At 40.3% G+C, this 241,052-nt stretch overlaps 1 protein-coding gene across 2 annotated transcripts; it reads left to right on the top strand.

Annotated features, from left to right (window-relative positions):
- The first annotated feature begins 41,134 nt into the window (after window positions 1–41,134).
- Window positions 41,135–235,810, top strand: SCUBE1 (signal peptide, CUB domain and EGF like domain containing 1). 2 transcript variants are annotated; one of them, XM_039570895.1, is made up of 23 exons: window positions 41,135–41,309; window positions 44,066–44,188; window positions 72,235–72,363; window positions 92,672–92,806; window positions 141,195–141,320; window positions 149,374–149,490; window positions 152,339–152,428; window positions 167,932–168,048; window positions 188,198–188,320; window positions 207,760–207,876; window positions 209,884–210,006; window positions 213,378–213,497; window positions 214,549–214,641; window positions 215,330–215,446; window positions 217,048–217,206; window positions 218,213–218,416; window positions 219,785–219,946; window positions 223,242–223,409; window positions 224,251–224,412; window positions 225,804–226,001; window positions 227,451–227,603; window positions 228,077–228,156; window positions 229,208–235,810. In XM_039570895.1, exons 1-23 carry the CDS (start codon window positions 41,222–41,224, stop codon window positions 229,358–229,360), a joined length of 3,057 nt encoding a protein of 1,018 aa, XP_039426829.1. In that variant the 5' UTR covers window positions 41,135–41,221; the 3' UTR covers window positions 229,361–235,810. The 2 variants fall into 2 exon arrangements, with proteins under 2 accessions (XP_039426829.1, XP_039426830.1); XM_039570896.1 differs by lacking the exon at window positions 152,339–152,428.
- Window positions 235,811–241,052: the final 5,242 nt, after the last annotated feature.

Genomic DNA, 241,052 nt, shown 5'->3' with positions numbered 1-241,052 from the left:
GTAACCTTCATGGTTTTGGATTTTACTGTGAATGTAATGAATTAGAGCTAGGTTTGTCTAAATATGAGCAATAACAAGCGAGGTACTTAAAATTTGGGGTAAAAGAAGGAAACAAGATGGAGTTGCAGTGTCCCTGTAAGCTCTGTGGAGCAGGCTCTGATTCTTTCTCAGCACTTGCACCATGCCCAGATTAATAGAAGGACCCTAATTATGGATCTGGAGCAAGAGCATAGAAGATAAATTAATCTTCAAGAGACCCAAATCACAAAGCAATAGCATCTGAGAGGAAAATGTCATTAAACATGCTGCAAACATGCTAAAATTAAATCTACTAAGGGGATGTTTAGTCAGAAGATTTTACAAAGTTGGGTGCTTTGTCTACAAAATTCCTATTACATTCTGCTTGTATATTAGGCAATGATTTCCAGCTTCCTAAATTTGTTATTTGTTTAAATTTTCCTAATTACTTTCCTAAATTTTGTTTCATTACTTCCCACAATGTTAAACCACAGAAAAGAACATCTACAAAGTGAATTGTGCTTATCACTATCCAAAACAAGAGTATTAAAAAACCCCTAAACCTGTTAATTCTGCAACTGCTGAGGCATCTGTGCTGTAGCAAGATCACCACAAAGGGAGATTCTCAGTTCCACCAGTAAGTGATTGTGGATGCCACGCAACTTTCACTGATGTTAACGTTAAAACTCAGAGTTTAGTGACTTGTTTTGAGTCATGCAATCTTATGCCTTGATTTACTTGGACTAAAAAGGAACTGAATGAAGAATGGAATGGAATGGAATGGAATGGAATAGAATAGAATAGAATAGAATAGAATAGAATAGAATAGAATAGAATAATAGAATAGACTAGGCTTTTTTTCCCCTGAAAAAAGCAGTTCCAGGTGGAGGATGAAAAAGGGGAGTAAACAACCTACTGGAAGAGGGAAAAATATATCTAAATAGGAGAGAAATTGAGAGATTTGCGTTGTTACACAAAGGATTTCTAAGCGATGCTCTGATGTGCCCTTAAACTTTGTCTTGTACCTAAAGTCTCCGTGAGGCAAACCGTGAGTTCATGCCTCTGATGCCTGGTTCTCAGGAGGTTTATGGATTCTCTGCTTTCCAGGAAAAGCCCTAACTAGAGAGAAGATGATTTTTTGGAATAGACCTATCTTAAAATCCCCTTTCATATTTTTCCTTTTTCTCCAAAACTGTCCTAACCTTTAAACTACCCTAGGCCGCATAATAACCTCAACTTTATTTGAAGAACTTTCCTTATGAATCTGGCCACTTCTTTCCAAATCTACATTCTCCAGAAATAAAACACTTCAGGTCAAACAGAATGTTTCCTTTCACTGGAAAAGGAATGTTTTTCCTTTCCTTAAAGCTAAAAGTGTAACTGTGGGTCATACTGAAACCAAATGTGCATTAGATTCAGCTACCAAAATCATTTATTAACACAGCTCTATGGCAGGGTGTTTTTCATGGCAAATCAACAACTGTAGTGTGCCTTAGGACCTTTGGATGAAAGGGATTGTAGAACTGGAAGGGATCATTAGGTATATTTAATTTGCCTTTAGTAGCATGATGGAGGAAATAATCAGTGTATTAAACATACATGAAATATTTTTGGAATGTGTAGTCTGTTGGAACGGAATGAATAGTTCATGTTATTAGCTGGAAAATGAAGTATATATAATCCACTGCGTGTGGTTGTCATCAAAGCCCTACTAGGAATGCAAGACTAAATGTGCTATTTTTACCTTCTTTTTCTTTCCTGCTTTGTTTGTGGCTTTGGCAGAACAAAAAAAGACCTGGATAAATGAGAGAGATTGTTTTGCATTTATCATGATTGCGTTTGAGGCGCTGTCTCTAGCATGAAGGCACAATAAGCCTTTCATTTATTATTTGCATTAGAGTAGGGCATAGACGCCTAGGCTGATAGCAAAACTCCACCTCTCGGCACTCTGTGCTCATGGGGAGGACCAGTCTCTGCATCTGAAGAGCTTATGATAAAGCAGTTGTGGCAAATGATGAGGGGCGAACAGAACCACAGAGGAGGAACCCTGTGCTCACCCTGCATGTGGAACATCATGCCAGTGCTTGGTTTCTGCTCTGCTGCCTCCCCTGATCCTTAATAGATGTGGATCCTTATTGGATGAGTGTGATACGCGAGTCACTAGAAAGTGCACTCATACATACCTGTGCTATTTTAACTTTGTTGTGACAGAAATTTAAAAATAAATATATTCCTTTCACCTTCCAAATCTGACCTGGCAAGAACATTCATTTTAAAAAGCTGGTGGTAATGCCATACAAGACATTAATCAGCCTTCAATCCATACCCTTCGTAAGAGAAAATGGGATGGTACATGCCTAGTCTTATTTTATTTCAGTATTTTAACAACAGATGCAATGCTGCCTTTGTTATTATCCTTTATTCCTCAGACAGTGTTCCCCCTCCTAATTATTACTTGTCATCTTCAGTAAGATTGAGAAATGGCATTTTTTTGAGCTCAGGTAAATATCAAAGCAATCTCACTTGTAGTGACAGAGCTGCTTTCACTGGGGAGTGAAGTGTAGTGAACTAAAAAAAGAATTTAATATGCTTTCCAAATTAAATAATGTATGAATTTCTGCTGAACAGAGGTCCCCAGCCCCCTTGAAAACAGCAAGTCTTGTATAAATACCGGCAAAGTTTGAGGGTGGTTTAGCAATCAGTAGCTGAGAAGCAAAAGGTGGATCAGGGCCATCTCCTTCAGCTCTAAGTTGCCCATCACAGCCCATGGGTGGGCTTTGCCCAGGACACTGGGCTGTGTCCTTTATCTCTTCCTTGATTTTGCCCCTTCCTCACTGGCAGTGGAGCACATTACTGACCCCGCTCCCACTGTGTGAGCCCCAGGTTTGCTCCCTTGCCATCCATCACAACATGCAGCATCTTTCTTGCCCTCACTTGCTGGAATCAGGATATCCCCGCTCCCTCAAAAATGGCCATGTTTCAGCTTTTGTGATAGCAGAGATATGTTTGAATATAGAAATTCTAAAAGTTTGAAAATCAAAGGCAAGTTTAAAAACAGGTGATTTCTCTTTAGTATTTCCTTTAGGCAGATGCTCTTTTGTTTCAGGTACGTGTTTATTTAAAAGGAATAGGAGAAGATAAGAAGCTCATTCAACTCAGTAGTTTTAACCTCTTGGAGAATTCTTCAGGACTGTGCTGAAAAATCAGTGCATTGAATGATTTTTTTTTTTCTGGCAACATTATTTTTTTTCTCTCTGAAACATTATTTTTTATTTCAGAAAAGTGACAAAAAATCCAAAATCCCAAACAATTTTAGGTAGAATTTAGTGATTACTCTCTGTAGCATGGCTTAAGGTCATTAAAAGCAGCGTCACTGAGAGCAAGTGTGGGCACAGAAACCTGTATTCCACCACTCTCTACAGAATAAGCATAATTAAGGCATTCTTATCTAGGTAGAGAGAAACGGACTCTCAAAAGTGCTAAGAAATAAAGGAACAGTCCCTGAAACTGAGAAATTTCCAGGCTGTTGCAGATACAGTGGAACTGACAAACCTGGCCAGGAATTTGCAGTTTAAGAACTACTTTAAAAAAAAGAAAAGAAAAAATCTAATTTTGTTCATTAAACTCAAATCCATTTTATTTAAATCAATGAGTGAAATCATCTTTTTCACTCCTGGGGAAAAAAAAAAAAAAACAAACAAGGATCTGCTTCACAGGCTTAATTTTTCAGCTGTTCCATTTCTCTGTATATTACTCCTATTATTTCCAAACAAGTCAGTAGTACTCATAGGTATCCTTTATTTTTTAGACCGAAGTGACAAAATATCTTTTTCTTTTCCATTAAAACATAAACAATAAGCTGTTTCAATCAGAACTCAGAAACAGCTACTCATCATTATTTTCACAGTAAAAGATTAAGTTCTTCTGCACCACGGAGACGACTCAGGGAGCGCTCACATTCACACGTTCTTCCTAATACCTGGAATCAAGGTCAAAAATAAGAATAATCTGTCTTAAAAAAAATGTTGTTTAAGATATTTCCCCCTCCAAACTTTTTCCTTTTTTATTTTTTTTTTTTTAACAGGCTCTTAAAAATATTTCGTCTGGAGAGGGATATCGGGAGGGCGTTTCCTGCGAGGTGCTGACCTTTAGTTTCCTTTTTTACTCTGCTTTTTACTCGGTTTTTCTCCCCCGCTTTTCCGTGGACCCGGCCCCATCCCGCGGCGGCTCCTGAGGCGGCCCGGCGGGGCGGTGGCGCCCCCTGGTGGCACGCGGCGGGAGCGCCCGCGCCCGCTCGGCCTCACCCGGCCCGGGCCCTTCCCCTCAGGGAAAGGGCTCAGGTGGCGCCAGCGGAGCTTCCATTTGGATCCTGGGATGGGAAATTCTTCACCGAAAGGGTAGTGAAGCGTTGGGACAGGCTGCCCAGGGAAGGGTCTGATTCGCCAGCCCTCACAGTGTTCCAGGAACTTGTAGATGTGGTACTTAGTGTGGAAAAATTTACAACACCAGAGGTTTATGTCCAAAGGGGAGACAGAGGAGTCCTGTAACTTTACTCGAATAAAGGGAGAGGCTGTGGGGCATTTCCCATGGGATCCCTCAAACTGTTGGGGGTGCAGCCCCCTTTTTATCCTAATTTCCCAGACACATCACCGTCTTCCTTCCCCCACTGGCTGAGGTACTTGGAAAGTACAGATTTCCCGAATCTCCCAGTCTATGCCCCCCTCTAATATGCAGCCCCCCTTTTTTGTTCCTCTAATAACAAAACACTATTCATAATTCTATGAAGTCTTTGTTCTTTTTCTCTAAGTTCAGGAATTTTACTCAGCCTTGGCTGAGCAGCAGTCTGTGTCAATTAGCAACATTTCCTAGAACTGACAGATTCTTCCATTAGTTCCCTATCTGTAAGTTCCTGGCCCTATCTACAAGCAGATTCTCACCGTTTGTTTGTAAAGACACATTCATCTTATTCATTTCATTCGGGATGTGGATTGGTGGCAGGGCTGTCAGCGTGAGGTTACTGTTGGACTCGATGACCCGAGAGGTCTTCTCCAGCCTTAATGATTCTATGATCAGTCACCAGGAGATGACCAGAACTGCCGTGCTTCCCGCAGCTCTGCTGCCCATCCTCTCCTGGCTTTGGCAGCCCTGCAGGGAGAACCTCACTGAGCTGAACTCCCTGCCTGGTGCTTTCCTGAAGTTTCCTCCACAGGATAGTTGTGCTCATCTTGCTCCAAAGCACCTGATTGCTCAAGTGCCACTTAGCTAAAATCTGGGGGGCCAAGAAGGTCCCCAAGTAAATCACATTGTAGGTGAAGTAAGAAAGGGCTCTGTTTCCTTTCCCTCCCAAAAGATATGAAAGGGGATAAATGAACTGTATGACACACAGACTACAGCCCAAACATGTTTCTCCCTTTTTCTTTCAGGCTAACTGGAAAATCTACCTGCTTCAGACATTTTCTCACAGATGTGTGGTCAGGTGTTTGCTTAAACTATGGGCTCTGTGCTCAGATGGGGTCCAACAGATTGTCCTACATGGGATTAGGGCCTTGTGAAAAGAAGTCCTGTAGGAGCTTGTCCTGTTTCAAAAAAAAAGGAAATACTGGGTCCTTTGTCTGTTTCAACTTTGCAGGTAACCATGTCATAGCTGGGAGAGTGAAGGTGATGATGACACTGCTCAGATCCTTAGCCCTGGAAACCTTAAACTCGCACTGAAGTATTTCTGCTAAAGACCACACCACACACATTTGTAGTAGTTCATCTCTACACTCTACCAAGTTCTTGATCCTTATGCCCCTTGTTTTTAATACTTAAGTGAAAATGCTAAGCAGAGTGTGACCTGAGACTGAAGAAACACCGTGTCCAGGCAGTGATAAGTAGGTAGGTGGACAAAACCACAAATTGCTCACTCAATCTATCGATCGGTCATTGGATGACATCTCCCAGGTCATTCATTAATCACTGATGTGGCCTCAGAAGTGATGCATTAAAAAGTAAATACTTTATGGAATTTTTTTTTAAGGTTTTGAGACAGTGTTTGAGGCTCTTGGGGAAAAAAAAAAGAAACGGGAACATTTGACTCATTAAAAAGAGTCGTATTCTTTTATTTGGCAAAGGGATCAGAATTCCTGCTTTTGTAGGACTTTCCCATTCTTTTTCCTTACCCACAGGTGAAAAAAGGCACCACAGAAACAACAGAAATCACCAAACCTGTTTTTCTCCATAATTTACACATTCCCTTGGAAAAGAGAATTGCCTGCTTTGTTTTACTTGAAAGGTGTTCCATCTATTTGGTTTTTTAGTGGAGAATAGATGAGAAGTAAGCAAATGAGAGGATTTCTTTCTCCTTACTTACATTGTCCTTTTTATTCCATGGAAGAAGACGGTTACAGACCATTTCTTCCCACACACTTTTATTTCGAGTTCTGTGCCCTTTTCTTTGAGAAGAAGGGGTTTAGAGATCACAGAACTGAAATAAATGCCTCCAAAAATATTTTTTTTTCTTGCAAATATTTCTTCCTGTGAGAAAGACAGATGCAAGACAGCAAATAACAGAAGTGTTTTCTTTTAAAGGTGGTACTAGGAATTAAAGTAGTGCTTTTCTTAGGGTTACAGATAACTTTCCCTGAAGTGACTGCTGGTTTTTTTTAAGTTGTTTCACTTTTTCAGTCAAAAATCTGAAAACTGAAATTTTCCCTCAGAGTTTCAACAGAGGCAGAAAAAAAATGTGAGAAATTTGGCAGGAACAAAAATCCTGCCAACCAGCTTCCATAGTTATATGAAGTGGAAAACGGAGCCATTGCTGGTGCTGCTGTTTCTTGCTCAACTGACATCTGGTCTGCATGAGAAAATTCACACTACTGGCACACAGGGTGTAAATCAGGTGAGATCCTGTGTCCTTCTTGCCCTTTCTGTAATTAGGAACTCAGTGGGACTATGATTTCTAGGTAAAGCCTGTGTTCCATGACTCTCCAGGTCAGCCCTAGACATGAGGCCATCCTAGACAGAATAAGTGCCTCCCTGTGAGGATATACCACCTTGAGAGGAATGAAAAAGGGACCAGGGAAAGGGAGAAGCAAACCAGGAATTAATGTTTGCACACCAGTGTGGTCAGAAATATGACAATTACGTACAGATTGAGGCTCTTTGTGCCAAAAAAGCAATCTTACATTTTTAGGAGTTGATAATTTTTCAGCTTGTGGCAACATTTAATGCTAATAAAACAAAGTATTGTGATTATTTGAAGATTAAGCCACTTCTGCAGGTGGATTGCTCAGATATCTCCTTAAGCAGTTTCCAAGCTCAGTGATGTCCTGCTCTGTGTTATTTCTCCATGTACTAGGCATGTCCTGATATGTTTAAAGCCATATGAGAAAAGTGTGACAGAAAATGTCTAAGGGGAATTATTGCTGGGAAAACCTATTCTTAAAGATATTTCATTACCTGTCGGCAGAATATATACTGTGGCTTTCTGCAGTTTTGGTGGCTTCATCGAGATCTCTTGGAGAGCTTGAGTGTGAGGCAATAATCTCACAGTCTGTGCTGGCTTGAGCCTGGAGAGAAGACTGTCCACTTTGTAGAGGACAAATGACATAAACCCCCACTGAACCTGCATTCTTGTGGACCCATCATGAGTCTTGGGAAAGTGCCCCAGAGAAGCTAAAACAGTCAGTGGTGTCTTGTCCTGGGTGTGTTTAGTGAGCTGGTAGGCTGTACACCCAGCCTGTGCTCGTGCAGTTGCCATTAATCCTGTATAATTCCAAGTACATGGATTAAGAGGTCTCCTGGGTTTCCTTCATAATCTCTAGAGGAAGGTTTCTCCCACCTCCTCACCCCTCCCCTCCCCCTGAATGTAATTCAATTCTTAAGTAAGGAGCAGTGCATCTCCTGAGGATGGTTTAGCTCACTCAGGTGGCTCAGATGAGATGGAATCAGATCACCGTTTCTTCTTTAATAGAAGTGCCAGGACAGGCTCCATTGCACCTGGATCACACAGCAGTGAGTGTCAGCTGCTGAAGACATTTGGGAAGTAGAAATATGAGACGAGGAACAACAAAGATCTGATCAGTCCTTTCAGTGCTGGAGAAGGGCAGGCAGGGCAATGCTGACACACACATGACCTTATTCTGGCAGGCAGTGCTTGCTGAGTCAGCACTGGCTCATATCTCCTCGAGTGCCGGCCAAGGAGTGCCACTGCCTCCCCGTCTTCTTCCCTCAGTCCCCTGTGCTGCTCACTCCAGGCCTTCCCTCCCTACAGCAGGCTTGTCCAGAAGCCCATGGCTTGCTACTGTCTTCTGTAAAATAAGTATTGTTTTTCTCCTTCAGGGAAGGGTCAGAGTTATTTATCTCCACAGTTTTTCTTCAGAAGTGGCATGGAATTGAAGCATGGTTGTGCTCCACAGGGGTGAGGGAAACCCAAAGTGGAAGCTCCATTTACAGAGAAATTGAATCCACTGGCAGCACTTTGCTGCTTCCCTACCTGCACTAACTAGAGGACAGATTTGGGGTTAAAACCTTTTTTTTCTTCTTGAGCTTAGTTTAGGAGTAGTGGGAGTGTGTAGCAGGATGTGGTTCCTTGATCACTCAAAGCACAGCCTTGGCCACTAGACCAGCAACAGACAGAGCCCTTGGGGCCTGAGCAGCACCCACATCCTTCAACAGCATTCGTCTGGTTTGCTCCCATGCATTGTTTGTGCTTTTAAACCCAGCAGATAACTAGAAATACTCTTGCAAATTGGTTTGAACTAAAAAGGCTGGTGCACTCGATTCTGGTTTCAAAAGGAATTCTAGTTAAAGCATCCCAGCTTCCACAGGGAGGCAGCAGAATACCTGTCAATTTCTTTGCAACTTTTAACTTGCTGATGCCTTTTTTTTCTTCTTTTAAAGAACTCTTTGACCCAGTATATATGTTGTTTGGATTAAGAGGTTTTAAGAATTTGAAGTTCAGATGAAAATTCTTTTTTTCTTGCCAAGATCAAGCCTGCCAAGATCAACATTCCCCTTATTTCCCTCTGAGCTGCCACCAAAATGATTTACAAGTTACATAAGAGCCAATTTTGAAAGAAATATGCTTTTAATTAGAAACTAAAAATCAGGGTGACTCGTTTGAGACAGTATAGTTACAGTTCCATCAGTATTTCCATTATTTTCAGGGATTTATCACCTCAGGAGAAGAAAGCATTCTACTCCACTGAAACTTGGAATTTTAGTCCTCAATACTAAAAATATAAAATAAGTAGAGAATAATACTATCAAGTCCAGCATTTCCAAACCAGGCATTCAAATATCAGGGGGCAGACATTCACCCTACACCTCAAATTATGTTATTTGCTTAAAAACTTGGAAGTTTTAAAATAATATAAATAGGTTTATTGTTTGTCTTCTGCCTTGTGAGACTTTATGATCTCTATTTCAAAATCTTTCTTTGCAACCACAGGGGCTAGAAACTTTCTGCTTTTTCCCTTTTTCTAAATGGAAGTTGAGACTTTTTGTGTGCTCGCATGAGCCTGAAAGCTGAATTTTGGAAAAAAAATTTCAAATATCAAAACTCCATATCTTCACTAAATTCAACTACATGTAACTTTTCTGAGCTGCCTATATGTTTGGAGTGGCTTGCTAGGAAAGAGAGTCAGAAATACTTCAAATAAAGCAGAATGGACAAGCCAGGAATATTTAAATTGTGTATTTGCTTCAATCATAAGTGGCTGAATTTAAATCTACCCTTCAGAGAAAAGACAGATTTTCACTTTGATTGGTTTTGGGGGGTTTTGAATGCAAGCAAATTCATAATTTCTAACTGTTAGCTTTATCTACAGAAGGGTATCTCATTGCTAGGAGCAGCATACATTTCTTTCATACTGGCCTGAAATAGATATCAGTCTGCCTCTGAATTTCACTTCACAGGAGACATCCCAAATAAGCTTTCTCAGCTCCTTTGCTCCATGTATTTGCAGAAATGCTGCTCTCATGAGGAGTGTATTAACTGATCCAGGATGGCAAATCCTATGTTCCTAGTGAGACTGGGGGGTTTTGACTATTCTCACAGGTTCACTGACTTGACATCTTTTTTGGCTATCTCCAGGAGACTGGATCTTGCTCTCTTTGTGGTCATTACTTTGCAGCACCATGCTAGATTTTCTTTGTGCAACCCTGTCTACTTGGGAAAAAGGAAGAGGAATATTTTATATTTTTCTGTCCCTCAAAATTCTGTGGAAAGTAAAAGCCTTAAGAATTCCAGTGCATTTTTACCACATGTAAATATTTTCTTTATATGCTTTTCAAGCCTACAATTTTCAACCCTACAATTCATGTCCCACCCAAACAATGGGTTCCATTAAAAAAAAAATCTGGTGAAACAGGTAACAGGTAGAAAGAGGTAGAGATAACTGCCCTGCAACAAACACAAAAGTCAGGGAAAGCACCAAAGGGTGGCTTACAGTCATAACCAAGGGAGACTGTGAGCTTGTAATCTCAAGCTGAAAAGCTGCAGAACTGATTACCAGAGTTGTGAACTGTGCAGTCTCGTTGGAACATGGCTAAAGGTAGAAGATGAATGACACAATTTGAAGAACTGGTAGTGTAAAGCTCTGGTGAGGCACTGGCTTCTTTCTCCAGCTCTGACGTTGCTCTTGCTGCTTTGGAGGTGGTTCATTCCCAGTGTAAGCTGTTACCCTGAGCCTAAGGGCAGGGTTAGATGCCCCAGGGGAAGATGGATGGTGTGGCATTAGGGAAGAGCCAAAGGAGAGCTCCAGCTCCATGGTCAGTGATAAACAGGAACTGAAGGATTGGACACAGCCTAGCAGTAGCTAGGAAGATGGCCCAGAACTTCATTTCCACAGCAACAGCTGGAAGAAGCCACCAAACTGTCAGTCCTAGTCCATGACCCTGGGAGTGCTTTAGGTCCCAGACCCTGGTGGGGCCTGTCCAGTCCCCAGGGAGAGAAGGTACAATCCTCGGGCTCTGCCTAGAGGCATTGAGGGGACTTTGATACCGTGATCTAAGTGGAAGAACAGCTGCTGGGCATGGAGGGTGTGAGTCTTTCTGAGCCTTTGGTTCCTCCTCAGTGTAAGTGATGATCTTTATTTTGCAGGATTGCTGGGACGGCGAATGCATTAGTCACTGTTCCGGTGAACTACAGGAATGTCTGTTGTCAGGTAATTTATTACCAGTCTTTCCTTCTTTGCTGCTTTTTTCTCCAGTGGTTGGAATTGGTGTCATTGTGGCAAGTCCTCCTGGTAGTCACAATTATATTTAAAATAATCATGTTACAGTAAAAGGGCAAATGTACATCAGAGCCTGAATTCAGGTAGGGCCACTGAAACATAGGACTGTTGTGTTTCAGCAGTAATGGGGAGCCAAGAACCTGACAATAGGGCATCAATGAAGATTTTTGTGATGTTTTCTGTTAAATAGATTCAAAGGCTCTGATTCAGGCTCAAGAAATTCATCTGCCTTTAAAATTAGCTGATCTATTTTTCACATCATAGCTGCAGTGTTTCTGTTCTCTGCCCTCCCTTTCACTTCATATGTAACCACATTTTGGTGGTAGATGAAGTGATTCCTATATATATAGCATGCAAAACACTTTGTGATCCTTCCAGGGAATAAATCCCAGATATATCAGATATTTTAGCACAGCACTTTTTAGTAGGATCACAATCAGGAGCACAGCCTTGGAGCACTTTCTGGCTTCAAGCTCAAAGCTGAACCTACTGAGTGTGGCTTGACCAGAATGTTTGAATAGTAGACATGCTGAGAAGAAAAAACAATTTTGTCTGCATCTTTGTTGCAGCAATGAGCTCCTCACCCTGGATTAATTGCAGTTTCCAAGGAGGCTGACGGTTCTGCCCATTTCCATAGGAAAGGAAATACCAAAGAGTACACTCAAAGGAGGCCCTTTCCAGGAATTTAGGATTTGCTATACCTATCAGGTCAGATATCCTGTTCCTAGCAGCTGTCAGGACATGATGGTTCAAAGGAAGTTGGATGAGTTTACGTAGCCAAAGCATGACTAACTAAAGATGGAGAGAACTGAGGTAAGCATCTCTCTGCAGTGCAGGACTCAGCTTTCTCCCCGTAGGAGGAGATCTGATTACCCCTGACTTAGTAAGTTGTACAGCTGTAATGTTAGTAGCAATCATATTTAGGCTTCTACAGCTTTGCCAGGTCATTACATTGTCCCTTTCAGTTACCTGTTCAGCCCCTACAACGTTTTCCAAAGGTTTGAGAACCAAAATAGAGTACAGCTCAATAGGGAGACACAATGTAAGTTTGTGTGACCAGTTATGTGATTATTCTGCAATGTATTTTCTGCTGGGTCTTGATTTTTGAAACAGATGGGAAGTGGGCAGAGAGCTGAAAGCCTTAGGACCACTCAGCTTCAGCTGCTTTCCTGCCCACCAAATTACAAGGTCAGGCCTTCCTTAACACTTCTGAAAAGTGCCATATGCTAGAGATACCACCAGTCCTTTCAAGTGTTTATTGACTTCAGAGGCCAGACATCTTAAATTACCCTGTGCTAAGTGAGCTACTGAAGCTTCACAGCACTGAGTATTTTATTCCATGTATTCTTTCAATGTGCCTCATCTTTTGAAAGCTTATAGCATTAATTAAATTTGTTATCCAGAGCAAATGAACCTAAGGTTTTCTAAATTATCCGAACATTAAGAATTTGCTTACTTCTCATCTGCCTTCCCCTCCTCCTTGGAAATCATAAGTCATGTGTTGTGCCCTAGTGCTGCTTCCTTTCTTCTAGGAATGTGTTGACTTGAAAGTAGGTTGATAATTCAGTTGCACTTATCTTTAATTATCTCTACAGAAAAAGTACTCTTGAAAATGTTTAGTAGGCAAATAAAACAGAGAAACACTAACTTATTTCATACCTTCCTAAATTTGTATATCTGAAGTGTTAGGTACAGTAGAGGGAGAATATTTATTTTAAATTTTGTTGTGGAAAGGTAGAAAATTAAAGAATCTCTATTAGTCCAAATAATTTCATTTTAAAATGGAATGTTCCTTCTTTAAATCTCTTGAGATACCATACATATCCCCTAGCATAGGAAAATCAATGGATAAAAAGGTTCCAGTTCAGTTTCCCCTGGATGTGATCAAGTACATTCAAATATTGAATGATAAATAGGCTAATTTACACATCTGCCAAACTGGCATTAGCATTTTACTAACTCCCTGCAGTGTCATGAGGTTTAATTAATGGTTGTAAAGCACTCCTCTGAATGAAAGGTATGACTTTTTACATTTGAGATTATGTAGATCCATACGTTTCTGCTGTATTTGTAACAGCTGCCTAGAAGACTAATGGCTTTGCAGATTTACTGCTGTGCTCTGCTGCTTTCTGCTAGCCTGCACTTTTTGCAAGTTTGGTACTGGTGGTAACTTTCAGAGATTAAGATCAATCCTAAATTTGTTTTCAGCTGAAAGACATCTCTTAATTGTTCAAGGAAATTTGCTTGCATTCTAATAACTGTAACTTACGCTGTGTCAAATTAATACTGAGTGCACCACATTATTCACAAGAATGGTGGTTTTCAAGTAGCTGTGGAAAAAATATCAACTTATGCAGCCTCAATGAGACAACCCAGTGAAAAAGTGACACCCTGTCTGACAGCAGCATCATTAGGTTGGCTGCAGGAGCAAGATAACATGTGCTGGCATCTCTACAAATAGCTTTAAGAAGAAGATGGGTAAAGTGACAATTCAAAATATTCAGTTATTATCTGAAGGCTCTTTCTCAATTCCTGCTTTTAGCTCAATGTGGTCTTGCATGTTACCCCCTTGAGACTGCCCAGAGTGTTCCGGTGAGATCACCAGGCCTAATTAAAGATCATGAAGTGACCATCTTACAGAGGTACAAAGGACTTTTTTTAAACTCCTTATCCTCTGTTCTACTCTATTATTCTATTACTCTATTACTCTACTGCTAATTTGGTATAATTGCCCTTTTTGGGTGGTGGGAAAGAAAGAGATAAGAGCGAATGCATAGCCTTAACTTGAGCAGCAAAAATCTGCAGCCTGATCAAATACTCACTGATTTTGGCCTTTGCCTTTTGGAGCGATCCACATCACTCAGTATTGTTGACTTGGTCCAAAAACAATACCAGTTTTTTCTATTATTGATTTGAAAACTAAAGAGAGATAAATAGAGGATGTGGCTCATCCTGGAAGTGTCCTATCCCCAGCTCCCACGGAGCTGTTGTGTCCTGTCTGAAACCAAGAAGACTTCACAAATCTGCAGCTGAGCCCCAAATAATCCATTGCAATGCTCCATGCCTTATGCCAAATGGACTCAGTGGTCTCCTGAGGCTGACACAGCTGTCACATCTTGACAGAATGAGTAACAACCAGGTTTTTTTTAGTATTATCCCATAATTCTATCAGATATATCAGTATTAAATACAGATCGAGGCAGGGTATCCTGGGCCTATGCAACTAACAAGTGAATTATTTTACTTGCAGAAGGATGTGACTTTTGGCCACATCAAGCAGAATGATTAACCCAAAGTGGCATTATACATTCTTTATTGTTTTATTGATCCTAAATATTGTGGACTGCCAACAACAGCCATTTCTGCTTTAATTATTTTTATTTGTATTGGCAGTGTAAAGATCAGTCCTATAGAAGCATATATATCTAAAGTGTTTCGGTTTTTTCCTTGCCTTTCCTTAGGATAGCAAATTTATATTCAATTGTGTTTAGAACCCAGCAATTCTCTGGCATGTATAGCCAGAAATAATCCTGAATCAATCCAGATGGTGACATGTATTTTGATAATTCCTTTACTCCCTTTCTAAGATAAGCATGGTGTTCGAGATGCATTTTTTTAAACCAGCACCTCTTGTCTGGAGAGCTAGAAAGCAGCCTTGCAAATAATTACCACCTCTGCATCAGTGTTGGAGCAGGAAGCAATGGTGTACCAGTGCTAGCGAAGGACTGAAAAGTATAAAATGGTCTTTGGAGCTTTAATTACTGAGCAATTACTCACCCCACAGCAGGTCAGCAACAAACTGCAATCACCATCATTCTATTACTCTGCTTTTAAATTGCTTCATTTTCCTGTGAGAATCATGACCAAAAACCACTGTTCAAACCTTTTGTGAGCTATGTGTGACAGCAAAAACATTCCAAAAGAGAGAAAAACCTCAATATTGGTGACTTTAATGAATGTATCCTGAAAAGTAGTGAGTGATGACTCTATGGAATGTTTTAGGATAAAAGTTGAAATCACAAATAGTACCTGGGAGTATGTAAGAAGGAAAAAGACAGGACAAGCAAAGAAAAGTGTCGCTGCTCTTTTACACGGAAGAACACATCTAAGGGGCTGCAATTCCTATAAATAGGGAGAAGTTGCTCCTGTAGGATGGGCTTTTGCTCCTGCTAACAAGACAGTAGTGATGGAGCTCTTTGCCAACCTCCTTCCACTGACAGAAGCATTCCTAGGGACAGAAACCATGAGATCTTGGTAAAGCACCCAGTAAACCCTCTATTTTCTTTGCAGGGAAGCAGCTAGAAGCCAGTAGGAGTGGGATATGCCAGTGGGTAACCCTCCTCTATTCTGGGAACTTCCCAGGGGCCCTGCAGGCTCTTGCTAGGGAGGTGTGGTGGGTTGACCCAGGTGCCCACCAAAGCTGCTCTATCACTGCCCTCCTCACTCCAATGGGCAGGGGAAAGAAAATATAACTAAAGGCTTCTGGACTGAGATAAGGACAGGGAGAGATCACTCACTAGTTACTGTCATGGGGTAGAACAGAGTCAGAGAAATTAATTGAATTAATTTATTAATTTATTTCTCATTATCCTGCTCTGATTTAATTGGTAATAAACCCAAATCTTAAAACTCCTTCCTCCACCCTTCTCTTCTTCTTGGGCTTAATTTTATTCACAAATTCTCTACCTCCTTCCCTGCAGTAGTGCAGGGAAACCAGGAATGGGAATTGTGGTCAGTTCATCTCACATTGTTTCTGCTTCTCCTTGCTCCTCAGGGGAAGGGCTCCTCACACTCTTTCCCCACTCCAGTGTGGAGTCCCTTCCACAGGAGACAGTGGAGTCCCTCCAACACGAGTCCTTCCCTCAGGCTGCAGTTCTTCACAAACTGCACCAGTGTGGGTCCTTTCCAGGGGGTCAGTCCTTCGGGAACAGCCTGCTCTAGTGTGGGTCCCCCACAGGGTCACAAGTCCTGCCAGCAAACCTGTTTCAGCCTGAGCTCCTCTCTCCACAGATTCTGCCAGGACTCTGCTCCGGCACAGGCTTCCCTCCGAGTCACAGCCTCCTTCAGGCATCCCCCTGCTCTGGCGTGGGCTCCTCCAGGGGCTGCAGGTGGATCTCTGCACCCCCAGGCTCCCCAGAGGCTGCAGGGGCTCAGCTGCCTCTCCATGGGCTGCACCATGGAATCTCGGGGGAATCTCAGCTCCAGAGCCTGGAGCAGCTCCTTCTTCTCCTCGTGCCCTGCCCTGGGTGTTTGCAGAGCTGTTCCTCTCACGTGTTTTTACCCCACTCTTCTCTGCACCCAGTTACAGCTGTGCAAGAACTTTTCTTTTGTTCTTAAGTTGATTATCCCCAAGGTGTCACCACCATCTCTGTCGGGCTCAGCTTTGGCCAGTGGCAGGTCTGTCCTGGAGCCAGCTGGCATTGGCTCTGCTGGACATGGGTGAGCCTTCTGGGAGCTCCTCACAAAAGCCACCCCTGTAGCCCTCCTCCATTACCAAAGCCTGGCCACACAGACCAAAATCATGAAGGGACAAGTGCTGCAGCCATGCAGTGTCCTGTGTCACCTCCCCAGGAAAGAGAAGAGATTCAGCCTTGGTGGCCTGGGTCAGACTTGTGCAAATAATCCATTTGTACAACTGAATTGGAGGAGAATGGAACAGGGAAAATAACTGTAGACATTTTAAAGCAGAGAATGAAAAATTAACTTAATAAACAGAATTGTGCCATAATATTGTAATATATCCAGAGAGTGTCTATGCCTCCCTTGTGTTACCACCCACAAAGTTTGTTTGTAGCTGTGTGGCACAATCTGCAGACCAATTGAAGGATGTGTCATGCCACTGAAATCTGTTGTTTTATGACTTGAAATTACATCTTTTGTTTGACATTAGAGCACATTTGTAGTTCCTGAATTATTTTCTGTTGACATTTCAAGAACTGGATGGTGTTTCTAAGTAAAAGTGAATCCATCCATCCTCTGTCAGGACCAATTCACTTTTAGGCAAATAAAATAGTATCATTCCTTGTCATCTTTGTACTTTAACCAACTGTTCTTTAATCTGTATTCAATATATTCCTTTTACCTGAAATGCCAAATAGCCCTGATGCTACACTTTGCAGGTTCAATAATTTCTTTACTAACCTTGATTTGCCTTTCAATTTCACTGATGAACTAAGAGACCAATTTGCAAGCAAATGGCCTGGGAAACAAATGCAAGAGCATTACATCACACAAAAGCAGTCCAGCTCTTCTGTGCAGCCCGTGTTTTGTACAACCCTACGTGGCTGTATCAGGATGCAGCTCATGGACAAGCTGCAGTGCACCAACAGCCTCTGTTCCTTGAGCAGGTGAGAGGGGAGTGTCCCACTTGGCTTTGTGCTTGTGTTAGATGCTAAGCTCTTGAGGTTTATTGGCTGTGGACCTTTCTTACTGTTTGTGAGATTTTGGCAGGCAGTGACTGTTGAACAAGACGTGTCACTGCCTTTCAGCATCCAGTCAGAGCACGCATTCCATCAGCCCCAACATGAGGTTGGGTTATCCCCACTGGTCTAGGGAGACAAATAAGGTCATAAATAGTGGTTTGATGGTTTAGTACTGGTTTATGGCTCAGCCCTGCAGCCAGCCACTGCACAGGGAGCTGCAGTGTGCGCCCAGTGACATGCACCCACAGGCCATCTGCTTCTGTGCTGATGTGATTTATAATGTAGCTAACAAGCTTCTATTATGGATAGAGGTGTCACAATGTGTCCATAGTGGTCCATCTGAAAAAAAAAAAAATAAAACCAACAAAACTCTCTGTGAATTGCAGTTTTTTGTTGTGGTTTAAACCAGCAGGCAGCTAAACACCGCACAGCTGTTCCCTCTTCCCCCCCCACTGGGATGGGGGACAAAATCAGAAAAAAGGTAAACCCATGGGCTTCCATAAAGACAGGTTAATAGGACAGAAAAGGAAGAGAAAATAATAATGAAGATAAGAGAATATGAAAAACAAGTGATGCACAGTGTAATTGCTCACTACCTGCTGACTGTTGGCCAGCCAATCCCTGAGCAGCAGGTTCCCATCCTCCAGCCAATTCCCCCAGTTTTATTGTTCAGCTTGGGGTCATATGGTCTAGACTATTCCTTTGGCCAGTTGGGGTCATCTTTCCTGGCTGTGTCCCCTCCCAGCTTCTTGTGCAACCCCAGCCTCGCTTGCTGGCAGGGCAGCAGGAGAAGCTGAAAAATCCTAGATTTAGCGTCAACCCTGCTTAGCAACAACTAAAACATCAGTGTGGTATCAACACTATTCTCATCATAAACTCAAAACACAGCACTGTAGCAGCAACCAAAAGAAAATTATGTCTATCCCAGCCAAAACCAGAACATTTTTTAAAGTGTGCTTTTAAAATGGCACAAAGTACAGTAGGAGCCCATGATAGAGTCTCTTGAGAGGCAGAGTCCGGACCAGTCCCTGCATTCAAATGTCACTAGTCAATTCTCATGTCCCATTTAGGTTAAAATATTTCATGTTCTTGGTTTTGAGACAAAAAGTTTAGACACACACTGAATGTCTCATTCAATAATGTGTTAGTGAGTTAATTATACGGAGAGAGCAAATTTTATTTTACTGGCACCAAAAGTTTCAGCAAATGTCAAGCAAGCTGCAAATGAGGCAATTCCAGACTGGACTTTTATTGAGTTAAATGGATTATTTCCTTGGTGCCTTCAAAGTCTTCAAATATGTCTGGAATCTCTTGCCCGTTTCTCTGAGTCTGCCAAAGCCAGGTTATTAAAATGACCCATTTTCCATAATATCGTCCTGGGTTTTTCTCATCGCTCCCCTGATTATTATAAATTGCATGGCATGATATTTCAGAAGATTAATATTCCATCTACCCTGCACACTGCCAGAGGATCAAAACATTTGGCTGCTCCAACTCAGACTTAATCTGCATGATAGGCTAACCCCTGTAAACACCCAAGTTGTTCATGGTGGGCTGGTCTACATGGGTGGTTTACACTGGTGAAAATATCCATATTCAGAGACCTGTGCCACACATTGACAAAATGCTCTTAATTCTGTTGAGAGCTTTTAATTGTGTTGAGATTAGTAGCACTGTGACAGTAGAATAAATACTGCTGAGAATCAAGTTAATTTTGTCTGTGCTACCATGTTTTATTAGCTGTCCACTTATATTCCTATATTTCTTTTTTGTCTAGTCCCATACATCTGCCTGAAGATTCCCACTTCTGGCCATCTGCTGCTGCACATCAGTAAATGAGAAAAAGGACCTATTCCTCCTTGAAGGGGAGCTAGCATTAGTCCAAAGCTTTTTGGGACACCTACCCACAAGCCTGAATGCATTAAGGAAATAAAATAAATCCCATCAGTAATAGATGGCAGCCAGAAGTTACATGGTTTCTGTTTTTCAGCATCCTATCTCAACAGCACAGTCCGTATCACCTTGTTCACAGACTCTTCAGCTCTAGAGACAAAGGGGAAATAATGTTGGCTCAGTAGTGAGCCAGCAAGGAATAAGTATTATATGGCAATTTATACTCTTTATCTGTGACAAAGGTGAGCTTCAACTCACAGAGGAACATGCTTCTGGTTATTTTTTACACTCAGAACTAATCTGGACTGTAAATACTCAAGCACAGTCATGACAAAACAGTGTTGTTCACTTAGAGGAATGGCTTGTGATTCCTCTTCCTCAGTATATTTATAGTTGTAGCCTTTGCTGACCAGCTCTGCTCCAACTACTTCTGGTCACCATTGATGTCCTAAGGGAAAGGAACAACATTTTAAGTGTTTTTGTGATGTGTATTTCTACATCTCTGGATCTCTCACTGAACAGTGTCAGCATGCTAAATTCACAACTTGGTGCAACCCCACTGTAATACCGTAAATGAGGAATTAATTTGGTATAGTGTATCTAAGTGGTTACTGAAATCACGGTGTGTAGGTTGTTTAATCTTTTGTTTATCCTGTCCTGAATCTAAATAATCCCCAGCTTGAGAACTTTTACTTGCTAATGTGGACTCTTCAGAAGTTGTTTCCCAGCTCAGCTTTGGTCCCCACTGTTTTTTGGTCCCCAGTTATACTGCTAAAAAACATTGAAACTGTGTGTGAGCAAAAACATATTATCTGGTTTTTTTGTGTTGTTGAAGCTAACAAGACCAACCAAAAACTGTCCTGCTGAGTTTCACACAAAAATTCATTCTTCTCTGTGGCCAGGATTCAGAACCTGAAACCTCCCAAACCATCACAGAAATTTCTCTTGAGTCTAACAAGGCTTTGAGAACCCTCATCTGGTGTTGAACTTGTAATTCAATTGGGTGGAAAAAAACACAGAGGCAAAGAACACAGATTCTTAACACAGAAATTGTATTTCTAAAGGACTTGGCTGTACAGACCTTGGGAAACAAGTTAAGACCAGCTACATAGTTCCATTAATCCAGACTTACCCCTTCCATACATCTGAAATTTTATCATTATTTTGGGAGTCTTCCCCTTACATCTTGTGTCTTGCAAGGAAGTTGCTGTATGTAGTCACCACTGACCACACTGCAGCAATGATTGCTCCAGTGCAATCCTCATCTCTCTTCCATGTTCTCCCCTGAGACCCTGTTCCTGGAGCCATCATGCTGCACTTGTGGTCTCCTGCACAGGAGATGTCCTGGTGAATAGTGAAGGGTCAGGAGCTGATGTCCCCAGCACATATCCCTGGGGTTTTCATTGTGATGGTCCTTCAGAGAAGTAATTTTACTTGGCTGAGCACCTTACAGTACCATAGACTGTGGACCTTACCCTCCTCACTGCCCTACTTCTCCCTTGTTTTTTGGAATCTTTGAATTAGAAAGCTGTGATAAAATAATAAATAATCTCTTGGGGACATTGAGGAGCCAATTTAGAGCAGCACAATACCCAGTGTGTGTGTGCAGGTCACTCTGCATCACTAGCCTAAGTGCCAAGGGACACTTTTTGAAGCAGATGTGTTTATCAGGGTAAATATCGACCCTAAATAGTAAGGATTATTATTGGAACTTAACTGTAAAAGGCACTCTGAAAAAGGCTCTGGATATTCCAGTTGAATGAAGCTGTATATTTTTTTAGGTATAATGGTCTGAGTTATTCTTTATGCCAGTGCCAAGCCTTATTATTAGGCTCTTGAAGATGAAACCCTCTATTTTTTGAGTGTCCAACCACAGTGAGAGTCCAAAGTGCAAATTGCCCCAATAATTTCAGTTGCTCTCAAGAACCAAATTTGCTACCAGATATTTAAACAGTCAAGAAAGGGACAGTTATTGTAACCCTGAGAGAGTCCCACTGAAAGACACTCTATCCAGTGGAAAGGAAGACAAAATATGGTCATAATGAAAACCACCCTTTCTAGTAAAGTATTACAAGTGGAGTGAAAGTATCCATACCAACTTCTACACTATTTCTTTCTAAAATGGACTGTGAGATTCAGTTCTTCGCCTAACCTGATTTGTTCAGCAGCAGCTGTTAGCTTGACACAAATGGAGAGAAACAACACATTCTGAAAAGTAATCAGTTTTGAAATATGAATACATGCTAGTGTCTTTCTTCACTTTTACAGAATAGCATCTTTTATCTGAAGAGTTCAAAGCATTCCCCAAGTAATTTATTACATCTCACCACCTCCTCTCTGAGGCTTTTAAATATTATTTTCCTCATTGCAGAAGATGGAAAAATGGAGAAATCAGAAAAATTAAGTTACTTTCCCAAGACCACACAGTGAGTCAGAATCAGAGTGAAGAGTACAAGTCTGAAGTGATAACTTCAAATCTGCCATTCCAAATGCTAGATTATAGTTTGTCTGCGACATTCCCTACAGCAAGAGGTAATAACTTTCTGAAGAACTGCTGTAATTCAACCTGCAAGTTACTGGGACAGATGTGTTAATTACTGGATGAAATTCTGTCACCTAGCTATTCAAAGGGTCAGACTAGATGGTCAAAAAGGTCTTATCTAGTTTTAAAATAGAAGAGTCATTGCCACCCTACTAACCTATTTGCCCTTTCTCTTCTTCCAACAAAAATCATCAATTAGTCTTGTTGAAAAGCTTGCTATGAAACTGCATTTTTCAAATCCAAGGCGTATTATGCCAGAGGTTAGCAAAAATAGCTTCAGAAATCCTGAAAAATTGACAGATTTAATCTATCAAATCCATTTTTAATTTTATTTTGACAAAAATTCACACTGGGGCTGACAGCTCCTTGTAAAAACAACTTTGCTGACTGCAGTTTGAAACACACATGCTATAAAACCTTGGGAACAGGATTTATAATAGAAAGCTGGCAGTCTCCTAACTCTACCAGTATTATCACCATGTGTGACAATAATATATTAGGACCATACTTCAGAGCTCCTTCATTATGTACTGACATATGGAGGAGAAAAGAGACCCTGAAAACTAGAGAGGACATAGAGTGTAGTCTCAGCTGTGCATATTTATCATCTAAATCAAGTGAAGGCTATTTATTGACTTATTGATTCTAATTCAAAATGAGAACTTAATTAAAAGTTTAGTTCATTACCACACAATTACACGGCCCTCAAGACATTTCCAGGCTAGTAAAGTGCACATTTAATCATGGGGTATATTGGATCTTCAGTTGTTATAAATCAGACATTAGTGGTGCCATGCTAATTTACGCCATCTGGGGACAGGGCCTATTAGTTTTCCATGCAGGAGACATTTGTTATTGTTTTAAATAAGGGAGCTACAGTTTAATGTTGCCCTTTGCTGAGCAATAGTGTTAACTTCCAACCAGAAGGCAAAGCAGTGACAAGAAATTTACTCTTGGTGCCATATATACCACATACATATACCAGCCTCTGCTCAAACAGCATGAAGGACTGTCTGCCAAAATTATAACACCAGGCCCCAGAGAAGCTGTTCTGCCTTGGAAACAGGCTTTGGTGACTCTGCTAAGAGAGATTCTGGCAGAGAACAAACTTTTTTGCCAATTTCTTCACAGAAGCACAGCACTCATGTATCCATGATGAAGCCGGCACCTCCATAAATGTGTTGTGCCAGTTCTGACATCCCTTTTGATTCTCAGCCTCACAGGGCTGCACCTACACCTCCCAGCTTGTGCTGCTTCCCCTTGACACAGCCAGTGGAAGAGTATGGTTATGTAAATTTGCCTTCTGAGGTTCTTTGAATGCAGCAAATTTAGGATTTGTCCCTGCAAAGGAACAGATTCCTAACTATATTTGTATTCACATAATGCAGCATTCCAGGGGTCTAATCTTGAGCTTTTTTGGGTCTTTTTGTATTTTTTGATCATTTTTACATATTTACAAATGGCCAGAACTGGCAGTCTGGGAATCAAATTGTGACAGACTTTCACATGCAGGTGTGAGATGTATAAAGCCATAGAGCATTTGAGGGCAAGTTTTGTGTATCTTCAGTGACTGAAGTTCATTCTCTAATAGAGAAGCTCCAAAAAACCTGCAGAATGATACTATGCAGTGTGATCCACAATAAAGGTTTGAAACCTTCACTTTGCCTGGCATCTTTATTCAGCTAATGCTTCCCACCTCTGAGCCTTCTAAAAAGAATTTGGACAGACAATTTCTACATATGCTCATATTTTGGACTCTCAGCATAGGACTTTTAGCAGTACTGTGGAGTGGGCTAATGTCAAGAAACACAAATAACTTTTACTGTACTTCTGACCTTAGGGACTAAAACATTTTTGCAGATTTTTCAGCTTATATGTCTTGTACTTTGACTGACTTCAACACTTGAGTCAGACACCAGCAAGGAAGCAGGACTAGAAAGAGTTTTCAGTCAATTCTTGGCTCCCAGCTCCCAGGCTGTTACTCACAGTTAAAAGGAAGTGCAGCTGGCAGGGCAGCAGGTGTGGGCTGACTGAGCAAACAGCACAAACTCTACCTGTTCAATCTGAAGCAAGGGAAGAGCAGAAGGAAAGGAGCACAGAAGGGCACCAGACACAGCCAGGAAGCTGCATTCAGGCATTTGTCAGCCAGCAGAGGTGAAGGCTGTGCTGCAGAAAGCACAGTGATTATCCACCACAGGTACACGTGCTCGTGTGACTACTGTGGTGGTGGCCACAGACCCAGAGAAGAGAAGCCTTAAGTGACAGAGCTTTTGAAAACTCCGTAGCCCAAGGAATATCCATAAGGAATTGATTGGGGGAATAGGCATTTTAATAGCTGCTTAGTAGGTGCACCTGCTACTACTCAATGCTCAACCAAACAGTGTTTTCCAGCTATTGATTGTGCACATCCCAGAGCTGCTGAGGAGCTGCTTTTACATAATGCTGGATATTGAGTGTGACTGCTCTTCTCTGTTGCCTCGGATGTTTCTGTTACAAGGAGACACAGACTAAGCTGGCCTCTGCTATGTTTCATTGCAATATCTCCAGCTGGCAAGAACCCATGTTTTACCCACTACAATTAGAGTCATGGGTTGTGCCTTTCTAGTGCTCACAGCTCTGAACCATCACTGAGTTTGTAGCAATAGCTGCATGAGACATTCTGCTGTCTCAGATCCCACTTACTGTTTCACTAATTGCCTTTTTTTTCTCTGCTTATGCTTTTCCCTAGGCTTCATTTTGATAGGTTGAGATCACACAATGTGTTTGTGTGTGGCCAGTAAATATTACTGGAAAGGACAGAGGTGTGAGTAAGGATAAAAGAGTTTGTCTTGCAGCCATTCTCTGTGTCATAGCTTGTAGACAAGAGTCAGTTTTCATTTTGCTTCTTTGCTTCTCTTATGGCTGTCTGGTTTATCCATCCAAGAAAAAGAAGGAAAAAAAATTAGAAAATAAGATTTTGCCTAATCCCCTTCCAGAACTTTTGGCATTTAAGAGAGAATTTCCCTGACACCTTATGAATCCTACTGAAGCCTGAAACTGAGTATTCGGGACAGTTTATAAAACTGCCATCATTAGGCATGTTAACAGAGCAATGCAACCAAGCAGTTTATCAGTGCTTTTCAGGTTTGCAGAAACTGATCTGATGGGGAAAAGCTCATGCTAGATAAATTTTACATTGATTTCAGAGAGAGTCCTAGTATTGAGGGCAACTGAACATTACAATAGATGAAGGGGGCAGCATGATTGACACCACTTGGAATCTTTAGGAAGCAGTTTGGATATCTTTCTAAAAGATACTCTTTCAAACTGGCTTTGGCATGAATGGTCCCTTCTGGCCAAGGAATCTGTCCAGAATGTATCATTCATTCGGCTCTTTCCTTCATATGTAACAGGCAGAATAAGTCCTCAGCATGATCATGATTTGCATAAAGATAATGGTTGTAATAAAAGCCTGGGCTTCAGGGGTTTAGCTGGGTAACCACTGGGGTCAAGAAAGATTTTTTTCTCTCACTATACAATTAGCCAGATGTATTCTGGGTTAGCGTTTGCCTAGTTCCTCTGAAGCACTGGAAACTGGGCATGCCTAGAAACCAACTCCTCCCTGGTGAACCTTGCAGTGGCCCAGGGTTACACTGAGACTCCTGTCTGGAATACTGGGGGAAGCAGTTTGCTCAGACTTCAGAGCATTTCCTGCAGCACGAGAGCATGCCTAGCTTGGTCCATCTCACTGTCTTTAAATGCTCTCCCAGCACCTGAGAGGCTTTGGAAATGGAACAAACTACAATAAAGATTGGAGTGACTTCTTTGTTTCTAAGCTCTGCTTCTTGCAACACCATTTCTGGAGTTGTAAATGCCTTTCTGTGCTAATCTGGGGAAAACAATACCAAGAAGTTCCAAGGAGAGAATATCTACATTAAACAATCAATAGTTTCCTATAGCCTTCAACTCTGCTATTGTATTTGTCCAGCCTGTGTAGGTGTAGCCTACCCCCATCCCATCACCTTCAGGCCCTCTGCCAGGACTGCAGGTGTGCAAGCCCAGGCACAGGAGAGGGAGGTTGGAGGAGCCTATTGAAGGTCAGCGACATCAACCACACCTGAGTATTAACACCCAGCTCAGACAGGCTATCTGCAAGGGGTTGCAAAGCAGCCTTGCTGGGAGAAGGCTGTAGCACCCACCGTGAATTGGAAGAGATCAGAGGTGAAGGTAGTTTTGAGCTTGTGTTCAGAGTTGCTGTGGTTTTCAGGTATCTAAGCTGTGTGTTGATCCACATTTATAATGTGCTTGTGTCAGATTAATCTTTACTTTGTGGGCACTAAGAACTGCGTCTATTATGCAGGCCCTTAGAGAAATAGTAATTGCTGGGCTAAATCTTTCCTATGTTAGTATATATTTATGTAAATATAAAACCTATCAGGCAACACAACATAGATAGGATCCTTCTTTCCTAACCTCCAGTGACTTAATAGAGCGGGAAGAAGCCTAACAAGGTTTGTCAGGAGGTACTACTGAGATCTGGTGGCTGTGGCAGCTGAATGCTGCATAAAATGTAAAACTCTTCATACACTGCAGAGTGCTCAGGTTGAGTCATTGACCTTTTACTATGGCTCCTTTGGCAGTAAAACTTCCACCTTTGAGACAAAGTAGGGTTTTAATACAAATGAGTTCTCTAATACAGGGCTCCTGCAGCTCAAGAATGGGTCCTGATTCTTTCATTACTGTACGCTGTTGGTTTTAGTGGAGCTGCTCACAGGAGTTCGTCTCTCTTAATCTTGCCCAGTGCTGGAAAATTTTACTTTCAAACATTTTTTTACTCAGTGTGACTTCCTGTGGCTACTCTACTGCACAGGTTTGTTGGCTGTTAATGGACTGGCCCGTAAGCTAATTCTTTCCACGTTCTACACAGTAGCTTTTTTCCTCTTCTTTTGTTAGGAACTTCAATAAAGATGGATTTTAATGCTTTTTTTAGCTGTTGAAACCAAGGCTAGGGGAATATATCTAGTGTACCTAAATTCCTAAGGCGGCTCCTTAGCACAGAACAAGATCTGATTTGCAGTCTTCCTTTCTTACTGCTACACAACGATAACAGAAATATAGTAGAAACAGGAGATATTTTATGTATAACCAAAAATCTGTCTTGGGTAGGGTGGGAAAGCATCAAGTTTCTTAGAACTGAGTGCCATGAGATGAATGTCTGCTCTGAGGCACTTCCTTTCAAACCATTCTTTCAGTATTTTCATGTGTTCTTATAACATATATTTGGGCAGAGTGCTGTTTTTTCAACAGTACTAAAACAGAGCTGGATTTGTCACATTAGATGTTTACAAAATCTTTACCCCCTCTGCCCCCTCCCCATGTATATTTGTTTTCTTTTTAGTCTTACTAGCAGAGCTGCCTCAGAATTTTCAAAATCTAAGAGTTTTCCAGAAAAAATTCTGCTAAATACTGCTTGTTTTCAACCCTCCTGCAGAGTGCTAAAAGACAATGGAACTTCTTTTCACTAGAAAATTTCATAAAGTCTAATTGTTCTTAGAATTTTTGGATGTTCTTCCAGTTTTTTGTGGCTCCTACTGGACCTTGGGTTTTGTGCTGTTTGATTTTTTTTTTTCCTTTGTAGGCAAAGATAGCACCTGATTTACCCCTAAACCTGCTTCCTCTAGAACTTTGTCACCTTTCAGTGACTCAGGTGTGCAGGTTCTCTTCCTTTTTGAAGGGAACAGATGGTCCAGTTACAAGCCAATTTTCTTATAACCACAGTAATTCAAATACACATTGATTCCTGGTCCTGTCTTTCCTAGTGACACTGCTATGTTGTCAGTGACATGCCAGTGTGTGACACCAGGACAAACGTTTGCTCAGCCAATATGCCTGGTCTGGGGATCATAAGCTAACTTACAAACCTTACTAAAGAAATGGGAATTTTAGTTTAGAATATGTTTAGTTTAGAATGTATGACAGTTAAATATGAAGTGTTGCCTTTAAAAGAAAATCACAGATGTCCAGTGTTACACCAATTGCAATTCGTTTCTCTAAAAATATTTGAGTTAGGATACAGTCTAAAAAGGACTTATATTTTTCTGACCACTAGTAAAATTTTCTTTACTGAACCGTATTCATTTCAAAAATTTTAATCAGAGTTGCTGCTACCACCTGCAAGGTTTAGATTTGGTTGTTTGCTCCACTGTCTGACTAGTGTTCCAACGATCTGTAAACACAGGGGACATTTGGAGTTAATAAAAGGAAAACATTGAAGCTTTGATCAGGGGAAAAGCAGGAGATGGGTTTTGTTTTCGAATTTCTTCTTCATGATTTTACAGTTTATTAGCACCAACTTAAACAAGTTAATAGGTTCAAATTACAACAAAATAATTGCAGTTTTTTATAGAGCCACTATGAAATAACCTCCCTCCCATTTCAACCTTTCATCTTAGTCTCATTCTTATCTGTGGACTGCCCCTTTGCCCTCTTCTTCCACTTTGCCTGAAAAATAGGCAGAAAATACAGTTTACATTATGTCTGTACACACGTCTAGGTTTTTTTAATATATCCCCAGAGGAAAGTGGATAAATAAATATCCATTTTTCAATAGCTGTAGAGCATTTGTTTAACATGGACTAACTCCCCAATAACTAGTAGAAGATTATACATGCAAATCTAATTTTCTGGCTAACTTAAGCCTCTCTTGGGAACCTTGGTGACTACTTGCAAACACTTTCCTTGAATCAGCAGTATCAGCAAAGATACATTATGGTGCTAAAAATATATAATGTAAAAAGTGAGCTAAAAAGATGGAAGAAGATTTAGAAAGAAGGAGGAGATGGAAAAGGGAAGTACTATAAAGGGAAGGGCATCTATAAAGAGAGAGGGGTCTAAGCCTTTTACAATAGAGGCAGACTGAAATAACCATGGTTTCTTCTTTGAGTCGTGAGAATAGCTATTTTCTTGTTTAAAAGCTTAAAGAGCTATTAAGTTGGGCAAATCACTGGTAAAACAGCTGGAAATGTAAATAGCAATTTAAACAGTCCATTGCCCCTCAATCCAAATGTGGAATGTGCAGATCTACTTCAAAAAAGTTCCTCTGGTTTTATTATATTGTCAACGGTAAGAGGATTGAGTAGGCACCCTTTCTCCATGGGCTGAATGGAGACAGTGTGCTTTATTTAGAAAATCCACAAAATTTTTCCTTTTCTCATTTTTCTCCTTTTTCCCCCTCTTTTTCCCCCTTTTTTTTGCTTTTTCTCAATTTTTTTCCTTTCTTTTTTCTTTTATTTTCTTTTTTTTTTTTTTTTTTGCGAGTGAGCAGACGAGTCTCTAATTTTCACACCATTCTCCCTTAGAGACCTCCTTCAATTGCACCATTCTTTCATTATGTGGAACTAATGAAGTGCTCTGCAACCTTTAGGTCTCCAAAGAATCCATTCCATTGCTCTAGGAATATAGTCCTTAAATAAAACATGTTTCATTGGCTGACTTCAAAACACTATTCTTATGGGGGAGGGGGGATAAATAATTGGCCTGGAATCACTGTGTGAAAAAAAGAAGAAATTACATCGGACAATGCTTTTAAATTATAGTTACAGTCAAAGGATACATTCAGCAATGGCAGTTTGGGTTCTTATTCCTAGTAAGCTGCTAAAATTGGAATATGATTTCTTTGAAGCTCCAAATTGCAAATCTTTTTATGACTATTGTCTTTTCAGTGTCTGTGTTCTATTGAGAATGAACGAGTTTTGTGGTGCAAGAAATAATGCAGTAGCAGATCAATAAGACTAATAATTCAGCAGCTGAGTTGGAAGGCTGGCTGCTTGTGTGTTTTAAAAATAACACCTCACATTTCATATGTTGCTTTTCTTCTCCAAAGTACCCACCAAACGCTAACTCAGTCCTGTGGCTTGTTTATTCAGCGTGTGGAAGCACAGACCTGTATTATCCATGAGGTGTCAGATGCCTTATTCTCCCATGAATATTTGTGGGTATGAGGGTAGCTTATTTTCATCTGCCATTATGGACTGTGGAGAACAGAGTTATTTCAAATTTGTCAAAGTCTCTTCTTTTTCTAAGCAATGTCTGCCCTCTGGCATTTTTAATTGACTTGCCTTTCTTCTCTAAAGCTTTTAATTGGTCTGAGCCCTGTTTTCCTTCCCCTGTCCTAAAACCTTACAACTGAAATATGCTCTCTCATATTATCTTTGTCTGCATAATCTGCTTTTAAATTAAAAAAAAAAAAAAAAAGGGTGTGGGAGGAATGGCAACAGGGGGAAAATAAAGCTATAGTTCAATGTGAGATTGCCTGTGTGTGTTGGGTTTGTATCTAAACCCAGCAAACAAATGTAAACATTTAAATTTTTTTATTAGGATTCATTTCCTTTCACACTGCTTATCTTTTGGTGCTTGATCTAATTTGTAGCGTGTTGGATTCTGGCTTTTGTTAAACTGAAATAACACCATCAGCATGATTATTGTTATAGTACTGGCAGAAAAGATTTGCTGGCTTAATTTCAGTGAAAACTAGATGTCTGTCTTTAGCTGTAAAACAATTTATATTTATAGAAACTGTTGTAATCATCTATTTCTGAGTGAAAGGATTTCTTGGAGCACAACTGTTCTGCAATATCCAGGACTTATCCCAAATTTGTAGTGTAAATATAATGCATTTAAGCTCTGTTGAACAGATTAGGAAAGAAAACAGTGCTTAATGAATGTGGGGCTTTAATTTTTGGGTGGCTAAGGACAAGTTACAGCCTTTAATAAGCTCCCACTATATTTTGGTAGGACAGCACACTGCACTTCGCAGTACTGAAGACAGTGGAGCAGCAGTCAAGAATAGGGGGTAAGTTTTGCCAAGGTCATTAGTAGCAGTAGTTGCCTAATTGTGGAGCCTCTTGAGTGGCCTGATTTCAAACATGCACAGAGCTTGCAGTGACTGTGTCAAGCCCCTCTTACGTGTATAATGGAGACACCTGAATGAAATTCCTTCCAAAATCCTGGCTCTAACTCTATTTCTGGGTTTTCCAAACTTCCTGTGGGAACCTGGGAAAGTAATTTAACCTCCCTCTATGATCTTTCCCTTATCTTTACTAGGGGAGAATAATACTCCCCTTTTCTGTGTTATGAGACCTAATTCATGAATATTTATTAATCTCTTTATACAGAAGAGAGTTGTACAATACTGGCCCCATCATAAATAATTTTTGAAACTGCAAATTGGAGACTTTCTGGAGTTTCTATAGCTTGATATAGGAGTGATTATGGAACTGGACCCTCTCAGTTCTTAGTGTGGAGTGAGTTTTATGTAACTTTGGTATCCAGAGTTCCTATTTTGTTTTCTGCCCAAAACAGAGTGCGCAGGCTGATCAGCTGTGGCTGGCAAGCCATGGAAGCACCAAGTGAGGCACAGATGACTCTGAGTGGCACAGATGGCAGCACTTGCAGTTGTTGCCCAGCTGCTTATGGTATCCCTCCCCTGCAGAGAGAGATGTGGGCTCTACCACACCTCAGTTGTGTTCCCGTTGAACTGGGACATGCAGTGCAAGCCTCCCACAGGGCTGACACTGCTGTTCTGCACTCTGAAGAGTTGTTCATCTTGCTGTTTAGGTCTGGAAGGGTTTGCACACCCTCAACACAAACTTGAGTGTGCAACTAAAAGTCAAATAAAGCCAGCAGAAAGCTCTACAATATTCTGAGTTGTCGGGTTGGACTTCCAGAGGTAGAGAGCAGATGAAAATTGAGATCCCGTTCAAGCATTTAACACCCCGATTAAGCACTAGCTGGAGACAAAGCAGGGGCTGCCATGTTCTGTGTCAGCTCCATAAAAACACGTAGATGAAGTTGCCTATTTCTAGGTAACAAAAAAGAAATCTGGGATGCTGTGTTTCATGCAGGTTCTGAATGTCAAGAAGATCTTACATGTACTATCTGCAGTCTTGACACATAGATATATCTACATACATCTAGCCTTTTTGGTGTCCAAAGATTCTTTCATTTGAGAATTGGTGACACAAGTATTGATTATGCTTGTCTATAATTCTACTGTATTTGATTGAAATTGATTCCAAATTATTTCAGATGTGTAATTGAAGTTGAAGAACAATGAGAATGTACCTGAGAGCTTTCAAGCAGTCAGTAGCTTGTGCCTGCTGTATTTTCATTTTGTGATAGTATACATTTTTGTGATTTCATCAGCTCTCTGAGCACACTTTTATGAAGTCTTACCGTGCTGTTATCTTCTGTAAGCTACTTTCACCGTAATTTACCATACCTGTGTTAATCCAATCCATCTCTCATGACATAATAATACTAACAAATGGCAACACTAATAATGGGTCTGCACTGTGTATTTCATGTAATTCGAAAAGAGAAGCAATGAACACATGAGACTAAATCCTGCTGTCTTTATTCATTCAGCCATGGCCTTTCAATTGAACAAAATAATATGCAGGATTAAGGTGAGTGGAATTTTACCCTTTCTATATCAAGGCCTCCTGAGGAAGCTGCATTTAATTCTATTTGATAATCTTCTCTTTTATTTGCCATTTCACACCAGCTGAAACTGCAGCTGCCTGTCAGGAATTGAGTTTGTCTGAGCTTCAGCTATCTCATAGGTACCTTAGTGCACTAAAGTATAGGCTCCTCTGGAGAGTCCTTAGGGAGGAGAACTCATTTAGCAGAAAATTATAATTGGGGTTTCCAAGTGGTTCTGGAATCATTGCTGTATATCTTGATAGAATGATGTATTTGCAAAGCCTCTGCAAGTATGTAACCAAGCAGGGTGTGCTTTTAAGGATGAAGTAGGCAACCAGGATACCTTGATTCCTGGTCCTTTTAAACATGATTACTGGGAAAACGTGTGAGATATACACTCTACCACTGAGATGCAGCACGCTGGCAGTACGAGGGGTCTGGGGAGGGGTGTTCCCCTTCTGTGCTGCACAGGGATCTCTGCTGGGTCCTTCACAGCAGTGCTGGGAAACTGGGCTGGTGTTTGTGCCAACGTGGCCTGTGACCCACGGGCTCCTTCACAGCAACTGCAATTACCTCTGCAGCCACAATGGGACTGAAATAGAGTCCTGGGACTTGGGAAAAATGTGCTAGGAGGAATGAAGATCTGTTGACCTTTCGTTTTGTTAAACTCTGGTTAGAACTGTAAAAATCAGCATACATGAGTGTATAGATTTTTTGTTTTATTTTCTTTTAAGAAGGGGAGGCAGCAGTTGATGGGGTAGAAAAGTCTGAGGCAAAGATTTGAGCTTCAATATTTTCTGCAGTATCTTCTCTGGTGGAAGTTTCTCTTAAACCACAAAGATCATGATAGCCTGGTTCCATCAGATTTTTCTGTGTTAAGTGAAGCATGATTCCACACAAGACATGGTCTTTCCTATTGCTGCACAGTTCTGTGGGAACTGAATTTTACTTGTAATATTCCCATTAAAACCCTAAGCACGCAACTGTATCCTTAGGTCTAACTTTTATTTCTCATTTCCTTCGTCTAGTCTTTACTAAAACAAGTTCATTTTCACTGGTGGTGAGGTTCATAATAGTGCTCAGCATTAACATTTTAAGCATTTGAATATCTAAAAATGTGAGGAACACAGCTAATATAAATTATAAAATAATATAAATTCTAAAATTAATATAATTCTACATTTTGTATAATTCTATTTCATAATTTATTATAAGTTATTACAATTATTATATATTATTAATTGAATATAAATTATACAATAATCTACTTGGTTGTCTTTACCGGAATATTAACTTTACAATGCTGCATCCAAGTATTTTAAAGATCCTATTGTGAGATCTATCCTTCTTCCTTAAAAGACAATGAGGAAAAATAGTCCTCTCCCTGTTTTGAACTTTTCTTGTGTCGGAAGCATTATTCTGTTTACTGGGAAACAGTTGAAACTTTTATTTGTCACAATCCTCAGCTAATCTGACCATGGCTAGAGATGGGAAAGAGTTACTACAGGACCATAGGAGACAGGACCCTGCTTTTTCTCTTTCTGAACCTTTGATTGTGGTGTGGTGCTGCTCTGAAGGTTATTTCTCACCAGGTGAGCCCCACAGTGCTCATGCTACAGGACTACAACCCTAACTTTCTGCTGCCATCCACCTGATACTCACTGGTCTCTCCAGGTGACAGCTGGAGTGTTTTATAGTATTTTTTCACAGCTGAAGAGGCCAAGGCTCCAGTCACAGCAGGGGAGATGCAGGCTCCCTGATCAAAGCCCATCTCAATTCAGCTGTGTTGAATGAACAGAGGAACTGAATTAAAATGCATTTAATTACAGTACAAATGTATTTATATTTCAATATAGGTACCTACTTTGGAATAAAACTTTACTTAGCCTATACAGGTTTTGTCTAGGATAAAAGTTTTTACTGGTAATAGGCCAGGCTTACTGGATAAAGTCAGGGCTTGAACTCAACCACATCTTCAGTAACATGCTTCTTGTTTAAGATTAAGTTTATATGGCAATGGGCTCTTAAATTGTGGATTGTGTGCAGTAAAGACTGCAGCTAAACAAGCGGATGAGTACGTGTTTACACTTGAACTAAAATAAGCACTTTGATTTTAGGAAATCTGTACTACATAGCTCCCACTCCATAGCTGGCTTGGACTTGGATTGGTAAAGGGATTGATGCTCTGACCTGGTGCTTAGTCCTCCAGCTGTTTTTGATGGAAGAGTTTTTTGTTGCTGCAGTAAATTGAACAGATGCTGCAATACAAAACTATCTAAGCTTCAACAGCATTGGGCTCTCTACATATTACAGCAAGTTAAAGGGAAAATCTTGAGAGCAGCTTTGTTACTGTGGGCCTCCCTGAAGAATGCAGCATTTCAAATCAGTACACAAATCTCACTCTAGCTCTCAGTGGCTGGGTGGGTAGGGAAGGAGGAAAATTGCAGGAGCTGGCTGCATTACAGATCATTTTCCTTCCTGTCTGAAGGAAGGTGTCCTGAGAAATAACCTTTAATTGTTTGTGGAATTGTGGAGTCAGGAAAAAATTTTATTAAAAAGCTTCTGTTGGAATTTTCCTGGAATCTTGTTGCTGCTACTAACATTAAAAATGAAATGGTTTTGGTTCAGGAAAGGTTCAAAAGAATTATTGCAGGAGTCTTACAAGATCTTGCCATGATTTGGCAAGATGTCCTGCCAACTCACCCACATCTGCAGCTGCTCTGCCAGGCTGCAGTTGAAATTTGCAGCCTCTGGAAGTCCTGGGGCTTCTGTGAGTACTTTTGGTTTGTGCTGATTTTTGGGCTATTTTTTTTTTTAATAATATTTTTGAGGGGGGAGAGGGCAGGTAGGCAGGGCTCTGAACTGGAAAAAAATTATATTTCACAATATTAAGTCCTCTGTGAAGCTGAATCAGCTTTTGCCTCTGAACCGCTGCCATGGTGTGTTCCACAGAGCAGAGAGAGCTGCCCATGTGGATTAGAGCCATGTTATTCCCCACAGCTGGTTTTGAGCTGTGCTGAAGGATAAAGGGACTGTGAGTGGAGGGCACGGCCTCTTCTCTTTATCCTGCACTATACAATTCCAAGCCTGCTGAGACAGTCTTTGCAGAAGTCTATGGGCAAGAGTAGTCCTGCTGATAAATATATACATGCTTCAGTGTTCCTTGCGTGTTCAGGGCCTTGATTAGACCAGGAAAGCAAACTGATAGCTGACCACAGATCATGGGTACAACAGAAAGCACCTCAGCCTGAGTGGCCAAAGTGCTTTGAAGAAGAAATCAGAGCCAGCTGTAGCCATTTTTGAGAAAAAGTTCACTTTCAAACAAGAGGCCAGAAAATGTCTTCTAAAACAACCCAAAAGCTTTCTCTCATCTGTTGAGTTACTAGAATTTTGTTTGCTGTCCTGTGCAGTCCAGAGCAGTTAATGACTATCCAGGATTTAAGATCTAAACTATGATAAGCCTAAAATACATACATCACTACTTTCCTCTGAGTTGCTTGACATTTTTAGAGTGTACAAACCTGGGTGCTCAAGAGGATTGCATGTTAGAACAGCAGCAATGCAACACATTTCTTGGCAATCACAATAATCAGTGAGATTCATTGTGAGAGTAACTGAACTGCCAATGCTAAGATACAGTGGCAAGTAATCTGCAGCAGAGTAGGAGCCAGAATTTGTACTAGCACAAGTCACTGTTTTGAAGGCTTCAGTGGAGGAGTCATTGAGTTAAAATTTTCATCCTGCTCTAAAGCTACTGGATGGACAAAGAGCAATTGGATCCTTTTTCCCTTGATATTTCCCTTCTGGCTCCCTTATGCCCCCACTTCCTGAAACCAAACCATTTCAGAATGCCACCGCCCATCTCCTTGTGAACAGAAGGACACATCACTGCCACTTCTAAAACTATTTTGGCAACAGAGTTATCAAATAGGACTTTTAGAAGGTATCCTTTTCAGCTGTATGTTTCCACAGGTCCTTGTCATCTTCTCCCACCTTCTAAAGTATAATCCCAGAGCACTTAGTAGGCGCAAACTTGTTTTGTGATTTCTCCTGCAGCTTTTACAGGTGTCCCTTACTAATTTCAAGAGAGACTACAGTAACCAGTCTCCTGTACAATGAAGGTTCTAAAGTTTTGTCCAGGTCTTTATGCATCAAGTCCTTATTCACCTGTTTGAGATGTAACCTTTATCTTGGCAAAATATGCTTTTACTAGGATGGAGTGAGTACCACTAATGGAGAATCTACTCTACTTTTCATGATGATGATGGTATTTTCCATCTCTTCATTAGTGTTATCTTCTTTCCCTCTCAGTGGTTATAATTCAAGCAGAAGGGGAAAAAAACTACCGTCTCCATTACTCTTTCTAGTAACTCCCTCCTCCCCCTCCTCTTTCTAGCTGTTCAAGCATTTTTCTGAATGGAAAACTGTTCATGAGACAGTTAGGAGGAAAGAAGCTTATGGATTTGTAGACAGTAATGCTCAGTGAGGTGTTTTGAGCCTTATGAGCCTCATGATTCACTGTGTTAAAATAATTACAGGTTTAAGGAAAGGCTTTTGCATGAGTCTTCATCTCTTTTGGCACTGTGGCAATAAAAGGGGAGGGACAGTTGGATGAAGCAGGTGACAACTTTTGGAGGACGGTAACACCACAGAAAGTAGCTGTCCTCAAGCATGAGGTGATGTCTCTCTTCAAAGTCTGGTACTGATTTACACCTTTTTTTTCCCAGAATATCCAAATTTACCACTACTTCCACAAGGTTTCACACATTGTCTCACTGATGGGAGAGTGAGATAAAACTGATTGTGATCTCACCAAAGCTATGGAATAAATGTCCCCTCGTATCTGTTACAGCAGCTGCTACGTAATTCCCCCTTCTCTCCAATTAGGGAAAAAAAAGAAAAAATATCCTTGTCCTCTTATTCGCTGAATTTTCTTGTGCAAACCTTTTATTATGGATTATGGTGGACTTTTTTTGTTGTTGTTTTTTACTCCCATGTACAAGAACAAATTATTGAATTACTTCAGCTGCATGTTGCTACTTGACTTCTGGGAAACTTACATGCTGTATTTTCCTGGAAAGAAGTAATACAGCATTGAGTATGTGGTACTATGCACCTCTATTGCCTGTTAGTTTCAAAAGCTTCCCCAAAGTACGTGTAGAAATGCAGAATAGTCTATATTGCTTTGAAGAGTTGGGTTTGCATTGTTCCTTTCTTCCTAATGGAAAGTATTGTAGTAAAGCTTGGAGATACATGGTTCAGGGTTCAAAGTGTAAGTGCTCCCAGCACAAATTCCAGTACATGGACTCCTTGTCCCCTATCCAAGTGGACCAGGTCTCAATCAGTTCTTTGAAGTACAGTTCAGAAAAAGAGATGAACTGAAGTTAAAAGGGTCAGGGTTTATGTGCCTCACTGGCCTCATGAAAGCCCTAATTGGGGAGAGACAAAATAAGTTTAGTATGTTATTTTGAGAGGTGATCTATTCATACAGTGGAAGACAGGCCCTGCTAAAGTGTGCTTTCACTGCAAATGGACAAGATGAACAGAAGGAAGGAAGAGAAACAGAAATGGAGAGGTAAAGCGATTGGTTCAAGTTTGCACAGGCTGTTCAGTGACCACTGTGATTCCCAGCCCTATCAATAGCTTGTGCTGCCTCCTGAGGCAGCAGTGGCCCCAATATACAGGTATTCATAAATAGCAAACCGGGAAACCAAACAATCCTGCAGGTGCTGTTCTGTCTTTTTGAAGCACTTTTGGAATGGTGCATCTCTGTGAGAGAAGGTGTTCTGAAGGTGGGAGTATTGCTCTGCAACCACAATTCTATTTATGCTCTTCCCTGACATGCAGCTTTCCAAAGACCTTCTATTCTGTAAAGAAATGGATCCTAATAAAACATACCTCTTGTATTATTTAGCATTATTATTATTTTATTGGAATAGTCCCCAAAGCTTTAAGGGCATTTGTATGGAAGAATATTATGAGCCCATTAACATGCTGCAGGCTGCCCAAAGGTTTTCAGGCAGAGCTAAAGTACTTTGGTAGAGAGCTGAAACACTGCAGGTGCTTTCCCAGGCTGGGCTGGCTCCACCTGCAGCTCAGGCAGCTTTTGCTTACCCCCCTTACCCAATGCCCCCATTGGAAGAAGCTGCTTAGTCATTACTTCTAATATTAAATTTTTCAAAGAATCATTTGTGGAATTGACACAGGGATGATGTTAGATGATTATAAACAAGCACAGGAACACAATTACAGGTGGGAAAGGTGGAAGCCCACAAGGATCCCCTTTTCTGAGATGTGTCCCTTAGCAAGGAAGACTCTGAAAAGACCCATCTGGAAATATTCAGCCTGGCATTGTAGATGATGTTCTTTATTGTATGTGATAATCTTGACTTACAGTTCAGGCCCTCTTTTGATAAATACTGTACTTTTGTATTTCCTCATGTGTTCTATCTGTCAGGACCTTGGTTTAAGGAAATACACAGCAAGCTTGCTAGAAAATGGACACCTGATCTGAATGATCTTTAGCTTTCAGTTGTATGCCACCCTCGGAGTATACAAGGACATATATAGACAATGTGATATTTGGATCAAGGGGGCTTCCGTTCCTGAGTGCCATACAGGTGTTATAGATTATAAATGTATAGAGTCAGGCACAAGTGTGGTGATTTCTGTAACTCAACAGATGCAGCTAACATGACACAATACACGGCAGAGAGCGAGTCACCAAGGCAGTGAAAGGATTTTGTTGCTTTAGCAAACTTCTTTATTGCACTGTGGCTTTTTAAAAAGTTGAGATAGTTGCTTTTTAGACAATTCTAGTGGATTCCTTCACGAAATGTAAACTTTTTGGACGATTTATCCCATGATAAATTTTAGTATGATTCCATGAAATTGAATGAAAAGGCCAATTGTGAAATATTTTTAAAAAACAAATAGGGAAAAAAAATATTTAGCCTTACTTTTCACCAAGAACAAAACTCATTCGTTCAAAGTCTTGGAAAAGAACGGCCCTTGGGTGGCTCTTGGTCACGAGGTGGCGCTCCAAGGCACCGGGTGGTCCCTCTGGGGACCTCCGCGGCACGGACGCGCCGTGTATCCATGGAAGACTCGGGCATGGAATTCAACGCTGCACCTCAGCCGGGTCACACAAAAAAATAAGCGTCGGGATTTAAACTAGCAATACCCCTAACCCCACCCCTAAGGGATTAAGGACGGGAATGCCGAAAGTAGAGGTGTAAACACGCAGAGAGCAAACAGCTTTGGCACCGTGCAGTAGCGGTTTAGTTTTATTGGAGGGTAAAGACCGTGGTGTGGAGTTCTGCTAAACATGCAGCTGGGCTGAGCAACTTTTCGTACATTTCCTTCCCATCTCTTCGAGCTTGAAAGTACTTAATTGTGCTACTTTCTGGGCAAGGGTATTGTACCGAAATATACGTACATTTGGGAGGAACTTGTCAAAAAGAGGCATCTAAGGCTATGACAGGGTGTATTTATCTTCCAGATGCCGAGTGGAGCTCACACACGACAAACAGCCAGCCTCGCAGGGGAATTAGGAGTTGAAAAAACCTAAAGTAGCAAAGCATTTCAGCAGGGGGGTATCTGTGAAAGAAAGGTGTAAAGCAAAGAGGGGTGGCACGGCCGTACCAAGGGATGTCTGCCAGCTATTTCAGTCCTTTAAAGACAGTCTGGAAGACTAGGGTCATGGAGCTTGCCTCGGAGGGGGGAAATGTCTCATGTTTGGGTTTAAAAGTGAAGGATTTTCGCCTCCAAGGTGCTGGTGACAATGACACTTATATGACCGTCTGCAGCAGAGATGATTTTGGGGAGAGCATCTCCCCTGGGCCGGGCCAGGGGGTCACCTGCGGAGCCGTGGTTGGCCCGAGTGCGGGGCTTGGAGGAGCAAAACCAGGGCTGGAAAGGGGCACTGGCCTCCGCAGCAAAGCCCTTAAAACGCTGGAGGAAGCCAGCGGCTGGTGATGATCCGTGGCAAGCGGGAACGGAGTTAGCCGAAGCTAGGAGGTGGGCAGGGGAGCGGAAAAAAAAAAAAAAAAGTTGTCTTTAGCCTGAGCCCGGGAAGGGGGAAGGATCCCTGGCCGCGGTTGCCGAGGAGATGGGCAGTGTCCGCCGGCCTGTCTGCCCTCACAGCCGCGGCGTGGGGGTGTCCGTCTGTCCGTCCGTCCATCCCCTGGCGGCGCCCTCAGAGCCGGCCCCAGCCGCGGGGGGGCGCAGCGCCGAGGGGGGCGATGCCGAGGGGGGCGATGCTGAGGGGGGCGATGCCGAGGGGGGCGATGCTGAGGGGGGCGATGCTGCGGGCGCGGTCCTTGCGGGTCCCTGCGGGTCCCTGTGCCGGCCCTACCTGTCGGGGCAGCAGCGGCAGCGAGCCGCGCGCTCTGCCACGCCGGGCAGCGCCGCACGCCCCGCCAGCAGGCACCGCCCGGGGCAGGGACCGGCTCCCAGGCGCGCCGAGCACCCCCTCCCCGGGGCGGCGGGGCGCGGGGGCAGCCGCGGGGGCGGCTCTGCCCCCGGCCCGCCCCGGCACCGCCCCCGCCGCGGGAGCCCCGGCGAATCAGCGGGGCGCTGTCAGGGCGTCAGCGCCGGCGGCTCCGCGCGGCCGGCCCCGAGCGCGTCCCTTATCGCAGACAGGGACCGGGGATCGCATCATTATCATGGGCACTGTTTGCTTTTCGCGGCGCTGCTGTTTGCTTTTCGCTCTCGCCTGGGCCGGCAGGTTGGCGGGAGGCAGCGGGGGCGCAGGTAAGAAGAGGGGGCTCCGCCGCCGTGCCGCCTTGCCCAGGCGCGGGCGGCGCGGAGCCGCGGCCCCGGGGGGACCGTGTCTGTCCGCTCTCCTCTCCCCGCTGTAAGGTGTTGAGGGGGAGGTCACTTCTCGCTGCTCATAGCGCCGAGGGTGTTGGAAGTTGCGGTGGGGAGGCGTTTTCTCGCGTGTTTGACACAGCCGGAGCCGAGGGATTTTTGCAGGGAGAAATGGGGAAGAAAAAGTTACTTTCCTTGAGTGCCTACGAGATAACTCTGTGCTGAGCCCTGGAGACTCCGCAGAGCAAGTGTTGGCTTGGATATCTTCACAGGTTTTTCCTATCTGCGCCTTAACCCGAAGACCTGGTGTTAACACCGGCGCTCGTATCAGTTCAATAGCTGTAATGATACTTAGTCTTTGCTTCGGTGTTTAAAAAAAACGAACCAAAAATCAAACAGCCCCCAATCCTATCTGCTTTGGAATGTTGCAAGCCCAAAGTGATTTCTGAAAGAAATGTATGTGGGCTCTGAAGTTGTGCTAGGAGAAATCTTTTAAGGTGAAGTACGAGCGGGGGCAGGCGGCGGGGGGGAGGGTGAGGGTGTGGAAAAAATCCCTGTTCCTCGGATAGAGGAATTTAAATGTAACAAAATGAACAAAGTCAGCCTAGAAGTTCTTAAAGTCCGAGTACTGCAATGTGAGATGTGGAGCAGAGCATACTTGGTTTTGCCCTTTCATTTGACTCATTGGCATTCACGCCTGACTCCCAGGCATCCTCTGGTTGCTGTGAAATGTCCCCCTTGGCTCAATGCAGTTTGAGTTTTTGACGGCTTTATAAAGAGTCCAGCTGTCACTTTTGCTGATCTTGATGGGAGATGGGTGCCGGTTTAATGACTCAAAAGTATGAACCAAAGCATTAAAAAAAACCCAGACCAAGCCCCCCAGAAAACTTCTTTTCTCTTTGTGCTTGACTGAATCTGTGCCTGATCTGGGCAACACCTAAGCTCATTCACGTAAATCACAGCTAGATCTGAACTGGTTTAGCGGTAAAAATAAACGATTGGACAAGAAAGAAGGCAACAGATTACAGCAGCTCTGCCTTACTCCGGAAAATTACGATGCTCGGTGTTCTGTTACCCTCTTTCTTCAAAAAACAGAAACAAAACCCAAAACCCCTACAAAAACAATAATACAGAGTCCGGACAATTCTCTCGCTGGGATTCCAGAGGTGCCCCGTGGGGCCGCCCTGGTCTGCAGCGCTAAGAGAAGTTCTCTGCTGTGTGCCATGCTGCAATGTCTGCTTATTCTCCCCTCTCTAAATAGCCCCCTCCTGCTCCCGGTGACTTTGAAGGATCCGTGTGTTATCACTGGAGATGGCTGAGTGAGCACTTCTGAAACAATTAGCGTTAGGATTTCAAGCTAACAATAAAACTGTTTTCACTTTAGTGCACCTTTTTGAGGATCTGTTAATCTAATTGGCATGAAACCAACTGCACATGCCTCTCGCTGGATGCCCGTCTCCCTCCCTCCCTGCCTCCCTCCGCAGCACCCCTGTCTCCTCGGTACTCCCTGATCATAAAGGGGGGGCTGTGCTCTGTGGAGCTCTGCGGGTCCCTCTCCGGCTGCTCACCCGCTCCCCTGCCTGCCTGCCCGTGTCCTGCCGCGAGCCCCGGCTGTGGCGTGAGGCGGGGAGGAAATCCCTGGGAGGTGCGGGATTGACACCATGGCCGCACTGCCGGCCCGGCCCGTGTCCCCGGGGTGCCGGTGGCATCGCAGCCCCTGGCGTCGGGCGCTGCGGGTGCCGGGGTGGCCGGGGAGCGGCTGGGGGCAGTGCGGGGGGCGGGCGGCTTAGGCAGGGCTTTAAGTGTTCCCATGTTCCCAGCACACCCTATCCCTGAATAGGTCGGAGTTGGTTTTTTGGTTTTTTTTTCCTATGCTCACTTCATTAACATTCCCACGACTACCAAATCTCCACTCTGTCTCATCCTCCTCCCTCTCCATCCTCTTTAAATTCGGGGGAGAGAACGAATGCCCGTCACTGCAATGTTTGTAAAGGCTGCCTACTCTGAAAACAAGAAAAGCAGTCTGGGTCCCCCCTTTCAGAGTCAAACTTACCCAGTAAGGAACCCACCCAAGCAGGGGCTGGAACGACTGCTGGGACTTTTTTCCTCCTAAATGAGTGTTGGTCCAAGTAGATGATGTTATTGCAGGTTGCTTTCCTCCACACTACCTTGCCGAGTTTCATATGGTCTTCCATTTCTTTTTTTTTTTTTTCTTCTTAGTTAAAAGTATTAATGTGGTTTTGCTGTTCAAATATTTCTTTCCCGTTCCCCCACCAGCATAGTTTATTTAAACTAGGGTCTATCTTTATAAATTAAGAAAATCTCCGTGCTAGAACATGTAAGTGGTCTTTTTTCCTCCTCTTTTTGGTAATTTAAGCGTTCTCTTGTTTTACTAAGATGTGGGTCTCCAGTACCATACTTATACAGCAGAAGCTAATTTCTAGTGTCTAAGTATTTAATTCATAGTGCAGAAATGTGAGACCGAGTCCCTCCAGCTCTGTGGAGCAGTGCTTATAAGTGACTTGAGGAGAATATCACGTTGGCTGGTTTAGTTATTTATCCTTAGATGTTCTCGTTTCCAGCATGACACTGGGAAGGCAGGCAGGCAAACAGCTTCAAGGGGAATATGTATCCTTGGTGTTTTGTGTTTCGGGTCTCCCTTCTTATCTGTCCCCTTGGGGTTCCTTCTGTGCTTCCAGATGTTGACGAGTGCGCAGAAGCTACGGATGACTGTCACATCGATGCAATTTGTCAAAACACACCAAAATCCTACAAATGCATCTGCAAGCCGGGCTACAAAGGGGAAGGGAAGCAGTGTGAAGGTAAGGACAGATCGGCTCCTCTCCTGTCTCTTCTCCCCTCCCTTCTCTTATTTGTTTGCTCTTTAAAAGCTTTTGTAAACAGCTGAATTCCTGAAACGATTAATGCAGATTTACAGCTGCTTAACCTCAAATCTGGGTGTTTATTGGCAAGCATCCCCCTGCTGCTTTTGCTAATTGTCCAGCACCTAAACCTTGTGCCCGCCAGCCTGCTCTTAAGAATAAAATAAAAAAGGGGGTGAGAGGGGGTGGCGTTCCCCACTGAGGCGATTCCCTGATAGCACCAGCTCCTCCTGAGCAGTGTTGGGCCCGCTGCCCTCGGGTCTCGAAGCACCACGCCAAACACGTGTGTGTGGGGATGGGATGGGATGGGCCGGGATGGGCCGGGCCCGGCCCCTGACCAGCTCCCCGGCAGAGAGAGGATGGAAAGGATTCGCCATTGTTTTCCCCGTACAAGTTACAGAAATCGAACAGGATGCTGGAGTTTGCTTCTCTTTGACACTCTACATGTGTCATGATCATATCTTTCTAGTCCATGGAACACTATTTTCAAAGGAAGCATTTCAGATGACTGTGCTTACACAGACTTAAAAAAACTTACTTTACTTCTCTATGTCCTCACATCAGTTTTGTAATTGAAAAAGACTCAGCAGGTTTTATTAGGCTCTGTGTACACTAATATTTTGGATTGTATGTACTCCATCTTGTCTATTGAATCTCAGTGGAGAGATTCTCTGGTGAAAAGAACCAATATTGTAATCATAGCAGAATGCCTTACAAATAAAAGATGCAAAATTATTATTTTTTCCTACTTGTAGGTGCTTAGTAGGTATAACATTTTCCTTCCAAGTCTCTCTCGTTCTGTGACAGAATGAAACTTTAAAAAACATCAGTTTTTTAGAAAGCCAGTCCACTGAAAAGATTGAAGACATAGAAATTACTTTGGTCTACAGAAATTTGAAACCCCATATTATTCTCCATGGACTTCTAAAATGTTGGTTCAAGTGCCTTCATAAAGTATTTTTGTGGTTGTCCTATTTTTCTGTCTTGGGCTTAAATTGACAGAGACAAATTCTGACTGTCCACCTTTTGGTGCTCTAGCATCTCTGAGCTGCTGCTCTTCTGGAAGCCAGATTTTCTTCCTTGCAAATGGGATAATCATTCAGCACCAGTTCTTTCTCTATTCATCCCTTCCAGGGAAAGAGCTACAGAACTCTGAGAAAATGTACTCAAGGCCGCAGCTGTGGGGGTTACAGCATTCTCCACATTAGTACTTGTTGTATTGGTTTTCTACATTAAAAGTTTCCTTATGCTTTAACTCTTCGTATTTTAGTTGTTGAGCTCTGTTTAGTGGTAGACATGGGTTATGCTTATCTAATATACGTATATCTCTTTGCCTGACTAGCCTTGGCTCAGGAAAAAACAAAACAAAACAAAAAACCCAAACTCAGTAAGTAGTAAAACCCAATATTGATCTTTGTACTGATGTACAGAATAATGGAACATCTGGGTCTGATTTCAAACTCGTATCTAATAGAAAGTAGTGTCTGGCAAGCCTGGTAAGTAAAGCAAAGTGGGGCAGACTGCAACTCATTCTGCATGGATGTTCAGCATTAGTCAGGTAATGTAAGCTGTCTAAACCAGGTATTACTGTGCATGATATATAACTTTTTTATCCAATATTATGGTAACAGTTCTAAAGATTTTGCATCAGCTCTGTGTCTTAAGTCTTAGAATGTCAAATTTTGGAAGAAGCAGAAAGCAGAAAGGGACAGTGGAGGTCTAAGATCTGCCTCAGGCCTGCTGTACATGGAGAGTGGATTTATTTTGCATCTTGAGGTTAAGTATGTGAAACCTACAGAAATAAACAGACTAGCTTAATTGATTGGTTTTGGGTATTCTGTCACAAGACAACCTCAGTGATCAGCTGTTAGAAGTTACCTTTTAAGATGAAAGCGACTGTTAACAAAGATGAAACCCACTGGATAGTTTTTGTCGTGCCAAAACCAAAACTAGGTCATTAAATGGTTCTTGGTCTTTATAACTGGGCTTTTCAAAACAAGCCTTTTGATCAGTGAAACTAGTTACCTATGAGGAAATGATTTTGTTGGGTAATGAGCCTCTTTGGGTAAGTTTGTAGCAATCTACCTGTGTTGCTTCATGTCTGAAGAACATTCGTTATATCCTAACTGACTCGCTTATAGTCCAGGCTCTCATACAACCAGATTTTACTAAACAAGTAGAATTGTCATTCATACAGTACAGTGAGCTTAAAGACATTATACTATCAAATACCTTCTGATAAATTTTAGTGAGCTGCCAGTTTTGGTTGTTTTGAGGCATTGCAATTAATTTAGAAACATGCATGTTTTTTTATTTTAAACAGTAATCTTAAGTATTGCTTTTGTTCTCTTAAAATCCATTTTAGAGCAAGGGGCAGAGTATGGGAAATAACATCTTTTAGATGATTCTTAGGAGTACATATTTGTACAAACACGTCCTGTATATCAATATGTATTTGGGTACTCTTGTGTATTTATAGTTTTTCTGAACAATGGGATCTGGAGGCCAATGCAGTAAGTGTGGAGCCCAGCCACTTGTGCAGGATTTTGCTCAGGGTTTGCTGCTGTGAGCTGAAGGGTGGGGAGAAATACATATGACACAAATATTTCTTTAAGGACATGTGGAGAGCTCTAGCAGCAATTATATGGAAATGAAACATTTTCCTGCGAGTCTGTTAAGTTTATTCAGTAGGGAATTTCTTTCTGAACTTTGATTTTCTCTCAAAATGTCTTTTGGCCTGGGTTTCTCCAGAGTTTATGAGGATTGAGGATGACTTCTCAGTTCATGGATCTTTTTATTCCCTTTTTTTTCTGGCTGTCTTTCTTGCCTGAACCACTTGACCTGTTTCTTTCCACAGAGCATAGTTCTTTCTCCAGACAGAAGAGTTCCTCGTTCTTCCTGTGTCCTGTCTTCTGCTTCCCTCTGTAGATTTCAGTTGACCTTTTTCTTTCTTTAATTAGGAATCTGTTATGCTTGGTAAAGACTCCTGGTCAGCATTGCCATGATATTTTCCCATATCACATCATGTATCAGTATCCTTTGAACACAAATTCTCTAGCTGGCATTTTCATAGGACAGAATAATGTGTCCAACCCAGGTAATCTTTAAAAAATAATTGCTTTCAATTCTCCATTTCTAGTCAATATACAAAATCCATTAATTGATAATTAATTAATTTACTTGTCCTGTCACACCTGCTATTACCTAAGAAGTCTTCCCCATTGTGATTTTAGTCAGGATCTTAAATGCAGTGGGCTGGATTCAGCTGAAGGCATGATCTTTCATGGTCCATAGGACTTTATCCATATCTTCTCAACATTGAATTTTGGCTTCCCCATGGGGTGGTATCTCAACAAAATTGTGTCAAAGCAATGGAAATTCCAGAAGGGTCAAAAGGATTCCAGGTCCTGGGGTTCCTTATGCCTTGGCAGAGCCTTTTTTGTCTCAGATAAAATGTGTGTTTGTAGTTTTAGGATATTCTGTCATTGAACAGTGTATGAAGGGGTTTAGCTCTCAAACATCCTTTCAGTTGTTTGTGGTTTTTACTCCATGCTACTTCTCTGACTACTCCAAACTCTCATGCCATTAATGGTTAAAATACTCTGTATAGTTGTTGGTTGATGTTTGTCTGTGCCCATTTTATATCCAGTTAGAGTTAAGTTTGTTTTATAAGTTGATTTTTCCCTTAGTGTGACTGTAATTTCAGTGAGTTTCTCTAGCTATTGGGTTTTTTTCTTTTGGATTATACCTTACATATAGGACCCCTAAAACACGTTTATTGGGACCTAATTCTTCTGGATTGTAAAACTCTGAGCTTTCCCATATTGCCTGAGGTTTTCCTCTTGGAGCATTTTTCTGCTGTCTTTCATTGTATTTTCATAACTCTGCTTCAGTTCTTTTAATAATTGATCTCATACAGTTGTTACCATGTTTCTTGAAGTCTTTGTGCAGAAGAGAAATGTTCACAACTTTCAGCTGGACTTTTTTCTTCTTTTTAATTCTCCTGTGAAGCTTCATAATGTTGTTGATGGATTTCTTGCTGAGGGCAACACGCACATACCATGGCAAAGTGTCTTGGTAGAGTCTGCCTTGAGAGAGTGGTTTTCAGATGTCTGCTCACGCTGGAAATTTGTGCTGTATCAGTAGCAGTTCTGCTTGACTGCGAGGTGAGTGGCATTGTGCAGTTCTAGTGATTTAAGTTTGTCATGTGTTCATGTATTTGTAGTCTTTCTCTTAATGTAAATAATCATTCTAGATAAATAGGCAGGTGATGGTGATAATATGCAACAAGGGCCTTTGTTCTTGATTGCTCCAGTGGTGGCACCTCACTGGGTTTAAGCATGGTACAGTCTCAAAATAAAGAGAAATCATTCCTGCCTCAATCACAGGTATATTCAGCCTCACAGCAGGTTATATTCTGCATATGTCTGCTTGGAAACACAGACCAGTTGTCCCTTCTGACCAGTCATTATCATCTTCAGTAGTTTTGTGGATGTGAAGCCAAGTTTCTGCTTGTACCTGTTTGTTACATCTATTTTTAATGGATTTTAAACAAATCTTAGCAATTGGAAAGACTTCTCATCACTTTCATTTAAATAATAATGATTGACTCTCCAGGGTTGACTTAATATTCCTGTTATAATTTTAATCTCGTTGACCTGTTTTATCTTTCATTTTCTTAAGAAGCTCATTAATGGTCTCACTTGTTGGATTTTCATTTTATTATGGTCTTTGTAATACCTGCTGTGTTCTTCTCACACTCTTCAAAAATGAATCCAAATATTGTGACAGGGCTGCTCAGAATCAATCAACGTGGAAACACAGGACTTTCCAGACTTTTCATTTCCCAGCTCCCAGTCCAGTATCTCATACTAAAGCCTCCTTTTGTCTGCAGGGAAAAGTAAGTAAGGCACTTCTGGATGTCTTTTAAGTGGAACAATGATCCCATTTCTTTTAAGAGCTCCATGGTGTCCCATCAATCCACTCTCAGCAGTTCTCTGTTTCTTGATGAAGAAACCGTCTTCATCAGTGATGTCCTGTGAGAGCTGGAACACTGTTGGTGTCCTTTGGTTTCTGAAACTCGGACATCTTGATGCTTGCACAACCCTAGTGAGCTTAGGCTTGTTCTGTCTGTCTCTGCAGAATAGCAGTGATACCACTGAACAAGGCAGTTTAAGTGACTTCTTCCTGACTGATGATTCTCCCAATTGCAGTAGAGGTGAATTAATACTTTCAAGGACTCCCTTGATCTCACTGAATGAGGTCTGTGGTAGGTATTGGGTGCTGAAGCTGCTGTGCTTTCTGGGGCTACAATACCTTGACAGATGGTGTTCGTGTCATGTGTTGAAGTTCACGTCACCCTCCCCTAAGGGCCGTGTTCCAGATGAGACCTGGTGCTCCAAGTCTGTGCTGCTGGGTTTGTACCACTGGCTTGCAGCAGCCCATCTGAGCACAGAACAAGATACCCTGACACCTCCAGATTTTAGGGAGATTTCTATTCCAGGGTCAAATCTTCCTTCCCAGTTTGATTCACGCAGATTATGGGTTTACTCTGGTTGAGCCTCTGAGCAGATTTCACTGAAAGCAGCTTTCACAATGAAGCAGTACATGTCAAAAAATGAGGGAGAGAGAATATAAACTAGCTTCTTTGATTTGAGCTGGTAACTGCTTTTTTATTTTCCCTTTCTCTTATTGGGTAGCTTGATGCATTTTATTTGTGTTAGGCTGATAAAAGTGTTCCCAGAATTGCATTCTGAGGCCTTCTATATCTCTGCTTTTTTCTTTTTCCTTTTTTGTTTCAATTGTCTGGTACTATTTAAGACTCAATTCTGACTTGCGAATTTTCCAACTTGCACCAGGGGATGAATTTTCTTGGGGGATAGAGAAGTGGAGCAGTAGCAGCAAGTAAGAAAATACTCCTGAGAACATTCTGTATTAAATCAGAATTTTATTACAGCCTAAGTGAATTAACATCTTATGATAACTTTTTTTTTCATCCTTCATGCTGCTTCTGTTCAGTGAATAGGGCTTTTATTTTGGTCAGAGTTGAGCCTTGATTTTATTTATTTATTTATTCAAATTACTGTAGTTTCCCAACTTTGTTCAGAAGTTCATCTACTAAAACCAGAGTATCCCTTAGCTGGGCTGAGATGCCCTGTTTAACTGCTCCCAGGGCCATCAGTCCCCATGTGTCACGAACCCTATTGTTCTCTCCCTTTTCTTCCCTACCCTGTCCTACCTCTCAGAGCTGCTTTCTGACAGCCCATGATGCTGCTTCAGTGAACAGCTCCCCCGGCGGTCCACTTTGGAAATCTTCCATTTTGACTTCGAAAACGAACATTCACTCCAACTTCTTTTTTTTTTTTTTTTTTTTCCTCCAGAAATGCTTCTTGGATACAAATATCACTATATTTCGCATAAATAAATCCCATGCCATATGAAATATGGGCCTCATTCTTCAACAGCATTACATGTAGTTCTCAATTTGGAAAAGAGAGGGTCTTTTTCCAAGGACACCTCTCTAAATAGTTGATAAGCTCCCTGTCTGCTGGATGGTCTGTGGGTACTCTGGGGACTTATATATAAAATTTCATCAGCCTCAACAGTTGCTAAGCTGCAGAACCCAGGGTGGCCTCCTGGGGTGATGTAAACTTGGTATTTAGAAGGAACTTCTTTCCCCCCAGATATACAATGTAAATTAACTGCCAGGAAAATGATAGTGAAATGAAGGAACATAAAATGTACTAAGTTCAATAGCTCTGTCCTTCTTTTGTCTTCATTCTTTTTACATCTGCCAGATACTACCCAGTTGTCCTTGTTTTCTCACCTGTCACCTTGACTTTGGTGCAGTCCCCTTTCCTTACAGTCTTCATTATGTTGTCTTGTATACTCTGTTACTCAGCTGTCTTTTAACCTTGTCATTTCCCTACTGCAAATCCTGCTTCTCTTGTGTTCTTTTCTCATGTATTTTCAGTTATTTCATTTACCTTTCCTTCCCCTGTTGTCTCAGTGGCTTGCTGCAGTTACAGCAGTGTTGTTCTGAGTGCCAGTGTCCCACAGCAAGACCTGTGGGCCTGGAGAGCTGGCAGCTGTAAGCTCTACGTGCCCCTTACTGGTCCTTTCCCTTGAGTTTCATCTTTTAGTTAAAACAGCTCCTACCAGCTCTCAGATTTCCCCTTTTTTCTTGCTCTTTCTCCCTTTTCTCCACCTCTTTCCTGGCCCCCATCAGCAGCTCGGAGCTCACCTGTCCCTCGGCACATTCCCTGCTGTTTCCACCCCCTGGAGACCCATGGCTCGTTCCTCAGTGGCTGGCTGGAAAAACATCTTTGCCTGGCTGCTTGCCATCATTTGTTAGCTCCTCTTTGATTATGGGCACTGTCTTCATGTGTGTCCATTGCACTGCTGAAATACACGTTCTTTGATCTGAGGCTGATGCAGGACGTGGTCAGGGAGCCTCTGCTGGGATGATGGCAGAGGAGGAGTTAGGGAATGTGACCTCCTGCTGCTCCCTTGCCCACATAAGCTCCACTAATGCTCCTTTTGTCTCCTCCGCATTTAAGCCAGGTAGCATCCACTCTGTTAGCATCCATGCTGTTAGGACACTGTGGAGAGAGTGGGAATCCCGGATGGTGTCTGTGCCCGTGGAAGAGGATGGTGGATACAGTCCCTGTACCCGTGGTACCAGTCCAAGGCTGTTCTAGCCCAGGATAGCTGTGAACCTTACATGCAGGGCAGGTTTGGTCAAAGCTCAGGCAGTCCTGGGATGGTGGATGTGTGGTAGGAATTTGTAGGGAAAATGTGTGTGGATTCTGGTTGCAAAAGGAGTAGTACTCCCTCTGCACTGATTTAGGAAATTCCTTTTCCTTGATCGTGCCTTCTGTTTTGCACAGGGGCAGTTGATGTGGGGCTATTCTGGGAAGAATATTACTGAAATAATACCCCCAAAAGTGGAAGAAAACACAAAGGAGTACAGTCTGGCCCTGCAAGCAGCTCTACACTGAAAAGGCAATGAACTGGAATATAAAGGCTGAGACACATGGCAGGGAAAAGGTGGTGGTGAATAAGGTGAATAGATTTCCTAACCTGGTTTAGTTTCTAAAGCCATTGTGGTGTGAAACTACAGCATAAGGTCAAAAAAAGACACCTACCAAGAAGGTTGTTTTGGAAACTTTAGCTGCCTAAATTTCTGCAGATGCCTGTTTAGCTTTGAATTTATTATATTCTTGGGGAAGGAAGGGGGCTAATGAATTTTTAGATGGCGCTTTTTTTGTTGTTTGGTATATTTTCAGCTGTAATTTGACCATCTTTTTCTGTCCTGAGAAATCTCCTGAAAGGTAACTCCCTGACACCTTATTGGAAACAAAATCTGAGAGCATTAAATAAATGTTCAAGCAATTGGGGGAGAATTTTTAAATGTAACAAAGCAGTGACTCTTCCATATAATCTCTTTAGAAAAAAGCTATCTCCCTGAGTTTTTTCCTTTTTTTGTTTTAGTATATATATTTGTTTTAAATGTCAACTGAAAAAAAAAGACCTGCTTTAAAGCAGATATCTTGCAAGAAAAAAGTATATTTCATATATAAATGTTTGGCAGAGTTATAAGAAACTGAAGATAAGGTCTGACAGACCCCCTTGAAATTTCAAGACTTTTCTGCACATTTAAGATGCTGAGCAAAAGGAATACCCTTACATTACAGTTGGCAGAATTTTTCTCTTCGAATGCCATGAATCACCAGAGTACTCAAGCATGTACTTAATCTTAAGAAACTGTTACATTTTAAAGTAATTCTGTTTAAGTGCTTTATTAAATTGAAGCTATTGCCTTATTTAAGTTACAGTGCTGCTTCTCTGGAGCCTGTAGAAGGTCACAGTTTCTCTTTCAGTGACCAAGGAATTAAAAACAAAATCTGGATCATTTAAAAAGGTGATTTGAGTCCTTGATCTTGCACATACTTTAGACCTAAACTTAGTGCAGTTTGTTTGGTGCTGTAGGACCCACAGACAACATACCAAATTCAAGACCATGCTTTCACAACTGTTGATAATGCTTTACAGCTATCAAAGAATCAGAAATATTAAATAAACAACTTTCAGATTGTTCCAATTCTTCCAATCAATTTGTTAAGCAGATGAGCTGTTATCTCAGAGAATGTAAAAGCCAATTTTCATTTACTCTCTCAGAGTGATGTTACTAAGCTTCATACCATCATTCCCATGCCTTCATTTGCATGAACCACTGTCAGTCCTTACATTTAACATCATGCTCACAGAACATCAAAAGTTTAACTGAGGGGGGAAAAGAATAAGAGCAATGCATAGTACCAATTTGGTGATTATTAATGTTGTTGGAAGGAATGGTGCTGCTGCAGAGTGTGCTTCAGAGAAGGGGAACCTCTGGAGAAATAGGTATTTGTTGGACTTATCATTGCTGAAAATCCTACAGGACGTTACTGCTGTGACTTCTAGCTCTTGCTGTTGTAAGAGGGGAACTGCACTGAAGTGCCTTTGTTTTGATTTCATTATCTGGAAGCAGAGGTCACATTCAGAACTTTCAGTCTCACTGTTATAGTGGAAAAAGGGGTTGAAATAAGTGGGGTGTTTGCTTTGCTGAATAAGTAGCTTAGGTAATGCATATCTAAATGGTTTGGCAGCACATGCATAGAAAGAATTTGATATCTGACTTCATACCTCTAGAGATGTCCGTGTCTCTACCAAGTAGAGTTGTGCCTTTATTCTTTTTGCACATTTCTGTTTGCAAAAGGATTCCATAAAAACTGTGACTTGGAGACACGCCAATGTCTTTCGCTAACTACAAGGCACCAAAGTCCAACTTTATTTAGAAATTTCCATTTTTTCCTGATGCATTCCAACCTGTCTAAAGGTGAATGTGATCAAAGCTCCTCTTTGCGTGTCCTTCCCCCCCCCCACACACCACTTTTCTCTTAACGCAGTCCAGTTCTTGCTGGCACAGTGGTAAGAGTTCATCTGATCTTTAGTGCAGGTCTTGGTACCGCACCCACTGCAAAGGCAGGTGCTCTGAACGGGCTGCTCCTGCTCCTGACTTGGGATTTTCCCAAGGGCTCTCGTGGTGGCTTTGTGTACATGGGCACACTGGGTAAAGGCAGCGTCCTTTGGCTGTGCTGCAGACCGAACCCAAAGCCATGAGGGAGCCTAACTGCATTATTTGGCTTCTAGAGGGCAGACACAAGTGGAACCCTATGGCTTTTGCTTGGCTTGAATTCCTAGGGAAGCGATTTTACCTCCATTCAGACGGGAGTGTGGAGACGTATTCAGAGTGCAAGGAACAAATGAGGGAAGGAGGACTGCCAGGATTTCTCTGACTTGTGACTGTTTTGGCTGTAAGAGTGAGACAGGGAATGGGTATAAGAGAGCAATAGGTAATTTCAGCCTGTTGTCTGGAAATAAAAACCTTCATACTAAAATGCTTTGGTTGGACACGGTCTGTTTCATTAGATGTAGAATGTTTCACTTTGTGAAAATGGCAGCAGCTTATTCTGTATACACACAGTTTTACATTTAAGGAGATTATGGCTTCAGAATGGAAGAACTTTTATAATACAGTTCTCTCAAAAGCTTTAACAATGGAAACAACCCCATCAAATTGTTTACAGTATGATTGTTTACTAGGAAAATACTTTTTTGTGATATGGGTAAAATCTAAGGTGTTGTCACTTAAGTTTCGTATTAACAATCATTTCTAGGTGTATATTAAACGTATTTCTCTTCTTTATGCTTCTGGCACTTTGTATCCTTTTACTGTCTGTTTTGAAATTTTTTTTTTTTTAATCTTTTTCTTGAGGGAAGTGCAAGAAGTGCAGTATAAAAAAAATTGTTGACTGCATCACATGTGGTCTTACGGAGGAAAACCCAAAAGCTTTAGCTTTTATTCTGAACAGGGAATACACAGAAATCTGTTCAGGATGGCAACAGCAGTTGCATTAATTTTCTAGAATAGCTTAATGGCACAATTTACTTTGAGTTAATACAGAAGTTTCCAGTGCATATTTCTGAGTTCTTTCACTGAACTTTGTTGCACTAAAAAAAAAAAGAGTTATTAGAAGAATACCTACCTGTACTGCTTATGCTGACAGGCTCTTAGTGATGAGCATTAATATTGATGTTATTATTAGGTACTAGTCATAATTTTGAGCTGTTTTAAGACAAGTATTCCGGTGGTCTGTATGGAAGACAACAGGCAGTTGCTGTAGCCTGCTCCACAGTGGGCAGACAACATCAGTCTTTATCCTGAGTAGGATTACACGATACAATTGCCTGTGATAGCAAGAGTCTGGACTCAAGGGGACACTTTCTGGAAGGAGCAGCGTGTTTTCCTTAGTGCTGCCATCCAGTGAGGAAAGCCCCGGAGTTTGTAGTTGAGAGCACCTGAGTGGTCCTGTTTGCACACAGCATTTTCTGTGGGTCTCCTGTTTAATGGGAAGGACAGCCTGTTGTCTTGATAACTGTGATTTGTTTGGGCTCTTTTGGGGGGAGTTCTGAAGAGTCCAAAAGGCAGGTGAGAGGTCTGAGTGTGAGTGTTACCAGAGGGTCCTTCTGGAGCTGGGCTCTGGCACAGGCGGGCAGGGAGATGTGGGGGAGGCTGTCGTGCCCTCAGGAATGCAGCCTTGATTTGCTCACCCCGTTTGGCTTGAACTTGCTGAAATACTTGATCTTAAAGATGAGACCAGGCATAAGGAATTTCAGTCTTTGAAGAAGCTGTGAAAATGGGGAAAATGGGAGATGGAAGGTGAGGTGGGAATGCTTTAAAAAGGCCATTTATGTAAGTAGTACGAGTCATAGTTTACTTCTACCTGTCAAGCACACACACAACATCTATGCTTAAGACCATCATGCCAAGTATAAGCACAACTATCAAGAGACAGAAATATGCCACTAGGAAGTCTAGTGCATATTCTTATTATTGATATTTATAAAATTAAGGAAAGGAAACATAATAGGAACAAACTTTATACTATATATAACAGCAGAATTTGTATTTATATTTTGGGGTTTTTTTGTTAAACGTATTGTTCTACTGAAAATCTAGTTTACCAAGAGTTTCTTCTTCAATAAACTTTATGGTGAACAAGGAAGTAAAAAAACTTAAGGGAAATAAATACATGTCTTCTGGTCTGAATTAGTTACTGACATAGTCTTTTCTATTTTAGTATTTGAAGCAGGAGGGAGTGCTTTAAATGCTTCAACCCATTTAACCTTAATTGCTTGGTCTTAATAGACATTTGCTAACTAAAGGAACCAAATTATAGCTTGAATTAGGCCTTACTAATCTTAATTAGAAGCTCTACTTTATAATCAGAAACAGCCTATGTTTAAAACAGTAAGCATTTCTTAAATGGCTTACTTTAAAATTCTAAGGCCCTTTTGCTAATAATTGTTTAGACTGAATACGGGTAACCATTATTCTCCTTATATTGCACTTAATTAAAAATATCTCCTCCATGTGGTTTTGTGCAGTCTGCTGGCCGTAAAATTGTTTGACTGGTGGGGGGTGGGATTACTTTACTTTTCCTGTGGTAATTTGAAAACATGTTTCTGCCTTTGTTTTAAAAGTTTTCTGGGGTCACAAGTTACAAGATTAACATGTGAATCAATACAAACATTCGCTTCCTGCATTTGTCTGTCCTCAGGCAAAGGCTTGTCAGTCACTCACAGCCATTAATAATACACCCTATAATTCATTTAGTTTAACGTTGAAATCGTGCTCAGTCACTTGATTATGGTCTCTGCACTCCTTCAGAGACCTAAATTTCAGTATAAATCAAGTCTCTTATATTGGGTGGGAGGCAGACCCTGGCTCTATCTGTTGAGCATTGCATGTATTAAGAGAGCTCCTGTGCCTTTCAGGGCTGTCTAAAGAGGACAGAGGGTGCATTTAATGTGTCCAAAGGTGGATCTCAGTAGTACAAATCAGCACATTTAAACCATTAGGCTTGCTTTCCTTTTATAGTTGAGGGAGATAAATTTCCTTCATGCAGTTTGCCTTGCATTATTGGAGACAAAAAGAGGTCAGATAAATCATGTCCTGAAAATAAGAGTCTTCTTTCTGACACAAATGTGGGCATCTACAGTGGAGGCATGTAAAGTTGGATGAGGTGTATCTGGGCAAAGAGCCTGCTGTGAGATTCAAATTCCATTTAAATTAATGAAGAATATTCTGTACTTGTCCTTCAAATTTAACCAGGACATGGGATTTTTAAGCTGCCATGTTATCACTGGATCACTATGAAATTTATCCTCCCAGTCTCAGTTTTATATTTTCAATTCTTTAATTTTTTTTTAGTTCATCCTACTCAGGAAGCACTGCTAGACCATGTGATCATACTTTTATTTAATTTGCAATGCTTTTAATTCAGTGGCTGAATTACCTACTTGCACAAACTAAACACAAATTTAAAGTCCTTTATATGCCATGTCTACTAGACCTTTATGTGCACTTGGGACAAATGAAAGTGGTCAGAGCTTCTTGAAGGTCAGTTTTGTTTGCCTAGTTATCAGATCTTTGCAAATCCCCTAAAGCATTTTTTAGAATTTCTCCTTGTTGTCCAGTTACTTTTATGTCTGTGCTGATGGAATATACAAAGATTTTTAAATTATACCCAGTACAGGAAGGCAAAATCAGGACTCTTTACAGTGGGTGCAAAAAATCTGGTCCCTACCTATGCTTCCTACCTATGTGTATTTATCTTCTAATATCAAAAGTGTGTAAGCTGGCCAGACCAAGTTTGACTGAAGGTCTGTCTAGCCTGATGTGCAGTCTCTGACAGTGGCCAACAGTGGATGCTTACAGTAGCTTACAAAAAACCCATGAAATGGAAGAATGCAGCTTGAGATTTAAAGACCTCCTGAGCCAGAGGTATCATTCAATTCACTGTGTTTAATGACATCTTCAGAATGGGAAGAGAAGATAAGTATATTTGCTTCTCCAGGGGTTCTGCATAACTCACAGTGGTGTACAGGTGATTAGCCATGCTCAGAACACTGGGAAAGCATTGTGCAGGAACAGGTAATTGTGTACACCTGTCTCTCTGCAGCCTCCCATCTACTGTGGTTTACCAGGAACCTCACGTTGTGTTTCTCTACATGAGCAAACCCTACAAACCCTAGTTTTTGTCTTGGCAACTAACAGCATCTTCAGAGTGATGAGCCTTCACACCTTTCTGAAAATGAGACTTCATTAAGGAGTGTCTCAAGTCAGTTGTGAAAAATTAATAGGTACTTTGAAAAGTTTGACCTGGATGTTTGACCTAACTTCAGGTGGCTACACTGTTAAATCAGGTGCTGTGGATAAACACCCATAACCCTATTATTTCATTTTTGATTCTTTTACTGAGGCTGAAGTCCTGTATTATTTGTGGGTGAGTTAACTAGTCAGGCCTTGCTGCCCTGTTTTCAGTGGATAACAAAGGATGTTGTAACGTGTTCTCTCCTGGACTTCTGTTTATGCATCTTAGAAATACTGTGAATATACACCAGAGACAGTCCTAAAACAGGGATTCTCTAGAAAGATGGGAAGGAGGAAGAAGCATGTGGAATTCATGAAGAACATTTCAAGAAGTGACATCTGAAATCTCTAGTTTTATGTTGGATGTACTGTCCAATTAAACAAAAAAAAATGAACCCAAACTGTTTATTGGGTTGTTAATCAAGTCTTTAGGCAAGACCTTTTGCTTATCTCGGCATAATAAAATAGCATTGTTGTGCAAGGCACCTCATAAGAAATGATCTACGTGAGAGTATTGGCAATAGGTCCACAGGACTAAACAACTATATAAACTTAGCCACTTTTATCCCTCTGCTGTTGGGGAGGAGGTCAGTTCAGTTGTACAGCTTGGCTTTCTGTGCTGCATTCTGTCAAAAGCAGATTATTATGTGAACACCGCACAGAAGCTGAAGGCATTCTTTGGTTCTCTCTACCTAACATTGTCCCCAACATAATGAATAAATAAAAATGCTTAAAATTCCCAAAGGAAAATTTCCAGGCTATTAATATGAGCACTCTTCAATTTACAGCAAATGCCCGTGTTATTCCTGTGTCTGCAGTTTCATCCTTTTTTCATTTAATAGTGTTAATGGAAGCTGTGTCTGCGTTCTAGTACAGGATATTTGAACACTGGAACAAAAATATCTAATTTCATGGCAAAGCTAAAATTGCATCTCTTTGCCCTATCTCCCTTTCTGGTCCAAACATCAGATGTCAGCACAGCGCATAAATAAAAATATTTGATGATTCACAGGTCAGCAATGGTGTTTTTCAGATTTGAATGTTAAATTTCATCCTTACCACTTTTCCTGGACTTTACTCACTACAAAATTGGCGTTAGTACAGCTTGCCCTGGCCTCATCTAACCCTCACTTGCCTCATGTTCAGCAAAGATGTGTGCAACTTCATTAATTCTTGTTCCTGCTATTGCTTACTTCTCTAGTTGTCAAAGAGTCCAGGAAATGTTTTGAGAGTCTGGAAGGGGTAATAATGATGGAAAAGCCAGTGGGTTGCCTGCTGCTATTCATTTTCTGTACATTTATGTCCCTGCTGGACAATGGCTACACATCCACAGGTCAAAAACCAAAGGCTGCTTACCACTGTTTATTAGATTTTCTCTGTGATTATTTGTCTCTGGTGATAAATAGAGCTCTGGCTCACAAGACTAATTTCTGCATGGCCTTTTAAAACACTGGGGAGAGCCTACATCATAACTGATGAACTCTCTTTGTGAATAAAATTTTAGAACTGCCAGAATGTATCAGGATTGGGTTCTCTGTTACAGGAATAAAATAGCTGGAATCGTTACATCGGTGTGGTATTTGTTTGAAAATAAAACCCTTTTTGCATTCATCTACTGCAACAACATCTAGGGCTTCTTGTTGATACTGGCCAGGGCCATGCTTTCCAAAAAGTGGAAAACATTCTGTCTGTACATCCAAGCAAAACTGCATGGCAGGTACTTTACACACTGTGGAGACAGAATTGTTGTTAAGAAGCTGAGAGAGGCTGTGCCAGAATTCTGAGTAGCAAAATTGCCAACTGTTTTGGCATCTTGAAAATAGCTCCATGTTTCATGATTGTACAGTTCTGATGGAGAGAGCTTTTAGAGCTGTGAACTGCTTCAGACAGTGCTTCTATGAGCTCACATTTAGGGTATAATCATTATTATTATAGGTTTAGTAAGGTTTATCTTACTGAAAGCAAGATGCTGAAACACAAATCTGTAACAAGCTTAAATTTTCATTACAGGAACAAAATGTGACTTGATCATCTGAAACTTTTGCATAGTAACGAAATTTGTAGCCTGGTAACTTTTGTACCTTCTAGATGGTGCACAGAGCTGAAGGGTGGTAGACAAAAATGAGTTTAAGCTTTTTTGCAAGACTGTCTCAGATTAAAAAAAGGTATTGTAAATATTTGATTATTTCTGTTCAGTTTAGTCTTCTCAGATCTTTGTGAAGTGAATGTGTCAAGCTCATAAATGAACCATGTAAATGGCTTAATGTAGGGTCAACTAATTTTACTGTTTGTTTCCTGAAAAATACCCACAGCCCTGCAAGGGACTCGTGAGCAAAATTAACACCACTCTTCTGAAAACATAAACTAAATACAAGTAATGTATCTGTATCTAGGCTGGAGCACTTAAAGTCTTCTTAACACCATAGAAAAGAGAAGGAAAGCAAGAAATCCTCAGTACTATCTCCTGGATTAAAAGAGTGTAATGTGAAATGATTAATGTAGGGAATCAGGCAACATGCTGGTATTATGAGATTCCTCTTGCCAGAGGTACCCTGGAGTCTTAATTACCGTGAGTGTGAGGGACGCCTGTTTCGTTGAGTTTTAATGAATGACCAATACTCTCATTTTTCAGTGCATTCCATGTGTGTTACAACTGTTGTACCATCATGCAGACCCTCCTAGACTGGGTAAAAGCTTCTGTAGTTAGAAAAACTACTTACAGCAAAACCAAACATTATGATTCTAAACCAAAGGAGGTTCTGTGTTTGATGACCCAAGTTACCGTCCAGTCAGCTAGGGGCGGAGTTACAGCCTTTATCCTTGTGAAGGACTTAGGAGTGGCACTCCTGGTAGGCTGCTCTTTACTGTTCTCTGCAAACCAAAATGCTGAGAGGCCTTCAGTTCATAAAGGATGTTGTTGGGGAATGGTATGAATTTGTCTGTATTCAGGGAACAGGTGGCAAAATAGGAGGCAGAGTTGGTTTCTGGGGCTTCATAAATATTGGGTCTGGCAGGGAACACAAATTCATGGTTTTCCCGTGCATCATGTTGGGAAATAGCCACACAACTTCAGTAAATGTTGACATGAAGAGCAACCCTGAACAGGTGATTCTCTCATAGCAGGACACGCCAGCAGTGCAATGCAGAGCTGATCTGCTCATAGACAGATTACTTGTCCTGCCAGTTTTTGTAGGCTGGCAAAATTAATATCTGATACATGTCTGATACAGAGTAGGAAGTTTGACCAAGTGGTACAGGATGACAGGAAGCCCTGTATTTTACAAATCTTGCATGATATAAATTACATTATATTCCCCAAGTGGTTAACCAGCACAGAAGAGTTGTTCTTAGCCAGGAGTATGCAATAAGCCAAGGACTACTACTAAAGTACAGGCGAGAAAAACAGTTTGAAAAAGTAAGCCTGCTGTCAGAAGATGTAAATTTGCTGTACAAGTGTTTCCTCTTCTGCTGGAAAACATACTAGTTCCTCATATCCAGGAAGGCTGGAAACCACTGCTATATAGCCTCTCATACTGTTTTTGGTCTTGGCTTTTTCAGTCTGAAACAGAAGTAGTGTCAGTCTGCCAGGGACTAAGGAAGCATGTACTCTATGATACCAAGAAATCTTCCATTTGACAGTGCATAATCTGCCACTGACTTGTTCTGAAATGGGCAAGAAGCCACCTTCTGTTCCCCCCCAGAAAGGGTCACATAAGATAAATTAATATTCATTCACTGGTAGGTTTTATTAAGAAATTTACTTCAGAACTGAAGGTTGGGATTTTTTTCTCTTTGTCAATGGACAGACGTTTAAAAATGAAATGCAAAGGAATGTTGGAGATACACCATCTGAGAATGAGATGCCTGCAGAGTCTGGAAAAAAAGTAGGTGAATTATATCTGTATCAGTGAGCTTATTTCACTACTTGAAACATTCTTCTCAAAATTTATAGGTGCATATTTGAATTTAAAGATATAGGAACTACCTCCTGCCATGACTTACTGAAACAACTATCATTAGGATGCATGCACACCAGCAGTGTCAGTAAGGCACACAGAAATACTCTCCCATTAGATCTCCAAGAAGTTCGAAGGTTCATTGTGGAATCAAACATTTCCCATTATATTAAAAGAGGGAATCATGGTGGAAAATGGCTGTGATTTAGAAGTGGTGGGAAAAATGCTGTCAAATGTCATGTTTCACATTCATAACAGCTTGTGAACAGGAAACCTCTCTGCTTGAGCTTGTTGGGCATGGCAGCTACTAAATAAAGACAGACTCTAAAGCTGTTACGTGCTCTGCAGGTATCCATCTTTATTTGAGTACCTCATTTGAGTTCAAAGAACTTGCAGCCAATCTGTTTAAATATCAATTAAGACAAATGTCAAGCCGCTACAAACTCTAATCAGGGGTTCAAGATGCTGAATGCAGGATAACAACAATTTCGGGTTTATTTAGGAAAAAAAATTCTATTTACTATAAATGAAGCTGTAATGGTCCCAAATAAGTTCCCATTGTGCTAGTCGAGATGGCAAATGTCACACAGGGATACTGAGATACAAGAATAGAAAATATATTGTTCCCTAGGGAAAGGACTCTGCTGAATTACTTTTTTCCATAAATGATTCTAGCTCTCCAAAGGTTTCAGGCACCCAAAAAGTACTGTAGGTAAATAGCTCTGTACAAGCCCAGTGTTAATGCAGTAGGAAAACTTGCCAATTAAGCAGTCAGAAACTCTGTAAGGTCCTAAAGTGAAGAGAGTTCCATATCACTTATTTGATCTCCTCCCCGTTCCTGCTGCTGGGGTGTTCTGTACACCACCATACAGAGTATTTAGGTGGCTGGCAAATGACACCAAATGCATACAGAGTCTCAGATTTCAGTTTATGTGTTACCTTTTTTTTCAATATTTTTATTTATTTCTTACTTCACTGTACTTCAGTGATAACTTTCCATTGGCAAAGTACGTGTGCACTGAAGGAGGAATACCTGCCTTGAACATCAGGCGTCCTCAGAGAAGGAATCAAAGGGGTGGATTCTTGTGTCTGTTGTCAGTTTGATTGGCATATCAATGTCCAGCTGTTAAAAATGTTCTTTCCACTCTTTGAACTAAGAGTTTAAATAAGGAGGAAAATGCACAGGAAAGAACAGTGACAGGAAATGGAGGAAGGGAAGGTGAATTTAAGAAAAGTGTAAGGAAAGGAGTCTCCAGACACCATATTTCTTATTGATGAATGAAGAATGGGATGGTTACTCACCAAAAATGTGAGATACAGCCATTCAGCTACTGCAGAAATTTTGGATTTTCATCATCTATTGCCTTGTTTCATTTACCAATGTGGGAGCTGAGTCAGCTGAAGTCAGCTTACAGCAGTGGGTGCTTGATACTGTCTAGTCACTGGTGTCTTTAAGTGTGACCCTTTAATTATCTTTCTATGATGCACAGTAGTTGAAGATCATTAACTAAGCCTTGGAAAGTAGCAAGTGTTGAACACACCTACATTTTCTACAGCTGATAAACTCAGTTCAGTTACTTCATAACCTCCTTAGAGAAGGACTTGTGTATCTGAAAGCTTGTCTGTTTTTCCCGAACCAGTGAGGGTGACTCCATCCTTACTCTGTGTGACTTGAAAATTTGATTCATGCTTGCTGTACACAGTATAATAATAGGAAAAAAAATTTCAGACAAAATTCAGGGCAAAATAGGGATCATTAATAGCTGTCTGCATTTTCTTTAAAATTAAAAGTTAATAATTGTGGTTAGGGAAAAAATGATGAAACAATAGTAAAAAATATTAAATAAAAAAACTATAGAAAATTAAAAAGTCATATCTACAGGCAGTGCTAAATGCGATGACATCTCATCTGTCTTTCAGATGTATCCTAAATGCTTTTAAGCAAAATAGTTCTAAACATGAAACTGTTCACACTTTAAAAATGTGTGTGTTGTTTAACCAGCTGGACACACCTCTACACAGTTTGGGTTGTATTCCATTTCTCCCCCTTCTTTCAGGAAAGTACTTTAAGAAGATATAACATGATGTGTTTGGCTATCACAGAAGGAAAGGAAACAAAACTGCTACAGAGTACTTGGTCTTTTCTGGAAACTGGGTGAAATGGCTTCCAGAAAAACAGCACAATACCACAGATTGCATCCAAAACATGTCCACTAAGTTGGCATGGCCTTTTTGTTTTACTGCTGGTTTAATACTGGGAAATAGGGGCTTGTGACATTTTTGAAGGAAGCTGTAAAATTGAATTTTTTTTTCCTTTGTGGATGCACTAATGGGAAAAACATGGGAGAGGCAGTACCCATAGTGCAAAGGCTCTTGAGGGATTTACACTGAAAAAACCTCATGTTAAACAACGTATTGTACCTGTTCTTTTTCCTTCTCCACTGAGAAACATCCGGCTGCTCTTTTTGAGTTTACCCTGCTCCCAGCCTGCCCACCCTTGACCTTGCCTCTTAGAGAAGTCCTAATGGCTATCAAATTTTACAGTTTTCTTTGGCACAAGCGTCTTGAAAACATCATGGCAACTTAAAAGCTGTAAAAACTGCACTCATTGTTCCTCTGATTCATTAGATTGTAACATTTACAAGGTCACAGCATCTAAAGAATAAAGATGTTAACATTTATGAGTCAAAAAAATAAAGTATCACAGGAAGGACCAGATGTAACAAATAATTTGTTTTATAGAAAAAGTGATTTAACAAGCTTTTCGTGGAAAGACATTTTCAAAAATGGACTTTTCTCTGAAGGTGAAGGGGTTTTGTGGAGTCGAAATATTGAATGAGTCATGGTATGTCAATATTTTCTTCATAAAATTTGTACTTGGAGTAAATGTTGAATTCTGGTACCACAAATCGCAGATGGAAATGGTATTTCATCAGGTCAGGTTGAGTGAAATTGAAAATCGATAACATTTTCCCACCCAATTCTTCATACATGGGTCAGGTTTTGCAAATTTTGAGAGTAGAGCTGAGCAGACTTCAAATGTGTGGAAATGTGCTGATGCTAAACTCTTTGTAAGAATCTAACATGTTTAGTATTGTTGCTTAGGGTGAGTGTTTCCCAGAGAGCTGAACTTCTGGCAAATTTCACCTGCACTTTACCAGAATGGTCTTTAACTACATTTGAGCTTTTATCCTGGCCTTTAGATATGGAAGTGGTTTCCTTCTTATGGAAAGTGCAAGTTGGTATGGGAAATACGAATGCCTTAGGTTCAGGTTTTCCAGTGTGTGAGGCATATCTGCTGGAGGTATAGTAAATGTAGACTCTGCCAAAGAATATATATAAATATATAAATATTCCCATGTAATTTTTACTTATCTTAATGGCTTTTACAGTCTCAAACTCAGTCATTAAGAAGAATAAGATGCTGATCTGATTGTGATCCAGGACCAGAACTTGTTTGTAATCCTTGTCAGTGTGCATGTAGCTTCACTTCTGCCTGTTACCTTTAAAGTAGCAGTGACAGTGCTATGCTGCTGTTTGCTCTGAGTTGGAAATGGGAGCAAAAAATTTCAGTGCTGATCCTGTCTCACATCTCTCTCTACTGTGAATCCCAGAAAATACATCTTCCTGGCTTCACTAAGCAAGTGGCAAAAAAGCCTTGTGACTTTTGTAGGGTTGATGTTTCATCTCAGGCTATTTCACCTTTTTAAAGGTCGCTTTCTTTCACAGGCATCTGAGATCAAGCTTGCATAAAGCTATGCAATGAGGAAGACAGTTCTGCACTGTGAATCTGTTCTCAGTTGTGTAGGATTCAGAACCTAGGGGTAGGCCCTTTTTTCCTGTGTTTTTCTGTGGAAATTAGGTTAGTGCATTAACCCTAGGAAGAACAGTGACCAAAACTCAATAAGAAATCAATAAAATTTTTTGAAAGCTTTTAAGAGAGAAGCCATAAAAGTGAAAAATATTACCACCTGGATATATGGGCTCCAGCATATTGCCATGTTTTTGTTGAATAATAGTTGTGGATAAGCAGGCAAGATGCTGCTGTTGCAGAACTGTAGGATGACATTTTTTAGCAGAAGACAACTGATAAAAGAATTTTTCATCTGGTATGCTTTGCCCTCTGTAGGGGCTACCAGCAACCTCTCTTCAAGCAAGAAGGTAAAACACACTTTCCTGTCAAGTTTGTAAGGACAATGTTATTTACTGTCTCCATAGTGCCTTTTTTGGTAGTGTTTTGTTTAAAGCAATTAGATAAAGATGGATACCAAAATATTTTTTCTTTAGATACTGAAGAAATACGTGGCTTTATCCATCAATATGTACTTACAAAGATTTTAATATTTCTTTTTCTAGCTATTTAATGGATCCAGCTTCTTTATGAGATATTCTCCATCGGTGTAATATACCTGCATGATCACTTTTGTTTGTGGTTCTCTAAATTAGAAGTTGATGTGGGCAGACAGCTTTCTTTGGCTATTTATTTTGAAATGTCCAAGCACATAAATTACTCCTTTCAAAGTCAATTGAAGTTTTTGTTTACTAAATTAGCTCCAGATCTTGCCCTTATATTGCTAGTCAAGAAATACTTTAAAATGGACACAGAATTTATTCAATCCTACGCCTCTTTTGAACATCTTCTGTTGCATTGTGAGTGTTGGGATCTGTGGCCTTGACAGATGCCAAGATAAAATTTGTGTCAATGCACACTTTCCCATTTTCTATAGAAATCTGTGGAATTCAACACTAAACACTGAATTTGGCTCATTGACTTCCAGGCCTCAGTCATTCTTCCTTTTGCATGTTAATAGCCATAAGGCTTGTTGTGACAGTTTAGCTGTGACACTCATCCAAAATTCATCAACTCCATGCAGACATTTGCTTTGATGTCAGTAGCTGTGCCCATAATGATCTGTAGCTGTGCTGACAAAGTTTGTTGCATGTGTTGTAGTGATTTTTGGACATTCAGGAGCTTAATTAATTGCAACTGGTGCAATGAAGAGTAGGAATGAATTTTTCTGGAGGTAGACTTTTTACTTTCTTGGCATGAATTCTTTGCCACCTTCTAGGAAAGCTGATTACTGCTTGGAAAAGATGATTATCATGCAGTAAATTTCATGACACTGCTGAAAATGTTTAGACAAATTGGGAACCAGCCATTTTGCAGCTTCCTCACTGTTTTACAGTTTGGTTTGTCTTGTGGACATTAATTATTGCATGCTGATGTGTCTTCTATTCTCTGCTGAAACAGAAAGCTGCAATACTGTGATATGGGAAGCAGAAGAGTTTATTCTTGTTTTATTTTGAACATTTCATGGTTGTACTGTTGTGCTTCTGGAAGAGCTGCTTCTCTGCAGGGTGGCCTTGTGAGGCTTATGAGAGTTCCATCTCTTTGTGGCAGAATACAAAAATTAAACAAATACTGGGGGAGGGTCAGTTTCACCTCTAATAATGAAAGAAGAATCAACCACATTATGTTTAAGGGAAATACAAGTCCCACTAGACTAAAAAGAGTAAGGTCACTTAAAGAAGACAAATTCAAATTCTCTTCCTATGACTGAAATGCAAGGACTGTAAATTGCAGCATGTCCCCATGGTAACTCATCCTCACATTTTCTCGGATACTTGTCTAAGGTTTTTTTTAAAAGTTCTTGGATGCTTGCATTGGATAATAACTGCAGTCTTGTAGAATGGGTGTTCTTTAAGTAACATCACTGCTCCTTGAGGAGGGCAGGAGCAGAGCATGGCTGTGTTCCCTAGGACTGTGCTCGAGGAGTTATTTCTAGACTGTAACAAAAAGATTCACCTCTGCTTTCCAGAAAGAATTGTGATGGAGTTCTCAAGCCTCTTTCACCTTGGTAAATAAATAGCTGAACCAGTACAGTTACTAGTACACCCAAGTAAGCAAGTTTGTTTTAATCTCTTTTTTCCTGATCATTTTTTACTTGAAACAAGTAAACTCTTGAAACAAGCAGTGGATTTATGAGATTTTTCTGAACCAGTTCCAGGAAGAGAGGATCAAAATTATTTTGCCAGTGTCTGAGGATGTGTTTGCTTACTTCCAGCCTTGGGATTGGGAGTTGCTGTCTCTTTTGAATACACTAAGCTCAAACAGGTTCTTGGCAGACTGTGTCACTACTACAAATGCCCCTACACCTTATTAATCATTTTGGTGCATTTAGTTCTGAGACTCCCGTGATCCCTGCCATTGTAGTGCCACATGAAATTAATTTCTCTTGGAGCAGAAATACTGCAATACTCTTTTAAGGTGATTTCTTCACTAAACACCCCAAGAGTTCCCTGTCTGAACAGCTGGAATTCAAGGAATTGAAAATTTTAAGTATTTTGCCAGTATAGATAAAACTTTAGGTTTCCCTTTGAGAAACCTTGCTAATTCATCAGTAGATGCACCTACATCCATTACAATTTCACAGTTGGATACCTACATTTATTTTTTTTCCTTTTGGTTCTGGTTTTTGTTATGGTAACTCCTTCATGATGAAAGACAACATTAAGTGACCCAAATGCTAAAAATGTTAAGGATAGTTGAGGCTACAAAATCAGTAGGGAAAGCTTAATTTCTCAGTCAGAGGTGTTTAGAGTGGAGATTTCTATTAACACCCAATTCTATCAATTACAGGAAAAAAATACTAGGATATGACCTAACCAAAAGGAAATGAACACAGATGACCCCTGCAAATTTTGAGTTTACAACAGACAATATGAAGAGCAAGTCTGCAGGTTTTATGAGATTGAATGTATTCCTATTACTTTTACTCTATATGAAACTTACTAAGGAAGCTGTGAATTCTGGCATGTCAGATGTGACATTCTGTCCATAAATTATAGCTGTTCCACACTTAGGCATTCTTTAAAGAATGTCTTCCTCCAGGTATGAGAGAGGAGAAGATGGAGTGGTGGTCACATTGTTTGCGTTTCTCTTGGCAGCAGAAAGAGAGCTTCAAAAAGGTTCAGCCTTTGGAGTTTGCAGGCTTTGTGCATGTTTTTGTGAGGTTTTCTTTGGTTTTTTTGGTTTGGGGTTTTTGGTGGGGAGCAAGGGGCTGGAGTTTTTTTGGTGGTTTTTTTGGGGGTTATTTTTGGGAAGTGTTAAATTCACCAGTCTTAGCCCCTTGGTTTTTGCTAGCAATACTGCAGATAGAAATTCCAATCAGCCTGCTAGGTGAAGTTTTTAAATAGTAGTGTGAGTTTTGGAGGGGAAGAAACACCAAAACCCCCACAATATGGCTCTGAAAAGGAGTTAGAATGTTTTGTTCCACTTCTAGTTTAGTACAGCTATTGGGGTGCAAAAGGGAGAAATAATTTTCTAATCCTTTTGCAATATTAGTTGTGACTTGAACTCCTGAGAGAACAAGGTGGAAAGAATCCGTTTCTTTTGCTTTTTTTGTGGTTTCTGTATCTGTTGCATTGCCCTTTCTGTAACTTGAGTTTGTATTGCATCACCACTTTGTGCTGCTAATCACAGTACAGCTTTTTAGAAATAAGTATTATATAAGGGGCAGTCATTTGAAAGGCTTCACATTTCTTTGATTTTTATTATTTTGGCCTTTTGAGGGCTCTCCCACTGCTTATTTAAAAATAGTCCTGTTTGATTCATTGCTTGAAGAAAACGGGAATTATTGATCAACCCTTGGCAGTCTGATGCTGAGGAACATAGCAGGTGATAACAGCTTCTTCTGAATTCCCTCTTCTCAAAAGACTCATTGCTGGAAAAAGTTGAGAACGAACCTTAAAATGAAGATGCCATTTTTTATGAGTGTCCTGAGGGGAACACCTGGCACGCCTGACACTTAAATCATGTTAGATGCTTTTTGAGTATTGACTTGGCCAGTTAAAACTTGGCATTACTGTAGAGCTCTATTTTTGTCCCTGTAGCCTGTAGAGAAGGCTAGATAGGAAGTTTCTGGGAATATTCATCAATGGTTGTGGAACCTGCAAATATCTGCTGAGTGGAAACCAGACTATAACATTTTGGGAATATGCTCTCAGGCACACGGGGCTGTGGCCTAATGAGAGCAGCTTCTCAGAGACTGCATTGCAGGTTGTTTGGAATGAGCACTTGACTTGCTGGTTCTTGTTTTCAGGAAGAATCACAGATGTCTCTTTGTGCTGTTGTACTGGACTCAGAAGGTAGGGCACAATCACAGGCTGTGCTGAGTGGGCACTGGCACAACTAATGGATGGAAATTGTTAGTAAAGAATGAGAAACTTCTGAAACAGAGCAGTGCTTTAAGGACTAGGAAATTTATCTTTAAGCAGCAGGTTGTATTTTTCTTTGGAAGATCCTTTCTCCAGCTTCTTATTTCAGGTATTGCTGTGGTGCCAAATGCTGAGTTACGAAATAACCAATTGGTTTTGCAGATAAAGCCAAATCTGTAATTCCATTTTTGAGCTGCTGAAGAGATTGTAGAAGGGGAATTTCAGAGCTGTTGGAGGCAGGTGGATGGAGAGTTGGAGAATTTAGAGTTTAAGGTAGATTTTTGGAAGAGGCCAACATGAGGGGAGGGCTTGCAACAGAATTTGGGAGAAGCCTGTCCCTGCTCTCACAGGTTGTGTGAGGAGGGACAAACCCAGCCATCCTCAATCCAATGGTCAGAAGTGCTGGAAGCACTGAGTGGCTGAGTCTGAGCTGGCTCTTCAGAGGAGCCTGTTTTTCCTCAAACCACTGTGCTTTCTTGGGATTGCATCTGGGTATGATACCAGGCAGCAAAAGCTTTTCATGGAGTACTTTTAAAAGCAGGAGGGGAAAAAAAAATGCAAGTCTATGTGAACAAGAACCTAATTCAGAAATATGTCAATCACCTCTGCAATGGAAGGCACTTTTGAAATGTAATGCTGTGATAGCTCTGATATACCAACAGGTGGTTTTCTAAAAGGTTTGTCTGTTTATCATGTGCTGCCTAACTTAGGGAGAGTAGCTGTGGTTTTTGGTCTAGCACACCACAAATTTAGACCTGATACTTATCAAGCCATGAGGTTATCTTTAATTATTTATGCATTTTTAGTTGGTTGATGTGCACCACTGAATTATTCACAAGAGTGACTGTGATACTAATGTTCCATGTATAAGCCAAAATACAGTCTGTTAAAAGAAGAAAGTTTGCTTTCTCTAGAATGAGTGGAGAAGTGATTTATTTGTATGAGGGAGGGAAGATCATGACAGGATTGTTTGTAGTTGAAGCAGAATCCATCTCTCATCTTTTATGATCCTCTTTCAGATACAGACCAGTGTGAAAAACCCCAAACAACTCTATCATATCTTCTGAGAATAAAATACTGGAGTTCTTGTGTTTCTTGTTGTACATGGATTAATACAGAAAATTACAATTTATTTGTTATAAAAGGCATACTTTTGTCTCATGCCATATTAATAGCATGCTTCACATAGTTGTTACAGGTCAAAGGTTTCACTCATTCTCTGCTTGATTATTTTGAAGCCAGAAAATAAAAACAATATTTTAAATACAAAAAGTGTACCAAAATCAAGTGTTCATTTTTTATTTTTGACAACATATCATTGTTTACTGCGATGATACTCCAATTACTTTGTGAAGGAGTGTTCTGTACATTGGCTTGCTGCTTTTCAGAGACATATGACACTGCTATGTGTTGGATGAAGTTGCCAACATGAGCCTAAAAGAAATATTAGGGATATGCATATATTCAAAAAACATGCTGAGTTGGAGAAATTTTTCTGTTTTGTTAGAATTCTCTTTTTACAAAAGCTTCTTTTTCCTCCTCTTGTGTTTTAGATATCGATGAGTGTGAAAATGACTTCTACAATGGGGGTTGTGTCCACGAGTGTATCAACATTCCGGGCAACTACAGGTGTACATGCTATGATGGGTTCATGTTAGCCCATGATGGCCACAACTGCCTTGGTAAGTAGTGAATGCTGGCAAGAAACTCTCATTTCATGGCTGTGGCAAGTAGGCCTGGTCTGTTTTCTGCATTTTATCATCTGCCATGACTTCAGTAAAGACTTGATCCGGGTCACACTGAATAAATTCAAGCCTGTGTGTTGACTCCAGTGTGGTTTAGGTCAGATGGTTACAGCTGTCACTCTGAATCTCGACATGCTCAAAGCAATATGTCCATGTTTAATATTGCTGAGGAAAACCCTGACCCCCAAAGCCTGTGCTGGATGTTTGGGCTTCTTTTTTAAGAAAAGCAATCTGTTAAATAAATTAAATATGCTGAGATATATTTTGTCTGTTTCTTCCAACTTTTGAAATCCCAGAATCTTTAGAGCTTGCCCTCCCCTTTTTTCCCTTTTCAGGCAATATGGTTTTAGGATATGGTGTATGAACATAAATTACAGAATGTTAGAAGTACAAGTAAGCGAGGAAGGAATACTTGGACATTGAAACAGGGCAGAAGAAACAGTAACCTGTAATAAGTGGAGGGACACTGTCCTCTAACTGTGCAAAGCCCAAAGTGCAGGATCTTCACTGCTTTAGCAGTCTGAGGATTTGGGGATCTGTATATTTGATTCATGGCCATTGCTCTGGTTTAAATAGCTTTGGTTTGTCCTAGAAGCTACAGAAGTAGGTGTTTTTGTTATGAAATTTCTTCACAGCAATTACCTAGAAATTAACCTAGATTGCTATGTCCAGTTTCCCATAGCTGCCTACTTGCTGGTCATTTTTTGTTAAATTCTAGTATTTAGACTATGTTTCTTGGTGTTCCAAATAGAAATGCAATGACCATGTTTTGGTACAGTCCTAAGTAAATTTCAAGGTGTCGTTTATAAAAAAGTGTGTAAAAGGGATGTTTTTTCTGTGTCAGCAGCAGCTCTACTTTTGTAAAAACTGAGATACTTGCAGTGAAAGTCAAGAAATGAGGCAGTGGACTAGAAATACTGAAGTCCAGTATCACCAGTCTGCACTAACTGAAGCTAAGAAAGAGCTAGAATTTCGGGGCAAGGATTTGATTAGCCTTTCAGTAGATGTATTTTGTACTGCATTTCTTTTCAAACAGAGCAATATTTGTTCAGATGGATTATATATCCTGACCATTGACAGGGGTTTGATTCAAACTTCCAAATTTCATTTGTTATAGAACAGACTAAATAGATTTATTTGCCTCAGCCTGATGATTAATGATTAATGGTGCAAGAGGTATTTCCTATACAAAGAGCATTCAGACATTAATTTAAAAAATAAAATTCTATTTATTCTAATATTCATAAATTGTTACTGAAACAGGACACAAGCATAATCATATAGTTCAGCTATTTGGAATCAAATAACTGTGCATATGTGTTGTTTCAAACAGCTTACTAGTTTCAACTTTGTCCAAACAACTCCCATTATAGTAGGGAAAAAGCCCTTTTGAACAATGAACAGCAAAAGGAGTGACCTGATCAAGGATGAGCCATTGAGGAGAGCTGTGGGATTTTTTTGGACCTACTGTCTGTGTTTTTGCTCTCTGGCCATGAAATGTGGAGGCTAAGTCTACAGAGATAGTCACATTTCTAATTATATTTTCATTGATTTCTATTCAGCTACTTGGTTTTTTGTGGGTGGTTTTTGGTTTTTTTGGTTTTTTTTTAATTTAAAAAAAAGGCCAACAATAATATAAACAGGTGACTACAGTGGGAATAATAGCAAAGAGCTCCCCTTCTCCCAATGTACAACCTTAGGACACTAAAAGAGGTCACAATTGTCTTTGTAATTTTGAGACCATGGATTGGTGTGGTTGTGTCTGCAACTAATGAATGATCCTTAGCATATCTTAATAAAATGTCTGGTTTTACTTACAGGCACTGAAAAGGGAATCAAGGCACATTCCCTCTTCCTTCCTTCTTTAAAATTTGAAAGAATTTAATGAGGACCAACATGTCTGGTTGTAAGGTTTTAGACTGAAGGTTTTAACTGTGTCAGTGACCATGCCAGTCTTGCTATGACTGCTTGTTGTGTACTGACTCAGATTTGGGACACCACCGCTAGAAAAGAGAGAACTTTTTTTTTTTTTTTTTTTTAATGGTATTTTTCTGCCATTATTTGCACCCCACCTCGTTATCAGTTGTACTGACTGTTGTGATGGCCTAGTTGTTTCCATTAGTAGAGTATCAGTTTTTGAAAAGGGTGACATTCTAATCCCTTACCTTCTTGACCAGCTTTATTTCCCTTCTCTTATGCTGCAATGAATGTGTAAATGCAGTTGGGCTGATTTAAGAGGCTGCAATGAGGCCTCAAATTAAAAAAAAAACAACCTGTATTTGCAAGATTTAAATTAGCATTTCTAGAACATTTTGGAAACTGGTTTGCTTATTCTAAAGAGTTTCTTTTTCACCATGATGAAATTAGGCATTGAAAGGAATTAAAGTTTTGATGAGTCCACTGGTTTCCATCTGTTCTTGCTTTTTGAGAAACCACTTATTTTTCATGAATTTTATGGAGACAAAGAATGCTTCACAATTTCACCTTTCAATACAGTCTTGTAATGAACAAGATTGCATCAGAATTTCTGCGTATCTTGTTCGACATCAGGATTTCTACATATCTTGCTTGACTGAGGTCTCTGCAAAATCTTAAGCCATCTCTTCTTGACAGGGTTTACATTCCTTTATAAATCTTCACTGAATGTCTTTCTAGTAACATCAGTACAGCAAGATGATTAAAATCTTCTTTATAAATAGCAAACTTGGAGTTTTCAATTACAGCAGATGCTGTGGACAAGTTAGTGTTCCTTCCTTCCTTCTTCCTTCCTTCCTTCCTTCCTGTAACTCAACTTGCTTCCTAGTTCATGTTTTTGTTGAGGAGTTTCTCAAATATAACATGAAATTACTCCACATAGGATTCAAATATGATGATATCCTTGTCTAGCTAGAAATAAAATTTTTTTGCACTCCCCTGAAATAGCAGTAGTTTTTTCTCAAAAATTGCTCTAAATTCTGCTCAGTGGATGCAAGACTAGTATTTGGTCTCATACAACAGGTTTGAAATACAGTTTCCCTTCTTGTGCATGAAACACCAGTCTGGGGGTTTTATAATGCTTATCTTTTCTGATATAAATACAAATAGCTATGACCTGCTCTCATCTCTCCATTTTGTGTGTTGGTTGGGGTTTTTTTTCATATTTTCTTTCTCCTTAGGTCTGATTTGGGATTGTCACTTTTTTAATAGGGAATAAGCATTGCTTTTTTGCATAAGCACTTCTTGCTGCCAGGCTGCAGGCATCCTGACTCTTCCTTTTTCTAAAGATTAGGATAGGTTCCATGAAGTCCTCTGCTTTTCATGTATTCTGTCATTTGTAAGCATACTAAAGATGGTTGCAAACTGTTCTTAGAAAGTATCAAAAAAAAATGCAAAGCAGCATGGACAAAAAAATGTATTCAGAGACATACTTATTTATAGGTTTTTCTGTGGTATTAATTGCTGTAGGAACATATATGAATACCTTGTAAATACTAATAAATTTGTCCTCAGAAATTCCTGTAAGGAAAAGAGATCTAATTTCCATTGTTTTATAGACTAGTAACTAGGGCAAACAGATTAAGTTGCTTCTCAGTCTTCACACAAGGTATCTCGATGTCTGCACCATAAGCAAGAATAGAATCCTTACCCTTCTGCATCCCTGCTTTTATTGCAAATAGTCTGTGTAGCCTTGGTTTCTCTTACAGAAAAATAGCAATTACTAAATTTGGACATCTGTAATATGATATCTCAATCGATTCTTTTGTATGTCAGACCTCCTGAAGATGACTATAGAAGTAGGTTTTGATGATTCTGGATAGTTTGTGGTACTTCAGCAGTTAATTCTTTGTCTGACTGAGAAGAATCCTGGGAAGCAGAGGGAAATTCTGGTTACAAATCAGGGCAGAAATGCAATTCCTAGTGTGCATGATAGGTTCCATGGAACTCTCTGCAGGAGCTGAGCAGACACAAGTGTGGCAGACACAAGCACAGTGTCAGCTGTGAATTGAATAGCAAAGTCCTAGCTATGCCCACAACCTTGAAGGTGTGCTTGGGGCAGAAGGCCTGATTTTCCAGCCTGAATAATGGAAATTAGCTTCTTATTTGTCTGTTCTCAGATGGTACTTTGCATCTCTCGACAGAGTGACAAAATCACATGGAAACCCCTGTGGGAAAGGAGAGGTGGCACTTTCCCCAGAGCAGCTGAACCTGCTCCAGGAGTGGTATTGATTTGCCAGCTCTGGTAGGTGGAGCAAAGCAGCGCTTCCAGCTGGGTATTTGGCAGCCTGCAGCTAAAGGAGGAACTTCAGAGACAATCAAGAAGCTGTGGAGGCACAGGCCTCGAGGTGCCTGTTATAAAATAGACCTTGGAATCTCAAATCAGTATAAAAGCTCATGTTTGAAGTCACACAATTTTGTTTCATCTAAGGTCTGAGGTTAAGATCTAAACCCAAGTGCCTGTTTTGCAGTGCTCTTTTAAAATCTCTTGGCTTATTCTAAGAGAGAAGAGGTTTAACCCCGGCATGTAGGCTTAATTCGTGGCTGGGTGGTAGTAATCTGCAATCTGATTCAGATGACAAAACTAACATTGGCATATGCACAGAATCACTGAATCATTTAGGTTGGGAAAGACCTCCAAGATCATTGAGTTTTACCTTTAGATTATTGAGTCCAACTTTTAAATGTATGTATATCACATCATATCATATCATAGCATAGCATTCAGTCATCTTTCAGTAAATGTTCCAGTGTTCTATGCTTTTGGGTTTTTTTTCAAAATAAACCCAAACCCATTAGAAATCAAAATCTACCTGTTCCTAGCCTGCTGTTCAAATGTACACACTGGGACTTGGGATTGTGGCCTAATCTGACTGTCAACATGAAGTGGGAGGACAGTTGCAAATGTGTGAGAAATCATTCCTAAAGCTACCAGATGTATCTTGTCCAGAAGTGTCACATAACTCAGGATTGCATCAGCACTGGTATGATTAAAGGGACCAGTGTCTTCCTTTTAATTTAGCTGTATTTTTCTTCTTATCTCAACAGCTGTGCACAATTGTTGCTTGCTTAAACTCCAGGAAAATGCTGGTATTCCTAATGTTTATTTTTCCTTATGTTTCCTGACAGTTCAAATAGATTTTTTTTTTTTTTTAAATGCAAACATTTTTAATATAAAACTAAACAGCTTTTGGAAAGTTGTTTTTAGTTTCATAAAAACAAATATTTTAAAGAGGAGCTGAAAAACGGTTCATTTCCTTGGCCATCTTCCAGTTTTCCTTCCCCTTCTTTCCTAGTTCCAGAAGACTATTAAGTGAGCTGACAGTTAAGTGTTGTCCTTCTCCAGCACATTAACAAGGACTCTAATAATATTATCAGTCATAAACTCTCTTCCAGATTTTGCTTCTCAGTAGTTCCAAGCTCCTTGGCAGATGGAGGAAGGTTGAATCCACCCAATAGCCTTCTTTTTATAACTCTTCATTTTTTATGAAAACAGATGTAAAATTATGGTATTTTGTCAAGAAGGTTAATAATCTAAATCTTGAAGTTCTTACTTATTTCCAGACTTGTACTTGAACAGAATTTTGGGACTTGGCAGGTGGTTTATGCCTTAAAAGAAGCAGGCCAGACCCCAAATCAGATCTCAGTGGTTGAGTAGCAAGGGGCTGTTCTGACTGTGAGAGGTCCAGGCCACAAGATGGGAATGGGAATGTATAATATATATATATATTTATAGACAAGATGAGAATTGTCAAAATGCAACGTTTAACAACAGATGTATCTGTGTGTTTTCAACCCTTGTGAGCTCTGAATTTCTGCAAAAGATGACAGGCAGTGATCAGGTCCTTAGGGAGTAGTAAGAACCTGGAGCAGTGGGGAGCCTCTGGTATTTAGCTACCGAACCTTCCCAAGACAAGCTGCAGTGAGTGTGTTCACACAAATCCATGCTGCAAATTGCACAGCAGACTGCCTTTTAGTGACAAATGTGTTCTTGCAGAATAAAAACATTTTTTGAAGTTCTTTGGTTTTCAGATGCAAGCCTAAGTGACAAAGAAAGTTGTTTTCTGATATATTTCTTCAGCGAACTGATTTTTACCATATTCCTTGGTTTTAGATATTTTATCAGTCTTGTTTGGTCTGTACATTAGGTTAATAAGAACAGCTGTGATTCATCACAACAGTTTAAAGTATTCAGTCTTCGTGGTACAGTAGCATGAATCAGATTTTAGAACATGTATTGCTATTCTGCAGTTTGTGCTGACTGATGACTAGGTGCTGAGAAAATATGGATAGCTAGGGTGCAAATGTTCTGGAGACAATTCTGTATTAGATGTTTACATGCAACTTCTATATATATGTGTTTGCTTTTGTTACTTGGCTGCCTGCATCTTGTGAAAGTCTCCATGGTGCCAAGTGGTAGCAGGCAGTCAGAGAACTCAATTAAGTCTCTCCCTTTCAAGATGGGATTATGGTATCTTAGTTCTGATGATCTTCCAAAATCCATAAAAGTCTGGAATTCTCTTTGTGATTAATGGAAAGGTCTTTGGTATCCAGCCCTCTCTGAAGCTAGGACCTGAACACACTGCTTTCCTTATCTTGCTTTTTCTGTTTCTGTATAAAGTTTCCCCCTTTAAAAGTACTCTAATGTTTGGTCACCCCACATTAATCTTTGGAGTTCAAATGGGATATAACTTTCTTTACATGTTAATTTGCCATAAGTTTGCTTTCTTAAGCCAATGTGATCTGAGAAGTACCAAAACAAGTGAGAGTATAAATCAGCATAGACCAAAGGTTTTTGTTAGGTATGGGGAAATAATCAAAAGTGTAGAATAAATCTTGGTGGCTGTCAGCTATGAAGTTAGATTCTCAGACTGTCATAATAAATTAGGAAACTGGGAGCTGTGTGACAGCAGCATCAATCTCAGTCTCTTGTTTCTGAAAGTCTTCTTGTTGTCTGAGCCTTTTTCTTTTTTTTTTTCCAAGTACTTACTCCCTGGAGGAGGTAATCAATCACAGGAAAGATTTCTCTACATTGAACACTCAGGAAAGTAAAGAATGAGCAGCTTAGAGTGTGAAGTTAAGATATATATATAAGTTAAATCCCATATGGATGCTCTTAGTTGGTCTGATATGGCTGTAGATAGTGTCTTGGTTCAACAAGCTCAGATATCCTGCATCCTTAACTGCTTTACCTGATTTGTGTTAGTTTTGTATCTTTTCTTAATTCATCTTAACTTTCTCATAATAGCAAATTTCTGAGCCAGTGTGGCCGATATCAATGTATACCTTAAGGGAAAAACTATAAAATACATTGAATTTATCAAAGCTTTGGGAGCTGCATCATGTTTAGCACTTACTTAACCCAAGGGAGAATGTGTGTTCACCTGAGGGTGCAGGGTTTCAGCCTATAATGGGTGTGTTAGGTGTGTATGGCATTCAAGCCCTCCCTAATGCAATGGTGCTTTTTTCAGTCCTAGAAATTACACAGATCCAGTTGAAACACTGAATTCATTTGGATTACAAAAAGACATCAGACAAAGAAGTCATCTGATCTCTGATTTCAAGGAGAGTCACTGTCGAGCTATGCTTAGAATGCAGTGTTGATTTATAATAAACAATATGATTTATACAGTCAAGAAACAGCCATCACGAAGAATATCTGCTACATAGTTGCTGACTGTATTAGAAAATGAAACCTAACTCTTTTCCAGTAGGAATGAGTCCTAGATGGAAAGTTGGTGGTGAATTTCCTTGTTAAGTAGATTTTAGGGTCTCAGCTTTCCATAGTGCCCTGCCTTTGCTGTCTAATACTCTCCATGAATTTCTGCATCTTTACATTATTCTTTTGACTTCAGTGTACAATGTACAAACTTGAATCAAACTACAAGACCAAGGTAGAGGCTTGTTTTTACTGCTTTCATTACCTTCTGCAAACTTCAGTTCCTTTTCAAGCATCTCAAAATATTCCCTGTGTACATGTTCCTTACTAGAGTTGGATCAGAGCATAAGACATAATTTTGCATAAAAGAGGAGCAGAAAGGGACATGGCAGCATATTTTAATATGAATTTTTTGATGACTGTAGCTAGCATCAAAATAATAATATTAATTACTCATTAAAAAGTCACTGGACATACTTTACAAGTATGATAGCTTAGAGAATTTGGAATGCTTGGGATTAAAGCAAAATTTATTATTAAGAGGCCTTATGAGATACGGAAAGAAATTATTAGAAACAATTCACTCAAGTCTTCAAAAAGGGTGAGAAGGAGGACCCAGGAAACTACAGACCAGTCAGCCTCACCATCCCTGGAAAGGCAGTGGAACCGCTTATCCTGGATGTTACCTCTGAGCATGTGGAGGAAAAGAATCATAAAATCACAAAATGGTTTGGGTTGGAAGGGACCTTAAAGATCATCAAGTCCCACCCCCTGCCATGGGCAGGGACACCTTCCACTATCCCAGCTTGCTCAGAGCCCCATCCAACCTGGCCTTGGACACTTCTAGGGGTGGGGCAGCCACAGCTTCTCTGGGCAACCTGTGCCAGGGCCTCCCCACCCTCACAGGGAACAATTTCTTCATAGTGACAAATGTAAATCTACCCTCCTTTAGCTTAAAGCAATTTTCCCTTCTCCTATCACTCCATGCACTTGTAAAATGCTCCTCTCTGGCTTTCTTGTAGCCCCACTTCAACTACTGAAAGCCCACAATAAGGTCTTCCTGGACCCCTCTGTTCTCCAGGCATGACAATCTCAATTCCCTCAGCCTTTCCTCACAGCAGAGCTGCTCCATCCCTCTGCTCCCCTTGGTGTCCCTGCTCTGGACTGGCTCCAGCAGCTCCCTGTCCTTCCTGTGCTGGGATCCCAGGGCTGGATGCAGCCCTGCAGGGGGGTCTCAGCAGAGCGGGGCAGAGGGGCAGAATCCCCCCTCCCCTGCTGCCCACGCTGGGGGGCTCAGCCCAGCACAGGGGGGTTCTGGGCTGGGGTATGTTGAGCTCTCACCCACAGCACCCCCAAGTCCTCCTGCCAGGGCTGCTCCATCTGCTCATCCCCACCTGGATTGAACCCAGGGGTTCCCCCGACCCAGGTGCAGCACCAGCACTTGCTCTTGTTAAACCTTATGAGATTCCCATGGGCCACTGCCCGAGCTTGTCCAGGTCCCTCTGGATTGTCACTGCACCCTCAGCTTGGTGTCATCTGCAGACCTGCTGAGGGTGCCCTCGATCCCTTTGTTCATGTCATGGATTCACCAAGGGGAAATCACACTTGACCAGTTGGATAGCCTTCTGTGATGGAATGACTGGCTGGGTGGATGAGGGGAGAGCAGTGGATGTTCTCTGCCTTGACTTCACACACTGTCTCCCACAACATCCTCGTGGCTGAGCTTGGGGAGTGCAGGTTGGCTGAGTGGGCAGTGAGGCGCATTGAGAAGTGACTGAACAGCAGAGCAGCACTGCAGGGTCTGGCTGTAGGCCTGTAGCCAGTGGTGCTCCCAGGGGTCAGTATTGGCCCCAGTATTGTTGCTCTTACTCATCAGGCCCTGAGTGAAGGGGCAGAGCACATTTGCTGTGATCAAAAACAGTAAGGAGTGTCCTGGCACACCAGAAGGTGCTACCATTCTGTGAGACCCAGACAGGCTGGGGAGCTGGGCAGAGAAGAACCCAACAAAGTTCAAGAAACAGGGTCCTGCGCCTGGGCAGGAACAACCCTGGGCACCAGGACAGGCTGGGGTGATCTGCTAGAGAGCAGCTCTGAGAAGGACCCGAGGGTCCTGGTGGACAGTGAGCTGTACCCAAGCCAGCAGTGCCCTGAGGGCAAGGAGGCCAATGGAATCCTGGGGTGCATTGGGAAGACCATTGCCAGCAGGTCAGGGAGGGATCCTGCCCCCTCTCCTCAGCCCTGTGGGGCACATCTGTAGTGCTGTGTCCAGCTCTGGGCTCCTCAGGACAGGAGGGACATAGAGGTCCTGGAGCAGGGCCAGCAAAGGGCTGTATAGATGATGAGGGGACTGGAGCATCTGTCCTGTGAGGAACCAAATGGGTTCTGTGAAAGGCTGAGGGACCAAGGCTTGGTCAGCCTGGGGAAGACATGACTGAGAGGGGATCTTATAAATGTGTACAAATATTGTCAGGGACAAGGGGCACAAACTGAAACACAGGAAGTCTCCATCTGAATATAAGGAAAAAGTTCTTTACTGTGAAGGTGACAGATCACTGTAACTGGCTTCCTAGAGAGGCTGTGGAGTCTCCTTCTCTGGAGAGATTCAAAACCTACCTGGACACAATCCTGTGCAACCTTCTCCAGGTGCCCCTGCTTCAGCCAAGGGTATTGGGCTAGATGATCTCCAGGGGTTCCTGCCAACCCTGTCTGTTCTGTGTTTCTGTAATTAAAATATACTTTGTTAAATAAATAAGACTCCATATTGTGCCATAGGATGGAGCAGAAGTGTTTGAAAAAGTTGAGAAACTTTATTTGATTATTTGTGTTATTTTGAAGGCATAATTAAGAAACTGCTTCTGAAATTAATCAGAAACTCTGTAAAAATTACTAGTACGGCAGCAGTGAAAGGGTTCTGGACCTGACTAAGGATTTTGGGGGATGGGATTTTTAGCATGTGGCCAATTGTGTAAGGCTAGTTAGATAAGATGCTAAGCACTCTGGTCCCAGTTAATCAAAACTTCTATGTGCACAACAGATATGAGTCATGACATCTGCTGCCTGTGCAACTGCAGTGGTTTCTTTAACAGGCCTGAGAGTGGCTATATGTCACCAAGTTTTGTTCAGTATTTACAAAAAAACTCTGAAACTCCCTGTATGAACATGTTAGGGGAGTCTAAAAGACTTGGTTTTACTCACTTCAAAAATAACTTGAAGAACTCCAAACTGTAAAACCAGAGTGGACCACAGGCTCAGGCTGTCAATGACTGCACATTGAAAGAATGTGAATACTCATTCTTGTGCTCTGAAATGACATAACTACCCCAGGCATGGACTGAGTTTTGCTTTGAGTGGATTCCAGCAAGTGTCCACTTCATCATTTCACACAGGCTACGTGTCTGAGTGGGACCTCAGCCTTAGGGCTTTCAAGTTGCAGAATTTGTCAGTAGATGGTCAGTCCACTTGTCTTAACATGTAGATAGTTTTCCCTCTGATTTAAGGTTCTGTACAACCAACACTGGATATCTCAGAGTAAAAAGTAAGAAGGCTTTCAGTGAAATAAATTGCCCACAGAAAGCTCTGCACCATTCCTGTAATTTATAGATCAATTTATGTGCAAGAATCTACTGGATTGGGTCCAGCAGAGATCTGTGGAGGTGAACAGGGGACTAGAACATCTCTTGTATGAGGAGAGGCTAAGGGAGCTGGGCCTATTCAGCCTGGAGAAGGGAAGATCAAGAGAGGATCTTATCAATGTCTGTCAGTTCTGCATAGAGGGTGTCCTGATAAGAGGTCGGAGCCAGGTTCTTCTCAGTGGTGCCAAAAAGTAGGACAAGAGGCAAAGGGCAGAAACTGGAACACAGAAAGTGTTCCATGAGCAACATGAGGAGAAGCTTTTTACTGTGCAGGCAACTGAGCGCTGGAAGCGCAGAGAGGGTGTGGAGTCTGCTTCCCTGGAGACCCTCAAAAGCCATGTGGACACAATCCTGAGTAATATGCTCTAGGATGACCCTTCCTGAGCAGAGGTGTTGGATGATCTTCAGTGTACTCTTGAGTAAGAATTCTTAGGTTTTTTTTCTTAAAAAATTGCACACTGTTATATAGCTGTTAGAGAAATCCATTTATGTGTTCCCAAGTCCCGGTGAGAAGAATATACAGCTCTGGTGAATTTTACAGGGAAGGTGGAGTTTTAAGGTGGTTGTTTGTTTTGATTTATTTTGGGTTCTTTGTTTGTGTTGGCTTTACACTACCAAGCCAGCTCCAAACTTACTAATTTCATTCCTTCTCTACACAAATATGATGTTCCTGAAGTCAGGTTTTTTGACTGCTGTTGCTTTTCATTGGTAATTCCCAGCTCAGGGCAATGCTGGTCTCTCTTTATAAGAGGTGAATTTGGCTGATGTGTCCATCTGTTGAGTTGCTTAGCACTAACACAACTTACTGCAGCTTACATATTCTAATGGATGGCTGCTGCTTAGCTGGTGTGCAGGTGTCCAACTGTTTTCTTAAAACCAGGTAGTCCAAAAACCCCAACCAACCAGTCCAGCTTTGTACTGTGTGATCCAGCACAACTGGCTTGTGTTGCCATTTCATATTAAAAAAAAAAAAATTACTCTTTTCTGTAAGATCTTTATGTTTCAGGTATTTATGTCAGAGAATTCAGAGAAAATATTTGTTCTAAATACTAGGATTTGTGTTGCTCATGTTTAGGAGAGTGGAAATGCTGAACTCATTTCCCAGGTGACAAAAATGCCCATTTGCCCAAACATTTTGTGCCAAATGAAGCATTCATTCTCTGAAACTATTCAGAAACTGAGGCCGTGTTTATAAAACACTTTTCACCAAAAAAGGAGATACTTTCAGGAAAATGTAATTGTTTTGATATGACCTACAGGAACAATTTCAGCACTTACACAACATTTTCAGCACTTTCCTGTTCCCTAAAAGTTTAATGAGTAAATATGTGTCTGACTAAGATAAATTGCCTGAATAAGCCAATATTTTTCAACTCCTGCCATAGTTCTCATTTCACTGTATTGAAAGTTGTGCTTGAGACTCTCCCATTACTTCCACTTTTCATGGACCTCAGGTATTATCCCTATAGAGAGTGAGAATGACTTCATAGCCCACTGGATGCTGCAGTGCTTAGGGTAAAATCACTCATCTGAATCTAGAGAGGCCCCTAACTGTGTTACTTATAGATACCAATGAAAATCATTAATCTAGTCATTTTCTGGGCTTTTATTACCAGAGCTCAGGAACACCATGCTTCATGTGTATAGACCTGGAAAATATTACCAACTTGGGATAGAGATACTGTCTCATTTTTCATGTCAAGTTTCGTGGTTTGTTTGACCCACAGCAAAATCTTTTTTTCATTATTGAAACAATAATAACAATAATAACAATACAACAACAACAACAAAAAGCAGTTTCGAGTTAACCCAAACATCATTTTTCTAATCTTGGTAGGGTCTATAAGTAAATGTACAAGCAAGCAGGTATAAGCAGTAGTTATCCTGGAAGAAGGATAGTTCAGTTCAGCCTGCAGCAGCTAATGATGCTGAGGGACCAGACAAAGTAAGGGGCATTATGATAATAGACTAAACCATTTACTTCACTTATGTCAGATTTTTCCTTCAGTTGATCTGGACTGCTGCTTGTTGGTATCTGTAGTTAGCTTCCCTCCACTAGTTTATGGAGTACTGTTAGTCCAGCATTTGCCACTTGGAATGCCTACATATAAATAGATGTCAGTGGGAACTGCAAGCTTACACTAATGAGGCTGTGGTTGTCTGTGCCTCACAGAAAAAGCTTCATGCCAAGCTGGAGGCTGCTGGCATTTGCTAGACAGTGGCACAGATGAAGAAAGGCATGATCAAATTCACACAAAATTGTTTTAAAACCTTAATCAAAAGAGTGGATAATATGAATAAATAATTGAGCAGGAGCTTTGTTGTGTTTAGGTTCTGTTGTCAAGAGGCCACCTGTGGAAGGATAGAAGCTACAACTAAGAAGTCACATTCACAGATTTGGATGTTTGTTTTGGAAATGCTAAAAGCTGTGGAAAGGGTTTTGGTGTCTTAAGAGGACAGAGAGTGGTGCCCAGTAACAAGTGACATCGAGAGACTTGAACTTGATGCAACATCCACTCAATATCCATGGGGCTGATACCTTCAGCTCAGCAAATGGGTAGAAATCACATATAGCAAACTGTAGAGTTACATGCATGTTTCCTAGGCTGTACAGAGCAAAGCAGTCTTTTGCAGCTGCATTTATGCTGTGTTTGAGTACTGTGAAATTTAAGGCGTTCCACTGTGTGTCACAAAATAGCTACAGAAAAGATTTGAAGCATCCTTTTCAAGTTGTGCACATCTATAGCTGTGCAGGCAAACAAGAAGCCCAGTCAGTGGGTGCTGAGGGGATAGGTGACTGTAGCCCATTAAAACACTGAATTCTCCAGGACAGATCACAGCCATCACTTTAAGTGTTGTATCCTTGTACATAAGAAAAGAGTGGTTCTAGGGATCAATTAATTAATCAATCATTTTAGAATGATTTTAGTATTCATCACCCAGAGGCATTCTTGTGGTTGCTTCTTTATGTTTCCCTTCTGTAAAATGTGCTATATTTTTCAGGGAAAGGCAGTTTTTCACACATTTTGTTGGTTTGGGGTTTTTCTTTTATGTCTAGTTCAGTAAACACAGACTATGTAGGATTCATCTTCTGCAAGTGGATCTTTTCTCAGCAAGGGCTCTAGTGAATACTTTTGCAGCTGTGGGAGTGAAGGAAGCATTGAAATCAAGGCCGTGGTGCTCTTTCTCCTTTTCTTCACCAGATTTTTCAGTTTCTGAAAGAAGGGGACAAAAAGTAGAATCTATCTTCATGTGCAAATAATAGAAAACTTAGGCCCAGCTTTTAAATTTTTGGTGAAGTCTGATTTCAGATCTGCTGGAGATACAAATGCTGTATACCTAGGTTGCGATGTCTCTTGCTTCTAGTATTTCTCCCTGCATGCTCATATAAAGTCAGTCTAGGGAAGATGGTTGGCAGCTCTTTCAAGTAGCAGTGATTCTTGTTTCCATGGCCCCTCAGCTGCTGCAAGGGTTCACCCTCCCTACCTTCACAACATGTCGCTGCTTGTAGGAGCGTTCCAGCAGGAGCACCTGCCTGCAACCTCTGATCTGATACCACTCCTACATGCCAGATTTGCACTTTGGGCTTACATGGGTATCTTGAGATCCCATCTTCCAAGACACCCACTCTAACAGAGCATCATGGTACTTGGAGGGTTAGAGAAGTGAGAAGAGTGTGTTCCAAATGCTGCTGTCATTAAAGGTTAACTTCTAGAAATGAACACATTTTGTTTTAAACATGATACACTGAAGTCATTTGAATTGTTTCTGTAATTTTCTTATTTGTATATTGCTGTGCTTCAGGGTTCAGAATAGATGAGAGAGACACTACGAGGCTAAGGGGGATTTGTAAGATCAACAAAAATGCAGAAAGGGCAAGTAGTGAATGAATATTTACTCTTTCTCACAGTAGTGGAATCTGGGGGCATTCATCCAGACTATGAAGCAGCATCTTAGAAATAAACAAAAGTATGTCTTTTTTATAAAACTTATAATAAAATTAAATCTCTTAGTTCAACTGGAGAAGTAATTGCCCCATCGTGTTGGGCTCATTCGAGATTAGAGAAATCCATACAGGACAGAACCAGCAGGACAATGGTCTAGGAATTGATTTAGGAAAGTTGATAGGTATGAAAGTGACGGCTGAAACCTGGAAGAACATGCCTGCAATGGTTCTGTCCCATCTCTATAGTCTTCTCCTGAATTGAAACTACAGGAAAATGTCAGAGATGCTGGGCTAAATGTTACTTTGGTATAACTATGACTGTAGTAAATCCAGGAATATGATTTTTTTTTATTTTAATTAGACTTTCAGCCAGCTTTCTGAGTAGAAATATTCAGAATATAGTGATTTTAAAATTCCTTACATTTTCTGAGCGTGTGGTTGCTAATCATTTCCGCTACAAGTGAAAATATCCTAAGTGGTGTTTTGTTGCTAGCATTTGAGAAAAGTCTGCAGTATTGCTATCAGTGCTACATCTCTGTCATGATGTTCTGCACTGGTAAAATAGGTATCTTAAGAGGTATCTTCCAAAAGTTTCAAAGAGTAGCTTAGAGAAAAAAAAATAGCAGGATCAGCTCTTTGGATCATGAGTCAAAGTCCTGTCTTTAGAAGTCTCGGTGCTACAGTAAGTACATTTTACTATGGTTCCCAAATGCTTTGGAGATTTTGAAGACTCAGATTTCTGGGGGACCTAAGTGTTTATGAAAATGCTGACATGAAAGAGAAATGTCAGAAGGAAGGAAGAGAAGATCAGTGGAGGAAGCAAACAGTGGACATACTGTTCTTGGCATTGACTCTGTGTAGTGTTTCCACTTCTGTGTCTTCCTGCTCGTGGTTTTGGTTTCAGGTACCCTTAGCAGACCTTTCTCCCCTCCACAGTATCCAAACAGGACACTTTGCTGGAAGATCTTCTTCCAGCCAAGGGAAGGCCAAAAGCTGCAGAAAGCTCTATGCCAGATCAGGGTAAAACACCAGTGAAGTTAATTTGAAAAATTCATCAGATAAATTAAATGAGAAACTGAAAACATTTGTTTATTTAATATATAAAACATTCATCTTTATCAACTGTAATATTTCCTACCCTTTGATACTGTTCCACACTACCACTCTCCGGAGGATCTCATCTTACTAAGGTACAGAACACGAGTTTGATTATATGAAGGCAGTGGGCCAAAAAGCTAGAGGTCTTATGCAAATTGAGATCTGCGTTCATTTGCATAATGCTTCTGATATATAGATATAGATTTAGCTATATATGTATGCATTTATGCAGCCATTATCTCTCTGTCTCTGTTGAAAGATCCTCCTTCTTTCCCAGCCTTTCCCTGAGCTGGCTCTGGCCCTGGTCCTGGTTGTCCTTGAGGAGGAGTGGCCACTCTGCAGTCCAGGCGCTCCTCTCTCTGCAAACATAGGCTTGTCACTGGTCTAAATTCTGTAGCAGCAATTCTGACATTTGTGCTGGTTGTCTTCTTAGCTGTTTATTTGTGCTGGTAAGGAGCAGGTAAGAGCTGTGGAAACTGAGATAATTTTAGGTGCCTCCAGCAGCAGTTGTCTTTGGCAAACAGAATCACAGGACAGTTCTTTGTGACAAGCATTATGGAAAATGGCTTATGGACATGTATCCACACTCTACTAGTTTTTCATCCTCTTTTTGAGGATGAGGGTTGGAGCAGCCATGTGGAGTATCCATCTGAGCTCAGCTCAGGTGAGAATCTTTTTCCTTTCTTTTGTGGGTTTGGATTGTAAGGACTTCCTGAAGTCTTGCTGCAGCTTCCACCATCAGTGGGGTTTTGAGACTCAGCTCTCCTGTAAGCACTGGGTAGTGTACTTTAGGAATCAGCACACACACTGTCAGGTGGTGAGGCCAAGCTGAAACTTTGTCAGATGAGGAGGCTAGGAAATGGATTTGACTTTCCATACACCAGTTTAAAGGAATGGTGTCTTGCCCCTGCTACCTTGAGGCTGCCATCCTCAGAGAGACAATCTGGTCCTGAAAGATCAGTGGTACCTGATTTTGTGTAAAAGTTTATGAAAGAGCACCTGTCTATTTGTTCTAAAAGAAGAGGAAAAGTCTGTTTTAGTAAGAATAGAGTAATAAACCAAGCAAGCTTTGTATTTTTGCTCAGTCAATTTAAAAGTTTTTTAAAATGGGTTTGGCTGGGGCTTAGACTAGATGTTTGAGTGAAGGGATTTTGTGCTGTGACTTTTTTCAAATCTCTGGAGTTAGGCCCTGGGGTGCAGATGTAAACTGTCACACAGAGTTGGCACCAATCAGAGCTCCTGAGAATCTACCCTCAGTTTTTCCAAAACAGTCAACAGCCATGTTTGACATTTAGAGAGCCACCAAAACCGGAGCTAAAAAAGCTTTATCGAAAACCTTACTGCTTATTTTGGTGTTTATGTGGAACTTAACCTCTAGAAAATCTGGTCCAAAATGCAGTCTCATCCATGCTGTGCTACCGATGTTTTCACATTCAGGTGGATAACTTGAGCTGCATTGAATGAGAATTGGGCAATGAAAGAAAGAAAGAAATAGGCCCTTGGGCGGGTATTTCATTTGTGAGCTTTGAAAAAAATTCAGAAACATTAAGGAATTACTCTGCCAGATCTACAAAAGCTTGAGCTTCTTGGAATCAATGGAGTTCTCTTGCATAACTTCAGAAGACTATTTCATGCTGTTCTCTAAACTGGGTTACTAATAAACTGATAGGCTGATCATAAAGTGACTTTATTGGAAGGAAAGTTTACCAAGTGAATAATTCAGTAAATATTTTCCAGGCATCCAAATCCAATAGATTGCTCAGTATGGTGAACAGTAAGCAATATTGCCTTTTAAGACTGCAGTAATACAAAGTGCTCCAAAAATTGCTTGACCTTGGTAGGACTCAGACCTGAGGAAAGAACATGTAAATCCTGCACCATCAGGCCAAGATCCATTGCAAGGCATGAGGTATAGAGATAGAGTAGTCCTATCTGTTTCCTTTCTTCAAGTCCTTCTCATAAATGCATATTAAAATAAGTCTGAGGCAAGTAATTGAACACAGTTGGAAGAAACTCCTCATAGAAAAGCTTTTTAAAGAGTTTTGATTGTAATAATTTTATGCTAGCTTATGAATTTGGGACTTGGTGGTAAATTGATCTGTCTCTTTATGGAAGTGGTAAATCATTAGCATTTGCTATCAAGAGCAGGAAAAAATGTTTATAAATCATTGCATTCATTTCAGATTATTCATCAGAGTTGAGAGGCAACTGTTTGAGTTACTTTGTGATACCATAAACAGAGCTCTGGGAAGACCGCATACTTTGTAGCATAATTTGGGGTTTGTGCATGTACCAGCTGAGACTTTCCTTCAGTAAGTGTTCAGCTAATTTTCCAGAGGGGAGAATCTAGATTCCAGGGTGCTGTTCTGAAGGATCAAGTTTGAGTTGGCACTAAGGCATGCATCATTGTGCAGCAAGGCCTGCTGACTCACAGAGGAAGGGTCTAACCAAGATGTCTTCTTTATCCTCCTTCTTGTGTAGCAGTAGGCAAAGAAAGTCTTCTCTTCCCCTTTTCCTACACACTCCCAGAATCTCTGATGGGGTTGTGAAAATGTTCAGATCTGGAAAAGAGTAAGAACTGAGGGCAGGGAGGATTTTGATACAGAAAATCTGAGTCAACAGTGCTTAACATTTCCTGGTAAATAAAAAAAAGGAGGACTGTCTACACACTTGCATTGTAGTCCAAGACAGAATGACACTGCGTGGTTTCCCTGGTGCTGCTGTAATTACTCCAGAGCTTTTTTCTCTGTGAGAAAGAGCCACAACTGCTGTTACACGAAGGCAGCACAAACAGCGATAGCCGGCTCAGCCAAGCTCACAGCCAGCCTGTATTCAGAGCTTCCTGGCCTTGCCTGCAAGTGTACCAGCAAAAGCACTTGGGTTTACCTCAGTGTGTTGTGGCCAGTCCTGGAGGAATTAATTTCTGCAGGAGGTGTTCCAGCTCTTTGGAGGTTTGGAGTGTTGTGGATAATTTAGCTTTGTTGTGGGTTTTTTGCCACTTCCAAAAACAAAATGAAAGCAAAACACACACCAACTCCATTGCTGACGTGTTGGCGCATACTGTGAAATAACTGGCTGAAGAGTCTTCATTAAAAAGGAAAACATGGAATTTTCAAGTGGCAAGAAAAAAGCAAAAAATATATATGATTCACTTTCATGAGCTAAACAGGAGAGTCGCAAAGTTGAATGTGGGTCAGATACCTAATAGTGGCAGTGGTTTCCCAATGCTGATGCATACATCTGTGTTAAATACTACAGCACAAAAACAGTTATGCCAAAGAGAAGTGATGGGGGATAGGCCCTTAAAACAGCCAGTAGCTAACGCTGCTTTTGTGGTTTTATATATTTGCCTATTAAAATGACAATACAGACATGGAACTTTTAGATTTAAGAAGCCTTCTTTTCACTAAACAACATTAAACAAACTGACAAAGTAGGGGGTTATGACTCCAGTAATTGAAACATGCTGTTCTGTTCAAGACCAGAACTCTATAAAGGCTCTTTTCACCCAGTAATGCCCTTTGTGTTTGCCTGCTACCCCTGCTAGAAATTACTGTAGACCTGAAGTATGTCTTTCCAAGTGGAGTGGGAATGACAGAGTGCAACAGCACACTTGGCAGATGGGGTCACAGCCTTTTTAGGTTGTTCATGTTCATTGTGCATTGGAAATCAATTTGCAGCTCAGAATACATGAAGACATGGGTGGATTCCTCTCCCCACTATTTGGAGGTTTGTTTTGGGTTTTTTTCATGTTAACTTTAAGTCCAGGATGCAGGGAAAATAATTAGAGGGATTAATTTGGATTAACTGATTTGGGTAGTCTTCCTTAGCTTAATTTGCAGTGTGCCTTCCTTACAGTGTGGATTCCTCACTCTTCTAGATTTATATTCTGAATCTGTACATTATCTTGCATTTCTTTTTCCTTCTGTCTTCTAGATGTTGATGAGTGTCTGGATAACAATGGAGGGTGCCAGCAGATTTGTGTAAATACTATGGGCAGCTACGAATGCCAGTGCAAAGAGGGCTTTTTTCTGAGTGATAACCAGCATACCTGCATTCATCGCTCCATTGGTAAGTTTTCAGCGTGTAAAATGTGCTCTTTAGAATAACCGTGTTCAAGCAGAAAAGCTGAAACAGTTTGGGGTTTGTTGGGTTGTGTTTTTTTAATCTCTATCATTTTACTGGTTGGTTGGAGTTGATTGATTCCTCTGCTATCCAAACTTGTAGCAGAGTCGTAAATAAGACAAAGAAACAGGCTTTGGTTTGACACACAAGTTAAACTTGGTTTGCACAGCAGACTCTTTGGGCAGGCAGAGACAGATTTTCAAATGGTTACTTTCTGCTTCTGAGTTTCCAGGACTTAAAAATTTCTCATCTGTTTATTGGACAATAGTGCACCTGTGTTTCACCTTAGAAAGCATGGGGTCTTAAATCGAAATGAACAGCTCATTACTTCTGTAAATTACACAGCTTATGGGGATTTTTGCCAGTCATGTAGCTCATTACTTCATTGCAGACTGATCATGGTTGATATTATATTGACACAGGATTTTTTTTTTGGTTCACTACCCTGTCCTAGGGTGGATTAAAAAATTGTTTCTCTGTTGCCTATGCACTAGCAATAGAAATAAGGAATCCCTGCAGAACTGGGGTCCTTGTCTGCTGCTGTTCTGGACTAGAATAAGCAGCTCTCCCTTTTCTATAGATGTCAGACATGGAAGACAAGTTTGAGTGGAAAGGGAGAAAAGAAAACAACATAGCTATAAATCTTTGCAATTAAGTGGACTCTTTCAGTGTTCATTCAGGCTTCTGTGACCCTGGCAGCAGTGGGAATATATGCTGGCAAACTCATTTACCAATAAGCAATACAGAATGACAAAGTAGCAAGATGAGACTGGTGATCAACAATGTAAGCATGCTGTATATTTCAAAACAGCCACACAAATGCTTCTGAACTATTTTAAGTGACTAATGCTGACCCGAAAATCATACTTGAACACAGAGTATTAATTTAGTCACTCTGTTGACAAGAAAGCAAAACGTCGTAGTGCAGCATCTCAAAAATGTAAGCGTGTTTTTGGCACTGTGTGTCTGCTTAAACACAGTGGTAAAGACAGTGGTGATTTTGATTTTCAGAATCCTGAAACTATGGGTTATATTGACAGGTCCACTTTTTAGCATGATAATATTAAGTATTTTGATTATGACAAGAGTATGCAGTTAAGCTACATGAATCAGTGCATTTTTGAGGTTGTTATCTAATAGGTTTTTAGTCATTCTTTTCAACTTAAATTGTCCAGATTTCTGTCCAGCGTAAACTAACCCTGACACAAAGATATCCAACAGAGCAAGGAATAGTAGCTGCAGGCTTAATGAAAAGCACTTGCAGAGTACTGTGCTACAATCATTATTTCAATTTGCACATTATAAAAATTCCCAGCTGTAATAAAAAAAGAATTTGGTTATTTGAGATGGAAACTAATGAAATAAATGAAAAATGAGACTCTAAAGGCAAAAGTTTATTCTAAGGAATAGTTTTAGTGGGGGAAAAGAGTATGTTTTTATGGCAAAGAGGATTCCTAGCTTGTCAAAAGGACTAGGGGAGTGGATTTTTACACTGATTGCTGTGTGCATATAATAAATATGCATGGAAAATATATTTGCGTTAACTTGTTTACAAAGAAAATGTCATAGAAGACATGGATGTTTAATTTGAAGCAATATCTTAAAATTATTTGAGATCTGACAAAACCCAAGCAAACTACCAGATAGACCAGTGGGGGTTGCAGAGTGTTTTATGAACAAATGGTTTGCAGCCTTTCAAAAGTAAAGTGTCAATTTACAATAACAGCAAACATTACACTGTAATGTTTCATGTGTCATGATCCCCCACAGAAATGCATCAGGTGGGTATGCTGGAGCAAGGAACTGAGACTAAATGATCTCTTTCACTTGTCAGAGGTGACTGAACTGCAGACAGTAAACATGCGTGGTGAGGAAGCAAATGGCTTTTTAAATATCCCTGTTTACTTGCTTTCATAGGTCTCACTTGTAAGCTCTGCTACAGAAACTGTTGGAACACAAAAATACACATCAACATATTTAGCCAGAATGGTGGCTGGGGTTATATAATATATATATTACCTCTGTTGGTAAACAAGGCTGGAGTGGACAAAGGCACACCACGCAGCCAGCACTGCCATCCATACACAAAGGCACTGACTTGCCAAAGCCCTTTAGCAAGTTTGTTGACTTTGTGCATAATAAGATCCATTCGTTGCCGTGTGGGTGCATTTCTATCTCTGTAAAATGCATGTGCAGTCACAGAATGTTGGTGTCCTCAACATTACCTAAAGTCTCTCCAAGGACTCAGCTGGTCTAAAACCATCACCCACAAGGCTCTTCATGTAGTTTGCTGCCAGCTTTTCCCTCCTGTTTTCAAATGCCTTGGGAAAAAAGGGAGAAGCACCTCAAGGTGCTTAGAACATAACTGGAGTTGGGATGAGTTCAGATTGGAGGGAGCAGCACCAACCCCAAGGATGTCTTCAGGCCCAGCTCACCTCCCTCAGACACCAGCAGGGCTGGTGCTGATCGCATGCTTGGAGCTCACCAGCACATTCAAGTAATATGATGGTTTCACAGTTGAAAAAGGGCTTTGGGTATTGGGAGTTGAGCTGAGGAAGGAATACATCCCTTTTTGCACTCACCAGGCAGAGGAATGGTGTCTTCCGATAAGAGGTATCCTCCTTAAAATTGTTGGCTGCTGTGTGAATTTTCTCAGCTTCCAGAGATGCACTGTGCTTGTCCCAGAGTTTTTGGGGTGTTTTGTGTCACCGTGCTCCTACCCACAAGTTGTGGTTAAAAGCCATATTGGAGTTCATGACAGGGGCTTGTGTTCTTGTTTCCCAAAAGGTATGTTTACTTGCCATCCAGAAGTGTTATTATTTCTTGTAGACAAGAAGGGTTAATTATCCACAGAGAAACAATAATTTTATACTAGTGGGAGGCCAGGCTGACATTAAAGTCAGAGCAAACCTTGGTGTCCCAGCATTTGCTTTGTTTCACTGTCTTCATTACAGGCCTACTGATTTCTTATGTTTAGTCCTAGTGTCTTTTGGGAGGATGTTATGCCCAGTACAACTTACCTCATTTATTTTTGCATAAAACTTGATTTCACTTTGGTGAGTCAGATTTCAGTGCTAGCTTACTCACAATAATGATGGCAACAACAGGGAGAGAGAATGGGAGGGAAAATAGATTGTAAAAGTTATGTAGAATTTAATAGTTGTTTATCTTTGTGCATCTTAATTGCATTAGTAGGTATGAACACTGGGGATTATACCAGAGACAAGGTTGTGTTTGTTTCCTCATGACTTAAACAGAAACCTGAATAAAACAGCTGTTACTGTATCATCTCCAGCTCCAGAGGGAGCATGTGTTTAATAAATGTGGAGATTACTGTCGTACACTACAGCTGTGACTGAGTCAGGTTAGTGGGTTACAGCACGTTTTCACTGAATTTGATGATAAACCAAAAGCCCTAATTCAACAAAGCCTTGGGGCAGATCCTTAAAGTCCTAATTTAGGAAAGCTGGTTAAAAATCTAAATTGGGCTTAAAATGTATCAAAGTAGACAGAGTGCCTATAGATAGACAAACCACATAGACAGAGAGACAGAGTGCCTGTATCTCCACTGAGGCTCAGAATGAACACAGTGAAGGATAGGGTACATCCCATTTGCATTGCAATTTACAAAAGGTATTGTGGGCAGGAGCCCTGGCTACAAACTGCCTCACCTACCCAAATTCCCAGCTGAGTCCCACCTCCAGGGGCAAGTCTCCTAAAGCACAAAGGTTTTTTGCCTACAAGCAACATACTTCAAGAGCTCTGTGGCTTGGAAGACTTCAGCCCCGCTAGATTCCATCCCCTACATGTCTACATCTAGCATAGTTATATTAATGTTCTTATGTCTAATCATTATTCACTGCCAATGTTTTTATACAGCAAGTACCAAGTAAACTGAAAAGGCAGGTGAATTATGAGTGGTAATTACATGTGGAGATGAGAAGAGGTGAAGTACCAGGCTATAGAAGGCTGAAATCATGGTGGCCTCATCAAATGGTGAAAAAGCTTTTTACACAGTTGCCACTGTCATTTTCAAGCCTGTTAAAAAAACACTTAGCAAGGAAATGCTTTTTCACCTCCCCTTATCCCATTAGCCTTATGTTGTTAGCAGTGCTAGGGAATTTGACATAAAGTCAAGCTACCACAACTTAGCAAGGTTCTCAAAACCAGCTTGTCTCTCTCTGTATGAAAAGTGTGTAGCTTTAGTCCCAGAGGAAATGTGCTAAGCCACATTGTCTTGCACTTGCTGAGCAGACCTGTGGAATGGCTTACCATGCTTGTGCTGATATACAGAAACTTGTTACACTTGATTATGTGTTAAACCCTAGCTAATTTTGCAGTAGTAGCACAGGAGTCCATTGGTCAGCTGACATCAAACTACTGAGTTTCTTCTCCTTCTGAGGATTATAAAGCCACCTTTGTTCAATTTTTTTCCTTCCTATTTTCCATGATTTATTTTTATTCTTCATGTGTTTTCTTAGTTCAGTGCAATTTTGTAGTGGTAGAATAATGTGTTAGGACTCCTTGGGAGGAAGCGCTGTCCCCAGTCACCAAAGGAAGTGTTACATTTGGGATTCTGGGATTCTTTATTCCCATCTCTGGTGCTGATCCCTTGTGGGACTCTGGGCAAGAAAGTTATTGCGACTCAGAATTTCTGCAAAGCACTTTAGAGGAAAGAGGTGTTTATCCTACAGAAAGCACAGTAATCTATTCATATTTAAATTCACATGGAAGGGTGACTTTAAATAACTAAGTGTTGCCAGCACTGTTCCAGACTTTATGAAGTACGAGTTTCTCATCTCAACTATGAAAGCTCTTCCATGATGATGTAACCAGTTAAATTACTCCACTATCTGAACATGCTTCACCATGGCTACCCTGAGTGCAGGCGTCCCATTCACAGAACAATCCTATTTGTCTTTTTTAATTGGAATCCTAATATGACTGTAAAGGAATATATGTAAAGCAAATTTTAAGGAAGTCATTTCATAGATAAAATAATAAGAAAACTTTTCAGGCAGCAGCAGTTTTATGTGGACAAACATAGTGCGATCTTGGAAGCCTTTTCCTAAAACTGCACTCATTATGACCTAGGGGTAATAGAAACTTGTCTCTTCATATATTCCCATGATACATTTAGAATAAAAGATTCAGTTTATTATCTTTCACAGAATATAGGAGATATAGATACAGAAAAGCTATTTTAAATCTCACTGTGCCCTGTTAGAAATGTATAACTTTTTAAAACTGTGTATAACCCACAAAAATTGCTGTACTTTCATTTCCAGGATTCTTATTTGCTCCAGCAGCCTGTCTGAAGGGCACCTTGCATTTTCTTTCTCTATTCCTCTGGAATAGAAAGAGTTTTTAGTTTGTCTGGAGGGAAGATGCAACAGGTGAAACTACCTATGGTTAAAAAGTAATTTCTGTTAGACCTGATCTCCCTCCTTTTGTATATGAATGACTTACTGTGATTAGGACTAGTAAAATGACACTGGTGTAAAACCAGTTTATGTGTAATCTGACTTAGGTTCAGCTGTAAGGAGGAGCAGTAATCATCACAGAATTACAAAAACAGTCTTAGGTGAAAGTTTAGGGCTAGATGTGATAGTAAGAAGTCTCATAGAATCATAGAAGAGCCCAGGTTGGAAAGGACCTCCAGCCTTCTGTGGGAAAGGGAGCCTGGATGAAAATAGCAGGTGCCCTGTCTGGTCACATCCTGAAAACCACCATCAGTGGTGATGGTGACTCCACTCTGTCCCTGGGGATGTTGTTTCACTGAATGGTCATTCTCATTGTAAAATTGTCTTTCTTAGGTCATAAAACCAATAAAACCTCGGCCAATGCAACTTGTAACCATTGCTCTTTATCTTTTCTCCTGGCTCCTTGTGCAAAGAGAGCCTCTGTCATCTTTGTAGCTGCCCTCTAAGCACTATACAAATAAAACTAAGTCTGTCCAAATAAAACTGCAAAAGCAGAGTTTTAAGTCTCAAAATTCTCAGTGCTATTTTGTTGATTTTTTTTTTCCCCCTTAGCTTTTCAGTTTAAGACCTTCAATAAATGTCAGCTTAAATGCTTAGGATGTCATAGAATTGGAGACAGAGGCATGCCACTTTTGGCTTACAAAAATTTTAAATGCATCTGAAACCTGAGGCTGCAATCTTCCTTTTATATGTAAGAAAACTGAGGTGTAAATATTACAGTATTGTCTAAGACTGTGTCTGGACTGCAGGACAGATCCCATCCATTAGAGCAGCTGCAGTCCTGTTGCTCAGAGCAGTCCAGACGGAAACCAGGATGTGAGAAAATGTTATGTGACATGAAATCAAGATAGAGTTTCGGTATATCCCAAGCTGCAGAGTTAAATACAGCCAAGTAAGGTTGATTTCAGTCCTCTGTTGAGTTCCTAGGGACTAATTCAGACTTGTATCATACTTAAAATCAGCAAAATGTGACCAAGTCTCTGCACATTCTACCTTGGTTTTGTAGCTCACTTGCCTTCCAAAAGAAAAACCTTGTGTTTCAAAAGTTTTCTGGGACTTTGAATTAGTTTTAATTCAGAAGGAAAACCAAATTTTGTTGAGTAGTCAATACCTATTGTTGCTTTGCCTCAGCTGAGATTGAATGCCCTAGAAAACCAACAGCTAGGACGATACAATAGTGGTGAGTAAATTGAAACTCAAAGGAAAAGTCTCCCAACACGCAGGAACAAGAGCAGGTGGCCAGACTTTGCCAAAATCAGGGGTTGAGTTCCAAGAGTGTTGTGCAGAAGCTGTCCTTCAACAGGTACCAGATTTAAGCATACTGATCAGAAGAGGCATATTTTTAAAAGAAATCAGAAAACAAAATAACGCTAAAAAAATCATAGCCTAGATGTGCTAGGAAACATCAGCTGGTAGGTAATCTAGATATAGTGCTTGAATAGTAGATGCACAGTTGAACATGACTGACTAAGTGATAAACTAGGACATGCAGATAATTTCTCAATGAGCAAGAATCTGAAATAGTTTAATGGTACAGTCGTTGTTTCTGTATGGCTCCATTGGCAATGCCTTTTGGTATGGAAAGGATGAAAACTAAAGGGGGAGAATTAAGCTGGAGGTGCAAAGAAGTATGCCTTGGAAAGAGCAGCTGTTTGAAACACCCTGCAGCAGCATGACAGCCAGCCAGCTTGCCAGGGGCAGCACACAATTTGTAAGTCAGATCAGAAATCTCTCCACACCTGTGTGACAGAAAGTGCAGCGAGCAGGCTGTAGCTCAGCAGCTGAGTGACTGGCAGTGCTGACAGGATAGGAAAACTATACGCACGAATGGGAAAACACACTGGAAAGTAGGACCTTAAAAAAAAACCTACAAGAGAAAATAGGCAAAAGGGGCTTTCACACTCAATCATTCAATAGCATTGGAAGTGAACCAATGTTCTGTTCATACTGTCTACTTTGGATATAGCAAGATTATACTAAATAAAAGAACTGACATGTTTTTTAAAGGCCTCTAGCATCCAGTTGTCTGAAACATCAGGTGAGAAAGATCTGGGAAGAATATTAAGCCAGAGCATACTGGAAAAAATCTTCCATTCACACATGAGCACAAAAAGTGGACTCTATTTTAAGTATACCATATGTTGTATTTGTCCTGTGTCTCTCTCTGAATGTAGGACCTGCTCTGAATACTGTGATGCTCAGCATCTTTCATACCTACTGTAGTCACTGTGGGTCTTTCCATGTGTGTCTTGTATTTTTCACTGTGCAGGGAAATCAGTCACAGACCATGTTGCAGGCACTGTTCCTCTTTTCTGCTATTCATGACAAATCTGAGATGTGATCCAGCAGGAACTCTAGAGACTGATGCTGTTTCTGGTTATAAACCAGTAGAAATTCAATATATGAATAGCAAATACCTGTTCATATAAACTGTTCGCCTCCTGCATGTGGTATGCATTTCATCAGGTCCATTAATTATTCAGTTCCATGTAATTATGTTTGAGGTTGCTCTGAGCTATTCTGAATTAATTTAGGAGTTAATGGAAACAAGAGGGGAGATGCATGCATTTAATAGTCATGTATATTTCAAGCCTAAGAATACTTGCATGCTTTGTTAAATTTCATATCTTAGAAGTCACTGCAAATGCTTCCATAGCAGGAACTTTGTAGGAACACCCCATTTTTAAGAGGGGTGAAAAAGGAAGAAGGGAGTGAGACAAAGGTATGTCAGGCAAACAGAAAATAAGAGAAGGAGGAAGAGAAACAGCCAGCCAAGTGGGAGAGGTGAAGAGGAGGAAAATAGAAAACTAAAAGAAGAGTGAGAAACAACATTAGGCAAAAATCCATACTTCTCTCTCCTTAATTCCCTGGCTCGCCAGTACATTTCTGTTCAAAATCCACTCCCTCAGAGTTTTCATTTAGGTAACTTCTCTCTTGTATAAGCCACAGTATAGTCATAGAACAGTCACGGTAGCTGTGTCTTTGGAATGTTATATTTTTCTCAGTGGAATGGATTGTGTGCTGAGGTTGCAAAACCAACCTGCAATCATGAGCAAGTCATCAGGATGATTCCCCTGCTTTGCTGCTCCCAGGATCCCAGAACTGCAGGAACAGGGAGGAGAGCATCATGTTGGAGTTAGTCTCTGAACTGTGTTCATTATTGATAAAAGCATTGAGCTTGTGCTGTAAATCGATTAACCTGGGGTTTATGCATGATGCATAGTATGACTAATCATTTTCCAAAGGCTGTGCCTGATTTATTGGGGCTGAGAAGCTGCAAGTAATCTTTCTTCTCTTGTTCGGTCATAAAGCATTCACCCTGGGGTAAAAGAAACAGCACTTTTGGCCCCCTTTGATATGGAGTACCTTCTTTAAAAGTTCTCTGTGTTTATAGCTTGCTAAATCACTGCACATGCCATGTAAGCCCATATTATCCGCTTCGGTGCTGCAAGCGTTGTGTTGCACTGATGATTTACCAGAGCTGGCAGATTTTCTGCCTACACTTTATATGGGCAGAGGATGGAAAAATAGCTGCTATCTTCAATCCATATCAAACTTCAAAGCACTAGAAAGGCCAAAACTAAGAGCCTCCGTGCTAAAACATTAATTTTTAACAGAAATCCACATGATCGGTGTTGGCATTTCAGTATTTAGTGTAATGAGAATTGGTTATTTAAACTGACATTTCTTTGTAAGGCTACAAATGCCAAGATGGGGAAGGAGGGATGTAAATGTTCTTATGCTGTGTATTTCTTCTCCTTCTGCTTGCTTCAGAAGTGAACTTCTAGTTACTTGCTTTTCTAATCCCTAATTTGCTAGAGGATGTCCCAGGAGTTAACAAAAACTACCTCAGGACCCTACACCCCCTCTGAAAGATGAGCTGTTACACCATGAGCTGTAACTTATAGATACAGAGGGCAGAAAAGTTAAATAATTTGCCTAGAGTTACACAGGAAGGCTGTAGAAATCACAAGAACTCTGCAGAAAACCTTTGAAGGGATCATTTGTCAGTGCATGCAGTTTAATTGATACTGTGTTGATTTCACCAAATCTGTTTTGTTAAGCTGAGTATCTGTTTTTATGTATGCTCCTACTATGAACAGAATGCAGATACCCTGAGCCCCATTCTGTTGGTCTGTTATTTAATGCCCTTCTTTCATCCTGGGTGCACTTTAACATCATTGATTGATGAATTACGTGAACATGTTTAGAGGTCAAAGTGTAGCACGGGGAGCCTGGTGGACAACAGTGCATTTCGCAAATCCTGTTCTCTCCCGCCTTTCATTCCCACATTTTTGTTCTCTTTGTTCTCTATTGGCTCAGTGCTGTAAATTGAACAATTTCTGATGGTGCCAGGCAGCTTGACATCTCACTGAAATTCTGCACTGTGCCTTGGTACTGAGAAGGCAGCAGAATTGACATTGGAAATGGATAGGTTCTGAGAAGTGAGGAGGAATACAACCACCTGAAAATGTCAACAAAATGTTGTCAGCATTATTTTTTAAAGAAGTGTATTCTCTCGCTAAGCCAAATTTTGCTCTCTGAAGTAGCTGATTTTTCTGGAAATAATAATAATAATAATAATAATTATTATTATTATTATTATATATTTAAAAAAAAAAAATTAAAAACCCAAGCTTCAAAACTCTGAAACCTTTAGATGTCCGTGGCACTGTGTGGAAGTGGTGTTTAGGCAGCCTCGTCTGCCTCCGTGGGTGGCTGTTGTATGGCACTGGATATCCATGAAGCCCCTCATCGGGAAGAGAGGCTGGTACAAGGAGCAGCTCAAACATGAAGCCTGATTTGCTGGGTGCAGGAGTGTGTTCCTGGTAGTGTCTCTGAATCCCGTTTCCTTTCACAGGTGAAATCTTTCAGTGTTGGGGAGCTTTGCAGGGAAAAACCAAGCAAAACAAAGCCAAAGGGTTCTGCCAGCTCTGCCGAAGGGCACATCCAAGCAGTGCTGGAGGTGAGACTGGCCTGCCTGGGTGGCAGCTGCTTGTCTGCCTGCTCTTCTCCACGACTGGGATTCTGCTCCTCACCTTTCCAGACAAAATGCTTTCAGAGCTCCCTCTAAGCTTCCCAGGAAAAGCTATCGTTTGGCCTAAGTGCCTACTTAGTGGATATTTAATTATTCTGCTCTAATTTGGGTCTGAAAAACATATTGTAAAAAAAAAAAAAACCAAAAAAAAACAAACCAAACCTGTAATGAGCTGTTTTAAAGCAGGATTTGTAGTTTCCTACTGTGTCTCACACTTGAATCCTGAGTAGTACATTTACCTGGAGATTTATTTTGAAAACGCTTTCTGTGTAGATCTAAACAGGACTTTTGAGCATTTCACATTAGTTCAAAATACCTTGTGGTGTTCAATCTTCCTAGAATTCCCAGAAGGAGATAGCAAGCTGCTATTGCTATGCTGTCTCTCAGAGAAGCTGACCACTTATTGGCCCAATGAACGTGAATTAATCTGGAGGATTGACTATCAGGAGCCTGCCAAAATGCTCCATAAAACAGTCTCACAGCAAAGTAAAATGCTGGGAAAACAGTAAAATCAAAGAACACCACTTAAAATACTCAGTAATTAGATCCTTTAAAAGGATCTAAAGGATCCTCTCTGGTGGGAGCAGAAGAGCTCCTTTGTGGTTTTTATGTTGTTTTTGTTGGTTTTATGCAGCAGGGATATTTGGTGACTAAAGGAATTTTCCTGTTGTCCAGACTGTGGATTTGTTTTTTAACCAAGCTCTAGTGTATATGTAGTAGCACTTTTGAATGTCCATCAAACTCACTTCTTCCTAATAGCTGTCAAGTGCTTAAACACAAAATGTAGATAAATATGCCTCCATCTTATTTCTATGTCATTTGGTTAAATATTTTTGGGGTTGTTTTCTTTCTTCATTTCCTACAAAAACACCTGCAAAGGCCTCATTTTCTCTTAGTGTTTTTTATGACTCATTTCATGGAGCTACTTCTGAGCTGAGCTATACAATGTTGAGCTATCTCAAAAGCAACATCATGATCAGAAGTGTGGCTGTGTTGAAGGACATCCCATTTTTCCTGTTTCATATTTCTTCTCTCTTTGGACTTCCACAAGTCCTATTTACAGGCAGAAACAGGATTTCCTTGCTTTCCAATATGGCATGATGTCAGGAAAAACACTGCCTTTTTTTTCTGCTTATCTTGACCTCCAATAAATACCACCCAAATTAAAATCCATGTTCAGTGTTTAGCTGATGCTTTTCATCGAAGTACAGAACTCAAATACATCTGCTTATCAAGAAGAATTCTATTTTTTTTTTGTGTTCACACAAGCACAGCAATATTGACTGCACTCTGTTTAGTCTTCTGCTGACCTCTTGCAAACAGCTTGTACATTCCTGAGGATTTTCTTCACCTTTCTTTACTTAGATCATTAAAGCCAGGGATGGCTACAAACCCAGTATGCTGCTAGCAGATCTCATGCTTATTTCCATGAGCAGCTCTGCTAATATATCACTGACTTCACTTGTTCTATCTTTTCACCTCCTTGCTCTTTTTAAAAAATTGAGTACCAGTTAGTGTATACATGGTGACTAGGATGAAATAATACAGCATTTCTAGCCTATGAAATCTGTAGAGGCCAAAGACTGGTCCAGTCACTGCTGTAGTGTTGTCTCTGAAGTGGAGATGAGATGCAAGCCTGATCAAACCGGTTCTGAAGTCCACAGACTCCCAGCAGTTTCAGTAGGACTTGAACTGGCATCATGAAACGGTGAACATCTGCCAACAACAGAGATTGAATCAGAAGGTGAAGCAAATCATCATTATTTCTCTGGGTTACACCATGGCTCAGGCAAAGAAAGTCAGGAATAACTGTACTATGGTTCACTTCCTGCAGAATAAATTAGCAAATCATTTCACTAAACTACAGGAGAGAAGTGACTCTAGGTGCTATGCAGAGCTGTGAGAAAGAGAGTAAAAAGCAAGAAAGAAACCAAGAGGTGCTAAGTAGATTAAAGGCAATTCAGTCCTTAAGAATATACTTGCAGAGCAATCACACAGCCTACTATTCCCAAATGCTACTAATGATTTTTATGGTAATAAGAGCAGACCTATAAACAGGTGATGCTCTTCACTCTGGCACAGAAGAGAGCTTGCCAGTGTTAGGGTGAGGAAGCTATACTGCAGTACTAAATAAGCCTCAATGCACAGAAAAAGAGCAGTGATATGACAGTAACAGTGTGGCTTGTGTACACAGTGGATGTTTCTCACCCTGAATGTGCCAGCAGAGCATATAGAGTTCTGAGAGAAGCAGGTTCTTCCACTTTCACACCATTATTGCCCTGTAAACATTTCATTCATCTCTGAAGTACAACTCGCATATTAGACTTCCACTCATTGTGTTCTTGATAGCATTTGGTCTTAAATGGCTAATAACATAGGACTGCTATTTCAGGTGCCTCCACATGAAATCTGATGCTGAGTGCCCCAGAAAAAATTAACCATTTGTGACAGGAATGGAATCAAATTTGCTGCTTTGGGGAAGATGTATTTGCCTACGTATGCCTGCTGTGTGTCTGTGTTAGGTGCTGGTCTTAGCATTTGAACAGAGAGGCGAGAGGAGGAATGTAAATACTAGGGACAGTAAAAGCAGAAATTATAACTGTGCTTTAAAATGGTCCTTTTGGTAATATTCTTGTTCAGATAATAAAGGATTTTGTTCCCTAAGGTAACTGGAATATGTTTTTTGAGCGTCTTAATGGCGCCATCTGAGTGAATCTTGATAGCAGGTAACTTTTCTCAAATGGCAATATATTCATCATCTCTCTGCTACACCCATCCTTCCCGAGCAGCTCTCACTTCTCCCCTGACCTAGACCCTGCAATGTCGACTTCCAGACTGTGAATCACTCATCTCTCTCCCTTGTGCCCCCACCAAATGTTATCATCACACCCGCTTGAACCCTGACATTTGATTTGTGTAAGCTATGATTGCTGCATGTCTCAGGCTGACATTTTATTCAGATTCCTCTTCTGAAGTAAACTCAGGGAAAACACAGCAACATATTTTGTTTCCACAGAGTGGCAAACAGTCTCACCATAAAAGCAAACCCAGTAAAAAGTTTGGAAGTTTTTTCATAGCTAAATAGCTCTTTCGTATTGCAACTAGAAAACAACGCGGGTTTTTTTTTTATTTTTGGCTTAGAAAACAATGTTATACCACCAATATATGTATATTTAAAATCTGTGTATACAAATACATGTACATTTTGTAAATACGTTTTCCTAAGCTATCCTTGAAAGTGGCTGCTGTGACCCCATTCCTTGCTTGCTATACCCAAGGGAGGCAGCATTGATTTTCTTCTCTGAGTTTTGCAGGCTTTAATGAAAGCAAGGGAGAGGCTTGTGCCTACATTGCAATTTACTTTAATGTATGGGCAGTCTTTCAGACCTTTGTTGTTGGGACTATTCATGCGCTTAAGTGTTTTGCTGGATTGAAGCCACAGAGCAGTTAGCAAATTAGTGCACATACCAGGGTATAGCGTTCTATTCCTTCTTTCCAGACAGTTTGCATTTCCAGTATTTGTATAGAATATAGAGTGACAAGCAGCCCCTTTGCTTTATTTGTGAAGTTGTATGTCAAAAAATTGGATGTCTTCTCAGTAGTTAGTATTTCTACATCGCTTTCTGACAGATGATCTTCCCCTTTTCTTTCCATCTAAATTCCATTCCCTACAGAAAAAGTCTACATGGTGGCCATTGTTGCCATACTTTCTTATCTTCTGTGAAAGTAGCATTGTATGCGTGGTTTTTCCTCATGGAATGTTCCAGACAGAAACAAAATTTGGCTGCCAAGTAATTAGAGTGACAACAGGTATTCATTGCAGGCTGATAGAAACTTCTCTGAAAGCATTTGCCTAATTTTGTGCTTCCAGCTTGAAGTATGGGAGAGTACTTGTGCATCTCCTTTGGAATGAAATGTTGACAGTGGCATTTGAATTGGAAAAACACGTGTTTCTATACAACTTATTAGGCAACAGATGTGTTCTCACTTTGCTAAATTATTTGTGAGCTCCTCTATTGATATTTCTTTAGTAGCAAATTGACCAGGTGAGCTGAGGATCTTCACTCTCTGGCCCTGCTTTTTGTGGCATGTGCTCTCAGTCACCAGCCCATTTATTCTATAGCTGTGTTAAGTCCTGCTTTCCACTTCAGATTAATATTTGGTGGCTTTCTCAGAGCAAGGTCATGCCCCAGTAGAGCCATAAGCACCAGGATTCTACCTTGCAGAAAGTGGGGCTGCTGGCTGCATCTTACCTTGCATGTTGACACTATTTCCTGGCATTCTAGGCCTTTTTCTGTCCTGCATTGTGATGCTATCTCCATGCTTGGTTGCATTAACTTTTTATTCCTGTGTGGACTAGTAAACCAGAAGTTATTTTAAGGCATGGCTATGTATTGTTTTCTCATGGTGCAGCTTCTGAGGTGGTTACCTATTTTTTTAACAGAGCACCTTTCATTCTGAAATATCTCAGGGTGCTTTAGAGGTGTGATCCTAGGACATCTCTGACCTCTGGACAGAGATGCTTGAATTTATGGGTAGTATGGGATGTACATACATCACACGCTGGGTTTTACTGGAACAACAAACTGTGATGCTCCCAGTAGTGATGAAACACTACAATCAAGTGAAGAGAATGAGGAACTAGGGCTTGTTTTCCCCTTCAGCACCTCCCTGAAGAACAACTGGAATTCATCAGGTGGAGGCACAAGCCTCCAAAACCAAAACAAGGTTTGTTGTTGTAGAGAGTGGAAATGCTGACATGCCACCAGGGTCAAAGAGTCAGCAGCAGGTGGACTTATTCCTTGAAGAGGGAGAAGCTTTGTGTAAGAGAGAAATAAGGAAAGAAGGGTTTGCAGAGAAAGCAAAGGTGCAAGTGGTAACTAGGTAAAGAGAAGAAAACTGGAGTGGTAACTTCCAAGGGACATTATGACAGAACAAATCTGGCAATGAAGTAGCTGTTGGCCAATATTATATTAATTTGGGAGCTGGACACAGGGATCCTGATTGTTTCTGTCCAACTAGAGATAAGTTACGGTTCTAGGATTAAGGAAGCTATCAAGAAAACCCAACAAAAAGAACACCACCTCAGGAAGATATAACTAGACTGGGATCAGAGGATGACCAAAGAGAATGGGATGAGTGATGTTAAAGAAATGGCAGGGGGAGGGGGAAGGAAAAACTCCAGATCCTTGCTTGGAAGTCTCCCTTGCATTATCTTCCCTTTCCCTACGTAAGAAGAGGCCAGTAGTTCCACTACCTCTGTGGGTTAGCATGTCCTTTTCTTCTGTACCCAAGGGCTCTGAGTAGAATCTCCGCTGAGATGAGGCAATGAAGAGACAGGTTCTGGGCAGTGCACATACTTGAGCAGTTGGGCAAGAGACCCTCCATTGTACTAGAGGATACTTTAAAGAAAACACATCCAATTTTTCTATTTCTAGGGACCCACAAGATGCATCATATTACTTTGGTGAGCTCTCCTACCTTCACTGAGATACAGAAGGGAGTAACCTCTACCCTGGAAAGTTAGCATAAATCTCTTGGGAGAGGGATGAGTAGTTCAAAATTTTTCTTTTAAATTGCTGTAAACAGCCTCAGTAAAAAGTAATTAGTGGTAAATGTGTTGTTTTGTATGTAGTACAGTGCTCTGGGTTTGTTTAGCTACTGAAAAGTAAGTGGGAAGTGTGAAAGAAAACATATCTGGGCAGAGTGAAATCTATCTGTACTTATAGAAAGTGTACTGTCATTTGCTGATTCATAAGAGTATAAATCCCTTCACACACCAATTTTGTTCTGAGAGTCCCGGAGCTTTCTGAAGATGTGCTGATGTTAAGCATGTAAGGAATAGGTGGTAGAGAGGAGTTACTATCTGACACAGTGTAAGCACAGTGCAACATTTGCACAATCATTAACTCTGCACTGGATGGCTCATTTGCTAAGATAATTTTTGCTCCTCATGTTCTCAATGGGCCTTGGTTGGCAGTACCATTATGACCAACGGGTCTCAGGCTGACACAACTGGTGCCCTTCGGTTTTGAGTCTCTGCTTATAAGTAAATGGATTTATTCTGGGATTCTATGAGGGAAAATGACTTCCTGCTGCTTTCCAACTCTATGGAAAACATAGTCATGCTGCATTTAGCTGTTCCTGCCAGAAGAATACAGGGACTGTGTGTAGCACCCTCCTGTGGTGTCTTGTGGCTTTTACTGCTACTTTCATTTTCTCTTCTGCTCTCTCTTTACCAAAGTTAGTGTCTTGATACTCACTAGTTGTAGCCAAGACTGAGGACAGAAAGGTGTACCGTAATGAGCAATTCATGTGGTGCTGTCAGCTTTCCTCATGGGTCTTATTCTTATTTCTGGATACTACATCTTTTCCCAATTCTGCTTGAAATCATTATTTTAAAAATATTTCTTACTTTAATCTTTGGGTTTCTGAATGTATTTTGTCTCATGTTAAGAAGGTAATTGAAAGAATGAGAAATATTGGGAAAACATAACATGAGTAAGTGCCCTTCATCACATCTTTCAAAATCCCTCATTCTTATTTGCTGGTGGCATCCCTTTCCCTCCATTCTGACCCCTTGTCAGAGCAAGAAGTTGTTAGTCATGATGAATTAAGTTTAAAGTTCTCATATGGAAGCACTCACCTGAATGGTTCCATTTACTCCAAGAATGAATGTTTGCAGGGTGCAGTTCAAGCAGCATTAGTCTGCAGTGATGCTGCTCCATTCCATACATGCTGCTGTATCCTAATCATCTTCATATGTAAACACTGCAGTATCACTCTGCATCATCAGTAGAAGTTATTTCTATTGCACAAAGCTTGTTTGTGTTCTCACGTTTTCCACGTGATGTGTGTACAGGATCTCATCATTCAATTCCCCTTCTTCCATTCACCTCCAGGAATGATGTGTCTCTGCCATAAACCAACTTTACCTCAGAATTACACCTCAGTAAAGAAGTGATTTTTTTTCTAGTTAGGTCATTCACACTAAGGACTTTATAGTTCCTCTGAAGATGATGAGAAACTGGGTGTAGAAGTCTTTTAAGATAAGCATCAAAAATCTGATGGCACTTCAGTAGCAAGGCAATGCAGAAAATTGGGGTGACGTCTGATTGCCTAATCTAGGTAAAGCACTGCAGTTTTTGGCAGTGTGATACCAGCATTCTGAAGTGCTAGAGGTTTGGAGCCTGGGTGTGTCACCTTGCTCTAGTCCCACTGAAAGAGGACAACATCAAGAATTACTGCAGCCAGGCTTAGTGGCCATTCTCCTTTTTAGACACAAGGTATGGAAGTTGCTAACTGTGAACTTTGCTGTGTTAGGGTTTACTTGACAAGGAATGCAAAGGCTTCTTCAGCTGGGGATAGATCTGACCAATTAATATTTGACCAAAAGAAACTGCAGAGTGTCTGCATGCTGTGTCCATCTGCATCATTTGCTGTGGATCACCATTAGTCCCACTTTCTCATGATGATATTTTTAGCAGCACAGCTGAAGTGCAGCAGAGATATAACGGACTGCTCCTGTTTAAGCCTTTGGTTACTTCAGGTGCAGAAGTTTTTTTATTATTATTTTTTCTTCCCCCTTTTTTTTAATGGATAAGGTCTGCTACCTCCATAATCAAAACAGACACTATTTCGTGTGGGTTTGGAAAACAGCCATACCAAAATTAGGTTGAACTGATAGGTTTTAGACTCTTATCTGTGAGAGAATGTTGCTCCTTTTGTACAATATTAAATCGCTGCTGCATGTCTCTGTAGAAACAAGAATGGTTAGATGGGTGATGGAAGATAGGCTGAGAGAAAAGCACTAATTAAATACTGTTTTGCAAAGCCCTCATTGAAATTCATAGCTTGGTACCTTTGGGGACTTGAAAGCAGGGGAGATGGAAAGATTTCAATTAAAAAGGTATTTGTATGGTTCTTTGTGAAGCCAATCATTGCCTTTTTAATATAAAGCATGTAAGTATCTAATACACTTTACAAACATCAAATATCTTGCCTTGAAACAATGAGTGTCTTAATAGGTCTCAGAGCAAGATACTTTGAAATAAAACAAAAATCCCATAGACCTAAATTTTTATTCAAATTAAGGCTCTGCAGGTTTTTGTTAGCACAATAGCAGTCTTACGTAATTTCTACATTGACTGATTAGAAAATTTGAAAGGAAAAATACACATGCAAAGAGAAATCATGTTTTTTTAATAACTAGTTATTTGTGTTCAGCTACAGTTGTAGTTGCCATTTACAAATTTTTAATGTACATGATGATTGCTTTATTCTTGCAATACTTTCAGATTCTTTTCTAATTCCAGGGATTTCAGTAGCATGAATCCCTCATTGAATTGGTGTCTGGGCAACAAATAACAGAAATATAGCAATGTACGGCTACAAAAGATCCCCAAGGCCATCAGTTGAAGTCAGTTGCAAGAGATACACAGTTCAAAAGGGTTCAGAGAACATGTATTCCAGATGCAACTAAATACCACGAGCCACAAAACACTTGTCAGCAAAACAAACTCAAAACTTACGGAAGAACCACAAAAGCCGCAACTGTAATTTACCACAGTAAGAAAAAAGAAAAAATCCAGGCCATTGCCAGGTCCCTAGATCCTTGAAGTCACAGGGAACATAAATGAAATTGCCAAATAACCCTCGAGTTCTGTGTCCAGTTACAAGAGACAGCAAATTCAGAAAGATTGCTCTCAAACTGATTTCCAATCAGAATTTCTCTTGTTCCTGAATTTCCTGGTCGGAATATGAGGAGAGCGTAGCAACAGACAAACATTGGCAGGTGCTTTGAACAGCTGTTCTAAGAGCTGGAGAACCCACCTTGCCTAAGCGGTGTTCTGCACCTTCCATCTCCTTCCCCAGTCGTGAGCTCTGTCCGACTCCCACGTCGCCAAGCAAAGGCACGGGTTTTACACCACACCTCGGAGAATCCCTGCTGCAAGTGCAGATGGTGGGATTCAGAGCAAAGTGCCTTAGCCCAGGGGAGCCGAGGCAATTTTGCAGAGTCATTTGGATCTCATTAGATCTCATGCAACACTTGAAATGGTATCTTGAAGCCACAAAGTTTTCACCCTGTGAATCACTGGAGCACTGGTTTTAAATGGACAGGGTTTCTTGGCAGGAGCACAAACGGCGGCATATTAAATCAGTGCCCTTTCAGGGCAAAATTGCTCGTGAATTTAATCATTTTTGCTGTGTCTAGGTTTGTGGGGGCATCTGTGATGACACGTGAACCTTTATTAACGGCTGCATTGCTGGAAGCAGCAGAGCATTTAACAGGCTCTACAATAAACACAAATACCAAAAGATGGGCCATTCTGATGAGACAAATTCTACCTCCCTTATTGAGTGACAGGAGGATGTAACAGAATGCCTTATTTGGAATAAATTCTTTTACCTAATACCACCCCCCCAATGTCTGCTCATCAACTCCTTTTTTTTTTCCCCCAGAAGTTGCCTTAACTTTCAGCTTGATCCACAAGCCCATCTAGTGAAGCACTTTCCTGATTGTATATCTGCAGATTTCTTATGTAGAATTGCATGGTTTATGTCCATAAAGAAACTTCATTATGGCTTTCTGTCATGGAGCATTATTTAGGAGTCAGAAAATAACTGTGGTTTATGGCCTGTTTGTTGTCTCGTGGTCAGTGGAATGCTTTCTCCATACTCAAGCCCACATGCTACCACAATAATCCTTGCACAGTTGCATGAGCATAATTTCCCTGTAAAGAGCAATGACAATAGCATTTAAATAATACCCACAAATGGTACCAATAGTAACAGGTAATAACAATAAATATCACTTCATTTTTTTTTTATAACTATGACTGCATTTTATTTTAAAGTAAAGCTACTTGAAAAGCTCAGATGCTTAGGCTTGCATTTTTCGGTTATGAGATATTCTTAATTTTCTTTATAACAAATTCTATGCGTAATTTGAATTAAAACATATAGTCTCTTGGATTTTTTTTTTCCACTTTTGGCCATTCATTCTTGTTTTACGCAGGTTTAAACATAGTAAGAACATAGTCTGCCAGTGGCAAAGCTTGTGCATTTTACACTCTGAAAAAGCACATAACTGTCACTTAGGTGATGAATATTTTAGCAGAGGAGCTGGCATTGAACAAGATGATGCTATTTTCCTTTTATACCACTGAGGTCTCAAAAAACTTGCATCACTGTGGTAATTGCAGTACGGGTGGTGAAAATCTCTAATGCAGTGCATTTGTTTTGTGGATGCTAGTGTGGCCGAAAAGTATATTTAGGTAGCACTGGTGAAGGGCTTGTGGAAAAGTAGTATTAATTTGTATTACAATAGCTTTTAGGTCTGGGTCTATTGTGTCAACTGCTATACAGAGAGAGAGACTGAGAGGTTGAGACTCTCCATTCAGCCAGACAAAAGATGTGTATCCCTACTTTACAGGCAAGGAAGCGAGGTATTCAGTGGGCTCCCTAGAGAGAGAATGCCGCCTCCTGATTGCTAGCCCACTAGATTCCTAGCCTTCACTAACTGTGTTGGGCAAGATCTCACAGACAAACTGTTCATTAGTTGAAAAATCATGTTTATATAATCTGGACTGATAAGCAAATTCGCAGAGTAGTCAGAAAACTTTCTCAGAGAAGCAGTAATTTGAGATGAATACACGTACTTTTTTTTCAGATGTTAGAGGGAAAAGGGTTAAAATATCTGCAGACTAAAAAATTTGATTGTCTTTAAATGAAGTTGTTGATGCTTCATTTTGCCAAGCAAACTGCAAAAATATCCACTGAACCTAAAAGAAACAAAACCCTAAAGTGTTGTAGCCTTGATGCACAAAGCCTCCCTCCCATATGGATATGAAGGAGAGAGTTTCTCTGAAGCTTTAACATTTGTGCTCAAGTCATTAATAGGAATGACTATGAACTCTAATGAAGCTGTGATTCAGAGCACTTGAGTTCTGCACATTTCCATAAGGTCCCAGGAATGCTGGTATTAGATGCCTAAAGTAAATAGTACAGATACATCCTTTTGCCCTTGAATTTGATGTGAATTCAATATTGCAACTTAATGTCTAGAGCCAGGAACATAAGCTTACTTCCACTTGAAAAAGAAACCAGTGAAATCCTATTACAGGTCTACTAAGGCATCGAGGAGGAGGATACATTTGTCTCAGTGGCAATTAAACCCCCACTAAGTAAATTGAAAAGAAATTTGCCCTTTAAATTATGGAATAAAACTCCATTGCAACCCCGATTTTTATTTGAAATGGTAAAAATTGGTTTAAAGGTATCTTAAACCCTTGCAAATTAGCCTTTTAAAAAAAAGTATTTGCTGGTATTTTCAAATACACGTATCTAACTTTGCATTCTGTATTATGAGGCTTGTCCACCCTTGATCTAGAAAAGGGGTTTGTTATCAGTCAGAAAACTGCTGGGTGAGAGTAAACAGGATTTAATATGCAAGTGTGTGAATGCCAATTTATTTCTGTGAAATTAGCAGCAGAAAAGCTAAGAAGAATAGCACTTAAGAAATGTCTCATGTGCCATATGAGTAAAATAATTTCTTCATTGTCCAGGAAAAGTGTGGAATGGTATAATCTGTTAATAATGGGGAAAAGCCCAGAATATGTAGGCCACAGGGAACATGCCAGAGGGACTTTTCTTAGGTAACAAGAACAGTGGTACTTGATCAGAGTACATGCCTGTCTTGCTGTAATAGCTGTCTCCAGTAATAGCCTTAAGTACCTAGGGAAGAGGAGAAGCAGGGCAGGCACACGTGATACTTCCTTGCACTGTTTCCAGCTCAGGGGGATTTCCCAAGCCTGGTGTGGTTTGTCTGCTTTGTAGCCATTAGTGGATCCCTCTTACACACACTCTTCTTGTCTACCTTGAATGCATGCAGGCACTTTAAAAGGAGCCCTTCAGGCCTGCAGCCTCTTGTCTCAAGAACTGCCACATCCTGTTTGTCTCATCCTGGCTCCTGCTCCCTCTATTTGGTGGCCTCTTGTTCCCAGGGGGCGAGAGAAAGAGAACTGTTGGTTTGTGTGCACTCCCACACATTCTTCCTTCATGATACCTGCACAGTAGATCTGCACAGCGCTCCCCACCCCATTCCAATCTTGCTGCATCCATCTGGTCCAGCCTTGGCATGGGCAGCCCCTGGCTGGAACAAGTCAACAAACCTGGGGGCTGGCAGGAGGTGCAGAGCCCTTCATGCTGATGTCTGTCAGAGAGCCACGAGAAATAGTGGGAGTTTGCTTGCTTGAAGATTACATGGAGTTATGTGTTTAAAATGTAGTGAGGGAAACACACAAAATATGAAGTGTAAGGGAGATTTCTGAATATTTAAAGCAGGGCTTGTTTAGTAAAAGCATCAAATATGTTTCAAAGTAAATACTGAATGTAGCTGAAAAAAGAATTCTGTGACTGTCTCTCCCTCTGTCCAAGCAGACTAATTGACATAAAGTTCTGTTTCATGTAGATGGGTTGCTATTAAGCCACTGTTAAGAATTACTTCTGTTGCATTTGGTAGGACAAAAACTTCAGTTTTTCTCCCTGACTTGAAAGATACAGTGGTGGTTTCTGTCCAGTGACAGGGAACAAGCAGACCTACTGCTGTGGCCCTCTCTCTATCTTTGCAGCTGGTAATTCTCCCAACATTCTACACTGCCTAACAATTGCGTATCTGGTGTTACAGTCTTGCTTTCAGTATAAGCACACCATTTTCTGCAAGGTACTCTACAGTTCCGTTGCTTTCCTGAGACATTAAGTTGGCACAGGTGCGAGGTGAGGCAAGAGGAAGCAGACTCAGTATCAAAGCTTCAGCTCTGTGCTGAGATGAGGTGGAAAAAACAAGTAGCAGACTTGTCAACTGTGTCAGGATGTCTGAATAAGAGGGATGTAAATGTGTTGTTAAAACTGATGCATTGGGGTGTTGATCAATACCTTTTTGAATTACAGAAATAAATTTCAATTATCCTTTTACAGTTTAGGTCCTGTGTTGCAAACTTTTAGAAGCATACTTACTTTTACTCCATAAAGATAATTTGATGTGACATCTGTGTGGTTCTTTGGTCAAAGATAGCAGAGCTGTCTTTCTATGAAATAAAATCATAGGATGGAAAATGAATGCAGCCATATTCTGCATGTAGCAGTAGCTTGTGTTACAGAGTATTAGGGCCTCTGTCATGGCCCTAATCAGTTCTGAAGAAAGGAACTATAGAAGTGAACTGAAAAGTAAGATTTAAATTGTCATTTTCATATATTTTTTTAAGAATCACATCTAAACTGTCCATTTCTGATCAAATAAAACAGTTATGGGATTAATCCAACACTACTGCTATCAGTGCATCTTTATGTTGAATTTAGCAGGATTAAACACATAATCACTGAGGTTTTTGATTAGTTTCCAAGAGTTTTTCTACTCATGATATTCTGCTGGAGGGTGTTGATTTAGTTAGGTGTAACAGGTTAAAATGAGCTATTACATGATGAGTTATCTGTTTTAAAAGCCATAGATTTCACACATGGTATAATTTTTTTTTGCAAATAACTCATGTTTTGTACCGCTTGCATTATTTCCCCTGTTAGTCAGATCATGAAACAAGGCTGTGCTTCACAAATACCAGTAGTGAACTTCTGACTCCAGGAGGAAGGAGTCTTATGCAAGAGCTGTACTCTCAGCTGTCACTCTGCAGTAGCAGGTGTGTTCCTGAAGCAGACAGCATGGCCGTGATGCGAGGAAACTCTTCATCCTTAGCAGAGGAAAAGTCTGTTTTCTATGCATAGCTAAGAAAGAATAAATTAAAATTTAAGTTGGAGACTGATGCAGATGCTCTTTGTCTAATGCAGGCCTTTTGACACAATCTCTAGTATTACTGAACAGTTTTTTCAGCAGCTTCAAGGAAAAAAAGCACAGTGGGGCTTCAGATTGGAGCCATTTGGGTTTCTGGTTTTCAGCAGTGTCAGGTGTGCCTGCAGGTCTGGTTGGCGACAGTCTGGCATTAAATGGACTAATTTTCAGAAGGAGAGTCCTTAGTAATTTCTGAAAATTTTACTCCTTAAGCAGAACCCAAAAGTTAAATCCTGGAATACTGACACATCCATTTCTGAGAGCTGGCCTACATAAAAAAGGATCTGATATGTCACTATCTCAGTCAATGGAAATACATCTCATTACTAATGAATACTGCATCAGACTCAACATGCCTACAGCAAGTGAATTCCTACATCAAGAACAATTCACTTCATTCCATAAAAAGGACAGGGAACATTTGTGTTTATAAGAATAGGTCACACAAGTATATAGAGGTCCAAACCATTTTCTAGCGCTCTCTGACTTTCCCTCCTAATTTTTATTATGTAATTTTCAAGGCTATTAGGTGTGGCTCAACTTGCTTTCCCTTCCTTCACAACCACCTTCCAATTACAAAAATAAGCTGAAGTGGATAACAGCTCTGGCCTTTTGCTCCCAGCACTCTATTTCTACTCCAGTGTGTTGTTTTTATGGAATGACTTAGGTGGTCTCGGTTCACATCCCGGTTGACTGTAGACTGTATTATAAAATCACTGTGTACAGATTCAGTGGAATTGGCAGCCTTTGCTTGAAATAAATCCAGGGCCGAACAAGCATAAAGAATTAATTATTTCTTGCTTCTAGAGAGGGTCTCTTTGGGTCAGGGTTGAAAGCACTGGCAGGCCAGTGTAGGGAAGCTTCCACTCCAGCTGCCTGCATTGAAATTAGGCTGTCGATAAATAGAGGACTACAGTTTTCAGAACTGCCAACTCCTTAACCTTCATTAGCACAAATATTTGCTCAGGGTTTTGTGAATGTTGTATTTTCAGTGTGTACAGTTATATTTCGTTCCTAGAATGATCTCTTCAGGATAAAATATTAGGGAGTTGTCTTTTTCTTTACTGGACATGCAGCAGCATAAGCAAGGAGTACAAGATTCTGCAATTTTCCCAGGGCAGTTTCTGTAAATTTCTCAAAGCATTTCCTCTTGTCTATGGGTGTTGGGTTATATGGTAAAGAGGTAGCATGAATTTTTCCTTCATAAAATAAGCAGGAGGCCCACAGGGACTCATAACTTGACTTCAAAAAACTGCTTTCTTAAGCCACTCCTTATGGCAAACTAGGAATCCCTGGAGAGGTGGGTTAGTTTGTGGTCTTGGCTGGGTTTTCTTCTGGCCCACCAGCTCTGGTGCAAGCACAGGTAGTCCTAGACATAAATAACACTGATTTTAATGAAAAAGATTTATGTGGTCATAAAGGAAAAATTTCCCAGTGAGTCAGTTCTATACATACCTAAATACCTAGACACATATGTACAGAAAAATAGTGTCATTTTTTCTGGTATTATTCCACCATGTTAACAATAGAGATGACTTTAGATAAAGCTCTCACCACTACGTACATTGCTGGAAGTTTCTAACTAGATGCACATAAATTAAAGAAAAAATTGGAAGTGAATATCACACAAATAGATATGGCATAGAAAAGAACCCTTCTTCCCCACAACAACATTTTGGTTCTGGACAACAGTTCTCTCTATTTCCTAGTTATGAATCCAGTGCATCATCAGGCGTAGGGAAGTGTGGATCTAATACATAGGTTAGGATGATCCATTGCAAATATATTTTTGCACCTGAGGATCTCTTCTAACTCTGACTTCCATCACCCCACAAGCAGAGTTTAACGACAGGCAAGGGGCACTGGAGCTCTGGCAGTGTGAGGGCATCCCTTGCTCACAGGAACAGGAGCTGACTGGAGTCAGATGTCAGAGCTCTCTCCATCCTTTTTTGAAGCAAAATATAGAGAGGGTTTAAAATTGTGAAAACTTAGTTATATTGAAATTTCAACGAATTTTGATATTTTGTTAAAGCCGAGGGTTTACCCAAGTGATGGAGTATTTCACAGTGGGATACAGATATCTTATTAGAGCAGTAGGGCAGTCATAGCTGGGATCTCCTAATGGCGTGAGAAGCATGGGGATTGTCAGAAGACGGGAAATTTCAGACTGACTTGATAGACATAGAAAACAAAAATGTTGAAAGATAAATATGAACTGGGCACAAGTGTTCTGTGTTTGACTAGATGCACTGAGTGAAACACTGGTTGTAGTGAGCAGGGGAATAAAGGTGATAAAATCAGTATCTCCAGCAGGGAGAAAAGAGGCATGGTGAGAATAGTTCTTCAGGTGATTCTGTTTCAGTATCTCATCCACACAGGTAACTTGGTGTATTTCATTACTTAATCTTTTTACAATAAAAGCACATTGCTAAAGTGACAAAAATACAGGTGACAAATGTCACCAACATGAACTTATCAGTAACATAAAAAATGGCTGAGAATTTTATCATGAAAATCCTCAGAATTAATTTTCTAATGTTTAAAAAAAGATGTTTCACCAAACATGACATAGTTCATGGCTGCTGTGCTGAGAAATAGGTATCTTTGAGAAAGCAAAATCCAGCAATGCAAGACCCCATGTAACTTTGAGGCTTGAAACAAGTGATGTTTAAAGAAGCCTTCCAATCTGTGTTATTCAATTATTTTATGACAGCAGGACTTACTGTAATTGGTGTTCTGATGGCATGATAAATATGCAGGTAGACAGGTGTGTAAAGTGGTTGGGTTGTTTTGGAAGAGTGTTCTCTGGATCTAGATCGTAGTTGTAACCCTAGGAGAACCTCAAAACTAATGTATGTGATGAAGTCAAAACAATGTGCTGTGCTTCTCAGTCCACATTTTTCTCTTTTCAGAGAAGTCCAGTACTGAGCTGGAGGGACAAAAAGGTGTCCAAACTTTTTAAAAATTGTTTGGAGACGCCTAGCTTATGTAAGTGCTTCTAAAGTTGCCCCTGAATGAACATGGAAAAAAATTGTCTCTGGCTGTATGACAGTAAAACTGTTCTCCAAGGACCTTGAAATTCAAATCTCTGCTCAGGAGTTAATTTCTTTACAAACTTTTACAGTGGTGTCACCTCACACAATGATCAGTTCATAGTTCAGAAGGGGATATAAGGAGAGAAGGGAAAATTTCTGAGTATGCATTCTGCTTCTTTACATTTTGGGGCAAGGGTACTATGTAAAGTTCTTTCCCACTCCACTTTATTTTATTTACAAAGCAAATTCCAAAATAGCATACAAATTATTTTAAAACTCTCCCCAGCTGGCTTTTCTTTTTGAAGACTGCACAGCCTACACCTTAGATGCTGCATCCCAGCCAGCCATTCCTGTCATCCTTAAATCCAGAGACAGTGAATCAGTCATAACCCTTTTCTAGCCTTTGGGATGCTACGAGCATGTCATACTGTGACACTCCCACGGAAAAAATGGAATTTCTTATATTTCAGTGGAATTCTCTGTATTTTAGTTCGTGCCCATTGCCTCTTGTCCCATCACAGGGCGCCACTGAGTATAGAGTCTGGCTCCATCTTCTTTACTTCCCCTTTACTATCAGGTGTTTATACACATTGATGAGATCCCCCTGAGCTTTCTGTTCTTGATGCTAAATGATCCCAGCTGTGTTAGCTTCTCCTCACAGGCCCAATACCCCATTCCCTAAATCACAGTAATATCTCTTCACTGGATTCTGGTGTGTCTGTGTTGAGCACTAGGTGTGTAAACAAAGAATAAACTCAAATTTCCAAGATTTTTGCTGCAAGATAGTATCTCCAGGCTAAAAGAAACACTGCCATATCCCAAAAGCAAATCTACATGGATTTGGACAGGCCAGCATTTGGAAGGAGTTGTTGCACACCCCCAAAAATTTTCCCTAATAATTACCAGAAAGACCATTTGTACTTTCAGATGTAGAACTGGTTGCTTACAAAATTACAGCATATTTTCTGCTCACTACCATTTTGTGAACAACTATAATATTCCAGTATTTCAAGTTAAGCCTGTAAAGTAGACCTATTTCCACGGCCTTTTTTCTCTACACTTTTATTTTGTTCTTATTACCATTTCTGGTAGGCAGGTATTTTTAAATAGTTGCAAGAAAAAACTATATCATTTTTAGGCCAAAATACCTTGGTTTATTTGAAAAAAAGGTTACAGAGATGTTTTTTATCATTTTTAGTAGACTCATTGCAGGGATTCCTTCCCTAGTTATAGATGATAAGTACTGAAAGGAAGTTGTTATTGGTTGGTTTTAGTGGCCTAATTGTAATCTAGTGTTATCAGAAGTACTTGATCACACCTTGAATCCTGCAGTAGCAGAAAATGAGAGTTTCTCTAGTAGTTACAGCTCAGAGCCTTCACTCATAAGGTAAAGGCTGTTCGATTAATTCATTTTTCAGTCCCTGTCTACACTCTCCATTAGAAGCCATATCTTCATGATTTATATTGCCAACATGGCTAGCACTCAGGTGTGAAGTCTTACTCACATGTTCTCCAAATATTTCTTTTCATAAATAATGTGTAATTCCAGCTTAAAATTTGCTGTTTCAGCAAAATGCTTTTGCCAGCAAATTATCTGAGTGAAATTCATTGAAAGCATGCCTAAAAGGGAATGCAACATTTGTGGTCATTTACTTTGAAATACAGATGCACATTGGGCATTAACAGCAGTTTGAGAAGTATCTGGTGCATTGTAGCTCAGGTCTTCAATCCTATGGAATTTTATAGCTGAGAGCCAACATCTGTGTAGACCATAGTGGTGATGATTTGTGGTAAGAACTGCACCATGTAATAGCAGGGTTTAGCCCTGAAAAATACCAGCAAATTACACAACTATCTCATCTTCTAAACCACAGAGCAGTTATATGGTAAATACTCAGGGATCTGATTGAGCGTAATTATCAGGTGAGAGGCAAAGATGTGTAATTATTGTGAAGCCCTACCTGTGATATTCACTGGTGGAGTTACCACATAAGTCAAATATACTTCAGAGCTCTGTACTCATTCTGTCAGTGTAAAGTATTACCATTAGTTTTTGTCATGGTTTTTCTCCCAGGATTCCTTTATTTGTTGGGTTTTCAGCTCATGTTTCCCGTTGCACCCATATTGCAGCTGCCCAGAGGAGGGGCTCAGCCCACTTCTCACATGGGAGAGTTCTGAAGGAAGGCTCAGAAACCTTCCATGCCATCCATCTTGCCTGTCCTCAACTTCCTTCAGCACGCAGGTAGTTTTAATCAATTTGTGTTCTTGGGTATCATATGCTCCTGGCCTGCAGTCCCTGTGGAGAGCAGCCAGCTGAGCCAGCAAACCTGACACCTTCAGTACTGCACTTCCAGCTTTGTACAGGGCAGCTCATGAAGAAAACCTGCTTGTTCTAATAAAGTGCGATGCTAAAAACTGAAGAAAAGTTCTACATACTTCCAAAAAGAAAGGCAACAGCTGGAAGAGATAATTGATACCTATCTTTCGTGGTACTTGCATAGACTGTTCTGAACATCTAAAGGTGAAGCACAAACATGGCATAAATTGTCACCAGTGGTCCTGGTAGCAGGGAAGATTAAGAACAGTAGGATGAAAGTATTTAAAGTCTGGGAGGAAACACTGGTAGATGCTGCAGATGTAGTTGTTGCACTTTTTGAATGAAATAAATGTCAGCTTTTCTGCTGTGTTTTGTAATTTGTATCTCTAGGTGCAAAGTGTTTTGCTAAGGAGCTTTTTTTCTTCAGTGGTTTACACTACACAGGACAAGAACATCATAGTTTAACTGAAGTGAAGCAGATAGCCTGGATGCTGGACAGTTGTTTTGTTTGTTTTGGAGTTTTTTTTAAAAAACACAACTATACTCCTTTGAAACAAATAATGTTTTCTTTGGTCATCCTGTACTAGACTGTTGTCTTAGAACACAGATCCACATGCACTTTCTCTAGTCTCTTAGTCAAAGGAATGTTCAGTCATATTCTCTCAAAATGATGTGCAAGTCTTTTTTGCCTCTTTATGGTTTTAAAAGTGTGTTAGATGACATGGACCTATTGGAGCAGGTCCAGAGGGAGGCCACAAAAATGATCAGAGGGATGGAACACCTCTCCTATGAAGACAGGATGAGAGAGTTGGAGTTGTTCAGCCTGGAGAAGAGAAGGTTCTGGGGAGACCTTATTGCAGCATTTCAGTACTTAAAGGGGTGTTTATAAGAAAGACAGACTTTTTAGCAGGGCCTGTTGCAATAGGACAAGAGGTAATGGTTATGAACTAGTAGATTCAGACTAGATATGAGGAAGAATTTTTGTGTGTGAGACAAAACTGACGTGATAGAAGACTGTTCTCCAGCATAGTGAACATATTCAATCATCTTTCAAAATATGTTCATCTGACTTCATGGTGGCAAAGCTGCAGTCCACCAACAAACTCTCTTTGAAAGGCTGAGGGAATTGAGGCATAGGGACATTGTCACTGCATTTAATGTCATGTGTCCAGAAGTCAGATAAATTCTGACTTCTAGGGGAGTTTATTTCTCTCCCTTAACCATGCAGTGAGAAAAGAGACTACATTCCTTCTACAGACAGAAACTATTTGAGATGGATTGTAAAAATACAGACTTCCCTCTTTCACATCCCTTAGTTTCTTTGGAATTACTACTGTAATCTAAGTAGTCTCAAATTTGGGTTTATTGTTTGTTCATGTAAAATGCAGCTGGTTTAGAGATTTCTGGGAAGCAATGTTTTTGCTGTGAGAAGTAGCAATTAAAATCACTGACTTAACTGGCCTTCCTATGAAAACAATGCTATTTAATTTTCTTCAAACTTCTTTATTATCCTTGGAATCAGGAATTGCAGAATGGCTCAGGCTGGAAGGGACCACAGAGGTTTATCTGGTCCAAGCCTCACCTCAAGGCAGGGCCAGCCCAGAGCACAGGGCACAGGATTGTGTCCAGATGGTTCTGGAATATCCCCAGTTAGGGAGACTGCACACCCTCTCTGGTCTCTGTTCAGGGCTTGCTCACTGCACAGGAAAGAAGTTCTGCCTCATGTTCAGGTGGAACTTCCTGGGCATCAGTTCCTGCCTGTTAAAAAACTTCTGAAGATATTGAAAACAGACATAATTGCAGAATCATTTTGTTTGGAAAAGACCTCCAAGACCATCGAGTCCAACCTGTGGTTGGTCCCCACCTTATCAACCAACCCAGAACACTGAGTACCACATCCAGTCTTTCCTTGGACGCCTGCAGTGATGGGAATTCCCCCACCTCCCTGGGCAGCCCCTTCTATTGCCTGACAGCCCTTTCAGTGAAGAAATTCTTCCTGATGTCCAACCTGAACCTGCCCTGACACAGCTTGGGGCCATTTCTCTTGTGCTATGCCTCCTCCTGGATTGCAGGAGGTCTGTTCTGTTCCCCATCCCTGTCTGCCAGCTCAGGGTGCTGGTCACCCTGAAGATGACTGGTGTTACTATTAAAGACTGAGGCAGAGAAGGCAGTAAGTTCCTCGGCCTTTTCCTCATCCTTGGTTTCCCCCCGCATCTGATAAGGGAGGGAGATTTTCCTTGGCTCTCCTTTTGTTGTTGATGTATTTATAAAATCACTTTTTATTAGCCTTCCCAATTAGTATCAATAAGCAATGAGCAACCTCAATAATGCTAGAAAGCTCTGGCTAAATTAGGTATGTTTTCTGGTTTGGGCTTTCTTTGACACTATTCCTTTAACACTGATTCCTTGTGTCTCTGCGTGGCATAGGAATGCACATTCATTTGTCCTAGCTCCTAGAAAATGAAGTTTATCACTTGAGGCCTTTGACCTTGTCTGAGAGGATGAGAAATTGCTTCACTTCCTCAGTTTTAAACTCTGAAAAGTTGTTACAGAACCAAAGAAGTCAATATTAAACTAAATAGAACACTTTCCATTGGTAACAAATCTGTCCACTACTTGTTTGTCTCGAAAAGGTATCTATGCAGAAGTGATCATTGAAAAGTAATCCTTCACAATTTGTGCTGAATTAGCCATGCCAGGCTATCACAACCCCTGTTGTATAATTTTCAGTGACAACAAGAGTAATTTATCCAGAGTGACAATAAATGAATCCATTGTGCATTCACAGTGAAGCAATAGCTGCAGTAATCATTCAACAAGCGGTTTGCATCATCTTAGAAGAAGGAACCTGTGTAATTTTCTGTCCAAACAGGCAATTTCTTTCAGAAGTCCTTTCATGCAATTTCCTCAGGGACTTCTTCTAGGATGACTTGTCATCAAGGACTGTAAAATAATTTCCCAGTTTCATTTTTGTTCTGACATTAGTGGCTTAGTTCAACCAAGTCAATCACAGGGTTTTTTTCTGTTCAGATGGAGACCCCTTCCTAGCTAGTCCTTCATTAAGGAAATTAAGTGGTGGTTCTGTGCTGAGTAAAATGACTGCTAGTGATTATTGTGTTGTACTGTCCCTTTTGGATCTGAAGGCTCTTGCAACATCATAAATTCCATGCAAAGAGCAATGACTTCTAAATTATCAATCTAAGCTTGCTCAACATTTCATCAAAAACCCCTCTTTGGTAGGAATGTACGTGCAAATGTCATCTTAGAAAAACACATTAGTGCAAAGACTCTTACAGAGTACTGTTTATTTATAAGATTATGTGGGTTTACCTAAAATTACTCTTAGATTCCTTATTATTTCCAAATTGCCATCAGTAAAAGTTGCATGCAAGAGAGAAGACCTGGAAGACGAGTCAGGGTCAAAAGTAACAGCAAGTCTCTCAGTACTTACGAAATCTGGCAATTACCATAGTGGAGGGAGAAAGTAGAGTGGCTGCCAGTAAGGTTTCATAACAGAAGGAAAAGCTCTGTCCTTTCACTCAAGCCATGAAGTTGGAGATGGAAGTCCAGTGGCATCACTGTGGAGCAGCATGTTATAAGTCACGTGAAATGGCTTCCTAGTGCTGGGAAGTTCACTGTTGTTAGACTGGGATAGGACATACCCCCGTTAGCAGATGTGCCAGACCTACAAACCTGCATGTGTGACTTGTGAAGGTGAGGTCATAAAAGCACTTTCAAAGAATTGCAGTCACAGGGGAAGAGGAAAGGCTTCCTGGAGCAGCTCTGAGGAGCTTAGGGAGTGCTGTCCCAGTTTTGCTTTCTGGCACCTACCACTTGGCTGGTCTTCTTCATCACTTTTGGCAGAACAAGTCTTACACAAAAAGGGAGCACTTCCAATCTGGTAAACACAAATCCTAAAGTATAGTTGTGTTCTCTTCCTTGGCTGGCCAAGTGACGTAGGTGGAGCTTGTTGTGTGTATGTTGTGTTTAATTCAGATTGTGGTACCCTGTAATTTTTAAGGATGTGGATTACCATCAAACTGGATTTTTAAATTTGAAGTCAGGCCCAAGTGTGTGTTCTTTGCCTCTTTCATTGTTTCAATGAGTGTAGAAAAAAGCCCATGAGTGATGCCCAAACTCAACAATACAACATCTATTAAAATGACATACAGCCCACACCCTGTGGGAACTTCCCAGGTATACAAGTAATTCCAAGTTATGGTAATAACACAGCCAGATAGAAACATACTGTTAAACCCACAAAGAACTTCACTTCATGAGGACTCAAGAATGCTAAACTCATCCAGTATCTTACCTGGAGCCTGAAACTCCTGTTTGTATTGCAGGTTGTTTGCCCAGTACTTTGCTTCTAAACATACAGTTTCCAGTGTTATCCTTTGCTGGATATTGATAATGATGGCCCTTATGCCAGTGGCAGAGAGGAATGCTTATGTTTTTTTTGGTCTGATGTCACCCCACAAGCAGCCTGGGCACACAGAGCTGTGGTGAGAATGTAGTAGATGAAATCAAGCCTTCCCACAAAACTGTATTAGAGATCTTGGAAAGCATACATGTTTTCAAGCCAAGAACTTTAGTGACATGTACGCAATTGTCATGTCATGTCACTGAGGAGTATGGGAAAACTCAGTGGCACACCTTTTTCTGGTGAGCCTGAAGGCTCTAGTCAATGACTGCTTCTGTTTGCTAGCCTTTCCACTTATTACTCCATTATCCCACTTTTTCAGTGTTTTCTTCTGGGTTTTTTTCCTGTTTTTCTGGATGCAAGGAGTGTAGCTTACTGGTATACTCAGCACACTGCCTTCCCTATTCCATAGCCACTCTAGATCGCTTCCAGCACTTCATCAAAAACAGCTTTGCTTTCCTTCCTGTGCGAAATGAGACAACTCTTAAAAAGATTAATTTATTGAAAACAGAAAAATTGAAAAATTACAGAAATCAGAAAAATATAAAAATTTGGGATCCTATGGCTCGGTAGATGGTATGCCCCAGGAGCGCAGGGATACGAGATCTTCTGGCTGAGACAGCACTAGACCTCAGGTAGAGAAAAAGAACTTGCAGTGCTGGGCTGACTTTAAAAAAATTACTAAAAGCCCCTTAAAAGGGGTAAGGCTTTTAATGCCCAGCACCGATGTCTCCCACAGCTAGTCTGGAGAGAGCAAGAGGGGAAGAGAGAAGAGAAGAAGGCCCGCCTCTCAGCTTCGTCCTTTTTATAGTTTTTGCTCCGCCCACAGTCTGCCCACAGCCCGCCCCTTCGGTCCAAAGCGATTGGCGCTTTCCCTTTGATGGATCATCTCTGTCCACCAATGGCTCATCGTTGTCGGGGGGGGGGGGGGGGGGTATCAGTTAGAGATAAGGGAATACAATACTTTCATTAAAATTCAGGTATTCAGGTTGCCATGGAACTTGCCTGCAGAGTAATGGCCGTGGCTAAAAATAGCTGCTGGCTATTAAGACTGGGTGGGGTTTTGGCCTTGGAATCAAAATGCAAGTGAAACACCTACAAAAAGTATTAAAATACATCCAACACACCTCAAAACACTTGTAAAAGTATACAGTAAACACAGGAAAGGTAACTCTTATGGTGTACCAGTGGTTTGAAGCTTGAAAAGGGGCAAGTTTGTGATTTCTAACTGGGAAAATTTTAACTGGGAAGGGAGCAATTCTATTAATAAACTACTTTAAACAAATAAAAACACTGATAATGGAACTGGATTTTTGTACCTGGGCTGATGGGTTAATTGTAACATTCAATTTAAAAATAATTAACTCAAAATTAATTACTTAAAGCACTTAATATGCAAAGACCAAGCACAAATAGGGATTTCATGTATGACACTTCCCTTTATGGGACTTGCCTTTCCTTCTCCAGCATGGACTGTTAACCCTGTCTCCTGATTGCTCATATGCTGAGTGCCAGCATTATTGCTCATGCTCCCTACAGGCCTCTGACTCAGTCACAAAGACTGACTGTCCCTTCATGCCTGTCCAGCCTCTGTCAGCTCCTTATTTTGCCTCTAGGACCCAGCTCTCATCTGCTTTCTCCATCTGAGAAATGCCCACACACTTAACAGCTTTCGTTTTTCTCTCAGCCAAGGATCTGGCAAGTTTCTTAGCAGAGGTGTGTCACAAAAAGTCTTCTCTGTCACCTCCATGGTGATGAAAGAGCAGCTGTAAGACATACTTGCTAGCTTTTGTTTTGCAGGTTGTGGTCAAAAAATGTGTCATTAAACATTTTCAGTGCCATCTTTGAGAACATTTGAAAAATAATTTTGTGACCTAAGTGTAGGGCAAATACACCCATTCAAGTGGAAATTGTGTTCATGTAGAGGTGCATGAATCCTCGCAGAGGCCATAAAAAACGGAAGTTTTAATCAGGTTTTAGCATGATGTAGTTTGCTTTATTTTTGTGATAGTCCAGCCACAGTAAAAATTTTATGTATTCTAAATGGCCACTATGGACTTCAGGGCTCATCTTCAGGTTTCTTTTCAGCAAACATTCCTAAGATGGAAAGATCCTTCTCTTTTGAGAAGCACCAGTAGTATTTGGAATGTGTTAACATAGGGAAGTTTAATTTTTTACTTCATTCTGCTTCTGCCTTAAAAATGGTACAATTGTACAGGATCAAATGGAGTAAATTCCATCTGAGGATTCAAGGGACAGAAAAAAAGAATGATTTAGGTAATCCCTGATTATTGTAAAGAATTTAATTTTTTTATTTAAATTGCTGGTGAAGGAGAATGATATTGTAAGTACTGGCATATCTTTTAAAATATGTCATCTCAGTAGCTTTCTTCTCTCTTTGGAATAAAAATTACAGAAGATTTTCTCAAAGATCTGTATAAGAACAGTTATCACATTGAAGTGACCCTTATGTATTGCATGCATTCCAAGGTAACCTAAAAGCAATTAATACTAAGTGTCCTTTCAGGCACAGAGTTCAGCAGAGTTAGGAAACTGTTGCTTAATAAGACACATGTACACTTTTGATACTTACTTCATAAATTAGGCATATAAACTTCCAATGGCCTTGAAATGATCTCAGAGGAGTTCAAGAGGCTTTTACCAATTCATCAAAACAATTGGTTTGTTTTGTTGACAGCTGTGCAGGAGTGTTGATCTGAGGGACTGGTAAACTGGGAATTACCGCTCAGCTTTCAGCCTATTGAGACCAACTAGGAAATTACAAAAGCAGAGACTTTCTTTCCAAATCTCAGGCAGGTCAGAAGGGAAGAGAATCATAACATTTCCTTCCAGGAATTTGTCTTTTATTCCTTCGGCTTAAGAGATAAAGAGTGATGTTTGGATACTGAGAAACAGATTTCACTAATTGTTGTTTTCTGGGGAATTTGGTGAATAGCCCCTCAGATAAGCTGGGTTAGGCCATCAGCTGCTGTATTAAAGCCTTTCCACAGAGCTTTCTAAACAATTCCTAAATGTGTTGAAATCTAGAAAGAATGTGGAAGCTCTTTTTCCATTAAAGAGAACCCAGTCAGTGTTAGCATTTAAACTGAAGTGAATAGCGGAATACTTTAAAACATTGCAGAAGCTCTAAACAGAAAGGGAAAGAATTGGTTCCCGCCATCTCCATATGTTGTTCCTCTTTGCTGGGTCACAATTCCTATAGGATTTCCACAGTAACAAGTGGAGAGCTGAAGGAGCTATCCTAAATGAACAAGCATTATCTCTCTCTTTAGAGGTAGAGAGAAAAGCAGTGAGAAATCAAAGGACAGTGTAAAACCACGTGTGCAGGAAAAGATTCAAACATCTTGAATTTCCTTTCCTAACCAGCACAAACTTTCCACTGTAAATGTGGCCATAGGGCTAACTTCTTGTCTTTAACTCACAGACCAGTCTAATTCAGCTCAAGAGCTTGGAATTGCATCATCTCAGTAAATTCATGTTACTGCTTTAAATCCAATTAGTTTTCTGCTATCTTTGCTGTAATTAACCCTACTAGCCCTTTGGTCTAACTTTGTGGGGCGACACATTCCTCATCTCCAACTCACACCACTCCTTTCTTCCTTTCTTCCACACTTTTCTCTTGCACATGTACCTTTTACTACCTAAAGGCAAGGAGAAGGAAGCAGGAGGTTTTCCATCCCCACCTTCAGCCTCTGACCCTAGTAAAGGTATATGAAGAAAGGTCCAAAAGATATAAACAAGCCAGTGCACAGTACATTGACCTTTACTTTATGTAAAAAACACCGAGCAGCACGTTCAGGGCTCCCATTTGCACATCACCATGAGAGTCAGGACAAAAGTGTAATGTTTCAGAAGGGCTTCCTAATTATTTGCTATATGACTCTTAAAAGTCCCTGCAGTCAAATCTTGCTGTGGTAAAGGTTCTATTATTTATGAACTGACTTTGTGTAGGAGCTCTATCTACCATTTTGCTTTGGCCATTGAGGTTTTAAACTGAACAGTGTTTTCCGACTGTTTGGTAACACATCTAGTGTTGAAATCCTGTTTCCCCCATTTGTACAGAATCAGAATAGCTTCCTGTTATTATGTGACTTAAAAAGCCCAAGTTTCCCACTACAGACAACTTTAACCTGCTGGCTTGAAATTTATATTGATTCTGTCGCTAGTCTAGTTGCTTTTGTTATGAGTCTTTTAGGTGAATGAGCAGGGTTCTGTAAATTTAATTGCAGCAGATGTTTCTCTGGGTTTTCTCTCTCTCATTTCACTCTGGATTTTAGTTGTTTTTCCTTGGAAAAGTACATGAAAGGGAAATCCTTGTATAGTCAAATGTTTGTTTTACCATCTAAAGCTTGCAAAGGGTCCTTAGCCTGGGCTGATTTCTTCTTGAAGAGCTGTAATTATTCATGGAAAGGGAAAAAAAAGCCTTTGTCACTAATAGGCTTCTTGGTGCTTCTTGTAACAGTCTTTATTATTCCTTTCTACATAATTTTCTATTGATGAGGTGAATAAAGGCTTCCTCTGCTGTTGAGAAAGAAAAGGTAATTGTTCTTTTTTCACATTTACCAATGCTTGTTGCGTTCCTTATGTGTTTAAAGGACAAGGATGCAGAAAATGATGTTATTGATGGCATCACCATGGCAACAGTTCTTTGGAATAACACATTCTGGCATTGTTATTCTGCACACACAAAAAAAAGGGGACTTTCTTTTAAGCACAAACAGATTATGCCCCTTTTAAATGCACCCATGAACTTTGCTTTTCTGAAGATTTACAGACTGGTTTGGGGCAGAAAGGATTCTGACATCATTTACCTCTCTGTGTACATCACATTATGGTGTTAAAAAAAAAAAACAACACTTTGAAAAAGCCAATGGTTTAAAGAGACACAGTATGGGAAGGGTACATAAACATTTCTTTGATCAGAAAGACAAAAAAAAACTTGAAAGAATTTTGAAATTTATGAGGTCTAGCACCAGACTCACTAAATAATCAATCAAGAGACAGACAAAACTGGAGGACCCGAACACTCTGAGCTTATTAAAGTAGTTAGTTAGTTATGACAGTACTCCAGATAACATTGCTTTTACTCCAGGCACTACACACATCTTAACACATTTTGATAGGAAATCAAATTGCTTTCTCAGAAGGCAGTTTGCAAACATATATTTTGGCTTTCATATTTGGTCTTCCATTGTCCTCAAGTATGTAAAATCCTTCTATATTAGCATTTAGAAGTGATAGCATTTTATAAGGCACAGTATAATTGTATTCTTTTTGACTCCACTGCAGTTCTGAAATGGATTACTTTATTTCTCAGAGTCATCAATGACATATATCTGTGGGTTTGTAAGAAAGAAGAGGGGAATGTATTGAAATTCAGCATGTTTGAAATCCATTCTGCTCTCTGTGGTGTTTTTTCTGGCACTCAAGTGCACACCTTCCTGTTTGACTTCCCCAAGGAACAAACTACCTCCTACATGCCAATGGTGCATGGAAGTGGGCTGTACAAACCCTGGGACTTGAACACTTTGCACCTAAGAAGGACCTGTGTTGTGTGTAAATGTACCACTTAAATATACCCACAGTCTTATTTTTGAGAGAAACTGTAGTTGACTCTCTGGCTCCAAATACACTGTTAAAATGTTGGTTCTAAGTTGCATGTGACTTTTCTGGAAGTCGCCACAGCTGGTAGAAATCAGCTGTTTGTTTGTTGGACAATAACTGGATTTTTCTGCTCTCAAAATCTTGATGAAAATGTGAAACTCTGGGGACTATAGCAGGGCTACAATTGGATGTTGCTTCACATTCAGCTTTCCAGCTGAAGTGACTCCTGAAAAACTGAACAGGAAGCTGGAAACTCTACTGCTTTTTCCTTTATCTCTGACAAATGTAACCACCTTAGTGCTACAGGGTCCTTTCTGCAGGGGGGCAAGTTGAGGAATTCCTTAACACCCAGTCAGTGTTTTTTTTATTTTATAAGGAACAAAGTGGCAGAATGAACTTTAGATCTTGATTATGTTTAGTCCTACTACAAAAATGATAATCCTGATGTAAGATTATTTGATCTGTACTCTCTATTTACCTGGAGAAAAGTGAACAGCCTTCATTCCTTGCACAACATATTTTGGAGTTTAAATCAGTTATATATGCATTAGTACATACAGAATCACATATAATTATGAATATTCATTATATATAAAAATTGCTACATATATATAATGACTCATACATCTATTACAGTACATGTTATATATAGATACATATACTATAATGTCCTGTATCATTTTGCTAATTACATGATTTTGCAGGAAGTTGTGAAATTGTCCTGGGAAGAGTTTGGGATGTGAAGGAGTTCCTGCAGATCAAAACTGTTGTTGAAATAGTTACTGTTATTCCATCTATCTGAATATACTCTATATGTTTGAAAAAGTGCCCTAGAAATAGTTACCTTTAAAATATTTTATTGGAAATATTTCTAGAAACCAAGTCTGTCTCATGTCAGTTGTGCAGATTGCAGAAGACGGAAAAATTGCAAGATTTTAGTTGGGTTTTTTTAATCTTATCCTCCCATCTCTTGCCTTACCTTTACACAAGTGATACTATAGTGATTTAATTTTTGCCTGGAATTTGTTCAAAACCTTCTCAGGAAACAATAATGAAAAGCCATCTTTTCAATTAATTTTTAAGTTTATGTTTGTGAGAAGTACTCTCTGAGATTATTTTAAGTCTTTTTATTGGAGACCTAAAAACTTTGCTACATCTTTGTGAGAAGTTTTACTTGGTAGAGGTGGTGAATATTTAATTAAATACTGAATTTTCCTGTGACCAGGAAGGGAAAAAATATTTTCTTGGCATTTTCTGATCTTTGGCTTTACAGTTTTCCCATGTTACGAACAGGTACTGAAAGAGAGACTTTAGAAAAGAGTGAGAGTTTTCCTAGATGTAGTATGCTAAGAGGCCCAAAGACCTCATACGAATATTGAAAAAAGAACCGTGCAAGTTTCTTATTCTTGTGCCAGCTCAGGATTTCTTTGTGTTTCCTGAAGTCCTGCTGTTGTGAGAGAGTGTTTTGAGATCCCAGAGTGGGCTGAGGTGTGGCTGGGTGGTTGCACCACCACCCCTGCCCAGCTGAAAGTGTTGGAGCTCATGGTGATGTTGTCCTTTACTGGCTCTGCTGTAGCACCACAGCTCTGGTGCTCAGGATACCCAAACTACTCAAGGTTTATTAGCTCCCACCAAGGCACCAAGAAATAGGAGACTGGTGGTCAAGACTCAGATGCAGAGAGAGTGCATTTGTCTCCTCTGCCTGCTGCACAGCCTTGTCTGCCCTCAGGGTCACCTCCATCTGCCAAGGGACATCGTGTGGCAGCGACTCCCCAAAAACCTCCCTTTTCTTTTGCTTTGCTTTACTCTTTAAGGAATTGCTATTTCAAGATGAAGCAAAATGAAAAGCGGGTTGTATTATTGACTGGGTTTTGTTTCTCTTTCCTTTCTTGTCCTTACCTTTTTCTTCCCTTGCCGTTTATTCCCCTTTAGCGTCAGGTGCCAAGTCTATACTGGCAGAGCCTCACAGTTAATTCTGCCAGAGCAGCAATGACACACAGGTTCTGTGCAGAATTTTTTTTTAAGATAATCCGTATCTATGTGTGAGAAGGTAACAGAGACTCTTGGAAAGAGTTTCAGTGATCCTGAGCTTCTCTTGGTAGCTGTGCAATGTGGGAAGCAGACTGAGACTGCAAACCTTCTTACATGTGTTCCCCAAAAAGCCATGATACAGTCACAAGCTGGTCACAACCAGCATGGGATGGATTTCAGCCAGTCTTCTTTATTCTCTTCTTTGTCCCATGGGAATTGATGACATTTTCTGGCAATTTTGGAACCTGTTTCCTTTCCCTACTTCCATGGTTTCTCTCTTAAACTTGGTCCATTCATTCTTGTCATTCTCCTGAAACCACAGCACCTTTGCAGAACTGCAAATCTGTGCTCTTACTGCTGACAGAATGAAGTTATGTTTCTGATACATGCCCATTTCTAAATGTCAAGACAAAAACCCTCTCCATGTGGTTTTCTGGCTGCCACTCAGAGCAGGAACATCTTGTCAGAGATCAGACTGCAAGTCTGCCTGCTGAAGATGCTGGCCCTAAGCACATTTTAGATCCAAACTGAAAAGACATGTAATTGCTAAACAAACTTGAATTTGTTTATTTTATAATATACCAGCAGCTGTTTTCTTGTACTATGTCCAGGATTTCTCCAGACAACCTACTTAATAGTGTAGAATTCTGTTTCCTTGGGTCAGTTTGCCTGCTTTATTTGTTTTCTTTTCAACCTCTGTTGGGGTGAATGGTAGTCACTGAAACAACTATTTTTTCCTAAAGCTTTAGGCAGAACCAAGCAACTTATTTCAGGAATGAGGATTGAAAGAAAATTTTGTGTTCATTAAGTTAACGTTATGAAAAACATTGGATTTTTACATAGCTGATTACATTTCCAGCATGCCCAATTGGAGGTTTCTCACTTAGTTCTGAAGGGCTGTTCCTAGATGGATGCTTTGTACCCGTGGCATTGTGATCAGCTGAGGAAGGGCACCTGCCTCAGTCCGTTAGTTTCACCCTCCATTTTCTTGCTGAAGAGAGAAATCTTGGTGGGGATTTTGATCCTCAAGAAAGGACATTCTGTTTTGAGATATAAACATCTCTCACTGGGGAGCAGAACTCACCCAGACATTCTTCACATCCAAGAATCAGGTTCTTATTAGGGAGCCAGAAGTGTCCAGACAATCTGATGAAACTGTGCAGCATAAAGGTCAGATCCAGTCTGCTGGAAAACAATCCTTTGGCTTTATTGGTCCTAAGATCTGGCCACATATATTTGTTGACTCTAATTGGGTCATTTAGCCAAATGGTGATTTTCATCACCCTTGAGATGCACATGAGATCCTGGTGTTAGAAGGCAAAGACAGGGACACTCCCAGGCGTAGATGGGGAGCTGCTTTCCACAAGCCAGACAAAAAATTAACAGTCTGTTTTTATATGACAAAAACTTACATGCATAATGTACCATTTGGCTTAGAACAGCCAGCTCACATTTTCACTAACGTCATGTTCCTGTCTCCATCAGAAACTTGGTGTCTTTTGGTTGGCTTCCATTTCTCACAGAGTAAGAGCTCTGTGAGAGGAGTTGTCTTTGTCAGTTTTCTAAATAGCCTGGTCATTGACCAGTGTGTTTTATTGTAGCACTGTAGTTTCTTACACAATTTTTAAAATTACAACAAAAAACAAATTCTACAATGTTAATGGTTTACAAAATAAATAAAATGAGAATGCTTGTTTCCTCTTCTGTTATTTCCTCTCTCTGCTGCTGAAGACGTATCTTGTATCTTATATATGGTGCAACTTAATAAGAGATCTCACTGTGTACCTTGTGTGAAAATTAACTTATCAACAAAAAAGGGAATGTGATTATGCAGTTTCAGGATTGAGTGTAAATGATGCAGATGCTACTGGATATGTCAGTGTGCATATATGGGTTAAGTTCAAGATTTCTCGTGTTTTCTTAGCACATTCAAGCACATGTAGTCTGACAATATTCTGAAAGTTATTGATGCAATTTAAAGTAGTCTTTTCCAGATCATGTTTCGAATCAGCATGTTTATTTGAAAGTTATAAAACTAGCAGCAATATAAATACAGTGTAGGTGAAATCATGGCAACGTAGAGGATAATCTAAGCATATATGGTGAGCCACATGGTAAAATAATTGCTGAAAGTCTTAATTAAGATGAGAACAGACAGTGTTAATGAGAAATAAAGGCTGATCCATGCTTTAGTTGTCACAGTCAGCCTGATTTAAGCACTTTCAGGGCCATTGAGCTGAAAACATTTTTAGAGCATAGTACAATGGAGAGGCCATTATATCAGACTGAACATTTTGCAGAACAGCACTATTAAGAGATTTGTGATAACTAGATGGTAGACTGGATTAATGTAGTAGACTCCCATCCAAATCTCTCCTAGGCCAGGAACAAAAATGAGTGTGGATTGTGGGTATACATAACAGTGGCTGTCACTCTCCCATGAACAGTCTTTTGTAACTTAGAGTCAGAAAAAAATCCAGGAAGGCAATAGAAGAGAGTTTCTCAAGTAATATCTAAAATGCTGAGAGAGGATTTAGTTTAATTAGATTAGTGTTGTCCTTTCTTAAGTGACATTTCTCTTCCTGTTTATATTTTCCATTGGATTTTGTTTTGCTGTCTGTAAGGTGAATTTGCTGAGAATGTGTCTGTGTTTCAGAAGTTTATTTTACTGTCTGCCAGCACTGCCGAAGAGACATGCACCCATTCTATTGCTGGCTTTAGAGATTACCTTGAGTAGCAGCATATGGGATTAAGACACTGCTTTTATTAACAGTTAATATGTAAAACCTAGAACCTTTCAACACTGGACGTTTTAGTGTCATGCCAAAAGTTTTTTTTTGGTGTACAAACGTCTCTCTTATCAACACTTAGTCTTTCCCTTCATTTGGGAGCCATAGTTTTCCACTTGACCCATAGTCCCATCAGTTCTAGAAGCTGGGACACACCGAGCACAGCAAAAATCAAGACAAGCTGGGAACAGCTCCTTGTGTTCCAAACCAGAGTGAGGCAGATGTGCACACAATGGGAGAGAGAGGGGGGTCGCAAGTTCTGTAAATAGTTCTGTAAATACCTTCTGGTTAGGGCTTGGATGGAACATCCATGGTCTGATACTTTGCCCAGGCTGTGCAACACGCTGAGGTAAAACTGCTGTGGGCATAATTCTGTACTGACTTAGGAGAGGCCTCACATAGTTCCAAGGGTGATTTCCCTCGCAGTGCTGTTTCTGCACTACTTTAGTCAGCTCAAGGAAGGGGCACCATGAGGAGCACAGGGCACCTCTTAGTGCCAGGAGCCGTCTGCTGAGTTGGGGCTGATGGTGATAAAGAGAAAAACTTCAAACACATAAATGAGCAGCAGAATCACATGAACTTTTTCCATGATCATGGCTTTTTTTATTTGAATGAGTAGTTTTCCACCCCTTTCTACAAATAAAGCTGTTTGGCCTTGATTGTGGCAGTGGGGCTGGAGCGCACTGCCCACCTCCCCCTTGGGTCACTCGTTGTCCTGGGACTGAACACCAAGGCAGGCACAGAGAGGCTTAAATCCCCCTTTAACATTAGGGAAGGTTTTCTCATGCTGTAACTCACACTCTGTGCCCCTTATGGAAAAAGCATGTGCACATTAGGTGGCTGCTAAACATTTACTAAAATGTTGCAAAGCTTTCCTTCTCAGGGGGCAATAGTGAGGAGAAATGATAACTGCAGCATCTCACTACTCCTGTGGCAGCAGAGTGTGAACTCATCAGAGCAGTTCTTTACTACCAGCAGTGCACCTTCTTCCAGTATAGGAAAATACTGGAGGTGGTTTATGTATTTCTAGTTAAATTTAAAGTTTGGACTACATCCTGCTGAAGAGAATACTGAACAAAGTCATTTTAGGAATATTTTTCTCTCCTATTTGTATGCATTTGTATAGAAACTAAGATTAGTACTAGAAAGGTATTTCGCATATTTTTGTCATTTTAGTGCTGCTTATGTACCATTAAAGCTTCAGTATTGTCTGAAGAGTCAACTTGCAAAAAAGTAAATGTTGTCAATGGTGATTCATAAATTATTTGTGTACGTAGATTGATACAGAAGACATCTGGACAAATGCCGTATTTGCTGAAAATTAGAATTTTGAATGATTAAAACTATTTGCAAATTAACATAATTTTGGGTTAGATTGCATTTTTTAGCAAGGTAAAATATTAATTTGCTGCATTCTTATTTCAAGAATTTTTTCAGGCAAAAAAGGTTTTTTTAGGAATTTTTTTGTAATCTAATTTTTAGGGATTTTGAAAAATACTGAAATAAAAATGAGAATTTTTGTTGTACTTGAGCTCCTGCTCTTGACTGAAAAATAGTGGTCTTTCATTTCAACAGAAAAAACCTTATATTTTCTAAAATAATGATTTTCAGGCTCAGGAGATCTCTATGGTGTTCTCCTGCTAAACATGGAACTGAAATAGTTTTTCCTACAACTCTGATTAATACAATAGCTGGAATAATTAATACAGTAACTAAAATATTATGGTCTCACACACAAATACCAGGATCACTTTTGTTTCTAAATGTAATGATTTTGATCTTCGATTTCTCCCAATATTTTTAGCAGTGCACAATTTCTGTACTCCCATAAAGGCAGATATTCAGTATCTGCAAGTAAGCACTGAAAAATCACTTGCTTGATTACACTTGTGGGCCATTAAATATCTGCTTTCATCTCTATAATTCCTCTCTTCTCAGAGCCTGGGCAGTGGGACTCAATCAGCCATGTGTTATCTTTCCCAGATCCCTTTCGGAGCATAGCGCAGTGCACAGGAATGCAGTTTGTCAAACACATTGTGTCTGAAATCCTTTGTTGGGAGAAGTGGAGAGAAAGAGATTATAAAATGCCTCAAACCCTTCAATAAGGCCATTCCCAGGTTTCTTGTATCTGTTCAGCCAAACAAAGTGTTCATACCTCACTTTGATGTGTAGGATGGTGTATTTTAGCATATAGTATGTATTGTATCTCAGAACAGCATCTGTTGTCCAGGCTGCAGTTTACAAAGAATAACTCACTTGATTATAGTAACTTACTATGTTTTGGCACGTTTTTAGGCTCAAGGACAACACAGAGGGGAATTTAGAAGAAATAAATATATCTGTTGTCTATAATGTTGGTTTTTATACATGGTTAGATTTAAGATCCTGTTGTGTTTTGGAGGAGGGGTGAATAAAAATACCCAATCAGACTGGTGATGTATGTTTTTCATTACTCTGCTAATACAAACCTCTCAGAGGTAAATCTGAGCAGTGTGAATAACTTCTTGAAGCTGTTAACTTCTGTCACCCTGAGGCAATCCCTGACTGACTTTCTGTAGCATTTCCTCCTCAAAATTCTATACACAAAAACCATTTACTTACAATACACTGGCACTGTAGGTTTAAGTTGAACATTTTGCACTGGAGTAGTTTTGAGAAATTAGCCTAGAATGAATAGGTGGGAGTAGACACGTTGCAAAGTGCCAAATGAGTTGCAGAGTCCACCCTGATGTTGCTTACAGCAGTGGTTTGGGCAACACAGGCAGTTTTCAGCATAGCAAGCTGAGTTACAATGTGCATTCTCTGCCAGTGTACTCTGAGAGAATTTGTCTCTCCTTTACAGGTCAGATATCCAAGGGGAAGTCTGGGAAGGCTTTGTAATGCAAATCTAGCTAGCCTTCGTTCACACAAGGAATGTTAGATGCTGACCCATAAGAAGTGAGTTCAAGATTTCTGTGAATATGTGGGATTTGAATTAACGCGGTAATGAAAGGCTCTAAGAATATAAGGTGCATTCAGTATCTAAATCACTGACATGGTTTAGAAAGTTAAAATTGTCTCTGCAATGATTAAAAGAGAGCTGGTTGATACTTTTCCTTGGCATAAACATTAGCAGGAATCCACCCATGGCACTTGGATGTTTGTTGAACAGCTGGTGTGTTTTGTTTAATAGAGTCAAAGAGAAAAGTGGTAGTAGGTTTGTTGGCGATGTGCTGTGTTTATGGTGGATGACAGGGAATTGAGATGTAAAACAAATAGCAGAGGAACAGATCCAAGCAAAAATGCTTAGTTATACTATTTGGCAGATTTTGCGTGTTAGAAAATATAAAGCACATTAACAGGGAAATAAAAATGCACCAGACAGTAACAGCCGTTGAATTTACACAAGAAAAAAATAACTGTGAGATCACTTACTCAGCTCTGTGGGACAGACGAGTTCCTGGACTATCCTTTAAACCCATGATATTTTCATGAAAGATTAGAATATAGATACAGAATAGAGAAATCCCAAGTTTCTACATGAAGCAGAGACACACAAAGCTCGTATTTGCCCCAGAGCATGTTTGTCTTTTATTACACGGTTTTGTTGACTATGTATCTCTTTTCAGCTCTGTTTTTTCATCTTGTGGAACACGGTCCAGATGAAAAATAAAAGTTACAGATAAAATTATTGGAGGATTGGATATGCATAATTATTTTGTAATTTTATTTCAATACTAATATTTTCTATTTTTCTTTGCTTTTCCACAGAGGGTATGAACTGTATGAACAAAGATCATGGGTGTGCACACATCTGCCGGGAGACACCCAAAGGTGGGGTTGCCTGTGAATGTAGACCTGGCTTTGAACTTGCCAAAAACCAGAAGGACTGCAAATGTAGGTAGATGAAGATTAAATTTCAAATGCCCCAAAATGTCTTGTTTTCTTCATTGTTGTTATGTTCCAGAAGAAGTTAACTTTGTTTTGGCCAAAGGTGATTTGTAATTTTAGTAATGAGGGGTTTTTTGCTGTAGAAGATGCATTTGGGGATGGATAAGAGGGATTGAATAATAGAACATTGGCAGTGGCTCAGTTATCAAAACAATAACAACTTTTCTGCTTTCCTGTGAATGCAGAAAAGTGAAGTAACAGTTTAATCCAGACTTTCCTTTTAAAGCAATACAAATAAAGCATAGTGGATTCTGACTTGCAATATTTTGAAGGTCCACAAAGGTGTGTACATTGCTAAGTGTACTAGTGAATTTAATGAGAAACCCACTAGAGCTATCAAATTAAGCGTGTGAGTTCCAATTTTTTTAAAAGACAGAATGATTGCTCTAGCCTTGATTACACTGCTCACACTCTAGATTTATCACTTGGGAAACGTGCAGCTGCATTATATATACTGTTCTTCAGAGAAAAGCCCAGAGTGGTATATTCTTGAAGCTGTGATGCTAAAGATACAGATACTCATTAGCCCACAAAATTAGAAATTGTTCTGTACAGGTTCAAATAATTGACCTCGGCATCGTCATCTGAAAGCTTCAGAACTGAGTCTTTCTGATGGCTTCAGTGAGTCTTAGATCTGAGTCCAGTAGCTTGCATTCCTACTTGGTAGCTTTGAGAGAGACAAAAAAAGTGCAATCAAACAACATAAAATGTTTGCTGCTTTGCATAGGGCCAATATTTTTGAGACAGTCTTTCTTGCACTTCAGTTTTTTTCTTCCTGAGATCTCCACTCTGTAAACACGCATAGATGATATTATCTCCCAAGTACAAAGTCAAAAGAATCACTTTTGAATGTCATAAAGAAATGCCACAGAGTAATGTACAGCCTGATTTCTGCTCATTATTAAAAGGCTACACATGGCCAAAGGCAAAAGCACAGAAAAAAATGCCTTTATGGTAATTTTCATTCTCAGTGTTTATTAGAAGGGAATGTTGCATGCTGTTAATTGGAGTGCAACATCAGATACATTGGTGAAGTGTGGGAGGATGTTTACTTATGTTGTTATTATTTGTTTCCTCAAATTCTTATATTCTTTGGGAGTTTCAGTATCCTTTTTCATAGATGGTGGCAGGAGGATTAGAGCCTTTTCCGGAACATTATTCCTAAATGCCTTTTAATAGAGTAAAAACTTCAGTTTATTCTGTGCCCTCTGGTGTTCAAATTGTAGTTGGAATTATAATGAACTTTTGGTGTCAGACCTCTAAGTAGGGACACTGAGTTTTCCAAGGCTGCAGAGCTTACTTTGGAGTACCCCAACCTCTAAACCCACAGCACATTCTGCAAGTATGATCCAGAGTCTTATTTAAAATAATTACTTCTAGTCCTTCCAGATGCAAAGAAGTACAGAGGTGTAGCCAGATAGCCTGGGACAATAATTGTGAGATTACAGCAGGCTATTTATGGAAGCCTAATTCTGAAACCAAATCTCAACTTTTAAAAAAACTTCTTCACAGCTAACCATTTCAGTGGAATTGGCTTAAATCCTGAGCTGCAGTTTTGCAACTACTCAGTTTTGCAGCTATGTTGAAGAGCTGGAAAAGAGACACTTCCCACTTGCCAGCCTGGACTGGGTCTGTAGCCCTGTATAATTGGGACTGTGGGGTCTGATACACCCTTGTAAAACCCTGTATCCTCTCAATTATGCTGGTTTATCATGGTCCTCCAGGAGTCCATGCCTTTCAGGGTTTGTCAGAGCTTGCTGCTCTGGTTTTTGTATGTGAACAAGTGACAGAGAACATAGCACCTCTTAGTACACCTAGGTGAATTTTTATCAGCCAGTTTGCAATTCAGTCAGACTGCTGAGAGAGATTTTCAAATGTATTGGCCCAAGGCCTTTAGTAACGATGCAAGTCTTCCTCAAAGGAAGATGTTAAAATAAGTCAGAAAGCAGAAACACTTGGAGGAAGGCTCCATGCTTTTTATGCATGCATCACACAATTGTCATGACATCCTAAGCACATACCATCTTATCATTTACCATGACATGCTGATAAGGCAGTCACTTTTGCTTCATTCAGTGTCCATGATGGTCAGTGCTCATTAAACAGGCTTATGTTCAGTAGCTTCCTCTCCATAATTTAGTGTCATGCCTTTTCTGCTGCACAGTATTTAAGCTCTATTGTGAACATAAAATTTTTAATCTCCTTGTGGATTTTCCCTTGATATTCATTAGTGTATTATCAAAGTGCTTTGTAGGCATTTGTAATGTATTTTCAAAACGTTCTTGTCAAGTCAAAAAGTACTGGTTTGCCTATCTTACAAAAGAGAAATTAATATAAAAATATTAATATGAGTCATTTAGTAGTGATAGGTGATTAACAAGAACTACACAGAACCCAGCTAAGCATTTACAGCAGGTTAATATGATCCAAGCCAAACTCCTGATGGCTCCAGCTGTAGTTGCAAATGCCATGGAGAAAGGAATATAATATCAGTAACCTGTAATAGAAGAGATTCAAAAAGCTCTAAGTAGGAATTCCACAGCGAAGGCAGAAATAGGTTAGAGTCTTTAGGGCTCTTTTCACTTTCTGAACAAGACTATTCTTTCTTGACAGTCCATTTCTGATTTGCTACTCACTCTGCAGCAGATGAGAAAAGATTCCCAGCTGTTTCCACAGCCCTGACTTTCCCCAGCTTCACTATGCACTAAATGAGACAGGAGTGTTTTCTGTATTTGTCATTGAGGAGAGTTATCATAACACAATAGGACTATGTACAAGTCTGGTATTTTGTAGCTTTTGAGTGCTTAAGATTGCAGCCTTAATGGTTTCTTAGTGTAAATTTTAAGTATGCAATTTCTAGTTGCCCAACATGCTAAGAAAACACTAAAGTGTGGAGATTGAAAGGGACCTCAAGAGGCTGTCTAGAAGTACACCAAGCAGAATCACAAGGATCCATACGTGTTCCCTCAGATAAGCTGCATCCTTTACATCCAAAGCATCAGTAAACTTCAGCTTCTGGGAGTTTACTGCTACTCCTGTAAACTACTTTAATAGCCTCTGGTGTACACAAGCCCAGAAGATTATGCTTTGTCAGTAATTTTCACAGGTACTTGCTGGCAGCAGAAAGAAGAATTCAGAGCAGTGAATTTGGCTCCAGAGTATGTTGAAATAAACATGGGAATTTACCTCTTCTTTCTACATCTGCGTCCATGATATATACTAAGATCCTGCTCCTGGGCACGATTGCATTAGAAGTTTTTGATAAACTGAAGATATTTTCCCCAAATATGAACAAACCAGGAGATCTTATGTTCATCTCTTTCTTAGCTGGAAGCTTAAAAATAAGAGGAAATCTAAAGCAGATTCACATACCTGCAAGTTGCAACCTGAAAGAGTTATAAACAAGTAAAAGCTGGATCTTTTAATGAAAAATGCTGGATAATCCTACCTACAGCTCTTTCTATCTGCCTCCTTGGATAATAATGATTCAAGTGAGCAGGAAGGCTAGTGCAAAGTAATTCTAAAAATCCTATCTAGGACTTGTACAATGAAATGCCAACCTACCTATGCCAAATGGCAGCTCTGCAGCTCCTGCTGACTGTGTCCTCATGCAACTATTTGCTATCAGTACAAAGATCCCCAGAATGTTAAAAACATAAAGCCATACTAGCATAAATCATGTCAGCAATGTTGCATGCACAACTTTATCACAGAGAAGTGCCCATATATTTATGTAAATTATGTATTTAATGGCCAGTTTAGTTAAGAAACAGTGCAATTTTAAAGTTACCTGGAATGACAGTATGCTCATTTGAGAAGTCCATCCTACAAAAACACAAAAGATCTGTCTTGTGGCAAATTCTGTGGCATCTGAGCCATAGTATATATTTCAGTCCACATGTGGACAAGATCATGACACTGTTGTCTTGACCAATTTTTTAAGTTACCAAGTAATAAACGCTAGATTAAATAGTTGGCCATATGTTTTCAAGTACTTCTTGTCATGGGCATGTAAGATGGAAGAACCAGAAAAAGGGTTCTGTGGAACTTTGGAGAAGCACTCAAAACAGGATTTAGGCTGTAGAGTGAGGCTGAATTCTGGTATTTTCTGTCTTCTGGGGAGTATAGTATGGAATATCAATATCAATACTTAGTGGAATATGTACATTAAAATCCTTCCTGTTCCTTAAGATGTCATTTCTCTTTCAGACAGTTGTTTCTCATTTTTTAATCATCCAAATGCCATTTCTAGACTACTCCATATATTTCTCTGGGTGTAAGCACTGGCCCACATGCCAAGCTGTGTCTCAGGACTGTTTGGCTCAGCCCAGTCAAACTGAATAGATGCTGCTGGTTCCAGTGTGGGCAGGTGGACAGGTTATGCCAGCTGGCATATGCCATTATGCCATTATGCCAGGGCCTGAAAGATGTCTGGCCAGCCTAGGACCCTGAGCATTGTAGTCACTGAAAAGAATTCATCTGGTTTGAAGGCACTTTGAAGCCCCAGTGTCAGCCCTAAAGCTCCTTATCCACTTGGAGGAGTGTTGGGAGAACAGACTGGTGACTTGGTTGCCAGCACTGGACATGTCCCACAGAGGGTGTGTGTCATTGTAGGGCTTCTCTGCTGTTGTACAGGACATTTCTCCCACCAAGGGAAAGAGCCCAGCATTTTAACTGCACTTAAGACATACACAAATTCTGAAGCACTGTCAAAAGATGGTGTTACTCTGGTTTTAAATCTGCCATGTGGGAATAAAGTCTGTCTGAGTTCTAACAGATATGTGAATATTCTCCTTTGGTTAAAAAAAAAAAAAAAACCAAACTTACTATTTTCCATCCCTTTCATTTTAACACGATTTATGATATTTTAAGGTGATCTGTGTCTGTTGGAATTTACTGTTTTGCCTGTTTGCCTCTTTAATGTCACAGACTCTGAATGAGCACACAGTTGTTTGCATAGCTGCAGAGTCTAAATTTATCAGAAATAGTTTCAAAAGAACACTTTGTGAATTCTCATTCATATTGCTTTAATTCTTTCTGACAAAAATGGAGTAGATCTGGATGTCCATTTGCTTTTAAATAATTATGGGTTTCTTCCTCTAAGCAAGAGAAACTTCCCACTGTGTCACTGCAACAGAATGAGGGCTGGAAGAAAATAGAAATGACATATTTTACAACTGGATTTTGTACCAATTTCACCTGTAGAGCTGTCAAGCTTCAGAATGTTGACTCAAGTTACTTAAAATAAATAGATAAATTGTAGTCTAGACAGAAATTCAAATCCTTCAAAAACATGATTTACTAATGTTTCTAGGAGACAGGAAAAGGAACTGACCTACATGTGCATTCATGGACTGGGTAGAATGGGAACCAGTAACTTTAATATGCAGGGAAACTGTAAAAGTGTGTGATTCTGCAGGGTTTGCTATAAATGCCATCAGTCTAGTGAGATTTTTTCATAGACAAATATAGTAAGGAAAAGTTCCTCATATTACGTGGGTCAGAGCAAGCATGTTAAGATATTTTCATCTCTGCCAGCAGAGGCTTTCAGCAAGGAATGCCAAAAATAACCACTGCCGTCACAATTTTTAAATACACACTTTGTTGCTGATTGCACTTTAAAATCCTCAATAAAAATACTGTTGGCTAGAAATGTGTTTAAACATCTGGCATAAACAACACCTTGAAGTTAATTTGTGATGGCACTGCAGTCCAAGGAGGATAGAAACTCCACATAGTCCTGGAGGCATATGGGGTCAAGTAATAAGCATGTCTTCATTGGAAAGGTGGGAGCTTTAAGAATAGAGAATTGACATAAAATTTTGTTCGTTTTGCATCAAAAATAAAAGCCAAAATGGTACTGTGTATTGAAGGGAAAGAAATGTTTCCATTTGATGCAAAGCAGAATTATTTGCTCCAGGTAGTTTTTCACAAAAATAAATTATTAGTAAAGCTATAAAAGTGGAGAAGGAGAAAGAATGCCTGAGTTTGGCTGTTGCTTAGGGGGCTTTGTAATGTAATTCCTTGGAAGTTTAGGATTCTTATGATTTAGGGTATGTTCCCTCCTCTGGCTGGTTGGACCGACAATTTCCATTTTCCAGTCTAGTGCACTGTCAAGCTCCAAAAAGGGGACATGAATCAGGCAGGTCTCCCCATCTTTCTCATTGCCGTTCTTTCCAGTTGGATAGAACAGCAATATTCCTGGAAAGTGAGGTGGGAATCCTGGCAGTCTCTCTTCTCAGAGATTGTTCTGGCCCCTAGACACCAAGGCTGTTCCCTTTCCAGCCCTGAACAGCACAAGGGCTTTTATTCCAAGTGTACAGTGGGAAGGATCAAGGATGCTTGCACCTGTAGTGGCCACAGGTCTGCACTCGCTTGAGAGGTGGACAACTCCTATTGTGATCTTTGCCAGAATTCAGGGCCTAAAGTTGTAAACTTGTGGTTCCCACGCTGGCAGGAGGTTTTAATGGGAATTCTGTTGGGTATGCTGTGGTGGGTCTCCCTCAGTTGCTTTTTTTAGAACTGTTCCATTTTAAGCTAAATACTTCAGTGATTACTGGGAGTGACATGGCTGCTCAGCACTCACACCAGAGGTGGGGTATTTCATTTCTAGCTACTGTGATGGAAAATTCTGGTCTACTCCATTTTCAGAAGCTAGAATTAAAGCAGGGTCACTGAGTTCAGAGGGAAAATACATGATCTTAGCCCTCTTGCATCAGATACAACCTCAGATTTGAGTTAGATATGTGATTTTCAAATCCTGTTAACCAGTATCTTGGTTTTACTCTATATTGCAACTTGCTACCCTGCCTCTTTTATAAACTCTTATCTAGAAAGAAAATTCTGCTAAGACCAGTGTGAGGAACTTCCTTCTGATTACTAGGAATCAGTATTTAAATGAGTGTAGTCTCCATTTAAATTACCATACCATTTCAAAATATTTAAGTCCTCTGAAATTATGAGTATATAACTAAATAATGGCATATTGGATTTCCCCCATATCTGCCAGTGTATATTTACCAATAAAGAACCTAGTCCAAATAAAGACAGTAAATTGAATTCAGAAATCAGTCAGATCAGAACTGTGTTATTCAGCATCAAGGTGTGCAGCTGCATAGGATGAAATGAAACAGGGGCAAGTGAGAGGCTTTATTAATGGTGCTAGCCAGGTTAATATTTAAAAACTGGTTTGTCTTAGCTGGCAGAAATTAAATCCATCATGTGACAAAGGAAATTAATTGAATCTGATCTATTAATTTGTGTAACCTTCAAAACTCTGCCTACTCTCATGAAAAATGTTTGCTTTAATGTATGTTTAGTACTTTTTCCCCAGAGGACATTTGAATTGCTAAAAGCTGTTCTGCACTGTTGCTTGGAAGTGAAAGTGGCATCTCCAATGCTTCCTTCCTGGCTGAGGCCAGCACATGGCAGAGACATAAAAACTGTGTATTTTTTTGTTGCAGAGAAGAAAAAAAAACCCAACCATTTCCTGTTTTATTTTTAAACTTGTTGCTTTAGGGGGGCCAGTACTTGATATAGTAGATTTCAAGACTTCTATGGCTCTGTTCTTGCTGCTTGGTCTCTACTTAGAGAATGAAGGGGAAGCAAAAGAGAGATGCTGTCTATAGATCTGAAAGTATACATGTGTATTGGTAGACTGTTAATTTCTTCACGGATATGAAGCATGTAGCTTTTAGGAAGACAAAGAATTGGCTAAGAGTCACACTAAAGTTTTTAATACAAATAGACTGGGGAAAATGCTTTTCTTTTTCTTTCTCTTTTTTCTTCGCTGTGTGGATTGAGGCTAGGGCATGAGATGGGCATAAGGGAAGGGGGCAGAAGGAAGAAATAGAAATAATTGCAAGCACAAATGTTATGTTGCCGTATGTCTCGGTGTGTTACTGCTCTTCTGTGTTCTGAAAGGCTCTCAAGACTAATTGGTTTCATTGTCATTTTATTTATATATACATATATACACATTCATTTGGGGCTTAACTAGTAACCTGTAACTATGGGAATGGAGGCTGCCAACACACCTGTGATGACACAGATACCGGTCCTGTGTGCGGTTGTCATCAGAAGTATGCCCTGCACTCAGATGGCCGAACCTGCATTGGTGAGTACTTCTCTGCAGCACATTTGATCTCGTACTGCTCAGAATCTCTGTGCCATTTGTGTGCGTGTGTGTGTGTCTGTGGGGCATGCGTGTCGCTGTCCCGCTGGGGTTCAGCACTGCCAGTGCTGCAGAGGGGTGTTCCAGCAGCTCCCGGCTGCTGCAGCCGAGCTCAGCCAGGACACAGAGAAGCGTTTGTGCGTGGTCTGTCAAAATGTTTGTTAATGAAGTATCCCTTTGTTACTCACTTGTAACTTTTGTTTCTGTTCATAACTATTCGTTTTTGAAGTATAAAGGTGTAGAACATTCATCATTTTGAATGAAAGTTCAGCTCTTCAGTTCACTTTCGTTAGTCAAGACTTCCTTGTGTGAGCAAGGTTAGGAAAATGATCTTCTTTTCTGAGCTGTTACCAGGGAAAAGGAGTCATCATTACGTGCTGTCTTCCCTGTTGTATGTTTCATGATTCTGAAAACTACAATGCTTGTAGTGACTAAGCTTTCATTCAGAATATCAGTAGGAAAAAGCCAGTCAAGACATGGAGCGTCTTGGCAGATGCTTTGCAAGCATGTATGACTATAAAATATATTACTTGCTTAACACCATTTCTTTCCACTCCACTTAAAAAAAAAAAAATTAAAAGTGCATTTTTGCATAGTGCAAGTTAACATTTGAAAATTCTTACTCACAGATCAGAACCTGAAATCCATAATGGTTTTCATTGGCATTGCGGACATGTTGACTTTTTTTGTTTGTTTAATTTCAAGTCCTTACAAATTCTTAGTCATTTCCTGAGGTTAAAGAAACACAGACACATATTTATCATATTTTCTCTCCTATACTGCAAGACAGAGCATTTGAAACCCATGGAAATCTGTCAGCTACCTTTAGCCAGTCTGTCTTGGTCAGATCCATGGCATTAAGCTCCGTGGCTGCCCAGAGCCTTGCTCACTTCTGAGGGGTTTAATTGCACAAATTGTGGGGTAGGGCGAGGTTTTTGCTGGCAGAGGTAAAGCTGAATGGAGCTCAGAGCTGGGCTCTGCCTTTTTGTCTGCACAAGGTGTGTCTGAGTGCAGGGCATCTCTCAGCGAGTGCCTCTGATAACGCAGAGGGCTCCATCCTACAATCCCTGTCCTGTGGCAGTTCCAGATGTGGAGAACTTGCAAGAGTGAGAGCCTTGAGAGCAGGTTTTATTGAATGGATAATTGATCTTCTATTTATTATTGTTCACTAATATCCTTGGATTGATGTTTTATTTTGTCCAGCATGTAAAAAATTATTTTAAAAGCTGTGTACATTGCATCTATTTTTTTTTACTTTTTTTTTCCATTTTTGTAATGTAATACGTACAACTCCATGTTACATTCCTTGGTCTTGTGATGTAAGTCACATATTACTGCCTGTGCTGATTTTCTTCCCTCTAAAATAGTTCTTTCTCTTAGAATACTTCTAATGTTTTTATTTATTTTTTACATTTTTATTCCTGCTTTCTGGTGATGGTTCCTGATTGCCTGTCTTGTCTGATAACTGACGTTTATTAATTATTTACAGAGAAAAAAAAAAACAAAAACAAAAACTCAAACAAAAGCCTCTATTGCAGCCTGATCCCATCTAGAACTTGTTCAAAACAAAACAAAACAACTTCTTGTTACCACTCAACCATGTAGAGTTGCCACAAACAAAACCTGCCAGCCTCCTCCTCCTCCTCACTTCAGTGATTCCAGTGTTTGCTGTCTTCAGTGGTGTGTATATATTCCAGGCATCACTGCAAGAATGCAAACTTCTGCAATGCCAGATAAATACTTGTTGACCCTTTGTCTAACATATTTTGTCTTTGTTTGCTTGACTTAACCTTTTATTTTTTTTACGTTTGCTGCATGTGAAAGTCCCCACTTGCATTTTTGTTTTTTGTTTTCCTGATGAGCATTTCCCTTTTTCTACAGATCATTTTATTTACCCAGCTGCTGCTTCTCCACTGCTCTCCTGTATCAGAAATCTTTAATTTTATTTCACCTACTGATCATCTCTTCCCACACTTGTGACTGTTTCTGTGTATTTCTAATGAAGCATAACCAAAGTCCTCATTATGCTGTATGAAACTCTTACTTGTAGGATGTCAGAGCCTACCTTGTAAAGTGACCTCTGATGACATCATCCTGCTCACTGCATGCTAATAAAATTACTAAACCCTGTTCTTGCAACATCTTTCCTAGCATTGAATGTTTAGCTAGTAGTGTTTCATAGACAAGCAGGCAACCAGCACTGCCCAAATTGATCTTTTTTTGTGTTTGTTTGGTTTGTTGTTTGTTTATTTTTGTTGTTGTTTTTGTTTAATCTGCATGCTGTTGTTTGGTTTCTCAGTGTGTCGATGTGTACAAGGCTATGGTTCATCCATGCCCATCCATCACCGGACTCTTCTCGCTCTCTCTCCGTCTGTCTCAGTCTTCTGCCTGCCGCCTTCAGATCCTGGTGCCCCCATTAGCCTGGATCACAGTTTGTCTTTGGTAGTTTGTTTAACTAGCCTTCCTGAATTTTAATTTTCATCATTAACACCTCTCTGGGGCACCCATGTTAGCTGTCTTGTTCTCCAGTAGAAATCCAGGCTCTGTGTGGTTAATTACTTCTTAGCTGACCATTCTTCCTTCTCACCCTCTTTCTTCCTCCTTTCCCTAAACACCCATTTAATTTTTTCCTGGGTTCTCAAAGGGAATTAACTCTCTAACGGGGATTTAGTGCTTTCATGCCTTGCTTCTTGGCTTTGGCTGTGCCATGCCAAGAAACTGTCTTAGGCAGCGGAAAATTGGGCTTGTGATTAACCAACTGCTCCATGTTTGTCCCTTACTTGTGTTTTAGAGAAGGATGAGGCTGCAATTGAGAGTTCTGAGTACAATGCCACGTCAGTAGCTGATGTGGACAAGCGGGTGAAACGGCGGCTACTTATGGGTAACACTTTTCTTCCACTTCCTTTGTTGTGCTCTCACTTTTGTCTGTATGTATGTGGGGGGGAGGTTCTCTTTTGGTCTCATTTGGTTTTGGTCTCCTTTGGTTTTGGTTTGGCCTGGTTTTTTTTTACCCTGACTTCATCTGTGTGGAAAGGTCACCAATTTTGTTAAGTTCTCATCTGTTGTACAACTTCATTCCTTGTTTTTAAACTTTTTTTTTCCTAATGCTGCAACTTTAATGTTCAATTTTCTCTGCATAGAAAGAAGCTTTTGCTATTAACCTTACTTAGCTTATGCAAGCTACTTTTTACATGTGATTTGTGTGTTTGTGTGTATGTGTTGCTGTAGAATTCCTGAAAAATCTCCTGTTGCAGACCTGCCTATTGACTTAAAAGTGGATGATGATGATGATATAAACCAATGCTCTGTTACATCTGTGGTGTTAAATGAACAGGTGTATTTGCCTAATTAAAATTTCGTGTACTTTTGACCGAAATATAAATATTATGACTGGAAATTCATTCACTTCCTTTGTGCAGCTATTTTAGTAACCACTGAAAGATCTTTCCCTAGTGACTAGTGAGCTTCTGTACATTCTTCTTGCAAGATTGAGGCATGGCTTGTTTCTCTATGTCTTTGGAGCTTGAGAGTGGAAGAGAGTAGCAAGTGCACTGAACAGTGAAGATAATTCTTTAGCTTGTGCTCTCAGTTAACCCATTGCACATCCTTGTGCTTGTCTCCTTCACGGTGCATTTCCGGCTGTTAGTGAGAAGGGCCTTTTGGGAATAGAAGGGGTCGAGTGGCTGGGCTTCTGCCAGACTTTGCCTGGGACAAAGACCACGGAGTAGCTACAGACTGCTGAATGATGCTTGGAGATTGTCAGGTGGTTTATTCCTCTGTATTTTCCACTCTGAGGCTCTACTCGCCACATAAAATTATTTCCACTAGGTTTTAAACATAGTGACCATTGGTGAGATGTACCCAATGGATCCCCTTACAAGACAGGGCTTCATCACCACAGAAAACATTCTGGCAGGGCAAGATTCTGCTCTCTTCCCTCAGGGTTCCTATTTCTTTTCTTAAAACCACTGAGTCCTTTGCAGACTGTCCTGCTAGCCATTGGCAAGCTCAGCTCTGCCTGTAAGCATCCACAGCTATCTGGAGTGACCACCTCTAGGAGACCAGAAGCCTTACTGTGAATATTTAGTTGATTGCTGGGCTAACAGTTGCAGTAGGTGGCAATATTTATAAATTTTCCATATCATTTGTGTCTTGTCATCCATGACAAACCATCCACTTGCCCACAGGCCAGCATACAACCACTCTGTGTAGGAAATGGCACAGTGTTATAACTCTGTAGTGGTATTGGATGACAAGATTGAGGTAAAATATCTTCCTTCATGTGAAAAGCTGGGCATATGGCACTTTATTTTTAGATTATCCATGACTATAAATTTCCAATTAGTTTGCAGACCTAGCAAGTGACCCATATAGTTTTTTTTTTTAATGATACACTGTTTCAAGTCATTTAACCTAACAAAAGCTATGAGGCAGCTCATCTTGCTTTGTCAATGTGCTTTTAACACTTTTAGCTATAATTTCAATAAGACCCATAGTCTCACAAGAAGTCAGGAAAATAAATGTGCCCAAAAACCTCTAGGCCACTGAAACATGCAACCCTCTGGGTCTCAGTGTTGAGTTTGCCCAGCCACAAATAGTATGTGCAGTTCTCTCTAGAGGTACTGAGCAACATAGTGCACTGTGTTGATGCCTCACCCTCTGAAAAAGATAAATATCCAACCTGAAAATAAGCTCGCACTGCTTCCAAGAGTCCAGGCAAATAGCATTAAAAGTTTAGCCATAAAAAGATTAGTAGCCGTCTTCTTAATTACACCAGGTCTTCAAGTTCCAAGCTGAACACAGACAGTAGAAATAGACTCAGGGAGATAGTTTAAAATCCAGTTTGCAAAATACATTGTTTAACTCTTCAGTACCTCCTGTATTAGCAGGTATCAGCTGAGAGCTGAGAGTTTCTGGACATGCTATGTTTAAACCACTGATTCCTTAGAAAAACATTAACTAAGGAGGAAAAGAAATTTAATTAGTGAGTGAGATCTGAGTGGGTGGCATAATATTTGGGGACTTTTTGACTTGTTTGTTTCTACTGATTGCTGATAGTCAGAATTTATTTTTTTAATGGAGTCTTACTCATTTCCAAAGTGTAGTGGCATTTCCATGAAATTCCATATGTCTTCAGATGCTTTCTAAACAGCTGTTTTAGGAAGTACTGGAAGGCTCCTCAGGAAACTTTTTTCCCAGCTTTTCTAAATGGACTGTGATTTTTGACCCTCCTGCAGGCAGTCTTGGGAGAGTACGAGAAGTAGACAACTTTATGTAATTTTAGTAATCTGATGAAAGGTGCTTTCAGTTGCAAGTCCTGAGATGATAATTTGTAGTCCCCTGTCATTTTCTGCACGCTATCAAAATTACTATGATCTGCATAACCCTTAAGATCAGCCAAGGCTCAGAAAAGCTTGACAAGATTGCTTTAGAACAGTGTTGCTGTTAGACAAGTTTGCCTATAGCAGTATTTTTGCTACAGCAAGACTGGCCACCTCTGTGTTTCAGACTGGCTTTTACAGGGGCCTGTGTCCAAGTCATGCTGTGGTCCTGTGACTTGTGGCTAAATCTTAAACAGAGAAAAGTAGAAAAATACACATTATTCTTTCCTGTTAGAAGTATTTTTATCTAGATCTTGTAAGGCAGATGAGAAACTGGTCTTCTCTGATGACCCACAAGAAACTTCCCTTTAGAACTGTCCAACAATGCCTAGGAATTTTCATCTAACTTTTTCATGTTTGGACAGACCCTGAGGGCTTCCAGCTGTCACTTATTTCCCTGGATCAGAGAAAAGCACTTGGATGCAGAGTAAAGAGTGCTCTCATTACAGAGATGGCACTGAATGGCTGTTGTCTAGTCAGTGAATGTTCATACAGCTCATTTCCCCTCTTCTTCACTTCCCCTTGGCCATTGCCATCATGGAGTGGCAGCAGTGCAGCTTTAGTTGTACTCCAGGGGGGCTCCTGGAGAGGTCCTGCCTTGGTTCCATGGTGGCTGCTTCAAACTGGACCTTGAGCCACGAGCATCCTGTAGATGAGGAAGGACATTCATCCTGCAGAAGTGCACAGCTCCAGAACCTGAGCTGTACCATCGTCTGTAAGGGACATTTTCATTCCCCTTGTTGCAGAACACCTTGCATTTGCTACAAACCACAAGGGCACAGTCAATGTCTTCAGGTCTTCTTAAGCATCTGGTATGGTTCATCTTGCAGTTAGTTGAGCACAGCCTTCAGCTCTTAAAATTATGTTCAAATCCCTGGTTTGTGTGGTATAACAGAATTTTTTCTGAAAATATTTTGTGTTTCTTAGGAGCATCACAGAGACCTTCTCCATTTTCCTTTACCTTCTTTTCCTTGGGAACCCATTTGTTTCTTCTCTCACAGCATCATAGTATGAGACTGCCCTACCTGGTTAGAGGAGTGGACTAGTGAATTTCACATATTTTTCAGTCTAAATCCAGAATGAGTGTGAATCACGGTTTGTATGCCCTGCCTACCTGTATGAGAGCCATTCTAGTATGGGCACACAAATTTAGAAGCACCAAATTTCCACTTAACCCTACTAATACACTTATCTTCAAAATATTTTGTCCAGTGTTGCATCTTCAGCAATGGAAGTTGCTTTTATTCATGTTTCCATATCTCTTTTTGCTGCTACAGCCCTGGATAGAATTCATAAGTCAAACAGCCCCGTCACAGTCTACAGCTGTAAAAATAAATCATCCAGCAGTCTAGAACTTTATCATTAAATAAACTGTAAATTATCAAGTCTTGTGGGCCTAACATTCTCCTTGGCCACTGTCTTTCACTCGAAAATGCTACAAGGTTTTTATAGAGCAATTGTCTGTTGATATCCTGAAGCTTTCTTTTAGAAACTGTTTAGAAACTTTAGAAGTTTCTTTTCAAAACTTTTCTTTAAGAAACTTTCTTTTAGAACTTGATATTCTGGACACAGAAATAGAATTCATAGCATCAGCTATGTCATCGGGCTCCCTCATTACAAATAAGTCAAGTGCTTACAGAGAGGTGACAGACAGCTGGAAACCTCCTCTTTGAGGAACCAGAACTGTAAAACTGTCTGGAATTTAGACTCAAGGAGTCCTCATCTCCTAGTCAGAGATACTGCTTTGCTCTTTGGCTGCTCTTTACATCAACTCTTTGAACCAAGTAATTTAATGAAGTTCTTTTTTATATTGTCTTATGAAGTCACTTGCTGCATTGCCATCATCACAGGCCTTATTAGACTGCATGAATCTGTAAAGTGTTTCAGCAACACAAACCATGATGTTCTGTGCAGGCTGTTTGTTAGATCCTGTCCTCTGGTCAGCTCTTCTTGAAGAGGCAGACCTGACCCATTTGTCACTAAGTTTCATTTTCCTTGCTCTACACTTTAGCAGTCAATGGATCAGGCTCATTTGGGCTTGACATGACATGACTTCAAAACAACTGCCAGCACTATCTTCCTCATCTTCAATCCCTTTTCCATTCTTCCCAGAGATCACTGTTGTAAGAACTCACTTTGGCCATAAAATGTTCTTGCTCCGGCCTTAGAAGAAAAAAAATTGGTCCCTTCTTGTCACAAGAAGAGGGGTGTACAAAGTACTTTTGAGTATAGCAAAGAGCAACAGGACAGTGAGCCCATCCTGAAGCTGAGGAAGTGCAGTCATTTCCCTTGCATGCTTAAGGGAAGCAAAATGGTGCGAGTAATACCATTGCTACAGGTGTGTTCAGAAATCCAAACTCTGCACAGAAATTCACTCCTTCATGAGACATGTTCAACTAACTTTGTGTCAGGGCAGCTGAGGATTTTGCCATTGGACACCGACTTCTTGGGTCATCAGAAAGGTTATTTACAATCCTCATCAGAGAGTGATGCAATTCTCTTCCCTGGAAGCTGTTTCCTAAGAACCTTCCAAAGTATTTTACTGTCAGCTGAAATGCTGGTAAAAGCTGCAAAGTGCATTGGAACTGTGCTGGTCTTTGTTACTGCTCAAGTTTACCTCTGCCTAGATTGCTTCTGTGGTGCCATTTGGAAAATCACACCAATAAGCACCAGCTTTGCCGGGCTGGGATATATGGGCACCTGTATTACATTTCATCCCTGGTTTCCTAGGAATTGTTCTGTGGTCTGGCATATAACCAGCAAATAAGGAAGTATTTTCACTAGTTCTGTATTTTCCCTTTTTGTGGCAAGAATCATTTGACTTCTGCAGATGTCTCCTCTTCCATTACCTTATCAGTAGCTTTCCAGCTGTTTGTAATGAGCACCCTGCTACCTGCCTGGAGAAATGAGTGTGCAGGGAGCTAAGACCATTCCCTCTACACAGCAATAACTAGAGGTGTGAGCTGTGGAAACTGCAATTTGGGATTTCTGCCACAGATTAGCTTATGACAGAGAATATCCTCCCTGCATGTTACATGGGGGAGAATCATCTCTTTGTTTGCTGTGGAAGTTGTACTTCCCCATCAGTTCAACTCCAAGGATCCCAAACATTGCAGTAAACAGCCAAAGCCAGTTCAGACTAATAGATCACAAGTGCAAGTCCTACTTTGGCCACTTTAATGACATGCCAGTACTCTCTTCTCTGTGTGCTGGTCAGCTCTTTCCTCCAATCTTGTGCCTCCTGAAGGTACCTGGAAACATCACCCAAGGTAACTCTGTTTATCCTGTCCTGCCCAAAACTGTTTTGGTTTCATATCTTTAGCCCAGTACCTACAATAGGTTTTAGTGAGCTGCTCCTATCATAATGAATAAAAAACCCACAACTTGAGCTTATGGCCATGACTTACAGCATTTGTAGCAAAGGCAAGCATTTTTGTATCTGTTACATCAAAAAAGGCAGAGGGATTTACAAATTTAGAGCTTGGATTTACCCATTTGAACCAAAAATGGTACTCAACTTCATATGCCTTGAGTCATCTGAGCTTAATAGTCAGCCACATGGTATCTTTTCTTAAACCCCAGTTATCTAAGGATTAGGCTGCCCCTGTTCATCCTGGACATCAAGCGTGCTTTGACTGACTTGTCTGGAGCACCTCTCACCTGATTGCCTCAGTGGCAGGAGGGTACCCAGTTATAGTTACTCCCACACAGAATTCCCACTGCAGGTAACAGATTGTGTTAGTTACCTGATTGGTAATGAGCAGAGGAAGAACCATCAGGTGTGAGCTGAACATTCTCCCCAGGAGTTCAAGACAGGACAGCCCCATCCTTGCTTCTGCAGTTGTCCCTTGCAGAGACTTCCAGGTATCATGCAGCTCTTAGCAGAGCAGTACTCTGCATTCCCTGTTTCTAATTAATTAAGATCCTCTGTCAGGTATCTTGCATAAAATTGGGATTACAGAGGGCACACACCCAGTGCGTGAACTTCGTATTGATAATGATGTTATGTCCACATGCACATTCGCCTGGTCAGCAACCTTCTCCCTGTCTTTTTCTTAGTCCACCTGGAAATCCTTGGGATTCAAGAGCTGAGAAGGCTAAAAAAATCTCAGGTCTTAACTTGCAAGGATCTATGCTCTGTATGAACATGCACATAAACAGCAGATTAAAAACTTCTAATTTCGCTAGTGTGCTTCTTTTTACTTCCACCTCTCTGTATGACACATAGGACTCTTTGAATCACTGTTTTCTCTTTGGTAGAGACACACAACTTTTTCTTGATTACAGGAGAACAGAATCCACAAAGTTAACTATGATTACCAGAGTCTCATAGTTAAATTTATCTTCTCCTACTAGGTTTAAAATGACATCATATCAATATGGAAACTTCCCTTCTATGTTCTTTCAGCATCCAAAGATCTCTCCTCTGGTGACTCAGTGTGAATAACTTACCCAAAATCAAACATCTGTCTTGAAATGCTGTAAAAACCACACAGTGATAGTGTAGGTCATATGGAAATCCACCATTTTCTGGATTTCAGGACTCTCTGGTAGAGCCATATTTAGTTTTTTTGCAGCTCAGGAAAAGGAGCTGTAGAACAGTAGAACTTACTGAAGCCATGCATTCGTAACCTAAAAAAATCCTTTCATCTGATGAGAGTTTTCTCTCAAAAGCCTTTTTTCTTGAAAGTAGGTTTTGTGGGGGAATTGGTTTTCACAGTGCTTTTTCCTGGAATGATCTTCAGAAACAGGGAGACAGAATGTACACAGACAGAATGTACTTGTTAGAATATTCATTTAAAATGTGAGGAAATGATACTAAAGACCCTTGCACAGTGCATTGCCACCTGTGTTCAAGGAAAACGTTGGTCTGTAAAGTCAGCCTAACTCATTATTGCCTCATGTATATGTTCCACCCCTGGAGCCACTATTGGTAATCAGTAGCCTAAAAAGGGCTAGGAATTTTTCAGTTTCAGTAAACATAAAAGCATAGAATATGTGACCTGGGTTTCTAACATGCAATTTAATGCCTTAATTACCAAACACTGGAGTAAAGAGTGTAAGAGCTCTGGTTTGACAATTTCCAAAAGTCTTATATTCCAACGTGAATTAAACATGGATTCTGCAGACTTTATTTTTGTCTTCTTTCAAAATAGAATAAGGGTTTCCAGGTGATACTACTCCCAGGTTTTTGTCTCAGAGAGCAGGGTGGTGGACAAGCTAGTGTTTGTTTTCAAGTGCTGTTCTGAAGCAGTTAACTTCTATCCTACCAAGGCTCACTTTAAGTCAAGAGCACCTTTCCAGTATGTACTTCAGTACCTAGCTTTGTTGTACTGCCTCCTAGGACTCTTCCCAATTACTTAAAATATGTCTTTATTTTTCTGAATGGCTTTTACCGATTTAGAAATGCTCACTGTCAGAAAACCAAGTGTGCAGCTCTGTATGCATCATAATCCTTTTGTGCTTTAATCAATAAAGAATTGCAAACATTTCATTAGCAGGCATATTGCTAGGAGGTTCTATAATTCAGTTACTGACTGTGAAGCCAAGACCTCACTTTAACTCTTTCTGTCAGTTCTACTTTGCTGTATGAAATCATAGCAAGCAGGGGGAAGGAATCCCTGAGGTCACTCATGCATTCTCTGTCTCCCAAGGGCAGATCTTTTCATCTTGAGTTACCGTCACTTTTACTCATTGAGTTTGTGAATGGTGTGCTATTTCCTGTAAAAATCCCTTGTCTTCATTTCTTTGCTGACGATAAAGACTCTGACCTTATCCAGAATTCCTGGTAATACCTTCCATTGTTTTGCTTTCCCATTTTAAATGAAAGGATTTATCCAAGGTCAGGAGATAATGCTCTTTCGCGATGTTCAGAGAATTTCAGTTTTTCTTAAATGCAGCTTCTCTACCTAGAGAGAGCACCACAGCTACAAGTGTTAATTTTAAGAGCCAGACTGGACTCATAGGATGCTCATAAAACACCTGATCCAATCTATCAAGTGACATTCCCTAAATATGTAGTGTTCCCTGAAGAGGAATCGAGCTTTTCTGAACTGAGAGCTGCAGGGTTCATGATTCAGTGTAAGATTCACCTAGTTGTTTCTTCACACATTCCCTATGTGGCAGGGCAGAATTCTCATCCTATTTTCATGCAAATAAAATTCTACCAATCATGAAATTGCAAGGAAATGAGGAGACAAGCATAACGAAGTGAAGAATTCCACATCCTGCAAGTTACCCTTTCTGTCTCACCTTTTTCAGTGCCTGAGTATGAAGCTCTTTCAGTTCCTCCTTCATCTGTTCACAGCTATTTGTTTCTTTCATTATACTCTTGTGAATGCTCTTTCTCTATTCTTTTCAGCATCACAGAGCATAATTTGCATGATAATGGCATAGTTCTCCCTTAACTGAAAATTGAAATATTTTGTGTGTTCAGTTTCTTCTTGTGCCTGTTGTCCTTTGGGTCACTCCCTGTACCCTGATCTCCTGCCACATAGCATGTGTACCTCATGTACTTGCAGTAAAATTCTTTTTATGGATGGTAACAGCAGTCTTATCATCTGTTCTCTGTCTCATGGCTTTCTTACTCATACCACATATTCCCTCTTATGTAAAGGCAAGCTCATTTTATAATACATAGAATTAAATTTTTTTTTTTTAATGGCCTTTCCTGGGTTAAGTTTGAATCTCTTCCAAGTTTCAGGCTTTCAGGATTTGTGCATTTTTGATCAGAATTTGCGGGGGATCTTCAGTGTATTTTATTTATTTGGTTAGGTAGTCCTTGTTCTTAGGCATGGTCATGCACTTCACCTACCAGTAGTAGTTAAAATTATTTCTGGATTCTCTGGATAAAAGTTAAAAGGAAGAGAAAAAAACACCGTCCAGTGTATCTGGAATTCAGAAAGAGCTCTCTTTGGTGGAGATTGTGCTGTGGCACCAACATGAAGAAAACAGATGAGATGTCTGCACGGGCAGCCTTTGAGCCAGATGGAGCAAAGTGCTTTTTCAGGTGTGAGAGGAGAGGAGGTCCAAATTAAGGACTAATTTGATTTCAGACACTATGTGTATTAAACTGAATGTATTCAACATTTTTTAAGGGGAGGAAGCCAGTACCACTCAGCTGAGCAGGATCTTGCCCTGCCATAGAACTGCTCTAATACCTTACCATCATCACTTTTTCATAACTGCAACATATTTGGCGCAATGGAGTCCTGGTGTTGGTCCTTATGAGGGCCCCAAAACACTACAGTGATGCAAGGAATCATAATAGACAATGGCAATTAATAGTTTTAGATTAGACCTGCTCAAAATTCTCAAAGCCATATATTTGGCTTTCTTTAACAGATGTCCTTAATCTTTTCTCAGTTGTTCAAAGTTGGTGTTTCACTGTGAATTAAATACAGAGAAAAAACCTCATTTTTATGTGCTTAGCATAGGTAAACAGGTTATCTCTTGATTCAGAGACAGTAGCAGTTTACAACAGCTTTAGTTACAGCACATCTGCTGAGAAACAGAGATTGAGAGTAGTTTGACCTTTTTGCCACTCCAGTTGTCAGGAATTATTACTTCAGAGGCACTTCTTTAGGAAAAAATGGTCCAGTTAATCCATATACTTCCTCATTGCACTGGCTAAAACTGTAAGTGCACTAAAGCTGCTGTCCTGCTTGCAACATTTAGCTTTAGTTGCATGAAGATTGACTTGTTCATGTGTCTGACCCCTGAATTTAAGACAGTTATTCTGAGCATAAGATACTGTGTTCAGATCTTGTGCAAAATTCAGACCAGGTATAGAAGTAGATAGGATTACAATCTGAGTACAGTTACTCATAATTTGCTTGGACTGTGATTTACTGGGTAGGATGTGATAGCTTCTCTAAATTCTGAGCTCCAGGCTACTCCATCAAGAACTGTTATTGCCTACCATAAAAGTTGACTCAGAAAAAGCTCAAAATAATATGGCACACACTTTGAGAGCAAAGCCCAATCATCCTGTTTCTGCTGACCCCAATGAGCTCTAGCCTACTGCAAATGAATTCCAAATAAAGGCAGTTTGAATTGCTAGTTTTCTTTAACTTGCCTTTTAGTCAGTGCTCTCAGTTGGGCAAACATAGGAACTTGGTAGTGGAAAAAAGCATTTTTCCACTTCCAAGTCTTCCTTTCCGCTGTACTTACTGCTTACCATGTCAACCTAAACAGTTTACAGAAATCTGGCAAACTTAGAGAATACTCTTTATTTTGGGGGACTGCTATGTCTTTTATCCACAGCCTACCTATTGCTGCAAAAAATCCTTTTCCTCTGCACAAGGCCTTAAGACAGGAGGTCAGTCCAGCCTTCCTCTGCTTCAGAGGAAATGGCAATCATAAGCCCTGCAGAACACAGTCATTTAATTTAGTCCAACAACTTCTTCTGAGCAAGAAGGTGCCATTCAGTGTCCCTCTCATGCTTTTCCTAAGAGTCAGATGCTGCAAGGCTGCCTTGAATGTAGGTGATGACTTCAGTGGCTTCCCTTTCCCATTTTCACTTAGGTTATATAGTTCTCTTATTTTCACTACAGCTGGGTTTTTCTCTTCTGTTAAGACTTCTTTGCATGTTTTGCATACATTCTTGAGAGCAGCTCTTACATTTACAGTTGTTATCCACTCTTTCCATTCATTGTGTCATGATCAGGAGCCTGGAAAAAAATAGAGTTTTCTGGATCCTGTTGACTTCAGACTGCTGTGATGGGTAACAGAAAAGATCAGAGAATGACTTCTCTATATCTCTAAAGAAAGCACCTTGGTGCTAGATCTCCCTCCTTTTGCCTTCATTGGTGTTCACCTTTTCCAGTCTTTGTACCTGTCCTCATGATTTATCAAAGATTATAGAGAATGATCTAGTTAAGACATAGATTACAGCATGATCCTCAGATGCATCCCTTCTAGTCTCAAAGACCTATGTAATTATGTTCTGCTTTGCATCTCAGTTACTATAAAACTGGTTTGGATCTTAGTTCAAATTGAACCAGGCTGCCAACAATGAATAATAAAGATTCCAAGATTTGCCTGATTTTAACCAATACCCTTAAAATCATATCATGTTCTTTTATTCATGAGATAAACTGAAGTCACAAAAATTTGCTTTATGAAATAATTGGCTAGTTTAAAAAAAACCCAACCACACAGATTTTATTAGAAGCTTATATTTTAAATGGTTATGTTTACTTGTTTCATAGAAGAAGCTGAAAATCAGGCTTTCAGAAATATTTTCAAACCATGAGACATGTGTTTGGACTTTCAAACATTTAATAGTATTCAAAGCCAAATAAACCCTGTCTGGTGTGACTCTTTTTAAGAAAGTGACCTGTTGCCACCTGGTAGAGATTCTGTTTTAGTTCAAAAGCTTCAGAAGTAGAACCTGAAGAGCTGCTCTTTCACTGCTAAACCATTGCAGGCATTGGAGTAACTTCACCTGGTAACTAAGTCAGTGTTCCTCATTGGTGCTGAAGGACCAACAGCTCAAGCTTGTGTTTTTTAATTGGATATTTTAATATCCAGAAGTAGTACAGTGGACTGATGTTAAAACAATAGTTCTAATGGATTAAACCATAGCATACAGGTAATGATTTTAGTTGTTTCTTGTCTGTGGATCCACTGAGCAGACACACAAGAGTTTGTTCCAGAATTAGGATCTTACACTGGAAAATTATAATGTAATCTCTCCCAGACCACCTTATACAAATAGATGTCCTTTTCTTTAGATCCCTGTTTCTGCCTGAATTTTCTGGTAGGAATTCAATAGGGATGTAGATGAGGCTACAAACATCACTTTAAATTAACAGTGGAGTCTAATTGTTTCAGATTATGATCTTTCTCATAATTCAGAAGGAATCTAAATGTCAGTAACATGACACTGCTTTACTTATCTTCCAGTTCTTTTTTCTGCTACCTTGTCAGAAGAACAACAACAACAAAAACCAAACAGAAATGTGCAAAAAAGTTTGAAACAAACAAAACAAACAAAACAAACAAGAAAAAGGCTAAAATGTTGAGGTTGTCTTTTACAGAGAAAAAAGCCAGTAAAAATTATCTGTAGGATCAATATCACCATGAAGACCTGATCCAGTTTTTAACATCTGTTCTTTCCCTTCCATAGCTTTTCCAGTGTGATAGAATGGAAATAAGTAATTTTGCTTCTGCTCTTGGCTTGAGGCCTTAAAGTTGTATTTGCATTTCAAATATATACTGGGGTTTGATAGCGGTGAGGTGAAGGATGAGTCGGTGTCACCCCACTCAGAAGCACAGGTGGTCACGCGTTCGGTCTGTGCTGTGCGTAGGCCTCAGCTCCTCTCTTTGATGTAGCCTCTTTCCCACATTCTGCTATTCATGTTTGCTTTCTTTTACCAATGTTTTCTCACGACCTTGAGTTTAAGGAATTTCATCAGTACATCTCTCCAATTATCCAAAGTGAGAGAGGTACTGTCACATGTCCTCTTGCTCACTTGGATCTTCATTCTGTTAAGAGTTCGTCATGTATGAAAGTCAGAGTTGCTAGGAAGGTTGCAGGGTATTTATCCTTTTTGGTTTGTTTTACTAAATCTGTGTGAAAATAAGAAAGGCTGGCTTGATTCCTTCTATTTATACGTAGAAATAACTCTTGTTCATTGAATGACCCTTACCCTATAGATCCAGTCATCCATGACATGGGAAAAAAAAATTGTTGTGTCTATTCATTTTCACTGGATGTCATCCAGAAAGCAGAAATATTACTGCTTATGTTCATCTCGTGTTGACGCACTGCAATAAAGGAGTCTTCATATGCCAGAGTTAATCTGCTAACAGAAGATTTACTGCTCTTTGCAGTGCCATGCCAAACGTAACCTTCAGCATTTTTTCCTGAGTTTTACCTTAACTCTTTACTCCTGGCAAATCCTCCTGCCCTTAAGCTGTGCCCAAGTTAAAAAATTTAAATGACCTGAAATGTTTTTCCGTCTCTGAAATATAAAATTATTATTTGATATGTTGGTCCACAAGGACGCACGCACGTTCACATACAAATGGAAATGCCAGCATTGTCATTTGAGAAGAATTCTTCAAGCAGAAGTTTCAGCCTCTAAGTGTATAAAATAGTCCTTCCCAGAGAAGTAGATGAAAATCAGAACTATATCGCTTAAACAGTTAGGTTCAGGTCCTGCAAGGTGAGCAAGAACTGCCTGAAAATCAGGAGCTGCAGACTCAGCTCCATTTTCAGAAAGCTGTTCCAGAAAACATGTCAATCTGTTTGTTAGATGTGCTTCCTGGCAGTTATATGCAGATCCATTTGTATACTGGTAGCTCTTTCTACACAATGTTATTACATAGCAAACAGACATAAAAATTTAAAATCTATCTGGAGGACCAGGTGTGAATGTATACAGGCTCAGAGATCTGTCCCATGCTGTTAATGCGTGTGTGCCCCAAATCCATGCTTTCAGTTCATTCTTAAGTGCCAGGAGCTTATTTCACAACTGATGGAGAGGCCTGTGCCAGTGCAAAAGAAAAAAAAAACCAGTAACACTTTTTTTTTAAGCAGTGAAGTCCCTCCAAAGGGCCAGTCTGAGTTCACCTTGAGGGCAAAGCACAGGGTACTTTAAAATAAAAATCTTTTAGTACTAGTCAATTGAAAGATAAAGCCTGTTCTGTTCTGTGTAAATAATTTTTGATCAATGTACTGTTCTAAGGCAATTCCCAATTAGCATATCCTATAGCTGATTGTCAGACCCTGTCCACAGGGTACAATTGTGACACAGGCTGTGAATATTCAGCAATAGGAGTCTGTAAATCTGAGTAAGTAATGACAAAGCCTCTTTAGGGAAAGAGGTGAGCTGAGTAGAATAATGGCAATCTTGGGGGGCAGTGGGGTATTTTAATTTAATCAAATCCAGAGGAACTGAAAAAGATACTATTAAAAGGACTTACTCTCTGAAGTAAATACTTTTCAGAAAAATGTACAGTTCAAACTGACGTGCTAAATTGGCATCCTTACATCCATTCCTTTCTGTGGATCAAAGCAAAGTTAATCATTTCCCTTGCCTTTTATCTCTTGTATGGATGTGTTTGTGAGTATGTGTGCATATGCATGTGTATGGTGTGTGCATGTGCATACATGAGTAACACCAAACAGTGGCAGCGAGGGAGGGGTTCTTGCTTTTTCTGTTATGAAGTTGAAGATTTTTTTTTTTAATCTAGTGGTACCTGATAGTCACAGCCCACTGTAGTAAAAGCTCAGAAGTATTGCAACTTTCTCTTGCCTGTGTTTGCCCAGCCACCCTTCTACATACTACAAGCACTGGGAAATTTCAATGACACGGCTTGGAATGGGTTCAGTGACCTCAATTATGCCCTCCCACCCACTCCAAACTCCTTTCAATTTGCAAAAAGCTTTAAGTGGACAAAACCCAGATGCCTTTTGCTTGTAGTTCAGTAAGAACAGATTGGGCATGTAGATTCTTGTCAAAGTGATATATGTAGTTCATTTTCCATTAACTCTTTCTTAACTAAGGGTTTTAAACTCTCAGTTCCAAGTCTAGCACGCTGCTTTGCTTTCTACTGTTTTTAAAGTTCATTATGCCTACAACATCATTTAAAAGTGAACTTTAAAACATCTCAGCTACACATTGACTGATACAAAACAGAATGTTTGGTTCTGCTTTGAAAGGCAATTACTTTTCTTTTTAAATTTGTTTCATATGTAATAACCCATCCTATTGTCTAAGACCGTTGAAAAACAGTAACTAAATATATTAAGTGAAATCTCCAGTTTGGGAGGGAAAAGAAATCATGACTTGTGGAAATGATTTACCAGTCAAAACCAGTACACGGACCCTGATGACCTTGAGCTTGCTTCAGTTGCCTTGCTTAAAACTTATATTGCTTTTAATATGTTGTAATAGTGCCCTAAAGAGGCAGTGGCCTTCCCCTCCCCCAGAGCATTTCATTACACTCCCTTTCTCCCTCTCTCTCTCCCTCTCTCTCTTTCATTCTGCAGAAACATGTGCTGTCAATAACGGAGGCTGTGATCGGACTTGCAAGGATACCGCGACAGGGGTACGGTGCAGTTGCCCGGTTGGATTTACCCTGCAGCCTGATGGGAAAACGTGCAAAGGTCAGCCTCTGTTTGCTTTGCAATGCATCATTTGCTTTCAGCGGGTCCAGTACAAGATGTAAATATTCAGTTATTTAATCAATACTTTTTAAGTCGAGGCAATACTGGTATAGTGATTGCAATTAAGTTCATTAGCTTTCTCCTTCCCTAATTTTTCTGTATTTACCTAGTTCAATCATTTTTCTTTTTATTTATTAGGGGGTTTTATTACTGCAAAGAAATGAGATGCAGAGGTCAAACTGTTTCAAACTGAGCAGAGATTTAGAGGAACAGCTCTGGGCTGCAAAAAGCCTTTAGTTTCAAAGGATATTCTGATACCTTTGTAAAACCTCAGTCATCTAATGGTGTCTGAATTTGTCTATTCAGAAAGTGAGTTAAAATTCTCAAGCACTACTTTGTTACCTGCAGATAATCAACTGCTTATTACTAAGTGAAGCCAGGTATTGCTCAGAAAAAAACCCAGACACTTGTTCATTTCTGCACCTTCAAAAGATAAATAGCCAGCCACAAAGGAAAACCGAAATAACATTTACAGATGCATGAGTCTAAACCACACAGCTGATGCCCAGGTTTTACTGCTCCAAAGGCAGCACGAGACCCTTGCTATTCTGTCTTTCATGTGTGTGTTAAAACTGAGGTCAGGGGAAAGAGACCAGAAAAGAGCATCCAATAGCACTGTCAGCATGTGTTCTCAGTTAAGGAGACAGGGACAGCTCCCAAATGTCCCTACCCAATCCCACTTTGATGGCACATGAGTAGTTTTGGGTACATGTGAGTAGGACCAGGCCATCCATCAACCATCTCCCCATTTTCCCACTTTCCTGTATATTCCTTTTGAGCTTCTTTGCAAAAGACTTGGCGATGGAGATCCAGGGGGACATTGCATATATTCTTGTCACAGAGAATATTTTTCATCACTCAGTGACTTAGCATAAGTTGACCTAACTTGCTAAGAAATTATTGTGACTTTTTTCCTTCAAATTAACCAGAAATACCAGAATATCTTCAGTCCAGGGCTTGATGTTACTTAAAATAGTAAAACCCACAAAAATAAACAGAAAATGTGTGGTTTCCTCTTGCTCCAGGCTGAAAAATCCCAGTGCTTGGGCATGATCCTGTTAGTATTTATAGAAATAACAGTCCATTTGCCTGTTTATTTGAAAATAAAACATTTAAACTGCCATTGCACACAATGTTAATAGTTAAGGGTGAGCACACATCAAAACTCAGTCATCTTAGTTCAAGCCACATAAAAATAAATCTTCATTTTTACCAGCAGACTAGCTAAGCCATAGTAGAACAGTAACAGTGATTCCACCAAGTGCTTGAAAAGGAGGCCTTTTAATAATGTAACATACACCTAGGCTTGATCATAATGTTTATTATTGAAACTGTGTTGTAAAAAAAAGCTTAATTCTAAATTTAGACATTTGGCCAGAGAACTAACATGAAACGATATTTATATAATAATCAAGACTATAATTATTCCTACAGACAAAATGAAATATTCTACTGATCCTCAAACCAAATACCTTAGCTCTAAGCTCTTTCACATTTTGCTTTTCCCCTTTTTTATGAGTAGAAAATATAAGAAACAGAATCCATATTTTTATGATGCTGCTGATTCTTTCTTACTTTCTTAAAATAAGCAGCAACTGGAAATTAAAACAGATGGTTTCATATAGCAACTAGCCATTTCTTTTTAACCTTTATTGACATTTTAGGAAATGCTCTTCATCATAAAATGGTGAAATATACATTTTTAATTTAATTTAATTTAATTAATTAATTTTATCTTACGTATTGCACTGTGAGATTTCTGGGATAGATCCTGCTCTCTTGAAGCTGATTTTCCATTTAAATCTGTGCACAAAGGATCCTGCACTTAAACTGACCAGTGAAGTTTCTTGCACAGCTTTTGTAGGCAGCCCTTAGTCAAAGGGGATGCTCTGTAGGATTTCCATGTCCTGAACACAAAAGTGAACCTTTTGGTGGAGTGAAATTGATGTCCTCTTGGCTCCTCTTGCTGATAGTAAAGCCTGGAAAAGACCAGGCAGGAGAAAGTCAGTGTGCACATATTCCTTCCTCTGCATTCTCTAGAAGAGAAGAGAGTGATCAGCACAAGTTTTCTCCTTGCATTTTTTTTCCTCTTTACTCTCCTTGATTTGACTGGCCCACAATTTCTCATATATCCAGTTCCCTGTTTCCTGCAGCTGTAATTTTACATCTGTGTGGTAAGAGCAAGGGATTATCTCTTGGATGCCCTTTAAAGCATCCTCAGGGATCATGGAGCTGTCACATCCTGTCTTTCTTGGGCACAGTTTTCAAGTCCATCGAGTGTCACAGCATGTCCAAGTGAGGTTTCTCATAGAACATCATTTTAAGGGAGGTTGTGTTTCTAAATATAGAACGAGATGCCATTTTCTGTTATGGGGAAGTAGAGATGTAGGGCATGTAAGAAAAGCTGAGAGGAATTGGAAGGAGAATTAATATATTAGCTGAAAAATGCAATTGTGGGTTGAGCAAAATGATTAATGTGTTTAGGTTTAATTTAGCAAATAATGTTGACCAAAAATAATGTTTTTATTGGAAAGTCTATGATTTTCTTTAGTCCATTTTGGCATCTTCCACTCTAAGCCATTTTATATAGTGCAGCTACTATATGAAATTCTGCAGATGCTTAGATTCAAGCGGCTTAAATAAGACTCAAAGAAACATCTGAACTTCTGTGTATTGCAAAGTGGACATAGGGTAATTTATTAATGTGTAATTCTAGCTCACTTCTGGGTGACTTCCTTAATAATGTGCTTTTGCCATACTGGTAATTTATGGAAATCTGCTGATGCTTTTCTTCCTTTTTTTTTTTTAAACAAGGGAATGAGTTATATATTTTTAAAAATTAATGAAATAAAACCACTATTTTTCTAATTAACAAAAATTTCTAGATAGTTCTGTTCAACAATCAGGACTCTAGTCAGTTTTAGGCATTGTGAAGACATGTAATGGGAAAAAAAGTTTATTGTCCAAAATGTCCACAGGTTTTTGTTTAGTAGTTGGGAGTTACATTAATTGTTTAGTACAGAAAAAAGGCAAGTATACATACAAAAGGGAAGACAAATTCTTAAAAAAGAGTATATGCAGACATGCTTGATCACCAAAAGGTGGCAAATAAACCCTTTTAAATGTAACTAATTGTTCTATACTTTGTTTGCAATATCACAGTTCCCATTCTATAGTTCTATCATAGAAGCTGGCATGAATTTAAATCACAGAGTACAGAACTGAGTCCTGACTAAAGATCTGATATTTCTCCTGGCCCTTCCCAGTGTATTAGTGAATGCAAGGTGTAGGAAAGCAACTTGCAAGTAATACAAGGAATCTGCCTCCAGTGGTGTTGCAAGGGGTTGACCTCTTCCACAGTGAGAAAGGAGAGTCCATTGTACCTCAAAGAATCAAGCTCCTTTTTTAATGCAGAGTACAGTCGGGCTTATATCAAATGTCAATAAAACTGGGGGGGAAATTGTTGTGGAGATAGTTTTAACATGGAATACATACAAGTATCAGCAGAGCACGTAGGAAGACTACTCTCCACTGTCGTGGAAGATTGCTCTGCTTTCTGGAAACTGAAAAGACCCTTTTAATCTCTGATTCTTTCCCCATTACACACATTACTTACCTGATCTTGAAGTGAAATAAGAGCAAAAGTGTTGTCTGTGGTCTAATTAGAATGATCTTCAGATGTGTTAATGGTGCTTGGATAAAAGTTCATTAACCTTCTGCTGTTTTTTAAAAGTCAGTCTTGAACTCAAGTCTTCCCTCAGTTGGCTTGGCACACAATGGAGAATGCTCCTTTATTCCCTTCAGCTTTCCTGTCAACTTGGCTCTTAATAATCCAAACCATGGAGGCTTTTGACAGCTAAGAGAAGAGACATTCTAGCCAGAAAGAGTTCCATATTCTCCTCTAATTAATGCTATTTAATTTCTACTGCCATTGTAACTGGGTGATGCCAGCTTGATGCTCAGCTCATTTGATGCTGTCGATTATTGTGCTACACATGAGGAAACAGTGTAGGTCACTTCCTTAAATGCCTACCAAGTTATCCCACAGAATTCAGCTAATTCAGACAGAAAGGGAGCCTGAAGATTAAAAGACATAGAGGCCTGAGATGCTTATTGCTCATTGCCTCCTACCCACATTTTAATATCCTCTGTGTTGTGCATACCAGGGGTTCTGAGGTACTGAGCTCCCTTGTTGTCATTTTCTGTGCATCCTTCCTGCTGAGTGACCTTTTCATGGATCCAGCTCCGTTCTGCCCTCAGTGAGAAGATTGATCAGTTCAGCATTTTAATTATACTAGATACAGCTTGGGTAACTGATAATGCAGGAGGCTCATTTGCAAAAAACTTGCAGGGTTCAAAAGGAGTGAAGTCAGACTAGACTAGACTTAGCACAGATTTCTGAAGATTTTTTAAATCCATCTGCCAAACTGGATCCAATAATAAAGAGCTCATTTCCCGAGGGCAGCTACAGGAGACAAGCCGAGCCAGGGCAAATTCTTCTCCCAGGATTTAAAGTAGAGAAGGACTGAGAATGATGGCAAAAGATGATGTCTGAGAGAGACAGGGACCTTCCTTTGTGGCTTGTCTAATTCTTTGTGAATTAGAGCAAGAGGAAGGGCCACAAGCTTCTAGCACGGTGTAAAATGTAGGACCATGTGTATGATATATATGCTCCTTTTCTGCCCTGGGACTTAACAAAGCAACTGTACCCCCAGGCACTCTTGTGCCTGAGTAAAGTGACTTCACAGCACTCTGCACCTAGACACAGAGGAGCTGTGCAGGCTGCAGCCCTTGCTGAGCTCCTAGAGTCAAATGGCACAGCAAATAAAACTTTTAAGCTGGAGAAACTAAATTTCTAAGGGTCACAGAGCAAAAGCAACATCTCAACTATGACTTTTCCATAAAGTGCTACCTAACTCTGCAATGTCCCATAGATGTGTTGTAATAGCAAGACGCAGATTATTTTGTTCAGTTGGCTTTCTGTTTTGCATCATTTCACCTTCATTTCTTCATTTGATTTGCATCTTGTGACAATCCACCCTTAAGGGGAAGGAACTTGACAACAGGATTTTGGGATAGTCAGCTGGGCTGGAATTTCAGGGAGTTTTAGTTGCAATGTGATACTACACGTTCATAAAGTGCCACCAGCTGTGACTAAATGCAACAGGATTAATTCCTGTGCACGAATAGGTCTATGCCAAGCCCAGGTGATCTCACAGACGTGTATTTTGGAGAGAGAAAGTTCCCTTCACATCCCCACCTAGAGATGGTGCATTTTCTTCACTGTGTGACACTAAGTCAGCCCTTCTCAGCGCTCTGGCATATTTAACTAGAGCGGTGTAACACTGGGGTTATGTGACTGCATGGCAAACATTTCTCCTTCCTGCTGTCTCATTGTCATGGTGACCCAGCAATGGGGTGGGCTCTCCACTTCCTTGAAACAGGCCCCCATCCTTCAGCATTCAGATGTAGCAAAGAAATGTGGCACTTACGCGCTTAAATACTTGACTGGGCTGCAGTGGGAGTATCAGAAATGCCTGAGTGGTGAATGATCTGTCCAGTAACTCAGCTCTGTACCCTCCTTTATCATTAAGCAATCTAGGGGGAACAAAAAAAAAAGCAGGAGCATAGAGACGAATTAAAAATTTCAGTCAAAGAACTGCATCGAAGTTTATTTGAAATAAAAGGGAAATTTTGCATTGGCTGTACTAGTTTGATATAGCAATTACTTTATCTTGCTTTATTACAGCCTATTACAGCAGGAAAATGCATTTTAAATTAGTTTTGAGGACACAAAAAAATGAAACCCTGAAAGTGAATTAAATTTTGAAAATGGAATTGTTTCTGTAAGAAAAGAGTTTTTTAGAGAATGAGTTTCAATGAAAGAAAGTATGTCATGTTTTGTTAAATACAAACTGAAAGATTTCATTAAATTAAATGCTTAAAATTAATGCTTGACATCAGTTTGGTATAAGATTATGACTCAGTTATTGAAGACTTTCCTCTCTTTTCATTCAGAACACACTAACACTAAGTGAAAAGCTCACAGTGGACAGTTTAGCTGGCCAATTTGGCTTCATTTCCTGGCTACAGAGTATCTGTGAACAGTTATGATTTCCTCCATACTTCCATTAATCGAAATTACGTAAAATTTGTTTTAGCTTTTTTTCCTCTAAATCAGATTAAATTGACTAAAGCACTTAGAATTGCATCTTGTCAGTCCCAATCAATTCATATGAAACTGAAAATGTTTCCTCTTTTTTAAAAAAGAACACCAGACAGAACACAGGTTACTTTTACTGTTTATTACTAGTAAGATATAGTTGTTAATCTGGTACATCCACTATTAGCTTCCCTGAATTATGATAAACCTTTATTTCACTGTGATTGATTAGATGAATTTCAGAGTGGTGGGTTTTTTTTCATTTGTTGCCTAAATGCAATGTTTATGCTGTAGGAGTACTTTTGATAAACTCAGGTTTTGTTTGGTTAATATCCCTGATCAGTTTGACTTTTTGTCTACATATTAGTAAAAATTTGACAGTAAAATATACCCCAGTGCAAGAAAACCTCTAAAATGTATGCATCAGTCGAGTTTACACTAAGGCACATAAAAACTTTCATGGCTCCTATGACCACACTTCTTGAAGCAAGTGTCCCAATGCCTTTAGAGTCAAGACTGTAGGTTTGGAGCAGGCCTCCTGAACTAAGATGGATCTGACCTAAGAGAAAAATACAAGACAGGCCCAAATGTTTTCATGTGAATGAACTTTTTTTTTTTTTTTTTTGGTTGGGCACTGTTCTAGTTTTTTCGTTAGCTGCAAAGTGACCCAAAGTCACCCAAAGTCACCCAAATACAAGGTTTTCCTTGGTTGAATTCATTCACATACAGCAGCATTTTAAAGAAAAGGAATTTCAGTTATCTCTTGAAGAGTTTAAACTCTCATTTAGAGGCAAATCTGTTCATAGCTGTCAGACTCCTCCTCCTTTGAATCCACAGCTTCTTTCTGTGCAGCTCCCATGAGCAGTGTGTGCAATATCTGTGATGCTCCACGCAGTGAAAGGAGTATCAGTCGCCTTAGAGCAGGTCCTGGGCCTTACAAAAAGAGCTCTTTCCAGCCCACCTTTCTCTAGCAACGGGAAATTTTTTTTTTAACACATGTGAAGAGGTCAGTTCAGCTCCCTCCACATTAGACACATAGGATTTTTGAAGAATGTACGCGTTATGAGCCATTAGCCATAACAAGCCATTACTATTTTCCAGTGCTTTTTCAAAAACAAAGCAAAAAAAAAGGGAAAAAGCATACATGCAAATGGTGTGAAAGAACTCAAGTGAAAGAAGTTGCTGGCAGTCATCACCTCCTCTGCAGTCAGAATGCTATGGTACTAGCAAATGTCAGCATAAATGTCAGCTTCAAAATTACAAGCAGCGGTGGGTTTTTGAAGAGGACATCTGGCAAAGCCAGAAAGGGCAGAGGCCTGCTTGTCTTATTCCCTTTTCTTCTGATTACATTTCCCTTGATCATTGCACCGTTGCCATGTACTTACATGTCTTATCTTTGAGAGAATTTAGGTAGTTAATAGAGTGATAGTACTTTTACATTTGACACTGCTTCATAATGCTAGTGCTTCATGCCAGAGAAATGTGGTGTATAGCACATTAAATTTTGTAACATTCTGCTGAAATAGTGCCTTATATTCATAGTTTGGTTTGGAAAGGAGCATAAGGGAAATGGTCCCTTAGCCTTACCTTAGTCAAAGTTAGAGTGACAAGGAGTGAGGGCAGCTTTTCCTTTAAGCTGATGAATAGCTTCTCTTTGCTTGCTGCACATAAATGAAGGTATCTGGGCTGGATCACTCTGGGATATCCCAGAGCCATAGTGTGCATGTTGCTTAGAGTCTGTCAAAAGTAACTAGGAGAAAGACAGGATTACTCTCAGCATACTTTAACTTACTCTGCTGGGAAAAAAATGCCCAACTTTGCAAATGGAAAGAGATTGAGATACACTGAGTGCTTAGACTCTCTATGAAGAAGCTGACCTGAGCACATAAACCACTTTAACCAGGATTCTTGGGAGTGGCAAATAGTGCAAATGTTTTAAGGTGATAGGTCAGATACACTTCTGACTTTTTAGGGGAAAACATTTCAGAAATGGTCAGACATTTCAGAAAATTGAATGCTCATGGGATTTCTAGTCAAGAACCTCAGTAGAAAAGGCGCTGAAAATTGCTATTTCATTTTTAAAGCAGAGGTGGTCATCCTCAGGCCTTTGTGTAGACTCCACCTTCAGTGACTCTTCATTTGATCCCCAAGGCCACTGTTGTTCCCACTGTGGATACCCAAGTAGAATCTCTGTCCTCTCTTCTATGCATCAGCCCTCAGGGGACATCAAATTCTATTTTGCACCTCATGCCTTGTACTGCTCTCAAGAACCCCTCTGTGAACTGCATTCTAGAATTTAGCCAGAGGAATTGGTGATCCAAGGGAAAACAAACACGTCAGCCTTTGGTAATTCCTGATGGGATTAGAGGTCTTACATCATATGGCTCAGCTACCTCCTAGTTGTACAAGCTTAGGGATATGTGCACTGGGAAATAACATGGGACAGCTGGCACCATCTGAACTCATATCTTATTGCAATAACATGCTCCTAAGGACATGGGAAGAGTTTAATCCCAACCTGTAGGGTACCCACTTTACTTCCCTTGATAATATCCCTAAACTGGCTTCCGCTTTCCACTTCCCCTCAGAGTCTAACAAGGAATACAGTGCCTTTCCTTGAGCTCAGCAACAGAAGCAAAATATTAGAAAAAGTGTTAATACAGTGGTGCAAGGAGGCCTGTGGTGTCCATTCAGATGTGGAAGTCAGTGTGGGACAAATTCTTAGTCCCTCTCTGGTTTTTTTTCTGTGTCCCTCCCTCTGAAAAACATCCTACTCCAGAGGAATCAGAGTGCCTTGATTTTTTCCAATGGCAGACCAAAGCCAAATGATTTTGTCAAAGCCAGTCCACAAGCTGTCCCAAGTCAGGGGGTAGAGTTTTAGAAGTTAGCTATTAAAGTATGTGTTGTCTTTTAACAACCCTTCAGGGTTTACTGAAGTGGTTCATTTTGAGCCATTCTTTCCCTCCAGATGGTTTTCTCCCTACTTCTCATCAACTTAAGGCAAGAATAAACTTCCCAATAGTCAAATCAAGATCTGGTTTTCATAACTCATTATAAGCAGCTCTGCTTCTATCAGATTCCTTACACTACTCTGCTTTCAAGCTACAGCAACTTACCCTCCCAGTGTTTGCAGCTAGAAATAAGTGCATGTTCAAAAATAAGCACCATTTGAGTTTGCTTCCCTGTACCTGCAAGCAAAAAGCTGTCAGAAAACAGAAGAGATCAGGTGTAATCACAAGCCACTACAGCCACATATCAAAACAAAAAATACCTTTGCCCTTTCTATGCTGATCATAAGGCAAATGCAAATCTTGAGGCTGAGGTCTGTCTTTTATCCTAGAAACAAGGGGAAAAAATACAAAAATCTCTTATTTTTTGCATGGACAGAGGGACATCTTTGCCTTGCATGAGAAGTTGGCACCTAAATTAATTCATGAACATGAGACTGATGTCAAGAATGATAGTAGTGAAAATGTGGGTTCTGCAGCAATTAGCCTAGTGCTTTTAGGAGGAACAAAAACATTAATTTAAAATAATATTTTCTATATATGTTTGATGCACAGATTAAATGTGCAATTAAATGTTCCATTAAAATAGCTGAACTTCCTTAAAATTGCCTTTTGACAAACAAGTTCTGACCATTTTCCAGTACTTCTGCACAGTTAAAGGGTTTTGAGACCACATGCCATTTTCAGGAAGCAAGCAGGAAGCCTTCTTGGTAAAGGCAGATTTGTGTGAATCCCAAACTGCTCAACTGATTTACAGAAGCCAGCAGACTTTTTTTGAAAAATGTTGCAGCAGCTGGATCACCCTGTCTCTTCCCCTTCCCAATACTCCTTTTTCTGACAACACCATATGATTTAAAAAATAGAGGCATTTGTGACAAACAAGTAACCAAAGGCAGCCAGTGGGTGACTTGATGCTATGAAAAAATAGATGTGTCTGCCCAACCAAAGAAAAAGTAACGAAACCAACATTAAATGAGAGGAAAATTAGGAATTTTGTCATGAAAACAGTGGCCCTGTTCAGGGCTTGAGTAGTGGCGTGATTTTCTGAGAACACACACTTTGGGAAAGCCTCAAGAAGACTCTTACAGTTGGACCCACTAAATGCTTCTACAGGGGAACATTTTGGCACATGAATCAACCACGTGCCTGCAGAAGAGATAACAGGTAGACTTGTAGTTGGTGAAAGAAGAAGACAAAAGGGAACTTATTTGCTAGGAATGACAAATGAAAAACTAAAGCTAAAAGGGAATATTAAAATACAGAGGCAGTTCTGAGGTTATTTTTGGTTTGATAGGACTCTAAGCGAGGTGCGAGACCGTCTGTGTCCAAAAAAACCATCACAAAGATCAGTATTGAGAGAGGGAAAACTGAGTAACCAATGGGACAACAATAATCAAGGTCAGTTTATCAGAAGAGATGCCTGTTTTAGAAGAGGTGGATTAGACTTGGATGAGAGCACGAGTTCTGAGGTAGCTACAGAAGCATTTTCAAAAAAACTACCTAAATGTGGGTTAAAGAAGCAAACATTGAGGCCTTTTTTGCTGAGGCTGCAGTCATTTTCTGCTATTCCATCGATGTTATCCAGGTCTCAAGACAAAGAACATACAAGATCAATCCAGTGTGAGGAAAACATAACAGCATCCAGCAGGCAGCTGTAGCAGCTCAGTAGAAAGCTCTGTGTCTTGTCCAGTAAGAGAACCACAACCATCTGGGCCAGCACTGCTGCCCTGGAAGCAGCTGTTTCAAAACTTTCTAAGACTGGGAGGTGACTCAAAATTAGGTTCCTACTTTTTTTCCCCACTTCTTTAAAGCAAGCGGGGAGTTGACTGTTGGTGTGTGATAAGAGAGGTGAGAGAGTATCTGAGCGAGGAGAAGGCTCAGCAGAGTTGGTGGTAAAACCATAAATAGTGGAAGAGATGTTGGAGAGGGAAAAAGCTGCTGGTTACCAGCAGAAAGTGAGTGAATGAGTGGGACTTGAGGGAGGAAAAGACGGAGAAAGCTCTTGGTGGAAGGTGGAAGTGGTCAGAAGCCTAGTGTGGGGACCAGAAAAGATGAGCAATTGGACACTGACTGAGGAGTATGTATGTTACTGTTTGATTTAGAGACATAATTGATTCAGGCTTTCATAGAGACATTTGAAGTTCCACAGTGATGAAAAATCAAATGATAAACCCATGATTTTTTAATTAAAAAAAAAAAAGGGAATGCAAGTTTTAGATACCAACACTGTTGAAAATTTGTCAGAAAGAAGCAAATGGAATGGAAAAAAAAGAGAGAGAGAGTGGAGAGCAGAATCCTTCTAATTGCTGCTGCAAATTTATCTAACCCAGAATATGTGTGTAACTTTCACTGCCCCTTCCCTGTTTTTAAGGGAATTGCCATTTAGGTTTTCAGTTGGGCCTTGGGTTTGGGGCTTTTTTGGCTCAAAGAGATACAATTCATTTGTCTGCTGTAGACTTGTTCATGACAGACAAATATAATATAACAAATTATCTTCCATTAAAAAATTGCAGACTTGGGTCAGCTGCCATGTAACTCATTCTGTTTCATTCCCTCCCAAGGGTTCCATCTATCCCCACAAAATAAATTCATGTGTACTAAGTTAGGGTTTTTTTCATGACTAGGCAATATCCCTGTTCCCTAGAAACTTGCAGTTGTTATTTGTCTTCGTGAACCTCCCCTTTGAAAATGCCAAATCCTTTAAATTAATGCTTCAGAGGGTCATATTTTGCATTTCAGTTGTTGAAAAGACCTTGCATTTATTCAACAATATAAAGCCCCCTGAGGATCAACAAGCATGGTATATTATGGAAAAGTGTGCTGTGCTTTCTGTGACTTGGGAGTTGATTACTCACATAATCATAGCTCCCAACACTCAAAACTTGCAGTATTTTTTTCATTCTTTTATCATTGCCTTTTTCATCATAAAATACAGCTCTTTTTTTTTAATATGACTAGATCCTGCTCTCAGTGATGGGTCTCTCTTCCCTGGTACAGAGCAGATCCCTGGTTGGTTGAAGCAGTGTCTTCAAAAAATTTGGAGGGTTAATTTTTGGTCAGCATCCAAATTTCTTTGATTCATTAAGAGCTATTAAAATTATCATGGGCTAATTGTATTCAAGTGCCCCTTTCAGAAGGAGTAGCTTTATTCCAGGAAACCTAACACAGTTTCACTGGGATTTTAGGGAGAGCATCAGTACCTTTAACTGTCCTTAATACCCATTTTATTTGATTAAACAAACACTTTCCTTGAAGCAAACTGAGATTCTTGGAAATAAGCACAGAGCTTTCCTGAGCAGATAATAATTCCAAGGGGGTAAATGAAAACAACCATGAGTAAATGTAAATTGAGTTAATACACTAAATCTAGGGATTCTTGTATCTTGGTCCAGTAGTGCAGTTAGCTCACTTGCCCCTTTGCTCTCCATTCAGCCTATATGGAAAAATTATATAGAGTAAGAGCCAGGCCTTGTTTTTAGTGACACCTAGCAGAGAGAAAATGCCCAGGGATGTCAGCCCCACAATTTACTCCTTAAGAAACACTGAATTGACTCTTTTATTCTTGTTATTAACCTGCAGCAGCCCATTTAGTTCTTCTGCCTCAGCTCCTCCCGCATAAACATTACACATCGAGTTATTCTGGTGGCAGTGGCTGTGTGAATAATTACATTACACACGGAATTATTCTGGTGGTAGTGGCTGTGTGAATAATTAAGGTAGGCAAGCAGTCAGCCCAATGTATTTGCACAATTTTCTCCCACTGTTTTACCCACAGCCTCCAGCTCTGCCTGTCCTCATTCACATGGCCACAGGTACAGCCAAGTTTCCCAGAATTTGATGTCCTGTAGTTTCCACATGCTCTGTAAAAAACAGAGAGACATTCTTTGGTGTCCCCAAGTACACATGGGAGATTTAACAGCACACTCATTTCTTCCTCTCCAGTGTTTTATAAGAAGCATTTTGACTGACAAAAGCATTTTGACTGATAAAATTATACAGGAGGAAAGTAGTTTTATTTCCTGGGATTTCTGTGAGGTTTATCTGTTCTTTTGGCTGGGAGGCCGTGGGGAGGAGGGGTAGTTCTAGCATTTAGCTCAGCCTAGACAGTAAAAGACTATCAGTCTGTATCTTTATGTCTCCAGTGCCCTTCACATTCTGGTGTCACAGCCTCAGACAGCTTGCACTGTTTGGGTTCATAGCATTGCACTAACATGTTTTTAAGTTTAGAAAAGAATTCAGTGTTCAGCAAAATTTTTAAATGAAAATCCTTTCTTTTCACATTAGATTTAGTAAATCCCTTCCCTTTTACAAATGAGAAATCTGGGCCTAACCTATTATGACAGCATTTCTGAGTTTTTCACCTGCAAAGGTTTTTGTGTTTTATAAATCTAATTAACTGTAATAAGAAAATAATAGGACATAATGTTTGTTTTACAAGGTGATTGATCTCTTGGCAGCCTGGCAGACTCTTTTATTGATTGGTTGGTGGATAATGTCAGAGTGGATATGTCCTGGAGGAGAATAGCTGACACCTAAATCCATATGTGACAGATTACCATCTGTGTTGGAAGACAGGTTTCTTCGTGAAATTGCGAAGATAACAGGTGAAAATTGAGAAAGTGACATGAGGGAAATGTGTTGAAACCTGCCTCCACCTTTCCATGCTCTAAGAGCATTTACACAAAGCTCTCTATTTTGTGGGCAGCCTGTTTTCAGGATGAGGGAGATTAAATTTTAATTACACTCATTCCTGTCTGCCCAGTCTAGATTTAATCCTGTTAATTAGGAAAATGCCTTGTCCCACAACCTAGCTATAAAGCTAATTAAACAGAGAGTCTTCATTTGCTACTTAGTGGAACTTCAGTTCCAGATAGTCAGTAATGACTATCATACGTTACAGTTAATTAGCACTGTGGGAGGGAAAATGAGGATGTTGTTGAAGCACAGAACTCAAATTAGAGGTGCTATAATATATGCTTTATTTCATTTTGTAGCTATCTGATGCAGGCGAGTCACACACTATCCTACCTGCCTCAGTTTCACATTTGTTAAAGAAGAATTAATTAAATGTATCTCTCCTGCAGAAGTGTTGTGTAGGTTTAATGTAAGGAAGATAATAAGCTGCTGGCTTTTGAAATCCTCAAGTAGAAGGCACTGCATAAACAGAATTATTCCTCCCTGAAACGTGAGAGGCAGGGAACTGTGCAGTTTCAGGTAGAGTGGTGGAACAGCAATTGTACCTCCTAAAGTAAACATGGCCCTAACAGTCCTGCAGACATTCACAAAATCTTCCAGTGCAAAGTGCTACCAGCATGGAACCTGCTGCTGGATCAAACCATTCCGAAGCCCAGACCAGAAATTAAAAACAACTGTAATTTGACTTAAAAATTTTGACAGCAAATGACTTGGATTCATAACACCTTGTTCAATAATAGTGCATTTTAAAGTATTGGTCCTGAAAATACCGAGTGATAATTGCCAATCCCCAATTTTTAAGATGAGGTAAAGCAGGGAAGTGTTACACCTTGCCCAAATGTTGGATAAATCCATTGCAAAACTGGAACTAGGACTTACAGCTCCCTGGAAACTAACCACACAACAGCTGGCTTGATGCTTCTGGATGGAACAGCAGAGCCTGTGTTCTACGTTTATTTAGATTTTCTCATAGTGGCACTGATTCAATGAATCTGGGGATTTGAAATTATCTTTCTGCCTTATATCCCTGGCATGCATTTAAGATGCTATGGAATATTACTTTTGAGTATTGCAAGTGGAGCCTGGTAGCTTATGCTTACCTTAATCCTGAGTTTACAAGATTAATTGAGAAGTGGCAGGCAAATATCAAAATAATTTCAGTCTGAGCATTGGTGGCTCTGTAATATTTGTGATGTAGAACAGCATGCAGTACAAGGTGTTTTTGCAAGCCTATCCGGATTGGCACCCCAGGGTAACCTGCTGAGTTGTACACTGGGCTTGGATTCAAGTGTGGATGAGTTAGTTTGTTTTTCTGTTCCTCTATTTCCCCACCTCTGGCGTGGGGTTAAAAAGTTTTGTGGCTGCTTTATAAAGTACTTTGTGGTCTGTGTGCATCAGGGAACTAATATCTGTGTCAACAAGGCAACACTAGTTCCAGTTTTTAGGGGACGATGGTGATTTGTAAAACCATGAGAAAGAACAAGGAAAGAAAAGCAAGGAAAAATAAGGAAATGAGGGAATAAAAAGAACTAGCGAACCAGCCCACCTTGAAGAAAATATATTTATATTGATGTCCACTATACACTGGTAATAGCATTACTAATTCCAACATGCTGGCTTTCATTATTAAAACCAAGAAGGTTATAAAGTTTCTGTAATTATTTTAGGTTGATCTGGGAGTATATTATTTTCCTGGAGCTAGGTAGCATTTTAAATCTGCAAAGGATTAGACGGACACAATCAGTTCAAATATTTGTCCAGCCATCGAAAGGAGGATCCTCACTTCCGCCTCTGATGAGGCTCTGGAAATCTCCATCTCCATCATTGTTCAACAGCTAAGTGCAGATTGCATGTTGATTACCCTTTCAGTTGCCTTTAAGCAGCTTATGTGAAATGTTAAGTTCTAAGTTACCTAAAATCCCTACTTTTTAATTTGTTCCCTGGGTTGTATGCAGTGAGGCAAATCTCTGTGGGTTTATATGTGCACACACAAGTGCATACATGCACCCTGATCAGAACAGCTCCTTCCAAACATGCATTACACTGAGCAGAGCTTCAAAAAGTGTAAGTGGAACGGGAGCAGGCATTCCCATTAACCTTCAAAGATCATGAAAAGAAAAATAACAGTCTGCCTGCTTAGCCGAGTCAAATTGTAGTTGCGCAACTTAGCACAAAGTCTCTGAGTTCCTATACTTCTATTTAAAGCTGAAGAGCTTTATTTAAAGCTGATTCCACTGCCTCCCTCACATTTTGAGATCCTCAGAAAAAATAATACTATATATTATTATTATTACTATTATATTATTTATATTATATTATATTGTATTATATTATATTTACAAACCCACGGGTTGTTTCTGGGTTCACACAGATGCACAGCTTTTGTGATGGTGTTGCTGAGCTCCATCTCCAGACAAATATTTGCAATTGGGTTTTTTTCCCTTCAAATATTACAACTTTAAAGAAGGTGTTAGCTTCCTTGTTGCAAATCTTATCTTTGCTTTTGTTTGTAATTAATTGCATGGGAATTGAAGGAACCATTTTCAGAGCTAACAGGAGGCTTGAGTGCTGAGTTGGCTGTTACACCATACCTTCACCTGACAGTTTTGACCATAATTTTTAATGCTTCTGTGGCTTCTCATTGGCCTGTATTTTCATATCTGCACATATCCCGATTGTACTTGCCACATCCTTTGGTATTTTGTAGCAGATCATCAACTTGTATGAGCAAGGTATCATTTAACAATATTCAGTTACTGTATTAGGAGAAATCCCTTGGGATTTTATTGCCAATGCACTGCAAGCCCATCAGACCTCCTAGTCTGAAATGACTCTCACAGTATCATCAGGGCATTTTATGTACAGCCCCCATGGAGGAATAGAGTTCTTTCCATCCTTTTGTGTTCCTGAGGATAAAGGGCAGCAGAGCCTGTGGGAAGTTGGAGCTATTCTTCTGCAGCCTGCATCATAAGGAGCCACTTGAGAACTATGTTTGAAGACAGCAGGTTTATGACTGCTCCACAGACGGTCCCAATAATAGTAGGGGAATATTTGACTAAATAATGTCCAAGCTGGTAGAGACACCACAATGGGTTTCCACTGTGTATTTTTCCCCTGCATGAGAGGCAGACATGCTTACCCCTCTGAGAAGTTCAAAGAGGCACTTGACAAAGTTGGGTACCAGTGAGTTTAAAGATGCATGGGGCCTCACCTTCTCACACAGTGGAATATTTCTCATAACACAAGTTATTTATAGCCAAGGAAATAAAAATAGTGGGGATACAGACTTTTTGCAATTTCTCTGAACCAGTTAGACGTGATACATACAGTTGGATATTGCTCTCTTCCAAGTAAAATGCAGCAATGTACTGCTCTCCACAGAGTGAAATAATTTTTACATGCCTTGTCAGTCTCGCTATGGCCATGGAAAGAAATACAGTGAAAGCAGAGACTGGCACTGTTTATGTTATTTAGAATGTTTTTGCAGCTAACAGTTTTGACCTCTATTCTGTTTTGATGGTTCCTGTTTCAAAAGGTCATGTCATGTTTTCCAGTTAGAAGAAATGAATAAATACTTTCTTTTCCTGTGGACTCTCCCAGGTTTTACCCAGATCCTGGTTCAGAATTATTCCAAAGAATTGCTGGTGTAAAGTTAATATGCTTCATTGTCAGTGGAATTACAGTTATTAACAGCCTAAAATCTACACTCTGATGTCATCAGGGTTTCATTTTTGCCCCTTATGGTCGTGAGAGACCCTGAAAAGAGATTGGAATTTGGAATTTAACATGTGAAATCCAGGGGCCATCATTTAAAACATCAATCGTTACTCCAGAATGGTGTTTGACAGGCTGCAAGTAATTTTGACTTCTCTCAGGCAGCAGAGTAGCCCGAAGGTCATATTGTTCTTATCACTGGTAAAAGATATCTTCTTCATGATGGATGACTGTTCTGTGTGTTTACAATGCATAATGTATTAGTAATTTTAATTCACAATTCCATTTATCCCACAGTTTTGTCAGGGCAAGCTGAACTGTAGTTAGGTACACCTGTGCTGTGCAGAAGGATGGGACCTTTTGTGGTGATCCATCCTAAGGCCCACACCACAGTCCCAGCTGCACATTAGAGAGCTGTCAGGAATCACTTCTACCAAAGGAAATGCCAGGCTGCAGGAACTGGGCCAAAAATTCTTGTGTTTTCACTGCCATCTTGACCTGTGCAGATGATCACAGCTGAAACCAAAAGGGTTGCTGCCTCCAGCCTCATGGTATTACAGAGAGTGACCCTCAGTGTGTTCTTCATCAGATTTATCAGGTTGGGAGCCCAGGGTTTTCTGCTGTTGGCCAGCCAAATGCCAGAACTGGAGCACTGCAGACAACAAACAGACTCCTGATTTTGGAGCACTTTGGGAACTTCATTACCCAAGACACAAAGATTTGAGCTGGCTTTGTGCAAAGCATTCAGGGCGTTCCACAGCTGCTGCCTACAATTTACCCTCATTCTTTTAATTGGATTGAATGCAAAAGCCACTCCTCTGCAGAACCAGACACAAAAGTAATGAGCAGAGGTATTAGTTCAGAGGGTCTGAGAACAAATTTCCTATCTCCCTGCCTTAACTGCAATTCATAAGAAAACCTTTATAACAATATACATTGTTCTTGCTTATTTGAGTCCTGGACATATTTCTGTCAGGTTATGTGTAACAAAGTGCTGTTTAGAAATGATGGCTGAATTTGCCTCTCAGCTGTTAGAGTTTTTAGATTTACCACCTCACTCCTCTTGCTGCTGTTTATATTTTACATGCAGAAATGTGGTAAGTGCCATGCCACTTTCCCATGTTGGAATCATATGTTTCCAAAAATGGACTAATTACTTTCACTAAGAATCCTCCTAAATTCAAATAATTTTTAAAACACACCCTTCATTCACTATCATCTTGATGGTTTTGATAAATTTCCATCTCCATATGTTAGACCTTTTGGCATTTAGATTTGCATTTTTCAAGATTTGCTCTTTAAATGGCCAGCTGTTACCTCAAAGTTTCAAAGCTCTTATAGCAAGAAGCTTTTCAAAAGAAAACATCACTCTCCATTTAGTTTCCTGAAAGATCTTGTTTTCAATTCCAGAAGTGGGCAGCCAAGGCTCAATGTCATATTACTTCTTCACTGTATGTATTCATAAAAAGAGCTATTTTTTGGCACTGCTCTTCTCCTGAAAAAAAGTAAAAGTACTTTTTTTTTTCCTTTTTCGAATAAACATGGATCCATGGTTTTATAATCAAGGAAGGATGGAAAGATGCCCTGTATTTCAAATGAGGGGTTTTGGCCTGTTATATACTTACTGCACAACCTTTTATGGATTAGAAAAGGGATTGGTCATTCCCAGTTCTTCAAGACCTTTGGGAGAAGTTAAAAGGGGCACGAAGTAGAATCATCAGTATGAAATTCAGAACAGAGGTTCTACCAAGTTCATCAGTCCACTTCGTCATCATTATTTGAAGTAAGAGCCATTGATCCTGTCCTTCATACATATATATATACTTCTATATATATATATATATATACATGGCTTTCAAATAAAGGCAATAGGTGCTCTGCCTTCAGAATAACTGAAGAAGCAACCTTCACGTGTACTCACAGTTAGTTCCTTTTCTGCTACACCAAGTGAAAAAAGTTTGACACATGAAAAGAGGTGACACTGTGTGCCACCGTGCCACTGAATAATCAGCAAAATAGCATATAATGCTTATTCTGAAAAAATGTATCCTTGCATTTGTTTGTGTAAGGGTAATAGAAGCATTTCTTCAGAATTCAAGTGTCTTTTACTTCATGTTTGTTATTATTTCAATTTTTCACGTGTTCTTATGTTTTGATAGTTCCTATACAAGGTAAAAGATTCACATCTTTCACAGGTTGAAGTCTGCTGTCAGGCAGAGCACTCCATCTACAGAGAAACTTCCCTGAATGTTCCCTAACACCAAAGTACCTCAGCTTGGGTCATCTGTTGGTTCCAGTTCTGAGAGAAATACCTCTGTCTCCTGAACAGCTCAGCCCATAGCTCTCCTTGTAAGCCTTGTGAGATAGGTCTGGGAAGGGACACATCTGATCAGCCTGGTTCCCAACAGGGACAGCAGCCTCCTTGGGGATCTGAGTATATTCCTGTATTTCTGCCCTAAATGACTGAATTTCTGTCATGAACTAAATTTTTGCTGTTCATTCTTTGCAGATATTGATGAGTGTTTGGTAAACAATGGTGGCTGTGACCATTTCTGCCGAAACACAGTTGGCAGCTTTGAGTGCAGCTGCCAGAAAGGCTATAAACTGCTCACAGATGAAAGGACCTGCCAAGGTAATGCCTCATTAACCTTACTCCTCATGTAATGAGGATGTCATTTCCAGTGGATTTTTTTTGTTGTTTTTATACTTAAGTCATTTGTACTGCAGGTTTTAATTGTACTGTTATAGGAAGTAAGGTTAGAAAATGACTGTGAGATTTCTGTTTTCTGAGGTGGGATTAGAAGGTTATTGGAAATGTCTTGTTTCAATGTTTTTTGTAGTAGGAATGCCAGTGTCCTGTTGAAGTGTAAAAATCCAAGTGGCATAGTGGAATAGCCTCAGGCAAAGAGTCTTATGTTCAAATCCTCTCATTTGCTATGATCTGAATGGGACAGAGGCTTATCTTATGTAGACCAGAGTCATTTAAAGTAACTGACTGTAATACAGCGTTTGCAAGATTTAAACTAAAAAAAAAGGATTTAATTTGTGAGCTCACCTTTTCCTGAGAGAAGCTGTTTATGAAGGGATAATGGTGGCATTTTGTGGGAATGAAGTGTGTTTTATATCGTTTCCTGTGCGTGTCATGATTTGTTATCTAAGTCATCTGATGTTATGTATTCTATGGCTAATTAAAAGCGTAGCCATTTCCAAGTACTGACCCTGTACCTTTGGAGAAATGACATTTAAACTCTGTAGCTTTACCTTTTAAAAAACTCCTGGAAAAGGCTAGAAAGATGAGCATGCATCAATAGAGAGAGAAAGGGAAGGATGAAGTATTCAATTAAATTAAAATTTTATGCAGAAATTGCTGTTTTATTAATACATGATTGTTTGCATGGGTTTTGAATAAGTAAAAGTTATGAAGTCCAAAACAGCATTAGTATTTTAGAGTTTCTTTGTTTATCTGCAATAGAGAAACCACGATCTTAAGATATATGTGTCATTCAAAATTTTTCCATTGCTTCTCATTGGTACTTCCATCCATCATTTGAGAAGCCACCTCCACCCTGACTGTGTGATTAGGCACAAAGGAGTTAGTGAAAGGTTGGCTTCAAGCTGGGCAGGATGGAAAGAGCTGAGATTAGCCCAGCTAGTGCAACATGATTCAGCAGAAATAACACGTTAGGATCATGTCAGACACGGGGAAGTTGCCAGGTTTTGATTTACCTGCTAAAAACAGGGACAGAATATTAAAAAGAAACGTTCTCTTCATGATGTATTTAGAGATGGTTGGGAAGACCTTGTTCATGAATTTCATGTGTGATGACATGCTCTCACTGTGGTATCAGTCAGAGGTTTCACCACTGAACTGAATGTTATTACAGCAGGGAAAAACTCTGGAAAAGTTAGGCAAGAGCTGGTGCAGAATTTACTTGTTCATTATGCAGAGGGTTAATAGTAGGCTTTAAAAGCTCCCTGTAAATGATCAGTTTTCTGTGGTGATAGTGAGAATCTAGAAGCAGCTCTGTAAATACTGTTAAGTGAGTTTTGTTTCGTCACGAGCCAGAGCTGCAGAATGAGAGAGTTACCAGTAACAATACACACCATGCAAGGGCTAAAGTAGTAGCTGATCTTCTCCCCCTCATGTGATCAGACATGGAAGTATAACCATGATCTGGCCATCCTGCTTTTCCCACTGTCAGTGACGAAGGGCAGGCACTCAGTCTTGCCTCTACATGATACATTGACTGATAAACTGTGGTTTATCTGTTGCTGTAGCAGATAGATTAGTGCAAGCCCAGAGAGTTTTTGGGCTGGACAAGTTCCTTCATCCCAGAAACTCTGGTTCTTTGTACCATGAAATGGGGAGGACAAAGTCATTTCCTGTTTAAAGTCTGAGGTATTTGGGCCCCAGCAAACATGGTGTGATGCCTGCTTTGTGGAGGGATCACTGTGATAATTTAGTTCCTGCCTGGTGCTTAAGGTGATAATTGGTGACTCAAGCAGTCAGTAAGCCTGCTAATAAAAAGAGAAGGAAAGTGAATATAGAGCAAGAAATCACCGATGTATGAATCACCTGCACTTGGCTTCTTCCGCTGCAAGAAGAATATAGTCAGGGTGGTTATAGTTATTAATACCAGGTCTGTCAGGAAAATGTGGTTTGGGGTTAGTGACTCTTCTGGGATATAAATCATCCACATTTTGGTTTTTGTAACAGCCGGTCAACGCTGACCGTAAAACATTAATGAGAGATTCAGGGAAATTTATTTTAGGCATATTAGCCTTTCCAGTGAGTGAAACAGAACAGTCTAATTTCTGTTTATAAAAGATGTTGTTGTTCATGTTACATCTGTTGTTTTGACTCATAATAGAATTTCCATGATTTATGATCTTTCTGTCAACACTGCCCTTCTCTTCTGGTTTTCATTTTTTAAAATAAAGATTTCTTTCAGTAACTAATCAACATGTTTACAAAACACTCATTTAGGACCTTAGAAATCTGCATTGTTTGGGACTGGGTCCTATTTAGTTCAAGTGGCCTCCCCAGTGTATAGAGCATTCATCTCCAAACATGTTCATCATTAATATCAGCACAAGGCAGTTCTACATATTTCAGTATAAAATTCCTTCATATTCCCAGTGAAATTCTGAAGTTGTCACGCCTCACCTAATTTCCTTCATTTTATTGTAGACCTCAGAGCTGACTTTGAGAGTACAGGGAAATTGTATCAGTCGCAGACTTTGTTCTGGTTGTTTGCAGAGCTCCCACCCCGGTCATACCAAGTGCCTTCCCCACATTCATGCTCTCTGTGAAGAGGAAAGTATTTCTCTTTCAGTTTTCAGGCAGGAAGGGTGAAGCCAAGTACAGCAGCTTGCCTAAATGCCTAAGATTACACATATAAATGCTTGAACTGCCCAGAGAATAAACCTCCAGTTTTTGTGAATCTGCCCCTGCTATTTTGCCCATTACAAGGTATTCTTTTTCTCTTGTGTTTGTGCTCATATCCTGATATGAGAATTCCTTGATTTTTCAGGAACTCTGGAGCTTGGTGCTCTCTTGGTGCCACCCTGCATTTTGAGTGCTTGTATGAGCAGCCCTAGCCATTGGAAAGAGCCTTAAAATGTTCTGCATTTGTCTGTTTGCAGCTAAACCATTTTTAGCCCTGGCTGCAAAGAAAACCATTGTCAATCACAGATTACTTCTGCTAGGGAGTGGTTCTCACGCTGTGGCTCCTTGTTAGACAAGGAGAATGTGGGGGGGTTCCCTTCCTTTCCCCTCCCCTGCATTCCAGCCATTTAAAAGGAAACTTATTTGTAACCCAGAAGGTGAAGAATCCATACTGCCCTGCCAGTAATATTGTGGAGACTGATACTGTTTTCCCAGAGTCTCTTTTTTCACACAGACTTAAAAATAGATTTTTTTTTTGCCCCCTTTGACAGGGAAATCACTGTATGACAATACCAAACCCATCTATTGTGTATTACTTTAATTGATCCCTTAAGTCTAAAGTATTGTAAATTCTTCGGTGCAGGAAGAAGCAGTTGGATCTGTTTGTATAAACCTAGCAAAAGAGGTCTGCATCTCCTTTGAACATGTAGTAAAAATAACATAGCTATATTATAGCAAGGAGAGCTTGTGTTTGTAACCTTTTTGGTAATTAATAGAAGGACAACAACTCAGATCAGTTCTAGAATGACATCAGCAACAAGCAAGCAGGCAAGACTTGCTGCAATGAAATAAAGCTGCAGTGAATGTGTGTAAGCTCAGACATAATTACCTTAATCCTCAGCCAGTATGAGTTTTAGAGCCAGTTAACTTAATTGCTTATTCAGTTTCTGTTTGTTGTGCAGTGATCTCGAAAAAAAATCAACAATAAGCAGTCTCTCTGCTCTGCTCAAGTTCAAGCTTCATTAAGCACCCAGAAAAATGTGCGAAATTCTGTCGTAAATAATTTTGTCTTCCTGCTCTAGGAATTGCTTTTTGCAAAGCACAACTGTGAGAGACAGCACACACTTTGCTACAAATGTCTCCAGGGAGTGGCAGAGATAGAAAGATGCATTACCTTGAGGAAAAAAAAAAAGTGCTTTTAGTGGGAACATCCAGTGATCAACATGTAATATTTTGGGATGCTAAATCCACACTCACCCTCTGCCTCTCACCACCTCAGTTCAAAAAAGAGACAAATCTTCCTACTCTGAGGCATTTAAACTTTTGCAGGGGGCAAAAGCTCAAGGCATTTGCATCATTCTGGTCCACTTACAGCCTCCAGAGTAGGCTTTAAGTGGGGTTTGATGATATCACAGACATGATAAAGTCTGCTCTAGTTGCCTTCTCTCCAGCCATTTGAATTGATACAGCCACTGTAATAAAAGGAGATGACTGTCCACCAGGGAACAGTACCTCCAGGGCATGTGGAATACCTGCACGGGCCATCTGGCTTTTTTGGGCCTTCTTTAAGGCCATAGGTGACCGCATTTTTTATTTGCTTTGAAGTATTGCCTGTTTGACTGTTGGTTATTCTTTACTACCTTCCTACCAGACTTTAAACAAATGCAGTTGACCCTTTTGTAGGCAGGCACTGGAACACAGGGTCTCACAGTCTGCTGTTGATAGTGCTGGTGTCTGTCTAAAGGAGATTCAGTGATGCATGTTTCTACAATAGGAAATCCCAAACAGAATTTGCCCGATTGCTTCATGAATAATTGAATTTTTCCGATTTTCTATGGGCACTTTTTGCTAGATTTGGATAGCTGCAAAACTCTCCAGTAGAGCTCCAAGTACAGCTGATTTGAGGTGGTTTTTGCTCTCACTGCAAGACATGAGCATTTACACCATCATATTTGATATTTGTACTTTTCTTTCATTTAAAACAAATGTGCTTCTTGTGTCCCTCTGTACCTCAGCTACTCAGCTTCACTTCCAGACCAAGTATTCCTCAAGACTTGATGCTCGTGGAATGGGGCAGCTGGAAGTAGTGGCTAGAGCAGTGATGCTGTGAGCAGATATTGAAGCAGTTTCCTTAGTAACTGGCAGCATTTTGCAGTGCTGTCCTGCAATACACCTCAAACCTTGTCCAGCTCTGGATTTTTTGTTTCCTGGGTTTTTTTTGGTTTGGTTTTTGTTTTAAGTCTCTGCATATCTGTTACTAGAGGGATGCTTTACATAGGGCTTCCAATGCCTAGTGTCAGGAGAAGCCTTCTTTCATCCCAGAATGAGAGAAAGAAAAGTAACACCTTGAAAAACACAGTAGTTGTCTGCGATCCAAGGATCCTGCAGGCGTGGTCTTGAAACATTGCCCTATTAACTGGGTAGGTAATCACATCTCATAATGCCCATAATTGAACTTATTGTACGAAATACGCACTATTTGCCTTCCCAGGGTAAGATTTGGATCTCCCAGCACGGTATCTCCATTTTGAAAATGGGTATGAAATGAGGGATTAATCATACAGGGGAGGACAAATAGAAAGTGTTTGTGGGAATTTTTTTGGCCTAAAGAAGCCCATAAAGATTAGCTACAAAGATCTCATTATACTCTTCTGTCTGGAACTATTGATGATAAATGTGGATGTAGAGGACCAGTTTAATCCCAAATAAATCAGTGTATCCACACCAGCAGCACTGAATCTCCAGCCATGTTTTACAGAGAGTAACCAAATTAAGAACTAAAAAATAGCCAAAGAGGTTTCCACCCTTGGGTTACATGACAGTGACCTGTCACTCACATTTGATCATGTAACCCAACAAAGCAACGGGCCTTGTCCTAATCACATATCCAGGATGAGGATACAGCCCTTGCATTGATTTATACAGGACACAATCACTCATCTAAGGTAACAAAACACATCAGAGCATAGAAGTCAGGGCTGGAGCATCTGGCCCCTCAGATTCAATGTATCAGCATGGGTTGGCCAACTTTCCAGTGAAAAGGGGTGGAAAGTTGCATTGTTGGTCTACTCCCTCTCCTTCCTCTTCTTCCCCCATTAAATACATAGAAAAGCAAGTGTTCGATAAAAATAACATTGTTTAGCCTTCCTCTTCTTTCCAAAGTGGCAATAACATAGAGCTTCACAGACAGATGAGGTGGCATAAAGAGGGCACCAGCAGAAATTTTACTGCCTGGAGTGGGGTTTTGTCTTAATATTTAAAATAAACTTTTAGCTGAACCCTCATACTCAGAGGTTGTCACCCTCATGGTCAGGACTGAAGAGTAATGGGTGGAGAGCACTAGGAAGCCATGAGGCTCTGCTGCCTGTGTCCTGGGGAGGGAGGTGGCAATGGGGATCCCACAGAGAGTGTTTGCTGTCGGGAGTGAGGAGCAAGCAGGTTTCCATGTCCCCTCATTGTCTTTTGCCTGAGATTGCATGTGCATTTGCTGTAATTTGAGGTCTTCAGCAGTCAGAGAAAATATTCATTTTGCTCTCACGTACATCAAAGAGAAGGCTACTGTACTGAGCAGAGTTACAGTGCTGTCACACTGAAGGAACCTGCTGGTCCTTGTTACCTTGTACCACTGGAACGGGGTGATTCAGTGCCCGTGCAGAGGTGGTTAATGAGAGGGAGGGATGGAGGGACTCAGGCCATTCCCCTATCAACATTCATTTCTGTGATACACTTGAAGGAGAGGGATCCTGCCTAGATGCACTCATACACCCATCCACATCGGACAGATGTGCCCTAACATATAAAATACATTGGCTTGTTACAGGCTGATTTTCATCCAGTCCAGCTGAGTCTGGTCCAAGTGTGTTTTAATTGTGTGAAGTCTTCATATATAGACAACAGTGCTGGTTCAGCTGCCAGGGCAGTGTAGCTCAGGAACCAGACAGTGATGCTCTGGAGGAGATACTTGTGGAAATCAGACTAGCTCAGAGAAAGAAAATTGGGGATGAGTTCCCTGTCACTGATGATGTTCATTCCCTACGCAGATTTTCTCTATGGCATTCTGCACCACTGAGCCTTACAAAAATATCTCGCTTATGACAAGCACCATATTGCTTCTCGCATCAAGATTAAAAAATACTCCACTGGGTAAGCAACATGTTACACTGTCAATGAAAGGAATACTTCTCAAATCCTTTCTGTTACACTGGGTGTCAGTGAGACTGTGAATATTGGTACAGTCTGCCTCTGTGAGAAAAAAGGGTTGCAAGATCATACCCAGAAACAATAAATGCCCCAGGTATGAAGTAAAAACATCTCTAGCCAGTACAAGTTTGTTTGCCAAGTGATAGTATCTGCAGTGTTGGTTGTAGCAATTAAGTCTGCTGAAACATGAAAACAAACACATCCCTCCACCTCCGGTTCTCCCCTCTGCAGCAGTGTTTTCATAAGTTAAAGGGGAATGTTCTTTGGTTGCTGCTTCTTGGAAGGCATATTAAACCTCACAATCTAGGCTTTAAATCACTTTCTAATACAATGAGGCCTAATGTGGAGAGGGCAGATGGGACAGATTATTCCACTTCTGTTTTCCCATGAAGCTTCTGACACAGGCTACTGTTGGAAGTTAGATAGTAGATTAGTTTGACCTCAGGTCTCATTCAGTATGGTAGCTCTTGTACTGTTAAACTCTATAAAGTATGCTGCTATCAAATTGCTTTTTACTGCTCTGTCTGGCCCCCTCCTGTTGATGATGTGTGTGGGAAGCCAAGCAAAACGTTCCATTAGTGTTTAGAAAGAGAATTTGAGATATATTTTTCAGTTGATGTTGTAGGATTTATGACTTGTATAATGCAGAAATTACTTTACTGGACTGGAATCATGTTATGTATTAATGAATTACCAGGATATGAGTCAGCCTTGGAATAGTTTGAGCAGGAAGGTAGCATTCTTCCACAAACAATAATCTCTTGATAAATCGTGCTGAAAGCTGTAATTCAATAGGAATTGTTTTTAAAGAGAATCAGAGAAAGACTATATGTGTATATCTATTCTCCACTACTGCACATTAATGCCATATTACTGCCCTCAAGCATTTAGTTACACTGATTATGGTCAGACAGCCTTTACCCTGAGTGCTAAACAGAATTGCAATAAAATGACAACTCTATCCCAAATATTAAAAAGAGTTTCATTTTTCTGTGCTTGCATCTACATTCCTGGGCCCTCTAAAAGTGCTCTGGTTTGCTTATTTCCTTCTAATGAGAATAAAAGCCCAACCTGTTGAAACAAAGGAGTGTGATTTTCTTCTGTTAGCCATGTTATGAACTGCTACTCCTTGTTTTGCTAACTTGGAGATGAGACCTCAGTTACAACAGGTGAAATAAAACCAAAAATCTAAGCTCAAATACTGAGTCAGTGGAATGGAGGAGTGTCTTCTGGGGTTTTGCTGGGTGGAGGATTTTTGATGCATATTTGCAAACCATAGTGTTGGTGTTTTCAGAGGGATACCTGCCAGGACTCTGCAGAGGCCAGCCTTTCTGGGCAGGGTTTTTAAGCAAGCCTTTGAGGCAGAGCCAGAGAACAGCAATTCTTGTGTATATTCAGTGGTCCCTTGACTTCAGCAACAACTTGAAGTAAGCTGGGAATGCACAGGTCCACAGGAGGTGAAAGGAAGTGCTGCATTTGAGTTCTCAGCTGAAAACTGAAACTGTGTTGTTGTACTTGCTCTTCAGCCCTGTCAAGTAACACCAGGCATGTTTTCACCCAGACTAGTCCCTTGTTCCTTCCAGAAGTCTCACTAGCAGCTCCTACTAAAGGGTGATGGAGACAACACCTTAGCAAAGCGAACAGTTTCCTCTTTTCAAAAATACGGCTAAAAATCAAATGTATTGCAGGATGGGGGGAATATTTCTTCCTTGACGCAGAAGGCATAAAGCCTTTATTATGTTCTCCTCAGGCTGTTAGGCTGCTCTTACAGAGTTGCTGTATAAATAGTGGCTTGAGCAGAGTGCACACGAGTAAACATGTTTATGTTTGTAGGAAAACAAATAAACCTGCCTGAAGTTTCTTTTAATGCACTTCTCTTGATATATGGCTTCTCCTACCCCCAAGCTCTTGACGAAGTAGCACAGTTTATTCCTATAATAGCAGTGGATAACTCAGCTTGCCTTTGCCTTGGGAAATGATTGATACTGGAAAATTATACATTTGCTTATAAAATTTTGGCAATGTCTTGATAAAAGTACTTATTTTCTTTAAAAAAAATGGGAAAAAGTATTAACTTTAATTGCATTTTAGATTGTCCTAGCAAAACAATGGTGGGAGGATAAATGTAATAGGAGCCAAAGCCAATTGCCTCCTGCTGGGTTCCCAAGATTAACAAAGGAACCTGAGCACAACAAAGCTCTCAAGTAATGGAGAGGGATGGGGAGGCGCTAGGACAGGTGAGCATAGGCCCAAGAGCAAGGATAATGTCTGGGAAGTCTAAGTATTGACACAACTTCTGTCTCCAATTTCAAGATGTTCAAGAATGAAAATTAGGCTTTTGCCTTTTTGTTCACAGTTATCTCTTTCACTTCATGTCACAGCAGATTCAGCCCTCAAAGCCTGGAGGACCTTGTGTTGCTGGGAAGTGGTTGTGTCCAATTGTCACATAGAGAAATACAAATTGGCTCAAGAGGATCTTTATTTTCATACCATAAATACTTCTGTTTCAAAATCTTATGTCAAAGACAATCTGTACGTAATGTGAGGAAGCTATAAAGCATATAAGTTCAGTGTCAGAGATGTGTTGAGGATGGTGGTGCAGTCATGAGTAGATTTTGTAGTTCCTATGATCTGCCAAAATGCTTAGCTTAACTCATTTCCTATTGATTTTAACAGTAATAGGTTGTAAAAATGAGTAATACTGTTAAGTGTACTTAGGCATTTTTTAATACTATTAGCTTTGGTTGTCAGAAGATAATGGTGCTTTACTCAGGTTCAGATCCCTATAGTGCATTTTTATATGTTTTAAAAATCGTTTGGAAATCCTTTTATAAGTTGTTATTCACAAAGATAGCAGCAAGGAGTAAAAGCAGGATGAGAGAACTGCCAGGAGCTTATGGTGAGGTTAAGTGTGATGTGCTCAACAGAGAAAACCAGTACCAATTTGAAATCTTCTCTTACAAATGCCTTTATAGAACACCTCCCTAGGCTCACTTTGTGCCTGTGACCTTGGACAGATTTACTAATTTTATACCATTGTGTCTAGTTATTAGTAGGTTTTTCCCATGTTCCATGAGAGACCAGGCAAACTTTCTTACCTGCAAAAAAAAAAAAAAACCCTTTCTTTTTTTAACTTCTCTATTTGAAAGTATCTGCAGAGCTGTCTCTGGTGGCCAGCATTGGTTTTCTCATTCTTCTCCCTACTAGAACAGCTGACCAAATTCAGAATTGAGCTTTGCTGAAGAATCAGAAGAAGAGGGAAACTTGGCTTGACACTTGAGACCAGGCACCTTTTCCTCCTCAGCAGTCACATGGGGAAAGTTGACACTGCTGTTCCCCAACTCTGCTTGCAGGACTGAGATTTAGCAAGTAGTTTTGCTCAATTGTGTTTAAAATATTAGAAGAAATTATCTGCCAAAATTGAATTTATCAAGTAATCCTCTACCATTATTCTGTTTTTAAGTTTGGTGCTGCCCCCAAAAATAGCAGATGGTAGGGTCTTCCATACTGCTGCAGGGAAACATATCAGAAATCCTTCTTTTTGTCCAACAGCAGAGAAATAATAATGTCATAATAATGGTGGTGATAATGATGATGTATTTCACTATAGAAATGTAAAAAAGCCTGGTCCACATCCTATCACCTACAGTCAAAGAAACCCCCAAAGACCCCAAAGTTGGCTGCCAATTTTTGCCTGGCTGAAATTGCCAGATCCTGCAGTTCCCATCCAAAAGCATAAATCTTCCTGCCCCTTGGGCAAAGCTCTTGGTGATCCAAAAGCAAGCAAATCCATGGCTGATGCATGAGGCAGAACAAAACCATAGTGCCTGGGAGCAGACTTGGCTCTGCAGTGCTGACAGGAAGAGGAATGTGTGGTGGTCCCTTGGCTTGGCACACATGTTAGGGGGAGCACACACGTGTTAAGGGAATAGGTGTTTGCTGCAGTGAGATGTTGTTCCACAGCTCCATTTCTGCAGACTCAGAGTAAGTCCTGAGGGAAGCTTGTGGAAGAGAAGGAGCTTGTGCATTCTGTGTGGAAGAAAAACTAAATATGGAATTTTTGAAAGAAACTGAAAAGAGAAGGGAAAATTAATTTGTTGTTACGTGAGATCACATAAAGCTCACTTGGAAGAGTTCCTAAAGAAAAGATTGTGTCTGTGGAGAGGGAGCAAAGAATTTAGGCATACAATTTTATTGCCAAGTCTCGTTTTTTACCTGCTTTCTGTTTGTTTTCAAACCCCAGAGATAGCACAGTGGTTCACAGAAAGTGCAACTGGTCTCTTTTGATAAGGTCTGATACCAGAGATAAAGGAAACAAGCTGCCATTTACCTTTAAAGACCTTCCCAAATGTGCTGTCTTGTTCTTCCTAAAAGCAGTTCCCTTTGCTTTAACTTCGAGGTAAATAGTGGGAAACCAGTTGCTGTGATGTTAATGAGGGTGATGAGTTTGCTGGGTGAAGAGTGGTCCCCTTGGTGCTTAGCATCAAAGAAGGATCTGCCTACTGCAGTTCCTCGAACACTGAAGGGGCCAGTGAAAGATTGCTGTCTTTTAAACTGAGGTGAATTCACAGGAATTAATAGAGGCAGCCAGCCAGCCCAAGGGAACTGCTTCATGTGAATCCTTCCTGCTTTCTTGTGTGTAACCTCAGGCCCAAGAAAATAATACGAGAAATCTAAAAAGAGATACCTGCTTATTCCTGAAAGGATCAGGTATGCACTGCACTTTTTAAGATAAATTATTTGGCCTTTACAAAATTTAGCAGTTAAAAAGGATCACACCAATTTGAGCTCTAAAAGTTAAGCTGATGGAAAAGACTAAGGGATCAGTTCAGGAAAACAACTAGGCAATCCATTCTGGGACAGGGATGCTTCTGGAGGTTACCAAGCAAAATGCTAGAGGCTGCTTAAGTACAGGAGGTTGGACTAAATGAGTATGAGTGTTTAATGCTGGCATTGAATACACTCATTCTATCAAAATAAACGTCCAGTTTCTGGGTTATGTCTTGGAAGACATTCTTCAATTTCAGACATGTAGCAGAAGTGTGAGAACACACAGTAAAAGGAGAAAACAGTGATGCCCAGACATTCTTAGAGCAAAACAAGAGTATGTAAAATGATCAGACCAAAATGATAAACAACAGAGACAGCTGTAGCTCCCTAAACTGCATTTGCACCAGAGCTGTATGGAGTGTCAATACTGCATTTGGTACTGTATGAAGACAGAGAAGGATGTGGCCTGTCCTAAGAGTGACAGCCTCAGGAGCAGAGATAGGGGGTTATTGAGCTTACTGTGGGTACAGATAAGCTGGGAGGAGGATGAAAACAAGCTGTTTCCAGGATCTCGATATACTGAATAAAAACATACAGACAGGATCCTGAGGCTGAGGTAGAATTAGGTAGATGATAATATTTGTCCTTAGTACAGCTCTATACTGTGTGCCTATCCCTGAAGCTAAGTAACAGTCACTTTGCTGTGTACTGCTGAATCCTTGAAACACCTCAGTAGGATGGTTACATAATAAGTCACAGGTTTCTAATTATTTATTGACTCTGTCTCAAACATATATTGCAGTTTTCTTTTGCTGTTTATATACATTTATTTGGTTTACTACCTCTTCGTGTTCTAACAAATCATCTCTAATAAAAAGCACATTTCCTTGCAAGCAGAATCAATTTCCTTCAGAAGTCTTTCAGTCCCTGATTAGTGGGTTACATTTGGTCTTCACTAATCACATACTTAAATGTGAGCAATAAAGTTCTTAAATAAATAAATGCTTTGGTCCAAGTCAACATTAGTTATAATGGACAGTTTCCCACTCAAATTTCTGAAATACAAGATGAGACTGTCCTACCTGGGCACTTTGATTCCCATTAAAATACAGCAATTAATGCCAGATCTGGTTTTTTTCTGCAGGCCATTGGGTATGTTATTAACAATTAAGTCTCAGCAGCAAGATGACTTGATTGCAACTCAGTAATGCAATGAGAAGTCTAAATGGGTGTGGGTTTTCAATTACTTTTAAAGGCCTGGAGTTATGGCTATTTTTTCCCCTTTTGTGTTAGCCTGCTCCAGAAGCACTCAGTGGGAAGGTAATGAAGTAGAAGATTTGTACATTACTACATCTTTCCCTGCTTCCTTTTCATTGGTTTTATTATTGTAGGCTTTGAAACTTAAGGAGAAGTTAGCTATGAGCCATTCCTCCTGGTCAGGGTTGGCTGTGTATTACAGAGCTACATTCTCACATGGAGGATGCATTTTTACTAACTGTGAACAGGGCTAAGCCACAGTGGATCAAAAAACGTGAGATGTGGTGGAAACCCCGTCACATGGCTGCTGTAGCAAAACAATGCCTTCCCAGCATTGAATTTAAACCACCATTTGTTGGAGAACGTAGCTTGAATCATGACTCCCTGTGGTGCAGCAACCACTCAGATTAAGATATGTGGTTTCCCTAATGTCTGTCAAATATTGTTGGAAACCAGGCTGGCTCGGCTGTGAGGTGAACAACATTACATGGGTGGTATCAGTTCCCCGCAGAAATTGGAGGTGGGGGGAGGAGAAGACAGAATATAACTTTCAGCCAAAATACATACAAAAAAAGCATTAGTGTTTATTTTAAAAACATCATGTAACACTTCTTTAGAGTTTCTATGTATGTGTGCTTAATGAATGAGAACAAGGAAAGGCTCTGTTTCTCAGAGGAGCCGATAACTTGGAAGCTGAGAAAGGTGAACACAAAACATTCTGACTAACCTTGAGTTTGGCTTGTGTGCATGGCCTGGGGTGCTCCACACTGAGTCCACATTTGGCTTGGGGGTTAAAAATAAACCAGGGCTGTGTGAGATGGACAAAACAGAACTATATCTTGTGGGCCTTTGCATGAGGAGAATGTGGCCTTGTTAGGAGATAACCCCAGTGCCCTGAGAGCGCCTTTGCTGTGCTCACTGCCCCGGGACACCTCAGCCTGGGGCTCACCCCCCACCAACGCCTGAATCTGAAACCCACGGATTCCTTGCCGTGAATGTTCTTCATAGCAGCCTGGGCAGCAGTTATGAGACAGATAAAAATCTTTGCTGCCATAATCAAGGAATACCTAAACTTCCTGAGAGGACTGGACTGTATGGACTCACGACTGTAATAGCACCTTCAAGTATTGCTGTAATACCAAAACTTACCATTTTTGACTGATCTACCAGCGTTCAGGGTGTCGTGAGTCTCTTCTACCAATGAAGGAGTTGATGGTAGAGATAGATATTTCCTTTTGTTTTTATTGTACATTCCATTTCTAAGTAAAAAATATTTCTTTTCTGTTTTACTTCTATTTGAAATAGTATATTTAAATTTAATTTATCCATTTTGCATATATGCAGTGATCTAGTGCCTGCTTCATGTCCTGCCTCACCGAACACAGACAAATCAAATGTAAGATGGGTTCTTTGCTTATAGTGTCCAGAATCTTTACAGTCTGCACTCTGTTCCCCATCCCTGTTATAGCTTTTATTGTCTTTGAGCCACTCCTGTCTTGTTCTCTGTAGCACAAATAGCACCACCAAATAACAGTGACCTCTCCTTTCCACTTTTATTTTCAGATCATGTGAAAATTACTCCAAGCTCATGACTAAACTCATATGCAGTTATGATATATGACCTGTGTTCTGGAAGGAGGCTCCCAGTTTCATAAATTGACCTAGCTACTTAGTGTATGTTTCAGAGAAAAGCTGTTGAGATGACCATTAGTTTTCTCTAAACAACTTCTTCACTTGTTCTTAATATTAACAAACAAAATTACATTAAGGAAAACAGAGATGGGACAATCCTCATTTTTGAAGTAGATTTTTAATGTGAAATTGGGAAGCTGGGCATTGAATTCTTCAGTTCTATAACCACAACCCTCAAATTACACCTCTGTGCAAGTGAGTTTTGCACGTTTTCATTCTGTCAGGGAGTTACAGCAGTTCCTGCATCAGTTTGCAGTTCTAAAACATCTCTAAATCCAGCAGGATTTACCAGTCTCACCTGTGTGTGTGTCTGATGTTGAGCTGCTTGTTTGTAATGCTAATGCTTTTTGGAAATGTCCTGCTGTACACTTTGATTTCTTGATCACTGGTTCCTTTTAATTACTCTGAAATTTATTTTAGAGCAATGACAATCAGGAATACAGGGTACTGCATCTAAGGGCTGGAAACAGAGTACAGAAAGGAGCCTTTCTCTTCAGAGCTGCTGGTCGGAATCCAGCTCAGGTTCGGGCTTAGCAAAAATCACTGCCGTGTGATGGCTTCAGGGTGCCCTGCACTCTGTGTCCACAAATGAGTCAGTGTCCACATCACACAAACCACTGAACAATTGGTGCTACTGTAATTGGGAGTCTAGTGGCAGCACCACTGGAAAGGGCAGGGACTTGAATGAGCATGGAAAATGAGCTGCTTTATTCCCTGCTCCCTCAGGTCACCTTTGAGACACATCTGTTTGAGGAAACTTAGAAGAAATTCGATCTCTGGTAGCTCCCTTCTGGAGATAGAAGAATTTACTTTGCAGTACTGACAATCTGACACCCACTAAAAAACTTTACATTCAAGAAAAATAAAGAACATTATGGGATCGTTTAACATGGGAAAGCCTGAACTAAAAAAAAAAGCTGCATATGATCGAAAAATCAACAATAAAATCCAAATGCTGACTTGAAATAATAGGAACCTAGCCAAACTAATATTATCAAGCATGGCCACTATTGCCAAAAATTGCTTCCCTCAAAACACCAGGGAAACCCTGTTCCTTTATTAAACCATTGAACAACCTCTTCCAGTTGAATCCCTTTTAGGGAAAAAATTAAGGAGTGCTTCCTCTGTTCAGACATTCTCTTTGGAGGTGAGAACGTGGTTTGCTAGAAGAGACATTGGATTTTATTCAGCCTGAGATGATGCCTTGATGCCATGGAAACAGGGGCTGGAAGGAGAGCCATCAGCAGCACAGGACACCATAAAGAGAAGTCTGGCACTGCCAGTGTGCCCGTGAATCCGTGGTGGAGCTTGGAAGACACCTTTGGAGGTCACCTGCTCCAACCCCTGAACTTGGCACTTCCACTGGGTCTGCTATGAAGTAGGGAGCTCCTTGCTTAGATTTTATGTGTATCATTAGTATTCCTAAAAAAAGCTGGCAGGAAACGGATCATGCGCTACCAGCAGTGAATTTAGCCCCGTAGTCCCTGCAAGCTTCAAACAGCTCAGCTGTGAAGACACCTCTTAATACACTGAAATGACACAGTCACCTATGCTGATTGCAGTGGTGAATGTGGCATGAATTTTTGACTAAGTGAAAGTAAAAAAAATGTGGTTTATGTCAAATAAGTGCGTTAGCAAATCTGAAATGTTCTCAGACAGCTGGGACTACATGTGAATTTATGCCAAATGCAACTAAAAATAGAAAACAAACTTCAACCTTAAGCTGAAGTTTTCCACCGCGGTTCCTCAGAAACACAACATTTTGACTTTTCATCTTAAAGCAGTTAAAAAACTCAATTTAAGTAACTGTAAATCATTTTAAGAGCACCTCAGATCCAGAAAGTTAATTTATCAGTATTTATTTTGGGGTGTGGGAGGGGGGAAATTCAGAGCAACACAATACAAAAATGTTTGTATGTTTGAGTGTGTATGTGGGAGTGGGGGCGGGACTGTAACCTGTCACATCTCTGGTTTTGTATTTTTTGACTTCAGTAGATGAGGCTACCAGATTTTGTAGTGTTTTGTGTACAAAGGAGACAGGATTTAGATGCCCACGTTTTTTCCCTATTGTTGTGGTAAAGCAGGATTTGAAACCCGGGGCTGTGAAGGTCAAATTCCCAACTCTGTGGTCTCTTGTGAGATACACCTGTGTCCTGAGGGTGGTGGGAAATAAGCACATCCTTTCAGGCTAAATATGGAGAGGTATTGTGAAGCACCACAGAGGTGTGAGGGCCAGCTTCAAAGTTCCTGGGAGCCTGGGGATAACAGCATCCAGAGCACAGATTTCAGAGTTTCAAAAAAAAAAAAAAAAAAAGAGGATTTCAGCATCCCAGCATCCTGTATCACACCACCAGTTTCTTGTAATGAAGAGTGTGCAGTGCATATTTTTCCCTTTTCTATGACAAGTGCTGAATTCCTCAGGGGGCTGGTGATTGTGCAGACAGGGCTCTGCAGAAAGCTGGGTCCCTCCCTGCCTTCCTCAGCCGGGAGCAGCTGGGGTTGAGGCTCAGCCAGGGGAACCTGCACAGGGGCTTCCCTTGTTCCAGCAGCCAGAGCAGGATGCTGAATTCAGCAGATTGAACTTCTGAGAACAGCAGCAGGAGGGGGGATGAGAGCTTTAAAGGGTGAAAAAGCTACGGAATAGAAATGCATTTGGCCATCCTGAGTGCCTGTTACTCAGCAAGCAGTGGTCATGTCATCAGGCAGACTGTTTTTCCATGGGCAAAGAGGGAAGTGCATCCTCCTTAATGTGAAGAGAAATAAGCCTTTTATGCAGCAACACAAAGTGCTGCATGTGAAAGCAGTGCATAAACACTATGGACTAAACTAGTGCAGGATAAGATCACTGTTGAGAAATACAAAATTGGTTTTGAAAAAGAGACTTCCAAGGTAAGTCAGAGCCAGAAAATGAACTGCTTTTGTAAATTTCCTGCAATTCCACATAGCGAACGAGCTTACACATGAATGAAACCATGATGTATGATTTGGCTTCTCAAGCATTAAAAATCCTTTTTAACTATAGCTGCGGTGTTCATTCCCAAATGATTTTACTTTGTGTATTTATTTAGAGAAAGCTGAAACAGTTTGCCATTTATCTGTATTCAAAGGCTGCATATTTCCAAGACTGTAAAGGAAACCTTAAAAAGAAATTACTTTAGGAATTCAAATGATGATATTTTAAAAAGGATACAAAAATGCATTAAAAATTAAGTAGATGTAAGAAAGAGAAAATCTCAGTTGTCATCTTTGTGTGACTTGATCATAGCAAGTGATTGTGATGCACACATAAAATTGGATAGCACAGATTTTTGTTCATCATGTTTATTTCATTTTATGTTATGCATTTGCCTGAACAGTTGCTTCCCACATTGTGAATTATCTCTTGTGTGAATGTTTTGAAACATTCAAAGTTGGAGGTCATATAAAACATAGCTGCTTATGACATTTTAATTTGTGCATAAACTCTCACACAGATTTTGGGTTTGTGTACACATACAGGAAATCCTAATTTTATAGTTCTTGAAGGTAAGTGTTTGCATTTATAATAATGGAATGAGACCTAGAATGTTTCATTAAATGTCAAAACTATGTAAATAATGCTTGGATATAGGAATTGGATAGAATACCCTGAAGTATGGTGAGTTTTCAAGTTTTTTAAAACACCAGCAGCTTTCCAAGCATGTACAATATGAAAGTCTAAGTTACATATTGTAATGGTGGTGTTCAGGTTTTATTCTTAAAAAGTAGCTCTAGAAAGTGTGGAAACTGTCATAGGAGTACTATTTCATTCATTTATAAGTCAGGAACATTGGAGGAATGAGATTTGTTGAAATCACCACTCAAATTATGTCATTGTATTCAATTTTCTGACCTATAAGCAGAAAAATTAATCACAGAAGAGATTGTTTTTTAAAAAAAGGATAATAAAATGAACTCAAAAGTGTTATTTTGCACAGGTTGCTGTTTAAGGTACCTTTAATGTTTTCAGCAAGCCCATTTTGTCAGGACTGCTGTCAAATAAACCTCCACAGCACCTGCTCAGCAAAGCCTTTGTGCTGTCCTGGGAGCAACGTGCTCTTGGTTGCTTTTTTCATGGCCTGCTGGGTTGAAGAGGCTGTGTAAGCCAGGGTTTCACATTGCTGAGCAGTGATAATTAGAGATGCCTGACTTTTCTTAGGGGAAAGAGGTCATATTTTCTTGAGTTGGATAGAATGTGGACTTTGGACTAATATTTTCTGTGTTAGATGCAGCCTGTCCATTCCTGATGCTGGCTTATTCTCCAGCAGTGTTTTGCTTAGCCTCTCCAACTCTGTACAGTCTTGTAAGGCAGAGGAGAAATCTGGGAGCAACTCCCTGTGCTGGTGGGCAGATGTCAGCGTGTTGGTCAGTGAAAGAGGGAGTCGCTTGATTCAACCCAAACATTTTTTCCTTTGTGCCACTACCGTCCCCAAAAGCTCCATACTCTCCCAGGCCTGATGGGTCAGTATGATCAGAAGTTAAAGGTTGCCATCTAATGGGGAACATACATAATACAATCTTCGTGGGGTTTTAGCAAATTACCTCTTCTTGTCCTTCTGCATGTACCTGTAAGTATTTTCTTTACAAGGCACTAGAGGAATGAGAACAACATTTTATTCAGATTTTACCTGGGATGGTAAATGATACTTTGTCAGTAACAAGACATTGCAACCCAATGAGAAAATTCAATCATTCACTGTAACCTGAGTAAGTCAAATTTCCTAATGCTTTTTCTGTGAATTCAGATATAGATGAGTGTTCCTTTGAAAGGACCTGTGACCACACCTGTATCAACTACCCTGGAAGCTTTGAGTGTCTCTGCCACAAAGGCTACACCTTGTACGGACTGACGCACTGTGGAGGTTTGGAAACTGAGTTTTGCTTGCATGTGTGTTTGTTTGCTTTGTGAACTCTGTACAGAGCCACACATTCTTTTAGATTAAGGTTTTATAACTCAAGATGATAAAGACGTAACATTAAAATAAACTTAAAATATCGTGAGCTGGATGTGACTAAAATTTCAGCATCTCAAATTTGCTGAAGCATTCCCAAGAGAAAAGCACCAATGAAAACCAGTGTCCCACCATTTTTTGATCAGTATTTCCACAGGAGTGAGGTTACTCAGAACTGTTAGGAGGCTTCATACGATGGGCAACAAAGAGAATAGGGGAAGGATGTCCATTTTGAAAAGTTTATGTATTTAGGCTCTGTTGGCATTTGTCCTTAACAGTCTGTGACATAAACTACCTGTGAAATGCATAACAGAAGGCTATAGTGGATCTTCCTCCCATCTTCTGGGGAGTTACTTTCAACCTTTTTGGTATGACTGGAAAGAATTGGTGCTGTAATGTTTCATTATCTAGGGGAGGGATATTTTTGAAGTGCAGTATTACCCCAATGACCAAATTAGAGGTTGAACTGATGTAGCAGAAACAGATGCTGGCCCCTCACTTCTGAGGACTGAGCTCACCTGATTTTGTAATGTCAACATGAGGCACTGCTAATGGTATCTCTGCATGGCTTCTTTTTTGGGAGAAAGGTGTAGGAGGTGTATGCTGGTCTCTCTTTTATAGAGAAGTATCACATGAATTCATGGTAAGAGTAGAGGCAGGCAGGGAGAGAAATAGGAGTCCATCTAAGGAAGCAATTTGGGATCAGACTCCACTTGAGAGCAGTTGTGAAAGCAAATTCAAAGTCCGAAAGTTTTTGGGATCTGTGTTATGTGAGGTGTGGACAGACTGATCCTTAGTTTCACTGTTAATTCCTTAATGACTTAATGTACTAGTTTAGGGAAAGCCTCAAGGTTTGGGGTTCTGCTTCAGTCTTTAAATAACCTTAAGCCTCAGTTCAGCTTCAGTCTTTTCAATAAGACTGAAGAAGGACCAAAACTCTAACTGGAAATACTCAGTGCTGAACTTTGAGCAAAAACATAACCAGATCCAAACCTCCTGCTTTTTTCCATTATGAGCAGATACAACATCACAACTCTGAATCCAGATTTGTCCAGGCCTCAAGTTTTGCCACTTAGGCCTGTCATTAGTTTGAGTCCTTGCATGCTTAATTTTGAAGTCTACCAGTGAGCCAGAACATTAGAAATTCTGTGTATCTCCTGTTGATTCGGTGTCATTTCAGCTCATTAAATAAATAAACATCCTCCTGGTGGTGGGAAGAGAGGAGATGAGAGATTGCCCTTGTTGGCATAAGTACATGAATGATGAGTGCATGGACTGAAAAGGATCCACATCATACTGGCTAAATACTTTTCTAATGTCCCGAAAGTTGAAAGATTTTCTGTGGAATATCACTGATAACATATAGGATAGTTTCTTTGCCTTCTTGCAAGCTTTACCTTTTAATTTTATTCGAGGAATAGAAGCCTAAACTACACTTCATCTGCTAAGTTTCTGTCAAATGCATCATTTCCTCCTTCACCTGAATTTCTAAAAGAAAACTCTGGGAATCACTGTGTAAATTTATCTGCTTGTTTTGCAGAAGTGCTATAATCTCACAGAGGTTTATGCCTTTGACATTTTTCTATATAATGCATTATTGTCTAGATGCAGCAGAGACTTCTGAGCATGTTTTGTATCTTGTGAGTACTTCCAAGAATTTCAGTGGAACTAGTCCTGGCAAGTAAACTGTACCAGATGCATAAATCCGTGGGAGAGTAGGAGCTGGACAGGTTAAGGACAAATACATGCAATATGCACTGAAGTTGTTTGGCACTGTCTGTCTTTATATATTTTTATTTAGACTCAGATGTAAAATGTACAGTAGAAATAGATTTCCTTATGCAAATCATATCTTAATGCATGGTACATGTGTGTACACATGGTTAAGACTCTTCACAACTTTAAAAATGTTTTCAGATATTGATGAATGCAGCATCAGCAATGGTAGCTGTGACTTTGGGTGCCTTAATACCATGGGAAGCTATGAGTGTGTCTGCCCACCTGGAAAGAAACTGCACTGGAATAAAAAGGACTGTGTTGGTAAGTGTGGAAGTGAGACTCAGAAGAGACTGTGGTGAGGTTCCTGTTCTCCAGGAGGGTGGAAAAGCCCATGGTTTTGCTTGAGAGAGGCTTTGTTTTCACAATCTAGACCCCCAAATTACTTTTATAAACTCAGGTAACACCTGATCCTGTGGAGCTCCATGGGCTAGGACACAACTGCAGGTCAATTAGTGAAGGAACAGTATGTTGGATTTTATTTGTGTGGAATGCTTTTTTTAAGCTTATGAGTCCATTCACAGAAATCTAAGTATTGTTATTATCTTACGTATTTTATACTTTTGTCCTTAATTTGCCCTTTTCCCATCTCTGTAATGTCACCTGTTCCTCTGTTTACCTCTAACACTATTTAGAATATTCAAAATATTTAACTGTTTACAGGTAAGACATGGTATTCATGGTATAATTGGGGTATTCACAGAACCATGCACCAATTTTTCAAATTATCTCTAAAGGTATCCTGCCTCATATAAAGTACTGATACTAGCTGAGTCAAAAGTATTAATCAAATGAGTACAAATCCTGAGACCAGGAAACTTCTGGCACTTGCTGCTAGTGCCACTTTGTGGCAGACCTGAATTTCTGTATCCTTTAAATAGATTACTTCTTTTCTGGAGTCTTATTTGAAGCACAGAAAATCTTGGTCATGGCTACAGCCAAAGTATTTTCTGTGAGATTTTAATTCTGGTTTTTCATTTTTAATGAGAATGGCATACCTGGGCATTTTATGGCCAAATTTTTAACCACAAATAACTTCTCAAAAGGCACATTTGTATTCCTGTTACTAGGGGATGATGCTTAATACCTAACTGGGAGCAAGAAAAAGGGGAATCTGCTTTCAGGGAATCTCTGCACATACAGAGAGAAAGCACTTCTTAATCTGGAGTAGAGAGCACTGCACTGGCCTCATGTGATCACGCAATTGTGGCATTTTTTACATGGATACAGCAGTATGGAAAGCACTTTATAACCAAGGCGGGGTGGGGGGTGAGAGCCTCAAGCTGAATTCCAGCCTTTGCCATTATGTTCTTCCTAACCACAATTAAGTGCTTCACTTTCCTGCTTACCTGTCTGTACATTACCTTCCCTGCTATGTAGAGAACTAAGCATTCTGACAGTAAGAAATAGCTCACTGTTATTTGTAGTTATCCACTGGGTCTCCCTTGCCATATACCAGTTATTCCTCTGGAAAGGATTTTGTAAGTTAACAGCTGGGACTAAAATTTTTGGAGGTCTAGTATAAAGTTAGACTACTTGTGCAATACTCCCTCTCAATGTACTAAGAATGCTGTTCCCATGGTAAGAGGCTGTATTGAAAATATTTTCCTGGTTGTAAATTTCTCCTCATTATTTAAAATGCTCAGCTGGAAGATGGAAGTAGAATGCTCTTGTCTGTTGATGCACACTCTAGTATTTGATGACTTCAGTGAGGCTTAAAATGAGTGTCATCTCCCTGCTGATCACCTGCCTTTATTACCAACATTTTTGAGAGGAAACTATATTCTAAATTGTTACAAAAGCAATTGTAAAAATAAAAAGCAGAGGAATTGTATTTAGTGATCCTGAATGCCACGTGATTTGGAGACATTTGCAGTAACAAAACCCTCTCTTACTGAGCAGTGGAAATTTGTGTTTTGTTGCCTCCTCAGTCCAAGGAAATAGTTCCTTTAAAGACATCACCAGAGCAACATAGAAGACTTAGGAGGGAGATAAGTGGAGGATGATTATTCCCATATTTGAGATGTGAACATCAGGCATGTTTATGGGACTTGTATATATTTATATTTAATGACCAGCGAGGCCAGGAATACAAACCAGCTGGAGGCTGCTGGGACTCTTCCTCTGCACTCAAGCCAAGACAGGCAACACTCATTCCAGCTACTGCATTGGAACTGCTTGGTTTCGTGCTGGTTTTACTGGGCTTTTCCCAAGCCCTGGTAGACCCAAACCAGTCTAGCTGCTACAGCTCTGGTGTCAGAAGCACCCCCTACCTCGGTGTGGTCTGCTAGTGAGCTGACAGATAGGAAAAATGACATTTGCAGTACCACAGTCAGCAGTGAGAAAAACAAATGTCAGCCAAACCTGTCTTGTAAGGTGAGCAGGTTTGGAGGAAACAGTTGGAAGAAAACAGTAGCAAGAAACATTTGGAGAAAAATCATGTACTTGAAACAGCATTTCTGTGAGGCTGAAGCAAGAACTGCCCTTCAGCCACTTGGCTGAGATTTAAGCAGCTGCTGCAGAAATAGCTGCTTGAAGAGGTGCCCAGCTGCACTTGATAGGAAGTCAGTGCAGAGGGGAACCTCTGGGGAAAGGAGGGAAGCAGTGAGGCCTCCTCCCTGTAGGAAGTGATGGCATGTGCCAACAGCAGCCGAGAATGAACCTTGTCGTTTGTGAGGGAAAAGATGTACTTCAGTAATATTTCAATCCAAAAGGATGGCAAATTAAAATAAATGCACGTTTATGATTATCAGTGTCATACCATCATCTCAGGATGAAGCACAGAGACTGCTCCAACAATTAACAACAACTTCATGTGCTTTCTGCTAAAACACAAGCACTCCCTTATCCAAGTACAAAGAGTCACTTGTGAGACCTGCAGGCTTCTCTGTCTTCATCCTGCCATGAAGTGAAGATGAAAAGCTGGATTTCTCCTTCACATGAGCTGCACTGTGCCTTATGCTGTGGACACTGATGTGAAATGGCTCTGTGATCTCTTTGTGTGTCACAGGGTCCCTTCTAGCATTGTTTGGGGCATTTCAGCAGTGTCTGAAAGGACCAGCAGGACCATCCATCTCCATCCCAGCATCTCCTGCCTCACTTCTGCCTGGCTCAGAAGGTTCCTAGCTCCAGAAGCTAGAGCATAGAGCTAAAGTTTAAAAGTCTGTGAGAGTTAGAGAATTAAAAAATACCATTTTAGTGGTCATCTAAACAAACAAATCACTGTGCACAGTGTGTAGTTGGTCTGTTAAAACAGAGAGCTCTGCCTCCAAAAGGGGGAAAGGAAATCTCAGGGCATTAGTGTTACCTGTTGCTTCTGAGATCGAGATGTGCACACAGAATTGTGCTCATAGAGTCACCTGCCTATCCAGATCCCAAAGTAGAGGATAGGAGGGAAAGACTGGTCTAGAGTTTAGGTGTAAAAATGTGAAGGAGTTTCATTTTCAAGTACAAGCTCAACATCCAAATCCAGACGCTCTCCCTTAACACGTGCTTATTTCAGAAATACGTGTATCTGCCATTATGGTTTTTGCCCCTTCCTGCCTTTTCTCACCATTGTATCCAAGTGTGCACACAAGGTTCTGGGTTGGGCAGCATCCGATTGTTTTATATGTCTTTCTTTTTTTTCTCCTCAGAGATGGTGAAATGTCTCCCAAATGCCAAACCAGCTCCCAAGGCTCAGCTAGTGTGCAGTAAGACAGGAGGCATAGAGAGCTGCTTCCTGTCGTGCCCATCCAATACTCTTTTTGTTCCAGGTTTGTACAAAGTATTTGTCCTCTTACGTCTAGGGTGTGACTTGATGATTTTTCTCTGTTAATGTATTCATGATTTTTGCATTCATTTTTTGATATGGACAACAGTAAATGAGCAAAACATCACTATAAATTAAATCAAGAAGAGCGGATTGTCAACTACACATGAGAACTTTGGTCCTTCATTGCCTAATTTGAGGTGTCAGTTGCGAAGGTGGGAAAATTCTAACAAAAAGCTTGTATTAAAAAGTAACAGGAATTCACTGAAATCAGCTGTTCATTTTTGCCCTCCCTTTTGTCACAGCAATTCAATATATAACAACATTTTTCTGCACCATCCTGGTTAAAGTGGATGTGTCTCTCAGTCCAGCTGAGTAGTATTTATAAAAATTTGGGCATTTTGTTCCCTTCTCTCCTTTTTTTTTTACCATTTGCTACTGGTAGTTTTCATCTTCACAGTTTTGCAGGGAAGGAGGGGGGGATTGCTGCTGCTTTTTCATAGATGTTCTGGCACAGGATTATTTTTGAGTGTCTGCTTTTCACGTTTAGTCTTGGCCCTATATGCAGTCAAGCTATTCAGACTTTATTTTCAGTTTAGCAGAGATTATGGAACTGTGCATTTCCAGGACACGGTTTTATCTCTGCAATATGTAGACACTGTTCTGGTTCTAAGTATGCCATTTTTGTTTCCGACGAGAAATTCTGTCAGAACCTAAAGCTAAAATTATTATGAAAGTACATGGTTTATTTTTTAAATTATAGGGGTGATCAAAGCAGAAGGACTTCACCATGGACAATCACAAAATATTTTTTACATGTGCACAGCTAACCTTGTGCCAAATCACTTACAAAATTATCATTTCAGTGCCGGAAGAAACAACTCTTGCCGTCAACACTGTGAAGTGTTCAAGCATCTGGCGAAGTATTTCAGCCATTTAAAACCCAAGTTCAGCACTTACGATGTCTCCTTGTTTAGCAGCATTAAGAAGTTGAAGCCTCAGGCAGGTGCTTTGTGAGGCTGTTGCCCGTGTGCTGACTGTGTTCTGTCCCCCAGACTCGGAGAACAGCTACACGCTGAGCTGCGGCGTCCCCGCGCAGCACGGCAAGGCGCAGCCCAGGCGCAACGCCACCCTGCCCAGCTGCTCAGGTGGGTGCTGCCCTGCTGCTGGGCCCGGGGAGGGAGGGCATGGACCTCCAGGGATTGCAGGACATCAGGCTCGTTCGTTAGGTAAGGCAAGGGTTAAGGTGTTGCCCAATAACAAAAGGAAAAACCTTGCAACAGAGTTAAAGTGTTAAGATAGAAAAGCAGCTCTTTAATGAAAGCTTTCAGGTGTGCAAAGTACGGCATCGTGCACGTGTGGTACAGGAGTTCTGTAATTCTCTAGGGTTAATTAATTAGTATATCTGGCTGGGACATCCAATAGGAAATCAGTTACCCCAGTAACCCACCCTTGGGTCAGCCCCCATGGAGTTTCCCTACCCTATTCTCTTGATATGTCTCTTAAGTTCTGGTAGAAAATACGATGTCCTTGTCAGGAATTCTCTTCTTAAGAATAAGGCTAAACATAGTAAAAGACAAATTCACCCAAAATCCGACAAGATGTGCAGAGCAAGCGTGGTACTAGCACATTCACTGATCTGTGTGGGCTCAAGGGTAGGTACTCACATGAAAAAAATGTACTTGTGGCAATGAACCCCCTTGCACAAGCTGTGTAATTCTTGGGCTGCCTCTTTTCTATGTCACAAGAAAGCTTTTGAGTCTGTTTTTAAAAATAAGTTTCAGATCTCATTTCATTTCTGTCCCAGTGGTAGATTTTTTTACTTTACATCAACAGATTCCCTGGCCCCTCCAATCAAGCAGAAAGCTCGTTTTAAAATCAAAGATGCAAAATGCCATTTACGGCCTCGCAGCAAAGAAAAAACAAAAGATTCTGGGAAGCAGGCTGTTTCAGGTAGGTGGTTTCTTCCAGCATGTAAACAACACTTGTTTTTTTTTTTTTTTTTGCTTGTTCATTTGCATGCTTTGTTTTCACATTGCAGACAGGAAAAAAATCAGTCGGAATTTAAGTTCAGGCCAAGGTTCCCACTCTGGCTGAACAGTGCCTTGGGTTGGATCTTGGGTGCTGAAAATCTCACCAGTTGCTTTGAAAAATCTTTGTTCAAAAGTACATGAGTTGGGAATTAAGCTGATCCTTTTTCTGGCCTTGATAATGGCAGAAATACCCTGAGACAAAAAGCTATGACTAATGCAAAGTTATGTGAAACAGGGCTGGTTTGGTTTGGTTTGGTTTGGTTTGGTTTGGTTTGGTTTTCCCAAATGAGTTTTTTAAAAGAAAACAAAAGCTGTTATTTGTTTGGTTTATGCTGGATTAGTAACCTATTGTGGCACCAAAGAAAACTCCTAAGAGGGAAGGTTATTACAAAAATCTGATGTTACGCAGCCTCAGATCTTTTGTTATGAAAGAGTGAGTAGTAATGATGTTAGAAAAAATATTTGTAAGATTTAGATGTAATTAACAAAAATGTGGTGTTAAAAAAGCTATATTGCTGCTTAAAATACCAAACATCTACTGGTGATCCATTCTCTGTTGTGAATTTGTCTTACCACCACTTTCACTAGTGAGTGTTAAGTCTTATATGAGCCCAGAACACAGAAGAGTAAAAATAGCTGTTTTTAAAAAAAGTGAATGGTTTAAAAATTTAGACTCATATTTCATCTTTACCCTGCAATCTACACATTTATGCCTCTAATTTTGCAAGTGTTGACTTAGGTCTTTGTCATTAAGATGCTTGCCCCTGTGAATAGGATGTGATTATCAGATTCATTTTTAAAGTCATAGAAGCTGAATTTAATTTTTTGGTCCATACAATCCCTTGGATGCATTTCCTTGTCCTTTGCTTGCTTTGCTTTGTGTTTATGTCATCTGAATCTCTAACAGTAAGATTATACCATACAACCACACCCTCAGAATTAAATCCTTCTGGTGGCTTGAGTGCTACAAATTGCTCCCTGACCTGGAAGGTCTATCACCTGTGGCAAACTATGATTCCTGCTCAGATAAAACCTTCCAATACATTTTCATAACCTCACAATCAAAGCCTTTTAAAGCCTTTGCTATCCGATGATTGTCACTTCTGAAAGGGATGGAATACCTGCTGATAGTTTCTAGAGGCCCAGGCCTGACATTCTCATAGATTTATGAAATTGACTCTCTAGCCATCATCAAATGTCTGTTTATAGTATTTGCTGATTTAAAATAATTTCTGTAAAGAGCTTTCTAATCCTTATGCAGGAAAGGGCTGGGCAGTTTTTAGGCATTGGAGGTAGCACTGCGCAGCTGAGCATCACCAGACTGTGCTTATGCCTTCTGCATTCCCTGGCAAAAGAAGCAAACCCAGCACTGCCCAGAGAAGGAGATGTCTCACAACACACAGGAAACACTACGAAGCCTGTCACTGCATTCATGATAACCCAGTGAGATATCACTTGTTAGCCTGTCACTTGCCACTTTCCTACTTGATTTCTTTTCTGTGTTGCTTCTCTCATGCAAAGGAGGTCAGTTCTCCTGTACAGACAACTGTCAGGTGACCTTTGTGAATCTCAAGTGCGATTCCTCCAAGAAAAAACGCAGAGGCCGCAAGTCACCATCAAAAGAAGTGTCCCATATCACAGCAGAGTTTGAAGTGGAGATGAAGTCTGAAGAAGTCTCAGGTTTGTGAAAGATTGTTCTACGGAGAGAAATCAGAATTTACTTCCTCAGTGTGTTGTTAAAATCTCTTTGATGCTATTTCATCCAGCTGCCATGAACACCTTTTAGCACAAGCCTCACTCAGTGGCCTTTCCAAACTCAAAGTTTCAGAGATTTAATTGAAAAGAACCAGGGATGAAATTAAGCCAAAGGAACAAAGATTAAACCTGCGTCCAAATTCCTTCAAGGCCTTGAGTTAAGTCATGTGCTTTAATTCAGTCTGATTTCTTTAAACAGCAGAAGTGCTAATTGATATACAGGGAACATAAAGATTAGGTAGAAGTTCTGCAAAAATGATGGTAAAAATATCCTCCAAAATGTAAGTTGCTGAGTATTTAGTCTGTGAATCACACAGTTTTATCACACAGTTGATAAATTCATGTTTTCTTACCAAACTTCAGGAATAAAACTAATTGATTTAAGTTCTTAATGAGATGGAATATTATCTTATAAATTCCAGCCAAAGAAAATGTGGACTGAATCCTATAAAGATGTCAGTCCTCAAAGGCAGATTTCTTAACCTTGAGGAGCACCTCATTAGCCAAGTGATTCAAACAGTAGTCGTGCATGAAAGCACCTTTCTTTTTGTCACTGACACGAAGGTGTTTAGGTCAGGGAAGTGGCAGGAGTTCCTAATCAACTGAGAAAAGCATGGGCAGTGAAAATTCAGGAACATTAATGGTGGCAGACTGAACACACCTGGAAGGAGAACACATTGGGATTGTCGCTTTCTGCAGTACTCAGCATGCACTTGTAGGCCATGGAACTGTTCCATGGACCTCAGGATACTGTCCTGTCCCTTTGAAAGGCCTGATCTTGAATGCAGTGAGCTGCTGCTTCAGTTTATATGGACAAGACAGTGAAGCAAACAGAGGCGTCACAGTGCAACGCAGGCTAAGCTTTTTGTTAAGCACCTCTTTTAAACATGAATCTCAATTGCTTCTAGTTTTGTTATCATTTCCCATCTAGACACCTGTAACATTGACTGTGTTCGGAAAAGGATGGAGCAGAAGCTGCAAACTGCAATCAAAACATTGAGGAAATCTATTAATAAACAGCAATTTTACATTCAGTTTTCTGGGACAGAATATGAAGTGGCTCAGAAGCCAGCTAAAGCTACTGAAGGGCATGAAGCGTGCAGTACGGGGCAAGTACTGCAGGATGGAAAATGTGGTAAGTCCCAACAGCTCAAATATTCAGTCATATCCCCCAAAACAAGCAGTCCAAAATTACCTTTTCCATGGTGAACCAGGGAGGAAATCTCTGAGATAATGATTGAGAATTTAATACTCAGTATATATGCATGGACCATAGATGGTTCATAAGACTCTGAGGGGAATTCATTAGATGGTTGTAGGAAATCAAAAGCATAAATATGGATACATTCCCATGCTGTCAGGTGGTAGGTATCAAAACCTGCCACAAGACAATGTTGGCAATCAGTTCCCAGTTGCTTCCATCTTATCAAAATATAATTACAATTCTGTAAAATAATAATATGATGTTTACCTCGTTGCTATATATTTACTTTTACACCACCACTCTCACTCACCTCACCACCAAATAATGTGTGATCCATGGATATGTTCTATTTAATGCTCAAGAGGTCCAGTTAAAAAAAATTGTAGCAATCTATTTTATGTAAAATACTTAATTTCTTTAAGCCTTTTCACATAGGCACTCTATGCGCTTTGCTGGGGACAGTGTGCTTGTGCAATCTTATTAATGGCAGTTCGCAGCACTGCAAGCTTTCTAATCACTTATTCAAAAATCATCATATCTATTTCTCCAGCTTTTTAGACACCAAGTGATTTACAAGCCAAAAGAAGTCAGATTTGATAGGTGCTTCCAATGAGTGGGTTCAGAGGTAGTTGTCATCATATGGGAACAGTGGTTTATAAACTGTATTTGAAAGACTGTTGCTATTAGTTTCTAGAAACTCGGGCATTTTAACCACCCCTATCCAGCAGAGAAAAATGTGTAATGCAGTTACATGCCCTGTTGTAGCAAGAAAAGCTCATGTATTCATATCTGTATTTAAGATGCTGTACAGTGGGGTATCTGAGTTGCAAGAGACACAAATTATTACAGGGAATACATTGCCCATGGAGAAATCTCTAGAACTGATCTCAGGAGACAGACTTTTTCTAGTCATCTGCCATAAACCCAACTTGTAACTGTACCTGGTATAAACTAAAAGCTCACATTTCCCACACTTTGTGCAGCACTGCTTTAATGAACTGCAAGATACTGTTTTAAGACTGCACCTAGTAACACACGTGTGAGAAACACCTGAGTGCATTACAAAGCTATTTAATAGTTTGAACAATAGAAGTAGGACCTCACCCTGATAGAAATTGACCTAGACCACAGTGGAGATGTGGTTTACACCAGGTGAGGATCCTGGCCTAACATGTGCGAAACATGTGCCATCATAATCCTGGGGCCAAAGACATCCATCTTCTCTAAATGTTTGCTATTAGGACAAATAATGTGATCAAAATGAACATCCTTACGTAGCCTCCCCTTCTCTTTCCTCAGTTACCTGCAGCACGGGCACCTTTTATAGCGGAGAACACAATCAGTGCGTTCCGTGCTCGCCAGGAACGTACCAGGACACAGAAGGTCAGCTCACCTGTGAGCCTTGCCCCAGTAACGATGGCCAGGGAGTGGCGGGCGCCCGGAACGTGTCGGAATGTGGAGGCAAGTTGAACGTGGTTATAAAAGCTTTAGGTGTTGCCACACACCCTGTGAGGCAGGGAGGCTGCGAGAGGAGAGAGCCTGCCACACTTCTGTCTTGTAAAGGTAACAGAAGAAACCTCTGTGCCCTTACGAGAAATGGAGGGTTGGGCTTGGGCCGTGCACTCACATTGCTGACAAGAAGATGGGATCTGCTACAGCAATGTGAGTTGTGGTATGGAAATGACCAAGCCAAGCAGAGCACTTTGTGCTTCAAGTCAGGTATGGAAGTACCTTGACTTGTAAGGATTCATCAGTATATTGTGAGCCAAAGAAATGGACTACTTTGGACTGGTATTGGTGAGTCTAATAATGAACCCACTGATTTAATGTTTTGCATGAGATGCAGCTTACCTGCTCTCATTAGCAGCAATTATAAATTTGAGATAGTTATGCTGCAAGGATCTGTAAGCCAGACTCAGAACTAATGACTGCAACTTTCAGTGCTGCTTGAATGCACTGTAGCTTTTGGCAAGTGATGTAGCATCTCTGATTCAACTTCATGATTTATAAACTAAATTATAATGATGATAATACCTGGTGCTTCTACTGTAATTTGATCAGTATAAGTTTTTAAGACAAAAAACCTGCTAATTATTTTCTTTACCTCATTTCATTACAGACTATCAAAATCTACTTTGTAACAGATACATTATCTGACTTTTAAATAAATCTGTCCTATCTGCTGCACAAGTTCTAACTTGACAACTCATCCATGCAATTTACATTAATGCTTTCTTCAAGGACATCTAAAGTGAACACGTGGCAAATGTCACTTGAGAAACTGCTACTTTTTCCCATCTGCTGAATAAAAAATAACTGTAGTGTCTCCAGTCCAAACATATAAATTTTGCTGATTTGCTGTATGAAGGAACTATCAGAGGAAAAATTTGAAACACCTGTGCATCTTTGCTATGCTGATTTGTATTTATCCAAAACACAAGAATAGCTTATCAAAATACAGTCTGAGTTTATAAAGATTGACTATAGCATACTGACAAAAGCAGCATAGCAACTAGAGGAAAAAGACTTTTGTTTCAAGGCTTAAATTGGAATTACTGTTCTGTACAACAACAAAAAGAAACCCTTCTGATTATTTTTGCTGGATGGATTTATCTCCCAATATTTACTGTCAGATCACAACAGTGTTTTTCTGCTCAGCTCTCCCCTTTTCCTCTGGAAGTGGCAAGAGAGAATATGCTTTGGACTTCATAAATTTCCCTGTCAAAGATTTTATCAAAATTTGTGTCAGCACGTGATGAAACAGTGTATTTTTGATAGCCAGACTTTGTTAGAAATGTACTCACTGCCGGTAATCAATAGTATTTTTGCATCCTATCTTCCAGAGCAGAAATGCTTGTGCAGTAATCAATTAACTTTTACTGAAATCCTCACTGCTAAAGGTGAGGTATGTACATTCCACAAGTGTGTCAGAGGTTTTAAGTGCCTGTTGTGCAGAAATCACTTGTAGCTGCAAGTGAACTCCGTGCTGGGGGAGTTGCCCCTGCCTGGATGCCAGGCACCCACCAAAGCTGATCTATCACTGCCCTCCTCAGCTGGAGAGGGGAGAGACAGGAAAACAAAGGTTCATGACTTAAGGGCAGGGAGAGACCACTCACCAAATATCAAACAGACTCGAACTGGGAAAATTCAGTGAATTCATTACTAATCAAAATCAAAGCAGGATAAAGAGAAATAAAATATCTCTTAAAAACACCTCTTCCACACTCCTCTCTCCTTCCCAGCTCTACCTCCTCCCCCCCAGCAGCACAGGGAGATGGAAATGGAGGTTCTGGTCATTTCATCACACTGATGTTCCTGCTGCTGCTTCAGCGTGGGGTCCCTCCAACAGGAGACTTCATTAACTTCTTCAATTTGACTCCATCTCATGGGCAAGAGTTCTCCAGATGAGTCACTTTTCCACAGGGTCAGTCCTTCAGGCACAGCCTGCTCCAGCATGGGTCCCCCAGAGGGCCACAAGTCCCGCCAGGAAACCGGTTCTGGTCTGGGTTCCAGTAACTGATTGGACCAGGCCAGGTACACCAGTTTTGCTACTAAAAACAAGAGCAGAATTGTCTTCAAATTAGTAACATCATAATATTTCTCTGAGGTCTGTGTCACAACAGCCAGTTTGTACAGTCATATTCCAGCCAGCTGGGATGGAAGAACAAGTAAATCCTGGAGATCCTGGCCCCACAGGTGTCCACAGGAGTTTGGCTTTTGGGGGGACAGAACCTGAACTTTGCTTTCACTCAGGGGCTCTAGTTCATCCTAAGAACCAAAGTTCCTTGTTCATGCCAAGCACCCAAGATACTGAATGCCCCAAGCATTTCCCAACAAGTACCAGGGCTCTTACGAGACTCCAACAATACCTAGAGCTCTCAAAACTTTCTTGTTTTCCAGCCAGTTGTTTCTGTCTGCTGTGCAGTTCTTAGGGAAGCTAAATTACAAAGTCCTGGGATTAGGCAGCCTCAGGGAATATGTAGCATCTCACAGCGCTGGTGTCCCCGTCTGGAGTGGTGTGAAGATACACATTCATGCCATAATCCTGAAAAACCTGACATCCTGCTTCTCAGGTTGTCACAGAGTAAAGTACTCAAGCTAGCGAGAACCAAGCCAAACAAATGCCTATCAGAAACTGCCTGGAGAATGAGTTTGGAAACTTCTGTCAGTAGATTCATTGACAAAACAATTTGCTTTACACAAATCACTACTTCCTGGCAGAGGAGCATCTGACAAGCACTACTTTTCACAACTACGTGGAAAGCTGCTAGTGTTAGGTATTCTCACAGAGAAGGTGCTGGACTGGTACCATCCCATCTCGTAAACCCCATGATCCACTGTCCATATCTCTAAAATGGAGATACAAAAATTTGCTTCATAGGCATGGTGCAGTTTCATTTTTCCCTATAAAAGTGCTTTGAAATATTGAGATGAAAGCCTTGGTGTAAGTACAAAGTATTCTAATGAAATCTTAATAGACCTATTTCTAAAAAAACCAAAACAAATTTAAAAATTATCCAGACAGAAACGTAGTTGCCAAAAAGCATATTATGAAACTGGTTCTATTTACTGGTGGTAGTTTTAAGAAGAAGATACAGGAACAATACAAAATTTGCAGGTAAGACTAGAAATTGATCTGCAGCTGTCTTGATGTCACATGTTCAAGTGAAAGAAAGCCTTGCTAACTACTACTGGGTTTTATACTCCATCCAGAAAAGTCAACACACTAATACAGTTTATAATTTTCAATTTCTAGGGCAGTGTTCTCCTGGGCACTACTCTTCAGATGGTTTTAAACCTTGTACAGTCTGTCCTCTTGGTACATATCAGCCTGAACCAGGAAGGACCCTCTGCTTTCCCTGTGGCGGTGGGCTTGTGACCAAATACGAAGGTGCTGTTTCCTTTCAAGACTGTGAAACCAAAGGTGAATTCAAAATCTTTCCACAATTCATCTTCTTACTTCTGGGCCTTTGGTTTATTATCATTAGTACCAAGGGGCTCTTGAAGGCTCCAAAACAAACATTGTCACTGTATGGGCATGTGATTAAATGAAATGGTCAAGAAATCTGTAAACTGGGAATGGTCTCCCAAGGTTGTGCAGACTGAAAAGGATTTATGGTTTTCTCTGGAATTTACCACAGGCAGGTATGGGGTCAGCACTGCAGCTGGTAAGGGAATCAGCCCCACTGTGTGGCAGTAAATAACACAAACTTGGATTAGACAATGCTTTAGCTTTCTTGTCCTGTATATTTTTATTTACTGTGTCAAAAATACTAAACACTGCAGAAGTTGTATGAAGTTACAGATTGATTACTCATGGGCTAGGCAGAAACTGTAAGCATACAACGCATTCTGTATTCCATAATATCAACTTCCAGTGCCAATGCTGAAAAAGGAATCTGCCCAAATGCATTTTGGTTTAGTTACTGGAATGACATGCTGGTCCTGGCAAACATACACTAATGGAAACTTCTCTCCTGCAACTGTGAAAGTAATTTTTCTTGTTGAGGTGGATTTACATCCACTTCCTTTTATTACAAATATATTAAATACAGTGAGAGATGTGTATCACACATTTCTAAGTCATAAGGGTTCAGCTCTAGTCATGGGGTTTCAGTTGGAAATACTGGGAAATACAGGAAGCTGGTGTCTGTTCTGCCCTTTATGGCCTAATGTTGCAGACCAGGTATGTCCAGGGCAGAGGAAAGTTCTCTCAGCACTGGAGGTTGCTACTTTTTGAAAATAATGCACCTCATACCTTGCAGTTCACTGTTCTCCTGGACACTACTACAACTCCACAACACATAGATGCATCCGGTGCCCTGTGGGAACATACCAGCCTGAGTTTGGTCAAAACTACTGCATCACCTGCCCTGGCAACACCAGCACAGATTTCGATGGCTCCACCAATGTCACGCATTGCAAAAGTAAGTTACATTTATATCAGTGACACAGAGCATGTCTTTGGGTCTGAACTGCAGCTCGAAGGCTCCATCTGTCAGGCTGGACTTCAGTTTTGTATTTCCTAGTTAGCACATATCTGCTGCCAGAGAGAATAGTAAAAGTTGGGAAAACAAGGAGGAAAAAGAGTTGGGAAAGTACCACTTGATGCATATGAGTGTTTTAGCTTTAATATGATTTCACAGAGTGCCAGCTACAAGTTAAAACTACAGAGCCTTTCATTTCCCAGATCCTGTAGCTTGTGTAACAGTGATTAGTATTTCTCTGTGTCTCTGTAGACCAAAATATCTTCTATCAGAGTAACTGCCATTTTAGAATAATTATAAAATATTAGAAGATACGGTCATGCATGCTGCATTTGCCAGGAAATCGCTTATGACAGTGAGATCTTCTTGGAGGCTTTTTTGCAGTACTCAGTCTCCTATCTTAATTACCATTTTAAATATCCCCAAGGATTTCAGTGCAGTGTTGTTTGATCTTTTGTGAATGACTGATTATTTTAGGCAAGAAATTTTTTCATCTCTACCATGCTAATTTAAGAGAATGTTTCTATAATAATTAAGCAATGTCATCTAACTAACTATTGATGTGCAGATCTACTGTAAATTTTTATTCTGATTATGTGCCATATGTCTTTTAAGCCCTTCATAATTTCTAATGTCATTTGAGTAAATTATATGTTTGTATGGAATTTGAAGAAGTTTGATGATCTTCCTGTAAAATAAAACCACCCTTGTTACTTTGCTGTCTTAGATCCTCTCAGTTTTCAAGCCAGTTTCTGACCTTGCATGGTATTTGAGGGTTGGATTAAGCAAAATATTTAAACACGTATCTAATTTTATGTGGATGAGTAGGCCTGGAGAGATCAAGCTTAAGTAACTTGTGCCAAATTCAGTAGGAGTTTTGAAAACTCAGAAAGAAAACCTGATCCCTCAGTGGAGATTCTTTATTAACTGGTTTAATCTAAGATGAAGCAGTGCAGATCTGTAATCAAGTAAGGCTGGCTATTGGGACCAGCACAAACCCAGTTAAAAGCCAAGTAAGTTAAAGCAGAATATGTTCTGCATGTCAGCACGGTATCCATGGTAACCACAATCAGATCATGTTTATTTACCTGTGTTTCTCAATCTAATGTTAAAGCAGCCTGGATGAAGCTTTGAATCAGTTCCTGCACTGGAGATTAAGGTTTTGCAATCCGTTGGAGCAACCTTGTGGATCAAATACTCCTTTACAGCAGGACAATGCGTGCGTTTCTAAAGCCACAAGCACGAGTTTAGACTTGCTGGTGACAGATCTAGGAAAACATCTCAGATTAACTAATCAACTAACACAAATGCTAATTTATGTTTCTCCCCAGACCAGCACTGTGGAGGAGAACTGGGGGACTACACTGGCTACATTGAATCACCCAACTATCCTGGAGACTACCCAGCTAATGTGGAATGCATTTGGAATATAAACCCACCCCCAAAGAGAAGAATACTCATCGTAGTACCTGAGATATTTCTCCCGATTGAAGATGAATGTGGTGATGTTTTAGTAATGAGAAAAAGTGGTAAGTTGCCATACATGGGTTATATTTTCTGCAAACTGATGGAGTGAATAGTTCATATTGAAGGGATGACTGTCTTCAGTGCAGCCAGTGTTTCTGAAAGGTTTCTTGAATGAAGTGGCACAGCAAGTTAAAACAGAACACTGCCAATAACAGTTAGCAGAGTGATATTAATTATTCAAGTTTATTGTCTGAATCACAAAGCAATTAATGGGCTTCTGTCTGGCTCAGTTACCACAAGGGATAAATCACTGCCGCTCTCGAAGTCAACAATGCTAAATTATATTTGGAGAACTATCTCTGTAATCTGTACAAATTGTGCTCTCACTTACCCTTTGTAAATATATATATGCTGCAGTTATTGCTAAATCTGGGCAGTGGGTTGGTACAAATGACACCCTCAAGAAATCCAAAGTTATCCTGCTTTTCTATGGAATGGAGGGGGTGCATTGTGTCTTTGATTATGAAGTTAATTCAACAACTTCTGAAGTTAAGATCCCAATGAGATGCATTCTTTTGCATGGAGGATGTGGGCATCCTTCTGGTGATTTGTTGCTAAATCTCCAGCAAGCACCAAACCTGAAAGGCAATTGTTTGTATGGAGTTTTGTTCAAAACAGTGTATTTACTCACAAAAATGGTGTCTTTTATTTGCTAAAACAATTTTCACAACTTTTTATCCCTGAGGGCCTGTGTTGACATTTCTGTATATCAGAAGGAAGACACCTGGTCACTATAGATGGAAGGAAATTATACCTGTCCAGATGAGATTTTTAAAAGGAAAGCACTTACTATAACAAAACACATCAGTTGTCCTTCTAACCCCAAACTGTGGTTCCAACAGTGACCAAAGCCAGTCACATCAGGGTAAAGCTACACTTCAGGCATGATTTGCCCTTCGTGAAGCTGTGTTGGCTGTCACCAGTCACCTCCTCACACGCAGGTTCACTGTTCCGTGGGTCACTGACTCTGTCAGTCTTTTGGTCAGAACTACTACACCAGACATTACATTCTGGTTTTACTGTGTTTTTATTTATAAGTGGTTTATTGCTATCAGATGAACTCCCCAAACTGGGCATGTCAGGGGATGGTTATCATGTCTACCTGGCATGCAGCTCACCTGTTCTTACCTATGTGGGACAAGCATATGGGAACTCTGGGATACAATGCTAGAGTAGTAAAAAAAAATAAGTAATATTGATAATAATTTTATAAACGTCAAAAATGATACCTCACCATCTGCTTAAGCTTCTTGCTGGGGGACTCCCATTACCTTTATGGAAAAACCTCTTTATAGGCAAATAAGGACAACATCCATTCTATCACAAAAAACTTCTGCTCTCGGGAATATGGCAGCTGAGAAGCATCTTGTCAATTTGACGTTTCTGACCTCTAGATGAGGAAGGGTGCAGAAAGTTATTTTATAAAGAACATCATTTAACTTTATTTCCAGCTTCTCCTACTTCAATTACTACATATGAAACATGTCAGACATATGAGAGACCTATTGCATTTACCTCAAGATCGAGGAAACTCTGGATTCAGTTCAAGTCAAATGAAGGAAACAGTGGCAAAGGATTTCAGGTCCCCTATGTGACCTACGATGGTGAGAATAGAATTGTTTTTCATCTTTGTGTTATATCTGAATTACAGAAAATTTTCCTTTAGAATATCTCTTACACTGCTTACAGGGACAGAAGAATGAGGAAAAACTTTATGTGACTCATTTAATTTTAGTTGCAAAGACTTTGAAATAACATACATATATGTAATGTTTGAAAAATGATTTTGTATCCCTGTTTCTTCATCTCTAGAGTGGAGATAATACAGCATTATTATCTGGAGGGAGTAGGGTTTTTTTGAGGATGTTACTATTTAGAGGGATAATTCAAAATCACTGTTGTAAAGAAATAGAGAATTTTAAGGTTATTAAATTAGAATTCAGCAGCCTGAGAGACACTGAATAATTAACTGGATACAAAATTTCTCACCTCTGTCTTCAAGAGGAGGTCTAGCTCATGTCTGACTACTGCCCTCCCAACAGATGTCACAGTCACTCAACTGACCTTTATTTTTCAGAGGATTACCAACAACTCATAGAAGACATTGTTCGAGACGGCCGATTATATGCGTCAGAAAACCATCAAGAAATTCTCAAGGTAAGATATTTCTGCTTTCTTTGAGGCCAACCAAGAATTCCTTCTCCTACACATTTTCCTAAAATAGTTCTTGTTACCTTGATAGAGTCATTATATTTAAAGCTCAAGGGTGACCCCAAATTCAATTCTCTGTCTTCTGAGGATGATGCTGGTATTTGAAGCAGCTCAAAATCAAGTAGCTCAGTTGGGCTGAGCACATGCTTATGTCCTTTGTGGAATCAGGAACTAAATGAAATGTTTGCTAATATGATTAATAAGATTGTATGTTAGAAAAATTAGTCAGCCAAGAATGAAAAATGTTTTATTTGAAGAGCCCTCTTCAGCCTCAGTCTGACATTTAAATGTTTAAATGACTCATTAAGTTTGCTGTGCATTAAAAAATCTGTTTACCTAAATCACTATCTTGCCTCAGTAAGAAATGGCTTTCCAAAGGTACAAGCAACACCTGTAACAACTAACTAATTAAAGTGAAAAAAGGCTGTTCAGAGGGGAAAATTGAGCCATATAAATGAAGGGCTTGGAAGGACAGGAGCTGAGGAAGAGCCGGCTCCCTTGGCCATCCCTGCCCAGCGCTGCTCTCTCACTCCAGCTTTTGGGTTGCTCAGGTCCCAGCGGCAGTGCACAGTGCCAGGCACAGGCTCAGCTGAGGCTCTGAATCAAGGCTTTCCCAAGGTACAGGGGAAGGTCCTCAGGAAGCTCAGCATCACTGAGGACCAGCCTTGTCTCCCACCCATGGAGGGAAGGCCTGGACAGCAGCATGGAACAGTCTGGAAGGACAGTCAGAGGCAGTTTGCAGTTCTAATGCCTGACATCTGCAGTTTGTGGTTAATTCAGTGCTGCCCTCCTAGGGCAGGACCTGCCAGGAGCACTGCAAAAACATCCAGCACAGCAGGTAGACTCATCCCTCTAAGACTCCACAGCACCATGGAGCAGTTTCCTTACACTGCTTTGCCCAGACTCACAGACCTGATTGTTACTCAATTTTGACACCTGTGCCAACACTAAATCTAAATCCTGCTTTTATCTAACGTATCTGTGTTGTCTTCCGTAGGACAAGAAACTGATTAAAGCTCTCTTTGATGTACTGGCACACCCACAAAACTACTTCAAGTACACAGCACAAGAGTCAAAAGAAATGTTTCCAAGATCATTTATAAAGCTACTGCGATCAAAAGTTTCCAGGTTTCTACGACCATACAAATAGTCTAGCAGTATTCAATTTTTGGTTACTTTGCATTCCTGTCAAATATCGGCTTTCCTCCATAGTAGAAACATTTGCTAATTTGAAGGCTCTTTCTTGCAGTCTTTGTTCTCAATTGTTACTGAAGAACACCTATAATGTTTTATAATTGTTAAAAGTCAATGTTCTGAATGGGATTCTTACTACAAAAAAAACATTGTGTATCCCTGAGTGCATCTAGTTGTAGATCCAGATTTGGGCCTGCACTGGCGTATCCTCACTTTCCATCTGAAATTTCACTATGTAAAAATATTCTTTCTAGCTTTTTATTTTTCATCAACAATAACTTTTGTCAAAGAAAGGAGGAATCTATTCAAATATGATTAAACTACCTGCAGATAAGTTCTGTTATAGAAAGAAGTATGTAGTATAAATAATACTTGGATTTTGAATTGCACTTGAAGTTTATATTTGAATCTTTAGAAGGAAACAAAACAATCTAAATTTTGTTATTTCTCATTTGTGGCTTGGTGGAACCTCTGTCCAAGTAGAAATCAAAAAGGAAAAAAAAGAAGAAAAAAACTGTATAATTTTGTTTTATGAATTACATGAGATTGAGTCCCATGCCCCAATGTCCTAATGTTTTTATCTGTCCTCTTCTAAACTTCTTCAGAGGTTTGTCACTGTCAATTACTTAATTGAAACTGATTTAGCTCTGGATTTCCACTCATCAGTTGGTCTCTTTAAAGACATTTACAGTAGGATATGTGAGAAATGAACAACAACACTAGTAGTCTTGTTTTTCTTTCCATTAAGAGAGCATCTAATTAAGTACAATATATAAATATATAAATATATACTTCTATTTGTGGGTACATTAGTAATGTTATCTCTAGTTACTGTAAATATTATTCATGCTTAAATCTTTACTCCCACACACCCTATTTACTCATATCTATATGTAACTTTGTGTAGACAATTAAATGACTTCTCCAAGTGCTTGTCACCTCTATTAACACCCAACTGAAGCCTTTTGAGGTTTTATAATACCGGATAATGGTTTACTCTGGGACAATCTCTTTCAATATGTATTGTTCCAGGAAAAATAGCATCAGTGAAGATGCAGTTGCTGCCCAATAAAGGGTCAGCTATTGCCTCTTCCTTGGGAACCCCCCCCATGCAGACCAACAGTTACCCCAGACTGCCAGGGGCTCAGGGGTGAACAGGACACAGTTTTGCAGAAGAGTTGGAGGGCAGGTTCTGTTTTTCCAGAGAACCAGCTCTCCCTTTTATTCCAGGTTTGTAGCCACAGGGCCCATCAAGCACAGGGACTGTAGGAGAGCTTTAGCCTTGTGCTCAGGCCCTGCTCGCAGAGCGACAGTGGCTTTGCCATGACGATAAATCCTGGGTTTCCTGCTGCTTCCTGGCACAGAAGCTAACTCAAATGAGAGAGGAGCCTTTTCTTTGTATTAGTATTTCAGCCTCTTTCCTTTTCAGTCCCTTCCTCTTGTGTATCATTTTCCCTTTTGATTCTACAAGTTTACTACATGGAGAAATGAACTCTCCTGGCAGCATCCTTTCAGAAAAAGATTAACACACAGTTTTGCTTTGCTGCATTTTTTTTGCCTGTCTACCCTATAGTTTAACACATCCTTGGATGTTCTCAAACACATATATTAGGGGTGGTTGTGGTTATCTTCTGACACTTCTTTTTTTGTCCTTGAGCAAGTACTGCCTAAATTTACACAGTTGTTTTCTGTTGACTACAAGTGGTTGAATATTCCATTTCTATGAGAATATACCTTAAGTATTCTGTTGAATTAATTCTGTTGAATTTTTCTACTTAACCATCTTGTAATTTTGCTTGCCTTTTTTCCTTTAGTGTTGAAAAATATAACTTTTTCTTTCTATGCCTGAACAGCCTGAACTTATAGTCTAACAATTCATTTTTTTCCACTCATGGACCTCAGATCTTTGGTGAGCTTTCTTTTTAATATATACATTAACCCTTGTTAAAAAATGTCACTTCTCCATAAAGGTCCTTTGTTAAAGGCTGTTAAACCTAACTTTTTCTTGAGGATGTTCAAACTCCTTTTATTTATTATTCACCAAGGGTCACTAAAGGTGGACAAAGAACATCTTATCAGTCCTAGATTCATTGTGTGCCTGGAATGGAAAAAAAAATTCTTTCGTTTTTTCTTTAACAGTAGTCATTTGTACCAAAAAACCAAAATTTTAAAAGGCAAAAATCCTTTCAGGTACTCAATTCTGTAGAAGTATATAGCTACAAAACTACTTCAGCCAAACAGTAGTTCAAAATCTGATAGGTTATTCAGAGTTTTATTCAGATCCATTAGAATGAGTCAGGATTGCAGACATCTCCTGAAAGATATGAAGGAAAAGAGATGAAAAATATGGAGAAAAATAACTTCCTCACTTGGCAAATGATTTACAGTAATCTTTAGACTTCAAACTTGAGTGAGCAAACTTCGGAACCTGGTACTGTACACTGAGTTTAGTACAATCCTTGCTAAAATATTTGTTTAACAACCAACATGTTTGGATGTAATACCATTGTATGACACTGATGCCAGAGCCCAGAAACCACTGGCAGCACTGTAACATTTTCCAGGTTCTTAGCTCCATGGGAAATCCAGTGCCAGAGAGAAACCGTAAGAGGGACATGTCCCAGTTCTGGGCACTGGTAGTGGGACCTTGGTAGAGCTGTGAGAGGTGAATACAGGTGAGAGCAGTTGCATTTGGCTCTGGTACCACTTGCCCTGACTTAAAACCACACTACACAAAACCAGAATTTGTCCAGTTCATGCTGACAGACCTGAGAATGAGGCTCATATTCCCCAGAGCCACGTCAGGGCAGGGACTCCACAGCCAGGACAAGGCACTTGTGGACTCCTGTGGCGAACACAGGCTTTGTGTTGCTGAAAGCATGGAAAGAAAGAGAATAATTTGACCCTCAGAAGTTGACACTTAAATGCTTGTGAACATACGGGGTGTTCATATTTGATATATTTAGAAAATGAGTTGGGCTTGAACGCCTGCCACTCTGCACAGAAATGCTCTTGGATGTGCAAATTTCTAATGAAATAAGTAATGGCAAGTGGTATATAGGGCAGTCTGAACTGGTTTCAGTTGATTTGTAGAACAGCACAGAATTTTTATATCAGCTCTAGAAGTTACAAATGCTTTGACTTTCATACTAGATTTATAGTTACAGAAACTGGCAGTCACCAAAGAGGAGGTGAGTTCAGCTCTTCATCTGTTAGTATAGGATGCCTAGTCAGAGAACCTGTTGCTACTACACAATAACAGCACAACAACAAAGAATGTCTTCTTCTACAGAGAAGACCTAGACACATTTGGCAACCAAAAACCACACAAGAAGAAATACAGCTGCCGTTAGGCAAACCGGCTTTGGGAACATGGGAGAATATAACATTGTAGCTTTTACCCTGAATATGAAATACTGCATTTGAACATGTCAATAAATACAGCCTTGTATCTGTTCTTACGAAATTACACATTGTCTGCAGGACAGCTGCAACAACACATTTATGTGTTACTACAGGTAGACTGAAGAAGTGCCCATGCGTGATTGCCCAATTCCGTGGCACAAACAAAGCTCTTTATTTTCAATTTGCAAATGCCTGTATGCTTAAAAGCTGCACCTGCAGCACTTACCATTTTAAGCCTCTCCTTCTACTTTAAATACTGCACTTATTTTTAATGAGGTGGTAGTGAATCATCCCTAAACATTCTCACAGGCCACCAAATCACTGCCTGCACACCTGCTGCAGTCCAGGACACTGCAGCAATCACAAGTTGCTCATCAAGCCCTGAGTTGTGCCTTGAAAGCACTGAGGACAAGGTGCCTCTGTGTATCATTTGAGTACAGGGAGCAGTGGGATTCTATGTTCAGTACATTGCCACCTCTTCTGCCACACTGCATCTTCCCTTCAATGACAGGATTTATTCTGCCTGGAGATTTAGCCCACTGATGGATTTAAAAGTCCTGGAGTCTTTCTTTCATCCCATTTTCTTGCCCTGTCTTCCTTCTTCCGTCATACATTAGATTTTTACCTAAAGACCAACATTTCAAAAGACATTTATTTCCTCCTTGTGCCTCCCCCATAGAATAAAGTTATGGCTACTTAAGATTTAGACTAATCCTTCCTACACAGCAGCTTCATTCTAGAGTAAGCACACTTAAAAGTAAATAAGCTTACTTAAAACTAGCTTACTTTGTAAGCCAGGTTTACTTTAGTTTAGTTTTAGACTAGCTTAAATAAATACAGGATTGGTCAGAGAGTTTTCAGAGGATCCCTATTCTGAGTTGTCAGCGTGTTTTAAAGAGCACAGCTCACCTGAAGTCCTGTCTGTGAGCAGAATGCAAGGATGCTGCCACACGAGTGAGAAACATCCTTTACATGTGTTCAGCATTCCAAAAGGACAGTCAAACCCCACCCTGTGCCTTTTTATAAGCCTGCCCAACAGATTCAAATTTCTCAGATCAGTCTTACCTATAAACAACCCAGTTTTAATATTGCAGATAGCAGGTTAGGAACTTCAGGAGCAAAAGTAGTGCTGTGGTTCTTATACAGGGTCTGCTGACAAGTGTTTGACAGCAAAACCCACCTGCTCTATGACAGCTCCCATGTCTGGACTCTAAATACCTTTGAATGCTCTTTAAAACTTAGCTGGAATAAAATCTTCAACAACTGGACCCAGTGGCAAATTTCTCAGTCACCTGAGGGGCCTGGATGATTTTTTAATGATGGGAATGAGCAACACACACAGTTCCTTATATCTGTCATGAGTTCAAGGAGTTGCATTTTTTCATAGTTGAAAACCACTGATTGACAGGAATGGGAGTAACTGGAGGAGTTCTTATAGAATCTCAGTACTTTGGGACTTTAATGAAATAGTTTTCTAGAATGAGAGACTGTTGTAAGCACTTGGGAAAAGGAATACTTTTGTCTTCCATAAGAATTTATGGAAGAAGGGAAATTTCTGTAAGGTACTATGAACTTACTCCTCAGCGAGAGACTTGGATTCAGAGACAAGTCTCGTGTTTCATCTCTCATCTGAATAGAAGCAGACTGGGAAAGAAACAATGTCAACTGTTATCTAAGGATCTGAATATATACAATTCCAGTTTGTTATTTCATTTATTTATTCTTGCATCATAAAGCTTTTAATCTATAAAATTAATATGTAATATACAAGAGTAAAATGTACAGAAGTACCTTTAGATGTAATAATTTAAACCATCTGTATTCAGAGAGTGGAGATAACAAGTTTAAAGATATACAAACAATTGCAATTCAATTTTCTCAATATCTAGAAAAAAAGTGGCTTTGATTAATTAAACTTTATTTTAATTATTGTGAAAATATCTTTTTTAGAGTTTGTTTTTGTTACTTTTTTAATTAAAATTATTTTGTAAATATTGTTTTCTATGTTTTATAACTTAGAAAGGCCATTAATTTGCATTGAGAGCAGCAGGGACTCAACATGTTGATTATAAAGATACTTTAGGAGACTGGGGTGGATGTGAGCAGTTGCCAGATTTATCATTCCAATAAATACAGATCCTGTTATTTCTTCAGTCTCACTGGCATCACAGGAAGCATTTTGTAGGGCAATTTAATGTGCTAATTTAAACAGAATTTACTATCCAGTGTCATTCTCAAGTGCTTCCCATTTTCATAACATACAAAGAATATGTATTTTAAAGTTAGTGCTCGTACTTCTTCCATTGTTAGGATAAGAAACAACACAAAACTCAGACATAAAAGGGAATTTAAGAGATTACACCCATGGATAGTGGAAAGATAAGGAAAGCTGTGGGATCTCTATGCTCGTAGGGAGCAGTGGAATTGATAAAACCTCACATTGGAGCAGATTACAGAGCCTTTTTAGGCAAAACCACTGAGCCCAGTGGTACTTCCACCTGCAAAAGAGTTCATGATGATCATATCCAGCACCAGTTTAAGCAGGAGTTTCTGGCAGGCTGGATTTCAGGGGGAAGCACATGGAGTGTAATACTGGTTTCTGCATCAATTTGCTCCACGTAACCACTGCGCAGGAGTGAGATTTTAAACGGAACTGTTGTAGATGCTGCTGGGACTTCTAAGCTTTATTACCAATGTAAATTGTGTACAAACAGCTATTTCCATATGAAGTGTACGATAATAGTTTAGAGCAAGGGTAGTGAATAACTGTACAAAATTTGATACTTAGAAAATAAAATACAGTGCTAAGCTTTACCAATATTTTAACAATTCTGTCAGATTTATAGTAGAAAATGTTGTTGTAAATGTACCTTATAAGAAAATACATTTCCTTTTGCCTCTGTATATTAATAGCTTTGATTGCTATGTCAAAGTTAAAAACGAAGCATGTAATAAAACTTTTGTTAAAATCACTTTCATAATAAACATAAAATGGAACGGATGCCCCTGCCTGCCATTTATTTGTGTATATGGACAAGGCTTCTTGCACAAGTGTGGACAAGAATCAGAAGAGAACTTTTTTTTGATAGCATTTACATATTTTGGTCTAATTTTCATCCTTAAGCAACAGAGAGCTTTTTCTTTCTCATCAAACCACTTGAGTTTTTGGGACACTGACATAAGTTCCCTCCAGACAGGCTTCAAGAAGAGTTTTTCAAAGAAGAAATCCTGGCCACAGTGAAGGACCACATCACCAATATCCCTCCAGGACCTTTTAACTACTTGTTAAACTGGTAACTGGTGCTACCATGTATAGCTCATGCAGCTTCCCTTTGTCACACTCCTCTACTGAGAAGCAGCCTCAAAGAAAGAGGAAGGAAGCTCCCATGTGCCAGCATGGCACGTGCCATTCTGCTGCCATCCTCACATGAGCAGCTCAGCTTGTTAAGAGAAAGCATTTACGATGTGACAGTATCAGCTTCACTGATTTTATATACATTGTTAATTGTATATATCCTGTCAGTATGACTGATGACTCTCGGTGTCTCTGGCAGGTTTGAAAGGCATCAGGAAACCGGCTGCAAAATATCAATTACTGCCTTTTTCAGCTGGTAGTAATTCACTCAGGTAATCTGGGCAGCTGTCCTCACTGCATTCCACGAACACACAACATCACTTTGATGGGACTGCAGACGTGCCGTATGAAAGGGCAATCAGCTGTCCTTGTGGCTTCAGAGCTTTAAATGAGTAGCAAGAAAAGTCAGCTCCTATCAGAGACAGAGAAGCTGAACCTCCAAGTTCCTAAGAGTCATTGGAAATCAAGTTGACTACTGGTAAGGAAGTATCTGTGCACAAGGACAGAATCTGGAATGGGAATCTGGAGAGGTCCCAGCTGACTGGAAGCTGGCAAACATTGTCCTGATTTTCAAGACAGGCAAGGAAGGAGGACTCCAGAGACCCCAGGCCTGTCAGTGTCACTTCAGTGCCTGGTAAAATCATGGAAAAGGTTATTCCAGGAGGTATTGAAAAACACCTGGAGGACAACACAGGCATCAGTCACAGCCAGCACAGCTTCATGAGAGTAAACCCCTGCTTGTCAAACTGATTGCCTTCTACAACAGGGTAGAAAAGGCTATTTGATAACAGCCACTTAAGTTTCAGCAGTCGTGACAGTCTTCATTTGAGTACAAGATTCTCGTTTACTGAAACAGACATTGCTTGGTGACAATTGCAGAGGGGTCCATTCTCAGTTCCAATCTTTCCATAACTTCCCAACAAGTATACAAAACATAATGGCCTGAGGAACAGCACTCTGGCACAACCTAGCAGGTAAGTGAAGGCAGGCTGGGCATAGATTATTTATTCTTCTCTTTGTCCAGGAATCAACATCAGCTGACTCCTGGTGTCACAGAAAGGGCCTGTCCTCTACAACCACCACAGCTGGCTATTTTTGCCTCTTAAATATAACATCTAAATGGGCAGTCAGCACAGCATGAGATATGCTACACTCCAAAAACACTTCTTCAACTGTAGAATAACAGCACCTCCAGCTCACTTGTATTGTGTGTGTAGAACAGTATTCCTAAGTAATGCTCCAACTGTTATAAAAGTAATATACTAGACAGCATGCTATGTAGCTCTAAAGACATGGGAAAGGGAAGAGCAGGGATCTGCCTTTCTGAAGGCACCCAAGCAGCTGGTGAAAAACTGCAGCAGTGGCTGTGGAGGTGCAGCAGGATGCCTCAGGACTGAGGGCAGCATGCTGAATTGCCTACATGGACGAAAGATCCTTGGAGTTTCCTGGCAAGATGTTTTTTCATGTTGTACCCCCAGAATGGGGACAGCCTCCCTCCACCCCAGTACTGCATGAGCAGTGAGAGAGTATCTTTGAAAGTAAAACACCTGCGCTTGTCAGCATGAGTTATGTCAGCGCATAATGTGGGTGCAGTAAATGTGTCTCTTGGGGAAAACACACAGTCGGAGTATTGCTTGTGCCAGACAATTTGTTTGGTTCATTATCCTTAACACACTGATCTCTTGCCAGACTTTTAGAGAGGAGGCTGAGTCCAGCCTCCTAAGATCACTCATCCACCTGCAGGGTGTTCTCCAGGGCTCTTTCCAAACTCCACGCTCACATGGGCGCCCATTCCAAGATCAAAACATGGGTTTCCCTCCTCACTCGGGTGTCCATCCAGGCACACAGGAGGACAGTACAGCCCCAGTGTCACATGGTAGCCAGGGTATAGGAGAGACCTCATACAGACTCCAGCTGACAGGTGGGTGTTCCAAAACCTTCCCCAAAATTGTACCTGTCCACAAAGCAAGCAGGCAATATCTATACACAATAACTGCTATTTTGATGCAGAAGAATACATTTTGCCTTCTTAAAACAGCCTTCTTACAAACCTCTCTGAGGTTTTAAACTCACATATACAGCTATGATAAAATATTTACACCAAAGGATGTTCCTCTCATCTGAGCCCCTATCACAGCTCTCCAGGCTGTGAAGTTCTAGTTTTACCCTTGAGAAAGCTGTTGACTTGAAAGCAAATGGCTTCTTTCATAACATATTAGAGGGTTTATTGTCAAATGCACCAAAAATATGTCCCTTCACCTCCTTTTCACTATGATGTTAAGTTTTCTGCCCCTTATATCCTTACCTCTCTTCACGAGGTTTCCATGCCATGTTGGCAAAGAGGAAAGTGCTCATGTTAAAACAACAGGAATGTGAAGTGAGGAATGCATGTCAGATCTATTTGGACGAGATAGCCATAAACATTTGGAATAAAGCCACAAACTGCCAGACTTGCAAAACTTTGAAAAACTCTAGTTGTGTTTGTTGGGGGCAAATGCTACTTCACATCTGCTAACTCATGATAAATTTCTGCTACAGACTGCTGCAGGGTGGGAACCAAATGTGGTGGTGGTGGATTAAGTCATGGGGCCTGCTGTGACTGAGAGGCTCGAGGGCTCCATGGGTTGGCTTCCTACGGACAGTGCCAGCAGGCTAAGTCCTCTTATTTTAGACTGGGGTGGTGCTAGTAAGCTCAGCCTTGCTGAGACCTTTTTGCATACTCTGTGAATGCCTATGTAAAGTAACCTATTAAATGTAACAAGCACATTGAGTTAAGGGCTGCACTGTTCAGGCACTGTAAATCAGCCACTCTTCCTCAGGAAACAATCAGAATAAAATACTGTGGTGACTTTCCTTTACAAAGATTATCCACAAACACCTGCTTTCATGAGAGGCTGGCAGTAGTATCCCTGGGCTATGGCTCTGGCATCACAGGTGATCTACATCGGAGTAGGAAGGACTGCTCCTAAAAGCCTCATGTTGCTCGAAGCAGTGGTAGAATGGTGAGTGCTGGCCCCCGCTCCCTGCTCCAGGAATTACTCCTGTTGTGGAAAACCAGCAAAAAAAGTAAAACAAGCTGCCAAGCACAGCAGCTGAGTAAGACCACATTTAAGTAAGTGCTGGACAAAGTCAGGGAAGAGCCCACGTACAGGCTTAACTTCAGTGATTCTCACTGTGTCTATTACCTGGAGTTTATCAGCAGCAGCCCCCAGACCTGGAAACTCACACAAACAGCCTGGAACCACAGCCAGCTGGCCAGCAGCCAGAACTCCCATCCAAAGTGAGGTGGAAGTGCAAACAAGCAGTGAGAAAGCACCTGCCTACACTTGGTGAGAAAAAGAATTATGTAAATCTCATGTTCCAACAGGATCACATTCCCCTTGCCTATGGACAACACATGATCACTGTCGCTCTACTGAACAAAGACAGGAAAACACCCCACACTTTTCCTCCCTGGTCTGTTTAAGGGAAAAAGATGGATTTTTCTTTAAGGTAAGTAAAATATTTGAGTTAACTACGTAACATGACAAAGACAGAAATGAGGGAAGGGTGGCCTTCTCAGTAAGTAAGGTCCCCAGGAGGACTAGTACGTGGTCAAATCTCCACATTTTACAATACTAGGGCAAGATCAACACCACAGCCATCCTCTTTCCCTAAACCACAGTATTAGCAAAAAATGTGCTCAAACTCAGGGTAGCAGGGTGGGAACGCAGTCAAGGAACACTGGAAATCCAACTATTTTTTGATCTTCTGCTGTTTAATCAGAGAGGTCTCCTTAGAGACATCCTAGTGGAGCCTTTATGCTGAGGAAATGTGGGAACACAGCACATGGTGAGGCAGACACAGTCTCACAGGAAAATTTGCCTGCATTTACTATTCAGATAGCCAACCTGGAGATTTGAGTTAGATCCTCAGATGCTAACTGGTGATGTATAGTTACAGCACGTAGGCACCATTTTTTCTCTCTTTCTACTTCCTCTCTGTCCGGCCAACCTACTGCAGCCCTTTAATATATAGACCGTTTTCCTGAATAATTCTGTGATTATGTGGAGAAGGGGATTGTTGCTACTCTTGGGTAGTTACAGAGGACACCAGTCCAGCAACTAGAGAGGGCAGAGAGCAAAGAGGTATTTCTTCAACATGGCACATTCTCCACTGACTGTAGTCTGTGAATGTGAGGCTTTCTTGACCAGCTACTAGATCCTAAAATCCTATTTCTTGACTATTTCCAGGGCTGTAAGGCACCCCTCCCAGCACAGTGCTGTGTTGCCAGCCCAAGCAGCATTGAAGTTGAATCCTTGATTTGAGGATAGGCTGGCAGGAAAAGGAGTTTCCACAGTTTCTGGCACAGGTAATTGTCATAGGTTAGCCAAACCAAACCACTACAGTAATCCACAGAGGGAGCCATGTGGGCACAGCAAAGCCCTGACCTGTGCTCTGAGCAGTGTCAGACACCTGGCCTTGCTCTTGGAGCTTTATAACCATACCTGAGGCAAGACCAAAGCTACCAGAAATGTTTAAAAATCCTCGGGTTAAACTGGCTTAGGCTGTTCCCCACAGAATCTTAGAATGAAGAGATTTTCTTAGAAATCTCTTCTAAACTAATCCAAGGAAGGGTCTGGGAAGCCAGCACTCTGCTACACGTGCTTGCAAAAAACACACCTCCCTCTTGTACTGACAGATATTTAAGACAGGCCTACATGTTAAAATTCCCTTGTTAATGTTCAAAATAAAAAAGCTTTAATTTAATAAATGACTGACACTGTATGTCTTCCCTGAGCATCACAACTCAGAGAGCAATTCCCACTGCTGTGGCCCGCAGTCAGCACCTGCCATGCCTCACACCCCGCGTCAGGGGCTATGGCTGGGGCCTTCCAGAAAAGTCCCT

This window comes from Corvus cornix, chromosome 1A, assembly GCF_000738735.6.
Source record: "Corvus cornix cornix isolate S_Up_H32 chromosome 1A, ASM73873v5, whole genome shotgun sequence".
Lineage (NCBI taxonomy): Eukaryota > Metazoa > Chordata > Aves > Passeriformes > Corvidae > Corvus > Corvus cornix.
This window is presented reverse-complemented; position numbering and strand designations above follow the sequence as displayed.

Coding starts and splice junctions, on each gene's coding strand:
- SCUBE1 (XM_039570895.1), top strand. CDS start 41,222: ATGGGCACTGTTTGCTTTTCGCGGCGCTGCTGTTTGCTTTTCGCTCTC. Junction 72,364..92,671: donor TGATGGCCACAACTGCCTTG/GTAAGTAGTGAA, acceptor TCTGTCTTCTAG/ATGTTGATGAGTGTCTGGAT. Junction 214,642..215,329: donor CACCCTGCCCAGCTGCTCAG/GTGGGTGCTGCC, acceptor TTACATCAACAG/ATTCCCTGGCCCCTCCAATC.